Source organism: Chelonia mydas, chromosome 15, assembly GCF_015237465.2.
Source record: "Chelonia mydas isolate rCheMyd1 chromosome 15, rCheMyd1.pri.v2, whole genome shotgun sequence".
NCBI classification, from domain to species: Eukaryota; Metazoa; Chordata; order Testudines; family Cheloniidae; genus Chelonia; species Chelonia mydas.
The window spans coordinates 19,594,253-19,882,610 of NC_057856.1; the positions used below are offsets into that span (position 1 = coordinate 19,594,253).

General features: G+C 44.4%; 5 protein-coding genes, 1 long non-coding RNA gene and 1 other non-coding gene across 41 annotated transcripts in view; 1 reads left to right on the forward strand and 6 right to left on the reverse strand.

Moving 5' to 3' along the window:
* Window positions 1-51,446: 51,446 nt before the first annotated feature.
* NOC4L (nucleolar complex associated 4 homolog) lies at window positions 51,447-74,903 on the reverse strand. Its single transcript, XM_037878863.2, has 15 exons — window positions 74,736-74,903; window positions 66,023-66,143; window positions 64,830-64,936; window positions 64,250-64,357; window positions 63,863-64,012; window positions 62,920-63,019; window positions 62,089-62,123; window positions 61,955-62,005; window positions 61,281-61,392; window positions 60,375-60,435; window positions 59,094-59,204; window positions 57,503-57,666; window positions 56,088-56,170; window positions 54,361-54,474; window positions 51,447-53,637 (listed from the first exon to the last, which is right to left on the reverse strand). Exons 1-15 carry the CDS (start codon window positions 74,844-74,846, stop codon window positions 53,521-53,523), a joined length of 1,545 nt encoding a protein of 514 aa, XP_037734791.1. The 5' UTR covers window positions 74,847-74,903; the 3' UTR covers window positions 51,447-53,520.
* A 1,403-nt stretch (window positions 74,904-76,306) lies between these two features.
* EP400 (E1A binding protein p400) lies at window positions 76,307-140,976 on the reverse strand. Of its 19 annotated transcripts, none has more exons than XM_037878866.2 (55): window positions 140,849-140,963; window positions 140,015-140,150; window positions 138,087-139,436; window positions 135,822-135,932; window positions 131,770-131,857; window positions 131,258-131,365; window positions 130,152-130,540; window positions 129,529-129,831; window positions 128,553-128,738; window positions 126,320-126,460; window positions 126,133-126,211; window positions 125,818-125,870; window positions 124,943-125,000; window positions 123,662-123,751; window positions 122,503-122,610; window positions 121,525-121,718; window positions 120,779-120,956; window positions 119,247-119,383; window positions 118,654-118,823; window positions 117,630-117,804; window positions 116,431-116,567; window positions 114,799-114,985; window positions 113,465-113,631; window positions 111,455-111,609; window positions 110,683-110,919; window positions 109,468-109,632; window positions 108,226-108,393; window positions 105,639-105,721; window positions 104,458-104,756; window positions 101,805-102,007; window positions 101,540-101,709; window positions 101,132-101,328; window positions 99,556-99,667; window positions 98,801-98,944; window positions 97,684-97,842; window positions 97,350-97,433; window positions 96,519-96,653; window positions 96,369-96,413; window positions 96,125-96,278; window positions 94,959-95,200; window positions 94,134-94,307; window positions 93,850-93,897; window positions 92,675-92,811; window positions 92,040-92,096; window positions 91,858-91,936; window positions 90,979-91,170; window positions 88,739-88,784; window positions 88,516-88,625; window positions 87,146-87,350; window positions 85,507-85,670; window positions 84,882-85,088; window positions 84,345-84,540; window positions 82,168-82,442; window positions 80,898-80,975; window positions 76,307-78,785 (listed from the first exon to the last, which is right to left on the reverse strand). In XM_037878866.2, exons 3-55 carry the CDS (start codon window positions 139,404-139,406, stop codon window positions 78,513-78,515), a joined length of 9,372 nt encoding a protein of 3,123 aa, XP_037734794.1. In that variant the 5' UTR covers window positions 139,407-139,436; window positions 140,015-140,150; window positions 140,849-140,963; the 3' UTR covers window positions 76,307-78,512. The 19 variants fall into 19 exon arrangements, with proteins under 19 accessions (XP_037734794.1, XP_037734795.1, XP_037734796.1 ...); XM_037878867.2 differs by having other exon boundaries at window positions 96,519-96,605; window positions 105,639-105,733; XM_037878868.2 differs by having other exon boundaries at window positions 91,045-91,170; window positions 105,639-105,733.
* LOC119563583 lies at window positions 140,977-144,294 on the forward strand. The gene is made up of 2 exons (XR_006286059.1): window positions 140,977-141,149; window positions 141,680-144,294. It is a non-coding gene; the product is annotated as an uncharacterized LOC119563583 (long non-coding RNA).
* On the reverse strand, window positions 143,742-198,828 carry LOC102944943 (E1A-binding protein p400). 11 transcript variants are annotated; one of them, XM_043529788.1, is made up of 39 exons: window positions 198,709-198,828; window positions 195,344-195,783; window positions 192,492-192,805; window positions 188,897-189,082; window positions 187,723-187,863; window positions 186,851-186,926; window positions 186,202-186,221; window positions 185,625-185,682; window positions 184,230-184,316; window positions 183,411-183,782; window positions 183,035-183,171; window positions 180,617-180,786; window positions 180,265-180,439; window positions 180,037-180,173; window positions 178,906-179,092; window positions 177,769-177,935; window positions 176,583-176,761; window positions 175,169-175,333; window positions 169,746-169,816; window positions 169,055-169,353; window positions 167,860-168,062; window positions 167,596-167,765; window positions 165,735-165,931; window positions 164,463-164,574; window positions 163,428-163,571; window positions 161,018-161,170; window positions 160,167-160,250; window positions 159,416-159,544; window positions 158,605-158,649; window positions 158,363-158,516; window positions 157,457-157,701; window positions 157,053-157,226; window positions 154,869-155,005; window positions 152,098-152,176; window positions 147,826-148,012; window positions 147,545-147,660; window positions 145,876-146,059; window positions 145,234-145,349; window positions 143,742-144,621 (listed from the first exon to the last, which is right to left on the reverse strand). In XM_043529788.1, exons 3-39 carry the CDS (start codon window positions 192,564-192,566, stop codon window positions 144,430-144,432), a joined length of 5,523 nt encoding a protein of 1,840 aa, XP_043385723.1. In that variant the 5' UTR covers window positions 192,567-192,805; window positions 195,344-195,783; window positions 198,709-198,828; the 3' UTR covers window positions 143,742-144,429. The 11 variants fall into 11 exon arrangements, with proteins under 11 accessions (XP_043385723.1, XP_043385728.1, XP_043385724.1 ...); XM_043529793.1 differs by lacking the exon at window positions 198,709-198,828 and adding an exon at window positions 197,230-197,782 and having other exon boundaries at window positions 158,390-158,516; window positions 176,592-176,761; window positions 195,523-195,783; XM_043529789.1 differs by lacking the exon at window positions 198,709-198,828 and adding an exon at window positions 197,230-197,782 and having other exon boundaries at window positions 195,523-195,783.
* On the reverse strand, window positions 166,429-166,566 carry LOC114018262. Its single transcript, XR_003563655.1, has one exon. It is a non-coding gene; the product is annotated as a small nucleolar RNA SNORA49 (small nucleolar RNA).
* A 1,522-nt stretch (window positions 198,829-200,350) lies between the features above and the next one.
* On the reverse strand, window positions 200,351-212,053 carry PUS1 (pseudouridine synthase 1). Of its 4 annotated transcripts, none has more exons than XM_043530034.1 (6): window positions 211,913-212,053; window positions 209,512-209,730; window positions 207,890-208,027; window positions 206,432-206,534; window positions 205,457-206,154; window positions 200,351-202,951 (listed from the first exon to the last, which is right to left on the reverse strand). In XM_043530034.1, exons 2-6 carry the CDS (start codon window positions 209,719-209,721, stop codon window positions 202,904-202,906), a joined length of 1,197 nt encoding a protein of 398 aa, XP_043385969.1. In that variant the 5' UTR covers window positions 209,722-209,730; window positions 211,913-212,053; the 3' UTR covers window positions 200,351-202,903. The 4 variants fall into 4 exon arrangements, with proteins under 4 accessions (XP_043385969.1, XP_043385968.1, XP_043385967.1 ...); XM_043530033.1 differs by having other exon boundaries at window positions 209,512-209,875; window positions 211,913-212,050; XM_043530032.1 differs by lacking the exon at window positions 211,913-212,053 and adding an exon at window positions 211,723-211,858.
* Window positions 212,054-229,422: 17,369 nt separating this feature from the next.
* ULK1 (unc-51 like autophagy activating kinase 1) overlaps window positions 229,423-288,358 on the reverse strand; it is a 126,018-nt gene continuing 67,082 nt past the window's right edge. For 2 of the 4 annotated variants that reach the window (XM_043530038.1, XM_043530037.1), the window contains 20 exons: window positions 280,337-280,395; window positions 275,603-275,685; window positions 270,939-270,989; window positions 263,931-264,019; window positions 261,654-261,813; window positions 260,312-260,372; window positions 258,814-258,903; window positions 253,942-254,067; window positions 250,002-250,153; window positions 248,596-248,679; window positions 247,627-247,889; window positions 246,591-246,775; window positions 245,451-245,566; window positions 244,687-244,830; window positions 242,491-242,678; window positions 239,487-239,665; window positions 239,172-239,290; window positions 236,212-236,369; window positions 235,012-235,147; window positions 229,423-232,428 (listed from right to left, as the gene is read on the reverse strand). In XM_043530038.1, the coding sequence (XP_043385973.1) occupies window positions 232,373-232,428; window positions 235,012-235,147; window positions 236,212-236,369; window positions 239,172-239,290; window positions 239,487-239,665; window positions 242,491-242,678; window positions 244,687-244,830; window positions 245,451-245,566; window positions 246,591-246,775; window positions 247,627-247,889; window positions 248,596-248,679; window positions 250,002-250,153; window positions 253,942-254,067; window positions 258,814-258,903; window positions 260,312-260,372; window positions 261,654-261,813; window positions 263,931-264,019; window positions 270,939-270,989; window positions 275,603-275,685; window positions 280,337-280,395 (2,499 nt within the window). In that variant the 3' untranslated portion in view covers window positions 229,423-232,372. Of the gene's footprint in view, window positions 232,429-235,011; window positions 235,148-236,211; window positions 236,370-239,171; window positions 239,291-239,486; window positions 239,666-242,490; window positions 242,679-244,686; window positions 244,831-245,450; window positions 245,567-246,590; window positions 246,776-247,626; window positions 247,890-248,595; window positions 248,680-250,001; window positions 250,154-253,941; window positions 254,068-258,813; window positions 258,904-260,311; window positions 260,373-261,653; window positions 261,817-263,930; window positions 264,020-270,938; window positions 270,990-275,602; window positions 275,686-280,336; window positions 280,396-288,358 lie in introns of all 4 variants that reach the window. The other 2 variants (XM_043530036.1, XM_037879270.2) reach the window with 1 other exon arrangement.

The window sequence follows — 288,358 nt, forward strand, 5'->3', positions numbered from 1 at the left end:
TCCAACATTGTTTTTTAAACAGAGAGGCTACTACACCATGAGATGCAGAATCACTGGCAATATTCCATAGCTTGTAAACTCTTTGCAGCAGAGACTGTCTTTTTGTTCTGTGTTTGTACAGCACCTTGCACTCCGGGGGCCGGGATCTACGACTAGGTGCTACATTGATACATGTAATAATAACATTCCTCTAAGTGGCCTAAATTGAAATGCAGGATGAAGAATAATTGCTGACAAAACTAAAAGAGGAATCAACTGACAGCGCAGCTCACTGTACAAACCCATTTGTGTTACCACACAGTTACTAAACTAACTAATTGTATTTGGGTGTAAATAGAAAAAGCTTCTGCGTACTGTCTGGCGGTGTAATGCCAGTTATCTGCCTCAGCGATTTCCAGTGCAATTGAGGGCTTCTGGTGATTGCCACAGAATTTCTCTTACTTAAAAGCTGTGCTTTAGCTAATCCATCCGTGACTCCTGTGGCACCTTGATTGAAACGATTGAGTCAGGTCTGGGTTTTCTCCCATTTGTCTTTCAACCGAAGGGAACATTTCTCTGGGCTTCAGGAGCTGGCACTGCAGCGTAATATGATAATAATCTCTTTTATTTACATCCTGCCACCTTTGACGATGTTGGAAACCTCGCTCCGCGCTCAGGAACTCATTAGTTGGTCTCCAAAGTGATGTAGCTGTAGCTCACTTCCTATGAAGGCAAACTGATTTCCCCACTGGTGGATGTGTGAAAAAGGGCATAGGAGTGCACAGGAGCATAAAGATGTGATAACCAGCATGACATGTATGCCTGCGAAATCGCATTAGAGTTCCACATTACATTTGTCAAATACATTTCACCATGATTATTATGATGCGTAGCCACTGAGGACTGAATTATGGGTCTGTGCATCACCCCACATACCTCGGGCACCAGTACTTTATTATTAGAGTTGCTCATTATTATTATGGACATGATCATACCCTTAGATCCACGCATGGCTCTCTGGCTCCTGTCCACAAGGAGTGAAAGGTCAGCAGCTTCTTTAGCATTGCTTGCTTCCCTTCCTGGGCACGGGGAGAAACTGGTCTGTGGAAGAAGAGAACCTAGGGGTGAGGAAACACCATTATTCCACACAAATGAATGATCCTCCCACCTCTCTCAGTGATCCCCTAGAATCTATGAAGAGCCCATGTGGGTCTCGCAGGTCAGGTGGGCAGCCACTGGTTACACAGGGTTTTGGTAGCAAATTCTGTGCCCCTGACAGAATGATGATGAGGAAATCTTTGCTTGGGGGAGCATCCAGAATGCCTCTCTCGCATAGGTTTGTCCTGTGATGGGGCAGTCTGGCTCTTCTGAAGATGACAATGTGAGTAGTGGACTTCTCTAAGAACAAAGGCACTGTGCTGCAGACACCATCCAGCAGTGCAGGGAAAGGGAAGAAGGAGCGCAAAGCAGGGCTTACTCACATGAGTCAGAGAACCCACAACCCTGGTTGTGATTGAGATTTGGCGTTCAGTTGAACCTGGTGCCCAAAGAGAAAGTCAGGACTTGTGAATCCCCCCCGAGCAGACCTGAAGAAAATGTTTGCAGGAGTCCCTGAGAAACAGAAGTGTCCCACAAAGTCCAGTGACAAAGGAATCCCAAAGAAGCAAAGACAGCCTCTTTCCCCATCACCCAGTCTGCTATTGGACTCTTTGTTGTGGAACCGGCAACTCTCCCGTTCATCTCTGCTTTGGTTGTTGATGGTACTCAGATGAATAATCTGGGACACTGATTGAATGCTCACCTGGTACCATATGTTGCTGGAGAAACCTTCAAGTCCTGCGGCAGAAACTCTTGCATGTTATTACCTGATCCATCACACAGGAACTGCACCAATCCTTTGGAGCCTGCAGCTCTCAGTCTGTGACAAACTCCCAAGGATTTCAGAAAAATGCAGAATGCCTGTGCTCTAAACAGGTAAAGTGGCTTCCCTGACAGACTTGCAACCGCTGCAATGTAAGAGCTCTACCATTGTGAATAAAGATTCCGTATGACGAGATAAAAGCTTGCAGGGCTGAATCATGGCATGTGTTAATTGTGCTGGCTCATTTATCTTGGTGCCTTATTTATTGTGATACAGTCCCTGAAACCTTAATAAAACCGTTTCATAAAAATAAATCGTTACTTGCAAAAAAAATCACTTTTTAATTAGTTCTGTTTAACTGAGCTCACAACTGAGCTTCCCACTAATGGAGTCTGTGTATTCTGGGTAGCCTTTGAGGTTTGGCCTGTCATTTCTCTCTCTCGTCAACATGACAAACCTCCAATAACCTCATGTTTGTTGTGCCAAATTTATCTCAGGTGAAACTTCGCTGAAATCAATGGATGAATCAGGCCCATCATAGTTAGCTGGAAACCTAGCAGTGCTGCGCAGGGCTGATTAGTTGATTCCTAGCTGCTACTGAGGTTTGTTAAGCACAGTTGTGGGGATGGATAGGCCAAAGATGGTTTGAAGCTTTAAGCAAAAATAACTCAGAGCAGCCTCAGGGCTGCTGAAAGTTCTGCCAGGCGGCTCATCCCTTGAGTGTCCCAGCAGGCTTGGCGTGATAATGTGGAAGTGCTCAGCCATTGTCTCAGCCACTCTACTAGCTGGGGAGCTGCAGGGGGAATAGCATATAGCCACTACACTGACTCTACCCACTGAGAAGATACCCCAGGGCAAGGAGAATCTTCCACTGGCCAATTAAGCCAGCTTTCAGGCTGGTTCGCACCATGGAAGCAGTACAAAACAGCTTAACAGGGATGAGTATCTGATCCTGTCCCACAGCACAGGACCCGAACCCACTGCAGTCAATGAGCCAATGCACATATGAGAGTTAGTCACAATGAGTAAGGGTTGCAGGATAAGGCCCGTTTCCCTAGTTCAAATTGCATACAGCAGTGCACTTATGTAGCAAATATAAAATGGAGGTTAGTAACCATTCACTGCAAGCCAGCCTGTAGTAACAAAAAATACTGTAATCCAAGTAGCTGATCCAGATCAGCAATGACCAAAGGTTAGAATCACCGGATGGAATCCAGGTTGATTATAATTGGATCAGAACCCATTTTCCCAGCCTTCCTTGGGTTTCTCCCATGTGTCACTTGGTGCTTGCAGTCCACCAGGGCATTGGTTTGGTTTTGTCAGTGTCACTTCATGTGGATTCAGTCCCTACCAATTTCATTTGTGTCTTTCTTTTCCTTCCTTTGGGCCTTGTGCTGTCTCTGTTCAAGTGACCGGATAGGAACAGCTGAAAGCATGTTGGCTAACTGTCTCTGATTTGCCTTGCAAAATCCACGAGCGAGTGCTTTTTTTGTCTTTCCCTATTAATTCCTTTCTTTCTTATTCACCCATTTCTCAGGCTTCCAGACACTTGTATACTATAATATCTTGCTTTCATGATTCTTATGGCAGTTCTGTTTTCCCCAGTCTTACAAATGCCTAATTATGGAGTTGCTTCATTTTACTTTATTGTATTACCACATATTACCTCCCCTCTCACCCACTTCTATAGTTAAAATAGAGATTCCATAAACTCGGGTTCATCCACCTCTCGTATCCCTTTGAAGGTCTAGTAGTGGCAGGTCTGCTTTTGATCACACTTATCGTATTATAACTCCATTCCCCTCAGCAGAGCTACTTGTGAATTACCAGTGTGAACACAGAATCTGAGTATGCGCCTTTACTGAGTTGCATACCTGTGATCAGATTTTTCTGCTTTCTAATTTCCAACTCTTTCATTTTCCTTTCTTTTTTGGGCTTTCTGTGTGATTAATAAATAATGGTTACATCATTGGAGAACTTGCTATTCCAAAATGCTGGTTAAAGGACAACCTTATCATATTCAAATTCTCTACAGCTTCTGGAGCAATGTTAAATAACCAGCTGAGACAGAGTATATCTCTGACAAAGACTTATTTTGACACAGAGTCACGCCAACAATCTTCCCTTGGCTTTTACATAACACTTGCAGTCTTCATAAAATCCTGTGATAATTCCAGTCAGGTACTCAGTTCCAGTTATCTACTTCTGTCCAGATAGGACAGGAACTCCTTTATCATATGCTTTTGTTAAGTTCACACACACACCATAATCAATCGTCTGTAGAGTTCATATGTTTTCCCATTGACTTGTGCAGATGTGATCTTCCTCTGGAAATCAGCTTGTCTGATTCTCTTTCTTGCTGGCACTCAGCCCAGTGCCCCTAAGAAAATCAAATTAAAAGATCTGAAATTGCATTTTAGTTTAAAGGTTTAAGTGGGTTGAAAATGTTCCTCCTCTCCCTGGTTCAGGAATGTTATCATGACATCATTAAATGAGCAAAAGAGAAAATGATATAAACCGCCATCCAAAGCTCAAACCAAACTCAAGCTGAACATTAGTTGAGGTTCAGCAATGTTGGTTATTTCTCCCACCCCACTCCCATTTCTCTTGTTCATTGTCACACGCCTCTGTACCTTCTGGTTACACAAAGACAAGGACATGCCCACATATTATGAGAGAGGCTAGCCTGACAGCACTGCAGACAACCATGAGAAAAGGTTTAGAAGACCCGACAGATGAAGAAAAGTTTAAACAATTCCACATGTTAAGTCTTAAGAAGACTGGGAGGGGGCGTTGTAACAGTCTTCAAATATTTGTCAAAATAAGCATCATGATTTTCAGAGGTGCTGAGCACCAGCAACTCCCTGGGAGCTCTTAATAGTCACGGATCATTGTAAGCAGTGCCAGTATTCACTCACCAGCGTACCCGGGTCATGTGAATCAGTCGGATCGACTCCAGCTGCAGTTCTAAAAATGTCTATGGGGCAGCATAAATTGCCACACTGCAGTACAGACTAAGTCCTGAGATCTTTACTCAACTGACTTTGCTGGGAGTTTTGACTGAGTAAACATTAAGTGAAAACTAAGTAACAACTTCAGGAGTTAGCCTTGTGGTTACATTTTTTTTTAAAGAGGCAGCAAATTAAAAGTAATAACTTGAGTATTGCCTGTTTGCAACCTCAAGATGGCCATAAATCATTACACTGAACTGTCATAAGTATTAAATCACCACAGAGAATCTTGTCCTTGTTCTGCGGTGAAAAGACAATGGGCTTTTTGTAAACAGTACCTCCGATTAGGTTCCCCTGAAAAGCAGAGGGTAACTACTTATTTGTCTCCTTCAAACGGTATGTATTCTTGAAGCGATGCTTCAAAAAATCCTTGTACTTCACCTTGACCGCAAAAGATTTTACAAAATTGTGAAGATTGCAAACGTTTTTCTCTGCTTTGCCCAAATTGTGCTGTGGAAAGAGTCAGCCGGACAAATACAAAATGTTTTGTACAGAGCATCATGCATAAATGCAAGATCCCAACCAAAGTTAGTTAGCCGGAAAATGAACGTATCTTTCAAAAATTAATGAAAATCAAGATCGGTTAAAGCAAAATGAGTATGAGTGACGCAAGTAATTGACCAGGTCACTCAATGATCCATTACCTGCCGTGTGAATGGCTCTTACACTACATCACAGACCTGATAGTCTTTCATTTCGCTACAGTGGCACAGGTGGCTTCTAAACTCGGAGACACTGAGGTCAGCATCAAGATGTTTCTTCTTTTGATACGGACGTGGCAAACTACCTCATGGTAATTTTAAGTAACAGCAAAAAAGAGCTACCTACTGGTCCACAGGTAGCACAGAAAGCCATGTCCCACTTTTAAAAACATTAACCTGGCCATGTACACTGCATAGCACTGATAACTTGTTACACATATTGGACCTGATTCTGCTGTCATTGAAGCCAAAGGCAAAATTCCCACTGACTTCAATGGGAGCGGGATCAAGCTGACACACTGGCATCAATTTGTCGGCATCTAATTGTATCTAATATCTAATCTTACCGTAAGATGTGGCTCAGTATCCAGTGGCTACTATGACAAAATGGGTATTCTGTGCTACTGTATTTAACGTCACTGTGACATCTTGGATTAGCAGCCAAATTTTGTGGCTCGGCTCCGTCACTAGTCGTCATTGAGCGTCGTTAGTTCAGAGATCGCATATGATTGGCTGTGAAACTGCGAAAGTAACTCATGCAGTTGATGTAAATTAATTTGCATATAGCAGTTCTTTTGGTGAGCATGGGTCCAAACTGGAACCAATGGTTTGAAACCCCTCTCCAAACTTTGTGGAAATTCATATCAGTTAGTCGTCATCACCCCTCACCTCGGTGTCTAACCACCATAGAAGGTCTGACACTGTGTCTGTTATACCATTATTTTCTTTACAATGGGCTGGCAATGAAATATCAAATCTGAACACCTGTCAATTTTGGAGTCGTGCAAATTCAAATATCAATCTAGACCATAACTTCACTTCCAATCTCATCATTAATGTTATAAAAGTTGTCTTGAATGTTTTTTGCCTTGCAATTTAAATAGTCATAATTCACAGTTACGGGCATCCTTTATTACTCTGTATAGATTCTTATACTGTGCTCATCACTGTAGTATTTGAGCACCTTCCAGAGGTGCATTAAGCAATGTACCTAATACCTATCACGTGTGTGTTTCACGATCTGAATCTGATCCAAAACCCATTTAATGATGACAAAATGTGACTTTTTCTGTCGTGTTCAGGCATAAATTTTGCTACTTTGGTGCTGGCACAGCTCAGAAAACCCCAACTGAAAACTCATCCCCTATCCATAGAATTTAGAGCAACTGTACAATACTGCTATTTGTCCCCCATATCTCACCTGGAAAGGTGACTTAATTTGTGGGTGGGGTGAATGAATATGAGCCTTGACAATAGATATTTATGATGATAAATAGAGGCATATTCCTGAGAAGGGGGGTTGCGGGGGGGAGACAGCAAAAACAAGCTCATAAAAAGCAGCAAAGGAAAATGAGACACGACAGTTTTAGTCGGCATGATGAAAAGTAATGCTACATAGCCCCCAAGAAAGGTCTGCAAAGTGCATTTTCACTTAATTTTAGAGCATCTTAATATTCTCATGATATTTGTAAAAGGTTTCAAGATGGACTTTAACCTGCTTTAAATATATCAGTTATGTTCCAGTCGCTGACAAAAAGGGCTGAAAATGTGACCAAAACATAAAATGAAATAACTGCTCCAAATGAAAGCAGGCAAAGAAAATGGAGAGATTTAGCTAACGCATAATGAATGTCCCAATGGGATAATTAATTTGCCTTACAGCATCTTGTTATTTTTCCAAGATATTGTATTTATGCAGATTTAGCTGTAGAAATATCACATTGTTGTAACTCCTGCAATGTGATTCAGGTCTAATTATTCATTGCATCAGAGCACGGAAAGAAAATAGAAGATGAACAGCAGGTTCATTTTTGTTTTTGAAAACAAAGGAAGAAAGATAAGTTTGCAAAGGAGAAAAAAGGCCATTGTAGCAGTCAGGGAGAGTTGTCACATATCATGCAAAATAGCTGCAATAATCCTTAGTGTTCCCATGGCAATTTTCCTTAGGTGAGCTGCAACAAGGAACGAGATCTGTAGCTTCTTTGCGCAAGATATAATGAGGTGAAGAAGACACCTCCTGAAGGACATGCTATCTAGGCACAAACATAACAGATGATACACATGCTGCTTACTGCACTACTGGAAGTGGTGGTGCATGTGGAATAAGAACCTGCATAGACTAGTTGAAAAAGTGGTGAGAAAAAGTAATGGCTTTTTTTATTTGCTTCTCTTGCTTTTTCTGACGTTATCCTCAGCATGGTTATATAAATTAAGTGCCACAAATACGTCCAGTCTCCTCCAAAACTAAGAAAGCCACGTCCTTCATTGGGTGTCTTGCTTACAGTTGGACTACTGGGTCAGCTTCACTACTGCACCTTTAAACCATCTCAGAAAAACAAACTTCTGTCCCTCCTCCTCGCTTTGTTTTCCGTGTGTACCTTTTGTGCATTCGGGGCCTGATTCAAAACCATTTAAAGTCACTGGAAATACTCCAGTTGACTTCAATGGACTTTGGGCACTTAATGTATACATATTATTAGGGCCCAATCCTGTGAGGTGCTGAGACCCTTCAATGCCTGTAGACGTCAGTGGAAGTTGAAAGCTGATAGTATCTTGCAGGATTGGAGCCCTCAAGATGAGTGAAAAGGAACTCTCAGGAGACATAATCAACTCACTGAGCAACTTAACTTGGGCCTCCTGGCTTGCATCTCCAAAGGAAACAAGAACCCAAACACGTAAAGATACAGCAATACACTTCCACCTGGACCAGGGAGGGGCAAATGCAACGAGGTCAATGTTATGAGACTGGGGATTGGGCTATAATATTGTTAATCCACCTTTCTCTAGATCTCCTTTAGAGTTTGCCTCAGTGTTCAAGGTAGAGTAGAGTAAGTAGAGGTGATAAGTTTCTGGACAGAAGCTTGGATGTTTAGCCTACAATTAATCATCTGAAGAATTCAGTAGTTTTTTCTGATCTAAAAAATGGGCAATGCATAGATCAGTGCAAGAGGAAAAGGAGCTGATTGCATGGTGATTTCTCAGCTTTCAATGTCCTGGAAAGTTCTCTGATATAATCCTGACAAGGATGTTGGAACACTGAAGTGAAGATCACCCCTGACGAAGCGACCACAAGATGTCAGTGCTTGCTTCTGCTGGGATGGCAACTGGGGAGTCTTTTGTCTACACTGGGGAGGCAGGAAACAGTAGTGAGTTTCAGACCCCAGATCAGCTATGGGGCTAAAAATAGCAGTGTAGACATTCCCACTCAGGCTGGAACCTGGGCTCTGAAACCCAGCGGCGGGGGAGGGTCTCAAAGCCCAGGATCCACCCAGTTCTCTACACTGATACTGAGTTGCAGGGCAGTATTTCCAAGCTCAAGAAATCAAACACCCAATTCAGCACCCATTCTGTGTTTTTTTTTAACCATGCCGCACTGTCTCCAGTTACGATCATCATCTAAATGGCTTTGCAGTTAATCTACTTTTTCTCCAGGGTCAGGTTCAGCTTCTCAGTGGAGCTTTCCGCAGGGGCTATTCTGTTTTATACACACACACACCCTGCTCCCTGAGCCCCACAGTCAGACCCATGATGGATTTAGTGTCAGCCTATACCAATCTGCTGTGGATGGCACCGCCAGCCAGTTGGTTGAATCAGAGTATAATGGACCAACAGCTTCCCCTAGCTGCTTATCACATGTCAGACCACTTGCCTCCATGCAAAGGAAGATTAAATTAGTTTCAAGTTCTTTGTTAGGATTTTTAGAGTTTCACCATCCAAAATTACAAGCCAGGTGTAATTTCGCAGTATGATTGCCCTTTGGATATGAGCTTCTTCAACCTCTGGGGAGAAGAGAAAGCTACTTTGCCAATAACAAGCATTGACTTTACATGCAGAGCGCTTAAAGGAGATTTTATTAGACATTTTAGACATGATAGCAAGATTTAAGATCTTGATTCAAAACTTTATTGTTTTCCATAAATAAGCCTCAGCAGCCTGGGAAAAGCCTGTATCAGAAAGCCTTATGCTGATACCAAGGAAATTTCCAACCCCACTCCCTCCAGCAGATGTCTAATCTCTGCAAAAATAATTCATTTTAATTAAGTTGAGGAACATCTTTAGCCTGGGTGTGAAAATTGAAATTTATCATTCCTAATGTACAGTACTTCAAGGTTATGGTTTGCATGAGGTTTTTAACTCATTGTTCATCTGCATTAAGCTGGAGCAAAGAAACAGAGAATAACCTGAAAGAACACATAGATTTGGATTTAAATCTATTAACAGCTCTACATGGAAGTTAATCACAGTGTAGCCTGCTTCCAATGTGTCTAGTACTCACATCAAGCAAATGGCTACGACAGTCTTCACTGGCAATGATCAAATGAGTCAAAGCCTGATTACCTTGGCTCCGAAGTCAAATGCTTTTCCCAGCTTCTCCAAATCAGATGGGCCCCAAAAACTAGGCTGGAAATATGATGTGGTTTCCACCCCAGCCTGGTATGGACAAGCCCTTTTGTCACTGGTATTTCTGTAGTTCTGCTTTTACCCCTGCTGAAATCAGGAATTACAAAGAAAAGTTTCACAAAAAGAAAAGGAGTACTTGTGGCACCTTAGAGACTAACAAATTTATTTGAGCATAAGCTTTCGTGAGCTACAGCTCACTTCATCGGATGCATTCAGTGGAAAAGAAAAGTTTGTAAACCTCAAACATCTGGATTCAGCTCGAGAGTTGGATGAAGGTTCAGGTCAATTCATCCAAACCTTTCATCCACCCCAAATTTCCATTGGCATACCAGGCCCTAAATGCGGTGGCCTTTGCAAAGAATGGGCCAACACGGTGCGGGGAGCCTGGACAGGGGACTCTGCAGATCATGGAGAACTATTTTGCAGCAACAACCCCCATGGCAATATGGAAGGGGGCTTGGCTAGGTGGTCCACGAGATGGGTGGAGAGTAATCTGCAGCTAGATGGATCTACTGGCCCAAATCCCTCATGGCACAACATGATGCTACTTACTGCAGCCCTGAGCCTGCTTATGTCATGCCTCTGTGGAAGGAGGATTCCATCCCCTTGTCCCCTGTGGCCAACTACTGAACAAAGTCTCTTTATTGATGAAGGATCAAGGATGTGGCCCCAGATAAAGGAAGCTAATGAAATGAGTAAATCCAATAAAAATAAATATGCCCCTTGAGTATGCTTGTCCTAGCACACCAGTCAGTTGCTGTAGCTACCATGACAATGGCAAAAAAAAAACCCCAAAACCCAAAACCAACAGAATAGCCCAGAGAAGAAAATAACATCCTAACATCCACAGCTATTAATAATCCCAACCATGCTGTAAAGTCAATTAGCTAGACAGGGCTTATTCCCTTTCTGTACGGCAGACATTGCATTCAGTCAAGAGGAACATCAGCTCTTTTCTTCCCTGGCCGTTAAATATCTCTTCTGCTACTTCCTTATTATTTTAGTGCTATATTATTCCTGCTAGTTTATTAGCATATATTAACAGCTTTATTCCAGGGTCACTGAGATGTTCATTGCACTGTGGGACTGTATCTCCCTGTATTTTTTTTGTCTCCACTGGAGTTACTTCTGATTCACACCAGCATAAACAAGACCAAACGCAGGACCTTCGAACTCAGTATTCTGCAATCAATGTCCAGGCTTCTTCGTGCAGTCTAGCTTAAATTAGTCACTGTTCAATTGTATTGTTCTGTGATGCTGTATCCCGATTGTTACATGACACCATAGCAGCCTAGCCAGGTGGGCTTGGAGTTGGTACATTACACTAAAAATGGACACAATTAAAACCTCAGTAGCAGCGCTCTTCCCAGTTGCTCTACAGTGTAGGTAATAACAAAAAAAGATGCAAATGAAGCTAGTAATGACGTTTAAGGAGGCAATTCTGGAACCGGTGTGATAAAAATGAGCCAAGGAAAGTTTATTCTGAAGATCAGGAATTGCTTCCGAACAATGAGATTGGGCAAAGCTTTCAAAGGTCTATTTTAGTGCCACGCGGGCCAGAAATTCGATTTGTGTTCATAATGGACGGTATTGGCAGAACCCCGGCTCTCAACTGGCTGAAAAGTCAGGCCTGCTCCCAAGAGGCTGATTACCTTCTGTCACTCTCGAGTGGCCCACAGAGACTATACGCCCTAATACTCCTCTCGTTAATGAAGCTACACCAAACTCCGGTGGAAAGGCTTCTCCAGACGAAATAGAAAGTCCCTGTGTTTTTGAAGCAGAAGAGCCTACATTCAGTCCTCACTGACGGGGACACCCATGTGGACGAGTTCCGTAAAGCAGCAGATGACCAGGAGGCTCTGAGAGACCCCATCTCATATCCCAGCTCTAATTTCTGTGATTTTAAGTTTAGTTGGGTTGCCGCTAAATAAATTATTTTCCCAACATAGTCCATTCCTTTATTTTCCCCACATCTAACTTATGTTCCCCCCAAATTTACCATGCCATGGGTACAGCCTTCATGCTATGTCCTGATGCATGGAATCCCTTTTGATACACCACTTTGTGGCTATGCTCATCATATTGACTTGTTCAATGTAAGACAACAGCAGCCCACGTAAGCATCACAAAGAGCTCATACATTTGGAGATCAATTCCCCCGGCACACACACCAGGTCCAAGTACCTTGGATTGGCAGGGGGCTGGGCCTATATGGGAAGGGAATCCTCTCTCCAGGCTTGGTAGTGGCAACACAGTTGCTCCATGCAGCCTGGGAGACATTTCTGCTGCTTCTGTATCCCTGCTCCTGTTCTGAGGGTCCTTTCTGTGGCCCAAACCTCAGCGCACAAGGCCGGAGGTGGGAACTGGGCTTTGTTGTGGTGGTGGTCTCCTCAGAGCCCAGTCTGGCTGTTTCTGGGGCCTGTCAGAGCTATAGAAAGAGGGGTCTTGATTTATATCCCCAGGCCTGGAATCTGTTCAGCTGACCTCCGAGATAAAACATAAAATAAAACAATGAAGGCCTGGAGTCCCAATAAGTACAGGCTGCCAACAGATAAATAAATGCCTGAGTGATTACTAAACCCTACAGAGGATTCTTGTTCCAACTGGAAGATGGATTAAATCAAAATCAGTGTTGAGCCAAGCCGGCTGTCAGCTGCAGTACTGCATGCAAGTGCATGCATACACACACACACACACACGCATGATTATAAGTAGAAACAGCATCAAGTCAAAAGCATAAAGACAGAAGCTGAAGCTCAGCAGCATAATCTGACAAAACCCACCCCCCATTGCGATAACATGAATAATAACTCCAGCAGCAGCCCACTCTCCTGTCAAAGAATCAACTCAGCAGTCAATATCAAGGCAGAGGAGAATCACTATGCAGTAGTCACCAGCTGACCATGTGGCGCGGTGAAAAAGGCTGGAGGCCTGTCAGATTGCTCGCTTGGAAAAAGCTTTGCAATTTCTAGCTGAGATAAAAGCACCTTTGCCAACGTGCATTATGATTTTTCAGGTGTATCGATGGATGGGGATGCACTTTCAAGTGGGATCATTACTGGAGGTAATTTTGTAAGCCTGACCTTTCCACAAGAGGCGGCTGTCCCAGCAGCAGCAGGGGCTGGCTGAGGTACGGCTCTAACTCTCGGGCCAGTCCTCCGCTGTCACCGTTTGAAAAATGAACCCATTGGGGAGGAAGTGGTAGAACACTTAATGAGGTCATGGGGGCCGGAGAGGAATATTAAAAAGTCTCGCTGGCATTTGTTGTTTTTGGGGGTGATAGTTATTGCTTGAGAAGGGCATCTGCCTGGAAGCCTTTATGGAATACACAAAACGGCATATATGTTCATGACTCCACGCCAGCTGAATATTTGCACGCAGCTAAAGGGTTATGCTTTTAGCTCAGGTGGTAAAGGCCTTTGTTTTCAGCACTAGAAAGCTGCAAGGTTTGATCCCCGCTCATGGCTGTGAGGTCTCAGTGTACTATGAAGCCCTGTGTTTAGTCATAAAGCAGATAAAGCATAAACATCACCAGTGTAAGCTTCCCACTCAGCAATATACCTCAAGGTAGTGGAACTGGGGGAGGAGCGAGGCGGGGATAGTCCCCCCAGCAATGGAAATATGGGGCTCTCCGCCCCCATGTAAACTCATGCACACCAGGAGGGAGGCAGTCAGAGGCAAGAGCAGGAACCAGAGGGGCTGGAGTTGCCTCCACGGGTCCCAGGATTGGGCCAAGGAGCAGGGAGTGGGAAGCAGAGAATCTGTAGCAGCTGCTGTGGGACTGGGAACAGGCAGGGGAAGAGGGGGTGGGACCTAGAGGGGTTTCAGTGGCCACTACAGAGCCTGGGATTGGGCCAGGGAACTTGGAGTGGGGCTGGAATGGGCCAGGAGCAGATAGGAACCCCTCGGACCTTCCTTCCCAGCCTAGAACCAGCTGCTCCTCTGTCCCCTGGCCAAGCCTCAATCCTTCCCCTCAGTGTCCCTCCACTTCCCATTCGCAGAGAGGTTCTCCCCCCTCCCCAAAGGGCTCACACCTGACTCAGTGGGATCACCACCATAAGGAAATGGAAAATCCATCTCCATGACCCACCCCCTCTTTGGCCTTACTGCTATGAGTGTCACCCAGAGTGCTAACTACAAGGACAATTCTGGTGTTGGAGACATCTGTACATGAGATGACCAACTCGTCTTGCAGAGGCCACCAGATGGCAATATGCTTCAACCACGACTGACAGGGACAAATTGGAACCAGTGACCTCAAGGTAAAAGGTTTCCTAATCTATTACTACCTTACTTCTGAGCCATTGTTTGCTGATACTTTAAATCAATAAAGGAAGATAGAGTGAACATCCTAAAGAATTGCTTCCAAATGGAATGACAGAGCCCTGAACAAATGTCACACAGGACCAGATCTATTACATTGGCCGTAACTTGGTATTTATTTATTTTTTTGCATAGAGAAATAGCACTAAATCACCGCGCTGCGCACAGAGCCAAGCATGTGGGACAAAGGGCAAAACATTTGTTTTCTCAGATGATGGTTAATGAAATATAATCACTTCCATAAGCAAAAATATCAGGCTTTGGAGAAATGACTTTGCCCCACATGGGCAAGGTGTCATGGGGGAAGACAGGTTTTGGGCTGCAATAGCCTTTCAGGATAACTGATGAAAGGAAGGCAGACTAGCCACCACTCTGAGGATGACGCTGGTAGGCCCAGATCCAGCAAAGTATAGGTAGTCTACGAGTCTATGTGTGACTTCAAGTCAATAGACTGGCTAGATTGGCTCCCTAATGCCCAGTGGACTAGCATACTGTCTCGCCGGTTCCTGGAGCCTTTCCGACAGAATGTTTGTATGATAATGGTAACCCCCAGGCATGCTTTTTCCACTTTGTCTGCCCATGGGAGGCGTGATTGCAGCTGATTGTTATCCGAGGTAGAACAAAGCTAACTCAGCTATGTCTACACTGCTGCAATCTCACCTCTTGACTGCAGTGTAGACATACCCTAAAAGGGTTTGATACAGACTCTAGATCAGCCTGTGCAGAAAGAGAGCATGACCTCTAAATAGGCAGGCCCAGCTTTTGCAATGCTTTGCTTCCAGTGTGCTGGTGGCCAACGGGTAGTTCATCAAACGGCAGGATCTCTCTTCTCCTCTTATAAACCTCCCCAACCAGCAGTGATTATTTGTTCAATCTGTACTTTCCTTGCAATATATAAGGCTAACATTGATGTTAGACTCTTAAGGCTTGTCGAGGGAATAGGTCACGTTTGTAACATTTTCCATTGTAGTCACTGTAATCGTTGGAGAGCAGATTCATGTTACACAATACAATGCTGTTAATTACAGTTTTCCTTACAAGGAACAGGCTGTATGCATTCTGTACCCTGACCTTTCACAATGTTCTGTAACACCACTGGCAAATCACGTCGGATTTTGAATTATATAGCTCGGCACCACACGAAGTGGAGGCAGAATGAAAATGTGATAAAATTACATCATATTCAAAAGGTCAAGAGCATCTAGTTTATTGCTATCTGTCAAAAGGCTCTCGTGGGTGTTCAGATTTTGAGCTCTTTCCCGATGCTCAGGACAAAAGACCTGATTCTCCATCCACTCCATTGACTTTAACTCCATTGACTTCGGGTGGAGTTACTCCTGATTTACACCACTGCCAATGAGAGAAGTCTCATGCCCCAAGATTGTTAAAAAAGAAGAGAAAAATGGAATGCCCTAAACTAATTTTCATGTCAACAGTAGCTACAAGCTCAGCAATTGAAATTCCCAGGACAAAAATAAGAACAGAAAGTGGCATTCTGAATCCATTGTTAATCCCAACAGAAACAGGAAATGGAATTTCTGGGACATGACAATGATCTAAAAAATGACTGAAGAATGTAAACTTTTACCCCTACCTCATTGCTCCAGCACTGTAAACATGCAGACTAATTTTCATATGATAAGGTCCTATGCCCACCATATTTGCCAATCTGTTTCTTTCAAAATCATTCTAAAGATCATAGTCATCTACCGAATGTAAGGCAGTTGGTGTTCTGCTGTATAATTAGCTTGTGAAAATAACACTGTACTGGGAATTGCACCGGATACATCGTTATTAATGTAATGGGATAACCACAATTTTCTCAGCATTTTTCTTTTTAATTTTATTTTTATTGCAAAATATGTCTCCTGTAAAAAAACAGTGACAAAGATCATTTGCAGCTCACTTTCTGCTCTTAATATTTATAGAATCATAGAATATCAGGGTTGGAAGGGACCTCAGGAGGTCATCTAGTCCAACCCCCATTTACATGTCCTTGCAACAAAAATGTGGAATTTTTCCAGCTTCCACTCATAATGGCATGCCTTGCTCCTTCACCATTTCTCTTCTCATCAAGCAAGGGAGTGCATCAGAAATAGGGTATTTCAAAAATGACCCTAAAACTAGTTAACTGATCCCCAGGAACTAAATTCCTGCATTCTTTACTCAGACAAAATTGTCACTAACTTCAGCGGACTGCAGCTTATGCTAAGCACATTACTGAATAACACAACTCCAGAAGATTGCTGTAGAACCTGGGAAAATGTATTTATTTCTCTTTTCCCCCCCCCAGGGCTCTCCGTCTGTCACATAACAGTTTGTTTCAACAAAGCATGGACCAATTCAAAGGTTGAACTGGGCTGTGCCAGGCACTTTTGAAAAGTATTTCCGCTAGTTGAAAACTCTGACTCCTGAATGTTTATCAGTGAGGCGAAGTGTACAATCGGCCAAGACAATGATTCAAATGACTGCAGCTGAAACTGAGAGCACTGCCAGGCCATCAGGGGGGGTCTGAAACCACTTCTTTAATAACCTTCACTTTAGGTGGATTGAACTTTAAGCGTGAGGCCAGCAATGAGCAAAATTGTTTAAACATAGCAATATTCAGAGGGCTACTATTGTGATCAGGGCGAGATGCGAATTTCATGCCAAGGCACTATGCTGTGAAAGGATCATTTTTTACCTCCAGACAAGGAGGCAGAGAGCTGTTAATCCTAATTACACCTTGACATGCCCCGTATGATAACGGCACAACCACGGCTGCATTCACAGGCCATTACGCAGCTGTCAGCTCTTCTCATAATGAATTGAATGACAGCATTATTTAGGCTGGCCAACCACAAACCCTACACTCATGTAACAGGGAGAGCTGTATTCAACCTTGGCTCACACCAAAAGCTTCCATCAGTGTAGCGGAGGGTGCATGCAGCCCTGATGCCTCCAACGAGCTCAAAGGTTAGGCTGGGCCATAGTTCCGGTGAGTCAGAACCAAGGGAAATTGATGGCAGCAAAAGGAAATGCTGCGCCGAAGCCTACGAAGGGACATAACCCCATTTTGCACCTCCCAGGTAATGCGCAGACATAAAATTGGTGAGTTTGAGGATTAAGCTCAATCTAAAAAAATGGGCTAAATTACTCCTTGGTGTATCACCAGGGGGGACAGTGGGCTAGCTCCTCAGCTGTGGCTGACTTCAGTGGAGTGATGCTGACTTACGCCACCTGATGATCCTGCCCAGATGTGTTACACCAGGGATGAATTTGGCCCACATGTCTATGAAAAGCTATGACAGAGCCTGTTCAAATCTCTTAAGAGTGAAAATGTTCTAATAAAAGGTGACAAGAGTTTAAGAAATGTAATTAACATTTAGATTAAAACTAATCAGACCATGATATGTGACATATGCAGGCAAGAGATACCTTGAGAGACACCAGAGCAGTTCCCAGCTTTCATACTCCAGTAAGCATCTGCTTATACTGTGAGACTGCCCCTCAGTAATTTACTGTGAGATCATTGGAAGACAGAATCCAATGAAAGAATTGTGGCTGCCCGGTGCCCCAAACCCAAGGGTGCCAATAGCATGCCAAGGATGCCATGAGTTGGAGGCAAGCTCTGAAGGTGCTTGAGCAGCTAGGCCTTGGCGGAGCTAGCCCTAGTGAGTCCCACTCAGACACACGGCTGAGGGAAAGGGTATTTTACCAGGGCAGTCAGGAAAAGGAAAGGTCAGGTGGTAGATACCCTTGGTAGAGAAGCCTAAATGGTTACAGTTCAAGACGCCTGCTACTCTTGTTTGGGTCTCTGGGGCAGTCCAATTGAGAGTCGAGGCTCTAATTCCTGGCGTGCCCTCTCTGGTCCAGTCTCTAGTCCAAGCAACAAGGGGCTGGAGGGTTTCCAAGCCAGGCTCAGTTAGGGTCTCTCACTGGGGCTCCTCTGCACTGGCTCCCTGCCCACCCGCTGCTGCTCCCCCATAAGTCCCACCCAGACCTGCACCCAGCTGTAATGTCCGGTACTCGCGGCCTGTTCCACATGCAGTTCGGTCTACAATTGCTGGGACTTCGTGCCAGTTCTTGTCTGCCACGCAGCTCCCATGATAGGAGCCAGGGGGTCCACATGAATTGCATGCGTAGTCCCTGACCTGAAAATGGCCACTACCACAACCCACCCATTCAGCTAATAGGAATAGCTTGTGTTGGGCAGGCTGGTGTTGGGAGGAATCCAAGTGCACATTAACATTGCTTTTGCAATATGGATGCTTGTGCGCATTTGGTGATGGTTATGCTATTTTCCCACATCGGCCAGAATTTGACTTGAGGTTTGCCCTGTACAGTCTAGATGTGCTCCTGAAAAAACACATGGATCATGGCATTTAAAGGGTCTTAAATTTGTGTAACCAATAACCATACCTAGCCATGCATAGTTTCAATATATTTACACGAGGAAGGATTAGGTTTTTTTTATCAGTAAATGTCAATAAACGTCAATTTCATTGTACACAATGAACTGATGAAAAAATATTTCCATCTATAATAATCAAAATTTACAGCTATGCAAACTAAGGAAAATGCTGCTTGAGGTATTATTAAATGAGTTTGATTTAAGGGTATTTTCTTTGTATATTTTTGACATGTGATGTTGACTATTTGAGTTTTAGCAGTTGACTTTTTGAATCTCAATATCTACTGTCATTAAATTAGTACTGACTGACTTCCCCCGCTGTAAAATTTCCCACAGGTGTGAAAATTTCAATCGATAAAAATAAAAACCTATACTTTTGCACAACTGTGAAGATTGAAATAAAAAGTAGAAAAAATGCTTTAAAACATTGATATTAACCTTCAACATTATCAAAAAACAAAAATTGAATTCTGCCAACCCTAAATACTTTCCTCTTTCCAAACTACATTAGCATGGCTAGATGACAGACGCTGTGTGGTCTGAGAATATCAGAAACATGCAGATATAGGGAAGCGTAAATGCATACCCAGTGCCTTGTATAATGGTACTAACACTTTCCTGTCTCTACTGGAAATACCTCACCTGATGCATCCTAGGACTGCGTTAGACTTTTTCACAGCTGCATCACATTGGTGGCTCATAGTCAGCCTGTGTTCAACCAATACACTTGGGTCTTTCTCCTCCCCTATCGCTTCCAACTGATAAATCCCCAGATTATAGCAAAAATTCTTGTTCTTAGTCCCTAAATGTATGTCCTTGCACTATTAAATTTCATCCCTTTTCTATTACTCCAGTTTACAAGGTCATACAGATCTTCTTGAATGATATTCTGGTCCTCCTCTGTATTGGCAATACCTCCCAACTTTGCGTAATCTGCAAATTTTATTAGCGCACTCCCACTTTTTGTGCCAAGGTGAATAATAAAAATGTTAAATAAGATTGGTCCCAAGACTGATCCCTGATCCCGAAATTCTCTCATGAATAGATGTGTTTTCAGGACTTGACACAGTCACACTTTACTATCTGGTACCTTTTGTCCTTTAAAATGGTAAGTCTCTCTCTTTCTTCTTACATTGAGCTGTGTGATTTGACGACAGGCAGATAGCATTAAAAATACCCTTGTAGGTAAATTTTGGCTAGGTAGATTCCATCTTTGGCACAGTAAACCCATTACTACTAGTAATAAAGCACCATATATTTGCCCATCCTCTTAGAAGCCTGAGAAAAAATGCCCTCAGTGTCTACTACAGCTGCCAATGGAAAGGAAAGTAGCAGGAAGGCCTCTACTCTGGTTCTGCTGCATTGCACTGGGGAGATCTCCCCCGGGCCAGTTATCAATGGCTTTAGGGTCAGATTACGCCAACAAACAGTCACGTCCCATTGGAGGATCTGTCCCTTTTTCTCTAAGGACTGTTTTTAGGCTCCAGTTAGGTTGCAGAAATATAAGCAGTGTTGGATTCCAAACAGCTATTTCCTCAATTAGCTAAGCAGCTTTGTGGAAAATGGAACAGGGAATGACATGAAATACTTTGATCAGACTTTTCATTTACTAATGGAAGGGAAGAGAACAGGATGGGCAGGAACCCATTCGGTATTATACAGATGGCTGGCTGCTCAGAAGTCGTCGATATTGAAGTGGGAGGGAAGTATCAGAAACAAATTTTTGTGTGCGTGTACGTGAGGCTGAGGGACAATATTTTTATTCATAGTACAATGCTAATGTCCCTGTTCATCTCCTCCTCCAGCAGGCCCTGCCAGCTCTTAGTTACAAAATGTGTCACTGAATTGCATTGGAGAGGAGAGATTTACCAAGTGACTTGCACTATAGTAAGTCAATGATAAAATCCCTCTTCTAACATTTCTCTTGGTTCCTTGCACAAATTGTTACTTTCTAAATGGCTATTACCACGCAGGCAGTTACCCTCGAATTATCATTGAATAAGGCACAATAATACTTGGATGTTATGTCTCCGAAAATCCAGTTGGTTATTCAGAGAGTATGGCAGTCATTTGGGGACAGAAACTAGGGGGTCAAAATTTAACTCTAAGGTATGTCATTGCCCCCATATACACACCCCTGCACAGCGCTGTTGGCCTAACTGGAGCTGACCCCTGCAAATATAAAAGTCGAACTATGCCTATGCATGTGTCTCAGGAAACCCCTCAATGATCAGCCACATTTTACAGATGGGGAACTGAAGCAAAGCAGGACGTCAGAGAGGAACTGAACATGAGTTTCCCAAGTCTCAGGCAAGCTCCTTAACTGCTGGACCCTCAGTCCTCTCTTACCTGCCACTTTCTGCTACCTGAAGTAATCCACCATTTTAAAGTCATTCGCTCTGTTTTCCAATATATTGTCACTTCAGTTCATTTAGGGTTAGTTCAATTTGGACAGTGTCTCTCCACAGAGATGTAAAGGGGAGTGAGAATATCCCAGGCATCCCTATGTGATAAGGTTGGACGTATTCCTGAAGGTTTCATCACGACATAATCTTTAATTAAAGATTAATCTTTCATTTCTAGAGACTCCAGGACAATCCTGGAGGGTTGGCAACCCCACTATGTGATTTACCTGGATGTTGCCTTCACTGCCCAGGGTGCTGTACACCCACTTACCCCACCTTAGAACAGGTGGGTGGGGGGATCCTTTGTTGAACCTTCTGTCAAACCTGGTTTACTGTCACCAGGAGTTTAGGTCCCAGAGAAAAGTGGAAGAGACTGCAGCACTTTGTGGCATGCAAAGTGGGACACACATGTCATTCGTGTGTGATATGCCAGCCAGCCAAGCTATAACTGCAGGGAGGAAATCTTCAATTCGCTGTGTCCTATTCCTCATGTGCCATAGTTGCCCAAAATACAGCTAGAAAACCATGCTGCGGATGGAGCCCAGGAGGATGTAATGGCTCTTCACACATGGTGTTCCATAGACACATGTCCCTAGCTGCATCCATTTGTAAGAGATGATGGCAAGTCAATTTTCTTCAGTCTGAAAGCTGGGCCTTTTGGTCATTTCCATGTCTTGGTGTGAGTAACATGAATTCAGTGTCCGGTGATTTTATGAGCCATAGCAGCAGAATTACAGCTTTCAGGCTATGCCAGGCTAATTTCATGGGGTCTGGAACGATATGCCCTCCAGGGAGTTACTCCAGCCAACGTCCTGGACTTCCGGTGTTTGCTTCCTGACCTTTGCATTAGCTCATTGTACATGTATCCATCCATCCACCCGGAATCTTCTCATCTGAGGTGCCTCAGTTACTTCACCTAACCAAGGGGAATATTTTTCCACCTGACCCAAGGCATCTGTATTTGTGGTAAATGAGCAAAAATTTCACCTTTCTAATCCATTTTGATACATCCAAGTTCGTGCAGTGTGACCCAACTGTAGCAATTCATTGCATTGTTTCGGGATTGCAATCAATTCCTTGTCAATGTTCAACGATCACGTCTCTAGAAATAACGTGATCTTTTTCTTTTTGCTTTGTGACTCACTGAAATAAAACTTACACACACAAAATTGCCCATTCTCAAAACTCCACTGAGGTTATTAACATCAGTGTGGCAGGCAGGGTGTTTGAAATCCCCACCTGCAGTCTTTGAATATCATTCCTAGCTGTTATTCATATTATGGTGGCTCCAACAGATTTCATCCAAGACTGGGACTCCTTTGTGCTAGGCACTCTACAAGTGCTAGTTAGAGGATACGTCTACACTGCAAAAAAATCCACGTCAGTGAATCTCAGAGCCCAGGTCAACTGCCTGGCGCTCAGGCTACAGGGCTCAAAATAGCAGTGTCGATATTCCCACTGAGGCTGAAGCATCGCTCTGAAACCCAGGGAAGGGGGAGGGTCTCAGAGCCTTGGCTCCCTCCCAAACAGGAACATCTATACTGCTATATTTAGCCCCATAGCACGAGCACAAGTCAGTTGACCTAGGCTTTAAGACCACTGCTGTGAGGCTTTTTTCTGCATGTAGACGTACCCAGAGTGCCCTAAAAAGCAGGCAGTCTAAATAGAGAAGCCTGACAAAGAGCGAGAGAAAAGAAGTATTCTCTTCCATCTAGGAAGGAAAAGTAGGACACAGGCCAATGCTGGAAGTTGAAGCTACTCGAACTCAGATCGGAAATAAGGGACACATTCTGAATGGTGAAGGTAATTAACCATTGGAACAGTTTACCAAGAATGGTGGTGGATTCTCCATCACTGACACTTTTAAAATCAAGATTGGATGTTTTTTCTAAAAGATCTGCTGTAGGAATTATTTTGGGGAAGTTCTCTGGCCTGTGTTCACAGGAGGTCAGACTAGATGATCATAATGGTTCCTTCTGGACTTGGAATCTATTGAGTTTGGTGGTGCTTTAAACTCAGGCTAACTGGCTTGACAGGGGTTACAGGTCAGAGGCTACAAGTAGAAGGACCTGCACCTAGGAAGCAATTGGGCAGTATATTTACATTCATGAAAAACAGGCTCTCAACCAGACTTGGTTGAAAATGCTTCAATGGCCATTTGGGGTGAGATCTAGTCCCACAGACAGAAGGTTAGCCTGTTACGTTTAGTCTCTAGTGTTATGGTTTTGGTTTAATTGTAACCCTGTTGAGTCCATTATCCTTTCTCACTTTCTCTTGAATTTCACATCTTTGAAAATAAACTTACTGTTGTTTTCACTATAAAAGTATCTCAGTGCTGTGTTATACAAGGTGCTGATCCTGAGCTGAATCATTCAGGCTGGCCTAGACACTGTTTCTTTGGAGACAGAAGACCTGATATTTCTGTGAATGTTCAGTGGATAAGGGGCTTAGGCACAGGGGTGCCTAAGCAGAGCCCAGAGAAGAGCGTTTGGGTGACTGGCAGGCCAGTGGTCGGGGAGCTGACACCCAGTTAAGCACAAGCAGCGTGTGTCTCACTGGAGGCCAAGAGTGACAAGGTGAAATTCAGTCTGCAGGGAAGATGTCCCCAAAGTGACTTGCCCGAAGTCAGACAGGATGACTTGTGCCACCACCAGGACTCCCAAGTCCCACTCCAGTCCTTTAACTACAAGCTCCTCCTTCTCTGAAGACGACTCATTTATCCCATATTATTGCTACTGTGTGGCTGCTCTCCACCCGATGGCTCTGGCGGGAGGGTTTCATACAAGGTACACAGGGATTATGGCCGGAGTTGTGCCTTTAATCACACTGTAAATGGTCAGTACAGCCACTATAAGCATCTTGAAAGGAGAATGCCAAGAACATTTTAAAATTATTTTACTCTCATTTGTTTACAGCCCCCCACGTTAAATCTTTCCCATACAGCTTTGCCCTCCCTCCACATTGGCCAGGCATTGGTTCCCCCCTACTTCACCCCCCCTGCCCCCCAACCCAACGGCTGTGTTTTCAAAAACGTGAAATTAACATGGGGCACTTTCTACTCATTTTTAGTTGTCCCCATCGGTATAGTCAACATCGCTGTTCGCGTAACTGTGGGGGAAAAGGTTCATTATTAATTAACTTGTGCCCCTGTGCTGGCTCTGCAGAAAACAAAACACTGTGGATCCTACATACGCAGTAGTTGTTGTCTTTTCTAAATCAACTCACAGTAACAGACTATAGCCAGATGGGGCTTGGATTCTGATCTCTCACCATTTTTATGCTGCTGGAACTCCATGGGGCCTGATTCTCCACTGGCTTACATCCCACGTGCTCATTAGCACTGACACAAATAGAGTGGAGAATGCTATCATATTGATTTAGAAGTGTTTTACACCTTGCAAACGACTACACCAGGAGGCAGTGGAGAACCAGACCCACCGACATCAGTGGAATTTCTCCTGACTTACACTAGTGTATGTGAGACGAGAGTGAGGCCCTTAAAACTGGAGGACATTTAGGAACTCTGAGCAACCCTGAATTCTGTATTGTCAAAGGTCTGGTTGAGCATCCCTCTCTTGGCCAGGCATCAGACTGCTGTGAGGGGATCCAGATGCTGGATCTCAAGTCTTCTAAGCCTCAGGAATCTGAACGAGCCCAGGCACTGTCCTTGTCTTGGGGTCCCTAGGCACACGCTTGAGGTGCAGGTCATCAATCTAGCTCCAAGAGCTTAGATCACTTGGTTCTCTGCCCAGCCCCTGGACCCAGCATTGGCTCCTCACGCTCTCCCCGTAGTTTAAACACACCCTGTACCAGAACTCCACTCAAAAGTGTGAGCTTTCTGGTTTGCCTCTTCAAGAGGGCACACGATAAGTGTAGCACATAACACACAGAAACATTTTACACTGGATTCTAACGCAGCTTTTTTCTTTGCTTAAGCACAAAAAATAGCCAGACAGCACAGATCACATAGAACACAGCAAACGTTCTGAATGGAAGGCCCCTCCCTCTAGCTTCCCCTCCCTCAGGAGTCTTTAGGGGATCATGTGTGTTCAGGTAGGCAGGGATCCCCTCTGTGTCATCAGGCTCCTGCAGCAGCTTCCCTCATCTTGAGCTGGTGAAAATGGCCAAAGGCCCCAAATATAACCTTCTAGCCCCTCTGTCAGGTGACCACCAGATCAGCCTCAACAGGTGATCACAGACCAGGTAACTTCATTGCTTGGCAACCCCTCTCTTGACAGACCAGTTCTGAGTGGGAGCCTGCCTACTGTTGCGGATATTTGTATTTGAATACAGGGCCATCTCGAGTTAATAACCCTCTTATCGCCAGCTCTTCATCACTGTGCCTTGGCATTTCAGTCCAACATGGAGGCAAACGAAGACAACTCACCTGCACATTCAAAATGGAGCTCAAGGTCTGAGAAAAACACATACGGTGAGTTCACAAGCTCACAGAGTTCATAGCCTGTGTAGACAGACTCCCCAGATTGTCACGCATATGAATCATTGCGGATGACTGGGCATTTTTTCTAATGGTGGGCATAACCATAATTTGCATTTGGAAAAAGCCACCAGCTCTCTCCTGGGATCAATGCAGTTCCAGGAACAAAGTGCCCTCAAACACAGCACAGTGCGCACTGCAAATTAGGACACATGAAAGTCAGGGACGGAGAAATTTTCAAACGTTCACAGTTTTTCAGACAGCAGAGTCTGTATCTGTGTTGCAAGGAGCTTAAAAAAAAAAACACTCTCCCTGGGAAGGTTCAGTAGAGCAGGACAGATGATGAGTGCAAGCTGCAGAAAACCCAAGCTACCCTTTCCACATTGTAATCCAAACAAATCCATTTAATTGCCACTTATCTCATCCCCAGCCCATGGCTCTACCAAGAGAAGATGGCTCTAGTGAGTGTGGTCTATGTGACTAGCAGAGCTTGACTGCAGGGGTTAAAAAGTCAGCAAAAACACACACTGGGAGAATTCCTGATCCCATTGGAGACAATGACAAAACTCCCATGGTCATCAATGGGACCAAGATTTCACTTATTCCGTTTACTCTCAGAACACCGAATCAACACAGCACAGGTTACTGTCTGACCTCAGCTACAGTGGGGGGGGGGGGGGGAAGAGGGGGTTCTTTAAAAACCTAAACTGGGAGGAGTGGTAGATACGCTGGAGGGCAGGGATAGGATACAGAGGGACCTAGACAAATTGGAGGATTGGGCCAAAAGAAACCTGATGCGGTTCAATAAGGATAAGTGCAGGGTCCTGCATTTAGGACGGAAGAACCCAATGCACAGCTACAGACTAGGGACTGAATGGCTAGGCAGCAGTTCTGCGGAAAAGGACCTAGGGGTGACAGTGGACGAGAAGCTGGATATGAGTCAGCAGTGTGCCCTTGTTGCCAAGAAGGCCAATGGCATTTTGGGATGTATAAGTAGGGGCATAGCGAGCAAATCGAGGGACGTGATCGTTCCCCTCTATTCGACATTGGTGAGGCCTCATCTGGAGTACTGTGTCCAGTTTTGGGCCCCACACTACAAGAAGGATGTGGATAAATTGGAGAGAGTCCAGCGAAGGGCAACAAAAATGATTAGGGGTCTGGAACACATGACTTATGAGGAGAGGCTGAGGGAACTGGGATTGTTTAGTCTGCAGAAGAGAAGAATGAGGGGGGATTTGATAGCTGCTTTCAACTACCTGAGCGGTGGTTCCAGAGAGGATGGTTCTAGACTATTCTCAGTGGTAGAAGAGGACAGGACAAGGAGTAATGGTCTCGAGTTGCAGTGGGGGAGGTTTAGGTTGGATATTAGGAAAAACTTTTTCACTAGGAGGGTGGTGAAACACTGGAATGCGTTACCTAGGGAGGTGGTAGAATCTCCTTCCTTGGAAGTTTTTAAGGTCAGGCTTGACAAAGCCTTGGCTGGGATGATTTGATTGGGGATTGGTCCTGCTTTGAGCAGGGGGTTGGACTAGATGACCTCGTGAGGTCCCTTCCAACCCTGATATTCTATGATTCTATGAGTCTATGAATACTTTGTTACCACCCAATATATAGTGAAATTGTCCACTGTATTTGCAGTATTTTCCATTCTAAGGATGCGCAACACTGAAAACCCCACCACCGCCCTTTCTCCCATGCTGCCCCTCACACTTGGAACGAGCTCCCCGTAGACATCCGCAAGACTACCTCACTGTCCTCATTCAAAGCCCTCCTTCAGACTCTCCTTTGCTATGAGGCCTACATTAAACTTAAGAATTAGGCCACAGGTGTGCTGAGCCCACTTCTTATCATGCTGACCAATCCAGTCCCCTTGTTTCCTTCCTGTCTCTTGTCTTATACCTAGATTGTAAACACTTTGGGGGAAGGGACTGCCTTTTGGTCTGTGTTTGTACAGCGGCTGGCACAGCGATAGCCTGGTCTATGGTACTCTGAGGTGCTCTGGTAGTAGTAATAAATACTTTGAGTGATACCTGTTTAAGTCATACAATCTAGAGCACTGTGTGGAATATGAAGATGTCCCGTGCAACAGAGAGGATGCTGTCACGTTTTGGCATGTTTTTGTTTGGGTACATATAAACGTGTAGGCAATAACTACATCTAAGGGTGTGTTTACACTGCACTTGGGACACATGATTGCAGCATGTGCAGACATACCCTAGCTAGCTTTGATCAAGCTACCTCGCTACAAATAGCAGTGTAGCTGTGGCAGCATGGGTGAGCCACCCAAGTACATCCCAATGGTCCCAGATGGGATGGGATTGCACTTAGACAACAGGCCCATGTTGCCACCTATGCCACAGTGGCTAAACTGCTATTTTTAGTGAGCTAGCTCAGGTATGCTTATATATGCTGCAATCATTCCTCCTGATAGCTAAGCACCATTCTAAGGGGATGTCTGCAGAGAGATTCCAGCAGGACAGACTTTATCTGCTGAGATCTTCCACATCAAATGCAGCTAGCCTCACATTTAACAATACGTATTTTTCCAAGAACTTGCTGCTTATACAAAACTTGTAACACGACTTGCAATAGGGCCATCTGGTGAGTCCCAGCAATGGTACAGATTGGCGGGAGAGAGATTTCTATAATGGAGAGAGAAGGCTTAACCAGAAATTAATATATTGCTGTGGCAAAACTAGGAATGCAATAAAGCTAGTGGGTGAAATTTGTTGTTGATGTAAATGGACACTACATTTACTGTGTCTCACCCTTAACAAGGACCTGGGCCAGTTATTTCCATATTTGTGATACTTTGTCAAACCAATTGTCTGTCTACAGGTCGTGGTCCTTTCCATATGTGATGGGTGCTCTCTAGCCAGAGAATTCCAGAAGAACCTACAGCTCTGGGATGTCGGTTCTGATGAGCAGCCCGATAAAATGAATAACTGAGAGCCACACTTGGCCCAAGGGATTCCTAGCATGCCTGAGGTGAGGACAAAGAGACACAGCAGTGCCTGGAAGAAGCAGCAGACAGAGAAGCAGTTTGGCTGGAAATTTTGGGCACGGCCTGTTGCTGCAGCCTTGAAGTGAAGTGCTCAGATACTTTGATGGTGAGGGCCATCTAAGTACACAGAACGATAGAGTGGATTAGATTAGATAAGGCTGCATGTGTGCAAATGTTGCTTCTGCTTTTGTTAATCCATCTCTGTTCAATGTCACTGGAACTGGGTTCAGTAGCAGGATCTACTGGCCTGGGACAACTTTCTTGGCAGCTGAAAGGACATGATCCATTAAATCTGCCTCTACCAACCTTGTCGGTGATCTGAGTCTGCACTCGCCAACTCAGTGAATAAGTCATCACAATGGCATAACATGACCTGGTGGTCGTAAGCAGGGATAGTAAATATCTGCAAGCCTGCAATTTGCTAGCCATCACATTTACGTGGATGGTTTGGCAGTTCTCAAATTACAGTGCAAGCAGGAGCTGAAGGTTTTACAGGAGAAGTTATTATTGTCAGTGTTTTATGGAGAAAATAACCCTGAAGAATGTATTTTGAGGTAGTAGTTTAGACAGGACCATGATAACATCATAAACCATGAGAGGAAAACTTGAGCCTTTGATAAATGTCAGGGAAAAATATGAGTGAATTACTACTGTCTATCCCTTCCTGGCCATTTGTTGTCCTAAAGGGTGTGGGGGGGGGGGGGGGCGTGCATGTGTGTAAATATAGGTTTTAGTAGCATTCTACATGTGAAAAATGTCTGATAGGTGTAATATTAAAGAAGAATGAAATTGAACAAATGTGTATAAAATACCAATGAGCGAATGCAGCTATTTAACAAAATCGCTGTACAGATGAACACCGGTTCCACAAAGGGCGGGGGGGGGAGTCCAGACTTCTTAGGCCATGGCTGCACTATGAGCGAGGGGCGTAATTCCCTGACTTCGTACACATACTTGCAGTAGCTTGGCGGGAGCTAGCACGAGCATACAAAGCAGTTTAGCCATTATAGCACCGGCAGTCTGTCTATTGTCTAAATTACACTGGCTAATAATGTCCCCACAGGGCCAATACAATAGCCAGGGACTGGAGGGGCATAAGGAAGCCCTGGCCACAACCTCTTTCCTCAGACTATTCCCCCTAGTTTAGCAGCAGGGAGTGACGTGTGGGTACTCTCTCTCTACATCACCTCTGAGGATCCCATGGCCAGCTATGCTGGGCGTGGGGCCACTTGGCATGAGTGGCGTGGGGGCAAAGCAACCACGCTGCACTGCAAGGGAGAAGTTGGGCCTATTCGACTGTTTTTAGGAAGATTGCAATGACACAGTTTGTAATGTTTATATAGGAGCATTTAACTAGCAAAGCCTTTCACGTGCTATGTAATGTAGGCTTTCATTTCGTATACGTGAACACCAAAGCAGACTGAGTTCTGACTATCCCGTGCAAGTACTTAGGACTTTGTCATCTTCAGGGATTTGTTTTAACCACACTCTGAAGATATTCCAAAGTCATTAGGCAGAGAGACACCTAAAAAAGGCCACGGACAGGACTGTCGGCATCACGTCAAACCCTATGCATGTAACAACAATACCTAGCTTTTATATAGCATTGTTCACCAGTAGATCTCAAAGCGCCTTACAATGCAGGTCAAATATCATTCCCATTTTACAGATGAGGAAAAAGGGGGCAACCAGGATTTTTCAAACTAGCAAATAGGGCTTGATCGAAAGCCTATCTGAACTCAATGAAAAGAATTCCATGGACTTTTTGGATCAGGCTCTTAGCAAACTGGGTGACAATGAAAAACCATGACCTTGGGTAACCTTTCCACTCTGCCCCTTTATGTTTTGTTCTCTACTATGTCTAGCAACTGAAGGCAGGATGGTTTTACAAAGTTACAAAAATGTAACGCCAGTTCCAAGTACAGGATTTCCCCCCATATAGTGAAAAATGACTGGTGCGAGTTTCCTTACAATTGGGTGGCTTTAGGTAGCTGTATGGAACCTTCTTCTAAGTGTTTCTTTCATACTTGGGTCATATGACTTCTGCATTTGTCTAATACATCAGTCCCCAGTAGGAAAGAGCCCAAGAGGAACTCACTCCGTGATGCTCACCGATGATGACTGTGCTGTAATGCGTACTGTTGCAGATTTAAGCCTCTGAGCTTTTTACTTGGCTCAAATTAGAACAAATTGCAGCCGGGACCCAATTCAAACTGGGTACCAAAGGTTAAACACCAGCAAATGAAAAGATACCTTTCTTTGAGCAAGCATGGCTAGGAAATGCCCATACGGCTATTTATCCCAAGTATAATGGAGTAGCAGCCTGCACTTTGCCTATACATACACACTGACCCTCCTTGGAAATAGAATCCAGTCATACAGAGAAGTTAGCATTACAATCAAGTCTTGTTTTGTTTCCTTTGTTTCACAGATAACATCAATTGCTCACCTAGATAGCCTCCTATATCAATGTGTTTTTCAACTTGGCCTCTCTTGCACTTCAGTGTTACCCTCTTTTGTCTCTGTACTGTACTCGTCCAACTTTGTTTCTGTACCTCTAAATAATTCACGCTTGTGCTGTCAAGAGCCGAACACTGTGAGCTGTTAAACAAAACTACAGCCCCAAAAGCGCCGATCAGCGTGGAGAAGCAAAGTCAACAGGGAGCTCTGCAGCAAGGACGCATGGCAGGCAACCCAAGTCCTCACCAAGGTCAAGTGCAACATATTGATTTTATTTGACACTATATTGTGCAAAGCCTTCTCGGAGCATAGCCAGTTTTTTAAAAAATGGGCTTTGTATTTGGTTTGAGAGACTTATTGATACAAATATTTTTAAAACACTTTGCCAAATCAAAGTGATATATTTTTATGGGCATGTACACACACACACACAAAACACATACAGGCATGTGATAAGTTGCTTTTTTCATCCCTCTCACCCACTAAGCCACCTCCTCCAGGATTTCTAATTATTACAATAACCTTATTTATTAATTTATAACAAATAATTATTACAGTTACATCATAATATTGCCCAGAGGCCCCAGTTAGGATTAAGGCCCCTTTGTGCCAGGCGCTGTAGGAACACGTAAAACAAATGTGAATAGTAGAATATTTCTAACATTCCAAACCTTTTTGAACAGCTTCCATTTATTTAAAAAAAAAAAAAAAAAAAAACCAAGCTGCCATAGAAATGTTTCCTTCTTGCCTGAAATGAGGGCTTTTCTCCTCTGCAAACAGTTACAAGGGGGAGGACTATTCAGTCCTGCTTCAGTGGCAGGTCTATGTTCTGACACTCTAGGGCTAGAAATGGGCAATTCTCTCTCTCTGAAGATGGTTCTCTTACATGCCCTGAATAGGGTGCACATTTACCAAACTGTTCCTTTAAAAACCTGATGGAAACAGTTCTACAAAATCCCAGTTGCGCGAGGTCGATCAGCTAAACCCAAGGGATCAGATTCTCATCTGGTGTGAACTGGCAGAGATCTACTGAGCTCAGTGGCACCGCGACGGTTCACACCAGCTGAGGGTCTAGCCCATGAAGCCTGTGAGCAAGTGCCTTCCTCAGCCTGCTCTGCAAATACAATGTGCTCCCTGTGTAGAGCCCAAACTCATCCGCTCCCTTTGCTAGCAAAGGAAACAAAAATGGGAAAACAAAGTTCAGCCCAAACCTTCTCCCAGGGGCTGGCTGTTCCCAGAGTTCCTCCAACAAGGCTACACGTTACAGATGATTTGTAGTATGATAGCACCCAGAGGCACCAAGTGAGCTCAGGGGCCCCGATACAAAGTACACAGGGCCAGATTGTGAGTTCCGTCGTAACACTGGTGTGTAGTTACTCACACTTCAATTCATGCTTCCCAATCTGGGCAAGAACTTTGCCATCTCGCCCACAGGAAGAGGCAGCCTCGTCCCAAAGAGCTTACACAAGCAGATCAGGCAAAATGGCCAAAGGCAATATTATCCCCATTTTACAGATGAAAAACAGAGGCAGAGTGTCACACAAGCCATCGATGGCAGCGGTAAGAACTGAGCTTACTTTGCCCGAGTCCTTGCCCCGTGCCTTCACCACAGGGCCATCCTCCGTCACTCAGCCTACAACTTACATCCTCCTTCCCCAGCAAGCTCCCACCTCCCAGATATCCAGGAGTAACAAATCACCAGCACCCTTTTAGTCCTTTTCTAGCCAGAGTAACACCTACGAACAGGCTGAGATGTTTCAGGCTAACACGGCTAGAACCAAGCAAAGACCTTCTGCCTAATCTTAGAGCTAGCTTGGCGGTTACGCTTGTGCACCTAGTGATAAAGATTAAAGCCAAGTTTTAGAAAATGGTGCCCCAAGAATAGTCAGGCCTGTGGCTACAATCATTCACTCCGACAAACAATGCTATGTGGAAAATGCTACCAATCAGTCCAGTCAAAACTACACTGCAGAGCCACAGACATTAGAAATGAGCACCCTGCCAGGACAGGATTGTTCAGCATACGTGGCTGCTAACAAAAAGGCCCCGGTTTGCAAAAGAATAAATGAATCCAAATCTAAAATATACATAGGCAAGTTTCTTAGTGGCATGTCTAACGGAATCTTGCTCTGTTATTGAGCTGAAATTCTCTTTCTACAGTCTCATTGAGAAACATCAGCCAGGGTTGGAGGTGGCTGAATGGAAGTGCCTCACGGATGAAAAGACAAGCAAAGTCATTTAATACTTTATTGAACTGGTGTGACACAGCCTGTCTGTTAATGGCTAGCTTCATTGTGTGGCATCCCGGATATAAGATACAGGGCAGCAAGGCGCTAGGTGGGATGCGTGGATATGAGCGAGGCTCCATCACAAGGGAAGTGCAGAATTTGGAGCATGGCACTCCCCACCTAGGCTATATAACTGGGGTGAACTCCTGGCCCCTCTGAAGTTGGCCGAAGACTCCAACGGGGTCAGGATTTCACCCTTAGGGAATAACATTGATGTGATACAATAGCTCTTATATAGCACCTTTTATCCAATGCCCTCAGATCACTTTATAAACATTAATTAGGCCTCACATCACCCACCTTGGATCTGTAAGGTAAGTTGTAAGAAAGATGGTCTTGTGGTTAAGATACTAGACTAAATTTAGAAGATCTGAATTAAAGTTCCCAGCGCTGTATGACCTGGGGCAAATCACAATCTCTGTGCATCTCAGTTCCCCATAGGTACTATGAGGATGATAAGCTTCCTCTGTCTGTCTTATCTATTCAGGATGTAAGCACTTCAGGGCAGGGTCTGTCTACTACTCTGTGTAAGTATAGCACCTAGCACAAAGGGACCCTGATCTTAATTGCAATCTCTAGGCACTACTGTGATACAAATAAATATTAACAATGGTAAGTATGTGGCAAAGATGCCATGAGGAGGTCACCACAAATACGATTTACCCTCACAGAAATCTCTCAACTAGATTTTTTGGTTTGATGGCCACTCTGAAAAAAATTCATTGAGAGTCAACCCACCATGGAGTTTTTTGGGTTTTCTCACTGAAACGACGACAACAAAAAATTTGTTTTGGGTCAGACCAACCATTTTGTTTAACCCAAGGGAATTTTTCTGTTGTGTTTTTTCCACTTTGTTTTGAGTTTGGATTACCTAAATCCAAATGGTTACCTAAATTCTGAAACAAAATGTCATTTCGAAACAAAAAGGTGAAAAGTTTCATTTAAAAAAAAAATGTCAGAACAAAAACACATCAACTGGTCATAAAAATTATTTTCCCCAAATTATTCCCTGAATTGGACTCAAATTCGCCAATAGCTTCGGTCAACCCAAAAAGGGTTTTTTCAGCAAATAAACTATTAGTGTCAAAAATTTCACTCGGTTCTCATCACAAATGCAGGATCCTGCAATTTGTATCCATCTCAGTTTGTTAGATGATGATGATACCATAAAACATTTACTGATTTAATAATTCCACACTGATCCTTTTCAAACTAGCGGAGAAGAGCTAGCTAGTATATTAGGGACTAGCAGGCTACCATGGCGATATTTTTGTAAATACGGGATTACTGACTGTAAACAGAAAAAAAGTGGAGATTTATGCCTGAAAAGAAATTGATTAGCTTCTCCGTTCTAAAGTCGTACATTGCCAGATCCACAGGGAGTATAATTTGGCTTTAATGCTGATTTTGTGTAGTTACGCTGATTTGCATCAGCTGGTGATCTGACCAGGAGTCTTTTGGAAAAAGTAAGAGAGTGGGACCCTGCTGTAGTGACTTTCCGTTCAGTGTTTCCATGGAGCAAAAGGTCTTTTCTTGTGAACTGTCAGTGAAGAGCACAAGTTATTTTAATGGCCACGTCACTTCCAATGAAGCCTTTGCCATCTGTTCTACTCTCTAACTGAAAATGCAAAACCCAACATAATTCACAATCCAATCAGATAGAGAAGGAAAGAGAACGAGCAATTAAAACGCACAGGCAAACCAACCTTTCCTGGCCCGCTACATTGGGACGGTGGCTTCAGTATTGCCCATCAGGATTTGGCTAGAAATTTCTGCCGTACCATTGGGGGCTTCCACTGATTTTACCCCTTCCCCAGAGATGGCCCTTCCAAAGACGGCGTTCCCAAGGCTAGGCCTCAGCCCTACTCGTTTGCCACACTTCCCACTAGTGACTCTCTGACTGTGAGAAAAATGTCCTCTGGGTGATATATTGAGCGTATGCACTGTACAGTCTTTGTTACTGAGTAACATGCATTGCTTCTTGTTTCTTTGTGGTTCATGAATCAGGGCCGGATCACTCACCGATTCCGTTGATGGGATAAGCAGGTACTGATTGCTAGGTATGGCTGAGTGATTCATGGATTTTCGGCTTGGGGTGGGAAGGGCAAACTGAAAAACCTAAAGACAATCCAGTTCAGTTGACACGAGAACTGGAAAAATTTCATTTCGAGTTGACTCTCAATTCTCCATCTAGCCCTCTGCTGCATTTCCACACTGTTTATTAGCACATTGTGCCATCACCAGAAGCACTGCAGGCCTGAGGGCTCTCGAGTTCTCCACAGAGCACCCTCATCCTCAGTGCAGGGGGCTGGACTTGTCCTCTCGAGGTCCCTTCCAGCCCACTTCTCCAACCTTTCATAGCTGCTCCACTGCGTCCCATCCTGCAGAAGGGGGAGGCCCTGTGTTGGCTTCAGAAGCGTTTCAACGTTTCACTTGAGTTCTAGGATACGTCCTCGAGGCTTCACCGCTGCTGTGAGTTTGGACTAATCAATACACCAGAGCGAGCCAATAAGTGGATCACAAATATGAATGAGCAACAGTCCCTTTGACATGCAGACAGATCAACAACAGACACACCAAGTGAGGCAAGGGAGCTCTTTGGGAGCCAGTTCCCCAATCCCACAAGTGCGTCCTGTGGTTTAGCATGTGAAAAAGGGGGCACTTCTCTTACGGCACTGAGGACAGCTAGCCACAGTCTTACAGTGCATTCGAAGGCTAGGAAACCATTGCTGTTTATCACAATGGTAGCTGCCCGTCAGCTGCTGCACATCAGAACGAATGCAGCCGTCGCAGTCTGAAGTCCATGGAGCTATGCAATTTACACCAGCTGAGGCTCAGACCCATGTAATGTTTGCAAGGGGAGCCTTTTTCAGGCTCGCTCTTCCTTCACTGGGGTGCCTGTAGGCCCAGGTCTGACGCCTCCCTCACTTACACAGGTGTACAGCGGGAGTGTGTGGCACCTGAAGAAAATGGAGTTACGCTGGTGAAAAATAGAGGACAGAAGAGAGTCCAGCCCACAGTGTTGGCCTGAGCCAACAGACGTCCCCTCAAAGGCGGCTGACCCACCTGCACGTGTGCAATGCGAGTGAATGCCCAGGAAATGAACAAACACGGCTAAGGCCGTTTTGCTGCGCTGACAAGCATCTGGGGCAAGAGCCAGGCACGACCTCAAAAAAAGCCAAAGGTCACCTCATCACCGCTGGTATATGTCACACAGTAGCCAGGAGTCTAATCGTACATGCGTACATTAGGCAACTCCCTCCGTCAACATTAACAGCTAAGTGACCAGCTGCCGGGCTGTAGCAGGTGACACAGAGCTCTGTGTGCTGACCCAGTCAATATTCGGCAATAGCAGTGCAAGCCATTCTCAGAGCGGAATGCCCCTAAGGGGCTTAGTGCTATCTTTCCTGTACAGATCAGATCTATTTCACCAGGTGTCCCCAAAGGAGAGACTGCCCAGTTTACAAGATGCCATTAAAAGAAAATCCAGCACTTGAAAGGAGATAAAAATTTAAAGATCAAATGAAACTCCTTAAATGTGGCACTTATTTATTGTCCAGTTAGGCATCACTTAACTACTTGGCACCAGGAGAACTAGCCAACAGAACAGACACAAATAGGGCAGACCCAAGCTGGTGTCTTTCAGCACAGCTTCATTGATTTCACTGATTGCCTTAATTGGGCTACACGGAAGGAGCTGGCCTATAACACAAGCTATAGCGACACTTGCGCGCATTGGCCTATATTGGTTCCCTGGAAGACATCCTGATAAAGGAGCTGAGCATCAGGCCAGGAGACAGGACCTTGTGAGTTCTGTTTTCAATTGTCGGTGTAGTCTTGGAAACGTTAGCCCTCTCTGCCTCACTTTCCCCAGCTGTATCCCCAACAATGCGACTAATAATACCACCTTCCCCTGTGAGGAGTACTTGTTTAATGTTGGTGGAGCACTGTCATGGCAAAAAGTCCTAAGCAGTGTCTTGGTGGCTGTAGAAGGCACTGGCTGCACACTCATGCCATTGTGCAAATTATGTGGCACTGGAAGGGGAATGTATGTGCCAGTGGAGACTAACCATAACCAGTCGTGGCAATTCCATCTCCAATACAAAGAAGCAAGGAGTGAAAGAAGGCTCTGCACAAGAGAAGAGCCAAAGGGCTTTCTAAAGGACAACCAACTGGATCTTCATGCTTTCTTGTTTACCATTCCCCATCCACCTGGTAACCAGCAAGATCAGCGCTGAAGATGATTTCAGCCAGCCGTTGGCTGCTATAAGGTACCTTGTACCTTTCCCTCCAGCAAACATCCAATGAATTCAAGAAACAAAGGAGATGCTCATCGCATGGCACCATCATGTTCAAGTTCATGTGATGTTTGACGTGGCAGGATCCACAGCTTTCCTTGGTCCATATTTCAAGCATGACATTGAAACCATCTATACCCAGGATTCAGGCACTGATTACCTGGGGAAATAATTTTGTAAACAAGGCAGTGCAACCTGTTACACTCCACTCCCACCTCCCCCTGCTCCCTGTCAGTTCCTTGCTTTAATTTGCAGGAGGAATGCATCATGGCCAAAAGGAGACTTCAGGATGTAGGGAGGAGAAATAATCTTTTGTCCTTTTGCAAGAGGAAACAGCAGCATCAGTAGAATGCAGCACTAGTGTGAGGAACAATCAAACCTACTGGCAGAGTCCAGGGGTGGGGGTCCATGAGATCTAGTGGCTAAGACAGAGGACTAGGAATCAAGCCTCCCTGCAGTCAAACACATCGTCTCCAGCTCTAACCACTAGACTGCATAGACCCCACCTCTGGTAACTACTGGTAGCTTTGGTTACTCCTAGCACTAGCCCTTGGGAGTTGCTGGGTGATCAGCATTTTTGAAAATAAGGCCACTTATTTAAGTGTTTAAATATGCACTTTGAAGCCTAATTTTAGACCCCCACTTTTGAAACCCTATTTTCCAATGGACTAGACAACAGAAAACCCGCAGACAGAGATCAGTCACGGAGGGCACCTATTTTCCCACTCTGCAATGATGGTGAGCATATGCCTTGCTACAATGATGCCTAAGAATCCTTAGAAAGCAGCTGTCACTACCAATCAGCTATTATCTCGAGTGGAATGTTTCACCATATTGAATTTGGAAATTATAAAAACTGAACAGTGTGTACAAAAATGTTATCAATCTGAAGGGCCTTTTTTAAAAAAATCAGACTAGCTGAATGGTAGTAAAATTATGGATACGATGCAGGATCTTACATAAAACTATTCTGTGGATCAACACAGTTTATCACCATAATTCAGTGCAGTATGGAACCCTCACGGCTACACTATTATCTTACTACACTTAAGGCAAATTTACCAGACTTGTAACTTAATGTGGAGTTTTATTGTGCAGTTATTTTAATTTTACTCTAATAACTCTACTACAAGCAGTGATTAAAGAGAAGCAAGATAGTGTCTAGATACTACAGTGATGGATACACTAGAAACACCTAAAATAGACCAGATACAAGGATTATATTTTTTTTTTCTGATATAGTAGCAACCCGTCAGTGCCAGCTGGGAGAATGCATTCAGTCAGATAGGAGTGATAAAGGGGTTATTCATCCTGGTTGGCTGGGATAAACGTTTAGTGGGGTGTTCCCCTTTCTCACCTCATTATTTCTCTCGAGGAGTATTTCTAATGCACCCGTTATCATACATTTGTGGATTTTTAAGGTTAAAAGATTGCAAGTTCTGAAGGGACCATTAGATCTTCTAGTCTTACTCCCTGTATAACACAGGCCAGCGTATCCACGCTGGCGGTGAAAGGCACTTTGCTTATCTATCTCCCTGCTTCCGTAGGTAAAGAACTGCACGGGTGCAGCCAGGAGGCCAAACTACTTGAGTCAATGTCCCAACACCATGATTCTACCTACCAGCCACAGAGTCCAGGAGGGACTCTTGATTCTCAACCAGCGACAAGCAGTAGGATTATATTAATTAGTAGAGGACAGCCTGAGCTGTTGAACAGGAGTCATTCTCAAAGTCGTGTGTGTAAAAAAAGCCCAAAATGGCTGAGAACTTAAAAACTGGATAACAACGGACTGCGATTCCCAGACCTGCTTGTAGTCTGAACAAAAGAGCTCCAGGCCCTCTTTGTAGCTGTTTCCACTGCTTCACACTGACTCAACGGGTATTCTAGGCTTCAGAGTGATAATTGGGGTTGTTATGTGTGGGTGGTTGTGTTGGATTGTATGTGGGTTGTGTTGTGCTAGGGGAGTTGTGTGGATTTGCGCAGCTGATGAATGAGGTGCGTGTGCTGTGGTAAGGCTGTGTGTATGTTTGGGGTTATTGTGTATGCTGGTTGTCTTGGTATGTAAATGATTGTGTTAATTTTTATCAGAGGGGGTGTGATGGGAGATTTATGCACGTGGCAGTTGGGCCAAGTAATCCCCCGTCCGTGCAGTCTCCCTCATATGACCAATGAAATGGTTGCATGCCAATTAGCTGTAGAGTAAGGATGGTGATTGGTTGAGCTACCTCTGATATCACAGTGGTTTAGGACTCTTGGCCTGGCATAGATACATGCCTTGCTGTAGCTGCAGATTGCACGAGTGTAATTTGTAAAGTCAAAATGGTTGCAAACTTAACCAACCCCAACCTGAGTCAACCTGGCAATATTCTGAACCACCACCTCACCCATGCTTATTGCTGCTTCCAGCACTTCACACTCACGGTACAGCAGTGGTGGATTAATGATTTTGCCACCCCTAGGCTCTGAATTAATTGCCCCCCTCGCCCCCACCAGCAGCTCCCCGCCGCCCCAGCTCGCCTCCGCCTCCTCCCCTGAGCGCGCCACTGGGTCCTGCTTCTCCCTGCTCCCTGCCAGTGCTTGCGTGTGAAACAGCTTCGCAAAGGAGGGGGAACGCGGTACGCTCAGGAGAGGAGGCGGTGCTGGGGCGGGGATTTGGGGAAGAGGACCAATACAGCGGGGAATGGGGGCGGGGAAGGGGTGGAGTGGGGGCGGGGTCAGGGGCGGAGGGCGCGAACCGGCGACGGGGGAAGCAGCCTCTGGCTGCTATTATAAATTTGCCGGCCTAGGTCTGGGCCTTGTCGCCTAGGCGTTAATATGCCGCTGCGGTACAGACATTTTAGGCTCCAAAGTGACGCACAGAGTGACAGCCCTGGAATCTTATTTAGATTCCAACTTATTGAGTGGTGATGCTCCTGTGAATTTAGAGTTTACAGCTGCTGGACTGACATCCCTGGAGACTCAATGTCATCGAGTTCAAGGCCAGAAGGGGCCTCCACATCATCCAGTCTGAAGTCCTGTATATCAGAGGCCACTAACACCATCCAGCCTAAGAATGAGAATTAGACCAAAGCATTACAATCCTCAGGAGCTTAAACTATGATGTGCCACAGACAAAGAAGAGGAGGGACCACAGCTGCAATGGCAGATGATGTACCTGTTTATCCAGGGTAGATTCAGCACGGACAAAGGCAAGATTGTCCACGATGTACAAGATTTCCAATACTACCCTATCAGCCCTGAGCTGGAGGGAGCAGCTATCGGAATGAAAGTGCCTGGTGTCCAATCAATCCTTCACCTCTTTGCCAATGCACCAGTGACTTGGCTATTTCTACACCACAATCTCTCAGACCTGATCCTTGGTGTATTCTCTCTGGTGACCCCCCCTATGCTTTGCCATGCTGTAAAGTTATCTGAAATGGAATTGTTCCTTGGGTTAAGGATACATCCAAGAACAAACATGTTCATTTGGGGTTGAATTTTTTGCACTGTTGCTATTTTATTCAGACATTTCTGGATACATGTTTTGCAAAGTCCATTTCCACAGCAGGGAAAGCACTTAAGCATATGTCTAGCATCAGGCATGTGGTTACACCCTGTTAACCCCAGTGGGACTTACTCACGTGCTTAAGTGCTGCCCTGAATCAGGGCCAAAGTGAGGAATCTTTGGGACCAGCTTTAAACCTAGTGAGCTAGAAATCCCATATGCGGATACCTTGGGAACTGCCAGCTCTCAAGAGGGCCTGGTCGTTTTATTTTGTGCATGCCCGCCCAGAAACGCAGCAGCAGCAAAAGTCAAATAACGACCTTAAATGGGCTTTGTAATTGAAATCTGCTACACAAAACTCAGCCAGAACAGCAGAGCCCGTGCTGAATGACAATCTGCTGCTTCGCTGCCCATAAACGCACCGCTGGTGCTGAATGAGGGCGGTTGCTTTGCAGAAAAGCCTGCACCATCAGTTAAAAGCATTTTATTCTCATTGCACGCTGACACCGTGAACTACAGCAGTAGCCAAAGAGCGGGTAGACATTGCTGTTAGCCTGTGATTTTCTTAATTCCACCTCTACAGCCTGCAGTTGGGATGTCTGATTCAGCTGGCTGGAAGAAATGCCTGCCTGCAACCCTGAAGATAAATATTTTAATAGGATACAACTGTGTCATGGTAGGTCAGTTTCTTATAGGGGCATCAACCTTGATTGCATCCCTTTAACTACCAATGCTCATCTCCTGTTATGAGCCACTCTCTTTGCTGATTTGTCCTCTGGCTATGTAGCCCTCCAATGTGGTTACACTTACTCCATTTGTAAGATTCATAATTTAACCTATTAAAGGTTCTGGGAATTCTATAGCACCAAGAAAGCATTAGGGGTCTGAGCCTCATTTTAATCCATTTGCAAATTACTTTAAAAAATAAAATCCAGGATCCAAGGTCACTGTGAGAAGACTATTTATCAGTGCCCACTCCAGGCCCATTCTATCAACAGATGTGCATGGTCTGGCTGTTTGACAAATTGAAACAAACGGTTATTTCGGAGAAGCAGTAAATCAAATGTAACTGACATCATTCCTTAGTAAGCAAATGCTTCTGCACAATTGTATTTCGTTGGACATATTTCTGGGTAACAACACGGCCTCTGTCCTCACCATTTACTCTGGGAACGCAACATAACCTTTCTCACAGCTACCACCTTGCTGCTCTCCACTCCCTCCTTGCGATGGACTGTCCTCTCGGCGGCCGGCTTGACGCTTAGTCTTTACTGACCTCTAGTGGCACTAATTGCTAATTCATCCATCTAAAAAGCCTCATTCTGTCAGGCAGGACAAAGATGCTGTGGTGAACAACTTCTCCTGCTCACCAGCTCATCTTTGATACCGACCATGTCCGGTGGGAGAAGGTAGCTGGAGATGGATTGGATGGCAGATTGAGATGGACACAGTCAGCCCAGGTTTGGCTTTTTCTGCCCAACATGACTCGCATACGTTCACTGACCCATTGCACCCCTGGCTCACCCATGTAACGGCATGCTCCCTTGCCCACAGTACCACACTGTGCTGCGCCGTCCCTACACACATTTATGTAACTGATATTTGCCAGCCTGTAACATGGGCTTTGCTTGTCTTTAGACCCACACGATAAGCTGCTGACAACACATCCACTTTGCCCGTCTCCTTGCTCCCCACTTTCAATTTTCACCCAAGAGATGTGTCCTCTGATGGTAAGAAGAAGGATCGTGATTTACTATTGTAGCAACTTATGCTAATCGTTAAGGCCTTTGGCTTCCTGGTGAGTCAAAACACATAACTGGAAATGGCTGAGAGAAGAAAGTAAAGTCTCACCCTTCGATGTTTCTATAACCTTTAGAAAAGCATCCTCCCGGTTAGTCAACAGCACTGCAGGAATAGAACTTGACAGACAGGACCAGGTTTCAAGAGGGACCTAAGCTGGTCAGGGACCTATATTCAGAAACGTACGGCAGGGGCCCGCTCTCAGCATGTGTTACTAAGCTGTGTTTTGTTCACCTCGCTTGCCCCATCACTGACTGCTAAGGAAACGTGCAGTAATGCAGAGAAGCAGGATTTGGCTGAGGCTGGCCCCTGCCAACAAGGCACAGCACGCCTTGATGCTGAGGTCTGTCTCTTTCACCCCAGTTTTAGCGTGTCTTCCACTTTAAAATTAGTCAGGGATACACTGAAAGAGAGTTCAAATCGCCTACTCTGCCACTGGATCTCTGAGATCTCCACTGGGTTCTCCTTGTATCGACTGGTACAACACAGAACAAAACCACTCAATAATGATGGGGGGAGGACAGGCTTGATGGCATGTTTATTTGCCAAAGACTAACCATGATAACATCTCCAGAGTATAAATACACTCCACCAAGTAGTAATCACATTGCAATTCCCACACCTGGGATGGAATGTAACTGATCGGTCAGAGAGCGGCACAGTAAGACCTACAGTAAACAACACAGCACAGGTCTCCTATAGCAATATCTTGCCAATGTATGGCGAGTTATTGCCCCCCCACCCCCATCCGCGCATCAGAATATTCCCTGCAAACTAATGATCACATATTTCTCTGCCCCATACTGCAAAACTGGGAACATGTTAAGAGTAAACCCAAACACTTTTCCCCATGATCCAGGCCTTCTGGTTTTTTTCCCTTTCTCCACAACAGTAAACACAGATTACTTGCAAAAGCATGACCCTTTGCCATGGTTTTGTATACAGGCAAGTAGATTTGGCGGTAAAGAGGCCAGCATGGGACAAACTCAAGGGAGAACAATTGTTTGCAGTACTAAATGTTATACATGAAACATTAAGGGCAAAATTCTCTCAAAGGGCAGCGCGGCACTCTCTGGCCCCCATATCACACAGAGAAGCACACAACTGGCCCCATGTACCCACATGGCTCTCTATACAGAATCAGGGCCAACGCAGGTAGCAAGTGTTTTGTCCTCTCCAGGACACACCAGTAGTTTGGACTCTTAGGACCAAAGCCCTCAATCCATGCATGAAATCTGCAGTGATGGGAATCAGCGGTGCATACCCAGACCGAGGGAGCTCTGTGGCCCAAGAGTGCAATTCAGCCCTCTACCACGTGGCACAAATCACCAGGCACGTGTTCAACGGGAAGCCACTAAAAGAGTGGTAAAAAATTTGGTAAAAAATGGTGGCATTTTTGCACTTCCAAGTGCTTGCATTTTTGCTGTTGAATAAGTCTTTCCAGCATGAGACATCAGGCCCCCAGAGCACGTCTCCGATTCAGCAAAGCATGTCTCCAGCCCCTCGGCACATGCTTAGGGTTAAGCACATACGTAAGGGCTTTGAGGAACCAGAACTGAACTGTCCTCCAATGTTGTCGGATGTAGCTTTGTGCTGTTCTACAGGGGGTGCTGCAATTGGTAACTTCAGTCACCTTCTAGGTTTATGGGATTTAGTAGTAATATTTATTTGCATCCCAGTCGCATCGAAGAGGGCCAGGATTGGACCCCATTGTGCTAGATGCTGTTTAAACACATAGCAAGAGAGGGCCCTTGCCCCGAAGACACCTTTACGTCTGTCTTGCAGCGGGAGCTTCATCCACTTCCACCGGCTTCCACAGTGGTTGAAGCAGGCCCATTGAGCGCATTAAGCTTGTAGCCTCTTTCACGAGCAGAGGAAAAACACTCAATGTCAGGCTTGTCCCCTGCGATAGCCAAGGTAAGCAACAATTTGCTAGACTACACAGTCCCCTGCAGTGGCATGTGCTGCTGCCCATTACTTGCATAGCAAATACCCCTAAGCAGAGAGATCTGCTGAGCATCCCTGGTTAACTCTTCCCTCTCTGTACAATCGAGGGGCTGGCTCGCTGGGGCCAGTGCAGCACAGGGATGGCTCCTTGTGCTGTATTGTGACTTTGGCCAAGATGCTGTGGTAACACCTTCATCCTTCTTCCTCAACTCTGAGGGCTTGGCTACACATACAGCACGGCTGTCGCATTCTCCCACCACCAGTGTAGTTAACCACCTCCCCGAGAGGCAGCAGCTCTGGCAATGGGAGCAGCTCTCCCAGCCACACAGCGCTGTCTACACCAGGGGTTAGGTTGGTATAACCACCTGTATGTCACTCAAAAATATGGATTTTTCACACCGATGTAAGTTTGTAGGGTAGACCTGGCATTAGAAGACAGAGCTGATTTTGCTTTTGTTACATGACAGCTGGAAACAAGCCGCTCCTAGCAGCCTGTTGCTTGATTTGGGCAACAGGAGGGGTGATCACTCAATCGCTTGCTAGCTCGGAGACGGACGCTCATTCCTCTCAACTGCAGTGCAGAAATCCCCCTCGCCCCCAGCCTAAACATTTGACAAAAATTAAACAAAACTGCCGGTGATTTATGCTTCTCCCAGCATAAGCACTCCAGCCCCGTTCTCATGGGTCACATGCAGTATTATTAAAGCATCAATTATCTTTAGCCCAAGCGAAGCTGCATTAGCAGAACGGCAGTCTGCTCCGTGATAAGGTTTGCTCGGCTCGTTTATCAGACAAAACGGGGGTGCCAGCAGAGAAAAGATTCTGCACTTTTTAACTCAATTAGGAAGCAGTTTACTGTGAGGGTCCGAGATGCTCATCTCCCCACCGTGGACACTTTAGATGAGATTCCACTGGGTGTGATTGGTGGCCCAATTTGTTGGGTTTATTACGTGTGAGAGTGAGAGATTGCTTTACTTGGGGAATTAATGCTTTTTTGTGGAAGGTGCTGGATCGGCACACGAGACACATTCAGCATGGACAATGACACTGCGGGGCTTTTCCCCATGGTCCCCACCAACCACATGCCTCAGGGTGATGGAAAGGAGCAGTCCTAAGCACGAGAGGGCAGACAGTACAATGTATGTCACTTCAATCTCTGGGCTCAGCAGACACTGGGGGGGCACGGATCAGCATTCACCTCACACTCACCCGGGCCAGGGAAGCTAGTGATCCAACCTGCGGACCAAATTCAGTGATGAATCCTGGCCATATGCCACCAGAGGCACCTTGCACATACGCTGAGCAGCAGCAGAGATTGCCAACAAACATGCCAATTGCTGATAATGTTGGGGGAGATTTTTAACAATGTGAGCCACAGCCTACTCTGAAGTGGGCTTTCACAGAGGGCAGCGAACACCCAGCCACCCCACTTAAAGATTCGACTGGTTGGCGAGGGATTCCCCATACCGATCTCCCCATAGAGACTAAGCTTTTAAGAATGGAAGACGCTTTCTAAAGGCAACCACTGCCCATTGACAGGTGACAACAGTCCTGCCGAACTGACTTAGATTCAAGTGTCTCACTGAACACTTCACATCCCATTACCATCCCCTGGACTACACCCAAATGCTCTGTCTGTGGGGTTTCATTATCAGACACTGCTAGGACTGCAGGGAGGGTGGTTTGATCACCCAACTCCACCCACCAAAGAATTTCCCACCTAAGCAAGTGCCCGTGGAACCCAAGCTTGCCGGCGAGCAGGGGACGGCGCTCCCGAACAGCTTGATCCTCCCGCCACTTGCGTACAAACATGTTACCCGCTTAGAAAAGAAAAAGGGACAGCAATCCCACTGCTCTGAACTGTGACACTGCCCCTCGCACCAGCAGCTGGGGTGGCCCTGGGGCTACTTTAAATCAATGTTTCTCCTTTTGTTTATTACATTTTTTCCACTTTCGGCAGCTAGCTCTCGGGACTGATCCACGCTCTCCCCCGTCCGTCGCAGGCTGGGATCTCCTTCAGCCCTGGAGAGAGGCTACCTGTTTCACTGCTGCAAGGACTGCCCTGCCGAGGAACTCTGCAGAAAAGCAAGTTTGGTTTTTGTTTTTTCAAACAGCCCTGAGGCTCCCTTCGTGAATCACACACAAACTGGACACCTGCCTTATTATTAACCACAGTGAATCTTCAAGTCCAACAGATTCCAGTTAATGAATATTGACGATAGTGCTGGAAAAGGCAGATGCCCACTGAACCGAGGGGTCCCATAATCCCTATTTGTCTGGTTTAGGTTGTAATTTGCCTCGGGCACAAACCTCGCCTTCACGTACATTTTGTGACATAGTGGTAAAAACACAGGGATGGCAAAGCTGAAAAAGTCGTAAGCCATTGGCAGCCGATGAATTACAATCCAGCTTTCTCCTGGTTTTATTTATAGAGCACTTTGAACATGCCGCTACGCTTGGACACTGTAGCTGACTGCTTATTTACAAACCCCGATTTCTGAACGTCAAGCGTGTATAATCACTATTCATAGAATCATAGGACTGGAAGGGACCTCGAGAGGTCATCTAATCCAGTCCCTGCACGCATGGCAGGACTCCGTATTATCGAGACGTGTGTAATCTATGCATCTAGTCACCGGGAGTGGTACCACTACATTCGTTGCAGGCTAACTTGTCTCTGGATGGACCAACATGGATCCAGCACCAACGTCTCTGTTTTGGATCAGGGCCACGTCTGCTTTTTCCCCATCGGGAAACGGTTGCTAATCAGAATAGTAGAAGCCCACCCACTCCCAACCCTCTTCCCAATGCACCAAATCCTTCTGCAGGCCCCTGGTTTGGAACGTGATCAGCGCATGCATTTCCCCCTACCTTGCTCGCCAGTGTCGAGAGCAAACAATTCAGTCGGCGCCATGGCTCCAGCTGGTATTTGCACATTTCTCTCTGTTTTTTAATTAAAAATGATAAATATCTTAAAACCAAACAAACAAAACCCAACCAAGCAGATTCAACCCCCCCCAACCCAGTCACTTGGACTTTAACTAGCAAGATAGAAAAATCTCATCCAACTGTGGTGAGCTGCTCCCTCCCTTATCTGGAGCCTGGGACGGCTTTGATATTTACTGCCTTTAAATGAATGGGAGTTTATGAAAATAAACCAAAGGCAGGAAGTACGTTGACACACCAACTGCAGGAGAGGGGAGTTTGATTGAAGCTGTTTTCATAAAGGTGCCTTTTGTGCGAGAACAGCTCCCCCCCCGGCTGATAAAAATCAAATAATAGCAGGAGTGATTTATGCCCCTCTCTGCCTGTACTTCAATCTCGCCTCCAGTTAATACCAAGTATGATTAAAACATCTCTAATCTTTAGTCTGCAGGGACCTGTGGAAAGGCAGCAACGGCGGGTGTGCAACCTGATAAGCTTTGTTCTGTGAGGGCAGACGGCGCAGCCAAAACTTAATATTTATAACTTCCGATTTCCTGGGGGGGGGGAGGGAGTTTAAAGATAAAAGCTCTGTGAAGAGTTGAAGGAAACCTTCTCAAGGACAAGATGGTCTGTAGGTGGGGAAAGGATCTTTTGGTTACCAAAGTACCCAGTTTAAGAAAGTAGCTCTGGGCAAGAAAGGTGCTTAAACCCGGGCTTAACTCGAGAGTGTCAAATTTAGAAAGCAGATCGTAGCTCTTTGGGGCAGGGACTGTGCTTTGATTCTGTTTGTACAGCGCCTAGCACAGCGGAGACATGCCCAGGCTCCTCGGCGCTACCATAATAATACTAACGACATTTATTATTTTTAAGTCACACTGAAGCCATTTAAGCATGTGTTCAACATGACCCACGTACGCTTTTCCTGAATCAGCACTGTGTTTTCAGCTCAGGGCAGTCAGGCCACTGCCACGTCCAGCACGGGGCTCTTCTTACAAAAGTCGCTTCACTTGTCAGGCCAACAGTGGCGTCAATAAAGAGCACAAGGGCCCAAAACTCTCCATCGGTGCAACTATAGAGGGAGGGTTTTCCAGAATTGCGTCTGTTTTCTACAATAATCTAAGGTCCTACTTCCTGAATCTTATTTCTGTTGTTCCAATTCCACACCACCGTGACCGCCAGAGTGGAACCATAAAACCTTCTCCCAGTTCCTTTGGCGTTGGAGACACCTGGCTCTGCCTCAAGAGTAGCAGTAGGCTGAATTGTGAACCACATCCCTTCACCGTCCATTACATCCACATCCCTTCAGAAAATAAATCAAATTCTTTTCAAAGTACAAAAATTTGTCAAAATTGGCCCCCTGCCAGGAAGTTTCGGTTTCCACGAATTGGCATTTTCCCCACAAAAGTTCTGTCGACAAATTCCCAGTCAGCTCCACTACTGCGTTGTTGGTTTAAAAAAAGTGCTTTGACTCAAGCTAAAATTGTCCGGATCCTGACTCTCAAGCCTCTTCCATGATGGAGGCTGTCGCTACTGACTCACCTGTCCATCTCGAGCGGGGTGGGGGCGTGGGTGGAGGGGAAATCTGAATCTTCCGTTCCCGTTTGCACTCCCTGGCTACGATCCTGCCTGACAGAAGCTGAGGAGTTTTAAGGAAAAGTTAGCACATGTGACTCCATTTTGGTTTGGGGCCCACCACTGTTTAAATGCCAGCACATCATACACCAGGAGGAGTGATCCTTAGATACTGAATCCCTGTGAAAATCCTCCTCCTTGTCTCCAGCCTGCCTTGACTCCCAGTATCTGGTTTTTGTCGGTCTCTAACTCCCTGTCTCTTGGCCTTGCTGTGAGGCCTCCCATCCTGATAATAAAGGTTACTGATGCATGGCTTTAGGACCATGCTGTGTAATTAACATACTGGTATAGCACGAGGAATGCACCAAGCAGGGATAGGTGGTAGATAAGACAAGGGTTTGTTTATTGGCTAAGGTTTCCGATGCTCGAGGGCAACATGCTTTGCTAAAAAGTATATAACCTTTGTATAATCTGTATTCAGGGGCCCCTCCTGGCTAGCAGGGGGGCACCACGCTCGAGCGTAATAAACTTAGTGTCTTTTGGGAACTCTGCAGTTGTGGACTTTGTTTATGTGCCTCAGCCTAGATTCGAACTGTGCGTGACCTACCAGGTGTAATTCGCAGCATTTGTGTGCGTGACCTACCAGGTGTAATTCATAGCACTTGTGTGCGTGTCCTACAAGGTATAATTCGCAGCAGTTGTGTGTGTGTCCTCTCAGGTGTAATTCGTAACAGGAGCTACCAGACCGTTCAGCATTCACACCGCCTGTACTGCCAGCAGCTTTTCCTCATTAATTCAGGCTACAAACAAGAGCGGGCACGCAGAGCCGGCGCAGTGCGAGACCGTCTCTCCCAGCTCATTATTCTTTGGTTTATTTAGAAATGCAAGGGCTTGTTCAGAAGCCCAGGGCACAAGAGATCCATCAACGCTCTGCTGCAAACACCAGTGCTGTGTGGGGGGGATTAACGTAGATAGGAAAGCGCCACTGCACTCAAAAGGGGGGGGGGAAAAAGGAGAAATCTGACCTCACCTTGGTTGAAATTCGCACCCATGCGGCGGGGCCAGCATGTGGCCCACATGCTGCTTAAATCCCATGTAAGCCCTTCAAAGATTTCAGCAGTGCCCCTACACGGGGATGAATATCCCCCTAACCCTAGGGCATCTACTTGTCCCTAGCAGATCCTTGTGGATTCCGGTCACACATTTCCCTGCGCTCGGGCACACCCCTTCCCCCGTACAACCCTCTGAACCCTGGTGGTGTCAATCTGATTGGTAAGAAAAACTCTGCTTCCCTTCCTGCATCCGGCATTTTCAGCTCATGAAACACCAGGTTTTCCTTTGCTAGCAGGAATGGGTATCTTCCTCCTGACCACCCAGCCTGCGGTCACACCGAGGCCTTGTCTACACACAAGAGTTGTACCAACATAACCTATGTGTATTACACCATAGCACCTAAGATTGCTAATCATGGACCAGGCCCCATTGTGCTAAGCTGTGAGCAAACATACAGCCCCTTTTACTACAGACACGGTTTTATGACTAGAACAGTGCTTTGAGTGGTATAGCTCATTCCTGCACAGGAAAGGGAATAAGTTATATTGGTTGGAGGCACCTTTAGATCCACACTTGGGGTTATATCAGCTTCCCCCCCGCCCCAACAATGCGTGAACCATGCCTAAATGTTCTGCACATATTACACTTGCAGGTTTCTGATCTCACACAGAATTAATGAGAAGCAAACCATTTGGGGATGAGGATACAATCGGTTTTCCTTGCACCCTCCAGGGTTGGAAGTCTCAGAAGTTGTATTACAAATGCTTACAAATAATGGCTACACTTTCATATATTCTCACATCCAATGCTTGTGCATCTGACAACTCTAATTCTTCTAGTCATCATTTGAAACAAGGGACCCTCTCTAATCGATCACAAGATCTAACAGGAGAAGCCCAGTATTAGCTCTGCAGTGAAATTCAAACGACTGCACCATGCTCATCTTCATGTGCACATCAGTGAAGGCACAGTCCGGGAGAAGGAAGCTGGAGATAAGGGATCAGGCTCCGCAGCCAGGTCTCGTTTTAACAGTGGTCAATAACACCGAGTGAGGGTAGCAAAGGTCACACATTTCAGGCAAAACATATCAAGGACACGTCAGGTTAAAAATCCGACACAAGTTTATTCAAGAACATCTTAGGTCCTTACACGGCTCCCATAACTGTTGTGTCTGGGCACCTCACAATCGTTAATGTACTGATCCTCACAACATCCCTGTGAGATAGGGCAGTGCTATCACCCCCCTTTTACAGATATGGAAGAGAGGCACAGTGGGGGGCTTGAACCCAGAACTCCTAAGTCACTGGCTAACGTCACAACCACTGCATCACCCTTCCACTGATATCAGAAGACAGGGAGCAGAGGGCAAGGAGACTGGTTGAGATCACACTCCTGCCTTTGCACGTGAGAAGCCAATAATGAAGGCAGGGGGCTTCCTAAGGAAGTCAGGTGCCCAGCTCCTACTGAAATTCAACTCGAGTTCAGCACGTAATTCCCTAAAGATCCCTTGAATATCCCAGCCAAATCCTTTGGAAGTTTATCTGAAGTGAAAACAGCAGAGGTGCTGGAGAGCAAAACAATCCCAGGAGATGGGTTCAGCACTGCACTCTGGGAAGTAGGATCATATCTCCCATAGCCACCGAGAGAAATTATCTATTCAGTTCCTTGTAGATGGCCCTTGGTAATTTGCTACTTGTTCCACACTTAACAGCTTGGAGGAAATGTAAAGCTGGACAGCTAGAAGACACTATTATAGGATATATTCTGCCCCAATTTATGCAGGACCCTGGGATTTCTACTTCTGTCCTTCCACCCCTTGCCAAAATTAGGTCTCTCCCACCTTTTACCTGCTTCTTGCAGGAGATGGAGAAACATTTTCTGTTCAAATTGTTGCAAGACAAAGCTAAAAATTAACTGGACAAGAGCAACTTGTTAAAGACCATTGGATCCCATTGATTTCAAGGAGACTACTCACATGTTTAAAGTTAAGCACATGCATAGCTGGATCTACGGCTGCGCACTCAATATCTTCAAGATTCAAACACAAGTCAACAGCAAAGGAAATTTCTGCATCACTGCTGAAAATCCAAGTCTGGGACTTTACCAAACTATTCACCTAGCTGCATCAAACAGTGGAAATACACTATTTAAATCCTGACTGGCATTCAGGCTTCCACTGGCTCCGTTCCTCTTCCTCCAAGTTGTAAGTGGAACTATGTTTAGCCAACTCTCAGCACTTGGGAGATAATACGCAGGATCAGCATGGTCTCCCACTGCAATTTGACCAGGCATTTAGCCACACAAATCCCCAAGAGAACGCTCATGTTCAAAGCAGGAGAGATTTAGCCTGTGGTAATGTTCTGCTAAGGCAACTTTGTACCAACTGACTGACGTGTATGCAAGAATTTGGTCCCATTGCCACCATAGTAGATGGAGTTAGTTGGTGTCGTGTGTGAACAGCTGCTTTTGGAAATTGAGTCTGTTCTTTCAGCCTCTGCACGTAGAAGCCAAAACCCAGTACCTGTAAAAGTTTATAATACTTCTCCAATTAAACTAGTTTCTTACTAGCTAAAGTTTGTCAAATATACGTTGACGATAATGGCTGTAGTGTCATTCACCTGACACCAGTTTACAAGCCATATACTGAGATCACCTGCAGCAGGACCAACTCTTCCACCACAAGAGTGCAGCCAGCTCTGGAGTGAAACCTGGGCAGGACCCAGGCCTAATGGGCTGAGAAGGCCTCCACTCCTCTCACCTCCACACACCCAGATGCCAACGTGAGGAGTGTACTGCCAGAGCTGATCAGCTCCATCCAGCCCCGTCTCCAATCAATGACAATAACCCACACCAGACACTTCACAGGAAGGTGCAAGAACCTAGCAGTGAACAATTATGGAATAACTGCCCATAGAGACAGTTTCTTTCTAACCCCAGGCAGGAGGTGAAGATAAAATGCAAAAGGGAGGCCAGTGAGAAACAAGGAATCTGCTATGAGGAGGAGAAGGTAGAGTCTATTTGTGGATGCTGACAAAGGTCACAGGAGCATCTCAACTAGTCCAACCATCGACTTGGATTTCACAGCCAAACCTCAATGGAAATACTCATGAATCAGCTGGGTGTGTCTTCCACCGTCAGAGTCAGCCGTAAAGAAACGTGTATTACCGAAAGGCAGCATCATTCCAATGCAAAATGCTCCGCAAAGAGATCGTTTTTCTTGCCAAACAATCCTCTCACTTGTTCAAACTCCAGGGGCACGCCGGTGGCTTTTTTCTTTAGCTCTCTATCGAAAAGCTATTTAAACAAAGTCAAATACGTTTGGGGTGTCATTAGAACTCTGTAGCAAAAGGGGAATTTTTTTGGCAATACAGATTCCAGTCATGCAAGGCCAGACATTGATCCCCACACCCAGAGCAGAAAAGGGGAAAGCCAGGGATTCTCGAGGTCTTTTTGGTTATGTGACAATGGGGGGAAAAAGAAATAATTTTTTAAAGGAGCAGCTCGGAAGCAGATGGCAGTTTAAAGGAGCTGCACCCTTTAGCCCACCGCACAAGAAACAAGGTGAAGGCAGCACCAAGCAATGCATGGAAGACAAAATTCACCCCCAGTGCAAAGGCCCAGGCACTTAAGCCCTAACAAGGGGCTGATGTGGTGCTCAGAGCTCTGGGCAGCTCCTCTGCCTCATGGCGGCTGAGGCAGGCTCCAACACGAGGTGGTGGGAGGGGGAAATATTTTGGTAGCTGGGATTTCTCCAGGACAAACTAGAGCTGGCAAATGAGTATTAAACTAGCAAGAAGTTGGCTGGTGTAGTCAGGCCCTGCTGCTGTCACAGCCTCCCACTCCTACATCCCTCCCACCTGGCAAGTGGAACAGAGCGTAGCTCCTCCCAGAGGTTGGCTACCCATTCAACCTGGACAGCAGGTGGTGCAGCCCATGGCTAGCCCCTGCAGGACCTGATCTAACGCGAGCCCCCATCCATTATTAGTGTTCAAACACACACAGAGCGAACCACCCTACCTCATAGGCAGATAGCTCCAGGAGCTCCGATATGTCATCCTCCAGTTCAGACAGCGACTGGTTCACAACGGCAGCTGCTTGGGACACATCAGGGTGATAGTGGTTCTGAAGGGTCTGAAACACCAAGAAGAATGGTACGTTCTATAATCAGGAGCTGGCGAGACGAGTCCATCAGGCATCCCCACCCCCACCGCTGGCATCTGAACCTCTGCTGATCAGTTACAGCACCAGCTTAGTCTGACTAAGGCCCACATCCTCAAAGGTATTTAGGTGCCTAATACCCATGGGAGTTAGGCACCCAAATACCCTGGAAGTTCGGGGCCTTATTGCCTGAGTAACAGTGATGGGTCTGCTGCTCTTCCCACCTTCAGCATCGATGCAGAGCATCTAGAAATCCAGCCTCCTGTCATGTGGTCAGCAGCCCCTTAATCCAGGGAGACCCTGCGTAGGAACACTGGTTAGCATAGGCAGGGACGGACTGGATAGAACTACAGGGCACCGCCTGTGTCCATCACAACCAAGGTCCGGCTCCCACAAACATAGCTTCCTGCAGGCTTACTCCCTTAGGCAAAAGCCCCACAGAATTGAAACGGGAAATCGTAACCTCGCTGTAGCGTTTTAGAGCCACCACCCAGAATTTAATGCATTCCACTCCTGCTAGACTCTGACGGGAGAATTCAAAGAAAAGGGGGAAGGGAATAACCTTCTCCAGATTTTCAGTTCCACAGAGTCCAACTGGATTCGTCCCAATTAAACTCCCCAAGGGTTTAGTGCAGAGATGGGCAAACTATGGCCCGCGGGACCGTCCTGCCTGGCCCCTGAGCTCCTGGCCAGAGAGGCTAGCCCCCGACCCCTCCCCCGCAGCCATGCCACCATGCAGGCAGCGCTCTGGGCGGCGGGGCTGCGCGCTCCTGCAGGGCAGAGTGGCAGCGTGTGTAGCTCTGGCTGGGCGGCGCAGCTCCCAGACATGCTGCTCTGAGCAGCATGGTAAGGGGGCCGGTGAGTTGGATAAGGGGCAGGGAGTTCTGGGGGGCAGTCGGGGACAGGGGGCAGTTGGATGGGGCAGAGGTTCTGGGGGGGTGGTTGGGACGGGGTGGGGGAGACGGTTGGATAGGGCAGAGGTTCTGGGGGACGGGGTGGGGGGTTAGATGGGGGTGAGGTCCCGGGGGTCCCAGGAGGGGATGGTCAGGGGACATGGAGCAGGGGGCGTTGGATGGGTCAAGGATTCTGAGGGGGGCAGTTAGGGGGCGGGGGCCCAAGCTGTTTGGGGAGGCACAGCCTTCCCTACCCGGCCCTCCATACAGTTTTGTACCCCAATGTGACCCCTCAGGCCAAAAAGTTTGCCCACCCCTGGTTTAGTGGGATCATTTTTATCCCTGGCCCTAATGTCTTACGTATTCAGTGCAGGATATTTGCTGCTCTCTGCAGCCAACTGCGTGCTTCTGGCTGTGTGGCCAGACAGACTTGCACTTGGGGATCATTTCCTCCACAGAAATGCAGCCCAGCTTTTGTGTGCATGAAATAATTTGCCTCTTGCCCCTCAGTTCCTATCGTAATGCAAGCAGGACACTGGCCAGGAAGTCATCTCATTTCCAACCATGTTCCTTTAAGTAACACCTCCCACTGTAAAGTCATGCGGCGAAGGGGGGGTGAGGGTGGGAAGTAAGCAAAGAAGGGGGGCAGGAGGGGGCTGTGTCCTGCACCAGTCAGGTTATTGGAGGACTTACCTGTAGCTCCCACAGCGAGCTCTCCAAAGCCCTGCTTTCGGACGGCTCTTCCTCATCCATAATGTATGGATCTTCTGACAGATCTGAGAGAAAGAGAGAGAGATTAATCGGAACATCTATAATGCACAACTAATAGCTTCCCTGTATGGGGATACACACACCACCAGGGACACACGGCAGAAATAGAGAGCAACAGGCACAGCTGGACTGGGATAAGAAACCATAACTGACACGCCTGCGGTTGAAGAATAAGCCTGCACTGATGTGACCTGGCAGACCTCAGGGCTGCCTGCACTCCAAACAGTGGCTAATTCTGCTGAACTGTAACAAGTCCAGGAGGTGACTGTGAGAACTGGAGGCAAGATGCCAGAATGGTTTGAAGTGAAGACAGGAGTCTCTCACAACCCCAGCTTGTCACTCATGTTGTTCAAAACCATCCTCAAGCAGTTCACGGAAAAGGCAATAAAGACCCTGGAGGCTGTTAAGACAACCTGGTGGGAGAAATACTGGGAACTAAGGAAAGACCGAGCACATTTATTCATATCCAAAATAAATTTTCATTCTTTATATTGAGCACAATAAAGTCTGCCCCAGGGCATCCAAGAAAGAGATTAAAATGGCTTAACACACCTACAGACGTGAACATTTTCAAGTGACTAGTGATTTTGTGTGACCAATTTGAAACCCAATGTCCAGAAAGTGCCAAGCAGCCACCTCTGAAAATCAGGCCCTTTGAAGCATCTCAACATGGGCACCAAAAACCATCAGTTGCGCATCCACATATCCATCCACACAGACGTCCTCTGAAAGCATTTATTTAGATGGAAACCTAAAGAATGGCAGGTTTAGCAGCTAGATCTCAGCACAAGGGATTTACTTACCATGCCCTCCCCCACAACCCTTTGGTTTCTAGATTTACTGGTTCTTTTTAAAATACACATTCCGGCACCACAGTGCCATTAGGGGTGTGTGCGTGGGGATGTGTCAGTCCCGGAGCCCACTCAAACTGGGAGCTGTCGTAGCAGGTCCACAAGCCTGCCTCTAGCCATGAGCCCTGCAGACATTCTCAAATAGGGCTTCCTGCCTCTGAGGCAGAACAACAGATCAGGGAGTCCTAGCACCAGGGAAGGACCTAGCAGGAGCTCTGTGCCTCTGTTGGGTGGGAGTGACTGAGAGTAAGACACCAGCAAGAAGCAACAGCTGGCTGGAGGGGACTGGGGAGCTTTGGTAGACGGGCAATGAGAACCGTGAAATGCTGGAGACAAACAAGGGACAGTGAGACTACTCTGAATCTTTGTTAATAAAACCCCAGGAAGGGACCCGGAGATGGGATTTCACCTTCCCCAGCTGGTGGACTGGCCCCTTTGTGAATGCTTCGTAGAGCACTGCAAGCCTCCTCTCCATTCCCCTATTACCTTCAGGCCCACCGGGTCTGTGCACAAGAACCTTGCAAGCTGGGTGCCTCCGGAAGAGATTGCAGATGAAGGGAACGACCATGAGCAAAGCCTGGGGAGGAGCGGTGAGGGCCAACCTAGAGAGGCGCTTTATGAATGCTGCCACCAGGTATGCTGGCAAGTGCCTATTGGAAACAAGAGAGACCAAGAAGATATGCAAGTGTCAAAGCCTTAGCTAGCGCTCTAGCAAGCAACTCTGCAGCATGTGGCTCCTAAAAATCTAATCCAGACACAACACAGGCAGTCGCTGACAGCACGTCTTTCATGCTGATATGACCACCTTGGACTGTCCAATGTAAAGATGCTACAAGAAAAAAATTTAACCTTTTCTTTTAATTGGAGCCTGGCACCCAAGTCCCAGTGAAAGTCAATGAGCTGTGCACCTCATTGCCATCCCCAGCCATTTTGAGCCACGCCTAGAATCTCAAAATTTCACTGATCTCTGATCAACTCTTGTGTGTCCCCTCTTCTCCCCGCCTCCTGCAATCTTTTGATCTGCATCTGTGGCATCTCTTTATGGACATTTCCAGCAGAGATTGACTCGTAGCTTTGTATGTGGTAATTTGTACAGGGATTTGCTAAATTGTGAGTGCTTGACTTTGTAACCTCAATCATGTTCTTTAAATGAAGGGGGGTGTGGGTGTGTGTGGGTGTGTGTGTGGGTGTAATTGGTACACAGGCCATGGTGATACATTTATGAAATATCTTTAGGACTAAGGCAAGTGTTCCAACTGCCAATGAAGACCAAACCTGTCTCCAATGCCCGATAAGCGTTTTCCTTGTTTTTACTAACCAATTCCATTTTACAGCACCCATCAGCCAATCTAGACACTTCCTCTGGGACAGGAGAGCTAGGATTAAGGATGATGAGTTACAGCTACTCAGTCTTGTGGCCTAACACACACACAAATTCTCACAGATTTTCTAGTGGTAAATCACAAACTCTGTTACTCTTGGTTTATGTCATCGCTGCAGTATAGGGATAGAAATATAGCCTCAAATCAGCAGGTTGTTTGTCCAACTTCTTCTTTTCATGCTGACAGTGTTAAGACAGGCTGTTGAACCCCTTTGTACAAAAGGCCAGCAACTTCTCAATGGCTTTACAGCCCCAGGCCTGTAAAACCTTGCATGTGCTCTGTACGTTACTCCTGAATTGCACACTTGCTACTAAAGCCATATTGAGAATGGTGTTTCCTCTCCATTTCCAGTTACTGGTTTAAAACAGCAGCCAACTGACCTGCAGAGCAGCATGAGCTCATAAGGGACTGCCGATAACATTTAGATACACAACCGCACTTTCCCCTTTTTCCTCTATTCAGACATATGACAAATCTTCAAAAATTCTGCATGTGCAAAATGAGGGAACAAGACTAAGTCACGTTCTCAAGCTCAGTTTCCTACATGAGGCTAACAAGAATCTGATCCTACAGACACAGCAAAATACATTTAGTCAGCACGCACAGAGGATTCTTCAAGGGCAGTCTCTGGTTGGACAGAAACGCGGGGGGGGGCGGGAAATAACTGGTCATATAATATCAAAAAAGGTACTTACGATGAAGACAAAAATAAATCAGCTAAATGGAAAAACCGGGCTCGGTACTTCACGTGGTATATGGAGGGGTCTAAGAGGCTGTACAGCTTTTTGTAAAAGTCGGGGTACTCCCTGTTAGAAAAAGCAAACAGGCATGTGCAAATACTTGATTTGTACGTGACTCAGAGGCACGTTGTCACTCTTATAACCTAAACTCAGACCCTATCCCCTTCTCTAGGGCACCCTCATTTGGCCTCTTTCAACTGAGCGGCCAGATAGAGGCTCCTCTCCCCAGCCACCAAAAAAAATTGTAAGGTGAGTTTTGTGCTTTTGGTAAGGGCTGCCCGGACAGCTTTGGTGCCTGGAGTTCTCACTGGCTTGAGCGACCCCCACTGATGTCAACGGCAAAGCTCCCATTGATGACAATGGCTCAGGATCACTGACAGAGGGAGTGTAAGCTCCCACTCACTGCTAACGTGACTTCACCTTTTCCTGGAGGGGCAATTAGGTCTTCATGCCCATTCACCCCTTGCCCAAACTGCTGGCAAGGCAACAGGGACCAAGGAAGTGGACTGAGATGGCCAAAGTCACCAAGGCTCAGATGTGAAGAGAGAGAGAGAGGTCGTGGAACAAAGGACACCTCAAAAAGCAAAGTGAACTCATTCATGGAGCAGCAGGTGGTGGGGGTGGCAGAAGGGCTGATGCCTATTTAGGGGTGATTTACAACCACAGAGAACACACAGTGAAACAAGTGCAGAGCAAATTCACCCCATCCTACAACACACACAAGCATCTAGCCTCCTTTTCTCCCCCTCTCAGGGATTAAGTCACAACTGGGAGCTTTTCAGCTCAAACCCATACACTACCTGCTGTAAAATGTGTCCCAGATCTCACTGATGCTAGCTACAACCAGCTCCAAGGATGTGACCCACGCCTTATTACAACATATTGCAATATTCTCTAGTAACAGCCCCAAATCCTGCAGCGTCCTTATGAGAACTGCAGCGTTTTGCGCAAGTGATGCTAGATTTTCAAGGGCTCTGCACTCACATGTTCGGAGGGATTCCGTTTCCATTTAGGCATTTAAAGTAAGGGCCAGATTATTAAAAGAGCCCAACCCCCAGTGGGCTGAACCCTAGTGCAGAACCCTGCAGTACTTTGCTTTTTAATGAGGGGGTTTTTAGAGCACAGGGAACTGGGGAATCCATGTCAATCCCTTTTATATATAAAGAAGGAACTGCAAAACTCTACTCAGACAAAACACTTTCCCCTTTAAACAAGATGACATTCTTTTTTACTTACAGGTTATGCTGATGAATCAGAACAAATAGCCCGTTTAAGGCTAGAAGACTGATTGCTCCACCTATAAAAGAGCAAAGTGGGATAGTAAGGTCTAGCAAAGCCGACAAGTCATCACTGGTCTCTGTAGCAAACATTAACGGAAACAGACCCTGAAGGGGGACAAAATTCAGAGCCCTAGAAACTGAAGCAATTAACCTATGTGAAACCCCCGAGTGTAATGACTGGCTGTAAAATTCAAGGGATATGAATTCAACTAAAGGCTTCCAGAGACTCACAAATCACTTAAAGAGCTTTTTGCTACTGACTGATTTTAGCTCTAGTTAAAAGGATACATCCACAAAGAGATAGGAGCTGAAAGAGGCACCGTAACGCTGGCCTAATCCCCCCCACGAGGGCAATGTCTGGAGACAAAGAGATTGCCTTGGAATTAACAGTTCCGCAGGAAAGTGGTGCATCTTATATTTAAACACAGCCAAGGTGGAAGCTTATCTTGTTTCACAACAGTATTGATTGAACTCTGTGGTTTAAGAGATCTTTCTGGTACATGCCTCGATCTAAAGCTCTGAGCAGAATCCTCTTACGTACAAAGAACCAGAATAAAAAGTCACTTCTCAGAACACAATAGGTACTGGCAACCAATTTGGTTTATTTCTCTTTACCTCACCCTCAAAGCTCCTGAAGTTTTACCTATTTTCCCTGCTTTCCTCAAAGTTGTTTCCCTTCCAGCCAAAAGCAACACACCCCTACTGAATCAACCAGATGGATCTCTCTTTAAATCATCCCCCGAAAAGGCTGAGGGGATGTGGCTTTCTCAGCCCACCCATACCATACTGTAAAGAAAGACGCAGCAGCACCATGGGTCCTTTGTCATCCCCAAGATTCACAGAAGCCTATTTCTTTACCCACCTATGTCATAGGCGACTGTCAGGAAGTCTATCATAAGGGTGGGTTCATTCAGGTGAGGCAGAATAGAGTCGTGCAAAATTACAAGAACCTTTTTGTAAAGGCTGGTGGGTAGCTGTGAAGATGGAAACATCACATTAAACACTTGTTCCAGAGAAGAATTCAGAGAAGAGAAACAACACTTAATTAAAGGCTAGAACTGGAAAGGGCTGGACAGATATAGCGTAGTTCAGAGACAAAGGTCCCGATCCTGTGCCTGCAGAGACCCCCTGTGAAATCAATGACACTCTGTGCAGGGCTCTGTTCTCACAGAGTGACTTGCCGGGTCAAGGCCCACAGCAGGAGAGGAGAGCTGGCTTCCGTTCTTTTAAGGGTGTAGGTATCAAACAGGGAGATGAACTCTATAGGGTGACATGGGGCTGATATTAATGAAAAACATTTCGGGTTTATGAGTGGGTGGGTGGAGCAATGCAACAGAGGTGGCCTCAATTCAGCATCTAAACCCAAATCACAAGCAAAAGTGAATGTGTCTGCTCTTATCCAGTCCCCCAGGGCATCTGTTCACATTGCCAAGTGTGTTAAGTTGTATGGACGATTTGCAGAAAATTCCAGGACTGGAATAGCAGCAAGAGTTAGATAAGGCTAGATTAAAGCAATAAAGGCCAGCTCACACTCACCTTGTGTTTAAGAAAGCCAAGCCACATCCTTTCAAAGGCTCGCTTATGCTCCTGAAAACAAAAATGTAAACACTGAGCTAAACATACTGATGAAGAAAAAGTTCAACTCTGCCAATTATCAAATGAAGTGTTACCTTTAGCTTTGATACCTTCCATTCTTCCTGATTAGCTGTTTAAGGGGGGAAAAAAGCAGGACAAATAATTAACTTGAAATGACCAAAAAACGACACCTTTCCAGATAGCTACACCATAATTATTACAGTGAGCCAAGCAAAACTGAGTTCAGTTTTATTTCAGGCTGAATCTACATGGAGCTGTGGACATTTTAAAAGCTTTTCACTTCAGACAGCACTAATCAAATTGTTCTCATGCAGATTTAAGCACAGAGGAGTTAAACAAGTACGATTTTCTCATGTCATTGCACTTTGATCAAAAATATAGAAGGAATAAACTTCTGAGCTAATGAGACTCTAGGCTTGCCAAGGCCATCTTGGTTAAAGAGTGATGGATGGAAAGGAGGAATAAATGCCAATTAAATTGACCATAACCAACCATGCACATTTTGCCCGATTTGAAGCAGGGTTGGATGTTTCAAAGCTTGTTTATAAACACTCTCTCACTACAGCTCCTGCACCACCATGGTTTGTCTTTCCTCAAGAGCATATCTCTCAATTAGCAGCTGGAGATACCTCCATAAAAGGTGATCCAGGGCAGCAGAAGAGGGTAGATCCTCAAAAGCAGTTTTAAAAAAGGACTGTAGAAAGTTTTCTATTTTAAATACATGGTCATGAGCGTGTAGACTACTTGGTTTTAAAGTTCTGCATTGCAGAAGTTGGATTTTGTTACATTTGGTGTCATTCTAATCACATAAGAGCGTCTGCTTGTTAGAACTCACTAAAGCATGCTTTTCCCCTCTACTCATAGGCCATCACATGAAGCTAATAGCACACTACAAAGTCCACTACCTTGCTTTACCATGAAATTGACCACCTCATTCTCTTTGCTTGGCATGCTCATTGATGAAATGAGGGAAAAGACATTCTGCTGGTAAATTGGAAGCGGAACCTGGAGACGGGGGAAAAGCACGTGCATAAGTAAGAGTTGCACAAAGGATCAGTGACTTACACATTAGTTCATTTTACACGCAATGATAGCATTTAACTAGAAAAAAAAATTAACAGAAAGCTCTGGATGTTAGAATCAGAGACAAATCAACATTAGAATCGTTCTTACAAACTCTCCCAGTCTTAAATTTTGCTGGTTTGTCTAATATAAAACCTGAGTCTGAACTAACCCTTGTTTTACAAAACAAAAACTTGGCTGCTGATGATAGAAATAACAAACCGACTGTGTTTGCCCACTAGAGAATGAACCAAAAATCAAAACCTTCTATCTGAGCCTTTCAGATTGCTCAGGTTTGGATAAATCAGAACACAATACCCAATCAAGGAGGTTATGCAAAGGAATCCAGAAAAACATTCCTCTTGGCCTATGCCTAGTTAAAATTGAGGACAGCGTTTTGTAAACCTGGCATACAAAGAAAATAGGAAAGAGCTCATGGCACGCAAAGGAGCACACGTCTCTCTCTAGGTCTCAGACACCAGCACTGGGACCCTGAAGGGCATTCCAGGTATCACAGAATCTCAGGGTTGGAAGGGACCTCAGGAGGTCATCTAGTCCAACCCCCTGCTCAAAGCAGAACCAATCCCCAATTTTTGTCCCAGATCCCTAAATGGCCCCCTCAAGGATTGAACTCACAACCCTGGGTTTAGCAGACCAATGCTCAAACCACTGAGCTAAACGATATGCAGTATGGCTGGAGAACCCCAGACACTCACTTCACCTACAAGTTGCAGCTTCCAAACTGAGGGGTACCCAGACCCACTTCAACTAGAATATTCAAATCACCTCTTTTGTCTTCTGCATGACTTGTCCAATATTTTCAGCAACAGCCTTCATCACAAAGTAGCGAATGTCATCATACTCCAGGTATTCTTGGAAACGTGAAATCAGGAGCGAAGAGTCCTCTTCACAAGGGATTAAGTTCTTCACAACTAACTAGCAAAGGGTTTTGGGAAAAAAAGCAGCATGTCAATATTTATTATTTACAAACACTAGCAGAGATATTTTTGTTAGCCATGAGCTACCCCAGACCTCTTATCTCAGAGAGCATCAGAAAGTCAGTGCCTAGTCTTCTACGGCCTCTGAGCATGAACATATGTCCCCAATGTCTAGGTTTTGTGCATGACACAGAATAGTTGACAACAACAACAACTTTTAAGTCCTGCTACTCACTTTTAAAAGCTCACGAGGAAAACGGAAACTCCCCTTCCATTCTGCTTTGACCAAAGGGTTTTTCCCTTCCAACTCAACAAACTTCATAAGGGTAGTGAGTGATAATTCCTTTAAAGGAGACAAAAGAAAGATTTAAAAAAACCCACAATAAACCTCAGGGATGCTCACTCTAGTCAGGATGAATGATGATGATAGGACAACAACGGAAGTCCCAACTTTATATGACAGCACTGGAAGTGCTATTTGAGGGAGGAAGGCAAAAAGTCTTTATGACAGTGGTGGGCCACCTGCGGCCCATCAGGCTAATCTGATTGCAGGCCACAAGACATTCTGCTGATGTTGACCATCTGCAGGCCCAGGCCCTGCAGCTCCCAGTGGCTGCAGTTCACTGTTCCCAGCAAATGGGCGCTGCAGGAAGCGGTGGGCAGCACGTCCCTGGGGAAGTAACCTATTGAAGCAAATATCTTCCCCTGTGTTCACCTCAAAAGCATCCCATCTAAGTATTATTCCTGCCTATTTTGCAAGCTCTGGAAGGGACACCTGGCACAAGGCAGCATATTATTAAACTAACAGAACTTACCTTGACCTGAAAAGACTCATGGCTCATCAGCTCCACCAAACAGTTGACACAACTGTTATAACGATGCCTCATCCATATTTTATACTTGTCTTCTGCACTGTAGTTATCTGAAGGGCAAAATACAAAGCGAGAGGCTTCTGAACACCAGTGAGCATGACTGAAATGGAGCAAATTAGAGAAGTTAATGTGGTTCCTGATAGCTGCTCAGGGAGGGGAGCAGTCTAAGGGTTACAGCTGGTAACAGCATTACCAGGCGTGTTCCATCCTTTGTTCAGGAACTAACTCAATCAGTGAGCTTAAGCAAGTTACAACCCCCTTAGGCCTCAATTTATCCATTTGTAAAACTTGAATCTCTGGCATCTTCTATCTGAGGATCTCAAAGTGCATTAATGTTAAGCTTCAATCTACCCTGTGGGATAAGGAAGCCTTATCCCCATTTTAATTAGCAAGCTGCCGTGCAGATAGGTGAAGTGACTTGCCCAAGGTCGCACAGGAAAGTCTGTGCCAGACCAGGGAACAGAATCCAGATCTCCTGGCTCCAAGTCAGGTGCTTTTGCTACAAGCTCATCCTTTCCAAGTGGTGACTGAGATTTAGGACTTATTCTTTACTGATATCTGGGACTGATTTCACTGTAGCAATTTAGAAACAGATCTTGTTAAATCAGTGCAGTCCCCTATAATGAATGCAGTTATGCTAGTGCTGATATCAGTGTGGTAGGACCACGTCCACACTAGGGAGTTGCACTGGTTTAACAACTTTCGTTTCTAAGGCTTGGTCGACACTTGACAGTTATAGTGGTATAGGTATGTTAAGTCAGGGGTGTGAAAAAAACACATTCTTGACCAGCACAGTTCTGCCAACCGAACCTTTGTTGACGCAGCTAGTGCTGTTGGGGGGGGGGGGGGGGGGGGGGCGTTTCCTGCGCCACAGGCTGCATCTACACTAAAGGGTTAAGCCAAAATACGCTGTGTAGCGCAGACATTCCCTAGTTAAACTGGTACAAGACCTCTCTATGGACCAGGCTTTACCGGCTCCTCTCACCCTCAGGGGTGTTGGGAGATTTAACCTGCTCTGATGAAAGTGGAAATTTATCAAGGCCGCTACAGGATAATGCTGGGAACTGGGGCCACACAAGCAGGTGGCCAGGGTACTCCAAGAGCCACAGAGACCAGCCAGGCAGCCGCTCGCTTACCTCTGAGAGAGGCCTCTTCTTCCGGCAGCTGGCCTACAAACAGCTCCCCCCGCTCCAGCAGCGCCCCGAACAGCCGGCTGCAATTTCTGATGGCGCAAAGGACGACGTCCTCCTCCTCCGCCTGGGGGAGAGCAGCAAGGTCAGAGAGCTGGTCCGCAGGGAGACAGGTGGGGAGATGAAGACAGCAGGAAACCTTCCCATCGGGGCTGACCAAGCTTGTCCACAGGAACCCCCTGGCATGGCAGTCTGCAAAGCCCCCCCATGCCTCTGTCATTGCCCCCCATTGCCCTCCCAACTGCCTCTGATTCCTAGTCCCAACCCCAGCCCCCTACTCCCACCCCCGCAACTGCCTCCGACTCCTAGTTCCACCCCCAGCCCCCTACTGCCACCCCCCACCCGCCTCCGACTCCTTCTCCCACCCCCAGCCCCCTACTGCCACCCCCCACCCGCCTCCGACTCCTTCTCCCACCCCCAGCCCCCTACTGCCACCCCCACCCGCCTCCGACTCCTTCTCCCACCCCCAGCCCCCTACTGCCACCCCCCACCCGCCTCCGACTCCTAGTCCCACCCCCAGCCCCCTACTGCCACCCCCCCGCCTCCGACTCCTAGTCCCACCCGCAGCCCCCTACTGCCAACCCCCCCCGCCTCCGACTCCTAGTCCCCCCCCCAGCCCCCTACTGCCAACCCCCCCCGCCTCCGACTCCTAGACCCCCCCCCAGCCCCCTACTGCCAACCCCCCCCGCCTCCGACTCCTAGTCCCCCCCCAGCTCCCTACTGCCAACCCCCCCCGCCTCCGACTCCTAGTCCCCCCCCAGCTCCCTACTGCCAACCCCCCCCGCCTCCGACTCCTAGTCCCCGCCCCAGCTCCCTACTGCCAACCCCACCCGCCTCCGACTCCTAGTCCCCCCCCCAGCTCCCTACTGCCAACCCCCCCGCCTCCGACTCCTAGTCCCCCCCCAGCTCCCTACTGCCAACCCCCCCCCGCCTCCGACTCCTAGTCCCCCCCCCCAGCTCCCTACTGCCAACCCCCCCCGCCTCCGACTCCTAGTCCCCCCCAGCTCCCTACTGCCAACCCCCCCCGCCTCCGACTCCTAGTCCCCCCCCCCAGCTCCCTACTGCCAACCCCCCCGCCTCTGACTCCTAGTCCCCCCCCAGCTCCCTACTGCCAACCCCCCCCCGCCTCCGACTCCTAGTCCCCCCCAGCTCCCTACTGCCAACCCCCCCCGCCTCCGACTCCTAGTCCCCCCCCCCAGCTCCCTACTGCCAACCCCCCCCGCCTCCGACTCCTAGTCCCCGCCCCAGCTCCCTACTGCCAACCGCCCCCGCCTCCGACTCCTAGTCCCCCCCCCCCCAGCTCCCTACTGCCAACCCCCCCGGCTCCGACTCCTAGTCCCACCCCCAGCCCCCTACTGCCAACCCCCCCCGCCTCCGACTCCTAGTCCCCCCCCAGCTCCCTACTGCCAACCCCCCCCGCCTCCGACTCCTAGTCCCCCCCCCAGCTCCCTACTGCCAACCCCCCCGGCTCCGACTCCTAGTCCCCGCCCCAGCTCCCTACTGCCAACCGCCCCCGCCTCCGACTCCTAGTCCCCCCCCCAGCTCCCTACTGCCACCCCCCCGCCTCCGACTCCTAGTCCCACCCCCAGCCCCCTACTGCCAACCCCCCCCGCGTCCGACTCCTAGTCCCACCCCCAGCCCCCTACTGCCAACCCCCCCCGCGTCCGACTCCTAGTCCCACCCCCAGCTCCCTACTGCCACCCCCCCGCCTCCGACTCCTAGTCCGTCCCCCCCAGCTCCCTACTGCCAACCCCCCCCGCCTCCGACTCCTAGTCCCCCCCCCAGCTCCCTACTGCCAACCCCCCGGCTCCGACTCCTAGTCCCCGCCCCAGCTCCCTACTGCCAACCGCCCCCGACTCCTAGTCCCCCCCCCCAGCTCCCTACTGCCAACCCCACCCGCCTCCGACTCCTAGTCCCCCCCCCAGCTCCCTACTGCCAACCCCCCCGCCTCCGACTCCTAGTCCCCCCCCAGCTCCCTACTGCCAACTCCCCCCGCCTCCGACTCCTAGTCCCCCCCCCAGCTCCCTACTGCCAACTCCCCCCGCCTCCGACTCCTAGTCCCCCCCCCAGCTCCCTACTGCCAACCCCCCCCGCCACCGACTCCTAGTCCCCCCCCCCAGCTCCCTACTGCCAACCCCCCCGGCTCCGACTCCTAGTCCCACCCCCAGCCCCCTACTGCCACCCCCCACCCGCCTCCTAGTCCCACCCCCAGCCCCCTACTGCCACCCCCCACCCGCCTCCGACTCCTAGTCCCACCCCCAGCCCCCTACTGCCACCCCCCGGCCTCCGACTCCTAGTCCCACCCCCAGCCCCCTACTGCCACCCCCCCGCCTCCGACTCCTAGTCCCCCCCCAGCCCCCTACTGCCACCCCCCCGCCTCCGACTCCTAGTCCCCCCCCCAGCCCCCTACTGCCAACCCCCCCCGCCTCCGACTCCTAGTCCCCCCCCCCCAGCCCCCTACTGCCAACCCCCCCCGCCTCCGACTCCTAGTCCCCCCCCCAGCCCCCTACTGCCAACCCCCCCCGCCTCCGACTCCTAGTCCCCCCCTAGCCCCCTACTGCCAACCCCCCCCGCCTCCGACTCCTAGTCCCCCCCAGCTCCCTACTGCCAACCCCCCCCGCCTCCGACTCCTAGTCCCCGCCCCAGCTCCCTACTGCCAACCGCCCCCGGCTCCGACTCCTAGTCCCCCCCCCAGCTCCCTACTGCCAACCCCCCCGCCTCCGACTCCTAGTCCCCCCCCCCAGCTCCCTACTGCCAACCCCACCCGCCTCCGACTCCTAGTCCCCCCCCCAGCTCCCTACTGCCAACCCCACCCGCCTCCGACTCCTAGTCCCCGCCCCAGCTCCCTACTGCCAACCCCACCCGCCTCCGACTCCTAGTCCCCCCCCCAGCTCCCTACTGCCAACCCCCACCCGCCTCCGACTCCTAGTCCCCCCCCAGCTCCCTACTGCCAACCCCCCCGGCTCCGACTCCTAGTCCCCCCCAGCTCCCTACTGCCACCCCCCCCGCCCCCGACTCCTAGTCCCACCCCCAGCCCCCTACTGCCAACCCCCCCCGCCTCCGACTCCTAGTCCCACCCCCAGCCCCCTACTGCCAACCCCACCCGCCTCCGACTCCTAGTCCCACCCCCAGCCCCCTACTGCCAACCCCCCCCGCCTCCGACTCCTAGTCCCCCCCCCAGCTCCCTACTGCCAACCCCCCCCGCCTCCGACTCCTAGTCCCCCCCCCCAGCTCCCTACTGCCAACCCCCCCGGCTCCGACTCCTAGTCCCCCCCCAGCCCCCTACTGCCAACCGCCTCCGACTCCTAGTCCCCCCCCCAGCTCCCTACTGCCAACCCCACCCGCCTCCGACTCCTAGTCCCCCCCCCAGCTCCCTACTGCCAACCCCCCCCGCCTCCGACTCCTAGTCCCCCCCCCCAGCTCCCTACTGCCAACCCCCCCCGCCTCCGACTCCTAGTCCCCCCCCCAGCTCCCTACTGCCAACCCCCCCGGCTCCGACTCCTAGTCCCCGCCCCAGCTCCCTACTGCCAACCCCCCCCGCCTCCGACTCCTAGTCCCACCCCCAGCCCCCTACTGCCAACCCCACCCGCCTCCGACTCCTAGTCCCACCCCCAGCCCCCTACTGCCAACCCCCCCCGCCTCCGACTCCTAGTCCCACCCCCAGCCCCCTACTGCCAACCCCCCCCGCGTCCGACTCCTAGTCCCACCCCCAGCCCCCTACTGCCAACCCCACCCGCCTCCGACTCCTAGTCCCCCCCCCAGCTCCCTACTGCCAACCCCCCCCGCCTCCGACTCCTAGTCCCCCCCCCCAGCTCCCTACTGCCAACCCCCCCGGCTCCGACTCCTAGTCCCCGCCCCAGCTCCCTACTGCCAACCGCCCCCGCCTCCGACTCCTAGTCCCCCCCCAGCTCCCTACTGCCACCCCCCCGCCTCCGACTCCTAGTCCCACCCCCAGCCCCCTACTGCCAACCCCCCCCGCCTCCGACTCCTAGTCCCACCCCCAGCCCCCTACTGCCAACCCCCCCCGCGTCCGACTCCTAGTCCCACCCCCAGCCCCCTACTGCCAACCCCCCCGCCTCCGACTCCTAGTCCCACCCCCAGCCCCCTACTGCCAACCCCCCCCGCGTCCGACTCCTAGTCCCACCCCCAGCCCCCTACTGCCACCCCCCCGGCTCCGACTCCTAGTCCCCGCCCCAGCTCCCTACTGCCAACCCCACCCGCCTCCGACTCCTAGTCCCCCCCCAGCTCCCTACTGCCAACCCCCCCGCCTCCGACTCCTAGTCCCCCCCCAGCTCCCTACTGCCAACTCCCCCCGCCTCCGACTCCTAGTCCCCCCCCCAGCTCCCTACTGCCAACCCCCCCCCGCCTCCGACTCCTAGTCCCCCCCCCAGCTCCCTACTGCCAACCCCCCCGGCTCCGACTCCTAGTCCCACCCCCAGCCCCCTACTGCCACCCCCCACCCGCCTCCTAGTCCCACCCCCAGCCCCCTACTGCCACCCCCCACCCGCCTCCGACTCCTAGTCCCACCCCCAGCCCCCTACTGCCACCCCCCGGCCTCCGACTCCTAGTCCCACCCCCAGCCCCCTACTGCCACCCCCCCGCCTCCGACTCCTAGTCCCACCCCCAGCCCCCTACTGCCACCCCCCCGCCTCCGACTCCTAGTCCCCCCCCCAGCCCCCTACTGCCAACCCCCCCCGCCTCCGACTCCTAGTCCCCCCCCCAGCCCCCTACTGCCAACCCCCCCGCCTCCGACTCCTAGTCCCCCCCCAGCCCCCTACTGCCAACCCCCCCCGCCTCCGACTCCTAGTCCCCCCCAGCTCCCTACTGCCAACCCCCCCCGCCTCCGACTCCTAGTCCCCGCCCCAGCTCCCTACTGCCAACCGCCCCCGCCTCCGACTCCTAGTCCCCCGCCCAGCTCCCTACTGCCAACCCCCCCGGCTCCGACTCCTAGTCCCCCCCCCAGCTCCCTACTGCCAACCCCCCCCGCCTCCGCCTCCTAGTCCCCGCCCCAGCTCCCTACTGCCAACCCCCCGGCTCCGACTCCTAGTCCCCCCCCCAGCTCCCTACTGCCAACCCCCCCGCCTCCGACTCCTAGTCCCCCCCCCAGCTCCCTACTGCCAACCGCCCCCGCCTCCGACTCCTAGTCCCCGCCCCAGCTCCCTACTGCCAACCCCCCGGCTCCGACTCCTAGTCCCCCCCCCAGCTCCCTACTGCCAACCCCCCCGCCTCCGACTCCTAGTCCCCCCCCCCAGCTCCCTACTGCCAACCCCACCCGCCTCCGACTCCTAGTCCCCCCCCAGCTCCCTACTGCCAACCCCACCCACCTCCGACTCCTAGTCCCCGCCCCAGCTCCCTACTGCCAACCCCACCCGCCTCCGACTCCTAGTCCCCCCCCCAGCTCTCTACTGCCAACCCCCACCCGCCTCCGACTCCTAGTCCCCCCCGCCTCCGACTCCTAGTCCCCCCCCCCAGCTCCCTACTGCCAACCCCCCCGCCTCCGACTCCTAGTCCCCCCCCAGCTCCCTACTGCCAACCCCCCCGGCTCCGACTCCTAGTCCCCGCCCCAGCTCCCTACTGCCACCCCCCCGCCCCCGACTCCTAGTCCCACCCCCAGCCCCCTACTGCCAACCCCCCCCGCGTCCGACTCCTAGTCCCACCCCCAGCTCCCTACTGCCAACCCCCCCCGCCTCCGACTCCTAGTCCCACCCCCAGCCCCCTACTGCCAACCCCACCCGCCTCCGACTCCTAGTCCCACCCCCAGCCCCCTACTGCCAACCCCCCCCGCCTCCGACTCCTAGTCCCCCCCCCCAGCTCCCTACTGCCAACCCCCCCCCGCCTCCGACTCCTAGTCCCCCCCCCAGCTCCCTACTGCCAACCCCCCCGGCTCCGACTCCTAGTCCCCGCCCCAGCTCCCTACTGCCAACCCCCCCCGCCTCCGACTCCTAGTCCCACCCCCAGCCCCCTACTGCCAACCCCCCCCGCGTCCGACTCCTAGTCCCACCCCCAGCCCCCTACTGCCAACCCCCCCCGCCTCCGACTCCTAGTCCCACCCCCAGCCCCCTACTGCCAACCCCCCCCGCGTCCGACTCCTAGTCCCACCCCCAGCCCCCTACTGCCAACCCCACCCGCCTCCGACTCCTAGTCCCCCCCCCAGCCCCCTACTGCCAACCCCCCCCGCCTCCGACTCCTAGTCCCCCCCCAGCTCCCTACTGCCAACCCCCCCGGCTCCGACTCCTAGTCCCCGCCCCAGCTCCCTACTGCCAACCGCCCCCGCCTCCGACTCCTAGTCCCCCCCCCAGCTCCCTACTGCCACCCCCCCGCCTCCGACTCCTAGTCCCCCCCCCAGCTCCCTACTGCCACCCCCCCGCCTCCGACTCCTAGTCCCACCCCCAGCCCCCTACTGCCAACCCCCCCCCGCCTCCGACTCCTAGTCCCACCCCCAGCCCCCTACTGCCAACCCCACCCGCCTCCGACTCCTAGTCCCACCCCCAGCCCCCTACTGCCAACCCCACCCGCCTCCGACTCCTAGTCCCCCCCAGCTCCCTACTGCCAACCCCCCCGCCTCCGACTCCTAGTCCCCCCCCCAGCTCCCTACTGCCAACCCCCCCCGCCTCCGACTCCTAGTCCCCCCCCCAGCCCCCTACTGCCAACCCCCCCGCCTCCGACTCCTAGTCCCACCCCCAGCCCCCTACTGCCAACCCCCCCGCCTCCGACTCCTAGTCCCACCCCCAGCCCCCTACTGCCAACCCCCCCGGCCTCCGACTCCTAGTCCCCCCCCCAGCTCCCTACTGCCAACCCCCCCGCCTCCGACTCCTAGTCCCCCCCCCAGCTCCCTACTGCCAACCCCCCCGGCTCCGACTCCTAGTCCCCGCCCCAGCTCCCTACTGCCACCCCCCCCCGCCCCCGACTCCTAGTCCCACCCCCAGCCCCCTACTGCCAACCCCCCCCGCGTCCGACTCCTAGTCCCACCCCCAGCCCCCTACTGCCAACCCCCCCCGCCTCCGACTCCTAGTCCCACCCCCAGCTCCCTACTGCCAACCCCCCCCGCGTCCGACTCCTAGTCCCACCCCCAGCCCCCTACTGCCAACCCCACCCGCCTCCGACTCCTAGTCCCCCCCCAGCCCCCTACTGCCAACCCCCCCCGCCTCCGACTCCTAGTCCCCCCCCAGCTCCCTACTGCCAACCCCCCCGGCTCCGACTCCTAGTCCCCGCCCCAGCTCCCTACTGCCAACCGCCCCCGCCTCCGACTCCTAGTCCCCCCCCCAGCTCCCTACTGCCACCCCCCCGCCTCCGACTCCTAGTCCCACCCCCAGCCCCCTACTGCCAACCCCCCCCGCCTCCGACTCCTAGTCCCACCCCCAGCCCCCTACTGCCAACCCCCCCCGCCTCCGACTCCTAGTCCCACCCCCAGCCCCCTACTGCCAACCCCACCCGCCTCCGACTCCTAGTCCCACCCCCAGCCCCCTACTGCCAACCCCACCCGCCTCCGACTCCTAGTCCCCCCCAGCTCCCTACTGCCAACCCCCCCGCCTCCGACTCCTAGTCCCCCCCCCAGCTCCCTACTGCCAACCCCCCCCGCCTCCGACTCCTAGTCCCCCCCCCAGCTCCCTACTGCCAACCCCCCCGCCTCCGACTCCTAGTCCCACCCCCAGCCCCCTACTGCCAACCCCCCCGCCTCCGACTCCTAGTCCCACCCCCAGCCCCCTACTGCCAACCCCCCCCGCCTCCGACTCCTAGTCCCCCCCCCAGCTCCCTACTGCCAACCCCCCCCGCCTCCGACTCCTAGTCCCCCCCCCAGCTCCCTACTGCCAACCCCCCCCGCCTCCGACTCCTAGTCCCCCCCCCAGCTCCCTACTGCCAACCCCCCCCGCCTCCGACTCCTAGTCCCACCCCCAGCTCCCTACTGCCAACCCCCCCCGCCTCCGACTCCTAGTCCCTCCCCCAGCTCCCTACTGCCAACCCCCCCCGCCTCCGACTCCTAGTCCCCCCCCCAGCTCCCTACTGCCAACCCCCCCCGCCTCCGACTCCTAGTCCCACCCCCAGCTCCCTACTGCCAACCCCCCCGCCTCCGACTCCTAGTCCCCCCCCAGCTCCCTACTGCCAACCCCCCCCGCCTCCGACTCCTAGTCCCACCCCCAGCCCCCTACTGCCAACCCCACCCGCCTCCGACTCCTAGTCCCCCCCAGCTCCCTACTGCCAACCCCCCCGCCTCCGACTCCTAGTCCCCCCCCAGCTCCCTACTGCCAACCCCCCCCGCCTCCGACTCCTAGTCCCCCCCCCAGCTCCCTACTGCCACTGCCTGACTCCTTCTCCCACCCCCCCAGCCCCTTACTACTACCCCCCTACTGCCACCCCCACCTGCCTCCGACTCCTAGTCCCCCCAGCCCCCAACCGCCCCGCCCCCACTGCCTCCGACTCCTAGTCCCACCCCTAGTCCCATCCCTACTCCCCTACTGCCATCCCCCCACCCGCCTCTGACTCCTAGTCCCCCCAGCCCCCTACTGCCACCCCCACCTGCCTCCGACTCCTAGTCCCCGACTCTCCCTTGCCACAGACCCAGCCCCATCGCAACCACCCCCCAGGTCCCTTCACTGTCCCGCCATTGCCACCGACCCCCAGTCCCCTGCCCCAGCTCCCCCCGCCCCGCGGCCCCGCTCGCCTGCAGCAGCTCCAGGATCTCGAAGACGCGGTTGGCGCTGCCCCGGCTCCCCAGCACCGACTCCAGGCTGGAGGCCAGCGCGGCGGCCGCGCTCTGCCCGGGCTGCGCCATGGCGGGGCCGCCCCACGTGTGCGGACGCAGCCGCCAGGCCCCGGCCCGGCCCGGCCCGCCCCGCCCCCGGCGGCAGCCACGGGAGGCGCGGCCCGGCGGAGCCGAGTCCCCGCCCCGGGCCGAGCCGAGGCGGGCTGCGCTGGTCCCTCAGCCCCCCCCCGCGTACCCCGAGCAGCCCCCGTACCACATGGCGGAAGCCCCCCATGCACCCCGAGCCCCATGGCGGCGGCAGCCCCCTCCCACTGCCCTGCACCCCCGGCCCCAGGGCCAGGGGGCAGCGGCCCCCGTCACCGCTGCAGCGCTGCGAACAGCCATGATTTTATCAGGAGTCTCACGCTGATTATCGTCCTTAAAGCCCCAGCTCCTGGAGTCAATCCTCTCCCTGCAGGTAAACATCCCGATTTGGATTATAAACATCCGTGTTCATTTTTATATGCATTAATTCTGCCAGTCCGAGTTAACATTTAAAAAAACCAGGCAAACCCATGGACAAAAATGTCTTTTCCCTCCCAAGAGCAAATTACTAGCAGTCAGTAAAAAAGAACAGGAGGACTTGTGGCACCTTAGAGACTAACACATTTATTAGAGCATAAGCTTTCGTGAGCTACAGCCCGCTTCGTCAGATGCACAGAATGGAAAATATAGTAAGAAGATTGCTTATATATATATATACACACACACATACACACACACACACACACATACAGAGATGGTGGAAGTTGCCATACAAACTGAAAGAGGCTAATTAGTTAAGATGAGCTATTATCAGCAGGAGAAAAAAAACTTTTGTAGTGATAGTCAAGATGGCCCATTTAGACAGTTGAGAAGAAGGTGTGAGGATACTTAATTTAGGGAAATAGATTCAATATGTGTAATGACGCAGCCACTCCCAGTCGCTATTCAAACCCAAGTTAATGGTATCTAGTTTGCATATTAATTCAAGCTCAGCAGTTTCTCGCTGGAGTTTGTTTTTGAAGCTTTTCTGTTGCAAAATTGCCACCCTTAAATCTTTTACCAAGTGGCCAGAGAGGTTGAAGTGTTCTCCTACCGGTTTTTGAATGTTATGATTCCTGGTGTCAGATTTGTGTCCATTTATTCTTTTGCATAGAGACTGTCCCCTTTGGCCAATGTACATGGCAGAAGGGCATATATCATGTGCACATCTACCAATGTGATATATGCCACCATGTGCCAGCAATGCCCTGTACTATATGTTCCATTCTAGGCATCCGATGGAGTGGGTTGTAGCCCACAAAAGCTTATGCTAGACTAAATTTGTTAGTCTCTAAGATGCCACAAGTACTCCTGTTCTTTTTGCGGATACAGACTAACACGGCTGTATTCTGATAGCAGTCAGTTAGTTACTTTTAAAAGCCAATGCCCTACGCATTTTAACAAAAAAAAAACAGTGAAAGTGTATTGAACATTATTTACCCTACAAAGTACTGAAATGACAGATGTGTTATAAAAATGTACACTTTATTACACCTTCAGGTAGGATACATCACTATTCCTTACAATCCTACTGATCAAGTACAAATATTTATGTTCATAAAGTATTTACAGGTAGATTGACTTTCTAACACCTTCTTGGGAGAGTGACAAAGAAAAAAAAAATCTGATTTTCATCTTCATTAACTGACCTTAACAATAAAAACAAAATTGCCTCTTTAGACACTGCCTCTTAGACCCTTTAGACCAGCACATTGATGTAGTCAGCAGTTTTTTCCCAACTGTTGGAAGTGTTCCCCCTTTCAAGTACATAAGAGCTGAACACTTGAAAGTAAAATGGGGCATACTACTTCTAGCCAATACTTTTGGATGAGAAACAATATACTGTACATGCTGTCCGTTATCCTGTTGTCATTGCATTTTAACTATTCCACTGCCAGCTTTATTAGTTTGTGTTGCAGAGCTGCTAATAAAGATTAGCTAATGGCCCTGGCTCAGGTGCAATCAGGGGAATCTAAAAAATTGTTCGCTAGTTTGCTCATGTACGAACTTAGTAAAAAAAATTCTACAACTTGAGAGTCCAGGAAAATAGTAAGATGCAGGAGAAAAGAAGTGATGAGATTAAAAAAAAATAAAAAATCAGGAACGCTGCCTGACCCCAGTGTTTATATTCTGGATCTTAACTGATGACATATTTCCTACTTAAAACAGAGGAGCTGCTTGTGAATTCTCTTATTTAAGCCATTTGTGCTACTGTTTGATACGAATAACTGTATATCTATAGAAATCAGAACAAAAGATATACATATGCTTTTTCTTTTTTAATTAGACTCCCCTCCTAAAATATTGAAAAGATTACAGAATGGGGAGGGGGGGAATCTTTTTTTAAAAAAATCAATTTTCAGAAATGGAATATTACCATTTTCATTGAATTTCATGTCTGTGTCCTGCAGTTTTGTGGCCAAAGTAAAACAAATCTATTCATCCAACAGCTTTTTGAATCCTCTCTTAGTGCTGTCAAACAGGCTTTTGCAGCATTTCCCCCCGCCCAGTTCTATGAAGCTTTTTCCTTGTTTGTTTGATAACAATAAGGCAAACTGATGTGGAGGAAGAGGCATCCAAAATACCCACCTGAAGATACATTCATCATTAGCTTTAGTAAAATAGTACAAAAGTTAGATCTTATTCTTTACACAATTGAAGAATTAGTCTTAGATTTACATTTTCTATTCCCCACTCCCCCAAGCTGAAAGATGAGTAGAAAGTACTGAACATTTAAACATGTTGCAAAAGCAGAATTAAACTGATGTATTAAACTCCATCTGTTCACGATTTTCCGATTTGGAAGTCCCATAAGAAACAACTAAGGGCCATTTGTTTAGAGATACCAATTAAACAATTCTTTTACAAAAAAAAGGGGTACACTTTAATACACATCTACTATCAATACAGTATTCAGCACATGCCTAGAATATCCATTATTTTAAAGTGAAGTATGAGAGTGAGCGCACAGGTTGGGTGCTTCAATAAACTGTACACAGAACTACTAACAAACATTTTAAAAGACTTACAAAAATGGAGGATGAAACATGGTTCTTTTCTTTTTAATTACAGATACTTACAAATTTTCACATTTATTGGCTAAACTCTGCAGGGAGAACGTCAAATATAATTGGTTCTTCTGAGGGATGATCACCTCAGGTGAGAACCACATGAATAGCTTTCACAGCCAGGTGGAAAGCACTCTGCTACACAAGTCACACTTAGTTCTTGGTATGGCTTTGCAATGGATATTAAACGCTCATACACATTACAGCAGAGGACTGCATATTCTTATTGGCAGTTATACAATATATTACATGGATGAACTTTACCAACATTTAACGGATATCACCATTTTTTGTGAAGCTAGGCAGAAATTAAATGTAAATAACATTTGCATCGTATGGTTTGAACAAGCACAGAAAATAAGACCTTTCTGCTGGGGCAGAATGCGCCTCGTATAAACTTTATGAGCATTTTCTGAAGTTTTTTTTGTTTGTTTTGTTTTGAAAGTTTCCATGTCAAATGTCCACCGCCAAAATCCTTCTGTTAAAAAATGAAAGGGATTTATCTTCATTTGGATGGGGATCTGCAGAGAACCTGCCCACGTTGCCATGGCTTAGCAAACACAAAACGTGGTATATCCATGCTTATTTCAATTTAATCATTAGTTCAACTAGGTTTGGTGGGTGCCTTCAATCTGACAGTAGGCGTCCTCATTTGCACTTTTGCTTGCTGGTTTTGGGCTTCGGACGTTGCTGGTGCCTGGGCTGGGTTCTGTACACCTGGGGCCTGAATTTGGGGAGATGCTGTTGTCACAACTTGCTGCTGTATCAGTTTCTGCTGGACCACTTGAGCTGTAGCAGTTGTTGCTGGAATCACTTGGACCTGTTGTTGACCTGCAGTCGTCTGAGACAGTGTCACAGTTTGGGGCTGAGCCTGAACCTAAAAATATGCAGGTGACAGGAGATGAAAACGTGGTTCAGCATTAAATATATAGAGTTCTTCATTAGTATTCTGCACCACAGTACAGCAGTTTACTTGGTTGGATGTTCTTACTTCTGACTGACAGGCAGGTGAACCAATCACAGTAGACAGTTTTTGGGCACACACACCGCACTAGCTCTTCCATTTGCAGTAAGGAAAGGAGACAGGGTACCTGTAGCCCTGTGCATCCCAGCTAAGAGCCAAGATAATTATCATCCAGCCTTCTTGCAGTGGGTCAGAGAGCATTCTCCCTTCACCCCCCACAAGAGAGGTGGGGAGGGTATGGTCATTGGATAGTCAAACATTCCAGTACTGTTGTTTCCTTCAGGTGAAGGAAAGAAGGGAGGAGAGGAGAGGGGTTGGAAGAGATCAAGGGAAAAGCATCAGCCATTGTGGGTAAAGCCACTGGAGGTCCCTTGCCCATCTTTAAAGAAGGCAGTGGGGACAGGGGGGCTACAGCAGGCAGTCTCTATCCCCACTTGAGTGAGGGAGCCTGGTCCTAGCGCCTAATTTGCACAGCTGTGGCCACTGCAGGGGGGTTTTCAATGTTCTCCAGCTTGTCTATCCATTTTGAGATCACAGGAATGAAAATGGAGGAGCAACATCAACTGTCACTGCCTTCATCAGAGGCAGAATGAGGAGGGGAGAAGTGAAGCTTAAGCAGAGTGCCCAAGTCTCACCGTGAGAGGTTCAGCAAGCGCCCGGTCAGTCAAAGAGGAAACCCATCCATTGTGAAGTGTTGCGTTAAGGGTGCAGATAAATTGTAAACATTCAAGGTAGTATTTTCAGAAGTGTTTAGCACTGGCCTAACTGTGCTCCCACTGAAGTCAATGGTAAAACTCCCACAGCTGTAAAATGGGGAGAAGGATGCATACTTCCTTTGTAAAGGGCTTTGAGATCTACTGATGGAAAGTGCTTTATAAGAGCTATGTTTTATTGATTGGGAGCAGACTTAGGTCAGCACTGATCACCTGAAACTCCTACCCTTAATGGTTAGGTCTATTGAAAAAGAGTAAGACATGTTTATTGCTAATGTTCTGAAAGCCTTTATTCCAAACAGTTTAAAGTCAGCTATCAGCTACATAGGGCTTGTCTACACTTACCGGGGGAATCAATGCACGGCAATCGATACATCAGCAGTCGATTTAGCAGGTCTAGTGAAGACCCACTAAAATGATCGCAGATCGCTCTCCCGTGGACTCCTGTACTCCACCTGAATGAGAAGCACAAGGGGAGTCGACGGGAGAGCGTCTCCTGTCGACATAGCATAGTGTAGACCCTGTGGTAAGTAGATCTAAGTACGTTAACTTCAGCTACGTTATTCACATAGCTGAAGTTGTATAACTTAGATCGATCTCCCCCTGTAGTGTAGACAAGGCCTTAGTTTTTAGTTTCCTCTTCATCTGCCTCATCCTTGCTTGCCCCATTCCATTTTGTGTTGCACTGAATATTTCTTTGTTTTCTGTGAAGCACCTGGCACAACTTTGGCCACTACAAAGTAACAAACAAGCTTGTAATTCTATTATTTTCTCCTGTGCTTTAAATAGAACAATCACTGAGTTGGCTGCCATTAGCTCAATTCTCTTCCTATCCATCATTATCTTCGATTACACATCGTGATGAACAGCCACAACTTTTAGAAGCTCTCTTTAGCTGCAGAGGACATAAGAGAAGCTGATTTAGGCTCATCAAGAGTAATAAGAAAAAGAAATATATAGCAGTTGATCACATGCCCAGTGACTGCAGTTTTACATAACAACGGCCATACTGGGTCAGACCAAAGGTCCATCTAGCTCAGTATCCTATCTTCTGACAGTGGCCAATGCCAGGTGCCCCAGAGGGAATGAACAGAACAGGTAATCATCAAGTGATCCATTCCCTGTCACCCATTCCCAGCTTCTGGCAAACCATGGAGGCTAGGGACACCATTTTAATTGTTAGGAAAGGCAACGAAAATACTAGGTATTTTACAAATTTTACATACTGTACAGGGGAAAGAAAAATACATTTCTCCAAATAAGAAAACCTGCAAGAGATTGTTTTCCTGCGTTCAGCCTGAGTGCCCCTTACCTGTTGGGAAACTGAAACCATCTGCTGAATATTGGCAACAGTTGCCTGTTGCTGGACCACCTGTGAAAGCTTTGAAACCTTTAGCAGCATGAAATAGAAAAGGGGATTAGAGAAAAATGATGAATATCTTGGAGATATTTATTTTCTCTATACATGTGGTAAAATAGCTTATGATGGGTCTGTCTATTATCAAGCCACAGCATTATTTGAAATATGCTATTAACTAACTGTCCTTTGGAATGCCCATCCCAGTGCCATTGGACTGGGTAGTGTGGAATTCTGCACTTGGGTGGTGTTCTTTTTTCATCAAAAGCTTTAGGACTATTGCACTGAAGAAATCTTTTGGGGCCAAATTTTCAACCACACCTTGTATATGTGAGACACTGTTGCTAAGCCATTGAAAAACTACAACAAGGTTAGCATCCAATGAAGTGAGCTGTAGCTCACGAAAGCTTATGCTCAAGTAAATTTGTTAGTCTCTAAGGTGCCACAAGTACTCCTTTTCTTTTACAGCAAGGTTAGTAATTCCAAAGGGTTGGACTGTCACAGCCCTTACTTGATTGTGCAGGGGAATAAAACTTCTTCCCCTCTTTAATCTCCTTGCTTGCCCCGGTTAGATAGTGAGCTAGCTGTGCAGAGGAGAGCAGGAGCCACCTGCCCGCTACTCCCCACTGTATGCAGTGTTGATGTAGCCATGTCGGTCCCAGAATATTAGAGAGACAAGGCAGGGGAGGTAATATCTTTCACTGGACCAACTTCTTAGAAGAGCTTGAAAGGTTGTCTCTCTCACCAACACAAGTTGGTCCAATAAAAGATCACCTCACCCACCTTGTCTCCCCTTTGCAAACAGATTGGCAGGAAGGTGATGGCAAATGGGAGCAGAGCCAGGGCTCTACTCCACCTCTTCCTATCACTGGTGAGAACATCTTGGTGGGTGAGCAGTGGGGAGTAAACTGCTTGACGAAAAGGGTGACGTAACTTACTTCTCCACAAAAGCAAGGAAGGTGTGGGGGAGGAATCATGACTCTCCAAGTCACAACTCATTCTCTGATCTGCTCCCGGGTACAAGACAGAACCTGCGGCAGACTACAAGGCTGCAATCCCACCCAGTGAGTTTTACAGCTACAGCCAATCTTTAAGAACATGTAACTAGTATTGAAGCCAGCAGCAAATAAAACTCTAACCTGACTCTACTGCAGTAAGACTGTGGTCTTTGCTACTTTCTAGTCACACAGTATTAACTTCAAGGGGAGAAATTGTGTCCCTGTACCTGTATCTGTGGTGGCGCTTGCTGGGTTCCACCGGGTTTTTGGGCCTGGGAAATTGGAGTTGTCAGGAATTGGGTTTTAATTGGCTGTGCACTATAGGCAACTTTCGGTTGCTGTGAAGTCTGATGCTGGGTTTGGACAGTAACCTTTTGCTGTACAGTAGCTTGACCTTGTGCAACCTGGGGCTGGATGGCTTTCTGTTGCTGTGCTGTTGGATGATGCTTGAGTTTTAGCAGCTGTTGGACATGCACTGGCTGTGCCACCACTGTCTGTCCTCCTGCAAATTAAAAAAAGAAAAAAGAGGAGTCTTCATCTTAGCACTTCTGCTAAGTGTGTTTAAGGAGTGCTTAAATCCCACTGATCATAGTGTACAGAGATTTATGCTAAACTTTAAGCACATAAGTTATCCCATTGAATTCAACAGGACTTCTCACATATTTAAAATTAAGGAAAAGTCCTTGCAGGATCGAGCCCTAACAGTGCCTTTCTCTCCAGCTGGGAGTGCGGTAAGAGACAGTAAACATGCAGCAGCCTTTTAAGCAACAGAATCTATCTTGCCCTTCAAACAAAAGTGAACATTATAAGCATATTCTGTGAAATTAGCTACGAAGCATGTGTATGCCATCACCATCACTGATTTTAAAAGAGATGTGGTAGTATATGCCACTGTATCTAAAGGCGGGATTAAGCAAAATTTCACTGCATTAGTATTATAATACCCTGCTAGAAGAATTTTTTACATATCATACTAGACACTGATCTGAAATGAGTATCTGGTACAGAAATATCAGTTAAACTGAATCTCAGCTTGCTACTCAAATGGCTTGTAACTCTATTCTTAATTAAAGACTATTCTTCTCAGAGATTGTGTGATTACTATGGTTTTATACAGAAAACCTGTTCACCACCTATTCTTAAAGGGATACTATCAACTTCAGTAAATATAAGTGCAAAGTACTTCACTTAGGAAGCAAAAATCAAATGCACAACTACAAAATGGGAAATAACTGGTCAGGTGGTAGAACTGTTGAAAAGCATCTGCGTGTATAGCAGATTCCAAACTGACTGAGTCAACATGTGATGCAGTTTCGCAAGGCAAATATCATTCTGGGGTGTATTAATACGACTGTCATATGCAAGATGCAAAAGGCAATTGGGCCCTGCTCTACTGGCACTGGTGAGACCTCAGCTGGAATACTGTGTCCAATTCTGGGCCCCACCCTTTAGGAAAATAAGTGGACAAATTGGAGTGTCCAGAGGAGAGCAGCAAAAATGATAAACGGACTACAAAACCTGGCCTATGAGGAAAGGTTAAAAAACCTGGGCATGCTTAGTCTTGAACAAGAAGACCTGATAACAGTCTTCAAATATATGTTAAGGGCTGCTACAGAGAGGACTGAGTTCAATTGTTCTCCATGTCCACTGAAGGTAGGACAAGAAGCAATAGCTTAATCTGCAGCAAGGGAGATTTAGGAAAAACTTTCTAACTAGAAGGGTGGTTAAGCTCTAGAATAGGCTTCCAGGGGAGGCTGTGGAATCCCGATCACTGGAGGTTTTTAAGAACAGATTGGACAAACACCTGTCAGGAATGGTCTAGCATTTACTTGATCCTGGCTCAGTACAGGGGAATGGACTTGATGACTTCTTTAAGTCTCTTCCAGCCCCATATTTCTAATATTCTATCATTTAAAAAGGAAATCATACTTCTGTCTGAAAATTCCTTACCTACGATTGTTAAAAGTAACACCAAAGATTACTATAACTGAAAGGTTACATTTACTTTTCTCTGTCCTCCTGGTTAATTTTGTACACTTGACAGAAAATCCAGCTGAAGTTATGGGGAGTCTTTACATTAACTTCAATGGGTTTTAGATCAGGCCCTCTGCACATAGATGAGTTTTTCTGATTTGTATTATTTTTCCACAGTGTAGCAGGAAAGAGAGAAAACAGTTCAAAAACAGCCAGATGTGACTGCAGAAGCACAAACTGTCCAGGCAAATCTAGTACTTGAAACGTTTTAACTCATTTTTAAAGTAGACTAAATTTCAAACTGTATCCTGTTAAGTCTTGAAATGAGAGGGAGAAAGCATCTTGTACTAGACATTATTTGAGGTGCCACAGAATTTTTTTAAAGCACAACTTTAAATGACATTGTATTTCAAGAGGCATAACGAAGTACCTGCTGCTTTCTGTGGCTGCCCAATAGCAACGCTAATCCCAGCAACCGTAACAGGGAGAGTTGTAACTCCTGCAGATGACACAACAGCAGCTGGAACAGACACCACGGGAGGCTTTGCCAAAGTAACTTGTGCTGCCTGAGGTGTCTGGGCCTGGATCTGTCCTTGTGCTTGAAGCTGGGAAGCAGGAACACGAGTCTAAGCAGCAAGGAATCAGGATTATTATACAGAAAAAGAATATCTGGTGTATTTAACTAGGTCATTGCAAGATGATAACTGTATGTTCAGAAACTAAGGACCTGATTCTCATTTACACTAAGACCCCTTTACACTGCTCTAACAACATAAAGCAAGCTTAAAGTGGGCTTAAACTACATTTACATTCACTTTACGTCCCCTTTACGCCACCAGAGCAGTGTAAAGGGGCCTCAATGTACATGAGAATCAGGTGCTAGATTCAGATACAACATCTCATTCATTTTAACCAGTGTAGAACTAGCTGTTTAAGTGCATTTTTAACTAAGTGTATAGCAACTTACAAGACGAGCAACCTGCAGGTTTGTCACAGTAGTGCCTGTAAGTACTGCTCCAGGCCGTGATGCTGCGACAGCAGCAAGTTGAGTTTGCTGCTGCTGTTGCACTTGTACTTGTGTTGTCTGTTGTTGGGCCCCTGGCTGTGTCTGCTGCTGTGTTGCTTGCTGCTGAGGAAGCTGTAATTTCTGTTTCTGCAACTTGAGCAGCTGCTCCTGAAAGTAGAAACACATTTATTGCTTTCAATTTCATTATTGATTTTAGGAAAGGCGGATATACCTCCAGTGGGAGCAGACTTTGAAACTTTAAGCTATGGGAGTTCGCCTGCCAGTTTTAATCAATGAGCAGTGGAACTAAGAACGTAGCTCCTTTACAGTGTGGCTCTCCAGAGAGCACATACCTAGTGCTTATTTACTGTTTTACTTCATGGAAGTACTTAACAAACTTGAACTACTTAGCATGCCCTGTGCTTCCATGAAATTTTAGTCTCACCGGCAGTGAATTTAAGAGAGAACTCCTGTTTTCTGTCTAGTATGAATGAGAACACAGGTCACCGCAGACGACATCACTGGTAAGTGTTTAAAGAAACAGGAAAGAACAGCATTCATGACATCTTCGGAATGTTTCCCTCACCTGTGATAACTTCCCTACAGGTTTTATTTGGGCTGGAGACTGGGCTTGTGCCTGGGTCTGAATCTGTGGAACCTGCACCTGAGCGGCCTGCTGCTGCTGCTGCCTGAGAAGCTGGAATTGAGCAGGTATGACTGTTTTGCCAGAGAGTTGAACTGTTGGCGCAGCTGTAAATAAAGCAAAAAGGCTCTGAAGAGAAAGTTCCAACATTTGATTAATTTAATCAACTTCACTGAAAAAGTTCTAGTACAATTGCTAACCCTGTCCTTTTTCGCGACACTAATTCTGAGGAGAGATTCAGGATTAGATGAAAGGAAATAGACTGGGTAGGGAGGCCCAAATGTACTATATAAGCAGGAACGCAATAGGATCATTGTTAGCAAAACAAAAAGGATAACTAACCCCTGTGACTCTATTGCTAAACAAACCCATTAAGAAGACTCAGACTCACATCCATCGTTTCACACCAATTTATTGCTCTATACCACCACTTGATTTCTGTCTGAGTCATTAATGTCAGCACAGCATTGGCTGCTCGAGCTCACATATTAGCAGGTAGGTGAATAGCTAACCCCAGCGCCTGCTGACAAAAGATTATGTTAAAATGCTCTTAAGCAGTTTAGGGTTATATGGCTCCTGGATTAATTCAGAAAAACAAACATCTACTTACATATGTTAAAACACATGCAGTTTTGCACTAGTACTTTTCACATAACATCTTTCATTTTAAGATCTCAAAAGCTTCACAAACTTCACTTAAGCCTCACAACAGCCCTTTCTCTTCCTGTGAGGTATCTTTGTTTTATGGATGTGTAAACCAAAGTACAGAGTGGATCAAAACAAGAGATCAGAACAGAACTGAACAGTACATAAGAGAACAGACTAGAACCCAAGAGTCCTAGAGTGAGTCCCCTATTCTAATCGCTACACTATACTTCCTCTAACAAGCCTCACTCTGTCTTAATGTAACGTCTGAATAAACTAGAGGTGGAATCCTTATGACGATGTTGTGCCACAATACTGCTTAATACTATTTACTATAAACTCTGGGGTGAACGAAAAATTAATTTATACATGTGTACGTACACACACACACACACAGTGATGCACAACATAAAATGTTCTCCCTCCATTCAACTCCTTATTTGACACTGAAAACTACAGAGAAAGGACCCTATTGTCTTTGCTTTGTAAGCTTATGCTGTTCATTAAAAGTGGCATAAAACAATAAAGCCTAGCTCAAACTAAGAGTAAATGAACACAGACTGCAAATAGTTTTTCTTGATTAGATAAACAGAGCAAATAAATAAATACTTTCCTTTCTTGAAAATGGGGTATGGTCAAGAGCAGTCAATAAAGCTGTATTTGCTGCACTTGCATATAATTATTATGCATGTTGATTAAGGTAGTGCCTAGGAACCAATTAGTATATTTTCTCTATTCTGCACTTAGTATAACTTAATAGAGGAAAACGTGATTTCTGGCACTAAGGATAAGCAGGTTAAAAGTTTTCAGCAGTGTTTAACAACTGTACTGCTGGTAAATTCTGACTCCAATATTCTGAGGCTGAGGTGGTCAAGTAAGTTACAGGAAGTTTAGGCACTTAAAGTACACTAGGAAAGAATCACCACACAATTATTACCTTGCGTAACCTGAGTCACTAAGGATCTCGCCTGGGTCTGTACTGGTGTTAGGTTGGTAGTTACCACGGCTGACGCAGTCACGGATGTCACTGCTCGAACACCCTGGGTAGATGCTATGGTCACCAATTCTGTTGATGCAGCAGGTGCTGCTGCTGTTCGCTGCTGAGTATGTACCACCTGAGCAGAAGTACCACCTCCTGAAGTCTAAGGAAGAAAAAAACCATTATTCTTCACTACCTTCAACTTACATTTAAAACCATAGAACCTTCTGGAAACAAAGGACATATTTTAAGATACAAATGCCATAAATAAAGGCAAATATGTACATACCTTTCCAGTCTATCTAATAAATGGCCAGTCACCTCATTCTCAGTATTCTGACCTGAAAGCCCTTAACTATACTATTGAAGTGTGAATTTTTCCCCATTTGCACTCATCAGTTTTAGATGTCTTGTCTATAAGAACATAGGAACGGCCATACTGGGTTAGACCAAAGGTCCGTCTTGCCCCATATCCTGTCTTCTGACAGTGGCCAATGCCAGGTGCCCCAGAGGGAACGAACAGAACAGATAATCACCAAGTGATCCATTCCCGGTTGCCCATTCCCAGCTTCTGGCAAACAGAGGCTAGGGACAACATCCCTGCCCATCATGGCTAATAGCCAGTGATGGACTTATCCTCCATGAATTTATCTAGTTCTTTTTTTGAACCCTGTCATAGTTTTGGCCTTCACAACATCCTCTGGTAAAGAGTTCCACAGGTTGACTATGCGTTGTGTGAAGAAATACTCCCTTTTGTTTATTTTAAATCTGCTGCCTATTAATTTCATCTGGTGACCCCTAGTTCTTGTGTTATGAGGAGTAAATAACACTTCCTACCAGTCATGATTTTATAGACCTCAATCATATCCCCCCTTAGTCGTCTCTTTTCCAAGCTGAAAAGTCCCCGTTTTATTAATCTCTCCTCATACAGAAGCGGTTCCATACCCCAGTCATTTTTGTTGCCCTTTTCTGAACCTTTTCCAATTACTTTGCATTTATCAACATTGATTTGTTTGTGTGTATTTCAAAAAAAGAATCACTGATCCGAGATGGACTGGCAGTGGTAAAGGCTGAATGATCTAAGAAGTCTTTTCCCATGTCTCATTTATAACCGTATTTGTTATGCAACACATTTCCATTAGCTGCATCACTCTCTTCTTTGGACAATATACAGACTGGTGAGAATATACCAGACTAAATGAAGTTAGCTATGGGCAGAGTTATATACATAAAACTAACAAAAAATTAAATGCTAGAAATTTATTGTGCTGCTACAATCTGCAAGTAAAAATAATTAAATTACAGTACAACTACTGAAATTTACTCACTGTCAGTGTCCCAGGTATAACTGGTGAAGCCAGACGTTTATTAATAGGCTGAAAGGTAGCAGCAGGGACTCCAGCAACTGTATTCACTATAACATTCCCACTCACAGTAGCTGAAAGTAAACCCAAGAAAAACATGAGACTACTACTGCTACTACAAAAAAAAGAAAAAGGAGTATTTCTGTATTTCTTCACCCATCCCCCGTGCTTCACTAAAACATCTTACCAGTCTGTATACTTGTCCCAGTGACTGCTGTTTTGATTGTGCCAGCCTGTTTAGAAGACAATTTGAATAATGTTTCAGAGAAAAATTGGAAAACAACTTAGTGCAGGTCTTTAAAACTACTTTTCTGTTTAACGTAATATAGGTGCCCTATTGTGAGAATGAGATAACTACCAAAATTTATATAAAAAAAAAAGATCTTATAATAAAAGTGCATAGATACTTATGTGTCAGTTCACCATGTAGCACATGTACAGCTATATATGCATATATTCATCTCTCTCCCAGAGCTGTGGTACTTTGATTCTTCTCTAAAGAAATTAAATCAGCACTTACTATAACGAAGGCTATGATTTTGTCATGGATATTTTTAGTAAAAGTCATGGACAGGTTACGGGCAATAAACAAAAAATCACGGAAGCTGTGACCTGTCCCTGACTTTTACTAAAAATATCCCTGACAAAATGGGGAAGGAGGAGGGTCCTGGCAGTGGCTGGGAGCTGCAAGGGAGCTGTGGGGGGAGGCGGGGCCCTGCCAGCGGCGGAGGCTGGGGAACTGTGGGAGGGGGCCCTGCCCCGGGCTGCTGAGCAGCTCCAAGGTCCCTCTGCCGCTTCCGGCTGGGAACTGTGTGTGGGGGCCCCCACCACCTGCTGAGCAACTCCAAGGTCCCTCTGCTGCCGGCGGCAGCAGCTGGGAGCTGTGGGGGGACCCCCACCCACGGCTGCTGAGCAGCTCCGGGATCCCTCTGCTGCTGCCACAAGCAACCAGTGGCACTGGAACATTTTTAATAGTGGGGGTGCCCTTATACCTGTCCACCCCCCCCCCACCACACACACACACCCCCTGACCTGGGGCTGGGAGCACGGTCGTGTCTCCCGGGGAGGCGGGCGGGGGGGAAGACCCGGACAGGGGTAAGAGGGCTGAGGCTGGAGCCACAGCTGGAGGCAGCGCCAGCGGCTGGGACCCTCAGGCACAGGGCCAGCGGCCGTGCACAGGGCCAAAAGTGGAGGCATGGGACAGAGCCCCGCATAAAACCTGAGGGTGCTGCAGCAATCCCCACGCCCGTAGTTGCCGCAGCTATGACAGCGACTGGGGGGGGAGGGCAGAGACTGCTCACGACGGCTGAGACACTGCAGGGTGAACCCCTGCCAGCCGCAGGTCAGTTCTGGAGCTTAAACCATAACATACAAGATCTGTAGCCTTCGAAACATCAGTCCGACTCCTATTATCAGTTCCACAGGCACAGGCTCTAGCGCTTGTTCAGAGCCCCGCTGAAGCTAAGGAGGCATATCATGGGCCTGTATTCGTGGATCCAACTGTAGGATCAGGGTCATGGTGTGCTATAACAGTTCTTCTCTCCCCTCCCCAGCCGCTACCTCCCACCCCAGAGCGTATGTTGTTTCACACAACCTTTCGGTTTTGAGCTGCTTAACAGAATCTCTTCGCAAAATTACTCCTTGGTGTCTTACAACTTCTTACATCAACGGGAACGAATCTGGCCTACAGTCTCTTTCGGTTAACATGTATCAACTGGTCTGTAACGAAGACTTGTCCCATACAGTCGGTTATAACTGTCATAAATGAGTTTCTTCTCTCATCTTCCTTTTGACCCAGCAGACAGATGGGCTGAAGAAAGAGGCAGCACCAGAAAGCCTGGCATTTCATCATGTGATTCTTCAGGGACTCTGACACTTGAACTGGTGATCTTGAGGAGAAAGACCCCAAGTCATTCTAAGAAGTTTCACATTACTGTCTGAGCAAAGGAACAAGAGTTCCACAAAGAAAATGCATCTCTCGAACTGCACTGTGCCATATTCCTCCAGATAAAACATCTCCACAGGTAGAGGGATTTAAAAAAAAAAAAAAAACACACTACAGAGAAGTTGTGCTCCCCAAATTACCTGGATGAATTTTTTTCATGTACCATGCCCGTATCTGCTCAGGTTTATCAGACAAAGGGGTAGTTGTACTGGCTGATGTCCTTGTTGATGGCAGTTTCACATCAGAGACTACCACAGCCTACTATCTCAGTTCTAGCATGAATTCTCCAAGGAATCCTAATAAGTGAGTGGATGAAAACCAAGATATGCAACCTATCCAGGAAATGAATAGGGTACTGTGACTTAACCTGCTCTGTATCAAGTCAGAATTCTCACTTTCAGTACGAAGAACATATGCATAGATGGTGCACACACAAGAACTGAAGTCGCTGCTTCAGAAGCGGCGAGCCTTCCCTCTCTTACCAATACTGCCGTGTTGGCCACAGTAGTTACTGCAGTCTGTACCACGGCCTGTGGCTGCTGAACTACCTGGGCTTGAGTCTGAGCTTGTGCTTGCTGTACAGCTGATTGCTGAGTTTGCTGCTGGCCAGCTTGCTGTTGCTGCGGAGGCTGTGGGCCTGTCTGCTGCTGTGCCCTCTGCTGTTCAGCCAAAGCCTGGGAAACGTAAAAGAAATACGTTTAGTAAATTCTTCAAAACAGCACATAAAACAAACCTTCCATACTCAGTCAGGAGTTAGCCACCAACATGCTTAGTAACCGATCTCCAGGTATGCTCTATATAGCATGCCCTTACATTAGCTGATGAAGCAGGGCAGCTCTTACTGGATAAAATATGAATGGGGGCTACAGAATGAACAACAATAAAATGAGGAAGTAGGTTGCTTTTTGAGAGTGTCTCAAGAAAAGAGAGTCCTAGGTGCTTGTGAATACTATTACATTAAGACAGGCCAATAGGAAACTTCCTGTTTCAGGAATTTGATGTTCAAACTCAACTAAAGAGAAGACTGGAACACTGCATGTGCAGGCCACTATCGTGGCCACCTTCCCTTAGAAGTCAGCTCATGTCACACTCCCATAATTCATTTTCTAGAGCAATTTTATTTTGTTATTATTTAGAAGACAGAAATTAGTAGGCTACTGCTGCAGTAGGATATCGAACAGGAAAAGACTGAGCTCAAAAGTAAAAGGAAGTAATACGGGTTTAATGCCCACAAATTACAACTACCCACTCATAGCAAACTCAGAACACAATGTTGGTAAGTTCAGGCATAGGATGGAAGGGCATCTCACTTGATTGCTTTTACTGCAGTCAGTTCATATGATTGAGATGTAAAGATGTACCTTTTTCTCTTTTGCAATACGCTCTGCTCGGAGGGATGCAACCTGAATCGGGGGAAGTGGCTTATCATAGTTGATTCCACTAGGAATAAAAGCAATAAAATAATTTAGAAATGAACACTTTAAAAAGAAAATCCCAGTTTTTAAGCCATTTTTAAACCCTTTAAGAGACAGTGACGACCCACCTTTCTGCAAGCACAGAAGCATGCTTTGGATTCTTCTGGAAAGGATTCATGCCAAGTCTGAAATTAACCAAAATTACATTACTGGAGAGAAAAAACCTTAGCAGAAACATTTAATTTTATATGTTTTGTAAGGTAACGCTTTGCATTTCTGAGCATTCCCAGCAGCACTCATGCTCATACATGGATGGATGCATTAAGACAGACAGACTTTTACAGTAAACGTTAAATAAATGTAGCTGGCAGGTGCCACACAAATAAGCATAAGATATTACTAGGATTTTTGTAGCTTAGGCAGAAAGAACGTGTGCTGTACGGTGGAGACTTTTCTTAAAGGGTATTCTCTGCCCCACTACCGCCCCGCCCCTCCCCACCCCCACCCAAAAGGATCAAAAATTAACCCACATAAGAAAAGTTATCAGTTCCATCCTCACAGTCACAGGACAACAAGGGTAAGGGGAAGAGTTCAAGAACAGAGAGACAAACAGCTAAGCAGAAAAGCATGTTTGCATTACAAACATGAGAAAGTAAAACAGTCCTTTGCTAGGAGAGTAGTTGAGAATATAATTATGTTTAAAAGGCTGGGGGCACCTTTAGTATATACTGAAATAGGAATTATCCTCATTTAGCTTACTTACAGGGGTTTGATTGGTGGACTTCTCTTTCCTGCAATCATTTTCATCATCTCAAAATGATTAGTATAAAGCTGGGTGTGGGTTGCACCTTCATCTTGGGCATAGATCTGATTGGTACGAAGCGGACGACTATTTTTGGTCTAAAAATAAACACACACAAAAAACCTTTACATTTAAAAAAACCTAAAATGACACTTGTTTATGCACAAATACCTAATGAATGTAGATTACTTAAAAACACACAGTCCAACTTAATCGATTACAGACTGATTTCTGCCTAGCATTACTTATAATTTGCTGTCACTCAACTCTATGCGAACTACATAATGCAAATACAAAAAAAGAAAAAAAAAAAAAAGAGCAGATCCCAAGGTCACACTGTATCTGGAATCTCGACTCTATAGATACACAGAATGGCAAATTCTAATTTGAAAGATATTCTTTGTTTTAGTTTAGATTTTGAGAGTATAATTCAGCATGTGAAGTGACAGCCCATTAGCTATTTGTTTATAGTTATGCATATCGCATACAAGTACTGTAAAATTACCACAGCACAGCTCTCCTAACAAAGCTATGTTACTCTCCAGCACCGTTTTTAGTTCTAGTACTTGGCTTCTCCCGAGCAGCAACTGCAAATGAGAGATGAGCCTGACTACTAGTCAGAGAATGGGACCAAAGTCAGAACTTCTGGATCTACTCCCAGTTCTGTCATGTAACTTGCTGTGTGGCTTGGAGAAAGTCACTTAGCTATGTGACTCAGTTTCTTCATCTGTAAAATGGGGATAATACTATACCACGCAAGGGTGCTTTAAAGATTAATTCATTAGTTCTAAATCACTTAAATTTTTATATGAAATGTGCTAGTATAAATGTTAAGTACTATGATAATAATCATGATGAACTATGTGGTGTTTTTGTGAAGTGGACAAATACTCACTAGTGATTAAGCTGAAACAACGGAACTGTGTGTGTGAATTACAAATTTAGCTACTAATTACAGGTGCTGAAATCTGGTGTCAATCTACCGTACCAACAAGCAAAAAGAGAGTCAGAATTTTAACTGCTGTTTCACTATTCAAGAAATACTCAATAGATCTTCAAGGAATCATTTGCCCACTTCTACCAATCTTAAATACCACAGGGTCTAGATTTGATTTGGAAAGAATACCAATACACACCTTATAAATGCTTTTTGTCTTCTTTTTAGGATTAGCTTCATACATTAGCTGTAAAACAAGAAGGAAAGTTAGATCTCTTGTGGCAGATTTTGTTCAGGTGCTTTTTCTTTTCAAAGTAAATCACAAAATAAGTGAAAATTCAAATAAGGATACTCTTACATACTTTTAAAAGTTATTCAGTTATATATAAGTTGAAATATATAAGAAAACCATGTTTACAGAGTTCAGAAAAAGAACACTACAAACTGAAATTCAAAAGGATGCACCATTCAACTTCAACTCACTTTTCCTTCTTCTCTTGGAATAATGACATTTTCATATCGGTTTCGGCATTGTTTTGGTGAGCGATAGACTCGGCTACATGAGTTAACAACATCACTAACGAGATCCCAATTGGGTGTGTGCGCCGGTGACATGACAGCAAGGTTTAAAGGAAGTTCCAGTAATTGCTTCACTGCCTGGAAAATCAAAAGGTGCAAAATTCAGGGTGACAAATAAAATCACTACAAACTTCTAAGCTAAATGCTTTCTGTATGTGTTGTCAGGCCATTAATTTAATCATAAAGAAACCTTATTCTCAGACTAACCCCAAAAGACCCTTTTAGAGAAGCAGCCTGCACTCCTGTGCAGAGGAATAACCGAGTATAAGGTGCTCTTACCCCCCTGCACAAGCTTGCCACAATATTGGTTACAACATGGGGGTGGAAGAGCAGCTGCCTGAAGCTGAAGCATCTGATGGAAGCTTCTCCCTCCCACACAGATGTACAGAATTTCAGCTACATTTTCTATTGCCTCAGCCAGCACAACTGATCTGGCATGTATGGGAAGATGGGCCAGGAAAAGGGCTGGTGCAGCTTACTTCCTTTGTGGAGCAAAGGGAAAACAGGCACTGAGCTATGACGGACAGTCACAGTTTTGGTCCCTGATCTGTTCCTGTAGCAGCGCAGCTACGGGCTGCCCCTCACTCAGAACAGACTGCAAAGTGCCAGTCTAGCCCCTAGAAACTAGAAATAGCATTGTAGGGATAAAGTCAGAAAATAGCCATTTCCAAAATTAATAATTACATTATAGCAAAATAATGAGACTGGAAAGGAGAGCGTTCATCTTACCTGTAGTAGTGCCCAGTCTTCACTAATCAACCACTCAGGATTGTCCTGTCCAGCCTCAGCAGCTGGTTTGACAAGAGTTGGCAAAGGCTTTGCAAACTGCGTTTGCTGTTTCAACAGTATGTTCTTCTTCTGTTCTTTGCCCTCTCGTCGCATTTTCAACATCCCTGGAGTGGCTCGGTCAAAAAGTGATCGAGGAGGAATAACAGCCTCTCCATGGCGCTGCTTCTTCTTTCTACCTGCAGCTAGAAAAGTGATGCCATCTTCAGTGAGATAGTAAAACAGGTCATTTTGTTATGGCAAGCAACACATACAAATCAGTAGTGACTATCTGGCTGTGCATAAAACTAATGACTGTAGGTTAAACCAACAGCTACCTATTAAAAAGTATCGTTTAACTCAGTGATATTCAGACCTCAGTGGTGCAGGAGACAAATCGGTGATCAACACTACCCAAAAGAGCCATAATAGTGTGAATTCATTGTTTCATTTACTATGGTACTATATTATATTTATTGTCAGAGCAAATAAGTAAATAACCTATTGCAAGTTGATAACTTAATTAACAACATAGTAAAAGCATTCTGACCAGTTAATAATTAAAATCACACAGCGTTTTAATATCATCTGATGCAAAAGCTGCAGGAGACACATTAAAGAGCCACTTGCGGCTTGCAAGCCTGAGTCTGAGTATCACTGGTTTAACTAAATCTAATATGCCCAGTGGTTTTTGTAATTGTTCACATTATAAATAATGTGATAAGTTTTAAACAGCTAAGCATCTGACAAATTAACTTTGGCCCAATTACTATATTAAAAGAACAGGTTTAGAAATGAGACATTGTAATTGTTTACAGTATAAAGGAAGACAGACAAAGTAAAAAGGAATCTTAAAATAAACAATAAGTCCCAATGTACAAGTGGCAAGAGAGACTGTAACAGGCAAGTTATATAGTTCATGACTATCCTGTTTTGAAATTGATTCTGCAGCTATTAAACAGACAAACAACTTTCAGACACTTCAAACCTGACCGTAAAAACTGCATGATCAGACCCTTTGATTTTTTTGGACACCGATTATGTGGCACAAGGTGTTGGAAGACACTATGTAAAATTTAATTTTGCCTTCAGCTCATAAGTCTCAGAACTTTTTTGAACCAAACATTTACCAGATGGATCCGTTTTGTGTCGCTTACGCTCCTTCCTGATGTACACTGGGGGCAACTTAGACTCTGGAATTGGGGTGGTATCATACATCAGACACATAACAGAATCGATATAGATGTCATTGTCATCCTGAGGTGGGGTAGGGGGAGTCCAAAGCTGCACAAAATACAGTATACATGTCATTATGATTTATTAACTAACTACAGATTTCTTCTCTTCAAACAGATTAAAGCCTAAATAACTTACTGGCATTATTTCTGTTTGTCCATCTGGGCCTTCATAGACATATTCCTATAAAGCAAAGAGAGACAACAGTTCAAACGATGCCAGTGAACTGACTGCATAACACCAAAAATGAATAGCTATTAAGTGACACAACAATCTCGAAGTCATTACCTTGTTGTATGCATCCTCCCGAGTGTAGGTAAGTAGTTCCTCCTCCTCTTCTTCCCAAAGCATTTCTGCCTCCTTTTCTTTCAGTTCCTTCATGTGATAAAATTCCCATGCTTTTTTTGCAGCTTTCAATTCCACCTAAGTGACAACTCAGTCCATTTATAAAGCTCGATAGAGTACTACCCGATGGACTAAAATCTTGACAGGGACATTGTCAACTTGCATTTTGGGAAATGGGCATATTCTTTTGAAATTTCTAATTCTCAGGTAGAGCATTCTTCAAACATTATAACCTGCATTTTGTTAAACATTTCTTTAACGAAAATTTAATAAGTGGTTTTCTGCTCCCCAGTGATGTTTAAAAGGATCATTTGGGTTAGCCTGCGAATAAATAAGCTCAGATCTGGGGTTCATTACTTGGCTCCGTCAGACACCCCATGTGACCTTGAGCAAGATAGTTGGGCCCCAGTCCTGCAATTTATGCATGTGCTCAACGTTACTCAAATAAGCAATCCCTTTGCAGTCAATGGGACTATTCCTACATTTCATGTGATGCACATACATGAGTGTTTGCAGGACCATGGCCATGTGAATGTCCCTGCCTTAGTTTCCCATTTGTAAAATGAGAATAATACTTGCCTACCTCTAAGGGGTCTTGGGAAGAAAAATTCAATACTGTTTGTGAGGTGCTCAGATACTATGGTGCCAAGGCTCATAACAGTGCCTAGGATAAATCAAATATCTTTGGAGGAGTTTTCCACTCATACTGAAGATGTATCTCTGCTCGTATGTACTGCAGAAGTATACAAGAATGTGTATTCACTGATATCTTACCTCACTTATTCTTGGTTTACTCTCATCAGTGGAAACATGGAAGAGCTCCAAATAATTCAAAGCATACTTCTCAATTGGGGTAAGCTAAGGGAATACATTAGGAGAACACAGTTATTGTTGAGGATAACAAAGTTACAATGCAAACAGGGATTACCAAAGCTGTCATTTAAAATAAACCTCCTTTAAGGTATAATGCCCCATGAAAGTCAGTTGGAGTTTTGTCACTGATTTCAACAGGAGCAGAATCAGACTTTTAGAAAGCAAAGCTGCTCCAAGGTCAGAGTGCAGAAAGTTGAAGTTTTTGAACTAAAATGTTTATGGAAAGTCATGGTACCTGATCCACAACAGCAACTAACTCCTGCAGTTGCGAGGGCTCTTCATTGTACTTTGGCTCAGACAGTTCTGAAATTAAAGGTTCTATGCTTGATTCTGCTCCTGCTTCTTGTCCATGTTTGTTTGGCTCTTCATCTTCTTGTTCAATGCTGTTGAGAGCCTTTAAAAAAATGTAGGTTTTAAAAGAAACAATATACAGTTACAAAAATAGGCTTAAGAGGGTTGACACAAAGCCCACTGAAGTCTATGGAAAGATTTTCATGGACTTCAATCAGCTTTCGAGCAACCTGAAGACTGTAAATAAAGTCACAAATTAACACAAGTACATGCTTTCACAATAAAAGTGTTAAGCCCTGTCATAGTGGAACAGCCCTACCCACACCCAATATCAACTATTTTGAATGAAAACTATACAAATATACATCCTGTCTACTTTGCCATTAAATGTGCTCTCCCTACACCACACACTATAATGGCATTAAAAAAATTAAATATTTCCAAAAATTACTTTCAACCATTAACAAATGAACAGGCTTTCTTATTCCTATAATTCAAGATACTAGTTGATTTCAAACGCAGAGGACAACAAGCAATTAATTTATTGTGTAGACCAATTGCTCTAGTACCTTGAAGAAATTGGTTAAATAAAAAGCCACACTATTGTAAAAAGGTACACGCGCAGAGGTAGAATTAAGAATTTCTTTTGCAGAAGGCTATTAAAAGGAGTACTTTGGTATTTCTGCTCTTCGTGCATGTGTTCATCTCCCATTAGTGTTAATACACATCATGCACACAGGTCAGGTAAGGAAATCCCACTGTTTACATTCTGAATATGTTTAAAAAAAAAAAAACAGACCATACACGATGCAAATTTTTTCAATAAATATTTACGTATGTATTCAGCAAAGAGACCAAACAGCTCCAATGGACTACTCAGCTATATATGTTTTATAAACTTTGCTAAAACAGAAGAAAATTTTATACAAAAAAGCTAAACAATGGAATTCAAAAGTGAGAATTCAAAAAGTTAAGGCAGACATTTCAGACTCAACTCATACTGTTGTACCTTCTCCTCTTGTCCTCTGATGCCCATTAACACAAATGTGTTATGCAATTACCTCTATAAAAGGTCTTGCAACCTTGGGTGAGATTGTTTCTGCTGGAGAGGGCTCCTGAGAAAGTACCACAAACTCCTCTGCTTTCACTCTAAAACCAGAATCCTCCATAGGAGAATGAACCTCAAACAGCTCCTGGATAGTTTGCTTGATGGAAGGGCAGAGAGGAGAAAAAGTACATTCAGTTCTTCAAGATTATTCAATTTCTGATGTTACTCACAGTTAACTTGGGGGCAAATGGAGCTTATAAGTAGGATCTTAGTTAAGAGAGAAAAATGAACCTTTAACTTTTCTGACAGTATTTCTGGAAAGATGTTTCTCTCTCTTCAATACATTTTTGCCAGAGGAGGGTAGAGAAGGATAAGTGTACTTTGTATACTAATTGTACTGTAAGGGAGTTCTGAAGGGCCCACAGTTCACATTTCCCATGCCTGCACTTTATATCCCCATTTTCAAAGCTATATATTGCCACTTCTATCCTTTCGAGCTCCACAGAATTAAATCAATGGGTAAAAGACCAGGCTGAAATCAAACCCAGCTCTTGAGCACAGTAGTATATTATCGGGCCACTAGGTGGCCCAAATGTATCTTTTAACAACAGTGTATTAACTAGACATATATTAGAATTACTGATTGCTTAACTCAAATACCAATCTAAATACATTTCTACAACCCTCTGGCTTTATGATACATAAGTCATATCAATTATGAGAAATCTCTTTGGGGAAAAAAATGAAAAAATATTAACATAAAAGTACCTGTGTTAAAAAGGCCATGGAATAGTCATTTCCCTGAGCAGCTACTTCTCGGATCAAATCCTTAGTGCCATTTTTCAGAAGCTTTTCTTCTACAGAATTACCACTTACAAGCCTAGAAAAAATGACAGAGAATTTGTTATACCATTCTCACAATGGTTTCCAGAAATCAAAGAAGAACACCCTGAACAATAAAGCTGAACTTGTCTAGTGGAGGATAAAATGTGTGTTCTTAAACAGTGTTAGCTAGCACATTTTAACTAACATATTTTCAAACTCTAGTGTAGACAGGGCAAGTTGTATTTTACACATAAGCTGGTTGAGGTGAAGCCTCAACACCCCCTCCCAGCTAACACATGTTAAAAATACACTATAGTTGTAAAAAGAAAAGGAGTACTTGTGGCACCTTAGAGACTAACCAATTTATTTGAGCATGAGCTTTCGTGAGCTACAGCTCACTTCATCGGATGCATGAAGTGAGCTGTAGCTCACGAAAGCTCATGCTCAAATAAATTGGTTAGTCTCTAAGGTGCCACAAGTACTCCTTTTCTTTTTGCGAATACAGACTAACACGGCTATTACTCTGAAAACTATAGTTGTAAAATATGCTAGTTAAAACATACTAGGCTAACACAATTTAAGGACACACCTTTTATCCTAGACAAGCCCTTGACATCATGTTTACTTTGTCTTAGATTTATCACAAAGGGTGGGCTATCATTAATAAAACTGCCATTATTTACAAATAAAAAACAACAGCATTTGTGAAACATAATTTAATAATAAACATTAGAGAAAGAATCTATACTAGGAGTTTCTACCATTGAGCATTCTTACATTGTGATCATTATTTATGATTTTTTTCACCTCTCAGTCCGATCTTACTGTAACATTTTCCATGAAGGGAACCCAAACACATCCATTATAAAACTCTCTATTAGTGATCAAATTAACATACCAAAGGATAGTAATTCATCTAGAAAAATTAAGAGCGATTTAGCAGATTGTTAACGTGAATTTTCCATACTACAGAAGACTTCAGTATAAATGTTTCACAAAATCTATTGTTTTTAAGACAGACTATATTGTTAATTAGAGAGAAAGGTATGTGAAGTAATATCTTTAACTGGACCAACCTCTGTTGGTGGAAGGGACAAACTTTTGAGCGTCACAGAAATGCTGGCACTTCATTTTAAGTGGTCTTCTACAGCATGTGTGAACCTCTTTTGTTTAACAATCTATCCCTATATGTATTGAGCTCAGATACTCTGGTTACCTTCCCAAGACCTGAAGAAGAGCTCTGGGAAGCTCAAAAACTTCCACCTTCCACCAACAGAAGTTGGTCCAATAAAAGATATTACTTCACAGACCTTGTCTCTCATATATCCTGGGACCAACACAGCTACAAGACACCAAACAAATATATTAGTTATTATTGTGTCTGACTTCCTTAATTAGCTGAAAAATTAAGCTTTTTTCCATCTGAATTTTAAATCACATAGAAGCAATGTTTCCTGTTTTAAGTTTTAATTTTAAATTAGAGCATGCTATAGAAAAGGCTACTCTGTCTCACAGTCACCTGTATATGTGGATGTCTTTGCATCTCCCAATTCTGTCGCACCATTCCTGAGCCTTTGCATCCATCACTGGGTTTAAATCATTGTCATAGAATACAACAGTGTCTGCCTCCACAAGATTGACACCTGTGGAACGACTGTGAGAGGAAAGAATGGCACAGAAAATGCGCTTGTCTCTGTTGAAACTTTTCATCAGTTCCTAGATGGGGGGGAAAAATTGTAAGCAGAACCATAAACCAATACTGAAATAAGTTTACACTCACTCTGATGGAATGAAAAGTGAACAAAATCTAGATTTCTCATTCACTTTGAAATGACAAAGCAGGTTTCCTCTTCATGTATCATGCTCAAAATTAAAATTTAGAAGTATATCACAACTATATGTGTGCTACCAGACAAAGTGACCTTACCTGACGTTGTTCATGGTTAGCATATTCATCAATTCTGACAAATGTGAGAAAATGGAAGTTCAAGAACAGCTCCAGTATATCTAACATTAGAATCATCTGTGACAAAATCAGCACACGGCGACCCTCGGCTTTCAGTTTCTGAAGCAAGACAGCAAGAGCTTCCAACTTTCCTATGTTTTAGGGAGAAGAGATTATAAAGACTTTATACACAGGATTCAGCTGCTGCCAGAGGAAGCAGATCTGTGTAATACAGGTTCTCCTTTACCTGAATCATACTGCACCAGTCGGAGGTCAGGGAACTGTAGTAAGTGTGGAGTTGTGATCTGGTGCAGCTGATGTAAATATGGAGTTGCCTTCTCCTTAAGATTGTGCTTGAAGATTTTCATCTTATGACTATATGAAGGGGGAGGTTTTGCTATATACAAACATGGGGGAGCAGCAACTGCAGCTGGTAACACACAGCGAGTCCTGTAAAATGCAGCAGAACTATTTCAATAGGCAGGAGGCGAAGAAACTGCATTTTTAAGTGATCAATTCTAGCAATCATCTTTCAGCGTCCCAGGGTAATCCCATTCTTACACCATTATATAGACAGCCTCACAATTCTTTGTAAAAAGAAAAGGAGTACTTGTGGCACCTTAGAAACTAACAAATTTATTTGAGTATAATCTTTCATGAGCTAGAGCTCACTTCATCAGATGCATTCAGTGGAAAATACAGTGGGGAGATTTATATACATAGAAAACATGAAACAATGGGTGTTATCATACACACTGTAACCAGAGTGATCACTTAAGGTGAGCTATTACCAGCAGGAGAGCAGGGGCGGAAAAAACCTTTTGTAGCGATAATCAAGGTGGGCCATTTCCAGCAGTTAACAAGAACATCTTAGGAACAGTGGGGGGTGGGGTGGGGGAATAAACATGGGGAAATAGTTTTAGTTTGTGTAATGACCCATCCACTCCCAGTCTCTATTCAAGCCTACATTAATTTTATCCAGTTTGCAAATTAATTCCAATTCAGCAGTCTCTCGTTGGAGCCTGTTTTTGAAGTTTTTTTGTTGAAGAATTGCAACTTTTAGGTCTGTAATCGAGTGACCAAAGAGATTGAAGTGTTCTCCAATCGGTTTATTCCCCCCCACCGTTCCTCAGATGTTCTGGTCAACTGCTGGAAATGGCCCACCTTGATTATCACTACAAAAGGTTCCCCCCCCCCCCCGCCAGTAATAGCTCACCTTAAGTGATCACTCTCGTTACAGTGTATATGGTAACACCCATTGTTTCATGTTTTCTATGTATATACATCTCCCCACTGTATTTTCCACCGAATGCATCCGATAAGTGAGCTGTAGCTCACGAAAGCTTATGCTCAAATAAATTTGTTAGTCTCTAAGGTGACACAAGTACTCCTTTTCTTTTTGCAGATACAGACTAACACGGCTGCTACTCTGAAACAATTCTTTGTGTATCTTACTAAATATTATAGGTGTCTCAGAGTAAAATGTTTTAATTAGTTTTTGTAGACCAATCTGGATAATGGCTACAAAATAATATTCTGCAATAAAACAATAAAGGATTAAAGCCTTGAGCCTGCAGACTGAGAACTTTACTCCCATGAGTACTCAGACTGTTTGCAGGATCAGGGTCTACGAATCTAAATATTAATTTCTACTCAATATGTCATGAGTAGGGCCCTACCAAATTCAGGGTCCATTTTGGTCAATTTCACTGTCATAGGATTTTAAAAATAGTATATTTCATAATTTCAGCTATTTAAATCTGAAATTTCATGGTGTTGCAATTATAGGGATCCTGACCCAAAAAGGAGTTGAGGGAGTGAGGGGGGTGTCACAAGGTTATTGCAGGGAGTGCGGGGGTTGCGGTACTGCTACCCTTACTTCTGCACTGCTGCTGGTGGCGGTGCTGCCTTCAGAGCTGGGCACCTGAAGAGCAGCAGCTGCTGGCCAGGAGCCCAGCTCTGAAGGCAGCACCGCCGCCAGCAGCAGTGCAGAAGTAAGGATGGCATGGTATGGTATTGCCACCCTTCCTTCTGCGCTGCTGCCTGCAGAGCTGCGTCCTCAGTCAGCAGCCACTGCTCTGAAGGCAGCAGTGCAGAAGTAAGGGTGGGCAATACTGCGACCCCCCCCAAAATAACCTTGCGACCCCCCTGCAACTCTCTTTTGGGTCAGAACCCTCAATTTGAGAAACGCTGGTCTCCTCTGTGAAATCTGTATCATATACGGTAAAAGCACACAAAAGGCCAGATTTCACAGTTCGTGACACATTTTTCATGGCCACGAATTTGGTAGGGCCCTATTGATGAGCTAGCAGCAGTTGAATGAATTTCCATAAGAAAAATAAACAAACATATTTATTCCATGCAAAGGAGATTGAAACTAGCATTTTTCCTGGCAGTGGCAATGGGTCAATTGCTCTCCAAAGAAGAGAGTGGACAGTCCATGCATAAATCAATCCTCCACTGTGCCAAAGAATGGCAGCTCAGACATTGGTAAGAAACAGCCCCAACTGTACCAACCCTACTGTAAGCAATTCAAAAGAAGTTTGAAATTCGCTCTCTAACACATTCCTTTGCACTGTGGGTTTTGAGGAAAACTGCACCCATTTTGCGCTACAGAGCCATCTGAAAGCTCATATGTTGAGAAATTCTTCTCATATCTTAATTGAAACACAGAAGACACTCAGACATATAGGAATATAGGAGACAGTGACAATTATGAACAACAAAAGATTCTACACTCAGCCATTAAGAAAAACATAATGGTTACTGTAATGCATGTCTGCTACTGCAATGCTAAATGGCATAAAATGAACAAGCTGTGAACAGGAAAAGGCAGTTTTACAGATGTTTGAAAAGAACTATCTTAGTAGAAATCCATAATCATGAAATCCACAAATTACCTATTAACAACACCCTTTAGGGATTCCTGCCGCTGATCGGATGTCAGGATCAGGGCTTGCAGTGGATCACTTCGGCTTTCAGAGGCACTCAAAGAAAGGCAACAGTTCACAAAGCCAGCCCACCTCCATTTGTTCTCCCCAGTGGCACAGTGTTGCGGGACCTTTCTTTCGCCAATCAAAGAGCAAAGTCCCAACAAGTCTCTGCCGTACACTGGCGCTCTGGAACAACGGCGCTCATTGCCAGAGAATATTCGGTCAAGGCGCTCCTTCAGAAGCCTGTTCTTTTCTTCAAATGAGTCCTTTGCCAAGAAACAGTGACAAAAAATGTGCTGCTTATAACGAGACTGACAAGAGCATGAGTTACTTTAGAGCGAAGCTGCAAGCATTAAAACAGCAGAGTAGAGATAAAGGACGTTTTATATCATTCAGTTGCCCAAGTGGTACAGCTACTTGGGTCCAACTGCTAAAGGATTAAAATTCCACATACAATTGGAAGAGCACAATTCAATTCATCTCTAGTTAAAAGGCTCACTTCCAGCATGACTTTGAATTTCCTTGCTTTTGTTAATTTACATCTTCCTTATAGTTTCATAAAAAAATATTTTGTTAATTTATATGGAACACTCCAATAAATGTATAAACTTCCTAAGATACATCTGACTATTCATCCTGTGGAAGGCTTCTCCAAACGTTGCATAAAAGTTTGCTGTCTCCCCATATTTTATGGGTATCCTAAAAATTTCTCACCTTTACAACAACTTTTAAAAATTTCATCTATTTCTAAGCTTCCTCCATGTTAAGAACATACAGGGAATTTGATGGTTCTCATAATTGTTTCCAAAACTGGAGGAAATTGTGTCTTTCTGTGCATTATTACATACTTATGATCTATTTACTATGTAATATCCTGTATGCCAATACGCAAGCAATCCATTCACTGCTGTGGAGCTTTATTTACCAAAATACGTTTTCATTAATAATTCCTAGCCTGCTTTAAATTCAAAAGTCTAAACAAAATCTGAAATACTGAAAGAAATTGTTTTGCCTACCCTATAAATCAAAACTGCTATATAGTCCAGCTGTATTTATTTAGTTTGTAAATTTTATTCCCATACTATTTGGAATTGATACAATATTAATTCTGAGAAGTTTTGTTTACGCTGCAAAATAACTACAAGTACCTGTGATTGTCCACCATGGGTAGGTGCAGGTTTTAATGTTGGCCCCGCGTCACCTGATGTTAAGTTAGTAACTGCAGTTCTACCTGGAATACAAACTAAAGATAAACCAAGTGTTTATATTTATATCTATAATGTACAGAACCTCTCAGTCTTTACGGCAATATAATATTCTAACAATGTACCAATCTTGTCAGGATTCAAACAGCTGACAGATGTTCATACCAACTGCTTAAAAGACAAACAAAGCCCCAAAGGCAGAACAAAAGGACCACGGAACAGCCATTAAATACTAGCAAGCCAAGTTGAATTAGGACCAGTGACAGAGGTAAAAATTGCATAACCTGGTTATTCTCACTTCTGACAGAAATTAATCTGTTTATGCTTCTACTTCAGTATACATACTGCAAGAGCTTTGTCCATTTAAAGTTCTCTTTGGGGAAAAAAGGCTTTGCTTTTTGTCTATAGCTTTGCTCAATTAACTTGCTTTTCTCCTTTAGTGAGAAGGTCTCATTTGTCTACAGGACAGATCTGAAGGAAAAAGTTGTTAAATTTACAAGATAATACAGAGGAGGAGGAGGAGAAATTGATTTACAGTCAGCTGGACTGGGCTTGTACTAAATAACCTTAATTTTTGTCCTCAGCTCTATTACTAGGACTTTGATTTATCTTCTCTTACTAGTGCATGTGATTATAAGTGTGGTATATCAAATTATTCTATCGTGATTAAAAAACCTAGTTTTGAGTCTCACCTTATAGGATTGTCAAGTATTCTCCACCATCTTATTTTTTTAAAGATGGTTTTGGTAAGTCTTTTCTGTATTTTTTACCCTCTGTATTTATTTGTTCAGGGAAGAGCGACATGAAAGAGCCAGTATTATTGTTAGGATTTTATATTCAGGCAATTCTTTTTGTACATTTACCATCTAGTATCTGCAGCGTATTGCTTTTGCAGGATTTAAGCAGCAGAGAGATGTTTAAATGTGAAGGCGAACCTAAGGTCACAACAAGTACCTGTGCCATAATAACTTGGCTCTGCATGAAGCATGTTGTTACAAACATGTAAATATATTGCCAATATTCATGTAATTACTTGTCTGTGTTCCTTCCCTTTCCCTACATATTTTGCACCACAAAAAATTATTGTCCTGTAAAGGAATAGTAAATGCATTCAAAAGTTGTGAGGGTGTTTTCGTCTTTCTGAAATTTGACTAAGCACGTGTACAATCAACATTTCTGAGCAATGCCATTGCCTGGGTTTTGCTTTGCTTATGCAAAGACCTGGTGCTTTCATGATCTGGTGTGTATGCCATTTGCAACATTATTGTATTAGTCTGACAATTCGATAATTATCCAATTTTTAAAAACACAAAAAAAGAGTGTCCTGCCAGATAAAATGATGCTGTCATAATCTTAGGGATCTCATAGTAATTTAGATCTTCTTTCCAAAAATATATCAATTCAATATTCATACTATGAAACACAACATTTATATAATTAAAAATGCACCTAATACATCTTTTTGTATAACATCTTTGCCTTATCTTGCAACAGGTGTATGAATGCAGTTGCTTCCAAGTTCTTTCCCAGAACAGCTAAACCAGCTACTAGTATATTACACAATAGTAACGTAAATAAAACTACACACGTCAAGGATAGCATTCACCTAGTGGCAACACAGTATTGTTCTTGATTTCTAGGGAAGATGTATAATTTCTTAGCACACACACTATTCACCAATACTGAATGCTCTCAGTAGAAAGTTAGTACAAACTCCCTGCTACTCAATATGACACTGCATTTCGGGGCTGAATTGATACACTAATGAACAATTGCACTCAATTAGCACAATCTGTGGCAAATATATTATACAGTTAAGAGGAATAATCAACTGGAAGAAGCAAAGAGAGGACATCTTCATGTTTCCACATTTTTATATTAAGCAAACAAGCGACTCTGAGCTTCCAGCATACATGCAAGTTTGCAATATACGGACACAAACAAACTAACCAATTATGGCTTCCCATCATCTGCAATAATGGCATTCATTCAGCATTTAAAGCCAAGTCTTGAAAGTCAAAATAGATACTTCCAAAATATTTTTTACTGTGCTTAAAAGATGAATCACAGAAGTCATTCTTTAGTTTTCCTTTATAATATATAAAAGTAGCCTCACTAGTTTCAGGGAGACTCTTCTCTCATCTTAAACAAATAGAATGTTTACGCTTTTTACTTTAGAAATATACGGTCCTGAGAATTACCTGTTTTTCTTGGAGAACTTTAGCAATATTAGTGGTACTGAAACTGCACTGAAATGTGGTATCACGGCTGAAGGATGAAACATTAAGCTATACCACCTTCCAACCTAAGACTGTTTTGGTTTAAAGATTTGTGTTCATTTCCAGTTTAGGTAACTCAATCCCTGCCACTTAAACAGAACAAAATAGCTCCATCAGTTAGCAAGTGCATGTTTCTGAATTAATAATGGCAATTACCTGGTACCAATTAATAAGCAACTTGAAATACATAAAAAGCAATTTTGCTAGGTAGATGTCAAACTGGAGACATAACTTCACAACAGAGCACCTACCTTGCTGCGTTACTGCTGTAGAAGCTGGCACACCTGCTTGGTGCTGGTTTCCCAAAGCATTAAGAGCATTCTGAACAGTTCCAGCTTGAGAGACTGTCTGCATGACAACTGGGCCCTGAGGCCGCAAGTACTGCTGGCCTGGAGCCGAAACAATTTGAAGAACGCTTCCTGCAATTGTGAGTAAAATGAAAAAAATTAGTCAGCGCAAAAGAGAGAAGAACCAAGCGTCTTCTCCAGCAGGGTGTATTACCGCAACAGGTAAGGCATACCCTGCTGGGAATATCTCATTCAAAGTGAATGAATGTAAAGATACTGTTCATCTAATGCAAGAATTATTAATCTGAAAGTAATTGAAGGAAGTTCTTAAAATTACATCATTTCCTTACATGCCAGAAGGAAAAGGCAGCAAGGTATTCGGAATCTATGTAGGTATTTGTTTTTAAAATTACTCCCAATTATGTAATTTCTTTCCCCAAATATACAATATTTTAATTTTGGGGTACATCTAATTTACTTACCGGATTCAAAATTTAAGATTTTCTGCTGTGAGGACAACCATTTTCTCAAAGTTACATATAGAAATATCCCCACTTAGGAAAGGAACCTCATAGGCTAAGTCATTTTAAAACTAGGAAAAGCCCATCACCTTCCCTCCCCAATTACATCTATTTCATGGGCCTAATTAAAGCCTCTTCTTTTGCAGCTAAGCAAATTTCCCCAGAATCTGGGAGTTTACAAACCACAGAACCTCCATAACCAGAGCCAAGAGGGGCTGTTTCAGAGCAAAAATATCGTATGCCATGTACTCTGCCCAAGGCAGTGGCTGGGTTAAAATAGACACACATTAGTTTATTATGGAGAGGTGCAGAAACAAGGTTAAACATTACTTTAATTTTGCTCCACATGACTGTGTATTTAATTTTTAATTAAAGCATTACTTTACTCTATTTGCACGATATACATATAAGAATATATTCACAAATGAAATAGTCCAATAAAATTTATAAAAATGCTGTAACCACATTTCCTCCAACAGGTGTATATTTTTTCTAGAGAGATCTACCTTGCTGCCCCTCACAGCACACACAGAGGAAAGACACAACAAATGGTATTACCAATGGAAAAAAATACCTCCTTTTTTAATATGCTTAAAGTACAGCAATGAGGAAAGCCTTCCCCGTTCCAATGATCTAGTGTATCAGCATTAGAAAACCCACTGATTGAAGCTGGACAGAAGAGTACCTTGCAGCTGCAGAGGCTGCCCTGCCGTCAGCTGGCGGAGTTGGCTGTGTGATAAAGTAAATTTATTCCCTTGAAACTGCAGTGTTACAGGTGTCTCTGGCTGTGCGATTCTGCCTTGTGCTGATGCTATGGAGGCCAGGTGGGCAATTTTTACTACCTCACCACCTGTTAAGGAGGGAAACATATATTAATGAATGCCCTTCTGTCCCCACAATTCTAAATGTTGGTTAGTAAACTGGTGCTGAAGCGCCTTCCATGCATAATTATATAAAGTGCTTCAAAAGTGTCATATAAAAGTTCAGCAGGTATTGCTTTCTGTATTTGTTGGATAGACTGGAAAAAACCGATCATTTAAAATTAAACATCAACACTTGAGAAGTTATCCTTTCTCTTTTAGTTGCAAAAAGTGTAAAAGCTACCTGAAAACTCATGTGACACTTTATAACAGAATAAGTATACATATTAAAGTGATCTCCACTGCCTTTTCAAGAGCACTAAGAAAGGCTTAAAGAAGAGACAAAATATTCACTCAAAATAAAATGAGAAAAAACACATTTTAAAAAGCTTGAAGATTAAAATGTGCAGCGTAAGCAAGATTTATATTAAGTGAGCTGCACTTTTAGACAAGTCAGAAAGCTCTAAAATTATAAGTATCGAGATTTTTCTGATTTAAATGCAGAAAGTTTACAAGCAAAAAGCGTCAAGTATAGTTACAAAATGGTGGCATGAAACTTAGCTTTTGTAAAGGCAGTGCATTACCCCAGAGAGAAAAATTAATACATCGGTGCTCAGTATTCTATATACATGCTAATAGGCAGGGCACATACAACCTTAAAGCAAAGCCTCACTGCTTTTCTCTGCCTAACAGTTGTGACTTTTGTCTCTGCGAGAGAGGTCTTTAAGCAGATGGATTAGTGTTTAATATGAAAAGAATAATTAGGATAGAGCTAAAACATTTGGTCTGAAGGAAGTCTTGCCAGCAGAGGAAACATGCAGAAATAGGAGATTAAGTTGACACCACTAATGTATGTCCACAGCAATTCTATTGTTTCTTATCCAATTTTTGATTTTCCTTGGTCATAAGCAGCGTAGTGAGCAAGGCTAATCAGAAGAGTGAAAAAAAACAAAGATTCTGTACACATTTTAGGGTGCCTAGTAACTTAACCTCATTGTAGTAAAAAGGTGGGAGAAACCTTGAAAGGGGAGGCCACTTACTAGGCAACCGTGCCTGGGCCTGAGAGGTCAGTACCAGCCTCTGAGGCAGCACACTTTGTTGGAGGGTGTGCGAGGGGGCCTGTGGCTGGGTCTGGCCTAGCTGTGAGGCCTGGGCAGTGGTCTGACCCCGCTGCTTCACAGGATGGGCTGTGCTAGTTGCTGTGGTGAAGGTCGCTGCTGGCTGGTGTCTTGGAGCACTGGTAGAAGCCTGAGTTGTCTGAAACTGTGCTGCTGCCGCTGCAATCAATAAGGTTTGTTTGGGCAAGTTGTTAGAGGGTTTAGCTCCAGTGCTTTAAACAACCTGCATTAAAAAGAAACCTTCCAACAGGGTGTTACAATGGCTAAAGGAATGGCTTTTCCTTCCAGACTGGGGTTCCTACCCGTACCTATCGCGCCATCCTATTTTTACAACAGTATATCATTGGTAAGCATTTCTTAAAAAGACGAAGTATATACGCAAAAGCCCTGTAAAACCCTAAACTCAAGAGAACATTATATACAGTTGGGGGTTTAAATACCACTTGTGTCCCAGTATATTTCATGCATTATCAGTTCGGCTACACCGGATTAGCTTTGCACTACAGTGGTAGGTCACACTGTAGCAACTAGTGGAGGAAATGTACTGGCTATTAGTTTGTTTTTATTTTATTTTTTTAAAAGCCATTAGTAATCTAGACCACCAAGCTGGAGGAAAGAAGAGTTCTATTAACAAACTAGCATATGTCAGTATATTCAGAGGCTTAACTAACTCAGGTCGCAATACCTTTCTTACCTTGATTCGCAGATACTGTAGCAATGGGTGACCTTCCTCGCCCTTGTCCCTGCTGAGTTACTGTTGCTGTGGTCACTGTCCGCTGTACTTGAGCACTTGGAAAAACTACAGTCCTGCCCTCAGGCTTCTGCCCATACTGAACTGGCTGAAACAACCTGCAAAGTACATACAAAATAAAAGCTTAAGAGAAAATGATTAACCCACTTAGCTTTCCCAGGGGAACAGGGAGACCAATCCCACCTGTGCCTGCTAAATTTAAGCTTTCCTTTAAAAAAAAAAAAAAAAAAAAATTTCAACTGATGCAATGCTGATTTCTTGAATCTGCAGACCAACAGCTTCATTGCCTTGGCTGCTGCTCACAGCTTTTCCAAGAGCAGCAACAGCATGACACTGAAAAAGAATCGGATTGGCTTCACGAACTACTCTTCAAAGCCCTTGTGGACAGCAGTGAAACCAACTAGAAATCGCTGACACTGTTGCTTGGGAAAGCTATGACTTGTAACACATAGGTGTGGAGTTGTATGAGGAAAGGAGAAGCCATAAGGAGGAGCGGAGCAAAGATATCCGGCCACTCGACCCAGCTAAGGAGAAGGAAGAAAGACAAGAAGGAAAGTTCCTTCTCCTTTGCAGATGTTTGCGTCTACAAGGGAGCATCTGAATAGGACTCAACACTGGTAGAAATTCCAGCATCCCACTTCTGCCTTCACTGATCAGTCTCTCATCTAATCATATTTAATACCAGACTCTGGCTGGCAGATATCTGATAAATTTTGCAAGTCTTGTTATTACATGCTAGAAAATCTACATGTATGCAGAAGTGCTGCAAAATCTGTACACTAAGCCCCAAGGGAATGAATTGCCACATTTCTTTCACCACAACACCAAGTGACAGATTCCAGCATATACTTGTGTAGTACACATGCAGAAGAATTAAAACTACTATGATGGGCTGCAAGAATCGAGGCAGAAAGCAGGAGAAAGGAGGTCCTCAGAATTTTCAAAGGAAAGTGGGGCACCCCCCTATGGCATCTCTAGAAAAAGAATCTCTACAACCTCCAGATTCTTCAGTACATTGGTTCCTTACAAGAGAAATACTGTTAGAAAGCATACCACTGTTTGTTCCTATGCTATTGCAGACACAGCTAAATGTCTGAAGAACTACCTGCAAAATATTCACTAATTCTGCAAGATTTGCTTTCAGTATTTTCGGATTCCTAGACCCCAAGACGATTTACTTCTATATTAGTGTGAACCATAACACCACACTAGCCAAAGTAAAAATTCAGCAAGCCTAGAGATTGACTCAAAGTGGATTTCATGGCTTGTCTACACTGTGCTGCAATGCGGACTATGGGAGTGTGAACTGCAGAAAGCACTAAAATGTTGTGCTCTAACTGCCTCACGTGGATGCTGCTGGCACACAGTAAAAGGTACCTACCTGGCGTTAACATATGTTAACGCAAACTAGGTACCTTTTAGTTGCGCCAGCAGCACCCACACAAGGCAGTTAGGTAGCAACATTTTGGTGCCCTCTGCCATTCACATCTCCACAGTCAACACTGCAGCACAGCACAGACGTAGCCTGTGTCTTGTGTTTCACAAAGCAGCTCCATACAACGTGCCTGTCATGAAAGTGCGTCATGTCATAATGATGTTTGGTTGTTGATCTAGAGCCCGAGTCTGCTCAACTAACCCCCATTATCAGTTTATAGCATGCTTTACTAAACCAAAATCTAGTTTTGAGGGCAAACAAGCTGAAAGGGTGCCATACAATACTAACAAAATACAGAGTATGATGTGGTCTGACGAATGTAATGCATTACCAGAAGGGATCTTTAAATCTAACATTCAGTTTCATGGGTAAACATTTTGAAAATACAATGAACCTATAAACTAGATACAGGTAGAATTCAGTGACAGATGACTTCTGACAAGTTTAAGATGAACTGCATTCTTTTTTAAATATTCTAGCTCAAAAGCAATAGCATTTTCATATGAAGTTGGGTGTACCTGCTTGGTTTGAGCTTCACGGGGTGGGGTCTGGCTGGATGATGAGGGGAGCTGTAAATCTCTTCAATAAGCTTTCTGGTCACCTTTTGTTTTGGCAGCACTTGTGCTTCATAGTGAGTCATTTTATTTTCTACCCCAATCAGATCAAAAAGACACATGTCTGTATCCTAGGGTTATTGTGAAACAATAAGGTTTACAAGTCAGCACATAAAAATAATAAAGTTCAACATAAATGACACAGAAAAATTAGACTCTCACCTTTTGGCTGTTTAAAGTGAAACTAATATTGCTGGCTTTTCTCATTTACAGCATATATTTCAACGGGGGGGGGGGGGGGGGGGGGGAATCAGGATTTTTTTTTTAAACTAATAAGAGTTAAACTGAAAATGCCAAATCTCCAGGTATTTTCTTGGCCGTAACTACAGTTGACAGTCCCATCTTTAGTGTTAAATTGGCTAGGAGAGGAATTAAACTGAGAAGAGTTAGGGAAATCAGGACTCTGTTTTACCTAAGTTGCAGTTTTCCTGGTGTTTCAAATATCATCAACTGAGCTAAATACCAGCAAATACAGTTTGTAAATATAAATACAGGGCATACACAGATTTTTAAGAGTGTGGAAAAAATGTTCAACTGTCTTTTTAACATGCCCATCGTTACGTAGGCATAGTACATACGCATTAAAGACAGCAACAAACCTATCCAAAGGGACGACCATGCCTTCAACTTTTAGCCTGCTCTCTTAAGGTGAAGAGGTTGTTTTCCCTTGCTCGTCTAGAGCGACACTACTACTTTGGCAATAAGCCATCCCAAGCATCACCCTTTGTGCTGACACAAGAACAACAGTGCAATGAATCAGAAAGTTCTCACCCTGGTATTAAAAAAGAAAGTCATAGTGTCCCCTGCTATCCCATACTATCCCCAGGCAATTATAAATCCTGAAAGCAGGAAAATTAATTGGAACCCTGTAATTAAATATACTGCTACAGCCTATCCAGATTTTCTCCTCATTGAAGAGTGTTTTTTGGGGCATAGGAAAGCTCCTGAAGACAAACATACATAACAGTAATGCAAAATTAAGCCAATTTCTCTTCGGACAGCTGGAACATGAATGCAAACTTATTACTCGACCATTTCTCAAAACTCATACTGCAGGGAGAAAGAAAAATGTAGTAACGTGTTCAGTTAGGTGGTGGACTCCCAATAGCAAATTCATCCCACTTATAATCTACAGTTGGGCTTGTAGCACAGTCCCGTGAATGAGAGACTGATGCTGTGTTCACTAAACACCAACATTCTGCAAAGACAATTTTTAAACAGTTCACTTTTCCACTCACCTTCCAAACATCCCGCTCTAGTGCTTTTAGTACCAAAGAAGCAGTTCCGTATTCTAGTGCCTCTGATACATATGAGGAACTGGAAAGCCTGGGATTTATCAGGTCAGGGTGATTACAAATCCTTTGCAGCTGCATGAGAACGTAAAGGACACTGACAAAATGTCCACTTTTAAGAGCTTCCTGGGTTCTATCAAATAAAAAAAAATAATGTAAATTTCTCAGTTTAAGCATATAGTTTTTATAAAGCCTGAAGGAGACAGCACTGAACTCATAGGGCTAGAATTTGAAGTGTAATGTGTTAAATAGCAATCTTAATATATACTTAGGTTTTAAATGGAGAGATGTTCCAGGAGTATTTAGTGTAACACGATATCATTTCAAAATATGCAAGTGTGAATTTGGAATTATGAAACTGAGGAACCAAGGACACTGCCTAAAGTCAGAAACAGTCTAAACCATGGGCAGCATCCAGCCCGCCAGACATTTTAATCTGGCCCTCGAGCTCCTGCTGGGGAGTGGGGTCTGAGGCTTGCCTGGCTCCGGCGCTCCCGCCGGGGAGCAGGGTTGGGGGCCGCTCCGCGTGGCTCCTGGAAGTAGCGGCATGCCTCTCCCCGCCCTGGCTCCTATGCGTAGGGCAGCCAGGGGGCTCCGCTCCGTACGCTGCCCCCACCCCAAGCAGCTCCCATTGGCGGGGAACCACAGCCAAAGGGACCTGCAGGGGCAGCGTGTGCAGACGGGGCAGCGTGCAGTAGAGACACCTGGCCGCACCTCCACATAGGACACAGAGCGGGGACGTGCCACTGCTTCTGGGAGCCACCTGAGGTAAGCGCCACCCAGAGCCTGCACCCCTGAGCCACCCCCTCATGCCCCAACCCCCTGCCCCAGCCCTAATCCCTCTCCCGCCCTCCGAACCCCTTGATCCCAGCCTGGTGCACCCTCCTGCACCCCAAACTCCTCATTCCCAGCCCCACCCCACAGCCCGCACCCCCAGCCAGAGCCCCCTCCTGCACCCTGCCCCAGCCCAGAGCCCCCTCCTGCACCCTGAACTCCTCATTTCCGGCCCCACCCTGGAGCCCACACCCACAACCAGAGCCCTCACCTCCTCCTGCACCCCAGCCCCAATTTCGTGAGCATTCATGGCCTGTCATACAATTTCTATATCCAGATGAGGCCCTCGGGCCAAAAAGTTTGCCAACCCCTGGTCTGAACAGACAGGTTCTCCACCCCACAACTCTGTCAGTCAGCAGCATCCTTACCCACACCACTATTCCTATCGTTTCACTCCTGGACATCCCATGAGCAGCAACTGACTGTTCTGTTGAACTCTGGTGGCTTTGTGGTTTGAAGAAGCACCCACAGAGGATAAAAATTATTCCAAAACAGCTTTTAATTGACCATGAGAACTTGATTTTAGGCTTCCAGAAGTAACTGGTTGCTTTTTTCAAAGCCCATCAATTCATTTGGCTCTAACGTTAGAAGTTTCAGGGTAGTTATGTCATATTCTTTGGTCATGATGAAAAGGTTAGGAACAATATTAAATGCAACCACCCAGGACTTAAGTAGTTTTTTTAATCTCCTTATCCAAAGAGTAGAATCATAAGATTTTTTTACTTTGCTATTTGAATTACTTACCCTGGCTGCAATATGACATCTTCATACATAGCCTTTTGCCGGTTAGAAAGACGACACTTTAGCACATGTTCATATTTTTTTGTTAGTTGCTTTTCAACATCTCTCTTTGATCTTCGCAAAATAAATGGTTGAATCATCTGAAAAATTTCATAATAAATTAAATAATCTTCCTTCACATTAAAGATACTTTGACAACTTGAAGCTAAGATTACCAGATATAATGCACACACAAGCAGCAGTTATGCAGCCACTTTTGTATAACGCGATTACGCTGCTACAAAACTGGCTGCAAAACTGCTGCTTGTTGGTTTTTTTAATTTCTGCATAAAGGTGCTCCGAAATCTAAGCTTTCGGTTTTCTTTTGCTTTTTGTTAAAGACAATTTTAGTCCTTAATGGGTGTGGGGAAACCCACACAAATCAAAACCCACCCTACAAGCTGGAAAAAGAATGTAAGTCAGTCCCTCCCCCGAGTCTGAAATGGCAGCTTTGAAAGAGGTGTGAACTGCTTGTATTCATAGTAAAGAGATGATAAAGACTGATAATTATTTCAGTGATTGGTTTCAGAGTAACAGCCGTGTTAGTCTGTATTCGTAAAAAGAAAAGGAGTACTTGTGGCACCTTAGAGACTAACCAGTTTATTTGAGCATGAGCTTTCGTGAGCTACAGCTCACTTCATCGGATGCATAGCATGCATCCGATGAAGTGAGCTGTAGCTCACGAAAGCTCATGCTCAAATAAACTGGTTAGTCTCTAAGGTGCCACAAGTACTCCTTTTCTTATTTCAGTGATTATCGTTTTAGCAGACACTTCCAGTTTCTCCCCCAACAATTTCTAAAATGCCCTTCTATCAGTATAAAATTCTGTGGCACACATTGAAAATTTGTGCGCACCATATAAACAGCCAAATTGAACACGCAAATCTTTCTTAAGGTTTTACTAATGATTGTACTGGATTCCCAGGGGCAGGTGGCTTGGGAAGATCCCTGCTGCATAAATGCTGGGCTCCATATTTTAGGCCCAGTGTTCCACATAAGACACAATGCTCTGATCAATGTATAACACAATGCTTATAGAAGGAGTTCCTGTATCAGCTGATCCAAATGTTAAGAAAAGGCACAGAATTCATCAATCTGAACCCTCCTGAGTCAACTGTGTTTGGATACTGACGTAAAAATGAGAAAAAAATTAAATGACATACTCTGTGTAATCTTATAACAAGTTTATGGCAATAATCCTGATTCTCCTCATTGGCTGCCTTCACTGGGAAATCTAGATAAGATCTGGAAATTCCTGGAATTAGAAAATGCACCATAGTCCACAACTCCATCAAAGTGTTATGCAAAGGAGTGTCTATCAGGAGCAAACGATGCTGGCTGTGAACAATAAGAAAAAGAAACTCAGTAATGAGGTTTAACAATTAAGTAGTTTTAAATAAAATAATGAGATACTTATCTGAACTCCCTGGGTATCTGACAAAAACTTAAAACACAATAATTTTTAAAAAAAAGAAAAACAGCAACCCCATAGCATACAACAACACTAAGTATCCACAATAAACCAAATTAACACAAAAATAAAAACTCTACATTTTCCCTAAACATTGCCTCCAACAATATTTGCATCTTTACTAAATAATCAGTTTCCCTGAAAATCTCAGCCATAATGGTTAAGACAGAATGCTAGTTATTAAAATCTGAAATTAAAGACAAACCAATCAATCAGTGTTACATTAACATTTAGAACAGTTATCTTTATAGTTGTAATATTAAACTACAGAGCTTCCTATATGCTTGAGTGTTTTAATAAAAAGAATTTTTTTTAAAAGTTTTATTAACTTAAGCCTTCTGACACACTCATTGGAGCTTTTATGCAAAACTAGCAAAGCATCCAAAATAAAGCAGTTATCCATCAAACTAGTTTCTTATTTCCATAGCATAAAAGAAATTGTAGGGAATTTTTCTGCTTGAGCAAGTCAAGGTCCAGAACAGAGCAGCTACAGAGCTACGTGAGCTGCTACCATTTGGCGCTAAGCAGGTCTCTGAACCTTGACTGCTCAAGTAAAGGGAACTCTACAGTGTGCAACTAACATACTATCCATGTAAGAACCCGGGCAGATAGAAAAATTAGTTCTACATAATTCTGGAACAGAATTCTTGAATTTTTTAAACAGAAAAACTGATCTAAAAGCAACACGAAGGCAAAGTTGTTGATATGCTCCACACCTTCGGAGATGGAAGAGTGCCTCCCAGTGCTTCTCAGTCATGTTTTTAATTTGCTGCATTTCATCTACGACTAGGTACTTCCATCGCATTTTCATGAAGGCATGGTTGCCTTTAAACAGTTGCTTGTACGAAGTGATACATACATTAAAGCTGTTGGGTTCCATCCATTCCTACAAAAACCAAAATAAATAATGATCCATACAGGCAATCTCCAACTGTTAATACTAGTAGGACAGAAAAGTAATGGCAGAATTCCAGTGATTATGATTGCATGCTATCCACTGTACAGCTATTAAAAAAATGCATCCCAAATGATTTATAAGCTAATCCTGGTCTTCAAACTACAGTCGGGGTCCAGGAAGTGAGTAAGGGTGCTGTATGTATTGTTTAATACTTAGAACACCCTGTTGCTTTACTTGCATTTTCAAAGAGACTTATGGGTAAGAAGTGCTTGCTAAATGCAAGAAGCCCACATTACATTATTTCATTATTCACTTCGTGTTATATCTCAACAAGAACAAGCTGCATGAATCTGTGTATCTAAACAGTGATCTAGTCTCATCACTAAAAATAAACCCTGCAAAACAGAATACCTGTCTCTTTGCTCTAAGTTCTCTTTGGCTGCCAAAGTACAGAAGAATTTTCAATCCAGGGCACCAACGTTTCAATTCAAGCTCCCACTTCAGTATGTTACAACTTCGTACAACAACAAGATGAGGACCCCAATTACCTACAGGAGGAAAAATACAGCAGAGGACAATACAGACATGGGATAAATATTGAAAACTCATTTTCTCCCTTCTGCTTTTAAAGTTAAGAACTGTACGTACTGAATTCATTGTGTGAGCCAATACTAATGTCAATACAGGACCACTATAAGAACAACCGCTAACTAGTCTGAGAGAATACAAAACTGTAATTCAAGGTTGCAGTTCTGTAACGGCAATTGTCTATCAATGGTTGAGTCTCAGAAGTGAATTGAGTCATTTGTTCATTACACAATATTGATTTTTTAAAAAAATACTGTTAAACTGGAGATTTTTAAAAAATTTGGCCCCCAAAATCCAAGGCAGGGGAATGGCAGGTTGAGCAGTGGGCTGTCAACTGCTAAAACTGTCCCTTAAAACACGAAGGCACCTGAGCGTCATATTCCAATATAAACAGGTTTTTACTAAAATAATTGTCCTTGCCCATATGCTACCAAAGTCTGATTTGAACCCACAGAATCAAAGAGATGATGATGTAAAACTGAATCTCTGTTTCTCTCTCTCTCATTTTGTCCAGAGTACATTTATTTGTCAGCTTCTGCTACTAGCTTCTGGTGTTGCTGGCAGCTGGCTCCTATCCCCTCCTCATCCCACTTACCAACAGCAGCAAATCTAATCTAATACCTGAGCCACCTTCAGGGTATCTGAATAGTGCGTTTTGCTGCCACAAGGCTCGTGTGCTGCTTATACAGTTCTGCCCCCGATGAACCCAACAGGTTTTCACTGGGACATGTCAGTACTTCTTAAAACAAAAACCCCCAGATTGTAACTGAAACCCCAGATTGCAGCTACATTAGAAATGACTCGTGCAGATCTGAGGAACGTGGTCAGCACATGTCAGATGCAGTCTTTGGGAAGTTAGCATCCTTTTCGGTTTGTAGGTAATATGTATTAAAGTGCAGATAATAGTTTGCAGCTCTGCAGCACCTTTAATCAGGCATCAGAAGAGCTTTATAAATACCTCACCCTTCTCCGCTTCTGGAGATAAATACTACCTCTCGCAAACCACAGCAAACAAAGACACAGAAATTTTAGAGGAAGCCAGGAAACAACAATCCCGTATATAACATAATGCAGCTTATTATCAAACACTGATGAGTATTTTGAGTATCTTGACCATTTTTCTTAACCAGAAGGAGATAGTTTAAGAGTGCTTGAGAACAGCACTTCTAGTAGTTACTCAAGAAGTGACTAAAACTGCTAGCTTTTTGCCAATATTCTTAAAAGGAATCACCACAATTGTCGGCAGAGTTTCAAGAAATGTGCAGGACAGCTGTAAACAGGCAAAATAGTGATTTATAATGGTAGTGCTGGTATACCTTAAATTAAAGTTGCATGAAACAGCAGAATTAGCTTACCTTCATTACTAGCCAGGTGTGCAAAAAAGGCAATGACTTGCACAGTTTTGCCAAGCCCAGCCTCATCTGCCAGAATACCATTGAGATTCTTTTTATATAGCTTTGCTAACCAGTCCAGCCCAATCTTCTGATACTCTCTGAGAGTGCCATACAATAAAGATGGAGTATTATATTTTACCTGTGCCAAAAGAATATATGCATTTATGTTGCTGCTTTTGATCAAAGATTAGAGTATGATTAAGTTCAAGGAAGCAAGTAAACAAACATTGCCCTCTATACCTCCACAATTATGACGATATTTTACTATTAATTGATTATTAAAAAAAATAAAATCTATTAAAAATGGTGCAAAATTTCTTGAGGAAACAGCAACACTGCTTGCTTTCTACTTCTAGCATTCCTTTTAGAAGATCCTGACCCACTCATAATTAATTAAGCCTCACAACACTCTCTATGAAGTTGTGCTATACACTTTTACAGATGGAGAAACTGAGTAATGAGGAATTAAGTGAACTGCCTAAGCCCAAGATCCAGTCATTGGAAGAATGGGGAATGGAATCCCAATACTTTCAATTCCTATTCCCCTCATTAAGTCAGGGTGCAAGGCTGCACCCAATATTATGCTGGCTAAAAGGCAAACAACAAAAGACATTCCTTTATGTAGTATTTCCAGTTTTAAAGCTACACTTTTAAAAAATAATCTTTATGCACAAACACACTCTGTAATGGAAAATGAGAAGCTTTACCGCCGTCAAGATACGAGCACTCCCTTTAGGTAACAGTGCTTCCGCAGCTGCAGCAACTTCTGTTATGTCTTTTGTGTGTTTCTTTGCAGCATTTGTTCTCTCTACACCCTTATGCTGATCAATGCTGAGAAGTGAATCGATAAGTACCACTTCCTTCTGAAGGCTTTCCTGGTCTCCTGTATGGTCTTCCAATTCTACATAAGATGCAAGTTGATGGTTATTTTACACACAAACATAAAACATCAGATGTAAGTTACTAAATTGTTTTAACTGTTTCTATTATCTTCTGTTTAGCCAAGCTAAAATGAAAATCAAGTTAAGTTCAGCACCATGTTCTGAATGCTCACATTACCTAGTTTGTAGGGGCCATTGGCACAGAAATACATTTTTACACTGCCTCTAAGAAATCCTCTGGCATTTCCCAATTTTCTAAAACTGAACCCAGAATACATAATTCTGTGACCAATGATAGCTGTGACACATAATGATATCTAGGACACATCAGGATAAGAAAAGTAACCACTCTGCATGCAACCGTATATACTTCATTTATAGGCTTTTCTATGGCTACCCTCACTATAGTTTCTGACCATCTTCAGATGTTACTGGATTTATCCACACAACACTCCTGTTAGGTAGGTTAGGAAGTATTATCCTCACTTTACACATTGGGAATTAATATACAGAGATTAAATGCTTTGTGCAAGATCATACAGAAAATATTTTGCAGTGCCGGGAATATAACGCACAGTTCCCAAGCACCTTTCCAGATCTTTAACCACAAGACAATTCCTCCTTTCATACAATCCCATAGATACCAGTACTGTACTTTTTATTAATTTCAGATGTGACTTACTTTATATTTGTTCTCCTATAGCATGAACCATCTTGATAAGATGAGCCCAATGAACAATCAGTTGATTTCAACATGAATGTTAGTAGTTTCTTCTAACAAAAATAAAATAAAAATAAATTTACCTTCTTCACTGGTGTCCTCTTTGTAGTCAGGCTTAGGCTGGGGCCAGTGAAAATTCTCTGAAAAGGCACCTTCATACATCTTTACTAAGTCATCCAAAGGCAATTCAGCTGAAGGTTATTGAAGAACAAATACAAGGATATTAATACTAAAAACCAACAGTTATCAATAACATTACTTTTTAATGACCAAGGATGCTTTGATATATGTTGTAATCCACACAGTACTCAATTCAGAAATTGACTTTAAAGATCATTACACATGGAAGCAAAGCTACGTCTTTAAAGTCAGTAGGCTCAACCCAGTAGGTTCTTACCACAATGCAAACCCACTATCTAATCTGACAATCAGTTACTGCTTAGGAGAATCACAGCACTAAAAACAGCAGGCTTGTTAGATATCAAAACTGAAGGACATTGGCAATCTCTGTGGGGTATTTTGCGCAGCAGCAACATGCACCTGCCTCTGAACAGTTTTACAAAAGGGAGGAGGTTACTGGCATAGCATTCTCTGGAAAGGCCCCTTCCCCTCTGATGCTTAGCTTGTCAAGATCTGAAACAGACCAAATCTGCTGGCCTTCCAGCCTTGCTGCAAAGCCATTCTGGTTGAGCAGGCACTGGTGAAGAGCCAAGGCACCTGAGGCTGGTGGGATTTCTATCTAATGGGAAAGTGCTGTGGAGGGTTTTAAGCAGTATTGCTCACATGACCAGTGATCATGGTAGTTGGGAAGAAGGAGAAGTGCTGCCATGTTAGTCAATATTTAATTTGCGTCTCCAATGCTCTTGTGTTTTCAGTGTATATCAAGGGCACTTGGAGATTTGGATGGGACCCTTTTAGTGTAGAGTTTGTATAGGAGGAACATCTAAATAAAAACATTTACACAAACTCTTTTCCAAACCAAATTACTTAAGACTTAGGTAATCATTATACATACCACTCCATAAACACTAACATTCATCACAGTCCACTATTAAAAACAACAAAAAACACACACAGGAATACAAACTATACATGGTTTGAAAGTTGAATGCATTCAGAAAAACAAACACTCATTTGACAGTTACCATATTTGCAAATATAGTAACTATACATTTTCACATTTTACTCCAAACCCCACCAATACATAGCAAACTTGTGTCCACAGGCAATCCACATACCTACCTTCTTTGGCTAAGTTAGAGAGTTCAGCTTGATGGTTTATATTTCCTTCTTTAGCCTCCTGCTCTTCAATTGTCTCCTCTTCATCTTCAACTATCACCGAAACACACATTTATAAAGGCAGCTTAGTTAAACAACTATAAAAAAATCAGAGTGTGACTGTATACATAATAGATCTGCCAGTTTAAGCCTGCTTTGGAGATTGTTCCCAAGTCAAAGGCACTGGATATCACAGTGGAGTTGAGCAAGAGAGAAAGGTCATTAAGGTAGCCTCGTCTCAGTGTAATTGCTGAACTTTGGTCAGTGGTAGATTGTAGCATCTCCATTACTTCATATCTGTGACCTAGTGAGGAGTACAGGTTCATAAGATCTCACCAGCTCAAGAAGCTATGCAAGTCACTATTTAGGTATCTCTGAATCTCACTATAACCGGATATCACTGAGAACCTTAGCACGATTCCAAAAAGGATTAGATATTTATATGAACAACAAGAATATCCAAAATTACAATAATATTTTCTTTTTAACAAGAGAGGTTTGGAAGGGATAGAATCCTTCATGCTTCAGGGCATAAGTCAATCTTGAAATTTTGAGTGTTGGTAGGAAACTTTCCCTGGGGCCAGGTTATCCCACAACTGCTAATTGCAGGAGTTTTTCCTCTGAAGCAGTTTGTATGCTGTCAAACAGGATATTAAACTAGATGAACCACTAGTCTGATCCTGTATAGCAACCCCCCTGAAAAAGCAGTGTAAAAAACAAGTAAGGAGGTTGGGGAGAAGTGAGAAAGAGGAGGAGGAGGAGAGAAAATTATAATCAGATATACTGACCCACAAGAGAAGATTTTCTTCCACTCCCTAGTTCTAGCAATACCAGCATCCATGCTTCTAAAAAAGTCTCTTTATTAATATTATTTTGTTCTTAAAGTGAAAACTATAGCTCAATTCAGTTGGTATTTTCACAAAAAAGGAGCAGACGATGGAAGAAGCCAATACTACAAAATGTTTATTCATCTCTTTCCTTGGGCATTTAGGGAAGGATTGGGTATAATAGGTAACAATAGTAAAGTCTTGGTAATAAAACGTCACTGAAGCACCTTCCCTCACTCTGCTATTTAATCTTTGCCGAGAAGTGGATAAGGTTGGCAATTATGTGGCGAAAATGCAGGGTATCTGGATCACAAGATTGAAAATCAGTGTTCAGTTTTTAAATATATAAAATACATACCCACACTTCCAAAGACAAATGCATCAAGCATTGTAGACAGAATTTTAAAAAGTGACTAACCTTCCTCATCAGTCAAGGATGTGCTTGCCTTTCTTTTCCTTCCAAATGACAGCGAACCCTAGCATTAAATAATTTAAACGTTCAAACCCATGGAATATAAAGCCAATCCATAAACAAGACTTATAGGACAGGAGGAAGCTAAATCTCCATCCAGCTAATCCTTAAATCTAACTATCCATACCAATATTTGTATAAATAAGTTGGCCAAAGTCAATCAGAGGCATCGACATGAGTGGAATTCCACTGATGTCAATGAGACTCTATGCAGATATAAAGGTCCAGCTGCAGAGATCACTTTGTAGGATCAGAGCCTGTATGTGTGACTGGGTAAATAATATACCCTTTAAAAAAGTCCAAACATCTTTTTCATCCCTAAACACTAGAATGGCCACTTTGAAGCCCTTATAGGTTCCTGGATAAACATTAACTCCCTTTTCAAAAGGTATTATATTATCAATCTCAGACACACAAAAAATTCAGAACATTCAAATGTCGAAGGTTTATGGTTCCTAACAACTAGAGTGACCAGACAGCAAGTGTGAAAAATCAGGACAGGGGTGGGGTGTTATAGGTGCCTATATAAGACAAAGCTTCAAATATCGGGACTGTCCCTATAAAATTAGGACATCTGGTCACCCTACTAACAACATACTGTGTTTTCGCCCCTGCACACAATGATGAATTGTTTAAGGCCAAAAACTCAGCATTAAACTTCCATAAATCTGTTTAGTGTCAGTTTGCGTGTTAGTCTAAAAGAGCTAATGTCAGTTTGTGTGTTTATTTGAAACAGACAAAAAAATGAAATATTTCATAAGAAGCAGTAAAATTTAAAATAAATCTGAGACTCTAAGTAACAAGTAAAAAAAGAGACTTACCACCTCACTTTCTTTTTCCAATGAAATGTCTTCTGCAGGTTTTGTATCTTTCCCTGGAAAATTATTACAGACATCCAACAGTCACTTCAGCAACTTTGTGTTTCTTATGTTAACATTTAATTGCATCCATGAGAAAAACCAGCAAGATAAGTAAAGTCTAACAGTAAAACACAATAAATACCATGATTCACAATTTGGATTTCTACTGTCAAAAAGATGATACCTCATATTTGAATAAGTGGACGCTAATATGTAAAAACCGTAGGGTGGCCCATGAATTTATACTCCAGTTTTAATAAACTGAAACACAATTACCTTTATTTGAACTTTTCCTTAAATTCAATGCTTTTTTCCTTTTCTCTTGAAATTCAATTTGCAGTTTTATTTCAACAACCTAATATATAAAATTGCAACAAAAATGTGATTAGAGCCTCTAACAAGACTTTAAAACAATCTTGCAGTCACAAATAATTTTTTTTTTTTAAGGAAGTGGACAGTTTACCTGTTCAATATTTGACCAGAAGTATTCGATTTCTCTAGCAATTGAGGCAGCAATACGCCTTAACTTGTTTTGTTCCTCTTTTCTGGCTCTCTCTTCATTAAGTTTCTTTTCCTCATGGTAGCGAGCCACAGTTCTCACCATCTAATAAAAAACATTAGATTCTGAATGAGGTTTCCTCAAAATATACATCAGCACATTTCTTAAAATTAGATTTTCTACCCATCAACCAGATGTTAACTGTAGCATAGTTTCAGTGCACCTATGGTGTAATTAATCTTCAATATTTCTATAATCTTTCTTTGTCAGAAAAGTAACTGGTATGAAATTAAAAAAAAAAAAAAGACAGAAAAGTCTACTAGATTATGGTCTTATTTACATTAAGGCTACTTTACTAATGCAAAATTAAGTCCTAAGGTTATTGGAATAATTTATAAGATGTATTTTAGAATTTCCTTGTGAAATAAAAAGAAAAGGAGTACTTGTGGCACCTTAGAGACTAACAAATTTATTTGAGCATAAGTTTCGTGAGCTACAGTTCACTTCATCGGATGCATCTAGTGTCCTTTTTCTTTTGTAGAGAAGCAAAGTGTGTGTTGTGAATGGCTTGTCTAGTTTTTGTAAAGTCCAGCCACAAGGAACTTTGTGTGGAAGGTTGGTTTTTTTATGAGAGTATCCAGTTTTGAGAGCTCATTCTTAATCTTTCCCTGTTTGCTGTATAGGATGCTGTAGCTCACAAAAGCTTATGCTCAAATAAATTTGTTAGTCTCTAAGGTGCCACAAGAACTCCTTTTCTTTTTGCGGATACAGATTAACGCGGCTGCTACTCTGAAGCTTGTGAAATAAGTATTTCAAATATAAACTAAAATAATTTAAAATTTTTGAACAACAAGGTAAGTGGTGCACTGCATTAGGATATCGCCTGTAAGGAGAAGGGATCTGAATTCACAACAATTTAAAATACAGAATAGGAAATGACATACTGAATTAAACCAGTGGTCCTTAATAATCCTACTTCTTGATCCCAAAAGAGGCCAGTACTAGATACTTCAAAGGAAGGTTCAAGAATCAACACAATAATAATCATGGAATAACATGCCCTGATGGGAAGTTTCTTCCTATCCCCAGGCACTGAGGTTATATCTAACACAGCAAAAAAAAACTCGCGGTTGGCACGTGCCAGCCAACTCAGGATCACAGGGCTTGGGCTGTGGGGCTGTTTCACTGCCATGTAGACTTCTGCGGGTCGGAGGACCCCAAAGCTCGGGTTTTTCTTTGCTGTGTAGACACACTCTTAGTGGTTGGTTTATGTACTGAGGTGTTAAGGATTACAGTCCTTTAAAAAGAGAAAAGAAAAAAATAGCACTTACCAAATGGTCACAACTTTGGAAGTTCTCTTCTACAGAAGTGTCTAATTCTTTGTTTTTGTTTTTTTTAAAAACTTTTACTAAATGTTTCTACTCAACAATATCTTCTGGCAGCATGTTCTAAAGGCTAATGCATATTTTTAAAAAAATATATAACTAATGCATTTCCGTATCAGTTTCAAATTTATCTTTCAGTATCGACTATTCCCTTACTTTTGTATTATGAGTACAGATAAACAGTAGTACCTGATTTATCTACTCTGTACTATTTATTATTTTGTACCCTTCATTCTGGTTCCCTCTTATTAATCTCCTAACTAAATTAAAAGTTTTGTCACTCTCCTCATACGGAAACCTCTTCATGCCTCATTTTCATTACCTGTCTCTGAATTCCTTCAATTTCTGCTATATTTTTTACGAGATGGGTTGATCAGAACTGACCAAAGTATTAACCACCCAACAGTATACATATATCTACTTGTAATAAAAGTGCTATATATTTATTTTTGGATTGGAGGGCGCGGCTGATGTGAGACACACGCACTATGGCCAAAATTTTCAAACTTGCCTAACGTTAGGATCCTAAATCCTTACTGATGCACGTAAATGAGCGGTCTGATTTTCAGAACTGCTGAGAACGCAGCATTTGCCGCTGAAGTCAATGGCAGATGCTAGGTGCTCAACACTTCCGAAAATCAGGCCAGTTATTTAGATGAAAGGCCAATACTTTACACTCCTGGCACTCCCTTCCATCTAAAAACATAAGGATTTTACTATAACTAGACAAAATACGTGTTTCAATAACATTGTTACAAAGATGGCTGACAGCAAGACCAGTTATTTCTCTTCGAAAACATATTTCAAAGTACCTTCTTAGCAGTAACCATCTTCCACCTTCTCTCTTGAGCAAAATCAGTTGCCATCCATTGCATTTCTTCTAGCAGATAATCCCAGTGAGATTTGGGTCTCGGGGCCTCCTGGAGTTTGGGCAATCGTCTCAGGGACCACAAGCCTTCCTTCCTCAGCTCTGCTATTCGTTGATGGATTTGATTTTCCTACAAAAAAAAAAAAAAACACAACAAAAAATCCCTCCACAAATATGTCATGTACAAATATATTTCAATGGCAGATGCCTCTGTCCAGCTGCAGCTATGATAGTAGCTGAATAATAATAATAAAAAAAAAAAGTGTTATAAAGTCCCAATATCATAAACAAATTTCACATTTAAATTTAATGCTACATCATGGGAAACAAATCAAGTCTGCACATAGCACTGAAGTGCCAAAATTAACAGACTAAATGAGATTCAGTTGTAATAAGAATTACAATAGTTCAAACTGTATTCAACAAAGTGCCTTCGGTAACACAAGACAGACAGACACTTCATATGAAAGCATAGCAAACAACTTACAAGACCTATGGAAACTACACTGAACTATCCTTTTTTACTGAAATCAGAGCTTTACTATATAAGGAAAATATAATAAAGGATAAGACTACTTCACTACAAATCCTTCTTAGCTATTAGGAGAAACAAAATCTACAAGGATCCTGTTAAAGAGGCAGAATGACCTGGCTCAATTTTAGAAAAGTTATCTTACCACAACAGTACATCTTGAGTGATCAGGTGTGACCAATATTATGGAAATACAAAAAAGAAAAATGCATTTAGCAAAGAAGACTGATTTCATTAGCAGTTTTATCTCTAGCTTCTTTGGAAGTGCATAAAATATAACCAAAAATGTGAGAAATAAAAATTGGAACTCTCCTGTGTATATTAAGAGCTCAACAATGTAACCTTTCTTCACGTTAGCGGTCTTTAGGTTCCGAAAGAAAATTCTTACCAGTTTTACTTGCTCAGCAAGCTTGTCTTGAGAGCTATCCTGAGGTAACACTGCTGCATTCTGAGCTGGGCTCTGTGTTTTAGGTGCTGTAGTTACGGCTAAGCCTGGGGGTTTTGATGCAATAGGAGACAGTGACTTGTTAGTTGCTGGAGAGGTTCTGTTTGTCTGTACTGGATATGAAGAAAGCGGTGCTGTGCCTGAGAGAGCTGCTGGTGGAATAGAGGAGGTAGGTGGCAATGAATTCACCGTAAGACGCTGAGAAGTTTGGGCAGCATCTGCAGATGGTCGTGTCAGCGTCACAGTCTGCGGAGAGATAAGGAACTTTATAATCAAATATTACCTAATGCTGCATTACAGGAGAATATGTTAGCCAGCCAAATGCTGACCTAACTTTAATCCACTAGAAATACTACATTTAAAATGCTTTACAAATGCTTTACTGTTTTACTCAACAAGCTACATCTACATAAGTTTATTTTGTCTTGTAGAGTTTAAAAATTTCAGCCATTTAACATCTTTCACATATTTACAAGAACAGACTGCTGTCATTCTCCCAGTTATTGCAACAAGAGTTGTTTTAGGAGTAAGCTTTTCACATTAGGCAAACATTAATATTTATATACCTGTTGCTGTATTGCAGCTTGCGGCTGGGACACTTGTGTTGGTGTCTGTCCTTGTATATGGAGTGCTGGCTGTACCTGCTGTTGAACTGGTGTTGGGAGCTGGCTATGTGGAGCAGAAGTGATGGGTACACTTTGGGGCTGGGTCTTCACCTGAATCTGGGGCTGTGCTGGAGACTCTACTATCTGTGGCTGTTGCTGTGAAAGCTGCAGTGCAGCTGGGAGAGACGTTATTGGGACGTTAGCAGGTTGCAGCCTCCCCGGCAGTTGAGGTGGAGGAGTGTGTAAACTTGCTGCATTCTGCACCGGAGGGCCTTTGGATGGGTCATACTGTTGCTGGCTTTGTTTCTGTCCAGTGAGCTGTACTGCTTGAGGAGTAGGAGGCATTCCACCTGCAAAGCAAGAGGAAATCAGCACAGATTAATTTTTTAAGTGTCAATGTTCTTTACCACTTTAACCAGAAAACTGTTAGACAGCGAACACATTTTGACTTGTTACTTACTTGGTGATAAGATACCATCACTTTGAAAATACCACATCACAATCACAAAAATAAATCATCATTATAGTAAACAATCTATCAAACAAAGGAATGCAGCTAGCAATTTTTGAATAAGAATCAATTACAATAAAATGCATTCTCTTTACTAAATTGTCTTCTGGATATCCTAATTGTTTTTTCAACTATTTATGAGTTAGCGGGAGCTCAAAACTCATTGAACGTTATACACAGAGGATGCTGTACATTAACACACTTGGACCAAAAATGACCGTCAGTGAACTAACACCAGTAATGAAGTAAAACCAACATTTATCACACATATGGCAAAGTAGGAGCTACTTTTTTCACAAACCCTTGGTTTAGATCCAGAGCTCCTAAGCTAACCATTTTGCACCAGCACTTGTGACGTACTTCCATGCCCACATGCACCACTGGAGCCCATCACTCAGCTCCTTAAACAAACCAGGCATTGCATACCAAGAATTAATTTACAAGGAGAAGTCTATGGTAGAACTAGGATCTCAGAAGACTAGGAGCCTAAGTTTCTAGTCCCATCACTTTCATCTCCTTGTTAAATTAATTTGCAGTTGGCATGTGGTGACAGTACCTTGTGCCGTTGGCATTAGCTGTTGTAGAGGAACTCCTGAAGCCACACCTGGATGCTGAAAAACCATCCCATGACGGCCCACTTCAATTCGTGGTCTCTTAGACGAATCTGTGATATTCAAATTCCATTTATGGCATGGTATAATGGAATGGGTTCAGTTTACAAAGCAAAAGTACTACACATGATTTTAACATCAGCTCAGAAAGCTACAACTCTACTACACATGTGTAGCATTCATGAGGAGTATGCTCCAAGGGCAGAGTTCCTTTATATTTCAAGGTGACCAACTTCACTTTCCCTCAGCCAAATGACAGACTTGTTAATATTTCTACACTTGCCAAATCCAGTCCCATTTGTTGTAAGTGGACACACTGCACCATACCAGTCACAACGAATAGGCCAAAGGATCTAGCAATTGCCAGAGTGAGGCAAAGCTACATTTCAATAATTATGCAGCAGTGGGTCTTCTATATTCCTTCCAAATAAAATTAAATTGTTGAAGACAAACATACCTGCTGGAGTAAGTGCTTGCTGTCTCTTAAAAGCTTCAATTTCTATGGTATTCACAGTCCCCGTTACTGGAGTCCCTGTGTGCGTTTGCTATTAAAAAAACCAAAAATCATAAAAGTTCAGCTACCTCATCAGTTTCCCTTACAACAACACATGAAGTTACAGTGAATCCAAAGAACACCTACTTGTATTATTAGCGCTTCAAAATGATTCTACGCTCTAAAAAGTAAGACTTGTTCAATATCTTCTGGCAATTTTTAAATACTCCTATAACAAAGCTATATAAAGTGACCCTGAGAGTCTTTCATTCAGCTTTCAAGTATAATTATGTTAACTAAAAAGAGGAAATCAGTTATGCGTGTTATAAATTTTGAGTTTCAAGGAAAGTGCTAATAAAACTAGGAAATGGGGTGGGAGAAGAAAATATACTTGGCCATTATTTTTCTGGGTTCCTTTTGCTATTAAGGATTTACATTTATACAAGACCTCTCTCCTCCTGCCATCTGCCTGACGCTGCAATGAAGTTACAACCAAGTGCATGTATCATCACACTGTTATTGCATTAAAAAAAAAACCAGTCATGTCAAAAATTGAATATTTTTACCTCACTACAGAATTAAATAGATGGCAAATTAGATTGGGAGAAACAGCCCTTGCATACTACTAGTATCAGTAACCAGCAAATATGGTAAAATATAATAAAGACAATTTATTTATTTTTTAAAAATTCAGTATGCAGGGCTAATTTAATTCTGTATGCCAAATATTTGGAAAGCATGTGAATGAAGTTAATTTGGATCTTGAAGAGAGTTTAAGCTTAACAAGAGGCCACCAACATTACTGTGGGCTTCAACAGAAGCTGGTGGTTGGCATGCCTCAGGATTGAGCTCCACAAGTCAGCTGTTTAACTTGGCCAAAAAATTGCTCAGAATCAAAATGTGGAATAAAAAAAATCTCAACCCAGATGTAAATTTCAGCTCCACTTCTCTGAATCCCAGACTTAAATTTATTTTATTATAGCTTGCTACTAGACATAAGCAGCTGACTACTAGAACATAATGGTACAGCTAGTGAAATGGATATTGAAATTTTGAAGTAAAGCAGGTTGTCTGTATGATCATTTGCATGCTCTTTTGGCCCTCAGCTATTCCACAGCATTGCCGGTAAGGGCTTAAAGTCTAGGAGAGTTTATGGGTGCACAGTTCTTTTGTGCAAATTTCCAAACCAGATTATTAGGTCTTCACTTTTAGCAACCATGCTATCACCACGTACTCTATTATGAGATTAACTATGCAAAAAATAAAGGTTACCCAAAGAAAGCTCTTAACAGCTTTCTTTAAAAAAAAAAAAAAAAAAAAGAGGAAATTATGCTAGTCGTTAAAAAGGAATTAGAGAACTACAGAATGGTAAATTAAGTGCAATTGGCTGTTGAAAGTGGCAAAAACTATACAAATGCATAGGAAGCACTTCCCAAAGGATTTATCACAACATATCATAACATACCTTTTGCATATCTAAATACATCTATACTGAAGACAGTAATTTCTCAAACGGTACATTTAGTCTATTCACAACTCCAATGCTCTCAGGGATTCCTCCTTTCTCCTTCCTCCCCTCTTTTTATAGAAAGCCATACCAATTTAAATAAAGCACAAGAAAGTAAACACAAAACGATATTGAAATAAACTGTAGGTGTCCAAAAATCTTCAGTGCCCTATTGTACAGTATAAACTAACACACACACATCTTATATGCATAGCATCCCATTGTACTTAAGTACTGTAGTATGTATTCTGCTCAACCTCACATATGAGGACCCTGTCCAAGTCTACGAATAACAGATAGACATTTATGACCACCAGTGGTATGTGTATGGTATTAAGATGTTCATCTGAGTTAAGAATTTTTAGGCAAGCACGGTGGACACTGCCCCAAACTATATGGCATATGTGCTCATCCAATATGGTACTCAAATGATTAAGGATTAACTGTCTGCCTTCATTGTTTCCTTTTTAATTCACTACTTTTATTTACATTAACATACATAATAATGTTACGCCACGTTGGATATGAAAAACTTTCAAAGAAGTTTTAGTCTGAAGCAGACACCTGGCCCAAACAGTTAAGTTTGGCAAAGTATGATAAATTTAGATGTGTACAATATGACTGATTTCAAATAATGTGTTACAATAAACAATGCACACCTTCCATACAACCATAGAATTGCACAGAATTAATTAATATATCCAACTCAGACACTATTTGTACCAAATGTCTTTCTGAGGAACAACTTAAGCAACCCTCCTCCTCCAAAGCCCACTCTAAAACCCATTTATTTCACCTGACTCCTACTACTGCCTGACTGCTCCTGGCTTCGATTTCCAGGTCTATTTGTTTCAGGTTTCTGGACTGACACTTAGTATATGAATGCCTCCAACTTATTTGCATTATTTTTACTGAATTTAGAACATAAGCTTTTGAGAGCAAACACTAGGTTTTATATGAAATGCAACTGTACACCACTGGCACTAGAAAATAAATTGTTCTAAATCTTCTTAAAAATAATGAAAAGTTCTGGGTACTATATGGTTATCAGGCAGGATGTCCACCATAATAATTTTAACTTACTGTGCTTACAACACTCCAAATTCAATGACAGAACTGATCAAGATACCTACTATGTTTTATAAACAGCAACAGAGAGAGATGATGTAAGGATGTGAGGTGTACTATCGTTTTTCTGCTAAAAGCTTGGGAATAATCATATTACTCACAGCACTTTGTATATTTTTAGTGTGTCTGCTATTTTCATTTTGAAGTAACTTAGTTCCTATGGAAACTATGATGTCATTAGTATGGGCGGAGCTTACTGACATCCACAAGTGCTATACAAAGTCAACTGATACAATGTTTTCAAATGCATATATTTTAAATGAATTGAACAAAAGATGATATATGACTGACTTTCAAAAACTTTTGAAACCTATGTAATTACTGGCCATATTAAAAAGCACTGGAAACAAACACATCTTCGCTAAACAATTTAATTTTTTTTAATTTACATAAAATTAATTATATTTGTGAATACAGTCAATAATACTGTCTTGACTTAAAGCCCCAGGGCAATCTGAATGAAGTTAGTGGGGTTGCACAAGTTGTAAGGTAAGGTAAGGCAGGATATATAGCCCATCAGGTATATTTGCTGTTAAAGATCTTCCTCACCAAAATAGAAGTGCATAACATTTGAGCTGAAAGAGAATATTTCAACTACAGAATTAGGGCTTATCCTTTGTGGGCCAATTGCAAGAGGGTAACAGCCAGGTACACTGAAGTAGGTCTGAAATACCCAGTAGAAGGCAGTGATGTACACACAAGCTAGCCTGTGTTAAAAGTGCATCTTCACAGATCCATATAATTAGTTCTGTTTATAGATGTCATTCCTCTCTTTAGATACCTTCTTCAATGTGCTCCCATCCAAAAACAAACTTCTGTCTAAAATAGGACCCTCTAAACACTTTTATTTCTTCTACCTGATATCCATGATAAATCTAGTGAAAGTGAGGTAAGTTGGAGTACTTATGATGACTCACTTTGAAGCTTTTCGGTAGAAAAATGCATCATACAATCTGTAGCAAGCAAGGAAAATCTAATACCTTCTGCAGGCATATACAAAAACCTTCAATCAATCAAGAAAAAAGAAAGAAATTGAGAAGAAATCCACAGTTACAATGCCACAGACAGAGAAATCCAAACTACTACTATGCAGAATGCACAAATGAACCAAATGCTTTAGGGAAACAAACGACAAACAAACCGAAGTGAAAAACATTCAAGCTGAAAGTTGATGAAATAAGCCAGCAACTTTGAGACAAGAAAGATTTAACTTCCTCAACACCCAATAAATATTCATGCGTTTCAAGATTTTTGGTTTTGTTTGTTTTAGATGACAACGGATGGGCTCTTGGGAAAATACGAATTCTGCTAAGAAATATCAAATCTGAATGAAGAAAAAAAATCTGGGATGAGACTACATTTTAGAACCATTGAAAAGTACCTGAAACGGTTGCTGCTGGGATGAAAAAGCAGCAGAAACATTTGGAGGAAGCTGGGTTGCTATAGCAACAGGAGTACCAGTCTGCCCATCCTTTCCTGTCACAACCTTTACCTGAGAGAAAATATTTTGGGGAAAACAAAAAAAAAAAAAAGGGAGAATCATTTTCTTTTTAAAAGTTTTTAAAACTGATCAACACACTTGTTTTACACTGTACTGATGGTACCTCACTGAAGAGGGGATTATAACTAAATGACCATTAGTACAGTTTGGTTTGAATATAGACAATTTTTGAAGAGTTCTGTTTCATTTTTAATAGCAGAACAGCGTGAGAGAGGGACAGACTACCTCCAATGACTCTCACCACTGAAAAACTGTCTTAAATCCAGATTAAGTAACAGTGTGGGTTAAATTTAATTATCTCAGTTCCTAGTTGACAACGAATTAGCATGACAGACAGTCTGAACTCAAGAGAGCCCGAACATTTATTTAAGCAATGAGCATAGCCACCATTCTCTCTCCCCCATTAATTTCCAAAGTGATCAGCCCTTCCAGGCAAGGGATGAGGTGCATTGCTTTAGCAGAAAGTGATAAAGAGGGGGAGAAATAAAAGAGAGGAAGACCAAAAATACAAAGAAAGAAAACATACTCAAAAGGTGCCTTGATTTGCAAAAGCTATCTTAATTTGTTAGGTCAAACAAGTTTATTGGCACAGTTTGCAAAATCCTACAACAGTTAAAATGATTACAACTTTTATGAGCAATTAGCTGTTCACATATAGCATAAATATAACTGTCTGTATAAGTTAAACTGTGCCTTAGAACTAAAAAAAGAGTGAGCAAACTTGAACCCCAAAAGACAGAGGCAGATCCTCAGCTGGTGTACACTGTCAATGCTCTAGTGACTTCAATGGATCTATGTCAATTTATCAGGTGAGGATCTGCCCCTGAATTTGTACAACAGACCTGGCCATTTCAGCTAGTGACAAATAAATAGACCAACAAGGACAGGCAAACAATTTGACAATAAATTTCAAACCACAAGGAATAATTCATGGACACCCATTGCTGATTTAAAAAAAATAAATAAATAAAATAAGACATCCTGTTATCACAATTTAAGCTACTGTGTGCAGAAACCAATTATTTCTTCAAAATTATCAGTATCTGATCTTAGTCACAGTTTAATTTCTTCTCCCGTCAAACATACTAAATGCTACACATTATGCTACAACTTCTGACCCATCTGCAAATTCAAACCAAAGCTGGGGCCACTAGTAATCCTTTAGTTTAAAGGTTCATCAACTTTTCATTGAAGATATATGGAACTGTTATAGAAATGTAAAACATACTCAAGTCTTTTTGAATGGAATCCTTTTGCAAACTGGCAAATACATACCCTTCCCTATTTTGGATACATAATTTGTAAAAGGGTATTTCAGAGTTTCAAGTGGTATCAATTCACTCATTGTGCCAAACATGACATCACAACTACTTGCTACACAACTGTCAGAGTCTGCTCAAGGCAGGTTTTGCTCAGGCCATCGAAGTGGAATAGAGGGGTACCGCAGGTCAGAATTAATATGCACTGATATAACTAGTCAGGAAAGTTGCGCATCATATTTGGTTACCATATTTGGTTCAAGTCACTTGCCATTACTAAGCATGGAATTCATTCAAAGAACTTTAATATTTTGTTTAATTAAAACAGGAAACTGTTTTTTTATGCACAAACTATAAATTCTTTGGACAAAAGCCAAGTTCCAAGTTAAGGTTGTTTTTCATCTCATTATTTTTTTGAATGTAGGTATTACATGATAACTTATAAATTAAAATTACTCTATGATACATAATAATTTTTGATAAGCTAACATGCTTCCAGCAACAATTCAAAACTTCTGTGGGTTTAGGATAGAGCTTAACTATTTTGTGTGGGGGACTTGAATACTGATGTGAACTTGGTGAGTGAGAAAACAAGTGTACTTTCCCTCAAAGCCCTAATTCTTTTCCCCTCTATTAAATTACCTCTGTTCTTAAAATACATGCTTCCAATTGTATGCTCAAACCAACCTTCAGTTTCAATCTTCACATAGCAAAATTACAATTCACTCAGAATCTTCATTAAAAAGTCTGCTCTATTACTTCAATCAGAAATAAAATTTAAGGTATTTCTAAGGTATAATTTAAGGTAGAATCTAATACATTGGTATCCAATTGCCACAATTTCATTTAGTGTTTTATTCCAAACTATTAAACAATAGATTCTTACCTCATCATTGATAACCTCAGATTGTTCTTCCTCTTCCTCCTCCTCAAGGTCCAAGTCATTTTGCCTCAGGTATGCTTGTAATGGAACACAGTGTTTCTTCTTAAAAGCTAAGAAGTCCATCATATTCCCTTGAAGATGTTGCAAGAAAAATAGTTCAATCAAATATTCCTTAAAAGTCTCCCTCAGAATCTCCATCTGTTTGTGGTGATGATCCAAACACTGCTTTCTCATCTGAGCAGCTTCTTGGGTGGCAGGCGGAATCTCCTCCAACTTTTTAGGTTGTTTTTTCACTCCTGTACTTACCATAGGAGTAAGAGGAAGATTAGACAGACCCTGTGGTACAGTGGCTCGTGAAGGGCTTGTAGGAGGGGGTGGTGATGTCATTCCAAAAGCAGGTGGTCCTCCAACTCCAGCTATTAATCCACCAGAAGCCCTATCAAATCCTATGGGTCTGCTCAACTGCTGCCCTTGAAGTGCTTGCTGCTGCTGCATGAGCTGCCCTTGAATAATATTGCTGATCTGCGGTGGCAGGTTAGTAGTTGTAATATGACCGGGGCTAGTCAAAGGTTGCATGTTTGCTCCACTAGCTACAGGACTTTGAGGTCCAAGATGATGAATGGTGCCACCAGTCTGTGAATGAGGTTGTGAAAGCCTGCGTTCTCGTACAGTTGCAGGCGCCCCAGAAGATGGAATTTGTACCTGTGCTGTAGTTCCTTGAGCAATTTGTGCAATTCCGGATCCTTCTTGATATACAAAGTGTCCACCATTTGAAGGGCTCAGACTGATCTGGCGCACCAGCAAACTAGCATCTACAAATCCTCTAGTAGGGCTCTGGCTGCACATACCCAAGCCAGAACCTGGAGTGCCTGCCCGAACATTTGGTAGTGACTGCACTGGTACAGGACTGGGTTGTGTAGGGCTTTGAGACTGAACCTGCTGGGGCAATGGGGAAGTAACTTGAATATACGATGGAGATCCATGCTCAAACCTCCTTTGCTGAGGGCTAAACTGAAAATTGGGTGATGTTGGATTTGGGATTGGCAAAGGGGTAAGTGTTATCTGTTGGTTTCCTGATGCTACCGATCCAACATTCTGCAGTGTGATGTTCACATTCTGCCCAGCTACCGGACTTCTACTCATTATAAATTGCTGTATTTGGTAACTGGGGGACTGTGGTGCAGATGGGCTTGCAGAAGGAACAAATGAAGTTGCAGGGGACTGCGGTAAGTTTGTCTGCTGCTCTTCTCCCTCACTACCTGTGAAGGATCTGGACCTCTGGAGCTGACGCTGAACATTCTGAGGACCGTTCCCATGGTGCATTTTCCCCTTTTTGGTTTTTTAAAGTAAATTCTAAAGGAATATATAAAAACAGAAATTTAGTGACGCTAACTTTTTGGGGGTAACTGAATGTTAGAAGATATACATTTGAGTAAGAATGTAGAAGTTTTTCTGCCTCAAAATTAGGAACGCATTCTACCGTTAGAGTTAATTAAAACAATAATCTTCATGCAATTATTCAAAATATGGATGGTCTGACACACAACCACCCCAACTATATTTACTATCTAAACCTCTGATACGCTTCTCTAGCCGTCTAAGACATTCTGGAATAACCCACAGCAAGATGGTAGTACAAGGCATACGTTCCTCTTTTGACCAACCAAGCTGAGATGAAAGTTAAAAGGCCGCTTTCTCCTTCCAGTTGCTGTGTAATATCCACAAGAAATGTAGGCTCCATTTTTTAAACATATCTAATTTGGCTCAACAACATTATCTAAAGTGAAAAATGTTCTGGTTTTCAAGTTATTTGGCATTCTAGTGTAGTATAATCTCACTGATGTGCACTGACAGGGAGACTGATTGCCAAAGACTGGGCACTGCAAATTAGCAGGAGAATCAAAAGAAAGCTAATATTTTAAAAAACCTACCTTGCTCATTTATTTTGAAAACTGCAGTTCCATTTCTAATACTTCACTGCATACAAATATGTGGGTCTATAGTGTGCCAAACCTCTTCACTCCCCCGTTTCTTGTCATGGTTGCTGGCTAGTTTAAATCTAAACTCCTAGGAACAAGGAGTTGTTATATTAATTTGTCTGTCAAACACTAATCATGCTTGGCAATCTACAAATAAATGAAAATGCACAATCAACCCTTGATAATGAGACCTCATCAGCACACCCCGCTATTAACCTCCTGGCTGGAAAGCGGGAAGGGCTATTACCCTTTGAATTATGGGCTCGAGCGGTGCTCCCGTAACACGAATTACTTCAGGCAAGTGAATCCTGATTTCTCAGAACTCCTAGTTTTAACAGGTAGCAATGCGGCCCCACGCCCGGACAGAAACCGAGACCTGTCTGTAGAGACCGGCCCTGGATCGCCCCGAGACTGGCGGAGCAGGCGAGTGTGTTCACGTCCCGTCCCGTCCCCCCCCATCATCACACCGCCCGCCGCCGCCGCCAGTGCAAAGCGGGAGGATGCTGCTCAGCGGGGAGCCGTGGGCCGGGGGGGGGGGGTGAATTTCCCTTTACACTTAACTCCTAACGGCCCCGGGAATTCCCAGGAACCCTCCTCCCCGGTCGCCCGCGGCGGGGCAGGAGCAGAGACCAAGGCCCGCGCCGCAGCCTCCCCCCGCGGGTGGGACGGGTGCCCCGCAGCCCGGGCCCGGCCGCAGCCCCGGGCCTGCTCGGCTCCGCGGACGGAGCGGGGCGGAGGGGAGCCCGGCACCCCCCGCTCCGGCACCCCCGGCGGGGACCCACTTACCCCAGCAGCCGGGGCCGCACTTTCCCTTCCCTCCTCACAGGAAGCTGGGGGCCGTCACCGGGGACAGGGGGGGGGAAACACATCCGCTACGGGCGCTGATAGGAGACAAACGGCGAATTCCGTTCCTGCACCGAGACTCCCGCACTGCGTATGCGCAGTGGCTCGAACCGAACAGCGGGAGCAGCAGGATTGCGCTAGGGGCAGCGTAGCGGATGTGTCCCGCCCCCCCCCCCCCCCCCCGCCGTGCCGGTCCCCAGCTTCCTGGGGGGAGGGAAGGGAAAGTGCAGCCCCGGCTCCTGGGGTAAGTGGGTCCCCGCCGGGGGTGCCGGGCTCCCCTGCACCCGTCCCACGCGCGGGGGGCTGCGCCGCGGGCCTTGGTCTCGGCTCCTGCCCCGCCGCGCGGGGGACCGGGGGTTACTGGGACTTCCCGGGGCCGTTTGAAAAATGGAGCCTATGTTTCTCCTGGGTCTTCCACAGCAACTGGAAGGAGAAAGCGGCCTTTTAACTTTCATCTCAGCTTGGTTGGTCAAAAGAGGAACGTATGCCTTGTACTACCATCTTGCTGTGGGTTATTCCGGAATGTCTTAGACGGCTAGAGAAGCGTATCAGAGGTTTAGATAGTAAATATAGTTGGGGTGGTTGTGTGTCAGACCATCCATATTTTGAATGATTGCATGAAGGTTATTGGTTTAATTAACTCTAACGGTAGAATGTGTTCCTAATTTTGAGGCAGAAAAACTTCTACTTCTTACTCAAATGTATATCTTCTAACATTCAGTTACCCCCAAAAAGTTAGCGTCACTAAATTTCTGTTTTTATATATTCCTTTAGAATTTACTTTAAAAAACCAAAAAGGGGAAAATGCACCATGGGAACGGTCCTCAGAATGTTCAGCATCAGCTCCAGAGGTCCAGATCCTTCACAGGTAGTGAGGGAGAAGAGCAGCAGACAAACTTACCGCAGTCCCCTGCAACTTCATTTGCTCCTTCTGCAAGCCCATCTGCACCACAGTCCCCCAGTTACCAAATACAGCAATTTATAATGAGTAGAAGTCCGGTAGCTGGGCAGAATGTGAACATCACACTGCAGAATGTTGGACCGGTAGCATCAGGAAACCAACAGATAACACTTACCCCTTTGCCAATCCCAAATCCAACATCACCCAATTTTCAGTTTAGCCCTCAGCAAAGGAGGTTTGAGCATGGATCTCCATCGTATATTCAAGTTACTTCCCCATTGCCCCAGCAGGTTCAGTCTCAAAGCCCTACACAACCCAGTCCTGTACCAGTGCAGTCACTACCAAATGTTCGGGCAGGTACTCCAGGTTCTGGCTTGGGCATATGCAGCCAGAGCCCTACTAGAGGATTTGTAGATGCTAGTTTGCTTGTGCGACAGATCAGTCTGAGCCCTTCAAATGGTGGACACTTCGTATATCAAGAAGGATCCGGAATTGCACAAATTGCTCAAGGAACTACAGCCCAGGTACAAATTCCATCTTCTGGGGCACCTGCAACTGTACGAGAACGCTGGCTTTCACAACCTCATTCACAGACTGGTGGCACCATTCATCATCTTGGACCTCAAAGTCCTGTAGCTAGTGGAGCAAACATGCAACCTTTGACTAGCCCCGGTCATATTACAACTACTAACCTGCCACCGCAGATCAGCAATATTATTCAAGGGCAGCTCATGCAGCAGCAGCAAGCACTTCAAGGGCAGTAGTTGAGCAGACCCATAGGATTTGATAGGGCTTCTGGTGGATTAATAGCTGGAGTTGGAGGACCCAACTCCGCAGGCCCACTCCGCAGCTTCCCCCCACGCATGGGATGGGTGCAGAGCGGAGGGGAGCCCAGCACCTCCCACTCTGGCACCCCCGGCGGGGACCCACTTACCCCAGGAGCTGGGGCCACACACTGTCACCAGGGATGGGGGAAAATACATCTCTTACGGGCGCTGATAGGAGACAAACCGCGAGTTCCGTTCCTGTACTGTGACTCCCTCACTGCGTATGCGCAATGGCTCAAACCAAACAGTGGGAGCAGGTCGCCCCATACGCGTGTCCTCTCTTTGGCATACTAGGGAGGACAGCCAGGGACCAGGACCCTCATCCTTGCTAATCATATCACCCGCTCAGAGTGACTGGAGTGAGAGAGCAGGGCAGGGACACAACACAGAGAGCAGTGGGGCGGGAGAGGATCCCCTCAGGATGGAGCTCAGCGTAGGGCACATTAGCAAGCCCTGGGAGACTTTCTACACAGACCCCATACCCACCCTCCAGAGGCATTTAAAGCAGGGCCACCCAAGCTGTGTGCTGGGAATGTCCACAGGGGGTCAGAGGGGAAAGAATCTTAACCCAGGCCACACACTTTGTTAACAGCATACATGGGAACGAGACATGCACAGAGGTGAAAGTTAGCTGGTACAGTCCAGTACGGCGTACTGGCAAAAGCCAGTATGCCGTGCCAGACCAGACCGGCTTCCCCGGTGGTGATTTAAAGGGCCCGGTGCTCCTGCCACTGCGGGGAGCCCTGGGCCCTTTAAATCACCTCCGGAGCTCCAGCAGCGGGACTTTAAAGGGCCTGGGGCTCCCTGCAGTGGCAGGAGCACCGGGCCCTTTAAATCCCCACCTGAGCCTGACTGCCGGAGTCCCAGGGCTCCGGCAGGGATTTAAAGGGCCCGGAGCTCTGCAGCAGCCAGAGCCCCAGGCCCTTAAATTTGCTCTGGGGCTCTCAGCCGCCTCTGCAGTTAGTAGCTCCGGTGTGATTTAAAGGCCCCAGGGCTCCCAGACAGAGCCCCGGGGCCTTTAAATCACCTCTTCCGGTTGAGGCCACGCCCCCTTTAAGTTACTTTCACCCCTGGACATGCACAAAGAAACAGGACAGAAAGAAGGCAATTTATATAAAAAGAAAGGACACTTTATTGTTCAACTTACACTCAGTTTAGGCAGTATGTCAGTGCTCAGTGATTTCCTACTTTACAGCGCTAAAGATTCATCTAAAAATTTAGTTTACATTTTGTTTCCATACACCTAACAGGACACCTATTCAGTTCAGTAGATCTAACAAAAAAAAGCCAGCAGTTTTCATTGTTATGCATTCCATTTAGTGCAACACTCCACAAGTAAAATGTACTTCTGTTTAAAGAATAACTGGCTATTATTTGATATTGTTCTTGAGACAATAGCCTAGCAATATGATGAACATGTTGATTACACCTCTGTCTCTGTAATTTAGTTATTCACTGCTTTGGTACAGAAAGATGGTTATTTTCTGTCAGCAGAAAGCATTTCATTTTAACAGACCTTTTATCTGTACATTACAATTAATATATTTTCAATGTTGGGTACATTTTTCTTTTTTCAGATTTCAGTAATAACTTCTCTTGCATTTATGTCTGTAAAAAAGTGCTCAGTCTTCATTTGGAAAATAAAATGTGGACAACCTGCGGATTTTATTGTCATGGTTTAGCAAATATAAAATACTGTACTTTTCTGCTTATTCTAATGTAATCATTAGTTCAACAAGGTTTCATAGATGCTTTCACAGTATGAAAGTAGGTAACCTCCTGTGCACTTTTACTTGCTAATTTTGGTTGAGACTGCTGAGTTCTGTACACCTGGGGTCAGTGACTGGAGAGAGACTATTGTCAGGACCTGTTCCTCTATTGATTTCTGGGGGATCACCTGAGCTGTAGCCATTACTGCAGAAATCATTTAGGCGTGGTGACCTGCGGGTGATGACGGACACTGCCGCAGTTTGTGACTGAGCCTGAACCTAAATTATAGATGAAGATAAGTTACTAGCTGATTGTACATTTTACACAGTCAAAAATGTGAAACAAAGGTAAGAGATGGCAGAAACTCTGGAGAAGCCAGAGACTAAGAATATAACTGGAAGTCAGGAGAATGAAATGCTGTTCCCAAACATGATACTGATTTACTGTGTGGTTTTGGCCAAATCACTTAATTTCTCTGTAATCAGTTTTGCCATTTATAAAATAGGAGAAATGAGACCAAGATTCTTGGAGTTAATAAGGATAATAATATTTTGCACTTATGTAGCACATATCTGGGGATTTCAAAATCACCTTACAAACATTAATTCTCAGAAAACACCTGTGAGGTGAGTAATGCTTTCATTTTACAGATAAGAAGATACTCATAGAAAGATTGATTTGCTCCAGGTTACAGAACTGATCAGTGGCAGAGCTGACGACAGAACCTTGGAAAACCCAATTTTTAAAAAATCCTTAGCAGGTCACTTAAAGGAGAAGATCATCTCTAGTACCTGGCCTACCAACGAGCAAAATAGTAGTGATGCAAAACTGTCAAAACAACACTGAAAAGCATATATCATTTGAATGAGACAGCAGGCAAAGGTGCTTACCTTTTCTACACAGTAGCTTGGCCTTGAACCATCTGGGAATGAATGGCTCTGTTGCTGAGCTACTTGATGTGTAAGTTTTGGAAACTGATGGATATGTACATCCAATGTCTGGGCTCCTACAAATCGGCAGTAAAATAAGGTGCAAATGTTAGTATTTAGAATGTAACACACATTTATTCTAAGAATATCATCAAAATGTCTACCTTTTCCTATTATATTTCTATCTAACCATATATATTATTGCGATATAAAGTTTAGTTTCGGACAGGATTTGACAAAAGTCCACTTCCAATGGCAAACAGGACATTTTTTAGTCTTGCCACTCAAATTCCAGTATGCAAAATTAGACACATTCTAGAAATATAAAAATAAATGGAAGGACAATCAATTATGGTGCATCATGGATATTACTACAACTTACAAAGTTACTTTGCAACCAAATATATTGTTTAAAAGGGTGCTTTCAATAAGAGTCTTCTAAAAGCACCAAAAAAGTAGGAAAAATATTAGTCTATGCTATAAATTTAGTAACCTAATTTAAAAACCTTTAAAATTTAAGTGTCAAAGTGGTTCTGAAGTCCAATTAATTTAATAAATTGGAATAAATTTATAAGATTGCCTCTGAGTGAGATTTCTTTGTACCTGCTGCTTTCTGTGAATGCCCAAGGGCAACGCTAATCTCAGTGACAGAGATCTCAGTAAGAGGGAGTGTTGCAGCTCCTGCAGATGGTACAATTGTTGGTGGAACAGACATCACTGGAAGATTTGCCTGAGGAACTTGTGCTGCCTGAGGTGTTTGGACCTGGATCTGTCCTTGTGCTTGAAGCTGGGAAGCAGAAACAAGAATCTGAGCAGCAAGGAATCAGGATCAAAGAATATTAGTTGTTTGTCACTAGATCTTTGCAACATGACAATTATATGTTCAGAAACTGAATATAAAAGCTTTATCTAATCCACTGGAATCATTTTACATTTAGCTCTGTTGTGTTTGGAACCTTTTGGTTATTTTTAAATACGGTACACTTGAGGTTTGTAACAGTGGTGCTAGTCATGGTAACAGTGAGGGCTGCTCCAGGCCCAAATGCTGTGACTGCAGTGTGCTGCTAATGTTGCAGTTCTTGCTGACAGGTCAGTTGCAATTTCTATTCTGTACTAACATTTAATTTTCCCACTTCTGCTGCACATATGATTTGTGCAAAGGTTTTCAGGTTCTGAGATAAAGATTTCATTCAATTATGGTTCTATATCCTATTTAATTTAATAATAAAAATACTTTGCACTTCTATAGTACCTTCCATCAGAAGTTCTCAAAGCTCTTTACAGTTAATACACACATCCCCTTGCTTAAAGGTAAATAAGTAATAATATCCTCATGCCATGCATGGGTAAGTTGAGATTCTAAATTGCTGTGGTGACTTGCCCCAGATATCACAGTGAGGGGCTGAGTTATGAAGAGAACCTTAGGAATCTGGGCATCTTGTCTCCTGTTCTAACCATTAGAGCACATTTAATGAGCTATACTCAAACACTGTACATCTTCAGATGAAGTGGGAAAGTACAGTTTTCTGAACAGCAGAGGACTTACTGAAAGAAAGAGTGTAATGCCAGTCAACAGTGAACCTTGTGACTAAGTAGGAAGAAGTGTTGATTAACTTAGAAGCATTATGTTCATTATGTAGAAACATCATGAAAGCAGGCAAAGGAGGGCAGCTTAAAGTAATCAATGGGCATTCTCAAAAGTTCAGCCAGGGAAGAACAAAACCTCCAGCTCCACCCTTTCAGGCAAAATCAAGCTGGAGGGGGGGGTCTTGAAAATCTGGTCACCAGAAGCATCAAACTGGCATGAATGCTCATGGTTTAAAACCATATAAACTACAAACAGTACAACAAAAATTTCCCACCAATTCCTTTTCTGTTGGTGAAGAAATACTAAGAAAAGGATTGGAGACATGTTTTTCTTAAAACATCCGTTCCTTGTAAGAGCTTTCCTACACTTTTTATTTGGACTGGAGACTAAGGCTACATCTACACTACAAGCTAACGGCATGATTCCCCTGCTCATGTACACGCACTCACACTAGCTCTCGTTCAGCTAGTGCAAGTGTATATAGCAGTGTGCTTTGTGCCTAGTACAAACCCTAGTAGGTATGTACTCATCACAGCTAAGCTGTGTCTCCACTGCTGCTACCAGTGCTCCTGCAGCTACAGTGCTATTTACACTCACACTAGCTCAATGAGAGCTCACGAGTATGTGTACAAGTCCAGGAATCACACTCCTAGCTTGTAGTGAAGATGTACCCAAAGAGTGTACCTGGGACTGAATCCGTGGGACTTGCACCTCAACTGCTTCTGTCTCCTGCTGCCTAGGAAGCTGGAAATGGACAGGTGTGACTGTTTTACTAAAAAGCTGAACTTCTGTTGGCTTGGCTATAAAAGGAAAAATATAGAAGACAATCTCTCATCAGAGTGTAAACTGACATTCTTCCCCTCCCATCTTCTTTTACTTAATAATTTGAAAATAACTAACACTTAAAATGCAAGTTTCTAGCAGTTTTATTTTCAGCAGCAGAATGTGAAAAAAACAGAGGTTACCTGACATAACCTGAGCCACTAAGGGCGTTTGGGTCTGCCATGTTGTCAGACTGGTGGTTACTATCGATGATGCTGCCACAGACATTCCTGCTTGAGAACCCTGAGTAGATGTTACAGTCACTAATTCTGTTGGAGCACTGGATGCTGCAGCTGTTTGTACCTGAGCTGTACTTGCACCTCCTGAAGCCTAGAAAGTGTTACACAAAGTAACAAAGTATCATGTCAATTTATTCTAGAATATAAGGTTGTTGGTTTTTTTAAATATACAATACAAAGCATGATGTTTGACACATGCGCCTAGAGCCTGAGATAGACACAGTGAACAACTATGAATGAATTAATAAATAAGTACATTTGATCTGTTCTTTGTGCTGAATGACATTTTCCATATAATAAAATCTAGCATGGCATAAAGACACAGGAATCTTGTCCATATTAATTATTTGACACCAATTTACACCTTTGAACAGCAAGGCTGTAATATTTAAGAGTTCAGAAGCGAAGGACAATATTTATCAGAATTTTCAATGGAAAATGCTAATTTTCTAGTGCAGGTGGCCTGTGACTGACCCTGCCAAAAGTTAACTAAAAGAATGTACACCATCTCCAACCAGGGGGATTTTAGAGAACTCAAGACTGTGTACTCTGTTAGGCCGGGAACAATTAGCTGAACATTTCAAAGCTTTTTCAAAATGATATTGCTACACACATCAGCAAAAATGGATTGCTTCTGTACTGTATCACAGATTTGAAATTTTCACTTAAAAAAGGGTACTGTTTATGCACTGTGTCTAATAACTACATTTAAAGGGTTTTATAAAGTAAATGTTTTTAAATTAACACTAGTGTTTCATTCACTTATTATCTCTTTTCCTATCATGTTGGATGTATCCCTGACTGGTGGAGATTAAAACCTCACAAGGGACTAGACTGGATGATCTAATAGGCACTTCTGCACATCTAACTGATTTGATCTGAGTTTAGAGCATCATCAACTTTCTCAGTTTAAGTGAAGACAAATGCACCTTTCTCGCCCAACCTGCTCATGCAACACAACACAAAGGGCCCAATCCTGCGATCAGATTTGCTAGCGCAGACTGCTGCAGCTATGTGGCGCGCCACTGAAGTCAACTGAACTCTGTAAGGCCATGGGGATCAAGGCTTGCTAATCCAGTTGCAGGGCCGGGACCTAGAAGAGTGCATATCTCTGCACATATTAATATTAAGTGGAAAGATCCAAATTTCAGCTTTAGAGATATTTAGTTTCAACTAATCCTGCCAGGTTGGCTACCACAGTCTTTACTACTAACTGTGGCTGTTGCACCATCAGTTGCTCCTGTGGCTGAAGCTGGGCTTCTGCTTGCCGTTCAGCTAGCTGCTGAATTTAGAGTTGGCAAGCACACTGCTGCTGAGGCTCTGGGCCTGTCTGCTGTTCGGTCAAAGCCTAAAACAATAGGAGGTGGGGAAAATATTAATTGTTGCTACCTTTTTCCTTTTGCATTATAGTACTATTTGTTTGTTACAGCTCTTCACTGTAAAAATCCTGCTTTCTCCTGCTAAAGCCTGCAAAAGAGAGATCCTGAAATGGGCCATTAGTTGTTTGTACCAAAAATTGGATCAGAGGAGTTTGAATGACTTCATAAAAATATTGCAATACAACATGGTGCCTTTCTGCTTCTGATCTGGTATAATTTTGTGGGCATTTTAAAAGCCACAAAGTCTGAAAAAGAAATGGATCTGGAATTAACATAGGTAGAAGAAATGCTGATACCTTTGATCTACTGGCAAATGGAGTTTAAATACTAACTCGCCCAGACAACTATCCAATGCCACGCACAGATGAACTATTAGAGAAACTGGGACGGGCCCAGTTCATCTCTACCTTGGACTTAACCAAGGGGTACTGGCAAGTACCGCTAGATGAATCCGCCAAGGAAAGGTCAGCCTTCACCACACATGTCGGGCTGTATGAATTTAATGCACTCCCTTTCGGGCTGCGGAATGCACCCGCCACCTTCCAAAGACTTGTAGATGGTCTCCTAGCGGGATTAGGAGAATATGCAGTCGCCTATCTTGACGATGTGGCCATATTTTCGGATTCCTGGGCAGAACACCTGGAACATCTACAAAAAGTCTTCGAGCGCATAAGGGAGGCAGGACTAACTGTTAAGGCTAAGAAGCGTCAAATAGGCCTAAACAGAGTGACTTACCTTGGACACCACATGGGTCAAGGAACTATCAACCCCCTACAGGCCAAAGTGGATGCTATCCAAAAGTGGCCTGTCCCAAAGTCAAAGAAACAGGTCCAATCCTTCTTAGGCTTGGCCGGTTATTACAGGCAATTTGTACCTCAATGCAGCCAAATCGCAGCCCCACTGACAGAACTAACCAAAAAGAAACAGCCAAATGCCATTCAGTGGACCGAAGAGTGTCAGAAGGCCTTTAACCAGCTTAAAGTGACACTCATGTCTGACCCTGTACTAAGTACCCCAGACTTTGACAAACCGTTCCTAGTAACCACAGATGCATCCGAGCGTGGTGCGGGAGCAGTTTTAATGCAGGAAGGACCGGATCAAGAATTCCACTCTGTAGTGTTTCTCAGCAAGAAGCTGTCTGAGAGGGAAAGCAACTGGTCAGTCAGTGAAAAAGAATGTTACGCCAAGCCACTGACTTTCCTGTTGAAAGATCCAGTGTGGACAGCTTTGAGAAGGTCTCAGATGGAGTGAAAGCTGTTAAGAAAGTTAAACAGTCCTATAACCAAGTGGCTTTGTTTGGCCAGCTTGTTGGGGAGACAAGGTTGTTGAGAAAGGAACGTCTCCATGCTAGTTCTGTAAGTGAACACTATGTGGCCCAGGTCAAGATGGGGGCTCTTAACCAAGAGAGCCCAAATTGCAGCCCTCCAGACTGGAGTGCTGGTAGAAGACCCGATCCCAGTTTGGCCCCCGGGGGTTTTGCGGCATGCAAGTGCTATCAACCACCCCTGACATGAGGGAGGGCGTGAAACTGGAAGGGCCTGGTGTAACTCTCACCAAGGAATGGGAGAGATGCTGGGGCATCCATGGGAACGTTGGTGGGTTCGAACTTCTCCAGGTCACCGGCTAAAGTGACCCCGCTCAGTTCAGTCTCAAAGATGATGAAGCAGGACTGTTCTTAATGTTTCCTCTGAATATTGTGGGGGTGCCTCAGTTTCCCCTATGCAGTTCTTAAGTATCTAGGTGGTGGGATAAGGGTGTATGATCGTTGCAGAGCCCTATAGGGTAGGGCAGGTGTGTGCAGGGGTCTGGACACAGAGAATGGCCGACACCCTGTTTCCTGGCAACTGATGGCCAGGCCCTTCCCCCCTGCAAGATGAGAGCTAAAGGGTTGGAGAACAAAGGAATCAGGTGACCTCCTGGCCCGGGAAAGGGACAAAGCCCAGAGGAGGAGGGGCTGGACAGAGTTTTCAGTTGGGGGCTGGCTGGGGACGAGGAGTGAAGTGCAGACGTGGTTGTCTGGCTCACTGCCCGCCAAAATGGACCCAGCTGAGGGGTCCTGTTCTCTGCACCTACAAAGCTCTGTTTACGATCGTGTTCCTGTCGTCTAATAAACCTCTGTTTTACTGGCTGGCTGGCTGTCATGTCTGACTGCGGAGTTGGGGTGCACAACCCTCTGGCTTCCCCAGGACCCCACCTGGGCGGACTCGCTGTGGGAAGCGCACAGGGGGGCAGAGGATGCTGAATGCTCTGAGGTCAGACCCAGGAAGGTGGAAGCTGTGTGAGCTGTGTGTCCTGAAGACAGGCTGCTCACAGAAAGGAGACTTCCCCAGAGTCCTGACTGGCTTCATTGGGAGCAGTTCCAGAGCATCGCCCGGGGACTCTGTGACAACTGGTGGGACAAGGGTGTATGATTGTTGTAGAGCCCTAGAAGGCAGGTGTGTGCAGGGGTCTGGACACAGAGAATGGCCGACACCCTGTTTCCTGGCAACTGATGGCCTGGCCCTTCCCCTCTGCAAGGTGAGAGCTAAAGGGTTGAAGACAAAGAGATCAGGTGACCTTCTGGCCCGGGAAAGGGACAAAGCCCAGAGGAATTAACATAGGCAGAAGAAATGCTGATACCTTTGATCTACTGGCAAATGGGGTTTAAATACTCTACACTGCTATAGAATGATTTTGAAATGTCCATGAAAAATATGAATTTTCCACAACCCATTTAAATGTTGCTTGTACAAATAATACATACATAAGGCACATGATGACATTACAGAATGTAAACTTCTAGAGTGAGAGAACGTACCTTGTGCTCTTTTGACATAGACTCTGTACAGCAGAATGCAGCGTGAATCATGGAGGATGGCTTGTCATAGTTATTTCTTCTGGAAGTAAATATGATATAGTTTAAATAGCTGATTTTTGAAAGGCTCTATAAAAACCTCCAGGGACAGAAAATCTTGCATCATGACTAATAGCTTGTGAATAAGAAAAGATTTGAGACCTGAGAATTAGGTCCTCTCTCCCTTTACTACTTAATTCTAGCTACTTCTGGGCCCTAGACTTTGGGGTTATCTACAACTTGCACAAGTTTAGTTAAATTAGTTTAGTTAAAGCAGTGCGAACACAAGTAGACATACTCTATTGCAGAGGCCGCCAAACTGTGGGGTGTGCCCCCATATGGGGGCTCAGAGGAATGTTTGGGGGAGACATGGGCGGTGGGGGCCAGGCCAGCCCCCACAGCAGACAAGGAGGGAACACCACCCAGCCCTGCTCCACTCCCAGCTCTGGCCCCATCCCCGGCCCCATCCCCAGCAATGACCCCCAACTGCGGCTCTCCATCTGACCCCAGCCCCGACCCCAGACTCACCCCCAGCTGCAGCCCCTTTACCCTGTCCATGCTCCTGGTTCTGGGGGGATGCAGACACGGGTAAGGGGAGGGGCATTACCCTGAAAAGTTTGGGCATCACTGCTCTATTGGTTTAAAACTGGTTATATCGGCTTACCTTGCCCTGAACCTATATAAAGGAGGTTTAAATCTACTTAAGCGCTTGTCTAGATGAACAGTTAGTGTGCAGCAAGCTGGGGTGAAAAACCACAGCATGCCAGCCTGTTGCACACTAAGGGCTTGTCTACACTTGAAACGCTACAGCAGCACAGCAGTTGCATTGCAGCTGTACTGCTTCAGTGTATACATTACCGATACCAACGGGAAGGTTCTCACATCAGCATAAGTAATCCACCCCACTCCCCCCGAGAGGCTGTAGCTAAATTGATGGAAGAATTCTTCCATCAATCTAGTGCTGTCTATGGCGGGGGTTGGTCAGTTTAACTACAGAGCTCAGTGGTGTGGACTTTTCACAACTCTGAGGAACACAGCTGGGTCAACCTAACTTTTAGCGTAGACCAGGCCTAATTCTTGGTGTGACCCTGCATGATTTACCCTACTGATGCACACTAGAAGTTCCCTGGTGCGCTTTATACACTGCTGTTTGAAACAGCAATAGGTCAAATGTACTAGGAATCGTCTAGAGCGCAGGTACCATGCAGCCAGTGCACAGCAGGCTGGAGCAATGTAGATTTACACACACACACAGTTTGTCCAGACATGCCTTAAGAGTGTCCATACACAAAGTATAAAAAAAAAAAATCACACCTTTAGTTAAACTGATGCATCTGGGTACATAGACTAGGCTTTGTTTGATGTCTACAAGGTTCAAGAGACGACAAAAGACTAAATAAGGACTGGAGTTCAGATTTACACCCTAATCCTGATCTATATCCTGCCCATCATCTTCCCATTCTCCCTTCCTATCAAACATAAAAGTGAAAATCAGCCACTGTTTTTGGATGTCCTAAAAATAATTGATCCAGGTTGCCAAAATACAGCCTGGATGTAACAATGAGGTTTCTCCAATAACCTTCTTTTACAGCAATTCAGACTTCCTCCTCTCTTGATGAGCAGAAGTTGTAGGACTGTGGCTCTCAAGTAACAGTCATGCTATAGCGTGTGCAGAGACACTGGAAATCCTTGGAAGGAATTCTGTCTGACCCAAACGCACTGCAGCAAGAGTTCTACCACCCTTTCAACAGATGCAACATGCACTCCAGTCCTTGCCTGGCTAGTTCTGATGGCTAGATATCCTTTTCAGAGTAGCTAGATGTGTGAAGTGCCCAGTTTATATCAATAGCCTTTAAATCTGAAATATGAAGATAACAGTGTTGATGTTTAAGCTGTCAACTATTTCACTGCTGATCATTTTAGCTGAACCAAACTATAGTGCTTATCCCAGTCTTAAAATCGCCTCTCATGCTTCTGCATGTGCCAAAAGACCCAGTGGTCCCGACCCATCTAACAAAACTTCCAACTTCCCTTTTCACTGTTGTTCTACATTGTCCTAAGTTATACCTGTTGTACCCCATAGTTCAGATTTTGGCCTCACTAAGGTTAGAACAACCCCAGTTATACCACAATGGGATGGCACGGGTGTGGTAGAGGGCACAATTCAATCTGCAGACCTTCTTACTGGATATGATGCATGACATGTAAAGAACCCAGTTTGGCTCTAAAAGCTCATCGTAAGTTTGCAAGTTGTCGGTTCTAAAAAAATGGACAAATCAATGAATTTCACAATGCCATTTTTAAAGAGTCACTCTTAGGGTGGGACCATAGTTGCAGAGTTTTATGCAGGTCTCATTACCCAAAAGGATGGTAGCCATATTGCTGGGATTAAGAGGGGCATAAAGGAGATAACTGATCAGTGGGGCATGCCCACCTCACCATTCATTCAGCTAGCTGGAGGTGCAATTGAGACACTACAACTTCTGCAAGTACTGAAGGATGATTTGGATTCTTCAGGAAGGTAATCATGCCCAAACTGAAATTCACAAGAATATCTGTGGAATCAGAACGCCTTTGACAAGTATAATGGAATTGTCTGTGTGTGTTTGCATCACTCTTTCGCGCTCTCTCTCTCTCTCTCTCACACACACACACACACACGGAGAATATCATTCTCAACATCATTTTTATCAGATTTAAAACATGTAAACGATATGGGCTTTAAGTAAACATACAGAGGTTTAACCGAGGGACTTCTTTTTCTTGCTATCTTTTTCATTAAATCAAAGTGACTCATGTAAAGTTGGGTGTGTGCAGCATTCGGGTCTTCAGCATAGATATGTCTGGCACAAACAAGGTGACTACTGATGTTCTGAAATAAAAATAGCATCAGATGATAAATGTCATACTTCACCACTGTAATATCTCAAAAATTATGGTTTATATTAAACCGGACTCTGACACATTCTAATTCAATTTTTTGCCACTTGAAGAAACTAAAAAGAAATAATTGCCTTGTCATTTTTGTTTTAAAATTTACCAACGAATCTGTTATTAAATAGTCACTTCTATAGCGCTTTCCACCATCAGGGAATTTTGGAAATGTCAGTTAAACCTGAAAATACCATGTAATTTCCTAATTTTACAGATAGAAAACTGAGTCAAAGACATGAAGTGACTTGTATAAGGTCATTCATTAAGTCAGTGTCAGAGCAAGGAATAACATATATGAGTTTTGTTCCCAATGATCAGACCATGTTTCTTTTTCTGGGGGGAAAAACGTATTTGCATAAATAATAAGCTCATATCTGTGGTTCATCTCTTACTCTATGGACTCAAGAAATGTTTTTATCATAATAGGTGTGTGCATTGTCTCTCTCTCTTATAACTCAACTTCTCTTAACTGTTAAGTTTATAATAATGTAATAATCACTGGATTATCTCCCTGACATGATTGCAAAGAGGTAAATCCTTTATATTGATGAAAGAAAGTTAGGAACTTAATTTTTAACTTGTGGTTTACTATATAGTGCAAAATTAAGTTTAAAATTTGTTTTATTTGATATCATCAGGTGTTAACTCTCTCTGAAAACCACAATCATAACTAGTTTTTGCTTTCTCCTTTAGATGACCTTCAAAATCAGTCATAAAACAGAAAACATTGTTACAATATTTCAGTTTTATTTTTTGCACACTATAATTATAGCCAATTAACAGCAATGCTTCTAAATTGCACAGACATTTCAGTGAGCCTCACTTATGACTCAATGTTGGTATGTGATAAAGTCTGATAATTTGAGTCCAAAGAATCACTTCCAGAAAGATACGACTAATCCAGGAGGCACTAATTAGAGTTGACCCAAAGAATTAATGATTTAACACTAACACGTTTGCCTCTACTCTGTACAAAAGCAAGAGCTGAGTGAAATATTTTTGGCAAATAGTAAACATTTGCCAAAAAATGCATTTGGGGGACAGGGAGCTCAAACTATTTGTGAATTCAGATCAAATTCAGCAAATAGTTTCAATCAAAAAAAAAACTGAAAAAAACTGGAAACATCGACATCTCATTTTGACAATATTGATTCAACACATCATTTCAACAATACTGATCTGATTTGACATTCAAAATATTTCATTCGGCTCAAACAAAAAAAATGTTTTTGTTCTTTCATTTAGGTGAGGAAAACCAAACAAATTTAGTTTTGGTTAGAAACTAAATCTTTTTTTCTGATTTTTTGGTTTGACTACCAAATATAAAATAAATTATTTGTTTAGCTCTAATTAAGATGTATACAAACAGAATTTACTACTGTGCTGTAACTTGTTTCACTGACAAACTCTAAAATCAGTCTGCTCTTCTCTACAAATTATTCTCATTTTATTCCAGGATGTCTGTTTCAATCCATAATTAACGACAGAGAATCAGGCTTTGGTGAAGACTGAACCGCCATTGCTTGGATCAAATGGAAGTACCCAGCTGATAAGTGAAAGTTATAATCTACACCACAGTATCAAAGTTAATTCAGATTTTTTAAATTCTTCCTTAATATCAGATGTAATCACAATCATTTATTTTGTTAATCTATATATTCTGTACTCTGTTACACCACTGTAATCTATTCAAACTAGGCAGTCAAAGTAGGCATGTAAAATGTTGTCCAGTATTAGTGGAATACATTTTGTAAATTTATTTAATGTGATATATTAAACATACTCCATATTGATTGTCTGGTGTGAGAAATGTGTATAATTCTTGCCAATAGACCATGGTATACAGAATTTTGCAGTATATGCTTGCTGAACACTAGAGCACTTTTACAATAAATCAAGCAAAATGCTGTACAGTTTACAATGAAAACTGAATAAATTGGTGCCCCTAGTGTTTTAAAGGAATGCACAATTCAATTTAAACTCACCCTTCCTTCTTCTCTTGGAATAACAACATTTTCATACCGATTTTGGCATTGTTTTGGTGAGTGATAAACTTGGCTATAGGAGTTAACAAGGTCACTAACAAGATCCCAATTGAGTGTGTGCACCGGTGACATAATGGCAAGATTTGAAGGATGCTCCAGTAACTGTTTCACTGCCTAGAAAAGAAGAAGGTATAAGACTCAGGATGACACCACTAATACTACCAAGTGTAAAGTAAATGTTTTCTGTGTGTGGATGTCACCAAATTAATTAGACTTCACAGATGCTGGAAATAACTTTGGAGAGAGAAAGTCAGAGAAAAGTTATTTCTGGAGCCAATAAACAAACTATAGTTAAAAGTAAAAAACCCCAAAATCCCAATAATGGAACAGAAGGACTTTATTACTTGTAGCAGCACCCAGTCTTCACTGATCAGCCACTCAGGATTGTCCTGCCCAGCAGCTGCCTCAGCAGCTGGTTTGACAACAGCAGGCAAAGGTTTTGCAAAATATGTTTGCTGTTTCAGCAGGATGGTCTTCTGCTCATTGACCTTTCGACGTATTTTCAATGTTCTTGGAGTCCCTCGGTGAAAAAGTGACCGAGGAGGAACAGCCACCTCTCCATGATGACGTTTATTCCTCCGAACTGCAGCTATCAGTGGAAAGAGGGGACCTTTTCAGTGAAAGGATGGGTGAACTTTGTTAAAGCAAAAAATCCATAACAAAAAGATGACTATACCAGTCACCTGGCTCTACTGGAGAAGTGTTCACAATCCTGTGTTTTGCATGTAAAAAGGTGTCTACCTCCAATTTATTGTCAGCTATGAATAAATTTAATAAGACCAGTGATTTCCAATTTAACTCTTCTATCATAATAGCTTTGACTTCCTTTATATATTACTAAACCACAGCTACTATAGTTTTTCACTTTCATTTTTACTGTAGTTTAGATAATGTACTGAATGTGGTTCTCAAGACAGGAAATAAGTCTAATTGGGGCTGGGGCGGGGGGGGAGAATAACACAGGTTTCACTGCTCAGTTCCTGTTAATTTCATTCATTTCTATTTCAGTTCAGAGAATACAAAAGGTTAAGACTTCTGGCACACAATTTTCAAAAGGCACTACACCCTGTCTCTAAGTCAGCATTCAAAATCATTCACATAAATAAAAAAATCTAATTTGCTTAGAGAAATGGTATACAAACACCCTAATCTTTGGGTGTGAACATATAAATATGTTTTTTAAAATTTGGCCACTTGAGATTGTGAAATTTTCCATTTTATTTACAAAGAAATAAATAAGGAAAAGCTACCAGGTGGATCCATTCTGAATTGCTTACTCTCCTTCCTGGCAAACAAAGGGGGCAGCTTAGACTCTGAAATTGGCGTGGAATCATACATCAGGCACATAACAGAATCAACGTAGACGTTATCGTGATCTGAAGGCAGAGTAAGGGGAGTCCAAATCTGCAAAAAACATAGATATATGTCATCATGATTAATTAACTAACTGAAGATAGGTTTATTTCCTCTTCAAAAAAAGTTACTGACTTACAGGCATTCTTTCTATTTGTCCATCTGGGTCTTCACAGACATACTCCTGTACAGAAAAGATAGAACTCTTAATGACAGGTTTCAGAGTAGCAGCCGTGTTAGTCTGTATTCGCAAAAAGAAAAGGAGTACCTGTGGCACCTTAGAGACTAACAAATTTATTTGAGCATAAGCTTTCATGAGCTACAGCTCACTTCATCGGATGCAATAAACAAACTATGCATCCGATGAAGTGAGCTGTAGCTCACGAAAGCTTATGCTCAAATAAATTTGTTAGTCTCTAAGGTGCCACAGGTACTCCTTTTCTTTTTACAACTCTTAATGATACCAGTGAAGAGATCCCAACATTTACAAACAAGCAGCTAACAATGAATAGGTATAGTTACAATAACTATAGTAAATATATTTAATTTTGTAGTAAATGTAACTAAGTGCATTAATGAAACAGATCAGCTTCAAGGTGCAGTACACTATCACTCCCAGACGCATAAGTGCTTTCATTTCCTCCTGCTTCTCCTCTGCCCTCCTCTCTCTCTTGAGCTCCCACTTTTTGCTTAGCACTGCCAAAAATGCCAGATGTCAAGACAAATCAGCCTATGGACTTGCTGTTTTTTTTCCCCAAACAGAAACCATCAGTTCTTCAAAATCAGGATAGATTAGGGTCACTTCTGTGGACAAGACTACAACCTAGAGTTAAAGGATACAAGGGGGAGCCAGTGTAACAGGTACCACCAACTCACTCTTAAATGCACCACTGATCATCACAAATACATAATTTCATGACAGACGAGAACTAAGGTTACTTTGAAATTACCATGTTATATGCATCTTGCCTGGTGTAGGTTAGGAGCTCTTCCTCCTCTTCCAACTGCATTTTATCTTCTTTTTCCTTCAGCTCTTTGATATGATTGAGTTCCCACTCTCTGTTTGCAGTTTTCGACTTCTTTAACAGGGAAATTCAGTACAATTAAATTAAACCTTACAGCATTGCAATCTCAGAAAGTAACTGCCTAGCTTTTCACAAAAAATTAAATGATATTTATAAGTGGATTGCCACATATGTGGATATGATAACTAAGGAATGGATGTATTTATTGACATGACAACATAGTGGTAAGAAGAGTTTACTAAGATCAACTTGCATTCTCATGGAGTTAGACAGGAAATGCCAGGACACAGAAACAAACCTACCATGCCATCCATATACACAAAACTTATTTTAGCAAGGGATAAATGCTCACTAAGTCTTTTTCGTCCTATTTAGTCTTTTTTTTTAATGTAATATTAAGCACAACCATTTTAAACAAAGCTTCAGTGACAAGAGTTCCAGTAGTATTTTTCTAATTTATTTATTTATTTAGCGTGCACCAAGCGATAGCATCTTCAGTGGCGTGATGCAGTTCTTCTAGGCCACCGCTGAACCTAGTCAGCAGGCATTCCTCGACAATGTGTGTCATCGTCTGTATTGCGCCATAGCTGCACAAAGGGCTGCCACGAAAGCCTCAGCGATACCGGTTACCAATTTTATAATGGTATATTCCCAGTAGTGAAATGTATTTCCTTACCTCATTGACTTTCTGCTTTCCCTGATCATTGTTGTCAGGAAATAATTCCAAGTAATTCAAAGCATACTTTTCAATTGGCGTCAGCTGTTTAGGAAAACACATTTTCACATACTGCTAGTTATTTAGGTTTATAATTAAAATACAAACCTATTTTACCAGTTATTTAGGAAAAAGACCATTATTTATTTCTGATGCACAAAAAGGTAGCATGATCTGATGATCAGAACATAGACCTGAGGGCCAAAAATTCCCAAGTTCTAGTCTTAGCGCTGTTACTGACTCTCAATATGGCCAGGGATAGGCCAGAATATCTTGGTCTCCATTTTGCCATCTGAAAAATGAAGGTAATACCACCTGAATACTGTAAAGAGGCCCTAATTGCTTTCCAGTAAGCAGGATATTAACTCTCTGTTTAATCTCTGCACGGGGGTCCGTAGAGCAACAAGGAGGCAGGGATGGGAAATGAAGGCCCAATCAGACTAAGGAAATAGAGGAAACTCTAAAAATAGCTAACTTGATAATTAGGAGGAAGATAGAGGGTTGCACATACATCTGGGAAAGTGCTGGGCTGTAACCCAAGCTGAGGTTGCTTTCTGGTTAAGTAAAACCATTTACTTTTACCCCAGAGCACTCACTCTCTCAAGAGAAAACTTGCTGACTAAAAAGTTTGTGTTGATGGCCCAACAGATTGGCATAACTAGCTCAGACTATCACCCAAGGCTTTGCAATTAATTTGATGCCAGTGAGGTGATGTTAGGGTACTTCAATAACATTCTGTTTCATTACCACACAGGAAGTTATTTTCAAATGTTTCCAAAGGTTAGACATAAAAGTAAGAGACATAATTCTACCAGATCCATAATGTCAGCCAATTCCTCTAACTGTGACGGAGCCTTAATACTTCTTGGACAGCATAACTCTGAAGTTACTTCAATTCTTGACTCAATTCTTGCCTCTTGTGCATATTTTCCAAGATCCTCTTTTCTCTGTTCAACACTAAGAGCCTTTTGAAAATATTAAAAACATTATAAGAAAAAATAGAGTGTGTGATTGTAGTAAAAAGTTACATTGGAATTGGACTTTACTCTCAATTTTAGAAAAGTAAACACTTATGAGAATGTTAGCTGAATATAAAGCCATTTGTCATTTGAGTCAATGAACAAAGCTAGGAACAGGGCAATAGCACAACTGCAGAAATAAAGAACTGGTGATGTGCGAAAACAATCATGAGAGTTTTCTCATCACTGACCTCTTTATTTTCTTTATTACCTCAGATTTCAAAAATCACCACACAATTTTTTAGCAGATGTGCTAAAATTGAACAAAATGAGAACACATGATGTGCCCTCACCCATAAAAAAAAATTTCTATGATGGTTAGAGCTTTTATTTCAACTAAGAATTGGGATCAGATTTTAATAATACAAATCTATGGTATGCTACAGAATGAACAGTTCCAAAGCTTTATTCTCTGGAGTGCTCACTGTAATCATTTAGTTCATTCTTTAAATTTAATCTTAGAAGGATTACCAATAGATCTGTAAAAAGAAAAGGAGTACTTGTGGCATCCGATGAAGTGAGCTGTAGCTCACGAAAGCTTATGCTCAAATAAATTTGTTAGTCTCTAAGGTGACACAAGTCCTCCTTTTCTTTTTGCAAATACAGACTAACACGGCTGCTTCTCTGAAACCCGTCAATAGATCTGTGTGTAACACTCAGGCATATATCATTACAGTATTTAAATGAAAAAATAACGAGGAGTACTTGTGGCACCTTAGAGACTAACACATTTATTTGGCCATAAGCTTTCGGGGGGCTAAAACCCACTTTATCGGATGCATGCAGTGGAAAATACAGTAGGAAGATATATATACACACAGAGAACATGAAAAAATGGGTGTTGCCATGCCAACTGTAATAAGACCAATTAATTAACGTGGGCTACTACCAGCAGGAGAAAAAAAAAACCTTTTGTAGTGATAATCAGGATGGCCCATTTCAAACAGTTGACAAGAAGGTGCAAGTAACAGTAGGGGGGAAAAATTAGCATGGGGAAATAGTTTTTACTTTGTGTAATGACCCATCCACACCCAGTCTTTATTCAAGCCTAATTTAAAGGTGTCCAGTTTGCAAATTAATTCTAATTCTGCAGTTTCTCATTGGAGTCTGTTTTTGAAGTTTTTTTTGTTGGAGAATTGCGACTTTTAGATCTATAATTGAGTGACCAGGGAGGTTGAAGTGTTCTCTGACTGGTTTTTGAATGTTATAATCCTTGATGTCTGATTTGTGTCCATTTAGTCTTTTGCGTATTGTCCGGTTTGGCCAATGTACATGGCAGAGGGGTACTGTTGGCACATATTGCCATATATCGCATTGGTAGATGTGCAGGTGAATGAGCCTCTTATGGTGTGGCTGATGTGATTAGGTCCTATGATGGTGTCCCTTGAATAGACAGGTGGACAGAGTTGGCAACAGGCTTTGTTGCAAGGATAGGTTCCTGGGTTAGTATTTTTGTTGTGTAGTTGCTGGTGAGTATTTGCTTCAGGTTGGGGGGCTATAAGCGAGGACTGGCCTGTCTCCCAAGATCTGAGAGAGTGAGGCATCGTCCTTCAGGATAGGTTGTAGATCTCTGATGATGTGCTGGAGAGGTTTAAGTTGGGGGCTGAAGGTGATAGCTAGTGGCGTTCTGTTACTTTCTCTGTTGGGCCTGTCCTGGAGTAGGTGACTTCTGGGTATTCTTCTGGCTCTGTCAATCTGTTTCTTCACTTCAGCAGGTGGGTATTGTAGTTTTAAGATTTGTATTTAAATGATGATTTTGTTTTGTGGACCAAAATCTTTTCTAGGTGTGATTCATGTAGAATTTATATCTCAAGTTTTGTTTTGAGTTTCAGACAAAAACTTCAGCCCAAATCACTGACTTTCATACAATTTCAGGTTACAGCCCTGCAAAACCCACTGAATTTATATGGTTTTGATGCCAAAACAATAAAACCTTTGCTTCATCCCAAAACTCTGCCACAGTTCCCCCAAAAGAAGAATCTAAGCAAGTTTTTCAGGAAATCTGGCCAGAATCTGAGTGTGCATGAATGATGCCAGACATCATAGTTATCCCTGAGGGACTATGTCTACATTAAACTTTTTTTCATTTTTGATACAATTTCTACAGAAGTTAAAATACTGGGGTACAAGTAACCTGTCTAAACACAAAAACACTTCAGTCGAAGTGAAGTCAGGCCATTAGTATTCTGTTCCTCTCTCTTACCTCTGCAAAAAGCCGTGCAACTTTGGGCGAGATTGTTTCTTCCAGAGAAGGTTTCTCAGAAAGTACCACAAACTCCCCAGCTTTGACTCTGAAATCAAGGTCCCCTAACGAAGAATGTACTTCAAGTAACTCCTGAGCAGTTTGCTGAAAGTCAAAAAGATGTTTTGGATTCCCAATTATAATTAGAAAATTTGAAATGGATGATTTTATCTTAAATCCACATTCTTGGTTCTTTCAGTAAATAGTCTGTCAGTGAAGGGAGAATTATAATTGCATTACCTATGAAAATTCTTAACACATAACACAAGATTATCTTAAAGGCATTAGGTTCTCAACTTGACCTGTCTTGACAATGGTATCATACGACAGATCTTGCCTTATGGAATGCAGAGGACATACAGGTTACCCTATTTCTTTCTACAGCCCATCTTGTCCACAGTGGGAAACAGGTGTGCCCCTTTAAATGGGAGCCATTGCTGAAACAACTTATTTTTCTTCTAGCCTAACAATGTACCACCAGGAAATTAATTTTAAAAAATCACTCTACACAAATCTGAAAAAATTCTTCTGGATGAAATTTAACTCTAAATGTAAAGAAATGTTTCTACATTCATTTCATAGTTACTAACTGCTACAGAACAATCAATGTAGCTTTTAAACTAGCCTTGTAAAATCATCATGAAAATTTCCTAGGCAGGCACAAAGTGTACTATGTTATAATAATAGTTTAATGTTACATGCTTATGAAAACATATTACTGGCCCCAGGCAAAAGGCTGCTCTTTAAGAGAGCAATGCTGCAAGGTGCACTGTTCCCTCTAAGCTGTGCGCGCACACCCAGATCCGAAACACCGTGCACACAAAAATTTGCACAGAAGAAATTTTTTGCGCACACAGCCTGTCTAAATTAGAGGGAACATTAGCAAGGTGTTGAGCACTCTGACACCAATCTAGTAAGGCTCTCAAACATGCACATAGCTTTAATTTTTATGCATCTTCAATAGTACTACTCACATGCTTAAATATTTTGAAGTACCTGTGTTAAAAATGTCATAGGATAGTTATTTCCCTGAGCAGCTACTTCTTTAATCAAACATTTTGAGCCATTTTTCAACAGCATCTCTTCTACGGAATTACCACTTACAAGCCTGTGGAACAAAACACCCAGTAAATACAGCAATGTACCATTAAAAGCATGTTCTTCTGAAACTAAGCATTTAACAGCTAACTTTCTTTATATTATAGCAGTGTCTAGCAGCACAAATTTAGTTCAGGGCCTGTTACACATTTTCATTAGAGACCTTGATTTTAAAAACTTCAAAGTTCTTTTACAAGTTCAAAAATCACTTTCAAAACAGATATTTTCAAAATACAGGACAAAGTTTGGCATAAAAAAGCAACTTTACGTAAGAATAACTTCAAAGCATAAAGATGCTTGCAATGCATATCCCCAATATGAAAAGTCCACAATCTATACATCCTGTTGATCTCCCTGCCAGGGGAGATGACTGCTCTCTATAAATACATCAGAGGGATAAACACAAGAAAGAAAGAGGGAGTTATTTAAGATAAAGGCCAATGTTGGCACAAGAACAAATGGATATAAACTGGCTATCCAGAAGTTTAGGCTTGAAATTAGATGAAGGTTTCTAACCATCAGAAGAGTGAAGTTTTGGAACAGCCTCTGTAACTTGAAGTCTTTAAATCAAGATTTGAGAACTTCACTAACTCAGCCAGAGGTCACGGGCCTATTACAGGAGTGGGTGAGTGAGGTTTGTAATGTGAAGGTTGTCAGACTAGATGATCACGATGATCTCTTTTGGTGGTAAGTCTATGAAATTATGAGACTAGAGCCTCATGATCACCAACATCTCTTGGTCAATGGTTTCCAAAGCTACCAATAGACTTCGATCAGCAAGGACATTTATTGTCCATCACCATCAAGAGATTGTCAGGCATATTGACCGTAACAGTCAGAACAGAATACTGAGAAATACAGATGATTTAGAATATGAGAACAGAAAAATGGAAGAGGAAGACAGAGATATAATGATGGAAAAGAACAAGGTTTTAAATTTCCCTTTAGTCTTAAGGGGGGAAAAAAGTCTTCAGATGGAGAATATCCCAACATCATAATGCAGATGTTTTATAGTGGAACTGATTTTAGTTGAAGCAGAGTTCAGCCAACATTGAGCACTTTTGAAAACCCCACCCCAAAGCCACTGCTAGGAGCACTTCGGTCAGCCTAAGTATCTTTCCCCTTTTCTGTTTTACAATAGCTACACTGGCTTCTAAATACTAGTGTCACCTGTATATGTGGATGTCTTTGTTTCTCCCAACTATATCACACCATTCCTGAGCTTTTGCATGCATCAGTGGATCTAAATCAGTGTCACAGAACACAACAATGTTTGCCTGTACATGACTGCCACCCATGGAAGGACTGTGGGAGGAAAGAATGGCACAGAAGATTCGCTTATCTCTGTTGAATCTTTTTATCAGCTCCTAAATGGGAAAAAGTTATAGTTACAACTCCAAACTGCTGTACACGAAATCTTTGAACTACATTTTACTTCATCTTAAGAACAAGAAGATCTTAAACTGCTAACTTTATTATTTATTTTTGTGATCTAGGTCAAAAGGTGCTCAGTCTTTTTGTTAATATTTTATAAATTGACACAAATAAATAATCCTAAATTAATTTACATACTATTCTGAAATGTTTTAGAGTCAGGCTTTAGTTGACCAATCTAAATGCTACAGTTCTATGCAGTCATTCCATTTATCCTCCATAGAACACATCACAAATATCTTCTTTTGTGGTTAAATTATGCATACTTTCTTCTTGATTTCTCTTTTTACTTGTCCCATACTGTGCAGATTGCTATGCTGCTTTAAGGCAAAATATTTTTCTTGATGTTTTACACTGTATCTGGCTCAAAGCACAGTGATATATACAAGATGAAAAATGAGAAAGAAGAACTAACTATGTTACTGAGATTAATGTTTGCTCAAATTGTAGGCCCCAAAGGAAATGCAGAGTCCTACTGGGGAGGGATATGAGCATATTTTTAATCTATCCTCAGGCAATGCCAGGGCACTATACAGGCAAAAAAGCCCCTGGAGTAAGGCTGAGGAAAAGCCAACAAACTTAAAAACACTCACCGTGCATTTACAGACAGTATAATCTCAAGCATTAAGTCAAGAATATTATTAAAACATAAGAGCTACTGTTCATCTGGGATAAAATGATTTAAGGCTCTCTACAAGAAATAATCATGAAGCAGGACGACTCAGGATATGCTGTCTTGGCAACTTCTTCTCTTCATTGACATCTAGCAATTTAATTGATCTGTTTTTACAAAATGTGCTTTCTGTGCTACTACCACTTAGTTGTTCTAGCCAAATACATAATAGGCCTATGGCACTGCCAAATAGGAAGACTTAATTTTTAAAGGTTTCAGAGTAGCAGCCGTGTTAGTCTGTATCCGCAAAAACAAAAGGAGTACCTGTGGCACCTTAGAGACTAACAAATTTATTTGAGCATAAGCTTTCGTGAGCTACAGCTCACTTCATCTGATATATACAGTGGAAAATATAGTGGGGAGATTTTATATACACAGAGAACATGAAACAATGGGTGTTACCATACAGACTGTAACAAGAGTGATCAGGAAAGGTGAGCTATTACCAGCGGGAGAGGCGGGGGGGCGATGGATTTAGGCTTGAATAAAGACTGGGAGTGGATGTGTCATTACACAAAGTAAAACTATTTCCCCTTGTTTATTCCCCCCCCTACTATTCTTGTCAACTGCTGGAAATGACCCACCTTGATTATCACTAAAAAAGGTCCCCTCATCCCCGCTCTCCCGCTGGTAATAGCTCACCTTTCCTGATCACTCATGTTACAGTCTGTATGGTAATACCCATTGTTTCATGTTCTCTGTGTATATAAAATCTCCCCACTATACTTTCCACTGTATATATCAGATGACGTGAGCTGTAGCTCACGAAAGCTTATGCTCAAATAAATGTTAGTCTCTAAGGTGCCACAAGTCCTCCTTTAATTTTTAAAAACATTAGAGTGCTGTTGTATAAATCTCCACTTGGGCTTTCTTCCTCCAGTTATACGAATTAGTAATAAACAGATGTTAAGAGGCCTCCCTCACCTGATATTGCTCACAGCTGACATTTTCATCAATTCTTATGTAGGTGAGAAAATGGACATTTAAGAACAGCTCCAGTATATCTAACATTAGAATCATCTGTGTTAGAATCAGCACACGGTGTCCTTTAGATTTCAACTTCTGAAGCAAGCCAGCAAGAGCTTCCAATTTGCCTGTTTTTGAAAAAGAATAATAAAAGGTTTGCATGCAGCATTCAAGTGCCAGAGAAAGGAGGTTTGTAGAATATTGCCACCCATTCTCCTTTACCTGAATCGAACTGCACCAGTCGGCGATCAGGGAACTGTAGTAAGCGTGGAGTTGTAATCTGTTGCAGCTGATATAAATAGGGAGCTGCCTGCTCTTTAAGATTGTGCTTGAAAATTTTCATTCCATGCCTATATGAAGGGGAAGGATTTCCAACACGCAAATATGCGGGAGCAGCAACTGCTGCCGGCAGCACACAGAGAGCGCTGTAAAATGAAGCAAAATTTTAATATAGCCTGAGCTGCTAAAAATCCACAGTCTATATGGAACACTGAGCTAAATATTCGAAACTAGTATTAAAATATTAAATGTCTACCAGCATAATACCTCTTCTAAGAATCATCCTTATATATTTAATAACTATTAAACCTCATGTGTGCTTTTCTGACTATTACATCATTTTTTATATTCTTGTTCCCAGGGTGTCTTATATACAGTAGGAACTGATAATCCTGTAACCCATCCTCTTAAGTGTAGGTCAAATCTGTGATTTTATCTGCTGCACTGAGAAAGTGAGAGAATGAGATTATGGGTTGGAGAGCAGAAAAAGGCACTTGAAAGTAAATGGATGGATAAAAGCTTTATGTCATGCCAAGGAGAACCAAGGACTCCTTGGTGTACCTACCTCTACAGACAAACATAGAGTAAGAGAAATCCTAACTAACCAGATATCCACTATTCCTCTGCTCCTTTTATTTCCTCTTTAGTTTATCATTTACTTATCTATATTTGTTGCTCAGTATGGACCCTAGATTCAACTTTTTTTTAAAAAAGAGTCAGAAATGTCTGTATGGGTTTGTTTTGTTGTTGATTTAAAAAAGAAACAATGTAAAATGTTCAATATTTGTAGATAACCTGGGATTACCATGCAATTTACAACCACAGTACCTTCTTACCTGCCAGGATACAAAATGTAGACACAGCATGGGAGAACAATTAAATATGAGGGAAACAAGAAACAGTGCAGGAAACTTGATGTAACAGATTTACTTTCTTTAGCAAAAAGAATAGTTGTCATGATTCTGCAGTTGTAATGTAAATATTTTACAGAAGGGAAAGCTTTGTGGTAAAGTTTGTGTAAGCCAAATGTAAATAAGTCTATTAATAGGACAGCTGAGAAGAATGCCTTCAGAAAATCCCATATCTTACTACCAGATAAAATATAGATTTGTCAGTTTTATATTAAAACTACAATTACCTATTAATATAATCCTGTAGGGATTCCTGTCGCTGATTGGATGTCAGGATCAGGGCTTGCAGTGGATCATTTTGGCCTCCTGAGCCACTTGAAGAAAGGCAACAGTTCACAAAACCAGCCCACATCCATTTGTTGTCCCTGGTAGAACTCTGCTGAGGAATCTTTTTTTCACCAATCAAAGAGCAAATTCCCAACATGTCTCTGCCATACATTGGGACTCTGGAACAACGTCGCTCATTTCCAGAAAATATTCTGTCCAGGCGCTCTTTTAGGTGCCTGTTCCTTTCGTCAAATGCTGTCTTTTATAATAAAATTGTTATTAATATACTTTGACTAGATATAGCTTATGTAAACAAAAGAACACACAAACATAGGTTGTGCAAGAGAAACTTTACCTTAAGTGTGAATTCCAATAATGACAGTGTGGGAAGATTAGGTAACAAACAAAATGCAGTAAAGAATTATACAAGTATGATGAAAATGTAGATATTGGCATAGGACATTTTAAAGCAATCAACAAAATTAGCTTTCCCATGTCATGCCTGCTGCTAGAAACTTTTCCTCTACCTTACGCAATGTGTGAATTACAGCAGGAGGTATATTCTGCATGCTTTGTTAACATACTGTTCTACTTGGTGCGCGCACACACACACACACACCCCTTCCCTCCCCACCATATCTAGTATTATACCTGTGTTGGACATTCCAGGGTAGATACAGATTTTGATTCAGTTTCTGGATCATCCACGGCCAAATTGGTAACTGCATTTTTTCCAGAAAACAAACAGACAAAAAGAAGGTATTTATTTCATAGCCAATATTCAGATATAGATATACAATTTAATTTGATGCATACAAATGATATTCTGATATAGGAATCTACTGCTCTCTAAAAACTCCACACAGATCAGCAAAAAGAAAAAGATTGAAATGTATATACCACCTTTCATTCAAAGACCCCAGAAGGCTTGACAATTTCACAAAGAACATAACAGATCTCTAATAATATAGAGGGAGTAACTGGTGGCTTTAATAAAACAAAAGAAATAACACTCTTGGGCATAATCTGAAGGAAAAATTATATTTCAATTTTAAATAGACTGAAAAAAGAAATGTTATTTATCTCATATTACATGGCAGAGTTATATTTCCTTGCCTATTAGAAGTCTGATTAGCAACAGAAGACCAATCTCTCATAGATAATATATTAATTAGGTGTGGCCAAAATATATCCAACTACACTAAATGCTCGCATGGATCATTCACTGTAATCCCCTTAGGTCAATTTTTGAAGACAAAACTTAAAAGTCTTTTTGAAACAAACTGACATTTTGAATAGTTCAAAAATTTTAATGCTTGCTCCTAAAAGATTTTTTTTAAATATATTATTTTTCCAAAATGCATACTAACAGTCAAAATCCCAGTTGCTCAACTGGGCATCTCAGCAAAATTACAGCAAGGCTCAGACTTCATAAGTCACACCATTAAAGAAACATATGTTTCATATACCATGAACCTGTTCTGCTCTGATGAAGGGTTTGCTATTTAAAAGTAACAAGGATCCCATTCTCTGCCTGTTTCAGAAAGCATATATGTCAGCTCTTAATATTTTCCAGTTCTTACAAATGGAGCTGAGGGGAGAGTTCAAGAACAGTATGATGTACATGCATCCCATCTTTAATTACAATGGTTCTGGTTATTTTTAAATAAATATATTTTTCAGATGAAACGAAACATTTTGCTTGTCAACAGTGTCCATTTAGATTGATCAACTCGACAGTTCCACAGTATTCAATTACATTATATTGCAGACTCAAACAACTGATGATCAATTATACTGTACAAAAATATATTCTAGTATGAACAGACGTATTATGTACCTAACAGAAAGGCACGGTGCCATCTTCTGAAAGAACTCCTTATCTGAATTTACATCAACTGTTACACTTCAACAACATCCAGAATATGTAACTACTGTCAGGTTTTTATAGACGGATTTTCCTTTCCTTTGTCTTCAGTCTCCAGAACCAGAAAATTAGATCCAAGGTGCATGGTAGGTACTTTTAGGTACTCAAATAGATGACAAAGTCTGTAGACCCATGCCACACTCCCCAAAGATGTCAGATGTTATCAGTCATGAAATAAATTTCTTTCTTTGTTTCTGAATAGAAGCGTCAGAACTCATTCTTAATATTAATACTTCAATCATATTCCAAACTGAATAAATAGTATTTTGCTGAAATGACAGATTATCGTATGCTATCTGGCGAAAGAGTTACTTACTTTGCTGCAGAAAGAAAAGGAGTACTTGTGGCACCTTAGAGACTAACATATTTATTTGAGCATAAGCTTTCGTGAGCTAAAGGCTCAAATAAATTTGTTAGTCTCTAAGGTGCCACAAGTACTTTTCTTTTCGCGGATACAGACTAACAGGGCTGCTACTCTGAAACCTGTCATTATACTTTGCTGCGTTACTATTGTAGACGTTGGCAAATCTGCTCGATGCTTTAAATGCTTTGGGAAGCCAGCATCTTGAACAGTCCCAGCCCCAGCACGATAGAGGAGCAACAAGGCAACTGGCCACTGAGATTGCAAATACCGCAAGCCTGGCACCGAAACAATGTGAAGAACACTTCCTGCAACTGTAAATGCACAATTTAATGAGTAAATTCTGGGAATGGCAAATCTATTCTACACCTATTTTGAACGGAATGTATTTGCCACTTCATGTAATAAAAAAATGAAACCATACAATTAAAGCAGTATAATGACACCTAGCCATTTTTCCTATAAATGTTTTTTATGCTCTCACAAATCTTCTGTGCATAAGTTTCCCCTCTCTCCATGGTCCTGATAAATAATTATGTAAGAGCAAATGCAATGAAAATTTGTCCACAAGAGAGCAATCACTCTAAATACCAGACAAGTATCAGACACGTTAATGGATTCCTGCCATTTCTTTATCTGGCCTAAAAAAGGTGAGCTATTTCTTCCAACAGCATAAACCCCCCAAAGCCAACTTTCCCCACAGCTCACACATTTTACTGCCTCAATATACCTACTTCTAGCATCTTGGAAGTAATGGCCCTCCAGAAACAACCCTTCTACACAGTAATATGCATATCTGCTACCGGGCCAGAATAATTTTAGGTTTAAGGTTTTTTGGGGTTTTTTTAAAGACAAGTTATAGATTTCAGTTCCCCATTCCCACCAAAAAGAGCCCTAGAAGACAGCAGATGCATTATCCCTCTTCCCCTCCCTGAAAGCTTTCCCTTTCTTTAACTTATCATTGAGGTTAGGTGTTCCAATTCACTTCCCACTCTGGGGTATAGATTTAAATCTTTTCCTGAAGTCTTTTTAGGAGTGTGGAGAACCTGAACTCAAATTCCAAAGAAAAGCCCTCATTCCCATATTGTATATGTTTATTTCCAGGACTCATCAGCTCTCTAAAACTTTGACTATGCAGAGTAAATTAATTCTAACAAGTCAGTCACTGACTATCAAACGCTTCCTCCTTTCCACATTACTCTTATTAACACTTGCACTTCCATAGTGCCTTTCATCTAAGGATTTCTAATCATGTTACAAATGTTATTTATGCCTTACAACTCCCCTTAGTATCTCCGTGGGGCATAAACCCCAGTATCAATGCAAAAATGGTTATTAATATAACTATAACATTTACTATAATTTTAAAAACTTGCTTTACTGAATTGTAGGAGATACAATTTCGTTCATACATATAGATTCAGAGATTACAAAGCCAGAAAGGACAATTGTGATCATCTAGTCTGACCTCCAAAGGACTTCCCTGAATTAATTCCTGTTTGAACTTGAGTATATCTTTTAAAAAAATATCCAATCTTGATCTAAAAATTGCCAGTGATAGAGAATCCACCATAACCTTTGATAAATTATTCTAATAGTTAATTACCCTCACTGTTAAAAATTTGCACCTTATTTCCAGGTTCAATTTGTTAAGCTTCAGCTTTTAAGACTTTGGATCTTGTTATACCTGTCTGCTAGATTGAAGACATAAAAGTTTTGTTCCCAATTTAGGTATCTATAGACTGTAGTCAAGTCACCAGTAATCCTCTTTTTGTTAAACAAAACAGATTGAGCTCTTTGAGTCTATCATTGTAAGGCATGTTTTCCAATCCTTTAAAGTATTTCAGCAGAGGTTGCCCATGTAACGTGAAGCATAACTCACGTTTATGTTTTTGGCTGCTTATTTTATTAAATGAAATGTCCAGACAAGCTGAAGAATTCCTAAGAAATCTTTGCTTTCTCCCAGTAAGTACAAATATGAAAAGCTTCAAGGAAAATACCACCTCTTTGGCCATAAATCTGTACTAATCACCTCTAGGTCTGATGGCACAAGTTCTGGAATGCAGCTTTATAACTTTATTTTGCTTAAATATTATATATTGTTTTATTGTATATTATGTTAAACAAATACATCTAAATGTTACTTATTGTGATTTTTACCTTGTATAGTGTGACTGGTAGGAGTCTATAATTGTAAATTGTGGGTGAAGCTACTGTAGATTCTAACAACCAACAGGAGTGTCTTTTTAAGGAGCAGGACCTCCCTTATTAAAGAATGTAAAGCTATTCTTTGTCTAGGAGCTCAAAGAGTAGTGATGTGTAGTTCCTAGCTTATCAAGGCCACAAAACCTAAGGCAAGAGCCTCTTATTACCCCTCTCCTCTTTTCAAAGAGAAAAAACTTCAGTTTTAAACCCACACAAAGAATTATTGAAATATTTTAATTGAAACTGGTTTCTTTTATACACATTCATTTTACTTTAAGGAAAGCACAAAGACAAAAGTAATCACCTTAAAGTTGAAAATTTACAATCCTACAGCATGTGCATTAGTAGATTGGGTGTTCACAAGCTGAAGACGCTACCGAGACCATCCCCTGAAGGGACTGAACCAATAAAAAAAAAAGTGACAGCAGCTGATATTTGGATCCTGCCAACGCTCTGGAAGAGGTGTATATTTAGTGAAACTACAGAAAGAGAAAGGCATAAATCTCCCTGAAATGAGATACCAGCTGTCAGCACTCTCATCTCAGCACTGCCTGTTCATGTCATTCAAGCAGGTGGACAAAGCAGCACGCAGTATCAAGCAGCAACTTTCCAGTTCAGCGTTGCTTCTGCAACACAATAAAATTACCAAGCCATCAGCACTGCTGGTAAAATGATGTTTGCAAAAGCATTGCCAAGGGATTGGACTTAAATTGTTCTTGTAATAATTTTAATGTGTATTGAAATGCTATTGTAATTTAAGGTACTAACAACTTCTCTTGTTAAACACCAGATTATTTAGACTGTGTACTCCTGGAGAGGAGGCTTACAATAACGATGGTAGACAGAGAGAAATAGTGGGATTTAATTTGAATTTAAGATTCTCAGTATTCATTAGTCACCTACCCCGAGACCACCCCTTAAAGTAAATTGTTGGGCTTAAGGAACTTTGCTATTTCAATTGAACTGAACTGAACTATGTCCTATGAAACTGAAGAAAGTACTCAATTAAGATCACTTGCCTCTGCCCGTTTATAAACTGTTTAGGTTATCCATGATAAAACAAGTGAGTACCAGAGGTGGGAGTAGAACTTAGAAATCCCAACTTTCAGTCCACTGCTCCCAATGCCTCCCAATTATAATTTTGCAACTGAGCTCAAGCAGCTTTGCAAAAAAAAAAAAAAAAAAAAAGACCTGACAACTTTGACACAATCCCAGCACAAGTGTTACAGGCCTCCTCTCCTTTCCGACATGATGATTTACAATAGTGAAAAATAAAATATTATTTTTACCCATCGATCATCGAGGTGAGTAGGCCAGTAGAATGTTGCAAGTTAAAGAGAATACAAACCTGTCCATTATTGCAATTAAAATAACCATTTATAAAAGTTATAATATAATACTTTTTATGTAATAAAGTATTGGGGTCCTGTTGTGCCAGGCAGGCACTGTGCAAACATATATGCAGGCATATTCTCTTCTGCAAAAAAGATGATAATCCAAGATGATTTTCAATAAACAGCCAGATGTTTTGCTCCAATGGGTTTAGCAAAAGCAACTGCTTGCAGCTAAACAGTACAGTACCTTGAAGTTGCCGAAGACGTCCTCCAGTAAGCTGGCAGAGTTGACCATAAGAAAAAGTAAATGTTTTCCCTTTAAACTGCAGTGTTACAGGCATGTTTGGCTGAATAGTTTTGCCTTGTGCTCCAGCTGTGGAGGCCAGCTGGCTTAGTTTTACTATCTTGTCACCTGGTAAAAACAGAAGGAAAAAGGTGCACAGCATTTAAATTGAGATGTTTCTCAGTCAAAGCCTCAAAACTTGGGGACTGACCCAACACACGCATTGCGTGTCACATTTCCAGATAGGAAAGCAGATCAGCCAAACTCCACATTTGGGTCATGAGCTGCACTTTAGCCATGAGCTACTGTAGAGGATTCCCTATTCCAATCATAGCTTCTTCAGTACAATTCAGTGTTTTCTTTACCTCCCCAGAAGACACAAATAAACAGACTAGCTCTACCTCTAATATTCTTCTTAGGTTATGAAGCCACAATTTGTAACTGATTGAAAGAGACAGTCAGGAACAACAGGGCAACAGCTGTGTGGACACATTCCACATTTGCACTGTAAGTAGTATTTGCAGTAATGTGCACATACATTTTAAACTTTTCACACATTGTGCAGGGCTTTAAAAAATATGGCCTGATATAGTTTAGGCAGTAAGTGTATTTACGAAATTGACTGAATTATCTAATAGGTCTTTTCCATCTCCAACTTCTATTTCAATTCAAGATTTGTTTTCTTGCTGACTAAGTAAGCTTTTAGATGGAATCTGATGATTATTATTTTATAGGGTCTTCTACTCTATCTCCAGTCCTACTCAGTACTGAATATGGATACTTTCCAAACAGATTTCTATTTATGTAACTACACAGACCTATATCATACATAGGCTAACCATCAACATGCAGATAATTTAATAAAGGTGTAACAAGCAGGACTTTAGTTCCTGTTCTCAGTCACCTTAAACGGGTCAAGGTTTCAGAAGGCTGTGTCACATAATTCAAGTTAGTGTTCTGCGACTCTAGTGGTCACTAGTACGGGGAGTAAGACCAAGAAAGGCTAGCATGTCTAAGTCTAGTTAGCCTATGCAGAGAGACAGTAAAGGTTGATACATGTCTGACACTAAGGATGGCAGGTGAAATATGTGGAATTGATTTCATCAAGATGAAAATCCATGGAATCCCTAGAGATCCCCAAACATTAAAATTTCCAAGGTTTGCATAGCAATGTTAATCTCCTTATAGAAGAAAAAAATGAATTATCTGTTTTGACTTTGAGAGAGAATTCGGGTTAGAGAACCTGAGCAAGTTACATTTAAGAAAGGGATACAAAAAAATCATTGGCTATGGATAGTTCTCAAACGACAAGGAATATTTACTTTGTGCTGAAAAAGCTCTGGAGAGAAAAGAAAGTAACAACAATGCGTTGGCATACAGATCAAACCTTTCCTATTATGATTTGCTGAAAACGTGGCAAGAGGCAATCTTCCTTGTTTTTTCCCATGATGTGTTGCCATAACCATTACTGTATTCCCTGTATGCCATGATGAAGGATTTAGGAAATCTATAATCCAACCTTCAGGTTTCTGTCCATATTCCACTGGTTGAAATAACCTAGATATTAAAAAGAAAAAAAAAACACATACAGAAAAGGTATACTAGGAATTAATAAGAATGCTATTAACCCATTCATCCAAATACAAAACTCAAGTTAAAGGCCCAATTATTCTTTATAGTGGCTTAGAGGTTAAAGGAGCCCCACAGAGTCAGATTCCTTCCTAGAGTGTTCTTTCTCCCAGAGTTTACCAGCATGCAGAGGAAGCACATTCTCTGCTACACCACTTCAGAAGGTGCAGCATATCCCCAGGTACCTAGTCAGCTCTATGGGCTGGTATGGACGGACAACAGGGTCATGGGCCTGCATCCTTACCACCTCTTTTGGAGTGTTTCACTTCTCCTGCCCCCAACTCCCGCAGAGGTGTTAGCAAGGACCAATTTCTGTGCTCTACAAAGCACAAGGCCTCAGTTGCGGCTGGTTGCAGCACAGGGGCATGTGAGACAGGGACCCCTGCAATCTCACATGCTTTGAGTACCTACAGAGCAGAACAGTCTCCAGAATAATCTGTAATTAAGCTTAGTGTGTATTTCTCCACTGAGAGTAAGACTGCCTGTCACCAGAATTATGTGAAACTTTCCTTTCTGTATATTAATTTAGCTGCCCTTTCAATTGTTAAGGTTCCTCCAATGACACAGATGTCTAATACAATCCGCGTAGGATACTCTTACAGTCATCCACAAGCCAGAGCCCACCTGAGCCCAAAAGTCTACACAGGGATTTTTCAGCCCCGCAACCCAAGCCCTGCGAGCTCATCAGCTGACCCAGGCCAGGTGCAGCCATGCTGCAGGTCTTTTATCCTTGTGTAGACATAACTTTATAGGTTACAAACAAAGTTATTAAGTGGCAAAAGACAGCCCGCTTTCCTTCAGGGGACAAACATATAGTCTCAAGCAGCTGTCAGTTTGGGAGCAAGAGACAGGGAGTCAAACTGAGACAGTTCTGAACCTCCCCCTTTCCCCACTACTGTTCCCTTTTTGACTGGCATTTCCAAAACAGTGTGTACCTGCTTGGTTTGAGCTTCATTGGGTTGGGTCTGGGTGAAAGATGAGGGGAGCTGTAGATCTCTTCAATAAGCTTTCTAGTCACCTTTTGTTTGGGCAGTACTTGTGCCTCATAGTCAGTCATTTTGTTTTCCAGCCCAATCAGATCAAAGAGACATGTGTCTGAATCCTAGTTTTAGTTTAAAATAAAAAATATGGAGAAAAATTCTAACAATTCCTAACCAGAAAATTAAGAAATAACAGGTTCTTTGTATTTTTTAGCGATTAAGTGTGATATGAAACAGTAGGAAGACAAAGCAAGGAAAAGAAGAAAGATCAAACATCAAATGATTTTACATAAAGCAGTTACTTTAAAAGATTCTGGCAGAATAAGACAAAAGAGTGATTGGCTCAGGTCACCAAAAGTCAGAGGAACAACACTACGATCCACAAAGCCTGAGTTAGGCACCTAAGGCACCTAAACAATTAACAAGGAGAAATAGGCACCTTAGACTGTGATCCACAAAGCCAGCAGGCTGGGCGGCGGGGCCACTTAAACTAGCCAATTGGAGATGCCAACCGAAGGGGTGTATGGTAAGCCCCATCCCTCTCTGGACTTAGGCTCCTACCTTGAGGCTGCAGGGAGGTGCCTATCTCTGTGAGCAACCCACGAACTGGAGCAACATAGGCATTTGGCTGACTGGGCCCAAAACAAAACAGCCGGGGCCGGGGGGAAGGGAATGACACACCTCCCTTATAACCCTTAGGCAAGTGGATAGGGTGCTCACCCAGGATGTGGGAAATCCCCAGTTCAAGTCTCCCCTTCTCCTGAGCAGGAGAAGAGATTTGAACAGGGATCTGCCATCTCTCAGGTGAGTGCCCTAACCACTATGCTACATAATCATTCTAATTCTATCTTGGGCCCAATGAATATTTAATTATTCATCTATTTAATTAAAGTGAAATAACTTCAATAAGAGAGACTGAAGGAGCCCCACATGAAAACATTCCATAGTATAGTGATTAGGGCACTCAGGGCACATGCACGCACTCTCACTCGCGAACACACACTTAATATCTCCAGCTAGATTTGAAAAACAATTTTAAGTGTTAAACCAAGCACACAAGGATTATTTTCAACATTTAACTTTTCCACTAACCTTCCAAAGATCCCGTTCTAGTACCTTTAGTACTAGAGAAGCAGTTGTATATTCCAGTGTCTCTGATACATAGGAGGAGCCAGAAAGCCTCGGTTTTATCAGATCAGGATGATTACAGATCCTTTGGAGCTGCATCAGAATATGAAGGACACTAACAAAGTTTCCATTTTTAAGAGTTTCTTGGATTCTATTCATTAAATGAAAATAAATTTAAATCAAAATTAGATTTAGAAAAGTTAGTTTCCAGTAGCCTAGCCTTTCTAGCTCTCTGAACCATTCCACAGATAATAGACATGGTAGCATTTTCATTAATTGCTGATTCTAGAGTTATCGTAAGATCATAAACTTCTGAAAAGTTTTATGGAAAATCTTTTCCACAATTCCTCTCAAGTCTATGCAAAGCTAGCAGAACTTTAACTGCTTAGGTCCTGATCCTGCAAACACTTAAGCATTAACATAACTTTACTTTCTTGAGTAGTCCTATTGCCTTAAATGGAACTATTAACATGACAGAACTTATGAATGTAAGTAAGTGTTTGCAAGATCAGGCCTTAGATTTTAATACCTGGCCTAATACCTCAATTTCTTGAGAGTTAGAACTTGAAAAGTTCACTGCAGAAAAGAACAGCAATTCAGCCAAATAGTCAAATAATATTTATGCTAGTTATTCACATGTCTTTCAGCTAGTAAAATCACTTGAGAACATAATCTAGATATGAGGTGTAGTATGTATGCACATATTTGTATGCGCATGTTATGCTTATGGGAAACTTTGCATATCATCCCACTGTCTGTAATTATATGTAACTCATCTGTTTTACTTGTCAATTTAATTTACTCTTTCCTGCTCATGAACAATCTGTTAAATATATTTTTTATTAACATTTGTGATTTTGAACATAAAAGACAGAAGAAGTAAATTAGTGTTAAACTAAATGATTACTGCATTTAGTAAGCAGACAACATTCTGTAATTATGACATGTCCTTTAGTCAAGAGATTTAAGTTCGATGGTTCACTTCAAAAGAATCTCCCTTGCCACCAATCTCCGTTCCTATTTGCAGTAAGAAAACTTGAATATTCTCTCACTCTAATAAAGGCAACATTATGACTCACTATTTGTTTGCTTTACCTTGGTTGTAATATCACATCTTCATACATAGCCTTCTGCCGATTAGAAAGATGACATTTCAGCACATATTCATATTTCTTTGGTAATTGTTTTTCAACATGTCTTTTGGATCTTCGCAAAATAAATGGTTGAATTATCTAAAAGAATAAAGGTAAGTAATAATTAAGTGATTATTTACCTGTGGCAACTCACAATAGGATTAAAAGAGTATCTTAAAGGTGCACATACTCTGTGCAATCTTGTAGCCACTTTATGGCAATAATCTTGCGTCCCCTCATTGGCTGCTTTAACCAGGAAATCCAGGTAAGGTATGGAAATTCCTGGAATTAGAAAATGCAGCATGGTCCACAACTCCCTCAAGGCATTGGGCAAAGGAGTGTCTATCAGCAGCAAACGATGCTGGCTGTGAACAATAAGAAAAAGACAACTCTAGGATTACAAATGAATTTAATAATTTAAAAAGAGTAATTTCCACATCAAACAAATTAAAAGAAAAAATAAGTTTTAAACAACAGTTATTTTGTGAACAAAATAATGGATAGAGACATGCAAAAGGAAATAGTTTATTAATGTTCCAGACCTCTGGAGCTGGAAGAGTGCCTCCCAGTGCTTCTCAGTCAGATTTTTGATTTTCTGCACGTCATCTACAACTAAGTACTTCCATCGCATTTTCCTCAAGGTTTGGTGGCCTTTAAACAGTTGCTTGTATGAGGTGATACATACATTAAAACTACTGGGTTTCATCAACTCCTGCAACATACAAATCTTAAAGATTTAACCTTTATTCTCTTTTTTATTGGAATGAAAAATAAAGATTGGTGAGTGGGTCTCCTTTTGGGATTCAAATATATTATTTCACAATCTTTTTACATGCAAAGTTTTACATTCAAAAGAGTGTATTGTAAATCAGCTGACACAGCCTTATTTAATTTTGGACTGCGGCTAAGCTATTGGGAACACAATAATATAAAATATAATCAATATGACTAGATAAATACTGATTAATAAATAACAGTGATTATTTTTAAACGTGTCAGTGCCTGGGCATAATTTTCTGCCTAACCTTGAGAATCATATATAATCTCGGACATAATTAATGGAGGTTGTTTTTCTCTGTTCAACAAAATTTGCTTCTGTAAGCCATGCTAAAACAAGTTAAAAACAACTAGCTTTCTAGCAAGCCAAAAACACCTGATAGTAAAAAGAAGTCCCCCATTTAAATTATGTTTTAAAATCATTTGCTGAAATTGCAAGGCTTTGATTATACAGAAGCAAGCATTTAGTTTAAATAAGAACCAAAGTATTACAATATTTTTAAGAGATTAAAAATAAAGATATCAATAGTATTCAATTTAATAGGAGTGAAACCTGACAAATAATTGATATCTTGTAAAGCCAAGTGAAAATCTTTAGGCTGATTCCACCAACGAGGGCCACAAGGACTATCTACTTGACTGCAAAAGTTGCTAGCCACTTGAATAACCAGAGACTTGATATTTTTGGGAAATGCAAACTAAGGAACCTATTTAGAAACACAAAAGCACAAATAATTTTTACTACCTGACTGAAATGAAAAGTCAACAAAGACGCAAAAGGTAAAGAGACATACAACTGTCATGACCTGCGATTTCATTAACTGTCTCCTGCTCTGGCACTGTATAAAGCTAAGAGAAAATGCGTATGTGAATTCCGTGGAGTACAAAAGCATCAGAGAGGATGGGAAAACTGCACAAAGTCAGATATATACACTGCTATGAAGGACCTCCAACTTGAAGAGGAAGAGAAGTCAAACAATAGCAACTAAAAAAGATGGACAACATCCCCACAGAAGGTCCAAAGAACTTTTGCAAAAAGCCTCATATGGCACAACTAGAATACTCTCAGCAGATGTCCAACCCATCCCTTGACTGTGAAAGTTTAAAAAATAAGAATCAGAGAAAACTCTATTATTTGTTTTGCACATAAAGTTGGTAAACCTTGAAACCGAAAAAGAAAGCAGATCATCAGCTGGCCACTGTAAAGCAGCTCCTGTTGGTAACTATGAAGTGCAGGTCACAAGCAAAACCATGATTAGTGCTCTTCTGCTCACTCACTCTCACACACGCTCTCTCATTCTCTCTGAAAGGAGACTGCTGCATAATCAGAGAACAACAAAGAATACAGATGTAAGACCACTTTATAGAAGGGTATCTGAACTAAAGCGTCTACCCGCCTACATCAAGAGGCACCACTCATCCATAATGAGGATCAATAATTCCAAAATCATCTACTCAAAGACTAAAGAAGTATTAGAATAAATTTACCATTCTGTGATTTTAGAATATAAATCTCAGAATAAATTGCTGCATAGCTATATTTAGAAGATCTTGGATTGCAGTGTTTTTATTTCTTGATCATTAATTTAACTCACAATGATACATGTTCTTTTAAGTTTTGTAAAACTTATCTATAGGGATAATTGGATCCATTATTAATTAACCAGGGAGCAGGAAACAACTTGTAGATACAAAGTTTTTTCTCTTGAGGTAGCGGATAGTCATTAATAACTCTTTTCTCTCTCTTTACAATCAACTCTTTCCAAACTGCTTCCTATAAATCTGCATATTATTATAAAAAGAAAAGGAGTACTTGTGGCACCTTAGAGACTAACCAATTTATTTGAGCATGAGCTTTCGTGAGCTACAGCTCACTTCATCGGATGTGATGAAGCTGTAGCTCACGAAAGCTCATGCTCAAATAAATTGGTTAGTCTCTAAGGTGCCACAAGTACTCCTTTTCTTTTTGCGAATACAGACTAACACGGCTGTTACTCTGAAACCTGTCATATTATTATAGTGTTTCTACCCACTGAGGTTAATGGAAAAACTCCCTATCAAACAGGCTAAATTAGCCATCCAGACACTTCTAAGATTTGTTTCTTGGTCATAATTTGCTGCCTCTTTTGGCATGTTTATGCTATTGCAAACAACATGTTTTGTGCATGGATTTCTTACAATACCTGTTTTTTTTCTATAAGTTCTCTTTGGCTGCCAAAATACAGAAGAAGTTTCAACCCAGGGCACCAGTGTTTCAGTTCAATCTCCCACTTCAGTATGTTACAGCTCCGTACAACAACAAGATGAGGACCCCAGTTACCTACAAGGAGGTATAAATACAACATGTATTAGAGAAAAATGCACATGGCTTCACAGTTCATTAAAAACTGATGCACAAACAGAAAAAGCTTACAGTCAGAAGTCTTTATTTATTCTACCGTGATTTTCATGACTGGAACAGATTAAAACAATTATTTTTTATTCTTTAGACATATATTTGACAATGAAGACATTATGTATATGGGTTTACAGTAAAAACTAAAAACTCACACTTCATACCTTCATTACCAGCCAGGTGTGTGAAAAAGGCAATGACTTGAGTAGTTTTGCCAAGTCCTGCCTCATCTCCCAGAATACCATTGAGATTCTTCTTATATAACTTCACTAACCAGTCCAGCCCAATCTTCTGATACTCTCTAAGAGTCCCATACAACAGGGACAGAGTATCACCTTTTACTGTCGTTGTGATTTGAGCACTGTCTTTAGGTAACAGCACTTCTGCAGCAGCAGCAACCTCTACTATGTCTCTCATGTGTTTCATTGCAGCACTTGTTTTCTCTGTACTCTCATGCTGATCAATTCTGAGGAGTGACTCTATGAATACTAGTTCCTTCAGAGGGCTCGCTCTCTCACTTACAGAGTCTTCCATTTCTGAACAAAAGTAATAAAGATCATGAGGTTTCCTGTACCTGTGATGCATGTTTCAGTTACAACTGATGCAATATGCAGACATGCCATTCAAAAATGTACGTTTCAGCTGTGCTAACCATTGGGATATAAGAATTCTGGACTGGGACAATATCTGCATACATACACACATATATATACACATACACACACACACGCGCGCGCACACACACACACACACACACACACAGTATATATATTATATATGCACGCATACATACATACACACCAAGATTTTTTTCATATAAAAATAAACCTGACATTTCTCCAGATCAAGTATATTTCAGGAGATCAGCATTATCTTATAAAAAGGCCTCCTACAATATACACGTTGGAAAGATACCTATGCTAGGAAGACTCTTTACAAAAGAAAAAATCCTCATACATAAGATTGATAAACAATCTTCCTACCTTCTTTGGCTAAATCAGTCAACTCAGTTTGATGACCCATGTTTTCTTTTTCAAAATTTCTCACTTCAGCATTCTCTTCATCTGTCTCTAAAACCAAGCATTATTGATATTGTGAGTAAAAAATGTTAGCAATTTAATTTCTCTGTTTACAGTTAAAGTCACTTCTTGTCATTTAATCTCTAGGAATTTTCTATCAGCAATGAGCCAAATTTGCCCCTCATGTAATGCAACTTAGGTCAGCATTACTGTCATTTACTGACATGATATGCATTTACAGCTGTGTTGTACCTGTAGTAGCTCCAAAGATAAACAAGAAGGCTGAGAACTGTCATTTTAAAATGATGTGTGTCAGATTTATTACTGAATAAGGAATAGGTAAGTTTCACCCACTTTACCCTCAGTGAAATTAAAGATAAGCCGCTTTTCACATCATAAGTAAGGCTGTAAGAAAGTTGTGATATTTTTGTTCAAAAGTTGTGGCCACAGTTTGTTAAAGCTGCAGTTTTGGTATGGTCACACTAAAACCGCAACTTTGCCCCATATCCAGGCTGCTCCACCCCATCATGAGGAGACTGGGAAGGAATTTCCATTGCAGCATGGAGCAGACAGGAGCGCACAGACCGGGCAACCCTGCCCCAGTGACGGCAGCACAGACTCCTCCTTTCCATCCCTCCCCTCATACCGCAGATCCCTACAGGGCCAGGCTGCCAGGGGTTCATTTCAGCACTGCCAGCCTCTGGACGCTACTGCCAGCGGCAGGGGCTAGACTCTTTGCAGCTGGCTCCAGGTATCTCTGTTCCCTGCCTGTCCTACAAGGAGAACAACTTGGCTTGACCTGGTGAACAGGCAGCCAGGCCAAATTTGAGTGAGTGGTGTGGCAACCAGATGCACATGGTCAAAACACAGGGATGCCATTTCAAACCAGACTGTTCTCCTTGTTGGCAGGGAGTAGAGGCACACAGAGCCAGCTGCAGAGAGGCTGGTTCTTGCTGCTGGAAGCAACATCTAAGGGCTGGAGGCGATGAAATTTGTGACAACTATAAAAACTTGTTTTGTCTGCTAAAAGATGCAGTTCACAAAACAAAGTTGTTGCTCATGATTTTCTTACAGCCTTAATCACAAGGACATCTTGGCAGAAGATATTCCTTACTAATTATTTCCGTGTTACACAATGTGTTTCCTTAAAAGCTTCTTCAAAATTTAAGTCTAAAAGAACAAGCTTACGATTAAACAATCATTAGGCCTCGTAAGCCCCATTTCAAAACAACACATACACTTGGGGCAATTTTGTCTTTGAGTGAGTTTATGTTCTTAAATTTCTAATTTAAATAAGTCTTACAGATAGCTTTATAACAAACCTATAACTACAACTGGGAAAAAAAAACAAAACCAGACCTTTGTGATCAGTAAGCAATGTGATTGCTTTTCTTTTTCTCCCAGATATTGCTGAATCCTAAACAATAGAAAATAGAGCTTATTTTACACATATTATAAATCCCAAACCTTCAACATGCAAGATGCAAAATAATCAGTAAGCGGCTACAATTTCATAAGACCATTTCAAAACTTCCAAAGATAATTCTCATGCTACTTTCCCTCCTTGCCCAGACTCCCTCCCAAATATAATTATACAATAGTACAAGGCCCCAATTCCGCAAACACAGGCATTAATCTCGACAACTATACACCTCTAGAGTCCACACTGACTTAAATGAAACTGTGTTGGGACAGGAGACACTACTAATGAATCTAGTTTCTGGACTGAGGTTTAAGCATGTTTTTACCGAGACTAGGTTGGATTTTTAACAATGAACTAAAACAACCACCATTAACTATCTGAATGTCTTATATTGACCACATGAAAACAAAAAATCATCTCACTGTAATTAGCACTCATTTCAGGACCGTAAAATTAGCACAAATAAAATAAGAAAGTAAGCTCACTAATGCATTCTGATTTAACAGTAGTTACCTGAATTCTTGTATCTTGACCTGAAAGATTATAATAGCATATTAAACACCATTTTTTCATTGATTAACAAAGCGCATCCTATTGAAAATTATTCAACATGTTTCTTCATTTTTTTAATCGATTTCTTCAAGAATGTATGAGATCATTCATGATTATGCGCCAAGGAAAAAGTTATAAAAAATCATGAAGAACTGAAATCAATGAGGTCCTGTAGCTTTAATTTATGTTCAAATTTAATTCTCGGGCCAAATTCAGCTCTGGCATAAGCAGGTGCAACTGGGGGGGGGGGGGGAGAGAGAGAGAGAGAGAAAGTGACTGAGTGTGTGATGGAAATGGTGCATCCCGTCTCTCAGAAAATCATGAGATGTGCCATATTAAACCCACATAGGAACAAGAGTACAGCAACAAAGGCTGCAGGCTAATGAACTCTCAGTGAGAGCCTTGGTACTTCTGGGTATTATGTTCAAATATATCCATTCTAATAGCAGCATAAGTAAAGTTCTAGTTAAACTGGGAAAGAGAAAAGTTAATTAGGATACAAAACTATGACCAAGACATTTGTTTTTAAATAGTATTTTGATGGCCTTTCACCATTTCCACCTTGTGAGAATCTTCTGAAAAATGTCTTGATAAAAAAACAACCATGTACCTCTTTTTGAAATTTCTTGTACATTTAAGGTATTTTTCATTCTTTCTTCTTCTACTTGCAGTTTTAATTCTACCACCTAAAAAAGGAAGTGTGAGGTGAAAGGAAAGCAATAAACATTAATGAAGTTAACTGCATTTAATCTTAAAGAGAACTATGAATTTCCTTCTATTCCTTCACCAACAGGACAGGCAACCTTTACATGCACTCCTCCTTCCAATCAAGTCACATAATTGCTGCTTTTTGTCATTTTAAGAAGCCTTCGAATATAGAAGATTTTAAACCAGTGTGGAACTCTGAAATTTTACAGATACTGATTTTTAAATATGATCCTGAGGCAAGGGTGGCTCTTCCTTCCAGAAGAAACTAATGAATCTTTAATCTTGAAGAATACCTGGATATTACAGTGATAGGCACTTTAGAAATAATAATAATAATGGGCCAGATCTTCAGCTATGGCCATAATGCAGAGGTTCCATTAACGGGGAGGAGTGCCAAAATGGCTTTAAAGTTCTCCTTGGCACTGCTGCCCAGATCCTGATGCTGTTCTATACATGCCATCCCCCTTGCGCTGCATTAAATCTGCCTGCGGAATGCTCCAAATTATGTCAAGTTTTAATGTTTATAGTGGGCCAAACATGCAGCCCAGGATCTCCATGGCACAAGACACTGTCTCAACCATGCCCCTTTTCCCCAACTCTACCTGAGTCCTTGCTTTGGCTCTAGTACACTGCAAGATCATCCCTGTACATACTACTCTGCCAGTGCAGGACAACCAAACCAACCACATACGAGGATATGGCCCAATAACTTTTCAATAGCACTACAGTACCTCTTTAAACATTTTTGCATTTATACTTTCACAATACATTTACCTGTTTAATGCTGGACCAGAAATGTTCAATTTCTCTAGCAGTAGAAGCAGCAATGCGCCTCAGTCGATTTTGTTCTGCTTTCTTGCTCCTCTCCTTATGAAGCCTCTTATCTTCATGATAGCACACCACATTTCTGATCAGCTGGATAAAAGCATTAGTTTTATTTTAAAGTGTAGCACCAGCTAGCTCTATGCTTCTTGCTTTGTGCCTCACACTGGAGAAGAAAGCAAAAAATATACCCTGAAAAGATATACCACTAAAAAAAAAACACCCTAGGCCTACATAGGCACACTTTAAGCAAAGCACACCAGGAATACACACACTCTAAGGGTATTTTACACCATAAAGAAAAACCTATCACCAAGTCTCAGAGCCCAGGTCATTGACTTGGGTTCACGGGGCTTGGGCTGCAGGGCTAAAAACAGCAGTATAGACACTCAAGTTCAGGCTGGAGCCCAGGCTCTGGAACCTGGTGAGAACCAGGGAGATGGAGACGGTGTAATTCTCCCCACTCCCCAGGGTTCAGAGCCTGGGCTCCAGTCTGAGACGCAACATCTATGCTGCTATTTTTAGTCCAGGAGACTGAGCTCCACAAGCCAAAGTCAATTGACCTGGGCTCTGACACTCAGTGCTGCGGGCTTTTCTTTGCAGTGTAGACATGCCTATAATTATATATTAGGGTAACCATTAACTGATCTCTTGGTGAGGAGAGAATAATGCTCAATAATTTAATGCTCATGGATTGAACTGTTTTTGCAGTCTTTCATCACGTAAATGAAAGATAATCCAAGACACAGAGAAGAGATTTCTTATGTTCTAATCTACATTCATGTCACCTACATTACAGGATACCAGAATAACCTAGTGCCCCAATATATAATCACCTAGCACCGGTGCTGATGAGAGACCTAGGTTCCTATACTTAAGACAAAAGGTCACTACTTTTAGAACTTTAGAATTCTCTGAAAAGATAAGTGTTTTATGAAGTGCTTTACAAACTTTACAAGTTTACAAATATGCTTGTTTTGCTCGGGGAGATTGAAAATGGCCCAATGTCAGTGGCAGAGCCAGAAATAAAACTCTTGCATTCTGACTCTCAGTGTCCAGGTTCTAACCATGAGAATGCTGCCTATTTTTCCATGCTGTGTGTTAGAAAGAATCATATCCATTTAACCTTCTTAGCAGTTGCTGTTTTCCACCTTCGCTCTTGAACAAAATCAGTTGCCATCCATTGCATTTCTTCCAGTAGATAATCCTGGTGAGATTTGGGTCTTGCAGCCTCTTGAAGTTTGGGCAATCGCCTTAGGGACCATAAACCTTCTTTCCTGAGGTCTGCTATTCGTTGATGCACTTGGGTTTCCTTAAAAATATGCAAAACTATACTTAGTTCTCTTGTTACATAAACAAAAAAAGGATGATCACAGAAAGAAGACATGACTTTTTCACTGAAATGAATGATGGAAAGAAAGTATTACTATCTGCAGAAACACTTCACACATTTTACATCATACTATCTAAAAAAAAATATGAGTAACTTTTCAAGTAACATTAATGGTCTGAATATATCCGCAAACGGAGAGGAACTCAGGATGGAGTGGTGCTCTCCTTTGAAGACTTCAGAATAGATGTTTTGAAAAGGTGAAAATAATCATCAGTATAGAAGCTTTTCCCCCCAATGCAGCGTATCACACTTTAAACAAAAAATTTCAAAGCCTACACATCTGACTAATGATTATTGATGGCTCACTCAGATACAATTTCAATTCCATCCTCTTTTCTTCTTCTGAGAACCAAGTAGGGAATAATTTGATGAATAAGTTTTAATACAAATTAACATTAAAATAGAGAGCAGAAAACTACATGCGGAGTTCCCCCATTTATCCTATCATTTCATGGATGGAAGCTTTGCAAAGCTAGTGCCAAAGCATGAACTTGCACAATTTACTGGATTCTTTTTAAGAATATCTGTAATCATTCTCTAGTTGGCTCTTGTGCATACACAAGTTATACAACTACTGTTTGGGATTTCTTCCCTCATTGCTTACACACTGGGTAAGAGAAAATTCAAAATAATTTATTTTGTTTAATTACATCTCTGCTTACAAAACAGGTTATACCACCTCTCGGATATCATTTTATGGAACTGATTCTATTTCCTTGGAGGAGTGTCTGTCACACCTTTTCATGCCTTTTCTTACTAGAGATAAAAGGATAAATGTCTCATGATGATGTCTCCGATAATTGTCTCGCATAATTGATATCATGAGGCCCAAGTTCTTTTCCTCCAAGAAAATCTTTTTAAAGCATTTCCTTTCTAGAAAAGGAATGATGCCTCTCACTCAAGTCAAATATAATACTCTATCAGAATTTATAAAGCACATCTCGCTGTAGTATGCGGGTGGCTGCATGATATCTGCATGCTGAGTGAATTTCACACCAGTGCAAAGGATCTGCATAAGACTCTTATGCAAAACTTTTCATGAAAGTCTGTGCAAAACTTAGTAGATTCATAATACCGCTTTCCTTTTCAACAAAGGATTACTCTATTAGTCTCTTCAGTGTATAGTCCAGGGATGGGCAAACTATGGCCTGTGGGATTGCCAGCCCTGTGGTGCAGTGCGGCTAAGGCAGGCTCCCTGCCCGCCCTGGCCCCGCGCCGCTCCCTGCGGCCTCGGAGGGGGCGGCAGGGCAAGGAGGGAATAGGGCTCCACGTGCTGCCCTCACCTGCAGGCATCGCCCCCAGCAGCTCCCATTAGCTGGGAACTTCAGGGGAGGTACCCAGAGGCAGGGGCAGCGCAAAGAGCCCTCGGCCCCTCCCCCAGGGGCCACGGTGCCGGCCGCTTCCAGGAGCAATATGGCGCCAGGGCAGGCAGGGAGCCTGCCTTAGTCCCGCTGCGCGCAGCTGCCACCCCAGAGCCCCTCAATGTAAGTGGCACTGGGCCAGAGCCCGCACCCCGAGCCCCTCCTTCACCCCAACACCCTGCCGCACCCCAATCCCCTGCCCTGAGCTGCCAACCCTCGACCTGAGCCCCCACTTGAACTCCGCACCCCCTCCTGCACCACAACCCCTTGTCCTGAGCTCCTTCCTGCACACCACACTCCACTCTCACCCCACACTCCCTCCTGCACCCCTCCACACCACACTCCCCTCCCACACCCCAACCCTTACCCCAGCCCTACATTCATGGCCTGCATGAAATTTCCCCACCCAGATGTGGTCCTCGGGCCAAAAAGTTTGCCCACCCCTGGTATAGTCTGAAGTTCAGAATTTTCAGAAGAGACCAGTAGAAGAATCACCCTTTCCTCCACTAGATTGTAATACTGTTTGTTTGAATGATGCATCTTGAAACAGAGACCTTTCATTTTTCAGCTGAAAGCAACCATTTAACCTGATGGCCATTACTAAATCCAAGTTGAAAGAAAAGCAATCACCCGCTACTGGAGTCTTTTGCTAAATCACAACTGGACAAATATTATTTTCAACAAAATACAGATTGATATATTAGGTCCTGAAGAAAATAATTCCAGCAAAGACAAGGTAGATATCTTGGCCCTCTCCTAGGCACCACTCTCTCCAGAACTACCACAGACACTGACTTTTGTTTTTGCCAGCGGGTATTCCTCTTCGCTCCCTTCCTCTCTCCCTCCCACCTACCCCCGTGCAAGCGGTGGCTGGGGCCTCGGGAGGAACAGACCGAGTAGGGACGAGACCTTGGGGCAGAGCAGCAGGAGGAGCCTCGGGGCTGGGCCAGGTGCTGGGGCCCACAAGAGATTAATCCAGCCCTGCAGGTGCTGAACATCCCCCCCGCTTTTTTTTTTGGTGGGTGCTTGTGCCCCAGAACACCCACGGAGTCGGCCCCTATGAGAGCTACCACTGTATGATAAGAGAAACTGGAATACAGATACTATTAGCTACAGAATATGTTAAGTGTGCATGGACACAAAAGATTTTCATCTATAAATTAATAATCAAAATCCAGTTCTACTATGTGATGGCTCTTGGAAGTGAGTCATTGGTTCCTAATAAGTTCCAGTAAAAAACCCACGATTATTGGCCCTAATTTTCTCCCTTACTGACAGTATCAGAAATGCATAGGACTAAATGGGCACAGGAAATCAATAACTCTCTCTTCCCCAGAGATCTCAGACCTAACATACAGGGTCCATCTTGTCAGGGCACTGTGAAAAAGTTTGCATGCCCCTCCTTATGTTGTACACGTTAGGCAGGTGACTTCAATCTTCAAGGCTGTCAATCTGAATGAAACCTTCCACATGTATTAAATACACTTAAACATAAAAGTGAATTTGGTGAAGTAAAAGGAAATAAAAACAAAACTAAAGATTCTTAAAGTTCCTGGGGTTCAGTATTAGACCAACCAGAAAAAAGGAGATTAAGGAATATTTACTTCACAAAAGTAAATCCTTAAGAGAATAAAGCAGCAGAAAGGCTATGAACAGAGTTTAGCCTACCTTCGAACTTGACATGGTAAGAGACCCAAAACTAGACAAAAAGATTACAACATTATGTCTTTGTTCCTACGATTCTCTCTCTATCACAGTCAAACAGAACTACCCAATTGTGCTAAACAAACAACATAATAGAGGAAAACCTGCATACATTTCCCAGAGCATAACACACAAAACCGCACTTTCTATATATTTCATACAAGACAATGCTTGTATAAAAGAAGTTTTAATCAGAATACCAGCTCCAACACAGCAACAGGTAACAGTGGCACCTGCCTCTGTACATGGAGTGCTGGCTGTACCTGCTGTTGAAGAGATATCATGAGCTGGCTATATGGAGCCGAAACGATGGAAATACTTTGTGGCTGGGACTCCATTTTCTGAGGCTGTTCTGGAAACTCTCCGACAGGTGGTTGTTGCTGTGAAAGCTGCAATGAAGCTGGGAAAGCCACTGTGAAGACGTCTGCAGGTTGCTGTCTCCCTAGCAGCTGAGATGGAGGAGTGTGTGAACTTGCCACATTTTCCACAGACAGATGCTTGGATGGATTATTTTACTGTTGTTGGCTTTGTTTCTGTCCTGCAAATTGCACTGTTGGAGGAGTGGGAGGCATTCTACCTGCAAAGCAAAAGAAAATCATAACATATCCATTTTAAAGGTTGATGTTCTGGTAATTTAACTAGTGAAATATTAAGATAGCAAAAGGGAAAACACAGAGATTTTTGTTAACCTAGTTGCTTTATCACAGGACACCATCACTATAATATAATTACATACCAAAAAACTACAGCTACCAAGCTGCAAAGCAATCAGTGTTTTAAAGTGTGCCGTATAGCAATGCTGCTCTTTAAGCTGATGATAAACTAATTTTCCGTTTATGAACATGCAAGATAAAGAAGTGTGAACCAGGCATCAATTTTATATTAGTCAGAGTATCAAATGATCAAAGGAACAACTTCACTAAAACAACAATTAAGAAAAACAGCAAATTAGACACAGAGGGGTAAAATATCCAACCCAGTGCTCTGAGAATGAGATGTGCAACTCTCACCAAGGTTACCAGGAATTTACCCCAGAGAGTTTTTATGTTAGATTAATTGGTATTAGGTGTAATGTTCCAATTAGAGAAAAAATAATTTTAGCAATTATCTTTAATTAGAAAGGTAAAACTAGACTAGTCATGGTCATTTGCATTATTAAACATTTACTATAAATCTTTTGTATCAGTAGTGGGTATATCAGCTTTATTCTAAAACTTTGACCTTGTATCATTGGCATTAGCTGTTGAAGAGGAACATCTGAAGCCACAAACTTCCTTTATAACTGTGTTTTCACAGTCTGTCATTTTCTTTCCAGACATTCATTCTCACTGGAATCACTCTGGTCATTTTTACGATAGTACAATGGGCCCAATACCAAAACCCTTACTTGTTAGAGTGGTCTCATTAACAAGAGTGGCCCAATTCTACAATGGAACACCTCAAGTCCCACTGATTTAAAAGGAAATTGAGGGCATTTAGCAATTTACAGGTAGATCATAACTCTTAATCTTTACTTTAGTTCTGTAACTGACACTCTCATAGTTGCATCACTTGAACAAATTCTAAGTATGATCTGTTCTGAAAACTGTACAGCAACAAGCAGGATGCAAAATCCCCCTTAAAATGCCAGGAGAAGGGAAACCCAAACAGTGCACAGTCCAGAAGTAAATAAATTAGACGAAATTAACAACAAACTAAGAGGAACTAAGCTGTTTGCTGTACTGTTATCAAAACTAGCCATGCAAGTTTAGGGGCAACATTTTATTATTTTTAATTGATGAGAGACGCAGTCAAAAGTAGTGAATTCTTCTATAACATATCAAATTTAATGAAGGAAAAAATCTTGGGATGATACATAAATTAGAACTTTTGAACAGTATTTGAAATAGTTGCTGCTAAGATGAAAAAAAAACAATTTCTAACTTGTATCTAGGTGGGCAGTTGCAGGAATATATCTCCATCTGCCTTGTTCTGTTACAATCTTTTCCCGAGAGAAAATATTGTGAAAAAAGAAAATAATTATCCTTTTAAAACTTCTGAGAACTATGCAGCATTTTATTGATAATACTCCATTATACACCTGTTTCACTGAAATCATAAGAGGAAAAAGCATGTTTTGCTGTGAATCATGTACTGTTTCTAATAGATTTCTATCACAGTGGAAGTGTGTGCAATTATGAAGGCCTCTCACAATTGGAACCCTTGTATTAAGTTCAACTCAAATCAAAAGGGTTTTTTAAACCTCCTTCCTAATATATAAGAATTACAAAGCTTCCCATGATAGAAACCCATAACATTTTATAAACAGCAAGCACTTCAACCATTGCCTTTATTGATGTTAGGGATCATGACTGAGGTGCAGCAATATAGCAGAGAGTGGTTGAGAGAGGTGGAACAAAGAGAGAAAGAAAAGAGAAAATGAGTCAGAGCCTATGCAGGTGACAAAGAGAATTAAGCCATTTGTATTTCTGTTACTGTATGACAACTTTCTAAAACATCAAAAAGAGATAAACTAATTAATAACTTTGGAAAGGAAGGAAAACAATTCAGTTTTGAAATTAACTAGGCTTTAAATTGCCAGCAGTGGACACTGCGCGATTACAAAACTTGCTTCTGGTCACAAAAGGGCCATGATCCAAAGAAGAGCACAGCTAAGTGACACAATTAAGAACAAAAATGTTTCAAGTTAAGCAGAGAGTAAAGGCACCCCCCAGTAGGTGAATATATCAACATTTATATCAACAAGAATTAATCTCATTCCCAAAGTTAATATATGCTTTTTAATTAAGAAAGAAAGTTTTCATGTCATCTTTCATTTTGTGACAGTGTTTTACAAAATCCAGTTACACCTGCTGTAGTTAAATAGGGCAAAAATGGAGGCCTCAGCTTTAGGCAACAGACTCTACACCACACACACAATTTTAAGAACCCTTACGTCTGTTCAGATAGCAAACCACAATGTAATTAAACTACCTTGAAGATTTCACTAATTGCTATATAATTACTTGCCAAAGGAAGAAGACTGTGACTTTATTTTAAAATTACAATGAAAATGTATATGATTACAAGGATGTACATACTAAGCATCCCAATTCTTCTCCTTCACATTACTTACCTCCTGTGTGTTTCTAATGGCCTTCACCAAATTCTTCACTTGCTTGAAAAACACTTCTCTAGCAAAATCATTGTTCTTCGGAACTTGGGATCTCATGAGTACAAATATTTGTGCTACGTCTGTGCTTTCACTAATATTTCCTTTAGCGTCCCCATTCCAAGTTATTAAAGGTTTTTTACCTCATGATTGATAATCTCAGATTTTTCCTCCTCCTCCAGATCCAAACTACTTTGCCTAAGGTATGCTTGTAATGGCACACAGTATTTTTTCTTAAAAGCTAAGAAGTTCATCATATTCCTTTTGAAAATATAGCAAGAAATAGTTCAATCAAGTATTCCTTCAGAACCTTCATCCATTCGTAGTGGCAATCAGCAGTTTCTTGAGTTGTAGGTTGAATCTCTTCTAGCTTTTAGGGATTTTGCCCCCCTACTACTGTATATCTGTAACGAAGCAAACAAGGTTAAACAAATCCTGTACAAGAGTAGCTCAAAAAGGAGGCGATGGTCAGCCAGGGCCTCAGTGGCCATATGGGCCTGCCTGCCAGTCCTCACACTGCCAGCCCAGGGGCTGCCACTGACGATCAGCTATAGAAAGCACGGGGCTGGCCACTGAGACCTGCTCTTTTCCCCTTCCCCCAAACTCAAGAGCTTCTCCCTCACCCCTCCAAGACCGCCTCCTCAGAACTTCTCCCCTTCTCCTCCAGGAGACCCCCCTCAGCATTTTCCCCACACCTCTTTTAGCTCCAGCTTTTAATCTATTTGATGTCCCATCATATACAATGGATCTGCTCAATTACTTTCCTTGAAACACTTGATGCTGTTAGAAGCTGCCCTTGGATACTAGTATTGATTCATGGTGGAAAATTAGTAGTTTTCATATGACATGGGCTAGTCACTGACGTTTGCTTCACTAGCTCTAGGTCCAAGATGCTGAATGAAACAATCTGTGAATGAGGTTGTCAAAACCTGAATTTTCATACAACAGCAGTTGCTCCAGAATATGGAAGTTGTACCCATGCTTGAGCTTTCTTGATACACAAAAAGTCCACAATTTGAAGGCCTCCGATTGATTAATCTCCCAACACACCAACATTTACAAATCTTGGTGTTAAATATAGAAGCCAGGATCTAGAATGTCTACCTGAACATTTGGTAATGACTGCACCAGTACAGAGCTGGATTGTGTAGGGCTTTGAGACTGAACCTGTTGGAGCAATGGCAAAATAACTAGAGTATGTGCTAGAGATCAATGCTCAAACCTCCTTTGGACAATGTTGGATTTGTGATTAGCAATGAGATAAACATTATCTGCTGGATTCCTAGAGCTACTGGTCAAACTGCAGTGTCATATTCCCATTCTGCCCAGCTACTGAATTCAACTCATTATAAATAGTTATATTTGGTAACTGTGGTGCAGGCAGGCTTCCAGAGGAGATATATCCCTTAAGGGCAGGGGATACAGGGAAGCAGCACAGCAACATAGATATCATACATTGAGACAGAAAATAGATCGGATAGGTAGCTCCTTGTATTTCTCTGCACGCCCAATTTACCTTAACAATAGAGATGACTAAGTCCATAGGGAAACAACATTAACGCAGTAATTAATATCCATAAAAGCAAGGAAGTTTCTAGTTAAAGTAAAACATACATGTATCCAATATACACCATATATCCCTCATTTGGGTACCTGCTTAGGCCATGTCTAGACTAGGAATCTTGTTTGTGTTAGTACTACATTTCCTTGCTTTTAGTCTTCTACTGCCAGTTAAATATTTAGGTTTGTGTGTCATTTTGTGCTTGTCAATCTATTTGATGCTTCTTCTAGCACCAACCCTGGAAACGGCAACATTTTCAAGGCAAGAGCGAAGCAGTAAATGTTCTTACTATATATATATATATCCAGGTCTGAAGTAAGGGTGCCCAGTGTGTCTTGTTTCAAGCGATGCCCCAGATTTTTTGAGGATTCCCCTTGCGCCTTCCCGAGGCCTAAAAACCAGCCAGAGGGGAGCCACGCAGCACCAAGCTTAACTCAGCCTGTGTTTTGTTGGGTTGTTTTTAACAAACCAGCGGTTAAGGAGCATCTGTCCCAGGAGCATAGAGAGTCAAGCAGCCTATTCTGGGGGTAACCTTAAACCCCAGAAAGGCACAGACACCTGCGTGGAGGCATCAAGCTTTAGGGGCGGTGCAAGGCTCAGCAAGGGGACAGGTCGTCCCCTGCCCCGGACAACGGCAGCACGGGGCTGCACCCACCACAGCGCCGACAGCTGCGTGACAGGGTCCCTGCGGGAAAAGGGGACAGACACTCGCTCAGCCAGGGCCTCGGGGGCCCCAGGGGTCTGCCAGCCCGCCCACCAGCCCAAGGGCTGCCACTGATGATCAGCGACAGAAGGCACCTGGCTGCTGTCCACCGGGACCTGGCGCCAGCATCTTCCCCGCCCCCAAGAGCTTACCCCTCGCCCCCCGAGCTTCTCCCCCTCAACTGAGCGAGCCCCAACCCCTCCGAGCTTCTCCGCTTCAACCGAGCGAGCCCAGCCCCGCCCCCTCCGAACTTCTCCCCTTCAACCGAGCGAGCCCAGCCCCGCCCCCTCCGAACTTCTCCCCTTCAACCGAGCGAGCCCAGCCACGCCCGCTCCGAGCTTCTCCCCTTCAACCGAGCGAGCCCAGCCCCGCCCGCTCCGAGCGTCTCCCCTTCAACCGAGCGAGCCCAGCCCCGCCCGCTCCGAGCGTCTCCCCTTCAACCGAGCGAGCCCAGCCCCGCCCGCTCCGAGCTTCGCCCCTTCAACCGAGCGAGCCCAGCCCCGCCCGCTCCGAGCTTCTCCCCTTCAACCGAGCGAGCCCAGCCCCGCCCGCTCCGAGCTTCTCCCCTTCAACCGAGCGAGCCCAGCCCCGCCCCCTCCGAGCTTCTCCGCTTCAACCGAGCGAGCCCAGCCCCGCCCCCTCCGAACTTCTCCCCTTCAACCGAGCGAGCCCAGCCCCGCCCGCTCCGAGCTTCTCCCCTTCAACCGAGCGAGCCCAGCCCCGCCCCCTCCGAGCTTCTCCCCTTCAACCGAGCGAGCCCTGCCCCGCCGCGCCCGAGCTTCTCCCCCCTCAACCGAGGGAGCCCTGTCCCGCCCGAGCTTGTCCTCCACCCCCTCGGGGACCGTCTCGCCTCTGAACACCCCCCTCTCAGAGCTGGTCCCCCGCCCCCAGGCAGCTCCCCTCGACCCCGCCCCGCCGCGGGAGTGTCTCCGGCCTAGCCCCGCCTCCCAGCGGCCCTTCGGCCCTGCTCAGAGAAGTGCCGGGTGGTACCACCGCAAGCTCACCCTGAAGGGGGAGAAATGCCGGGTGGGGTGTACCACTCCGGGCTCTGGCGCACTGACTCACCTTAGCCGGGAAGAGCGAGGCTGTCGGGCGAGGAGCGACCACAAGCGCGCGGGGGGGCACAGAGAATGGCGGACGACTCCGCTACGGGCACCCGGCAGGGACAGAACAGTGAGGGTTCCCAGACACCTCCACTTCCCCTCTGCTCTGTGCTCACCGGGGGCCGCTGTTGTCGGACAAGAGGAAGGGGAGGCAGGAAGGGGGGACAACCCTCGTCTTGCTACACAAGTTGCTAGGGTGCCTGCACCGCTTCACGTCCCAATTCCAACGGGACAGGGCTGCCAACTCCCCCTGTGTTGCCTTCTAGCTGGGGGTAAGTGGTGCGTGTCCATAAGCCCCAGCTCCTGGAGTCATGTTATTATGGAAGAATCGCCACTTTCCTCTTAAAAAAACAAGTAAGTTAGGACCCACCTGCACCCTGCAGGCACACAAGGCAAATAAGAACCACTCTGTCTTTTCTCTAAATCACGTTAGGTCTGGGAGTCTGACTAATGCTGCTGCCTGGCAACATGAGCTGGGCCAGACTTAAAACGCATAGCTGGTCTGTGCTAGAAAGTTGGACCAGCTTAACTACATTGCTCAGGGCTGTGAACAAATTCATGCACTATGTGAGTAACTAAGCCTAAACCCCACTCCTAACCCTACCGCTAAGTCGATAGGAAAATTCTTCCATTGACCTAGCTACCATCTCTTGGAGAGCTAGACAGGGCAGCACAGCTATTAACAGTGCTGCTTATAATTTTTCTAGTGTAGATGTACCCACAGACACAGGCAGCTGCCCAGACAAGTGTGGACCAAGTTTTTAATTGTAGAAGGCTTGGTCTGTACATGAAGTTATATTGGTATAACAATGTGAGTTAAGAGTCTTTTTTTTAAAACCATTATAGTTTGAGTTCAAGCCCTAGCATAGTCTAAGTTATTCAGTATAAAGGGAACATCACTTACGGTCTAGATAATACTTAGTCCTGCCTGTGCCATGAGTGCAGGGGACTGAACTAGATGACCTCTCAAGGTCCCTTCCAGTCCTATGATTCTATTTCACTTCCCAAACCACGATATGACTTGGTCTACACTACAAACTTCTGGCAGCATAGTTATGTCTGCTAGGGGTGAGAAAAATTCACAAAGCTCTGGGCAACGTAGCTATGCCTGCAGAACGTCCACTGTCGATGGAACTATGCTGACAAAAGAGTGCTTTGGCAATTTAGCTACCTACCATTGTTTTTAGTATGTTGGTGAAAAACCTGCACCTTAAATAGGGGGGTATGCTGGCATAGACTCTGTAGTTTAGACATTGCTTAAGATACTGGCATAAAAAACCACACCCACACTGCAGTTAGGGGAAGCTTGCTACTTTAACTGTACTAGCACAGTTAAAGCAACAGAAAACCTTCTAGTGTAAGCAAGTGCTAAAAGCAGATTTTATAAAAGCCTATATCTATCTCCAGGAATCTTTACATTGAATTTGAAGAAGTATCCCAATGAACAAACAATGGGTTTATTTGCTTTCAAATCAAACATTCCTGTGTGGAATCTGCAACCCAGACATTGTAGTATTATGCCAGCGAATGAGAACCCAGAACTGGAACGGACAGCAGCCTCTCCAAGGTAAGGGGCACAAAGTAAACAACACACAGAGAGCAAATAAAGTAAAAATTTTCAATTTTAATGATCAGGGCAGTTTCCTCTAAAGGTTACAAATGAAAGTTCCCATTGAGTTGACAATATTCCCGTGGTTATTTTATTAAGAATGACCCAAACTTTGCTCACAGATTGAGGTTGATTTTAAAAAAAAAAAAAAAAAAGGAAGAGATGATAAAGATGATACAAGTTATACAAAATATTGAGGGATGTAAAAGAATATCCAGGGGAAGAGAGCATCTCCTGAAGGCACACTGAGACATACCCCTCACATTCCTGCTTTTACCTACAAGACAAAATATGGATCAAGACCTTCTGCGGATAAAAATAAAACTCCTAATTAAAACACAAGAGCATAATATCGGCAGCAACTTATTAATAAAGGTAAAAGGACAAACTACTCTGGCAGAAATGGAGTCCACAAGGAATCATAAGTCCAGAAGCCTTAAGACAGAAACCATTTAATACATTGCACAGAACTGAACAGAGGAGACAGCCCTTCAAAAAGAGAACAGTATTACATTCAGTGGAGACCATAGGCTTAATTCACATCCACAGGTGTTATCGTTTGTGTGTCAAACCCACAGGGGCTGTTGTGCCAGTAGGAATTTACATCCATTGCCACCAATGCCACTGCCCTCCCCCAGGGCCCGCTCAGGAAGGGAGCTTTAATTTACACAGCTCTGAGCCTCTTTTGAAGCCCACCTGGTGAAGTTTAGCTGGAAAGGGCTCAATCAGCATGTTTCCTAGGCCTGGTCTCAATGCAGGTTGACATAACTATGGTGATCGGGGTGTGAAAAAGCTACACCCCGAGTGCTGTAGCTATGTTGACCTAACTCCTGGTGTAGATGCAGCTAGACTGACAGAAGCATGCTTCCGTCAACCTACCTACAGCATCCCTACAGTGATAGAAAAATCCCTCTGTCGCTATATCTACCCTGTGGGTTATGCTACCATAGCTATGGTGCTGTAGCTATGCCCTACAATCCCGATAATGTAGAGATGCCTTTAGGCATCCCATTCCTAAGGCACCAGCTGGCTCCAGGGCCCCCGTTAAGTATGAGGGTTGTGGGCGGCTTGCACCACTGCTACTTCTCTCTCCCACCCCCAAAGGAAGTTGGTCCCACAGATGGTGAATTAAGCCCAAAGTCTGACCAAAAAAATCCTCAGCAGCTTCATATGCCCAAAACACAGAAGACTAAAATGTAACTCATGGAGGAACAATGGCCGTCAGGCCTTGGTTAAAAGCAGCTGTCTCTTAAGCAGTGTTGCATACTCTCCCCTCTAAACTCTTTCAAGGTTAGGGGCTTATTCTCCTCTTCTTCTTCCAAATTTTCAGCCACAACCTCTGAAACCATGTGTGTAGGTGTGCACACCTACTTGACAGCATATAAAATTCCCACATTATTGCACACAACCCCCCATCTGAATGGGCAGATGAATAATGAGGATTTGTCCATGCAACGTTTCTGCGTGCTAGGTTGAAGCCTACTGAAAATTTGAACCTTACATTTTACACATTTAGGCCAAAATGTAACCAAGAGCTACCTAGCAAGTAGAGCAGGATGCCAAACCACCAGCAATATACCTGGCAATCTACCACAGGCAGTACTGAACCCCCTCTAAGGTTTCGTAGTTTGCGTTTGTGACAACAGTACACTACATGTTCAAAGTGGTTTAACAAACCTTAATTAAAGGGTTTGTGAAACAATTACTTGGGCTGGAGATACTCTGCATACATAGGCAGCTATAAATCTATGTTCTGGGATTGTCCAAGTACAAGAACACATTGGAACCATCTGTTGTTAACAACATCTTTAAAATAAAAGGATCAACGTATCCCCTGATACACACATACCAGCCCACTTTCCAAAAGTAGATCTCATTCATGAAAGGGACAGTTTCTTAAGCTTAGAGATGGCAAAGAAAGTTAAGTCTCTCTCTAGCCAGAGAATCCAGGGCCACCAGTATAACAATAGATTTCTGATCCCACACAAATTGCATGTGAAAGTCATGGACAGTATGCAAAAAGAAAAAAAGTCTCTCTCAAATTTTGGAAATCACTCCAGCTACAGATGAAGAAATTCTGTAAACTAAAGAGATTTTTAAAATAGTACATAGAGGTCTTCAATTTATAAAAGAAAAAGAAAAAAAATCTATTTTAAAATGTTTTGCACTTGCCTTATGTAGAGATTACATATGTTTAAATAACTGTATGTTTCATATAAGCACTTTTACTGTAATAAAAACATAATTAAAATTACATAATGAAAACAATTCCTGCACAATAAGATTCCTTTATAAAGTATATTTTTTGTTACTTTAGTTTTCAAGTATTCCACGTTCCAATGCATCAGTTAGTGGTGTACACAGTCACTTTCAGGGTCACTGCTGCATTATTCTCCCCCCCCAGTTCCTTTTGGTCGTCTGTGACAACTCATTTTCAGCATGCAAGAAAACCTCTGCTTTACTGGATTGCTGGATTTAGAAAGGCCACTTAGTTCTACCCAAACTGAATCACAAGCAGCAAAGATCCCAGCTCCTGCTATTTACTGACTCAGTCAGAGTCATCGTCACAACCATCACTGCCTTCAAGATCGTTGCTCTGCAAAGTAGAATGAAAAAAAAAAGGTTTTGTCATCAGCTTATTATAGACCCAAATCAAAAGACTGGATCGAAACTGCTCCAAAGTCTAAGGAAAGGTAAATCTGGATCCAAACTTCATGACTTGGACCCACCTCTAGTTATTGCATTTGAAATTATAGGGAGTCGGGGGGGAGAAATACTGTCTTTTACTTCTTATGGCAGATAGTTAAATGGAAGAATCCAGTTCCATATAGCACCATGGAAGCAATAACTTACAGGGATGCTGTCAGGTCAATTTAGATGCCTAATAATAATGACAGAATTGTTATTCCTGTTAGCACAGGAGAGCCAATACATCTTAAGATGAGAAGCAGGATTTTATTCTCTCATACCTCATTAATAGAATTGTTTACTAAATTCTAAGCAATTGCTGAAGGACTCTGTTCAGTTAAGTGTGAAACTGAATGATGACAATCTGCAGCATACTGAAACCTGAAAACACAGGGAGAGCATATAAAACTTAATTTAAAAACACAATGAACGACACAGGGCTCCTGTACCTAGTGTATTCTTCCTTTTCATATTTAAGTCAACCAAAACCTCCACATTTCTTGAAGCCGTCACAAAACTGAGAATTTCCCCAGAGCACTCCAGAATCTATGGACCTCACTGCAAAATTTAGGTCCAAATTGTCATAGAAATAGGGCCCTGTGTACAAGTGCCGAAAAGTAAGTTCCTTTTTTAAAAATGTGTTCAGTTGTACAGTAACAATCTAAGGGGCTATTAGTAACACATATAAGGAAACTGGTTTAAAGTTTGAATTCTACACTGACATTGTCCCTTGAAAGAACGAGCCAATGTGACTGAATAAAGTCAAGGGTTCTGCAGTGTTTTCTTAGCACAAATATTCAGAGTGCAGTTATAATAAAGAAAAGCACTGTCAGCAATGATCACGGTATGGCTTAGGGTGATGGATTTCCAACTGTTGATTTAAAACCAAATGCAAACAGCTATATGTGGCTTTGAAAAGGAAATGGCCTTTTCTATTATAAAATAAAAAGACTATAAATTTATCCAACTACAAAACCACCAGCAAAACATGCTGCAGTGTAAATAGCCTAAAAAACTTTTATTATGGAATCTGTCACAAAACTCCTTATTTATCTGCTCCCAGCCAGCCCGTGACAACTGCAAATCTAATGTATTTGTTTGAGTTTATTGGTAACAAGCACAAATGGCTTCTGCTAGCCCAGCAGCTCAGTGCTTCTTTAACATGTCATCAGTGAGCCTTTATTATATCATCATCAAACAGCACTGGCGGCAGGAGAGAATTCTTTGTACCTTTCTGAGTCACATTAAACCAAATTAAGGTGGCATGTGGTATAAGCATTTTACATCAAGTGACAACAGTGTTTCCATGCAGCGTATCTACATCAGCACCACCGCAGCAAAACAATTACCAGAAGTACAAAAATAACCCTGACAAGTCTCTAGTTGTCCTTATTCATGCAATTCATCCAGGCTGTGGATTTTAATTTCAATATTAGAATTTTGTTTCATGCCAAAACAAATCATAAAATGTTAGCGGTGGAAGAGACCTAGTCTGACCCTTGTCAGTGCAGGATTGTTCCCAACACAGCGAGGCCCTAATTTAAAGAACTCCTGTTAACTAAAGATTATTCAATCACCACTCCAAGTTTTCAGGTGTGCTGCAAGACATTCATTAAAAAAATAAATTAGGATTCCATTGAGTTGTTTTTCTAGTACTGTCTCCAGCTTAGTTTTAACAGGTCCCAAGCAAACAATGTTTCCACGACTCCCTTGGGAGACTATTCCCCAGCCCAACGTATCTCTCAGGAAGATCTGAATTTTACTCTACAAATTCCCTTTCTTAATACTATATCCCATATCTCCTAGTTATACCTATTCAAATCAATAGCAGTTCAATGCACTAAAAGTTTCATCTTACAACTTCCTATTCAGCTCAGTGGGAGTTTTGGCTACTGGTGGGTTTGCAGGATTGGGTGCAGAGTAATTAAACTTACTTTCCTCTGAGTTTAAGATTCTTTGCAAGCGAACAGACCATTAAACAAAACAGAAAATTTGATAAAGGATAAGAGAGTTCTCCATGCAAATTGGTATTTAAAGGGACCCTACCAATTTGAAATTTAGTCTCTCTTGAGTTCAAGTTAGTTACAGATAGCAATATCTGCCCCCGGCTCCCAACCCAGATTTATATGGTTTAGCAATCACATCTTCCTGCGCTTTAATATATTTCTTCCTTTTTCCACTTGCCATGTGCAAAACTAACAAAAAACAGTGAAAGGGACTATCCGCAAAATGCTGTCATATATATATGTATTTCTCGATATCTGGATATGATTATTTTAGTCTAGTCTCTTTAAGTGATAGTTATGTTAGATGGTGTAGTGACAGCAGGTAAAAGTGTTCAGGAAGAAGAGCATTTTTTTTTTTTTTTAAATTGACAGTATCCCTCTAAAAAGATAATAGTTTCAATCATTACCTTTGAGTTTCTGTCATTGACTTGTACCCCTGAAGAAGTGGCATTGAAGTCATGGATGGAGAGCGTGCTCAGCCAGTTCACCATGGATTGCTCCTCCCTTTCAGTGTTGATAATAGTGGGATAGATATGTTGCTCTTTGAAAACAGCGATCTTCTCCTCCTCCTCCGTCCATTCCAGTGGCTCATGTAAACCATCATTTCCAAAGCGTCTATTGTACTTTTCAAAGTGCACCTTTTCCAAGACCAGCCCAAGCCCTGGAGCTTTGGGGACATCCACCTTTTCCTCTCCCCAGCTGCGCTCCATGATAGACTCCGGTGCATAGCCTTTCACTACAGCTATCACCAAACCAATCATCTTCCTTATTTGGTGCATCATAAAACTCTGTCCTTTCACCTTTATCACTGCAAATTCCATGCACTCCTTCACAAAGGGCTCTTCGCAATATATCTCCATGATGTACCGTTTGGCACTGGGGTCTTTGGGTCCCTTCTGAGAAGTGAAGTTGTGGAAGTTATGGGTCCCTTTGTAGCAAGCAAGAAGCTTGTTGACTTTCTCAAGAGTCTCTTTGTTCAGACGGTAAGTTTTGTCTTGGATATCACGGTCTTTATGGGCAAAGGCAAACGTTGGTAGCATGTAGAAGTAGGTTCTGGCATCACACTTGTTCTTGGAGCTGAATCCGCCGGTGACTCTTTTCAGTCCTCATTTTAAAAATGACATTTTGTTAACAAAACTTTTGAATCAGCCAATTTCAGCCATATTACAATCCCCGCCCACCAAGAAGAACCTATATAAAATAGAAGGTGTGGGGGGGGGGCAGGAGGTAGAACAAAAAAAACCCTTTTCACATTGAAATATTTGGGGGTGGGGGGGAATCTGAATGGTATAGCAAAAAGCTCTATGATAAAGAATTCCTCTTTAAACTAAAATCAGTGTTTGTACACACTGCTGGGACACCCACTTTTTCATTATTCTTACCCAGAATTCTGATATGAGAAGGAAGACAGTTATTGATCTTTTCTAAAACGTCATCTATCAGCCAGATCTTCAGTGACACAATCTGTCCAGCGGCAGACACGCCCTATGAAAACAAAAACAACGAGAACACACATTGGTAGTTGTGCCACAGTGAAAAGTCTGTATGAGAACAAAAATTTAAAATGGATAGTCTGTTTACATTCTCAGTTCATTTTTTTTTGCTGTTATTGGTCATTGCAAACTGAAGTGAAGAACCATAAAGTCAAAACCACACAGAAAGACACACAAGTAAATTCAGCACCACTGCAAACCTAAGATGCATGGTATTTTTCCCCCACTTGTAAAACTGCGATAACAAAGAGTTTAAAGGATTTTCCCTGAGTCACACAGAAGCCTACTCTGGCAAAGCCATGAACAGAACCCAGATCTCCCAACTTTGTGCTTCAGCCACAAAATCATCTGTCCACTCATGGGCTAGCAGTGTAGTTTGGTTAGTGTGGAGGAAGGGATACGGTTGAAAATATATTATACTATCACTCTCTGCTGTGGTATTTCACTGTATTTGAGTCATACAAAACCAAACACATGCTGTATGCAAGTCTGTACATCATGATAGCATCTGTGAATCTCAGTTAAGAATTAGGGCCCCCTTTGCGCTAGACACCACATAGTCAAAGAACAAAAACAGTCCCCAACCCAAAAAATTCCTAATATATCAAACAGGATGGAACAAACAGGGCAGGACTGGGTTGGGAGGAAGAAGTAACAAATAGATGAACACAGTTAAAGTAAAAAGAAAAGGAGTACTTGTGGCATCTTAGAGACTAACCAATTTATTTGAGCATAAGCTTTCGTGAGCTACAGCTCACTTCATCGGATGCATACTTTCCACAGTATACATCTGATGAAGTGAGCTGTAGCTCACGAAAGCTTATGCTCAAATAAATTGGTTAGTCTCTAAGGTGCCACAAGTACTCCTTTTCTTTTTGCGAATACAGACTAACACGGCTCTTACTCTGAAACAGTTAAAGTAGAAAAGCAGAGGTCACAACGGACAGGACAAAGGAGCAGCTTTACAAATTTAACAGATATCTAGTCACTACCCTGGTATTTACTAACTAGTATTTATTTATACTTTAATTTAGTAGATGAGGGTTCACACTACAAATATTTTATCTTTAGTATAATTATACATTCACTATCAAATGAAATGAGAACCCCACATTATAAAAGTGACATCCGATGAAGTGACCTGTAGCTCACGAAAGCTTATGCTCAAATAAATGTGTTAGTCTCTAAGGTGCCACAAGTACTCCTTTTCTTTTTGCGGACTAACACGGCTGCTACTCTGAAACCTATTTCTCATCTGTGATCCAAAATGCACATGATCAGAGACAGTCACAACAATCTCAGTGCTACTAGCTTCTGTTCGAGCATGAAAGAAAGAGCTGCAAACACCTTGTCTGTTCGCGCACACCTCTGAAAGGACATTTTTTTCATATCTTCACCGTGGTTTTCTGGAATGCACCCTGACCGAATGAGGGCAGATACTAAATCATCCTCGATCGTCTTGAACTGCGAGGACCCCACGTTTCGCTGAAGATAAAATAGAGGAAGAAAACTATAATTAATACTTTCTTTGAAGACCCATCGTTACCCAGAACCTAATAACCACTAGAGTCCCAATCAATTTTCAAAGTTATCTCTTCACAAAACAAACAGCACTGCCCCTCTCTAGCAAACCCTACCAATTATATTTTACCTGGAGTTATGAATGAGACAGATACATTTTCAGTATTTCTTTTACTATCGTAGCTGGTAACAAATAGAAGTGATTTCAGATGATTCCTCAACCTCTGCCCAAACCATGAGTAACTGGATTTATATGGAGATTACAAATGACCCATCTGTGGGTCTGCAACACGAGACCAAAGGAGATGTTATTCCAGTACAGCCACCGTCACTCCAAAGCCAGCACACTGGAATTCTGAGTCACCATATTCATAAATTAGATTTATACATGCTTCGATTGTATAAATCTAAGGGCTCACAACTTTGCTGCTACTATTGCATTAGAAAAGTCACTTTCTGCACAGCGTGGTTAAGAGAGCAGCCATGTATCTGTGGGCTTGTCTATCCTGGAGACATTTTGTAGCAGTTTTGTTATACTGCTGCTACACCAACACAAACCCACCCCCACTATGTAATTTAGCTGCAGCAGGGCAGTTTAGCCTGTTTCCAAACTGAAGTAAGCCACTCCAGTGCAGCACATCAAAACCATGGGGCTGCATTAGGGCAAGTATCCCCAGTATAGACAGGTTCTAAAAAGGCAACAGAAAGAGGCAGAAATGTAATCTGCATGTTTTGGGGCCATGTGCTGTGTTTCAATGATACACTGAATACCCAGATCTACACTAGAGGACACATTCCGGAGAGTAATGCTTATTACCATTTTTGATTGTACACATCTAAACATAAGAACATACGAATGGCCATACTGGGTCAGACCAAAGGTCCACCCAGCTCACAGATGCTTGTATCCTGTCTTCCGATAGTGGCCAAACACATTTTAGAAGTGAAATGAGCAGGGCGGGGAAAATCCAAGAGCCAGTGAAATGGCCACAACTGCAGAGCCTCAACCAGAGAGCTCAATGGAATGGTAGCAGGGACGTTATAAGATAGCACTAGGGTCATTAATTGAACTGGTGGAGCCGCAGCATGGTGCTTTCAGTGCACACAGCAGGCTTATCTGCAGCAAGGTTTTTCTGAAAAATCTCCCTTCGTTGCTACAGCTCTAGTACAGTTCTACCAGGATCTGCACTGGTGGGAAAGCTGGTGCGGACTGGCTGCTAGCATAACATAAACTATGTTCTCTGAATGACACTAACACATCTGAATCTGAGGTTAAGCGAGGCGTGTCCCAGCCTCCTGAATTTTTGGAGCCTATGGCTGCTCGTCCTTCTTGGCTACCACTTCCCTCCCCTCATTTCAGACACAGCACTACTTTGGACATATTGATGGAGACAGACATGCAGCCCAAACACAAGAGGCTGAATAGCATTTATCGCCTAACCACATACTTGCATCCCATGGTAGCCTTTCCCAGAATATGCCATCAACAGAACAATCTTCCTTTTGGGAAATTTTTTATTCTGATCCTCCACATCCTTTTGGCTTCTCTTGAACCGTTTGTCTTGGTGTCCATTTTCCTCTTGGTTTTCTGTTTCCTCATTGCTGCTCTTAAATCTTTTTGCCTGACTGGCAGCCGTTGCTCTCATATCCCCAGCCATTGCAAACCACTGAAATTGACAGAGCAGGAAGCAGGCTTCAGCAAGTAGTGGAACAACAAAATGGCATCTCCATCAGTGGAAAAAACAAACAGCGAATGGATCACACTCAGCACTTGGGCCGCAGTTTAGTATTTTTGGTTGTGAGCTGGAGAAACTGTGGGGAAAGTAATTTAAGAACATTTCCACTTGGCTGTGTCTACACTATTGAAACTACAGTGGCATAGCTACCTCTGCGTAGATTAAGCCTACGCCCATGGAAGGGATTTTTCCATCAGTGTAGGTAGGACACCACCTCTACACCCCTCTCCCCCAGCTAAACTACAGTAGCTAGTTTTTTTTCACACCCCGGATCAACGTAGCTATGTCAACCTAACTTAGACCAAGCCTGTGCCAGTATTTTGCAATTTGGTCACATTCTCACCCTTTCTTGTCCAACATTGGTCCAAACAGGGTTGCACAGCTGTTGGTACACAGCTGTTCCTTGAGCAAGGTGCCCAATGTGCTCCCCCTGTTTATAAATGAACTAACAATAATTCCTAGCTTTTTAATAGTGCTTTTCATACAATCACAAAGCACTTTACAAGCATCTTTAGCCTCATTTTACTTATCAGGAAACTAAGATGTACGGGAAGGGACTTGTCCAAGGTCACCCAACAAGCCACTGACAGGGCTAGGAATGGAACCCAGCTTTCTCCTGGATCCCCCACTGTTGTCTCTCTCCACTAGGCCACACTCTCGTATGAAGTTTCAGTCAGCCGGGTGGCCAGAGGGAGCTACGAAGCCAGCGCTCTGGGCGGAGGCAGCACAGAGCTGCTTGGCCATGCCTCCGCCTAGGAGCTGAGCTAGGGGGATGTCCCCGTTTCTGGGGAGGCGCGGAGCCAGGTAGGGAGCCTGCCGGCCCCACCACACACACACCCAGCACCAGCAGGGTCCTGGGCCCTGCGCCACCGCCCCTCCCCAGCACCCGTGGCATCCCCAGGGCCACCCCTCCCCAGCACCCTTGGCACCCCCAGGCCGCCCGCCTGCCACCCCCCAAGATTTAGTCTGGGGCATATAGTAGAAGTCATGGAGAGGTCACGGGCTATGAATTTTTGTTTACTGCCTGTGACTTATCCATAAATTTTACTAAAAATACCCATGACTAAAACGCAGCCTTAGTGATGGCATATGCCACAGCATATATTATCTAATACAGAATGCTTGAGAACGGCCACCTTGAGAGAGTGAGGCAGGGAAGTGCATAAGAGACACAGAATCAAGGAAGTGTAGGACTGGTTAGTTGACAAGAAGTCATCTAACCCAGGCCCCTGCACTCAAGGCAGGACTACCTACCAACTTGACCATTCCTGACAGGTGTTTGTCTATCCTGTTCTCACAAACCTCCAATGAGGAGATGCTGCAAACTCCCTAGGCAATTTGTGCCAGTGCTGAACTACCCTGACAGTTAGGAACTTTTTCCTTAATGTGCAACCTAAACCGCCCGGGCTGCAATTTAAGCCCACTGCATCTTATTCTAACCTCAGAGACTCACAAGAACCATTTTTCACCCTCCTCCTTCGGGCACTTTATGTGCTTGAAAACCGTTATCACAGAATCTCAGGGCTGGAAGGGACCTCAGGCGGTCACCTAGGCCAACCCTCTCCCCCCCCACCCCCCATCTTCTCCTCTCCACACTAACCAAACCCAGCTTTTTCACTCTTCCCTCATAGGTCATGTATCCTAGACCTGTAATCGTTTGTGTTGCGCTCCTCGGGACCTTCTCCAGTTCATCCCCCTTTTTCCCGAAATCTGGCGCCCAGGACGGGGGTCACCCGCCCCCCCCGGCTGAGGCGCTGGACGCCCCCCGCGAGGGCCTAGCCCCGAAAGGAAGGAAGCTGCACGATCAGGATCAGACACTTTCCCCCTCCCTGCGCCCATCTTCCAGCCTGCGAGCCCAGCCGCGCCCCCCGGAGGAGCCCGGGGCCCAGGCGAAGGGCCCGCCCGCCAGACACGGGTACATACGCCGGGCGCGCTCTTCGGCCCCCCGCCGCCGCCCGATCTCGCCGAGAGGCCCCGGGCCACCGCCCTGAGAAGTCGCCACCGCCCAGGCATGGCCCCCGCCAGGTCCGCCCGCCCCGGGGGAGTCCGGGGAACAGCCCCGCCCCCGCCCCCAGCAAGGGCGCCACGAGCTGCAGCGGCCGCGGCCACTTACGCGGCTGTCGCAGGGCTGGGGCTCGGCGGCGGCACCACGTGGGCACAGTCACCGCCCCCCTGCGCCCCCCCCCCGGCCCCAGGGCCGGGATCCCCTACGGGCGCCGGCTCGGGACACTCTTCCCTTCCCAGCACGCCGCGCGGCCCCGGTGCTGGGAGGAGCTGGAGGAGGAGCGCGGGGCGAGCGCCAGGCGGGCCGGCCAGGGCGTGCTGCTGGGGGCTGCCCGCGCCCTGCGAGCCACCTCAGCCCCCGCAGGGGACCCGGCAGCCTGCAGAACGGAGCCCCGCCTGCCCTCCTGCCCCACAGCCAGATCTCGCCCCCCTGCCCGTCTTGCGCTACCCTCCTCAGCCTCACGCCCTCTCCCTGGTGCCCCTAGGGTGACCAGACAGCAAGCGTGGGGGGTAATAGGAGCCTATATAAGAAAAAGCCCCCAACTATTGACTGTCCCTATAAAATCGGGACATCTGGTCACCTGAGCTGCTGCTGCCCCTTCTCTTGCTGTCTCGGGACTGCCCCCCTCCATCTCTAAACAGATCTCGGCCCTCCACAACCTTGTCATATTTCATCCCTCCACCTCCTGGCTCTCCCCTTTTCTGAGCCTGCCCAGCGTGTCTCTCCCCTTCCGTGGGGCTGTCATCCACCCTCCACCCAACTGCTCCCCCTCAGCCTTCCTCTCAGCTTCCACCTCTCGCCCCTCACTCATCCTCAGTGACTTCAGCCTCCACCTGACCCCTTGGCCGCATGTTTCCTTACCTCTTCATTCGACCTGTAGCCCTGGTTCCACCCTCCAAAACGGCCATTCACTTGACTTGGTCCAGCTCTCTCTGTTGCCGAGTTCCCCTTCTCCAACCATCAGCGGGTCTCTTTCAGCATCGCCTGTCAACCTCCCCCTGCACACAATTCCAGGAGAGGCAAAGCTGCTTTTGTAATGAGCCAGCCACTCCCAGTCCCTATTCAAGCCCCAATTAATGGTGTTAAATTTGCAAATAAATTTTAGTTCTGCCATCTCCCTTTGAAGTCTGTTTCTGAAGTTTTTTTGTTCAAGTATAGCTCCTTTTAAATCTGTTATAGAATGTCCAGGAAGATTGAAATGTTCTCCTACTGGCTTTTGTATGTTACCGTTCCTGATGTCCGATTTGTGTCCCTTTATTCTTTTACGTAGGGACTGTCCGGTTTGGCCAATGTACATAGCAAAGGGGCATTGTTCGCACATGATGGCATATATAACATTAGTAGACGTGCAGGTGAATGAGCCTCTGATTGTCTGGCTGAGTCCTCTGATGGTGTCACTAGAGTAGATATGGGGACAGAAACAGACTTCAAAAGAGAAACAGCAGAACTAAAATTCATTTGCAAATTTAACACCATTTATTGCTAATTCATTTGCAAATTTAACACCATTAATTTGGGCTTGAATAGGGACTGGGAGTGGCTGGCTCATTACAAAAGCAGCTTTGCCTCTCCTGGAATTGACACCTCCTCATCTTTTATCGGGAGTGGACCACATCCACCCTGATCCAATTGGCCCTGTCAACACTGGTTCTCCACTTGTGAGGTAACTCCCTTCCCTTCATGTGTCATTATAAAATGCCTGCATCTGTAATTTTCACTCCATGCATCTGAAGAAGTGGTGTTTTACCCACGAAAGCTTATGCCCAAATAAATCGGTTAGTCTTTAAGGTGCCACCAGACTCCTTGTTTTTATGTGTGAGCCAAGAGCTCACTTTTTCTCCTGAATTAATTGGTCATGCAAGATTTTCCTGAGGAGTATTTTAATCCTCACTGTATCTCTGAGAAGCATAGGTGCTGGAACTAGGGGTGCTGCTGCACCCCCGGGCTTGAAGTGGTTTCCATCATACACAGGGTTTAGAGTTTGGTTCAATGGCTCACAACACCCCCACTATACAAATTATTTCAGCACTCCTGCTGGGAGGTAATAAGTATGATTACTATCCTTGTTTTAGGGACGGTGAAACAGAGGCACATAAAGCAATTTACCCAAAGTCACAGACAGCATCAATGCCAGAGCTGGGAAAAGTCACCCACAAAAGTCTAAATTTACTGCATTATTGCCTAACGGACAATGTTTCAGCGGAATGGGAGGCAACAGCTGGTCCTGCAGCAGCTGATAATACATCATCAGAGGGCTGCCCCTGCAATGACATGTTACATTAATATATTATCAGAGCAGGACAGCACTGTGGGTCTGATGATGTATTAGCTTAATATATCACCCAAGAACCAGCAGTCTGATAATGTATTGCTCGCTGCTCAAACTTCATCGCTGTCCAGTGGAATAGCGCTGGGCACATAATGGATTTTTTGGTTTGCTGACGCTTCTGAAAAAATTAAAAACAAATCATTTCAGATTGAACGGTAAATTGAAATTTTTTAAACTTTTGGTGAATTGAACAAAATTTCATGTCAGGTCAAATGAAATGCTTCGTTTGACTTGAAACAGGATGTTTCATTTCAATTTAGAGCATTTTTAATTTTTTAAAACATTTTCAAAATAAAATTAAAGGAAACGTCTAAACAAAATGTCATTTTGAATCAAAATTAATCAAAAGTTTTGTTACAAAAATATCAAAATTAACCGTTTTGAATTTTGGGGAAAATTTTTAGGGGGTTTATTTCTGATGGAAAGAATTTGGCAAAATTAACACAAATTTTCAATACGTGTTGGTGTCACCGAATCTGCATTTTTGCCCCAAAAAAGATTGGATCAAAAAAAAAAAATTGCCCTGATCTACTTGGGACTCTGAACATTTTCTTTTCCCCACCTATCTTATCATTCTTTACACAAACTATCTGGCAGTGTATTCTGCAGCAAACTTTATCTGTATTTATTTGCACAATTATAACATGAGGTGTCACCTTATCAGGCACCAGCATGTATCTCCTGAAAAGCAGAGTGCATCTGGAAATCGCGTTCTCACGCTCTGAGTTTCTGTGCTTTATAGCAGTGGCTCTCAACCTTTCCAGACTACTGTACCCCTTTCAGGAGTCTGATTTGTCTTGTGTACCCCACATCACTTAAAAACTACTTGCTTACAAAATCAGACTTAAAAATATAAAAGTGTCACAGCACACTGTTACTGAAAAATTGTTTACTTTCTCATTTTTACCATGTAATTATAAAATAAATCAATTGGAATATAAATATTGTACTTACATTTCAGCGTATAGTATACAGAGCAGAATAAACAAGTCATTGTCTGTATGAAATTTTAATTTGTACTGACTTCGCTAGTGCTTTTTATGTAGCCAGTTGTAAAACTAAGCAAATATCTAGATGAGTTGATGCACCCCTTGAAGACCTCTATGTACTCGGAGACATAGGCACTGACTCCGTGGGTGCTTCGGGGCTGGAGCACGCACAGGGAAAAATTGGCGCGGCAAGCGCTGGAGGGTGGGAGGAAGGAGGAACGCAGCATGCTTAGGGAAGAGGCGGGGCCGGGGATTTGGGGAGGGGGCGGGGCTGGGGGCGAGCACCCACCAGCGCCAAGGAAATTTGGCGCCTGTGCTCGGAGGGGTATGTGTACCCCTGGTTGAGAACCACTGCTTTATAGGGCAGAACCACATGAATGGGACTCTGGGTTCTTTCCATATTAGTAAGAAGGGTCTACAGATTAGCGTCAGGGAGCAACGTCTGTTTATTCAGTTGGAAACCGGGATGGTTGGCAATTATAAGCAGGCCAGATTATCAACTACGGACTTGTTGTTTCTGCTAATAAGAGAAAGAAATACAGCATGTCCCTTTCAGGACCAACACATCTGACTTATTTCAGAGGCAATGTGGGATGGGGAAGATTCATCACCTGATCCCAACCGCACTTTGTTTAGAGAAGTGATAAAAGCCAGCCTGTCAAAATAAGATGAAGCAGATCCACTGCCAATGAAACCATTAAGAGCAATCTATAGATTGCTTGGACCAGGGCTTCTCAAAACATTTTTTATTTCATGGAGTCAACCTCACTGTAATAGACAAGCACATGGGCCCATTTACCCTCCCACAGGTTCATGGACAAACATCCATTTGGCTCCCCCCTGCAATTGATAGTTGCACAGTCCCCTCCTAATGCATTTGCAGTTCATACAGGCCTCTTTTCCCTTCCCATCCTCAGCCCCATGGACCCCCCACCCCAGTCTGCAGTTGCATAACATCCTCATCGCAACAGCCACAATTGCTTATGTGGTAAAGGAATATTGTGAGTAGTACTGAATGCACTTCACCTGTCTTTAGTGCAGTTTAGCAGCCAGAAAGAAGGAAGAACAGCTAGCACCATGTGTTAGTTCCAGCTAGCTGTGTACAGGTCACCAGCAAGTGCCCCATGGAGCCTAGTTATGAACAGCTGCCTTAGATTAGATTAGATATTCAGGTTTTCTTAAGAAAATCTATCTATCGCAGGGCTTTCTATAGTGCCCATCTCTGTAGTATCAAAACACCATTAATGGTGTTACCATCACTGTGCTAATGCCTAGAGGCCCCAGCTTAGATTAAGGTCCCGGTTATTGCTGTATGCGGTACAAATACATAGTAAGAGAACACATCTAACCCCAAGGAGTCTGCAAACTAAATAGACAAGACTGCTAAAGGAAGGATCGTTCATTATCCTCTGTGTCTGTTGGGGGGCGGGAAGGGGGAGTGAGGGGCTATTTGGTTGATTTTTAACATGGGGAACTGAGGCACAAGGAGCTTAAGTGACTTGCCCAAGATCACACAGTAAGTCTGTGGTCGAGTTGGGAAGTGCCTCTGCCCCTCCTGCCGCCCCCAAAGGATAGAAGCTTTAATATTGCAGTAGGTGGTGGAGGTGGCTTGTGATTCCCACATTTGATTGTTGGTGATGATCATGAGGTCTATGCAGCCATAGAATCAGGGCAGTAGCTTGGATTTGATATGCAGTACACAGCTAGCTCTTACCTAGCATCTTTGGGAATGAAATTAACGAGGGGTTTAATTCCCTGCACATGCATTTCTGCTGCATAATCAAAACTAAATTGGAGTCAGTACAGGAAATCAAAGTTCCCTGCTGTTTTTATGAGAACAGCATAATGTTTCATGTATGTTTAGTAGCAATAACAACATTGAAGTGTGCTGAATGGTGCATCTACCTGCCCTGAGCTGCAGTTGCTACTCTCAAGTTCACTCAGTTGTGAAATCAACGTCCTAAAACCTTTCAATGGATTCAAGTGAATCCAGGGACTATGGGACGTTTATACACGTGTCAAACAGCAATTCAGCACAGCATGACAAATAGCTTAGACTTTCTCGATGGGAGCAGAGGGAGAAGTTAGTGCATATGGATTATTTTTCTAGTGCGAAAATGCTCCTTAAATGTAGTCAGTGTCATTCCTCACTCTCTCAGGTTCAGTTTATAAAAGAAAAGAACTTCGTTCTCACAAGCCCTTGAAAATCTCACTGGGAAAAATCCCTGGATGCATCCTCCTGAACTAATTACTCAACTCATCCTAGTCACAGGTATTGTATCTTCTGCCTACAGCATACAATACTGTGCACCAAATTCTGCCATCAGCCCCCTACTGGGAATGTAAACCAGAGCAGAATTTGAACCACTGCCTTATCTCGGACAAAGGTGGGTAGCTTGCATGACACTGATGTCTAATCGATCTAGCGAGTGTTAAAACACTCTTCAGGTCTCCGCATGCCCGTGGCAATAGCTACCAGAGAAAAGGCATGCTGCAGCAGGCAGGCATGCTCGGGGCCTGTGCTCTGCTTGTGGTCACTCTAAGGAGCAGGTATACCAAACTCAGTCTGAGCTACATTTGCTCTCACCTGCCCCCCAGTGTGCCTGTGTCCGGTGGGCTTAAAGTCTTTTTTTTTTTTTTTTTAAAGTCTAAAGGGAGTTTTACTATTGACTTTAATGGATGCAGGATAGAGCCAGCGGTCTCTGCTGCTGCAGTGGGGACCCTCGGAAGGTTTGCCTGGATGTTGCTCCTCAAAGGCACTGCAGAGCTCAGCTGCCACAATGCTAATTAATCATGCTGACATCGCTGGTTTTTCCTTCATGCTTTGGCGGGGGGGGGGGGGGGGGCTGAGCAGATCTGAAGTTAATAGTTCACTTGCTGCCTGTACTGGCACCACGGTCCCTACTGCTGGGGCTGCAAATCAGAAGGTTTGCCCTCTCCGGGCTGCAGAGTGAAGAGTACCAAAACAGCAGATAGGTACTGCTAAAGTAACTCAAATTTAAAAATAAAACACAACTTACCTTAGCACACTGGAAATCTTCCGTTCCCTGCTCCTTTCAGCGATGAGAGTCAGGGTCCTCTGTCTCAGTCCATTGGGCCCAGTCCAAAAACTAATGGCACAAAATTTCCCACTGCTAATACCATTAACCTGAGATATGGAAAAGAGACAGAAGAGGATTGTCTAAGGCACTGTTCTGAGAATCCATATGTTCTTGTACTGATCCATTCATATTTTGCTGTGTAAGCTCTTATAGCTCATCAGAGCAGTCTTGAAAGCGAGCCCGCATGCCGTTCTCAATATTTACCTTAATAGTTACTTTGCCTAGCGGTCCCTTCTGTTGGTCTTAGCTTTACACTAGACATTGGTACTTTCTGCTCTATTTGCCTTATCTCTGGGTTTCTTGTTGCCTCCCAAGATACCCTCAGAGAAGGCCTGGAGTTCCCCAGCTCAGGCTCCCTCTCACTGCTTTGCATTCACTTACTCTCCAATTTCCAGACTTGAACTGACCCTCACACCGGCTCCCTCTAGTAGAAGTGGTCACCATGCTTAAAAGGTTGCCGTATTTTAGAGACCAAGCATCTGCCATATCCTCATTCATTGCCCACCTACTACTGTTGCAATGCCTTCAACTGCATTATTTATATTACTGTAGCACGTGGGAGCCCCAGTCCTGGGCCGGGACCCCACTGTGCCTGTACAAACATAGAATGAAAAGACAGTCCCTGCCCCCAAAGAACTTACAGTTTCTGTACAGGACAAGAGACAACAGCTGGATACAGACAGCCAGGGGAGCTCAAGGAGACAATCGTGGTCAGCATGAAAGGTAGTCGTCGCAGCACGTTAGCTGTGTAACCATGACCAACATTAGTTATTTTAAGCTGCCAGGATCAGTTCTCAGGAGCAAGAGCATCGCTGGTGAACTGCTGGATTGAGTTTAAAAAATTTAGAGGTAATTCGAGATTTTTGATGTTACCTCAGTGGTTTGAGCATTGGCCGGCTAAACCCAGGGTTGTGAGTTCAATCCTTGAGGGGGCCCATTTAGGGATCTGGGGCAAAAATTGGGGATTGGTCCTGCTTTGAGCGGGGGTTGGACTAAATGACCTGCTGAGGTCTCTTCCAACCCTGAGATTCTATGATTCTATTCTATGATTAATAGTGGGTGCCTATTTGGATTGCTTTCCCCCCACTAGCCCAGGACTCATCTAATTTGGGGATATCACCCAAAATATCAGATACAACGTTTTGGCAGAAACAGACACACGTCTCACAATCAGTGGGTCCAGAAGCTGGATACTATGGCAATTGTGTAATGAGTCTTTAATGCCAGCCTGAGTCGAATCTAAAACAAGGACGGGAACCAGCAGGTGGTGCTCTTTTACAACAGAAGAGATCAGACTGTGACTTAAAAAAAAGAGACAAAGTGGGTGAGGTAATATCTTTTAGTGGACCGACTTGTCTTGGTGGAAGGTGCAGTACAAGCTTTCCAGCTTCACCAAGCTCTTCTTCTGATCTGGGAAGGAAACAGAAGTTGGTCCAATAAAAGATGTTACTTCATCTGCCTTGTTTCTCACATAGCCTGGGACCAACACAGCGACACCACCACTTTCAAAAAAGATGTGGGTATGGTTGTCTGTCTGTCTGTCTGTCTGTCACTCTTTAGATGGCTCTGGATGCATCACGTCCTTTGAAAATTATTTGCAGTCACCTGCCTCTTGATGCAGTCTGGTGCAACTCAAGAGCTCAGCTATTGAACTGCAGGAGTAACTTTGAGCCAGACGGGCTTTAGAGCATTGCCCGGAGAGAGGGAGTGAGTAAACCCACCAGAGGCAGCAGAGAAATCCCATGGCTCCTACCTGTTACTGTTTGAAGTTCTCAGATCCGGGGGAGCGGCTAGACGGACAATGGAAAGCCCCTTCACTGCAGTGTTGAGGGGATGAAACCAAGACAGGGAAGCTTTGGTTACTGCCTGGAGAGGAAAGGAGGCAGCTCATGACTTCACTGAGGAAAATCCATTCCCGCTGCTGGAAGGCCTCATGGCAGTGGTTCTGCTACACAGAGGGTGAGAGGATTTGGTAGCCGGGCAGGGGGATGAGCACCCCCGTTGCATCAGAAAGTCCAATTGCACAGGAACCACCATGCAGTAGGGTTTGGGGAAGCAGAGCCTATTGGTCTCCCACTCTACAGTCCCCCTGGCCCCTCCTGCCGGAAGCAGCAGGGGCACAAACCTACAATACCCTTAAAGCTGGAGCAGAGGCTACAGAACGGCACAAGGGGCCAAGAATAGGAGCTCTTGCCATGGTGGCCTTAGAGAATCTCCACAGCGGGCATCAAAACTCAGCCCCATGTTCACTGTGTCCTGAACTCACTGTTTTGAGCCCTGCTCCACTTCAGAATGGATGCAAAAACAACACATTCCCATCACCTCCTTGCCGATCTGTTCCTACTGTATGGAGGGCCCAGCCAAACAGCCCTGCCACCTCTGCCAGACAGGTCTCAGCAACCCATGCCATGTTACGGGCCTTAATTTTAATTAGATAATAGAAGGCTGAAATCTTACTAACCACTTATGCATCAGACAGCGTGACCTGAAGAGCAGTGGAAGGGAACAAATTGTTTGCTTCTGCAATTTGCTCAAATCTTTTATTTGGCCGGTGAAATATTATTTATTTGATTTTTAAAGCCTGTATAAAGGTTTGTTGTGAATTCCCCTCCGAACCCCAACCTCTCTTCAGACTCACGCAATTCAAGGAGTGGACTCTGGCTTCTCTGCCTTAGCATCAGCCCCTTCAGTTTGTCCATTTGGAGTTTTTGAGAGGACAGCATTTTTAACATTTAAAATGCATTTTAATGCGAGATCAAGGGGATTACTCCGACTCCCCTAGTCCTGGAGTAAGGAGAGGCTGTGGAAATTTACCACTTTACCCACACTTTAACCATAACCACTTTACATTTTGAAATTAATGACTTTTGCTAGGTGAGTTCTTCCTTGTGTATTATTGCAATTCTAACTAAAAAAATTGTTTTGCCAGTGCAATATCTATACAGGGATAGTTAACAACTTGGTATATCAAGATCATAGATCACATCAGAGACTTATACCAAATCCAGGGATAATTACCTTTCTTTACTTTCTTGCTCTAATTGCATGACCTTTAACAGCTAATTGTCCGGGAGAAATTGAAAGATCAAACATCCACAGTGCCCCAATTCATACTTAATACAGAAGCCAGATTTTTTTTTTTAAATGTCAGAGGAAACAGACTCTGATTCAGCAAATAACAAACATGGGCCTAACTTTAAGTCGCATAGACTTCAAATGGGAAAAAAAAAAAAACACTTAAGAAATGTACTAAATAGAGATGGATTTAGGCATGTGCTTAAGAACTCTGCTGAATTGGGGCCCAGCTGGGGACGTAGGGAGAGATTTTATATACTCTTGTCAAAGGGTCTGGCTACATTGCAAAGAAAAACCCCTCAGCACTGAGTCTCAGAGCCCAGGTCAATTGTCTCAGACTTGTAGGGCTTGGGCTGCGGGGCTAAAAATAGCAGTGTAGATGTTTGGGCTTGGACTGGAGGCCCAGGTTCTGAAACCCAGCAAGTGGGGAAGGTCTCAGAGCCCGGGGTCCAGCCCAAGTGGGAATGGTTACACTGCTATTTTTAGCCCTGCAAGCCTGAGTTAATTGACCAGCACTCTGAGATTCAGTGCCTTGGGTTTTTCTTTGCAGAGTAGATAAACCCAAAGTGTTTAGCTTTTTCTTGATTTCATGTTATCAGAGAGAAAGTCTGCGTCATGGGGAAAGGTAGCACAGTCTGGCAGTGGGAAGTACAGCTCTCTTATCTAATCGGGTTAGACATTAGCTGTGGGAGTTTGCCTGCATGTAGGGGTGCACCAGTTTAACATACAGCGTGATTCTAAACCGATGCAAAAAGCTAAAGTTGACATTCTTATTTGGGTTTAAATCAGGCTTATTGAGGTTTAGCTGAAGTTAATTAAGAACAGGTTTAAGCTAACCTGAAATTGTATATTGCAGTGCATAACATCAAGTACCAGAAGTTCCCTTCCACAAGAAATTCCTATATTTAAAAAAGAATAGGTCCAATTTGGAATAGAAATGCAAACTTTTCTACAAACTGAAAATTTGGGGAAAAAATTGTTAACAGTATCACTTAATTTCACTTACAAAATCATTACAGTGTTGTTTTGATTAATTTCATTTTTCCATATTAAAATGTTAACTATATCTACAAAATATTAAATACATAAAAATATTTAAATTAATTGGCGTAGACTATAAAAGTAGAAATGAATCAAATCAACACTGTTGAAACAAAATATTTTGAAAAAAGAAAAGGAGGACTTGTGGCACCTTAGAGACTAACCAATTTATTTGAGCATAAGCTTTCGTGAGCTACAGCTCACTTCACTCAAATAAATTGGTTAGTCTCTCAGGTGCCACAATCACTCCTTTTCTTTTTGCGAGTACAGACTAACACGGCTGCTACTCAAAAACATTTTGACTTCCCCCCATCAAAAAAATTGTCACGATCAACACATTCATTTTGACACAATTGCGTTTTTCAATGAAAAATTGTTGCCAAATTTTCCAGCCAGCTCTACCCAGCACAACGGGTCCCAGTTCTCTACGCGCTACTGTAATACAAACAGGCACAAAATTCTGCTGGTTCGAAAAAAAATAATTATGTTAAAAATATAGGGAGATCCCTGCAGTCAAAATATTGCTGATGGGCATTTCTGGTGCAGTCATCCAATCCTCCTTTCTAGGAGCACAGTGGAGAGGCTGTACATCTGACAAACCCATTTTTGCACAAAACTACATGGTTTCCACCTGCAAACGCCCATTTGCGTTGCACAGGTTCGGGGCGTTTCCGGTTTAATAGCCACCTGCACCTTCTTACACCTTCCTTTGATACTTTGGCCTTCTACGATTAGTGGAATTTAAACCCTGTCCTTTCCTTTTGGACGGCGCGATAGTGATGGCAGATCGGGTCTGAAGCAATGGCTCCATATTTGTACTTCCAGCCAGTATAATCAGTCTAACCTGTACATGTGCCAATATGTGGGAGGTGGGCCTGAACACCCTGAAACTCAGAGGAACTGCTCACCCAGAGCTGAATGTGTGGTGTGGGCCCATCTCTGATACGCACAGTGAAGCCTTCACTCTGAAACACGCATCCTTGTCAAACCTAACAGCCCAGCACCATAGCGAATTAGCCTGACTTGAGGACGAAACATACTGTCTTCAACTGCAACGCCCAGACAGCTGATCCAGCACAGCCTGCTCCTACTACCCTCAACGCCACTTTCTCCTATCCTGTGCCTGACTGTTAATGGCGCAGAATCACACATTCAGTAGCTGAGTGCTGCTGGTTACACAAGGACTCAACACATGCTAGTTAAGCAGGAAGAAATACAGCGTTCTGGGGCACATCCTGCTGAGAAAGATATGCCCCATGCTGGCTTTGCAGCAAAGGCATGGCTGGAGTGATGCCCCAAAGAGGAGATGCCCATAAGGAGGAGACCAGATCCAAGAAGAGATAAGTATGAGCCCTGCTCAGCAGCTGTATGTGGGCTAGACAGTAAGGGAGCTCCTGCCACCTTTGAGAGAAAAATGCCAAATGGTTACATAGATTAACAACAGTTCTGCTTTGTTCCTCCCTGCTTTTAATGGCTGACCCCTGTTTAATGGTTTCAAGCTCTGCATGGAAGGCTAGGGGTAGGTTGTAAACTTGTGGCACATGCCTCTCTGTGGGACTTTCAAGTTTCGTGTCTTCTTTCATTCACTTGGATGTGTTAAAGCTTTAAGAGACCATTTCAAGTTGAGTGCTCCCTCTAGGTGACATATTTGATCTACAAAGCCAGCCTGTCCAGTCTCACCTGGAAACTAGGCACAGCTGATTAAAGATCCACAGTAACTACATATGAAATGTTGCAGGTGTGGCCATTTAATTTTTAATAGTAATACATATGACACCAAGCAAATATTTTAATATACTTGTAACTCCATGCTTACAAAAACAGTATTAATAGCAGCAAGTACTCAAGTCAGAAACGTTAGTGTTAAGGCTGTACACTTAACCTTAACTCTACCCCTTTGCACTAAAATATGACTCCTATCATAAGAGAAAAATCAGTCAATAAAGGCTGGTGTGTGTGTGTGTTTTATAGACTATGACAGTGGAAGTTTCAATATTTCAAGTCTTCAGCCTTGGCTTGGTTTTTTTAATCTTGAGAAAGTTATTATGGAAGGAATGGTGGAGGATCACATAGCTGGGGCTGAGCAGCGAGAAGATGGATGGATGGTGTGGGGCAGATCATTGGAAGGTCAGCTGCTGAGAGCTCCAAGATAGGGATGGATGCGGAAAGCTTCTGAAACGTCTGCAATGACGTCACTGATATTCAGACATGAGTAAATGGATTTACTTTACTTTTTTAATGAGGGCTACAAAACAAGCCATGTGTGAATAAAACGAGTTCAGTGGTATTAAAGTGATGGATATTTAGAGCTAAAAGGCCTTAAGAGTCAGATGTTCATAACCACACTAGTTTAGCATCAATATAAAAAAAATGGAATGAGAAAGTTTCACCTTCCTAATGACCAAGTGTTACGAACTTTAAGACTCCTGACTGACCCAGTTTTTCTTCCAACTGGAGCTACTGTAACTCCAGGGGATCTTGATAATAGCTTTCCATGCTTTACAATTAGTGACACTCACCCAAGATCCCTTAATTAAGCCTCCCAGCACCCCATTTTACAGATGGAGAAAGTGAGTCCCACAGAGATGAAGTGACTGGCCCCAGGGCACAGACAGATCCTGGAGCAAAACTACTATTTGAAACTCCCAGAAGGGCCTGGATCTCAGGCCAGCATTCAGCCCACACCCAACGTTCAGTCCCATATTCATCCCTGCTGTAACCCCACTGAAGCAAGTGATGAATTTAGCACCGCAAATCCACCAGCTGGGCTCTGAGCTACTAGAGGTTGCAGGGCTTCACTGTGACAGCCTAGTTTCTAATATTTGCTGGATCATGTGAGGAACAGTAGCCGTAACTATTTGTACTGTGGTAGAACCCAAAGCCCATAGTCAGGACTGGGGGACGGTTGTGCTAGGCGCAGTAAGGAGACAGCGACAATCCCTGCTCTGACGTGCGTACACTAACCCGAGAGATTTCAGTCCAGCCCCCTGAGGGAGACTGCCTCACAAAACTACCGTACGTTTTGCCCTCCTGCTACACACGCCATGCCCAGCTGGAGAATGACAGAAGCTAACTTCCAGGGCTGTCAAGCCAGCACCTATCGTCTGCACTCCATTGATGACAGTATATTTAAGGCACACAGAGTCCATTAATCTAAGCAGTGGGGTTTGTCTGAATGGTGTTAATTCTCTGCCCGCAAAAATCCACTTTAGCATATTACCCATTCTGCTGCACAATCTCCTGCAACTCCCACCAAAAAATCCATCAGTGGTTCAAAGTTCTTCAGCTCCTAAGTCTGATCAGTTCCAAGAGCACCAATCAATCAGCACAGACAAACGGTACGCTTCTAAGGTCAGCTCGCTATAAAACTAGCCACAAAGCACGGTTGAAGGGGAAGGTGGAGGACTATCACTTTTCTGATGGCAGTTTGAAGTAGGTGCTGTGTGGTTAAAATGGGCTTTCGTTAACTCCCCATTTTAAAAAATGGAGCTTAAAAAAAAGAAGGGATTTGTGCACGTAGCTAAAGTTGGAACACTTGAGCTTTGTAGCCTCTGGATTTTCAAACACCCACCTCTTGAGCATTTCCTTGCTGGCACCATCCTCCCTTTGAACTTTGACAGCGGACTGAACAGGATTTTACTGACGTGTTTACCAGCTAAGAAATATAAAATGGGAACGAAGCCAAACTTGCTGGAGAAATTTCTTGGCTTATGTTTTTAGACTAAAAAAGCAACAGCTCTAAAATCGCTCATGATTGTCTGAGAGGCTGTGCAATTTACATTAGTGCCACCAAAATCCACGGGCCCCTCAAGTGCAGAAACAGAAGAGAGCACTGGTTTCCCTTGTGTTAATTCCTTCCCCTGAGGTTTGCTGCCTACGCACAGAGTCCCATGGACTCAGCAGAAAGTTGTCAACCTACTGTGTAAAGCGCTGTTTATGTGGTTCTTCTCTGAACTTCGCTTGGCTAGAAGTTTTCCCCCACAGTCCTTTAACTCCCCAAAGGGCAGCCCCAAAAGAAAAGCCCCGCCCCAGCCCTTGGTACTTTCCAGCATGCAAAGACTCTGCTACATACGGTGACAACTCCTCTAATTCTTGCCCTGACCATATCACAGGGAGTTGATGCACATCTCAGCCATCCCACAGAGCAAGGTTTTATATCCACTCAAAATAAATACATGGCTTCCGAGCGTGCCTCAGGAGCTACACGCTAGGCGGCGACGTATTGAGCTGCTAAGCCAGCTGTCATTTCAATGTCTCCAGGAGCTTTGTTTTGGCTGGAATGGGGAGGCTGACCATGCACACTTACAAAATGCTTGTCAAAACCTGTGCCAAGAGGACTTTTTCCCATCGCTTCAAACTACACCAGGGGTTCTCAAACTTCATTGCGCCGTGACCCTCTTCTGACAACAAAAATTAATACAAAAGTCCAGGAGTGGAGACCGAAGTCCTGCCACCCGGGTGGGGATGGGGGGGGCAAAGCCAAAGGGCTTCAGCCCCAGGCAGGGGGCCTGCAACCTGAGCCCTGCCACCCAGGGCAGAAGCCCTTGGACTTCGGCCCTGGGCAGCGGGGCTCGGGCTTCGGTCCTGGAGGCCCAGCAAGTCTAACGCCAGCCCTGGCGACCCCATTAAAACGGGGTCACGACCGACAGTTTGAGAACCACTGAACTATGCGGCCTCAAGACCAGCCTGTGCACTGGGCAATTCTGCTGAGAAAAGCAAGTCCCGCCTCTCCTAGCGAACCAATCGGTATAAACAATAACTTACGCGAGACCAGCATTTCAAGGAAAAAAATGTTCTCAGCGAAAGCCAGTATGAATCAAATTCCCTTCGGTGGGAAAGACGGGGATGGGAGAGGGAAAGGACAGTATTCAGCAGGGCTGGCTGGAAAACAGTAATTGTGCTTCATGAAGAATTTCAAGGTTTGAAGTAGCCTCTTTGAATTTTTTAATGAAAAAACACCAGAGATCCAGACTAGCCAAGTGGTTAGGTCACTCACTGGGTATGTCGGAGAGACAGGTTCAAGTGCAGCTTTGCAGCAATGCTTTTCCATCACAGAATCTCTAAATCAGGCAGAGCGGGGACTTGAACCAGGGATTCCCGCATCCCAGGTACGTGCTCTAAGCATTTGGCTGTAGAATGAGAGAGGCGGGAATCAGACATTTGCACACTTGCTCCTATGCACACAGGCCCGTATGTTTCAGCTTTGATGAACCAGCATATTCTGGAATTACATTTCATCAGACTGTTCCCATCATTTCTATGTACTACAGCCCACACAAAGAACTAGGTTACAGAGTAAGGTTGCAAACATTCAAGAAATTAGGAAGTGCCAGAATTAAAGATGCCTATGCAACCTTCATTTGCCCCGATGGCATTTCCTAGCTTTGAGTGCTTAACTTTGCAATTTAATAAGGTTCTTTTAATAGAACGTTGTGTGTCATTTTCCAACTTTTTAAAAAAAGCAAACTGGAAAAAACTGAGAAATTCCTTGATGTGGCCTCCGAGTGACACCCACATGGGTCATCAGCAGGGGTGGAAGCTTTAGATCGACCACACAGAACTCTGTCACTGGAGCTAACCGAGTAACTGATAGCCGCAGGATGTTGTCATCCCCGATGAGGGCCGGCATGAGAAGCTAGGAAATGCCATCGGGGCAAATGAAGGTTGCTGACGGCAGAGGAATGGGGAGATTCAGGAATCTTGGATTGTGCTCTGGGGTCTGGATGGGAGTGTGCTCCAGCGGGCACAGACTTTTCTAACCCATTCCTTCCAAGTGTGACCCCTGCTATCCCATCCCCTCCAACCTGTCTTCTCTCAGTTCCACACCCCTGGCTCCTCATCCCACTCCAATTCTCAAGTAGCTAATCCCAATCTCTACTCCTCAAGATTCTCATCCCAGTCCCCATCTCTTTACATGGCAAGGTCACCCCTCAGGACTCCCCCTCCCAATTTCCTCTCATTCTCCCCCGTTCCCAATCTCCTTGCCCAGCCAGTTCCAATCTCCCACACCCCAACTCCAGTTTCTCTCCCACCCACTCTGCCAGCCTCCAGTTTGCATCTCCTCCCACCAGACTCCTTGTCCCAATCTATTCCCCCTGCATTCAAATGAGGCATCCTCCTCCTCCATGGGTTCATTTAGAATACAGGAGAGACAGGCTCCTTGCTCTCAGTTCTGATGCTTGGCTTTGCAGCAGCTCAGAGCTCCAACTACAGGGAAGTTCTGCTCAGCCCCGGGCTGGAACAGGCCCCAGTATAGATGGAACCTTCCATGAATTTAGCTGCAAAGCTCTAGCAAGTCTCTACTGAGCATGTGCAAGCTGCAATTTTTCAAAAGTTTATAGCTTGGCCAAATGTGGGCAGATTTTCATGGGAAAGGCAAGAGGCACATCCCTGGCACAAAGGCTACCCCCTGCCAAATTTCAAGACCCTGCTCCAAAGGATGGGGGCACTAGAGCTTCTCAAAGGAAAGGTCGCCAGAGTTGGTTTTAATATTGGCAAGACAATGAATTTTTCTCGGAAACGGCGGAAACTTTTTGGCTGAAATTTCCTCTACCCCCCGCAAAACAACAACAAAACCCCCAGCCTAAGGCAGACACTTGGATTAGAAAAGCTGGTAGATCAAGGGAATTTGTTACCATATCAATAAAATAGAAGTTTTTTAAACTACCAAAAAACACATTTCTTACAAAAACGTTCAGAACGTAAAACACTACACACAACCCTAGTATTTGGGACATCACCTGATGTGCTTCTAACCTGCCCTCAGGTCTCTAAACCACGACATGTAATGTTAGCCTGACAGTGCAGCAAATCGCTCCAGCACCCCAATGCTGAAAATACTTAAGCATGGGGGGAAGCTTTAGTCCACCAGGACTACTCATATACATAAATTTAAGCCCAGGCTTAAGTGCTTGCAGGACTGGTGGGATCTAGTTATCTGCTTATCACAGGGATTCCTCAGCTGTAAACTGATACTGAGCTCCACTTTGAGTTCTACTGATGAGAAGCGTTCAACAACAGCGAGGTATCATTAGCGTTAATGCTACCAACTAAGTGACACTGGAGAATGGAGACGCAATCACGGACAATTTCAAATCAGTTTTATTTTCTTAAATCAGTGTTTTACAATTTAAAGCCAAAAAAAAGTCACACAAAACACAAATTAAAAAAAAAAGTTGACAATCAAGCATTACCTTATAAAGAAGATCATCATACACTTTCTCACAAACCTGAAGATACATGTTATTAGATTGAGGTTTCTTGAAATCTAGTTAAGACACTACGTACAAACGCTGCAACAAGTAACAAACCCATAACGATAGTGAATAGACTACACTAGCAACTTCAAATTTTCTTCTTTTTTGCATTCCTTATTGTCTACAAAGCAATAAATACTATTTTTACCCCAAAAAAAGTTGGTTTCACGCTACATGCATTTAGATAACAAATAAAGTCACCAAAGTGATGGCAAAAGAAATCATCTGTCTTCTTTGTTTTGTCTTTCTCTCGTTGTTTGTTTATGTTTTAAATCCAAGCACAGTGGCTAAGTTTCAAGTATTGAGAAAATATATATAATATGTACACACACACACACATATATATATTTATTTATATATTGGTTGAAGATCTGTAAACCACTTTTTTTTGGAGCAATATATATTTATATACGTTGAATGTGGACAAAAATTGATACATTCAAGTAATTAAGTACAGCTGGAAGGTTAGTGCTGAGCTTGCCATGTCCACGGATCGGTACTCCTGTGGCATAAACACAAATCCTGGGATGCAACTGACTAATACTTGGCAATAAGCTATTAAGTTTGGGGGGGTATCCATGGCATTCAGTGTGAAAAGCAGGTGTCTGCTGGGAAGTTTGTTCTGGGCTTGCTGTTTCCACGCTGCATCCAGGTTAACGTATTGCAACGTATTGTAGCATTGCCTATTGCAGGACCGGTGGCGGCCCTTTCCGAAGCGGTCTGCTTCTTGCTTAACATCTCCAACCGCAGGTTTGTTTTCATTTTAGGCATAGGCACACGGAGCCACAGCAACAGCAAGCTGTGAATGAACGAAGCAATGAAGGCCCGATACTGAAGCGACACATTATGTAATCAAACTCCCCTAGAGAGGGGCGGGGGTTTCTTTGCTTTTGTGTTCTGCCACCAGAAGCGTCCATCTTGCCACAGATGAAGCTGGTTCACACGTCAGAGTTGTTCCTTGCATAATATTTTGTCCAAAGAGCGTCATACAAAAACGTGCAAAAAATTACAGTGGCAGAGAGAGAGAGAGAAGTAATGAAGATTTAACCACCATGTGCAAAATGTTATTGGATCCCAAAAGCTAAGCCCCAGGTTCGCATTTTGCCCACGGAGGTTACTTTTTCCACTCAGCGCTAAGAAAATACTGCCATGACTCTGATAAATTAAAACACACACACACAGGCAGCCAGTTTCCCGCCCCACACACACACACACACACTCGCAGCATCCAAGCCTCAACAAGTCTTCACCGCCCACACCCACAGGCCTGGTCTGGCTACACAGTCTCTGAAAAAGAAATGCTGAAGGTAACTGAACACTAAAAGGGCTGGTTGGTTGGTTTTATAAAAATTAAGCAGCAAAACAATAAAAAACGCATTTTCGGTTGTAAATATGTAAGATCTCAATGTCTGTTCTTGAGCTCTTAAAAACCATGGAGCTTTGTACGGACGGTCCTTAAAAAGAACATTTAAATAAAAAAAACCTCTTGGTACTGCAGGATTTCAAGTCAGCTTTGCCTGGCACGGAGGGGAACAGCACATGGACCGGGGGCTGCCGTTTGCTGCACATGCACAAGATACAGTACAGTTAAATACATACAGTGACACACACTCGATATATCGATACATATTCGCCTTGAGGAATATGTATTAATATAGACACACAAACGTAGTGCAATAGAACAATGAGGAACAAAAGAACAGCATTCCCAGCAGCCGTGAAGTTCCGGGGTCACCGTGTGATGCAAAGGCAACTTGTCAAAGTTCCCATAGTGTGTAAAGTGCTTCTTTGATTCACAAAGTTAGTGTTTTTGGGGGGCAGTGGGGGGAAAGGGTTATCTAACCAACAGCTGAACGTAGGACAGCATGGGCGTGGATATGTACTGATGGGCCAAGCTGTGCAGTCAAGGGTTTAGGATACTGACCCCAATGGGGGAAAAACCATCGGGGCTTCTTGTAACGCTAGAGTTGTTTTTAAATATATATACACAACTTTCTTGTCCTTTGTTGCTCCCCGTCCAGGTAGGGACGTGACCTGCCTCCTCACGCTTGGTACAAGGGAGCCTCCTCAGTGGCAATGCTGTTCCAGCATTGCTCAGGAAGTCTTTCGGAAGGTTGCAGCTGTCTTCAGCAACGCTCCAGGAAAAGAGATCCAGCTTCCCCACGGTACTCCTCTCCCCCACACAGGAAGTGCTCCGTGGCATGACATATACAAGAAGGGCGAGAATGGAGATGGGGCAGGGGAAAGGAGCAGCTGCAGGTCAACAGCAAGTTCCTGAGTGCTTGGCTATCAGCGGGGACGGGGAAAGTATGCAACTGGCCTTGAATTCGACCCTTCTCAATTCACTGAACAGTCCACCTGAAAGTTCCTGCTAACGGTTTCAGCACATCCACTGCCAGCAATGGATGCAGCACTAAAATACTCCAGCTCTGAGCAGGAGGGCAAGGCAGCAGCCTTGTCCTTTGAAGTTGAAGTGGGAGGAAGGGAATTCTATCCTTTGCCCCCTCCACCAAGAGAGGGAAAAACCCTGCATCTCTCCTACGTCTTCCCCCAGTCTATACGGTGGGGAAGTGCTTGCAATCGCTGCTGTCATAGGTCCCCCAAAAGAGAATCCAAGTCCCTACTGCGGAAAACCTTCCTGACGACTACAAATAAGATCAAGCAGTTTGTCTTGCAGGTTTCCCACAGCCAGGCTCCTTCTCCACCACTGCAGCAGGTGATCGGAAACTGAAGGCGATTGGCTGGCGTGAGATTCGTGGCAAGCAGCACTTTTAAAATCACGCACAGATCCCCGATAACAGAGCCGACAACCGGCGTTCGATACACATCTTACCTGTCAGAGAGAAAGGACACAGGAAATCAGTCTCTTGCCCTCCAGCAATACTAAAGCTAACAAAATAAGCAGGAGACATACAGGATCAGCTCCTCAGCCGATGTTAATGGATGCAGCTCTGTTAAGTCAATGGAGTTACATCCATTTACACCAGCTGAGTACCTGACTCAAAACGTCCTCATGCATAGAGGAGCATGAGAAGTGGGAATCGTTAAGAGACGTCAGAGAACAGTACTTTGGACACTGTTCCTCATTGGGACTTCCAGTTCTCAGCAAGAAAGGGCCCTAATTCGCCTCTAAAATCAGTGGGGTTGTAGCTATTTAAACCAAGGAAGTGGTTTACGCCAGTTGTGAAGATGGCTCAAGATCTCAATAATATTTGCCAGTCTGGGACACAAAGAAATCAGGGTCTGATCAGATTCTTACGGAGGCAGGAAGTTCAAAGTTATGTGGGATTAATTCCTAAAGCTTCAGGCTCAAGATTCTGAATTCCTGATGTAAATAATTAATACCAGTAGGTGTGTGTAGCTGGGATGTACACTGGGATCTACAATACAGCCTGTCGCACTATAACAAGAGACACACAAGAGAGATTGTCTCATTCAGGAAGCTGTGAAATGAACTGGGTTAAAGACCGTATGCCGCGTTGTTATAGCTGTGTTGGTCCCAGGATTTGAGAGAGACAAGGTGGGTGAGGTAATATTTTTTATTGGACCTATTTTTGTTGGTGAGAGAGAGAGACAAGCTTTCTGGGACTACGTCTACCTCACAAATTACTTCGGTGTAACATACATTGCTCAGGGGTGCGAATAGTCCACTCCCCTGAGCAACGTAACTTACGCCATCCAAAGTCGACAGGGTTACGTCGGCGGGAGAGCACCTCCCGCCGACAGCTTTAGCGACCGCCTCTCCCATCGGTTGAGAGCGCCTTGGTCAGAAGCACGACAGCGGCGCAGCGGCATCGGTGCAGCTGTGCCTCTGTCACTGACGTAGCGTAGACAAAGCCTCAGTTAAAAAGCCAGTGACTAGATCTCCGCTGGGGAGAGGTGTCTTTCAGGTGGATTAGCCAGCGAGCTCTCTCTCTCAATAAGAGACACGCCTGAGACCGATGAGAAGCGTCTGCAATCGAAACGACACAGCATTCCTTAATAATCCAGTCAGTGCCTACCAGGCACTGTGAAAGCAGCAGTCCCGTCCCCCCGCCCCCGCCTTTATTAACACTTCAGATCAGCTGTTAAAGTTTGATCATTCCTGGTATTATTTAACTGACTTATTAATAAGTATTATACATACTGTATTATTTAACTGATTGCGGGCTGGAATTCTCTTCTTTCATAAGGTACCCAGCGTCACTGAACACCTAGGTGCGGATTAGGACAACGGCCCCGCCCCTGCTGAGGAACAGGTGCAATCTAACTGGCAATTTTTGTGCCTCCAGGGGAAGAGTGTAGTTGGTGGCTGTGTAATTCCCCCGCCGGGAAACCAGCCAGCTAGACAGCGATAATGGTTTTGCCATTGCAGTTACATCGCCAGATTTAGCTCAGCCAGAGTTGCATTTAACCCACTCTCCTGCTTTTTGACATGATGCTAATTAGACTTTCCCCGCTGCCCTAGTGTGCGCAGGCAGGTTCTGTACCTGAGCCTTGCTGACCAAGGGCAGAGAGCACGGGCTCTGGGTCCACGCTAGCTCAGTGCTCTCAGAATGACACCCAACACTCGTGACAGCACGGGGTCGGAGCAGCGGGACAGAGTGTCCGCTCGCAAGGACAGAGGACGGGTGCTAACTGGGAGGGATCTGTTTGTCTTGGGGTGGGAAAACTAAAAGAGGGCTGGTTTGTTCTCTGAAGGGTACAAAGAGACGGGGGGGAGGAGCCTCAGGAGGGGTCACAAGGAGGTAGGAGTTCAGGTTTCTGCATCGACTGCTGAGGAACAAAACCTGCCTGCCACGGTCTCAGCCATTTTGGGCTCTGTGGTTAACGGAGGGGAGGGAGGATTCGGTAAAGGTCGCAAGCTGACACAGGGTCTGTCTACACTGCAGCCGGAGGTCTGATCGCAGCATGGGTCATTACTGCTGCTTTTAGCGGCGCTAGCGTGATCAAAGCGAGCTTGGGTATAACCTACATGAGCTGCAATCACACCTCTGCCTGCAGGGGGGACGTACCCTTAGACGTGCATTCGGAAGAGCCGCCGCAGCCCTGATTGCGTCATGCAGTGCCCTTCCCGCAACAGCGACAGCCGCTTTGCTTTCCCGAGTGACCAGACTAACAGTCCCAGCTGGGAACCGAACCCACACCTTCACTTCTGCCAAACCCACTGCCCTGAGCCAGCTCCTTCACACAGCACAAGGCTGCGTTACAGCCCTAGCAATCTCTCTGCCGGAGCAGGTCCTTACGGCAGCGTCCTGCCGCTCTGTAAGCAGGAGGCAGGTAGCTGAGCACTGAAGGAGTTATTCCAAACAAAGACATTTTTGGTGCATCCATAAGAACTTGGCCCTGGTGGAAGGAACCCTGGAGACAGACCCTGGATCCACAGATGGAAAAATACTCGAGGCTCTAGTAAGAAACTCAGTGCCCAGCTGCTCACATTTCTTGATGTTCTCGATGTCCCCCTGCTCCGTTATGATGTTCAAGAGACCCTCCATCAGCAGCAGAGCCTTCTGGTACCTCTGTGCGCAGTCCTCCCTGTGATGGAACATCTCGTCCAGGGCTGCAGACTGCACCTGTGTGCAAACCCCGCCCAGTTATTTCATGCAGCAGGTACAGGGGCAGTACTGCCACAGAGGCTGCACCGTCAAGCCACGCTCAGCAGCACGCCCACCGAGAGCCGGGCGCCATTTAATAATTGTTTATTCACCCTAAAACGCCGTTTCGGTCAATCCAAAACCATCCACGAATTTGTGCAGAGTTTGCCAAATAGTTTCGAGGGGACTGAAAAATCGAAATGGCTCGATGGCATCGAAAGGAAACGTTTTGTTTCAACGTTACCAACACATTTCGGGCCGGAGCTACAAAACGGCCGGAAAAGGAGGAGGAGGAAATGGTGGGGACAGCACAGTCCACGGTGGCAATTCAGATCCACAATGAACAGTCACTGGGCCAGCGAAAGAAGAGTAAAAATGACTCTATAGTCCCGTGGTTACAGCACCCACCTAGGATGTGGGAGACCCACATTCAAGTTCCTGCTGCAAGAACTATTTCATGTTTTTTATAAAAAGTGGAACAGCTTCACCAGGAGAGAGAGAGATGCCTGCCTCAGAATACCCCATAGCCCAGTGGCTTGGATACTCCCCCTGGAATGGGGGAGATGCAAGTTCAGATCCCTTCTCCACATCAGGCAGAGAGGGGAATTGATCCTCGGTATTCCCACATCCCAGGCGAGTGTCCTCATCACTGGGCTAAAAGCAGGGCACCATCTCCACTCTGTGCCTAGTCCTCCTTTGCTTTTGTTAAAATGTCCCAGATCAAAAAGAAGAATTTCAAGTCAGGGTCAACCGAAATGTTTCAGTCAACTCAACTCTAAATGTTTTCTGACTTTTCAATTCGCTAAACATTTGTTTTTGGTTTACCCCAAAATGAAACATTTGTCAGATTTTTCTGAATTGCCAGCAACTGAAAAATCCATTATTCACCCAGCGCTACGTACGTCCCTTCCCAGCCCTCCAACGTGCAACGAGCGAGGCATGAAAACAACCTGCCCGCACCCTGTATGTGGGCTGTGACCAATCATGCTAAGCCACGATGCATGCTGGAGGACACTGCTCCTACAGGGCTGCGAGATCTTTACCATCTGCACGGCGTAGCTGAAAATGAGCTTCTCTGCTGTGATGCTGTTGATCCGATCCATGAGCTTCTGTTTATCCAAGAAGAATCTCTGGAGTCTCATGTTCAGAGAGTGGCAGGCTGACACGCTGGATTTATAAAGTTCGTTCAGCTTCTTCACAACTAGAGCAAAAGAAACAAAATGTTCGTCTCATCTTCCTGCTTTGCCTCTTTCACCTACTCCCCACGCTCCAGACCTTGGAGGAGTGTCTCAAAGGTGCTTTGTTTAAGGCAAAGCTTCAGCCGTTCAGTAGCATACAGACTGTGACATACCCGTCACTATCATGGGCTTTGACTTAGCCTTGTGCAGTAGCTTTAAGGCTTGGATATGGAGATACCCACAGATGCTTCTACTTCCCCTGCCACCAGATCTAGTTTTGTTTCTTTTAGCTGAAACAAGGTTTAGGCAATTCAGTGTGTGCACTTTGCCTCACACGCCACTGGGAACAGCAAACACTCCAGAAACGGAGCCTCTCTGATCCGATGGCTGGCGGCGTGATGCCAACTTGCCTCACCTATGGTAGCTGATGGAGCCTACAATGCCAAGAGTGGGCGAAGCAATGGAGCGGAGCAGGGACAGACCAATTATTTGCTGAGCAGCACTTTGCTGCCCTGCCAGGTGAACGTACGAGGACACCTGACCTCCCTTCCTGCAGGGCAGCTAGGATTTTAAGGCTCCAGGACTGCGTGATGGAGAAGAGCAAGAAGAATTTATGTAAACGTTACTGTACGTGGCCAGCAACAACAATCCAAAAGGGTGTTCAACAAAGCAAGAGACTGAGACACTTTTAATAGCTCGGATACACTACTGAACCAGGAGATTTTTCGAAGGCACACAGGTCTAACCTGCAGAGCTAATGGGACTTGGTGCCTTTGAAGGTCTCCCCCTAACGCATTCAACTTTACATGTTAAAAAGGGAGCGTTCATCACAGAGTACCGTCAGTGCCTTTCAAACTGCTCTCACTTCCTCATTTACTTTTGAGACCCTTGAATTCTAAGCAGTGCTTCATGGGGAGAGAAGGAAGAATGGAATAGCTTGCCTAATTCCCAATGCATTTTGGTGAAAGCGCAGCTGTAGATCTAGAGGCTACAATCCGCAAGGTACGCAACAAGCATCTGGGAAAAGAGGTTCAGACTTCTCTATAAATGCTCAGAACAATTTGTTATTCAGGCTACAAGGACAGCCGTAGTTTTGGCTGGCCACAGCTTCTGCAAACTCATTCCCGTTCTCCCTGAATATGCTCTACTTCAGAGTTCGGAGACTAGTCTCAGAAGCTCATCCTCGGTTCTTAGAGAGCCCGGTGGGTAAATTGAGTGGCACCAGCCAGTGTACAGTAACGTACAGCGGATTTGGGACTTGGAAAGTTTCAGCCTCTGCCACCTTCTCTTTCAATGGGGAAGTTAGAGTCAGTTACAGAAAACCCACGGAGTGGAGTAAAATTCCAGCCACCGGGATTTACTGGTGCAGTATTTCCTTTAGCCACTGCCTCATGCCTGAACAAAACACAGTGCAGCTAGAGTCACTGAGCGGGGAGAGCTGAGCGTTACGGCCTCTGCGGGCAAACTGCTCTGCAGAGGCTAACCTTTCAGCCACTGAACAGGAGAAGGTTTTCTCAGTGGCAAGGAGGAGACGTAGCGTCATGACTTTCCATTGACATGCGTGGAAATTGTGTAGCTAAGCCCCCGCACTGGGCACTGCAGAAAGAGAGGGTGTGCAGTTATTGACACCACTCCCCCTAATGCAGAGAGGTGATTTTCAAAGGCACAAAGCACAGTTAGATGGCAGCCAGCGGGAGATGGGTGTCTAATTGCCCTTGGTGCCTTTGAAAGGCTCCCCCAGTAGCGTCCCAGTGCTAAGACAAAAACCCAGCCACTAGCTGTGTACTGAATAGTGGCCACCTTGTGCGATGACAGAGACGCATAACATGTCAGAACCAATGGAAGGCCATAACAGGCTGATAAACAAATGGCTTCCTGCGTTGCCATTGGGTATTGTTACTTCCTGTTTTTTTGTTTCTTTCACTTGAAAGTCACGACTGCCAAGAAATGACTCAACTTGCCAAGTAAGCACACATTACGAATATACACAGCAACTAATTAAGTTGCACCCCCGTTATGTATAATTAAGCACCTGTGTTTAGAGACATGCTGAGATATTCAGATCAGATGCTTTCTTTCTAACTGGCCGTGAGGATTCATACAGTGGTACAAGCAAGAACCTGGGTTTCTGCATAAACTGAATGTCACGCGAGGAGCAGGTCCTTGGAAGTGTATGAAAAGCATCCCTGAGGAGGCCAGCAATGCCAGGAGGTTGATGTGCTCCTCTTCCACGCCACCGGGCAGAGGGCGGATAACTTTGCAAACAGAACGTAATACTTGGGAGAAGGTCGGGGAGAGACAAGGCAAGCTGCTGGCACAGAGTGGGGGTGCGTGTGCGCGCTGGCAGAGGGTGGCAGCGTGTAAGGAAACTGCCAGCACAGGTGGGTGGAGAGGGGCAGAGGAGTGTGAGGAAGGCTGACTACATGCATCAGTGGCGCTCACTATTGAGTGTGAGGCCACTAGCCGAGTTCAGTGGCGATGGCTCATATATGTGGATGGGGGAAGGGGCATGCGTGTGCACGCATGTGTAAAAGCTGCTCCTCCAGGAGCTCCGAAGAGGAGGCAACTGGTTATCCACGCAAATGATCCCAGACAGCCTGCACTGTGTTCATCCAGGGCACTCAGTATACAATAGAGAGGGTCAGCACTAGCTAGCAGGATGAACTCAGCACTCTGCTTCTCACTCTGCTCTTACTGCTGAAGTCTCAGGGCAATGCAGTGCGGGGTGGGTGGCCTTTGGGGGTACAGCAGCCTCATTCCAAGCTCCTTTCCACAGCTCCAGCATTCCAGAGGCATCCCTTGTACTTGCGCTCAGGGGCCCTTACCTTGTTTGACAGTGGAGGAGAGGCACAGCTTGCCTGCCTTGATCTGTTCTATGGCTGTCTGCAGGCCCGAGGACAGCAGCTCTGCTACTTTCAGATACAGTACCAGCTGCTCTGCATAGCTGCAAAGGAAGCACATTTCAGTGCAAGCAGATCAATGGGCTGGTCGGTGTATTTATACACGACCTCTACAATAAAAGTGTCCCAGAGTGCTTTCCAAATGCACACAGCAGGCACATGGCAGAGAGAAGCAATGCACAGCAGCTAGGGCGGTTTTCGGAACAGACCAAGGTGTACTGGCTTCTCCCCGGGCCTTACCTCCATTCCCTGCTGAGAAGGCTGATCTGGTCAGCCACCACACTCTCCTGAAGCTGGTACTCGGAGGCCACCGAGCTGCTCATCTCGCTGGTGCTCCCTTTGACGGTGGCGATTTCCATCACGTAGTGGACGAAGGCAAGCATGAAGCGCAAGCTGCGCAGGGTGTCCGTGTGCTCTTGCTGGAGAAGGAAACACCAACACAGAGGTTACGTGCGGGATGCAGCATGTGAGGGAGGCAGGGCACATTGGCAACAGTGCCAGCGCACGGAGGACTCATCCCTGGGTTATGAAAGCAGAAGCTGAGGATGTAATTCTAACAAGGAGTTGTTACTGTGTCTGGGCATGAAATCCCCGGACTCGGACCCAAGCCCAGACACCAATCCTCCTCCTTCACAGATTAACAGAGCACAGCTTCAGGCCACCAGTTTACAAGCAGCTCCCCACAGAAGCTGAGTTGGCCCTGTCACGGAACCAACTTCTCCAGAGTTGCTTCCTGTTTCAGGTCAGGAGTGAGGCACGCTGACAGGGCATGGTGGGCAAGCTTGTCCCGCAGCTACCTGAGCATCTGTTCTACGGGTGAACCGTGGCCTTTGGCCTCTTGGCTCTCAATCCAGCACCTTGAGCTACGAGGCACCTTCACTTAATAGGGGGAAGAAACTCCACAGCAATGGGCTCAGCTCAAAGGGGCACTTCCCCATTTCGTGCAGAGTTTTACTGAATAAAGCCCACCCAGTATAGCCTGAAGGCTAACTACTCATAGGACCTACAGTAACTATTGGCCCTTTGAGCTGACTATAAAACCTGTTAGAACTTATCGCTGGAACTTCTTGTGGAACTCCCTTTTTGGTATTTTCTATCATAATGATCGGAAGAGCTAGCGGGTCTACCATGCATTCAATGGATGCATGCAGTGTCGTGTCATAGCTGTGTGGATCCCAGGATATTAGAGAGACATTAGGGGGGAAGGGGGGCTATAAAAGACATTACCTCACCCACCTTGGCTCTCTATTCATACAGTGGGTCAGTCCTTCTCTCAAAGCGGCAGGTTAATGCCCTTTACTCTAGGAGTTATGGGAGAAATACATCCCTCACATTGAGCAACCAATTATATAGGTTTCTTCATTCATTCATCAGTTCAGCTTCTTGGTTCATGGGTTTCATATGTACATGGCCTCCATCGCATCGCAAAAACTCTAGTATCTTTACCCTCACAATACCCCTGTGAAATAGGGAATTAGTATTATCTCAGTTTTACAGATGGGGAACTGTGGCACAGAGAGATTAAGTGACTTGCCCAAGGTCACATATGATGGAACAGGAATTGAACCCGAGTCTCCCAACTGCCAGGTTAGCACCCTACTCAGTGGACCTTCCTTTCTCTCTACCCATAAAGAGCCTATGGTACTTTCCAGTCCTGCCATCAGTAATCACTCAGAACCTCTCCTGCCCCAGTCCCCAATATGTACTTTGTTTTAGCACTGCACATCAAACTTTTAAACACAGTCCTGAATTTGTTGTGTTTTCCCCTAAAGGAACTTTTTCAAAGAAAAAAGTTACTTACTTTTTACAACTAAACCTGAGATAAATAACAGGTTTCAAAATGCCAACATTTCAGCGTGCTGTAAAAACGTCAGCAGAAAGCATCTGGGTGGAAAATTTGTCAGGTTGGCATTCCGGACAGATCCGCAGGGCCCAAAAGGGGTTACAAATAAGCCAAAAAAGCTGGGTGCCAGGAAGGTTTTGCAACATGTGAATGGATTATTAAAGCCTGCGTTCAGCAGAAATGAGGACCAAACCAGAATGACTCACTGCAGACATCTGAAGCAGAACTGCACAGCATTAACAAGATCAAGCTGACATTTCCTTCGGAAGATTCTGTTCAGGCCTACAGAGCAGGTGTGGCTGCCACATTCCCATGCTTCTGGGGCTCTTAAGGTGGCAGGAAATTTAGTTAACCCCCACACAACATGGATCACATCCACGTTAAAATCTCAGCCCCATGGCTCTGCAGAAACCTTAGCAGATGAAACCAACTCAGTGCATACCTGACAAATTAAGTCTCATTTCCCTAACCTGATTTTGTAAAAAAATTTTTTTTAAAAGGAACAATCAAACCTTAATTCTTAAACCAACATGCACAGGTCTCTGCATGTATCCCGAGGATGATTTTTTGATATTGGACTCGAGGCTTGGTTGTAAAGAACCTTCCATAGTCCTACATGAGCTACCGTAAGATTATGAATAAAGATGAAACCATGCCTTAGTTCTTCCCCTCTCTCCCCCCTGCAAATGGATAACCTGACTTACATCTCAAATGCACTTGGGCAGAGGGAGCATTTGCTATGCTTCCCGCTCCATTCACTTTGGGGAAAAGGGGGTGTCTGGCTGCCTTTCAACTTGACAAAGATTCAACAGCCTATTTTGTTGGTTCAGAGTCTCTCTCTCTCTCCCCTGCTATCAACACAAACCTCAAGTTTATTTTCTTTTAGGTCCTTTCATTGGAGATTGTAATGCTAACGGAATCCCCAGTGCATGCAGAAGATAGTAGTGGGAGATATTAAATAGCTTGCTGGCTGCATTCTGGCTAGACATCAGGAGCACTTTTTGGTTTTTTTTCCTTTTAAAAAGAAACAACCCAGACTTTCTTCACAACCAGCTGATTTTCAGTCAAAGAAGAACATGCAATATTGAGTGCGGTTTCCAACCTTCAATTTCAGCTTTAGAAATGGCAAAATTATACCCTCCGTCACACCAGTAACCAGCCACAAGGACTAAAAAGCTCAGTAACTTTGTTCCCTCCCAGACAAGCAGGACCAATATGCTGAAAGCATTTTTTACTTATTGAACTTTATGGGCCAGATCTGGTGTAAACTGGCTTGCTCCCTTGCAGAGGGTCTGACCCCATCAGCTGCAAATATTCAATATTTTAGCTTTTTGGACTTGCTTTTGGTGATTCACCCCTCCATCCCTCCTTTTCTGTTTTCAGTTCATAGGATGTACCCACCTCCATGAGCGTCTCCTCAGGCAGTTCTGGTGCCTCAAATGTAACTGCCCCTTCCAGATTAGCCGCAATGGGATCCACAAGAGTGTACCGGAGACTAGACAGAGCTTCCATGGCATCCCCACCAGCTCCCACTAGCAAGTGTCTGCCACTGAATGAGCCTCCTGAACTCAGAGAACTTGAAGAACCCACTGAGAAGAAAAGTACACATGGCAATGACTTAGACATTAATACCAGGCAGAACTGCAGCACAGCCATTGCTTAGACGACGTACAATCCCCTCCATCACAGACACCCTGCTAGGAAGTGGAGTATTGGGTTTCTTGATTAGATGCCTAACAAAGAAAGCAGTAGATCCCATGCAACGTAACTGTGTATGCCACAAGCTTGGAGCCCGTTATTTGCCATCTCTAGTAGTTATGACCCTATGGACAACAGCATGTCACTACCCGGGCTCCCGGTTTATTTGGGTGGAACTGTTCTCCTCCCCCATTTTACAGATGGGGAAGTGAGGTACAGAACAGATTAAGCTGTCCAAGGTTCCACACTGTGGCTGGGCCAGAAACTGAACCCAGGTCTCTTGAGTCCTAGTCCAGTGTCCCATCAACTAGACCACCACCATCCACGTCCCCTTGGGCCAATCATACTCAAGCCCAGAGAGCACCACAGACACATTGTTTACTATAAGATTTATCAATAGCAAAAGGACTCTCCAAAGTCACGCAGTTATAACAACAGAATTAAATATATTCACCATCACCCGCATTGCAGCATATGTTGTCGATGGGGAACATTCTCTTTGAGACACAGAGGATTCCAATCCTGGCTGTAATGCGTATCTATCCAATCCAGCTATGCAAATTCTGCTAAGATGGGATTCCCTACGGTCACTGAACATCGCAGTTGGAAAAGACACAGCCTTTCCCCTCTGGATTCCATCTGCTGCTTTATACAGTCTTCAAAAGGCTCAGCCACATAATTTGCTGCTGAGTTACTCATGTACAGAGTTGTATGCGGCTTTCTTTCCCTTAAGGCCACCTTGCTTGAGAACTACACCTCAAAGCTTTCAGGGACCCGCAAAGAAGGTCTGAGTATTTCCAGTTCTTTGAGGAGAGACGAATGGAACAGGCAAAGCTGTAGGAATCTCAGGTTTAGGGTGTCCCCGAATCTGCAGGCCACCGTTTTCAGAAGCTTTAATCCGGCCTGTACAATTGCTCTGTTGTTATACTTGTCTAATGACCCTATTTATGGTCACTCCAAACTTGTCATGTGTTGAGGCCGTGTACAGCTTCAGCTTACGTCACACTGCCTCCGAGCCCCCTCCCTCCCAATGACAGCCTGCTATCCCATTTCTGTACATGAACTAGAAAACATGAAGTAGTTAATGGAATAGGGGTAGTAAGGACCAGTCACAGCTGTTCAAGCTCAGCTCTTATCCAGTTGCAACATTTAGCGAACTTGTCATAATATACACTGCACGGCTTGCACTGGAAATGCTTAGGGGTGGCTCAGCATCTTTTCCAGAGGACTCTGAAGAGAATGGAGCCTACGTATGACGTACAGGACGCTGTCAGCAGGTTAGGGAATGATTCATCTTCATACCCTCTGGTCTCTATAATCAATTTTCATGCTATCCTAGGGATTTTCTGCTCAATGCCAAAAAGCCCACATTTAGGACAGGGACTGAGGGAGAAAGAAAGAGGACTCTCAGCATGGTCTCCTTAATCAGGTGTCAAAGCCAGTCCTTTAATTAAACTCTACATCTTGACTGAGCAATGCAGAGTTATAATGGTGAGCATAGCAGTTCCCCAAGTTAACTATTAAGCACACAGTCATTTCCTATTGAACAGCATTATTTAGAGGGGGTGAACTGACTGACACGGACACTTGTTCTGATAGGAAAGTACTAAAAAAGGGCTATTCCTGACGTAGAGAGAGAAATAAAGTAACAAATATTTGCATCTCTCTTGATCATCCACAGTCATCCTCGAAGCAACGGAAAGAGCTTTCAGTGATAACTTGTTTTAGTATTTGCCAGGGTTATAATCTCAATGGCGTTCAGGCCAGGAACAAATGCATTCTGCTAAACCTTTCAGAGCTGCCAGTGCTCCGACAACAGAAAGCAAAGTCTGTGGCATGAAGGCCTGTGGCCACCATCTTCCAGACAGACCCATCACAGCAGAAGGGCAGGGCCATTACCTGAAAACATCCTGGTCCTAGTGGTTTGTGGTGGTGTTGTCCCACTTGGAGGGGATCCAACCGTGAAGATCACTGGGGAAGGGCTCACAGAGCCCCCAGCTCTAGCCCCACAGTATAGGTTTCCTCCATAAGCAGCAGGCGGAGCTACAGAGGAAGAGTGAAAAGGAGCAGCTTTTACCAGGATTATTACTCAGAGGACAGGATTCCTCTCCCCACAACCTCAAGCTGTTCCCACCCGTTCTTTTCAGATTCCACTGCTTCCTTTCCAAGCATCCCGCTGACAAAGGAAATGACACAGGCTTGCATACAAACAGGGCGCAACCAAGGAGCACCGGCGGTGTTACGTGGCCTCACTGCCAACTAGATTGCCGACTCCTGCAGCTCTTCAGAGGAGGACCCCTTCCACACGCTACTTCCCAGTTGGGAAATGGAGATCATATGTCCCCCTACCTCAAAGGGACACGGTGAGGGTGAAGGCACGTTTGAGCTGCACTTTGAAAAGCATCCGATGCTTATTCAATTGTCCCCGTTAAAATATCCATCATAAAAAAGACCTCAGAGATAATAAGTAATAAGGATACTCAGCTCTTCCACAGCGCTTTTCATCCCTAGGTCTCCAAGTGCTTTACAAAGGAAGAAGCATTATCCCCATTTCAGATACAGCAGTCAGTTCCTGCTCCCAGGCTAGGAGACCAGAGACCTCCCATTCACACAAAGCCCTGGAAAGCAAGAACCGGGCAAGGCCGCATGGCCTCCCCTCATACCTGTGATCTCCATTGGCTTCTCATTGTTCAGGCTGTCGTTGCTGCCAGCTTCTGAGATCTGAGCCCCAAAGGCAGCCTTGAGAAGCAGGTCAGTGAGGCGGCCGGTGCTCAGAGATCTAGAGAGAAAATTAAAGGTGAAGCAGGAAGACAAAGACAGTTTCAGGAGGGGCTGAGGTTTCAGTGAACTTCCACTCCCTGATCTGCACCATTCTGCCTCCCTGCCCGTTCTGCACATTGCACGGCAAAGGGCTTAACGCTGAAGCAGCTGTTGGCCTGTGAGGCTCTTTACTCCGCTATATCAGAACCGTAGGGGCATCTCCTGCTGGAACAGGGAACGGTGAGCAGCACAGCTACCTGCATCAACACCTTCCTTTCGTGGATCTCTCCTTCCCTCAGCATTCACCAATGGAGCTCTGCCACAGAAACGGTTTCCTTAAGACCTCACTCCTTCCTCTGCAACAAACCCTGCCGCCTCCCCCCGATAGACAGGCAGAACTGCACCACTCGATATGGGGCTATTCAGGATGAACCCAGGAGAGAGCTGAGCTCGCACCACAAATGCCAGGCTGCTTCAGGAGGATAATTAGAGAAGACTAATGACAGCACAGTAGGGTTAGGCCCTGAAATGGCCTCCATGGTAGGACACTGCAGGAACCATTTCCAAATGGAGCAATCGGTGTGTTCGTGCAACTGATGGTAGTCTGGTCTAACTGACTGAGCCTGGATCCCAGCTGGGTGAAGGGCTGGGGTCCTAATCCCAGCTCTACCACCAATTTGCTGGGTGGGCCATTCACAGCTCTCCCTGGTCTAAATTTTCAGGAGTGCCTGGTGATTGTGGTTGCTTCAGTTTTGGGGCACCCAACCTGAAACACCTTAAAGGAGCCTGATTTGCAGAGAGTGGGTCTTCATCACCGATTGAAGCCAAAATACAGCCAAAATTATACAGCCAAAAATTAGGATGCCCAAAATCACTAATTTAGGTCATGGTCTGCCTCTGCCTGCGAAGCCTATAGAAGTCAGGGTAGTATGAGCCTGCAACACAGGCGTATTGTGAATATTAGCTGATGACTGTAAAACGCACTGTAGCCACGAGTGTGCACAATATGACGTACTTTATGACAGAACGCGCGGATATCTCACCTGCCCTTAATCTCTTCCACAGGCCTCAAGCCCAGGCCAGCCTGTTGGCAATGGAAGTGCCCCATCTCCTTCAGGTCTGGCAGAGTCTTGTTCCGTGTCGGGGTCATCATGACTCCCTGCTGGGCCAAGAGCGTGAGCAGGTTCTGGGAGCTGGGGGTTTTGGGGAACTCAAAAGGGGACATAGCCTAGAAAGGAGAGAGTTGGGGTTTCTCGCTGAGTTATTTGTAAATATTCTCATCGAGCTGGTTTGGGTTTTTCTAAATGAAGCTGTCTACACAAAACCGTGACTGAAACCATCTCGGCCCTCCCCGCACCCCAGAGGAAAGGCAGCTCTCTCACACATTTTTGAATTTTAAGTGCCGCTTCAGAGCTGTGCCTGACTGACTCAGTTCCTTCCACTGCAGGGGCCTCGGACACTGGGGGCAATTCGACCTCTCCTGTTCTCTGCCTTTGGCTCAGGACCAAAGTAGTCTCCTGAGGACTGAAATGCTCTAGCCTAATCCAACTTCTTGGGCTGAGCACATTGGTGACGTGTAGTGGCCTATGATAGACAGGAGGGCAGCCTGGAGGATCTGGTGGTCCCTTCTCGCCTTAAACTCTGTGAGCTCTCGGATATAAGTGGAGACCAAAGGTAACCATAGCATCCGCTTCACAGGCAGAAATCAGGGATCCCATCTCTACTGCTACCACCCTCAGGATGCCTGCAGGGCAAAACCTTGTGTTACAAGTCGAGCCGCACTGTGGAACTCAGCCCCACACAGAAGCCCACTGCTATGCCTCAGTCCTAATCTGCAGGGATAGGGCAGCTCATTTGCAGGGTCCTCTCAGACCCTTGAACTCACTGCTCAGATGCTGATGCCAAGCGAGATCTGTCCACTAGGAATAGGAGCATTGACTCATTGCACACAGATCACTAAATAGCCCTTGAGGAACAACTAACAAGCCACGGCAAATCCGAACCAGTTTTATCTAAACACAGTTAGTTACTCCAGAATAACCCACCAGACTGAGCTGTAAGACACAGTCCACAGAATACCTTTGTAGGGGAGCCCAAGATAGTTGGCAAGGGACTTCTCTGCATGAATTCAGACAGCTTTGGTGAGGACCTCAGCTGTCGGCAGGGCTGCAAGCCATGAACCTGCAGGGGCTGACTGACCGGTGCGTGGCCAAAGTGAGCAACTAGAGGATCAGAATGCTGCTTGGTAATCTTCTGCCTGCAGGAATGCAAGTCTGACAGGTTGGGAGCGCTGTGAAGCCGGCAGCCCATCCCTCGGGAAGAGTGGTCAGGCACTGAGGCACCTAGAGAATCCGAACACCCCCCACCCCACACACACACAGTCATTCTCCGGTTCTAACAATGGGAGCTGGTTTGCTCTCAGGACCTACAGGGAAGCCTTAAAAAAGCAGAGGAGGCATGTTTGTCCTTGGCACCTACAGATCAAATCCTTCAATACATGGTCAAGTCCAGACTCTGTTCTCAGCAACATGCCACCAAACTTCCAGGCCTGATTTAGGCTTTGACCTGTGGGTGCATAAACTCCAGGGGCTCATGAAATGAGGGGGCATCATTGCTCGAGTTCATCTGCTAGGACCCTGCACATTGTCAGAGCTGTCTGGCCCAGCAATTAGCAAGGAGGGCTTAGGAGAACATGGGGGTAGGGAGGAGGAGGAGGAATCAGGACTTCCACTGGGATTCCACACCGCACAAACCAGTAACTTCTAAGACACAAGCCAGAGTTTCTATCATGTGCAATCCACAAGCACCATTAAAACATGTTAATTTCATGGCCCTGTGGTATAAGGACAGCTGGGAAGCGGCGGGGGAGGAGCCAATGGGTAAGGATTCTCTTCTCATCACAAAGCTTTTCCTGTCTGAGCCAAGCATCAGAGAAGGACAATACTGTACCCAAGGCCCTTTGGAGAGCAAATTTCTGATGTGTCCAGCCCCTTATTCATGTGAGGCAGGCAGAAAGAGAAGAGGAAGATAAACACAATATGGACATACCAGGCATGGGGATCCTGCTTCTCATTTCTGCTCCAGGTGGGGAGAAGAAAACAGTCTGGCCAGGCTGCTCTGGAATTGTTCCAACTTTAAGGGGGACACAATCAAAAGGTTTATACAGTATTAGGTTTTCCCAGACGATGCCACAACCACTTTAGATAAATAAGTTTCACCGCAGACCCATCTGAGAGCAAGAAGCACTTAGACAGCTACCTCTCCCCTTCTCCTCCCTCAGTGTAGGAATAAAGGACTGAAAAGCTCCAGAGAAAGGAGTTTGAGAGCTTTAGGAAGCCTGATCAGAAGCTCATCATAACAGACTGGGGTCTAATTAGAGAAATCAAATAGGAAAAACATTGGCTCCCCACCTATCTGAGTCCTGTAAACATGGGATTGGAGACTTCAGAGATGTAAAGGATCTAGTAAAATCCAAGTCCGTCCCTTTACCTAGTTCTCCATAGCACAACACATGCAGAACAGGGCTAATCTTATCCTCAAATGCCCTGCCCTTGAATTGTCCTGTAGCGTCTGGGTCAGATTGTCTGATACCGAGAAGGCTACCCCGGGGGATTCCACTGACCTTGCCAAAATACTGGCCCCACTGAAGTCAGCGAGAGTTTTGCCATTGATTTGAGTGAGACCAGAATGTCACCCCCTGTTTGTTAATCAGTAACGACACCAAACCCTGATAAGACTGAATGTAAAATGATTGGGATGCGGACCCAACTCTCTGAGGTAAAATTCATTTTAACTGAAATCAGCACTGGAAATGATTCTGGATTCCCAAGACACACAACTGGGGCCAGATTTTCTGAAGAGCTCAAAAGCCAGCAGGTCCCTTTGAGAACAAGGGGGAATCCACCCTCGCCCTCCCCAGACAGCAATGGGAGCTGCTGGGTGCTGATGAATTCTTTTGAAAATCTGGCCCTTCTTTCTTGCATTTCTCTGCCCTTGCCCCTCGTTCGGGACAAGGCTGCTGCAGGACAACAGACCAAACAAGGGCTCAGAAACATCGGTTTCTTTCATCAGCAGGCCCTGAGCGAAGATCCACTGGTTACTTCACCATGGAAAAGGCTGATGGGCAGGGCCCCAGGAAGCAGCTGAAGCCTTTCATTCTGAACTCGTTTGCCTTGCTTTCAAATGTAACATGAACATTCTGATTTGCATGGAGCCTTTCACCAGAGGACTGCAAGGTGTTTCCCCAAGCACTAAGCAAACCTCATGTCTCATGCAGCAGATGGGTATTATTATCCGCATATTACAGATGGGAAAATTGAGGTACACACACTTGTCAGGCAAATCAGCGCCAGGACCAGGGATACAACCCAGCAATCCCAACCCGTACTGTAACCATTAGGCCATCTTCCTTTTTTCTAGTGAAATGGAGTGCCCTTACCTGGCTGGCACCTTACCTTGCGGGGATGGTGTGTAAGGCTTAGCACCGCCGAAGGAGAACCGTCTGGGGGATGGCACAGCTCCATGCTCTCCAGAGAAAGGAGGGGAAGCACCGATTTTAGCAAACCCAAGAGGGCTTGTACTGCTTGATCTTCGGACTGTGCCAGACCTTATTGGAAACAGCAAAAATGCACAGGTTATTCAAGATGCCACTAAAGAGGGGCAAGGAAAACAACATCACCAGACATTTGAGCTCACCCAGCTACTTTCCACCAAGCCAAATCTTCATTAATTGTTTATTATTTGTATTGCAGTAGTACCGAGAACCAGGCCCCTCTGTGCTATGTGCCATACAAACACAGAACAAGGAGCTTACAATGTAAGCTGAAAAAAAGAATACAATTAGCTTAGCTATAAAAGGGAAATCAGGGGGTTCTCATCGTTTTTAGTCTCTCTCTCACACACACACACATATATATAAACACACACATATTTACAGCACCCTCTTGGAAGCCAGAGACTCAGATCTTTCATGTTACCAGTTTGTTTTAATAACCATCAAAAACGTCCAGTGATTAGTTATCCTAGTTGTTGCCTATCAATGTTGGGCTGCTGGTTAGAGCAGACTTTTAATTAGATAGCTTCATAGGCACGCGTGGCATTGTACAATAGGTGAGCTGTGCCAAATGAGTTAGTGCCTCAGAGACTTTGAGTCATGTCAGGAATGGGTACAAAGCAACACAGAGTGGTGTGTGGCCAATATGACTGAGTGCTACACAGGAATTTTTTTAGGCTCAGATTTTCAAGAGAGAGTCCGAGCTACTAACTCCCTTAAGCTCCCTTGAAAAACCTCAGCCTTAAGGAGTAAAAATTACACTTATCTATCCTCCTAAAGCATTCCCCAGATCCTGCAAACAAATAGAAGGGGAAACAGAGTACAGTGGATCCATCAAAACCTTGATCCTTTAAAGAGACAGCAATACTGGTTTTGGTATCTCACTCTATTTTTTCTTTACAGGAAAAAATAAATTACACACACACGCACGCGCACGTCAAAGAACAGAATGTCTTTTTACCAGGGTAACCTCCTTCACCAAGATTCCCTTCTGCAGCCATTGGGCCTGGCACTCAGACTCCCCGAATAACCAAAAAAACCCTTTTCTCACATGGAATCCCTATTTTCACTCTCAGTCAGCTCTTGCAAAAAAAAAAAAAAAATTCATTTTCAATCAATCATTTCCAAAAATACGTGGTGGTCGCAAGCCACAGGTGGCTTTTTTGGAAAGGGATCGGTGAGTGATTTGAAAGAACTACTCAATGCATCATACCGTCATGAATACGCACTATACTTTCTCTCCTTTGTAAGATTAAGGTGCAGGTATGCAGGCATATGTAATCTGATGGCATAAAGATTCTATTGGTGTGAATATACACTTTACTCGTGAATGATGAAGCCAAGAGGTCATATCAAATAAATGCCATTACATTCTTTAAGAAACACCATTATATGTTTCATTATGCCACCCGCTTTACAGGAACAATGCCTTAAGTGGAACAATATTTAAAATATTTACTGGTACTTTCCTGCATGTCATACTGCATATAAAAATACTCTAAAAAAGCTTTTCTGTAAGTGAAGATGTTCCAAATTTATAGCTCTGGTATCTTCCAACTGACTTGGCCTTGAAATAAAATTATGGATTACACCCCCCCCCCAAAATTATTTATTGCACACAAACATGAAAGAGAAGCCTAGCACAGAGAAAAGATTTTTAGACCTTTCAATGGGATCCAGAAAGCGTTTGTACTCCATATGGTTTACTAGGTATCAGATCTCAATAATATCATTGATTCAAGACTGAACGCCGTCTGCCCTGAACTTGCTTCAGCATAACTTTAAAGGGGCTAGTCCATCTTTGGACCATAAAAAGATAAGAGTTTAAAAATGACAGCGGCTTGAAACTGCGTGGAGACATGGAACATTAGAAGCATTCCTGTGAGAGAGATGGAATTAGCAAGCAGAGAACAGGTGAGGTGGCCACAGATAAATGCAAATTACCACATGGCTATCACTACCACATGTCACATCTGGACACAAACTCCGCCCACTAGGTACATACCTTCCAGTCACACTGCCAAATTATCTCATTAACTGATAAAACTTTTAGTCTGTTGGCATCACGTGGTCCTACATCATTTGGTAAAATGGTCAAATTTTGCCCCCCAGATACCTGGCATTCAACTTTCCCTGACTTCTGTGGGAGCTGTGAGCAAGTAGCCGAGAGCCAAATTTGGGTCTAAAACTTTAAGACATTTGGTCAAATGACTGATAAGGAAGACCAGCCATTATGGTCACTGTCCTTCTAAGTATGCTTGATAAGGTTTTCCCTCTGTTCCTGGAGGATGTGCACTGCACCTGCTGCATGGAGGAAGAAACAAATTTACTGAGCACAAGGCTCCTGGACACAAGGATGCTGCTCTGCATGAGCCTGATAATTTTTAGAAGATACAGTGGGTTTTCTTTAGATTGCAGAGATTATGTTAGTCTCATCATTGCACCCATGCTAAATAAAGCAGCCTAACACAATACTTTAATCCGATTGGTAGGCTATAGTTTGTGAATCTGAACCAGCAATTCCAGTCCCTGGTATCCACATCACAGGTACACTCTCTATATCTGCAAATTTTCCAGATCCTTGACTTTGCAGACAGCAAGGATTATTAAGGGGGACAGTCAATTCTTTTCTCATGCTTAACTCCCAACAGCTGCAGCGAGCTCGGCTCCAGGAAATAGGGGGCATCTAAGAGCAGAAAGGCGTTTAGCCAGAATGTAAGAATTTGTTCAAATAGCACTGGCACACCATGATCTGTTTGCTGACTCCCGGTTAGGTCAGACTGACCTATCACATCTCAGGTGTTATCAGCCTTTGCAAAACGGGTTGAGGCCTCTCGGCAGACCAGTCTGACAGGAATATCAAACCCCCGCTGAAAGCTGACCCTAATGAATGTAAACATAAAAGAAACTCACCTTGGCAAGAAGTCATACTTCTGCTGAGACTTGGTTCTTTGCTTGCTGCTTACACGCCGCAACTTGTCAATAATCTGAACATATTCCACCTTTGGTACGTGGGCTTTCTTTAAGGTCTCATGCTTCTCGTATGCCTCTCCTTTCAATTCGTTTTTAACTGGGAGTGCCATGGTTAAGCCACAGGACAAGTCTGTAAGACTAGCGTGTGTGTGGCAATCTCAACAGACAGAAGTCAAGTGCTCCTCAGAGGTGTGATCCATCTATGCAGTATGCAAAGCATCACTCCCATGGTCCAAGACTAATATCCGGTTCATCCTGATTGGTTCCCCAACGTGCGCTCTACCTCGCAGGCATGAATTGCTCATGCACTAATTGTGTTGCATCATCACATTAACGTGGAAGTGTCACGTAGGACACATCCTTTTGTGGTGTGACTAAGCGTGTGAACAGATTTTTATAAAAATGAGTTTCAATCATTTTCAGTAGTTTGACCAAAAATGTCTAAGTTTTAGCCATTTGCCAAACACAAGACCATTTTCCCTTGGATGTTCCATCAGAGAGATTGATCTGACAGTGGGGAAGGGACATACGGTGCCCAACTCCTATTGAAACTTGAGGGGAGCTAAGTAACTAAGTGTGCCTTTGAAAATCTTACAGACACACACACACACACACACACACACTCTTACAGCGCTCAGTCACAAATAGATTCTATTACTGGTGTCAAAATGCCACAGACAATGTTAGCACACGGCATGCTGGGCTGCCCACCTACTGCCAGGGAGAGGGCCCGCAGTACAGGAAATTGTGCACAGGGATGGAGATGGATCACACTGTAAAACCTTCTTATGATGTATTCAGTGCAGATCTGGAGGCTCCTGCAAGGAGCAGGAGGTGGCCTTACCTCCTGCCCGCACCTGGGCACTTACTGTGGCAAAGCGTGTTGATTGGGAGACTGTAGGTTCTGTTCAATCCGCCGGTAGTTGTGGATTTGCGTTGGGACCGGGATGGGGACAGAGTGCTCGTACTTGCTGCTGGAAAACTGGCCTTGCCGGCTGTGGAATTCAAAGAGAAATAAAGACTCTTGTGAGGAGAGAGTGTGTTTAATGACGCAATCTGATGTATTAACTTGCTTAAGCGACTGTCTGCAGGGCAGCATCCACCTCGCTCCTCTCCTCAGGTTGCGAGTTTGTATTAGAAGAGCCATTAAAGGAAGGGCCACCTCACACCTCCAAAAACCACTCACCTCTCCTTCCTCAGGGCGATTCCCGCCCACCGATTGTGTTAGAAACATGATGCACCACACCCGCCAGGAAAACTAGACCTCAGCTATTTCAAGCTGCATCCAGCCTACTTTCCAGCAGCCTCAGAACCACAGCCAAGGAGCACATCACTGAACAAAGGCTAAACCGCGGTTGCTCACAAAGGACACTGGCCAAGAGTCACTTGTTGCCCAAAGCTACTTGCGATTCATGCAGCAGCATCGCCAAAGAGACGGCATCTCCACGAGTCTCAGCATTCCAAGGCAGACACACAACCCTGGGAATATGAGCACGTCTGCAAGTGAACCAAGTGTGGGGCGGGCGACCTACTGGAGAGGAAAGTCGCTATACAGTGTGTGCAGAATTCCCACTGAGGTCAAGAGGAGTTGAGTGTTTTAGACTCATCCTGCAAACTACAGATTGCTCTCCAGTTAAGTCTGAACAGGGCACTCAGTTCAGGCTCCAATACTTATCCCCTTCAGCTGGCAGTTTTCTCCATTATTCTTTGCCTGCATACTGTACTGCACAAAACGAAGAAAACGCACCCCTGTATGATTAAACTAAGTAGCTTCCTAAAATCCTTTCCCAAATCCTTAGGTCTTCAGGGAATTCCAGGATTAATTGCCATGGCAGTGTCACTCACGGCAGCCAACCCCAAATAGGTAGCTGTTGCACGGCTATAGGAAGATCTTATCAGCGATGGAGGTTCCTGTAATCTTCTCTTGGTCAATCTGGGACACAGAAATCACCGCCCTTAGGAAATCTGGGTTCACCTTGTAGAGGCTACACGGCCAACAGTTCTACTGGTACATAACCCACAGCAGAAATGCTTCACACAAGCAGAAGAGGAAACAAGAAAAGTAAAGTAAAGAAAGAGACTACCGCTGCTGTCTTATACAGCTGCCAAAAGAAGTTAAAGACCAAAAGCAGGTTTTTGCAAAGGCCTCTGCAGTTGCTGGTGACAATGTTTGGCCATGCCTATATGCTGTAGCTTACTGGCAGATTTCCAGGACATTGTCCATAGCCCATGAAGAAGTCACTCACCACTGGAGCAGCACCAGTGGGCTGAAAAAGACCCTCTCGCACAACAGGAAGACATAGAAGTGACCCACTTTTCCCCTTTTCCTCCTTAACATCTACCGTTTGCTAATTCTATGCAGTTCTAGCTTCTGTTCTGTATATTCATATTTTCTCCAAACTCCCAGGGATGTCAGCGCAAGTGCTCCAGAAACAGCAACTACAGGATCAAGACATAATCACTTCAGAGCCTGGTTTTCAGGATGCTGAGCACCCACACTTCCCAATCAAGTCTATGTGAACTACTGCTGCTTCGCACCTCAGAATAATCAGGCTAGGAATGTCCCATAAGCTCAGCCCCACAACAACAAGCTAGTGCGTGTGCATGCAAAAGGAGTGGGGAAAAACCAGGAATGATGATGTAGATTCAAGGTCCAGGCTATCGAAGCGTTCGTCAGCAGAACAGCGACACTTTGGAAAGGGGAATTTACAGGGCATATCATACGGATGGATACACGGGTGCAATAAGATATAAATTGAACGGTGATTTGGCTGAGATAGCTGGGAGCTAATGTTGAGCCGTCTGTGGGGGCAACAGCTGAAGTTTTAAGGGATAAAGGATGGACTCTTCACCTTGCAGGTTGCCTGACTGACTGAACTTCTAACCCAGGCCTGCATCTTTCAAAGAAGAGAAGTTACTGAGTCAAAGAGTGGCCTCATATAAGAGCTACTGTATATCAAGTCCCACTACGGGCCAACCTTCCATACCGCATGTATGCTGTAAATGAGGAGGTCAAATTTAGATGACATGCAGGGAACTTACCAATTGATCCAGACAACAAATAGCTGGTAACTAAACCTGAACCTAGTACATATTAGACATTGGAAATATCTGGAGGTCTTTCAAACCACAGCGGTCCAGAAATTCTCAGAGCCCAACAGATCAAGAAGGAAAGAGAGTTCAGCTAATTAGTTGTAACTAAAAGTGCTCGGAGAGAGTGGCATTAAACCCATCAATCTGAGACACAGCAAAAGTAGTACATAGACACAATTTTATGAGACATCTTCAATGGGGAAGTGGTTAAAAAAAAGCCTAGCAGTTAATATGGGTTAATCCTGGTCAGATGACATTCTGGTTAACATTCAGGAGTGTAGTTCCAGAGAGCACACTGACATCTGGAGGCAAACACTTCTCTACCAGCCAATCTCAAACAGCCTTTGCTATCTGTCCCATTTGGGCTGCCTCCAGCGCTGCAGGGAGGGGCGGGAGAGGGAGGTGAAATGCTGACTGCAAGACAAGAGGTACAAACAAAGGGAGAGCTCCAGCCTGCTAAGAAGTGGTGCCAAAGGGAGAGTGAAAAGCCAGTGTTGCCTCCTGCTGCCAATGGCATGCAGTGAAGCGCTGAAGGCATGAGCGACATCACGCAGTCAAAGGGCAGCAGAGCCCATGCTCGAGTACGGTGAAGACACCTTGCTGGGACCAGCTCAGAAGCACCCTCAGGGTGGCTGAGGTCCTCACATGCTCCATTTTGTTGGGGTGGAGTGGTGGCTCCAGTCCTACATTACAGTGGTCTCTTCCCCTTCCTGGAAAGGTAGATAGTTTCTCTTTGGGGTCTCTGTAGACGCAGGGTTTGAGGTCCGTTCCACACAGGCTACTGGGAATGAGTGAGTGGGAGTGGGGTAGTGGCATGCTAGACCCTCATGTAACTAGCAGTGATTTTCCACCTTCCATGCCAATGGGACTCAGGCATCCTGATTTGGTGGAGAGAGGGCATGGTGAAGAGCGAGCCAGCATTTGCAATGACCTTCCGTGCGTCTCCACCCACCGCTCTTTAGGGCGAGCCCGAATCCTCTAATGAACACTGATCCCATGGCTGGACACGAATCAGTTAAAGAACAAGCTGTTAAAAAGCTTAGCAGGTGACGGCATGAGAAGCCTCATGCAGTTAAACTCTGAGCCGTGGTACGTGCCAGCCAATTAGTCCGATCATGTCAGCAAGGCTTTGAGCTGTATTTCTTCCCTATGTTTATATGGGTTTAAGCAATGGCACGTAATTATGGGCTCTCTCTGGGTTAGGAGCATTTTCAGAACGCAAGGCTGGGACTTCTTTAGCATTTTAAGTTTTTTCAGGGTGAATTCCCCCACTCGTAAGAGGTGCCCGGTCGACAGGTTAAGACATGCAAGTCCTCCCCGTTACTCTGAGAGCAGAGGCAGTGAGAGCTTTCTTATGCCAATGGACCACCTTGAAGGGTGGGAGTCAATCAAATCAGTCTCCATGTGCATTCAATCTTTACGAGCAAATAGAGACAAGCAGAGTCACTGGTGGAGCTGGATTTCGGTGTGTGGCCAGCTGGACTGTAAACTCATTTCACATGGGCCGGTCAGCATTGGCCTAGCTAGATTTGAACCTGTGACCAAAAGGATGAAGGTTCTTGACCACTGCTGTTCCCGTCAGCCGAGCCAGTTATACCAATACCCACTGCAGTTCATCACTACAAACCGAACAGCTCTATCTGGCAGCAGGACCGACCCGTCTCAGGTGTGGAGCAGAGAGCTGCTTGGGGTCTTACGTAGACTCAAAATATCTGAGCTGGCCCAACCGCCTCCTTCGACAGCAGGACCAAATGGCGAGACAACCTTCCCACAGATTCAGCCTCCTACCCACCAGGCCAGCCACTCACAGCCACAGTACTGTTGAGGCCTCAGAAGATAAGACAAACTCCATCTCGCAGCCTTTTCACAGCAAGGCGGCTATATCTGTGGTGGGTTCCAGCACTGCAGTGAGCAGCGAGGTCCTTTCCCCTAGTTAAATACAACGTTCTTTTTTTCCTGCTCCACAAAGATAAACAAAAATCGCTCCCAAATAAGCTACACAGACACGTGATGCAAGCGAGGAGCCCGTTATGGATAACCTGCCCTACGAAAAACATGGTGGTACTGGAAAAGCCCCAGCCAAAGCAGTGCCTTTGGGCTCCTGTGACGGTCGCCACCGTGGCTGGCACACTGGGGATTGAACTAGGACTCTGCAGTGCTAAAAGTGAGAGTGGCTACAGCTTGAGCTAAAGAGCCAGGTTCTCTAGCTGTAACACTCGTATTCTCTGTGGACTGGGCACAGAGGGGGACTCCACCCATGGGTTGCACTCAGCTCAGTCTCAAGTCTGTGTATTATTAGTAAAGTTCTGGATGGGGCCTGAGGGCGCTCCCTGGTCTCCAGAGCACAGGGGGTTAACTCCAGCTCAGATTCCTTCTCCCCTTGCCTTTCTTGGGGGGAGGGAATGCCTTTGAGGAGTTCAGGCTCCACATCCAGGACTGGGCTGAGCCTGAAGCTGCTGAGTTTTTCTGGTTAGTTTTTTTTTTATTGTAGCCGCTGCCCTTTGACTCAAGGCCAAGCCTCACCGTGAGGTTCTGACCCCACCCCCAAATTAACACTGGTGGAAAGATGCCTCGATTTCAGCAGGAGTTAGATCAAGGCCTAAAACTTGTTTTTTTGGGGTGAACAATCTCACCAGCTTCCCTCTTACCCTGCCGGGCTGGGAGAAGTGCTGTAAGGGGGCGAAGGGGATGGGGTCCTTGCCTGGCTCTCCACACCGGCTGAAGTCACCAGAGAGCTCCTGGAAAGGGAGAGAGAGAGTTCTGTTAGAGCCCAGGGGGCAACAGCACTTCCCCGCTCCTTACCGCTCCCCCCAGCTTTGCCACCCAAGGCTTCGTGTCCTTTTCACATGTGTCGGAATGTAAGTTAACTGCGCCCCGGCACACGCTGTGGGAAGCAATCCATTCCCCTCTCCTCTCCTCTGCCCTTGCCAGGGGGCCTCAATGTGGGTGTACATGTAACTTCTGCCCTGTTTAAAAGGGCCTCAGTGTAAATGAGAATCAGGTCCTCAGAGTTTTTTTTTTAAAGAGGAATTGGAGGCTAGTTTTAACCACTCTTCCTTGTCCCTCAGCTCTGTCCCAAGAAACCCAATGAAACAGCAACTCAATTATCAGGAAGGCTGTGAATTTGGCTGAGAGTAGGCTGAGGTTAGATTAAATCAATAATAGAAAGATAGTAACAGCAGCATCTGCTCCAAATCCACTGCATTATTCATCAGTCTAGTAATAAATTGTCAGCCTTTATCCCTTGTGCAGCTCCTTTCATACAAGGATCTCAAAAGGCTTTGCAAAGGTGTACGGTTACCAACCCCCCACCATTTTACAGCTGATATAACCGAGCCATCAGGAGGTAAAGGGACTTGCTCACGGTCATGCAGTGAGTCAGTGGCAAAGTCTAGAAGCCATCACAGGTCTCCTGATTCCCAGGCCTGCAGAGTGGATAGGACACAACACCCCCTCCTCAAGACAAGGCTGAGGGACTGTGGACAAGTCACCCACAGTTTTCTTAGGACAAAGACTTTTCCCTCCCTCCCCAGTTTCTCTAGAAAAAAAATGCTCCCTGGCAGAGGGGTACAGAAGGGAAGGGTCGGGGGTCTTCCTATTACTGACCTCATCATGGAGTCTAGTCCTACCGCAAGTCTGCAGCAAGGCTCTGCATACGGGCAGGAGAAAAGGGCTTGGGAACTTTGCCTGGCAGATGGAAAAGCGGCTAGCCAGCAAGCTGGGCTGGGTTCCAACCCAAATCTCTTCCAGTGAATGCTGGCATACTGCTGGGAATGGAATCAGACAGCATTGCAGTTCCCCGGTGTCCCTGCTTTCTCTCTACGAGTCACTAAATTTCCCCATCCCAAAGGCCAAGAAAATTGTAAAGGTTTCTCTATGCTAAAAATACAGCCCATGTCTGGGGGGCCCATTACAATACATCTCCAGGCTACTGTATAGGCAGGACCTTAAGGAGACTCTATGGTGCAAACAGGAAGCAAGTTGCAACTAGGTCACTGAGAGAGTCATCTCTGAAGCAAAGAGAGGGCCTCATATAGAGTTAAGTGAGCAAAATCCCTTCTCCATCCCCTCAAGCCCAGCAGCGTTTAATGCAGTGTCCGTGCCAGAGGCTAACCATTCTAATTCTTAACAGGCTAATGCTCTTACTCGCTGTACATCAGGCTGTCCTGGACGGGTTTCCCTCCTGCTGCCTCAGCAGTTAGATCACCTGTGTGTCAAGAAAGTGAAGAAATGGATTAGGTTTGGGTCATGTCCTTAAAAGCTTTTATATGTTCAGAGTGACTGATTTTAATCTCCTGCTTCTCCAGGACCAGGGGGAACTTGGATCCTAAGCAGCCTTTAAGATCTCTGTTTCGCTGAACCAGTGCAGCCAGCAGCTGGTTTCATTCTGATCCCCACGGCCTCAGGCTTTGACGGATTTGGTTTGAAAGGAGGTATTTTTGGAAAGGGGCAGAGACTTGACAGAGGTGTTGCGGAGCATAGACACGCGTCCCTTGTTGCAAGCCGTTAGCTGCTTTGCAAACGCAGTGGCATGTTTTGCACGTAGGGCTCAAACACATCTATGCCCCATGTGGCAAGATTCCAGTCTGATCCCGTGAGGTGGCAGCTGGATACACAGAAGAGCTCACCCCTGCCAAATGCTCAAAATGCTGGAAATGTGAACAGTGTCAGACGTTAGTACCCAGCTCCCACTGCTGTTACTGGGGAGAGTAAAAGCAACGCTGAGTTCTTCTCTCACACTCTAATTACATGCACCGACACACACTGCAGAGCCCATTCTCCCTTCCAAGCCTACAGGAAAGTTCAAATGTTTGCAAGAGAGATGAGGAAGGGAGGGCCTCATTCCCAGTTCAGCAAAGCACCATAAGCACATGCTTAACTGTAAGAATGTTCTTCAGTGCTCTGCTGAACGGGCACCGACTTAAGCACATGCCTAGGTGCATTGCTGAATGGGGGTCCTCTTCTTTGTGTACATGTGTTTATATGAACACACTTACTGCTACATACAGGGGGGAGGCCTAGCTCAGTGGTTTGCGCATTGGCCTGCTAAACCCAGGGTTGAGAGTTCAAACCTTGAGGGGGCCATTTAGCGATCTGAGGCAAAAATTGGGGATTGGTCCTGCTTTGAGCAGGGGGTTGGACTAGATGACCTCCTGAGGTGTCTTCCAACCCTGAGATTCTATGATCTATGTAAGCCTACATTGCTTCTTCCCCACTGGGGTTTTCAGTTCTCATGCTCAATTCAGGTCCATGTCCTGAAAGATTCCTTATTCTCAAATCCTTTCTTTGAAGCTATTTAGTTACAGAATGTACTACAATGCAATCACCGTGCCAGATGTTTCCTCAGTCTGGGGAACCAAAACATTCCCACTTTACAGTCAAAACGTACAGATCTATCAGTGTTTTGGCATTCCAGAAGCGGTCTTCAATGTACAAACAGCCTCACTTCTGCACGGTCTCTAAACACACTACAAACAGCGTGCCTTACTTGCGAACTGTGCTGGGACCATAACGAAGTCGTCAGTGTCACAGGAGGAATTCTTGCTGCTGCTTTCAGCGGAGTCCTTAGACCCATGCAGAAAACCAGGGGAATCCTGGGCAGGAGACACAAGAGCCTTCTCCCGCAGCTGCTGCATCTCTCCTATGGACTGCTTGAAGCAAAGAAAACAAACACGGAGTTTAATACAGCTAGTGCATCATTCTGCTAGATTCTCTAAATTAAATTGTGCAAAGCCAGAGCCAAAATTCTGCTGATAAACGGGGGCTGCCAACTCCCCACAAACAGATGCTTCCTTTACTGAGTGCAAAAGAACCGTATCTTTCAAAGCTAAACCCAAGTCAGAACAGTGCCTCTTTTGATCACCAAAACATGGCCCTGGTACATCAAATGCACCCCAGATAAGAATAGTTTCTCCGAGGTAGGCACCACTCTTTGCTTAGACTTTCCTGATGGATAGACCACCAGCTCACCGCAAAAGGAATACAAGGAGAACTAGGAAGAGATGGGAAGGAAGGGGTGGGTTTGTTTTGTTGCTGGCACGCGGCTGCTATCCACTCACTCCACGGCAGTAGCTGGATTTTGGGTACGTTTACAGAACGTAGGGTCATCAGCGAGGCACTGACCTGTGCAAATATATTTCACTGGGGCTGGGATGCAATAAGTGGGGAGTGAAGCCTGGGGAGCAGGGCTTGTGGGAATCAAGAGCAGCTCAGAGTGGTCAGTCAATACCAAATGGTCCTTTCAGTGGCAGGACAGGCTCCAGGGAGTGCTGCATTATACCCTCCCCTCAGCCAGAAGGGACGAGTGCCGTGACATCGACACTTTAAGGATGGGAATGGGAAAACGTGAGTGGTTCAGAAGGATCCCTTCTGCCATCCCTTAGGCAGGAAGCATATCGACCATGTCTGCTATATAGGCCTTAGCCATTCCTCAACCAAGTGCTGTCTGGGGCTGGGAGAGATCTCCAAGGGGTTGAATTAAAGCAACTTTCACTTGGGTCCCTAGAGCAAGGTCAGTATATGAAACCTCTTGCTAACTCAGTGGCTTGACAGGGAGTTTGTACCACTCGTGCTGCTCAAGCCGGAGAGCAGGCTAGGCGTTCTTGATGCTCAGGGACAGGAGAGACGGCCACAATGTTCTCTAACCAAGTGTGACGTGAGTGCTAGACTTCTCACGACCTAGGCCAGCCCCTCCTCTCCAGAGAAGAGAGATGATAATTGCAGGAGGAAGAGAAATGAACAAAACTCTTGCCCCCAGTGACCCAACTCGGTGAAGTCCAAAGGATATGGAGAGCAAAGAGCCCCTCTTCCAGATCACCCTGAACATCAGAGCTCCTGGGTTAGCTTAGGGCAGGGGTTCCAACCTTTCCCATACCAGGAATGCGCACCCCACCCATCCCCAGACTCTCTTCCCCTCAGAACCTCATAACACCTACTCACGACACCGCTTGAGGCGTGTAACCTGCAAATTCAGAGCCCCTGGTCTAGGGACATTAGGAAGAACAAAATGCCTAATAGGAAAGCAATCTTGCAAAGGAGGAACAAGAAAATTCATAACCATTTCCCTCTTCCCCTACCCCCATCACACCAATATTCCTCTGCACAAAGAAGTTCAAAAGGCAACTTTCACCGACAGTCTCTGAAATCCACTCGGTGAGCTGGGGGGATGTCACTTTGCTGGCAGGTTAACATTCAGCCCTTCAGAGGAAAGTTTTAGTGGTTAAGTAATGAGGGGGGACAGACGTCCGTTCAGATCCACTCTCCTAAGCCTACCAGACTGTGGCAGGTCTGGGCCTGAGCAGACGGCTTTGGCGAACGTGCGTCTGGGCAGGTTCACCTTGCAAAAGAAGGTGGATTGTGCTGTCAAACTTGGCTCGAGGGCAGAGAGCTGGCAGCCAGCGCTAGATGCTGAATTAATGACTTGTTCTGGTTCTTAGGAGTCTTACAGCTCTACTGACACCAGCTGGTGTCATTAATGCAAGCCTCGCTCACTGCAGGCTCTTTGCATAATAGATGAAGACAAACTGAAGCACTCCTTGTGGAGACAGAAAGTCACTTCAGGACCCCAACCCACGTCATACTACATAGGAGCTTGCAACAGGCACAGACTGAATTACTAAGGTATTACAATCTTCAGCAACTTCAGGCAGTGACAGCAAAGGACCTATTTCAAATGATCCAACGAGACGGCGAAGCAGAAAGGGACAGCAGCCAAGGCACCATCAGGAATGTTAAACCCCCCCAGACATCTGCGGGTTGTACTTACGGGAGGTGAGGCCAGGTGGGAAGTGGAAGAGCTGCTGGAGGAACTACCAGAGCCTGAGCTTGGATAAGAAGGCATTGGCACAGAAGCAGCTGGGAACAGAAAGAAATCGTTAAACGTTCTGATCAGCCAACAATGCAATGATTAAAAAGGCTTTTCTAGTCTTCTTTCCCATCAGGTTTCTCTCATATACCAGTTGGTGTCATTTAACGGAGGGAAAACCAACATTTGATCCAGTTTAAATGAGAAAAAACTTGCCTCCCCCACACGGCCATTTGACATCCGTTATCTTTATTATGGTACTCCTGCAGGACACATGGCCACCTTAGCTATGAATGTGCTTACTGGTCAGCTCTAAGGCAGACCATTCCCAGTAACCTGGGAGATGTTTTGGTATTTTAATGGTTTACGTGGATCCAGAAGATAGTCATTTCACTTCTCTTCTCTCCCACCTGCATTGTCCGAAAATTACAGCCTTGCCTTAGTTTTATTAACCCACAGGATTGGGCATACTTACTCCATGTACATGGTATAGAGCAGGGGTAGTCAACAGGCAGACCGTGGGTCAAATCTGTACCACCAGACACTTTTGAATGGACCCCAAAATCTTTTTATTTACTTATCATTACTGTTATGGTTTTTTAAAATTATTTTCTCTGGAGTCTGGAACTTGACTATACCTTGACTAAGAAATCTGGACCTTGATAAAAAATAATTGACTATCCCGATAGGGTAATTATGAAGAGGAAAGCTTTCTTCTCCATGTAAAACTGCTTCATGGTGAACAATGTTAAAATATTACAATGAAAGGCTTATGTTTATTTTAACAGCCAGTAACTACATGGAGATACCTTCATTTCTTTAACCCTTAGGGCAATGTTCAGTGATGGTGTGTGTGCATGGGTGGTAGGGGAAGAGATGGTCTACTGGCAAGAAGAGCTGGGATCCTTTGGGCTCTTGACAGGGCAGAAATTAAAATTGTTCCCATTATACAGGTCTCCTTTTATTCTGGCCTGCCTGTGGACCTTGCCTTACACTTCCCCTGCCCCAGCTTATACCAGTAAGAAGTGGCTCTATGATCACAGGCTGGGAGTGAGGATCAGAGTCAGGGAGCAAGTGCTGAAGGAGGTGTCCCAAGAGAAGGTAGGAGGGCTTCCTCAGTAGCCAGAGATAAAGGGAGGATACTACAAAGAAAGCAGAATCATTGACAAGGGCCAGAGAAGAGGAGAGAGATGGGTCTCCCATCCCTTGTATTGGAACCCCAAGGATGTCGTCTATTCATCCTCAGGGTTCTAAGGGTTAAGCCCATAGACAAGGACATCTCTGTGGGAGGAAAACTTCCTTTTCTGTAACTCCCATGCCTATACCGAGGGTGGGTTTGACTGCAACCTCAGTAGGTCATGTTGTTATAACACGCTGCCCTGCCGAGAAAGAAAAGTATCCCCAAAATGGGAATTCTGGAAGGAAGATCAGAGGCTCAGGGTGCTCAGTTAAATATCAAATACCCAGAATGCATTTTCAGCTCCCATATCTAATAGCATGGCTGGCTCTCGCGCCCTATGCTTGAGGAACAAACCAGAAAGTCTGGGTGAACTCACATGTAGGTGGAGAGCCCAATTCCATGCAGCACTTCTTTGAAATCACTGGGATTCCTACATGTAGACAGCTTGCAGGTCAGTCCCAACCGCCTTCTCAATGTCTTGGAAAACAAGAAGCCTGAAAGAATCTCCCCAGTTTTAGCCTGCAAACTGTGACAGGAAGTACAAACAACTGCAGCTGCCAAATCTGCACAAAGAAACTAGGAACTCTCCTCAACTCTTAGCAGAGGCCTCACAGACAAGTACTGTAGTGAGGTCTCCCACTACCAAGATTTTATTGTTTTTACAAAATAAACTGCACCATGTACTGTACACTGACTGCCGTATCTGCTTTAATGTTTATTTTTCCCTTGGACGATCATTTTTACTATTTGGGAACTCGGCTGAATTTGGAGCTTTTCCTTCTATTTTTGTCTATTTGCACTGGAAAAGTGTTCCATAAATCTAAGGGCAGGAAGAAAGACTTTTCCACTATGTAGCTGAATTCAAACTAAATGACAGCTGCTAAAGTAAATGAACTAAATGCATCTTTGGATGCAGCCTCCTTGATTGTTATTTTATTATTTCTTCCCTGGGCCCCCATTGACTTCATTGCACGATCAGAACTCACAAGATCTGGTCATTTACAGCAGGGGCTTTCAGTCTCTGTGAATTAGTCAGATTCCACTGTAATTATATGTTTGATTCCCCCTTTACCCAAAAAAGGCACAATCAGGTAATGACAGCAATACACAACCGCTTGAAAGAAATGCACTCAGTCCTGTTTTCTGCCCGCAAGGCATTCACTTTCAGTTTAAAATTTTAAAGGAATAAACTTTTTGGAACATGATGTTTTCACCTGGAAACTGGACAGAGAGACAGTAACATGAATTATGTTCCTCACCCCAAATCCTAAAATTGCCAGACATCATGGTAACAAAGGCATTAGCACTCCTAATTATCTTCTCCAGCTTGTCCCAACAATGGAGTTATCATCCAGCTGGTAGCAACATCAGTAGTCTCATGCCAACAGAATCCAAAACAGAGCACTGCCCAAAGGGGCAGTTTTGCTCTGAGAAGCAAGTAGGCGCAGCCCTGAACAATTCTTAGTGCAGGACTGAGGCCTACGCAAAAGCAGTTGCAACCAACAGGGTGCCATGATTTCCAGCAGAAACTTTATTTTGCCAGGGGCTTTTGTCTTGAAAAGTCATTTGGGGCTGAAACGTGGTGTAAAAAGTCTCCATCTGGCATCCACTTGTCATATAAACCAGCTGGATAGAATCTGGTAAACCTCTGTAGCTCTCTTGTTTTGTTGATGTTTAACCTCTGAAGCCTCAGCATCAATTCCTGATGAGGCAGTATTTTGGAGGTTGCAAGGTACAGAAGCAAAAGATGAATTAAGTAAAAATTCCCCTTTAAACCTTTGAGTTTCAGAAAATACCATATTTGAAATGTAGCTATTGTACCGTGTGCAGGCAGTTAGATTTACATATGATTTTGCTGGTCTTTGCTTTGTGAGTATGCACAGTAAGATCAGAAAGTTGGCATCAGAGCTATAGGTCAAGCGCACCAAACTGAACATATTGTTCCAGACACTGAACCATCTCACCAGTATTATGTATCACATTAATGCATAATATTTGCTCATGCTACCTGGCATCTCTCTTGCAAGCCAGGTTCAAAGAGACATCAAGTGATACATTAGTCATAAATAGGGGGGAAAAGAGAGGACAATATAGACTCATAGACTTTAAGGTCATAAAGGACCATCATGATCATCTAGTTTGACCTTTATCACATTGCAGGCCACAGAACCTCACCCACCCCACTCCTGATTAGACCCTTAACCTCTAACCAAGTTACTGAAGTCCTGAAATCATGGTTTAAAGACTTCAAGTTACAGAGAATTCACCATTTATGTTAGTTTAAATCTGCAAGCGACCCATGTCCCATGCTGCAGAAGAAGGCAAAAAACCTCCAGAGTCTCTGCTAATCTGACCTGGGGGAAAATTCCTTCCCAACCCCAAATATGGTGATCAGTATACACCCCATTTTATGCAATTGTATTTACTGGTCACAACAGCCTTAATTATGCTTCCTCGTGCTCGGTTCCCATAATGCACTGTAACCAATATCACGCGCCTATCCAAGGCCCTACAGCATCTATCTACAGACAAATGACATTCTTACCAGAAGGGTGTATTTTAGGATTTTATTGATATTTTTACACTTCTAAGATACATCTCTCATCGCAGGTACAAAACCCACAAGTTAAATAAATAACAAAGACAGACAACACAAGTTAACAAAACCCAAGGCCCCAAACCCACCACTCAGGCTAAAGCCAGTGGCAAGCAGATCGCTCTTGCAGCATGCCCTGAAGGCCAACAGACTTGAGGTCCTTGTCTCACCATGGAGGAGGATGGATGTGGGAGGGAAATACACCTCAGAACAGGCCATTAGATGGCTTCAGGAGGCCTGGGTTGCATTCCTAGCTCTGCTGCAGACTGCCATGTGGCCTGGAGCAAATCACCTCGCCTACACAGGCCTGTTTCCTCTCCCACCCTCTGTCTGTCTTCACTGTGTAATCTGTGAGCCCTTTAGCGCAGGGACTGTCTTGAAGTGTATGTCTTTAAGTGCTGCGCCTCCCACAATAAGGCCTTGAGCTTAGTTGATGCCTCTACCTGATTCCTCAAATACAAATATTTAATAATAATTGTTACTTGGAAATAAACTGGAAGCCAGAGCAGGTTATGGGCTACAGGTGTCCTAATCTCTTAGACAGAAATGCTAGAGACCCAGTCCTGCTTCTGTTGAAGTCAGTGGCAGTTTTCTTATCAGTTCCAGTGTGACGAGGATATCAGAGAAGCAATGAGGCAATCTCTAAAATTATTCCCATTATGATCCTGGCATGGGGATTCTCACAAATGAATCCATTCTGGGAGTGACACACTCTCCGTCTAAGGTCAGATGCAGCTACCCAGACCTCACCACCTCCGCCATCCTCCCTACTCCCATGTCAAGTGGAATGGCTAGATGGACTAACAGGAGGCCTATAGCAGCACCCAGCCAGGTCCATGTTCTGCGTCCGAAGTCAGGGGGCTTCATCCCTGCGCAAGTCAAAGTGTAACTGCTAGGCATGGACCTCGCATTAAACTGCATCAATCACAAGGGAGACCCCTGTCAGATGATGTCCTGCATGCCTCAGACGAGACTTCAAGTGACAGCGATATTATACCCCATGCCCCTGGCTTACCTCTCTCAAGTTGGCTCTTCCTGCCTTATCTCCCCTATGCAGGGATCAAAAGGACCCAAGTTAACCCCCGTCATCTCAGCTCTTAGCAGTCCAAGCCACACTCCCCAGGAACTCTTTCAGTCTCCTGAAGGCCTCCATCCATTGGGTGCATCCACTACAGCCAACTGTCAGAGTACAGACCAGGGCAGGCCGCAAGAGCCTTTGACCCAAACAACAGGCCTCCCCACAAAAGACCACAGTCCAAGACCTCTGAGGTCAACGACAGGAACTTCTTCCCTCTCCTTGTTTAAAGCAATATCAGTCTTTCCCTGTCCCAGGCTTTACACATATGTCTAGTGGTGGGGACCAGGAAGGCTGGCGGGCAGCTTCAGATAAGGAAGGTCCTTACCTGCCCGCAGGGGTGGCCGTTGTACAGGGCCAGTGCCCCGCACCGGTAGCCTAGCTGCAGTTGGAGGTGAAGGCCGAGCCAGGAGAACCCTCCCCTGGCCATGGCGGTGCGCTTGCTTTCCACACTCTGAGGGTGTGGGTGACGCTGGAAATGGAGGGCAAGTCAGGAGAATCCTTTCCTGCTTGCGTGGGGTTCCCTGCGGTACAGGGCTGGCCCTCCATGGTGACAGTGCAGCTGGACATGAGAGCTGGGCTGGTGGGTGAGCAAGCCAGGGTTGCGAGAATCGTTGCCTGCCTGCAGGTAGGTCAGAGACTGAGGGTCTCATCCCCCAGAGTGGTGGTGTGGCGAGAGATGAGGGGCGAGCTGGCTTTGGAGCTTCCCGAGGCAGGCAGAGTCCTTCCTTGTCTGCAGGGCGGTCAGGCTTTGAAGGGCTTATCCCCCACAGTGGCGGCGTGGCTGGTGCTGGGGGCCAGGCTGGCTTGGGAGTTTCCTTAAGCAAGCAGAGTCCTTTCCCACCTGCAGGACAGCCCTGCTTTGCAGGGCTCACCCCACATGGCGATGGTGCAGCTGGCGGTAGGGGCCGGGCTGGCTTGTAAGTGGCCCTAAACCAGAAGAATCTTTTCCTGCCCGTGGTATGGTCACCTAAGCACACAGTTAAGGTGGGGGAGTGTTTACAATGCGTATCAGGGATAAACCAGAACTCCTGCCTCGGAGCCATGTGTTCCTACAGCAAGACTGTCAAGAGCGACAAGCAACGCCTCGCTTTTTCGGCATCCACTTTGAGACCCATTAAAGGGGCCTGATGTTCAGAAAGTGCCGCGCACTCACCCTCTGAAAATGAGGCCCTTTCGAGATAGTTCAAGGTTGGCCTCCGAAAATCGCCAGCCACTGCTGAAAATCTTGGCTCCAATATTTAAACGGAAGCTTAAGAAGAGGTCTAATGAGAGTCCTTTTGTAAAAGCAATGGTCGTGCACTCTCGATAGAGCTCTTATAAGGGGGGGCCATCTTGGTCGGGGGGAAAATTACCCAGTACCGTGATAGTGATTCTGGGTTGGCCACTGAGTTCCACTTTTAATTTAAAAGGAGATGAGTAAAGCTGGTTGGAAAATTGCAACAGATACAAAAAATTTTGATAAAAAAAAAAAAAAAAAAAAAGAGGGGGAGGAATTGCCAGTGGAAAACATTTTTCAATTTTTCAACTGGCTTCAGTCACAAGTATCCAAAATAAACCCCTCTAAAGCAAGAGAACTTGGAAGAACCTGGAGTTAAAACCTGGATTTGGTCCAAAAGACTGCACTGCTCTCCAGTACCTGCTATTCAGTGCAACCCAACAAATGGGTAATGGATACATGGCTTGCGGCATTTTCACAATTAGACTATTAGTTTACAACCTGGCCACCATCCACTGTTATTAATTGTCTTATACACGCAGGTGAGAGGGAGATATAAGCAGCATAATGCTGTTTACCCACAAGTACCTATAAGACTGTAAGGTCAGTCATTTCCAAGAAGAAAGCCAGCCAGCCAGCCCCACCCACCCACACACTAGATTTACTCCACTTTAGGTCCTTAAACAGACCAAGGAAATCCAGCTTTTGAAGATAATTCAGCAGATTCAAATAAATTTCAGCTGCAAAATCCAGAGATCTTGAACTCAACCCAGTGGTAAAGCCCAAGTCAATGCTCAAATAACCAAAAGGACTTGGAGACAGCTCTCTCTTTTGGGGCTTAGTGGTTAGGGGAAGGTAAATCATGGCTTGTTAAAGTTAAGAAAAATATTAACACTTACATTTTTTCATAGAGGCACTTGCATCCAGGAAAGGGTGATGGAAAAACTCATCTGAAAATAGAGGAATAACGGTTCAGTGTAAGTAAAATGCTATGTGTCCAAACAGTTTACAAAGCTGGGAAAGTTATTTGGTATTTTTCCATTCTGTGATCTACAGTCTGCTTGTCCCAGTTAGACTATCCATACACTGCAGTTATACTTAGCATTGTTCTAAGGAGACAGGCTGAGGACTGGACGGAGGGCCAGTTCAAGGAAGCCTGTTGTGTCCTGGGAAGTCACAAGAGCGTGCACATTGCTGGAGAATCAGAGGGGTGAAGGCACAATTAGACATGTCTGGATTGGATGCTTTTGTGAAGGAAGTAAGGGAGATTGCAGATGATAAGGGGGAGAAAATGCCCCTTGCCAAAACACGATAAAAGGAGAATTATCCTGATTCCTATGGGGGCTCAAGAGGTCACCACAGAGCAACTCTTTCTGCATGGCACTGGAGAAGGAGTAGACAGTCAGCCTGTTCTAGTCGCTCTTTCTCCTGTCTGCACATGACAGTAAAGAGTAAGACAAATTCCACTGCAAGCTTCAACCCTGGCATGCACTCTAGCACATGTTCAGAGTCTATTAACTGCATTAGAAATGGAAGGAGAGGTTTTTCTGGGTACCAGAATGATGGAGGCTTGACAAATGTTAGGTTCAAGATGGTCTTCCCACCAGCACTGAACTCCTATGCCATGCCAGCCAGGGATGGGGAATCACTCCCATTGCAAGAAGCCATGGAGAAGAATAGGGAACATGTCGAAACCTGGGGTGGGTGTGGATAGGATTTAGGGGATAAGTGAAGGAGGTTTCTGTTACACAAGAGAAGGAGAAAACCTAACGTGGCCCAACAATTAAGAGGGCGATAACTTGAGATCTCTGGGTAATCGGGGTATCATTAAGGAGCAACAAATCAACTCAGAGCTTTTTCTCCTCTGCACTACACAGCAGAGGAGCCTATATACTTATCACACTAAATTATAACCAGTCCATAAGGGAGCTGGAGCCTCCATGACTTGCAGTCAAACCTGCAGTCTCGGGGGCCCCACTGCCTGGAAAGTCTAACCAGTCCTGCCGTGATAGGCAGGAACTTCCTTTTCCAAGGCTGTCCATCCAGCACTCAGGTCACAAGCAGAGAGCCCTGGGCTTTCCGAAATGCCAGCTGCAGGCAGCCACTCTCTTGACTGATGGCCGTAGAACCCCTTCTTACCGCCCACAGTGCTCCTGTTCTAGCTCACTGCAGAGACTTTCCGCACTCCCAACCCTCCCTCCGAGACTCACCCCATCTCTCACCTTCTGCCCCCACACTGTCACCCTCCTGCATTAGTCAACAACTATCATCTTTCAGGGTTCAGCAGCGTGAGTCACGGCCCACGAATGATCGTCTGGCTAACCCAGGGGGTTCAGCTTGTTTTCCCAGTGAGGATTTCCTGTTGCAACATCCACGATTTTATACATGTTAAGTGCAATGTAAACAGCTGCCAAATCAACAACAGGAAACGTACAAACTTGGGACTCGTGTGGTTTTCCTTTAAATGATCGTGGAATTAAGAGAGGCACCAAACCATGGAGACCAGGTTCTGAGCCTCCCGGCTGCTGTTCTCCTTGCCAATTAAATGACATTCAGAACATCACATAATGCTGTTACATGAACCTGCCGTAGCGCAGGGGGGCTATATGCTCACAAGGCCATCCACGCACCTCAAGGGGGATTAACAGAAACCAGGGTCAGCAAACTGATCCGCACTGAGAGCTCCAGGGAGAAAGGGGAAACAATATACCTGAGTCCTCACAGAAGAGCTCCTCACTACTTAATCCTGGCCATACACAGAATATATATATATATATGGTGACCAGATAGCAAATATGAAAAATCGGGATAAAGTGTGGGGGATAATAGGCACCTATATAAGAAAAATCCCCAAATATTGGGACTGTCCCTATCAAATCAGGACATCTGGTCACCCATTTATTATATATATATATATATATATATAATTTTCTAATTCTCTGAGCACTAGAAGATGTAAGTCCTCCCCTTATAAAATATATACTTTTGTATCCACTTGCTGTGAAAGCAACAGGGATTTTTTTTTTTAAATACCAAAATTGGAGAGGCAAAGGGAGGGGCCAATAGACCCATTCAGCCTGTGTGTGTCCAATAGAAAACAGCCTCCAGACCCACAGAACAGTCCAAGGCTTGGCACTGGAAAGGAGAGCCTGGAAAGAGAAGACGGTTGGGTAGTTTCGTCACAAGTAGGGAGGGAGCTCAAACGCTCTCTGCGGGAGGGAAGACTTAGCCCCGCGAGGAGAGGAAGAAAGAATCAGACCGGGGTGCTGAGGCATACACGGTTCTCAATAAATCATGGCCTGGCTCTCTCCTGACTGATTGGCAGCACTCTGGCATGGCCAGTAGCATCAAGATGTGTGAATTATAATCACAGCAAAGCAGCTGATAAAGGAGTGGCTTGGCTGAAGCTTATGGACAGAATACAGGTGACTCCACCCCAGAAAGGGGTGAATCGTATACGAGTGTCACTTAAGGAACGTCCCCCCCAGCCCCAACACACACAGTAATAGGAACCAGGCAGCAGCCATAAACCAGTAGAATCTGCTGCAAGTGTCATGACTGTTATTCCCAATGCAATCTAAGGTCACTACCCCAGCGGATCATGAACCAGTCCGGGGGCAGGCGGCCATGGACATTCAGCTCATCACTAGATGGGAAGGGGACCCCCCAATTATTTTCTTTTGTAACATGAGGTCACTGGAAAAGGTTGAAACCCACAGCACTAGGTGAATACCACTCTCAACAGAAGACCTATACGCAACCATTGAACAGGCTCTGGCCTGTCTGTCTATCTGTTGAATTGGCTAGCACTCCTTTGAAAATGCACATTTCCTCTAATCCATGCGTCCTGCTCCACATCCAAACTTCTATAACCAGGGTGGTGTAATTACGTTCAGTCCTGGTTAATCCATGCACACATTTTATCTAGATATTAGGGGATTCAAGAAAAGGTTTCACTGATCGCTCCACTCCGAAAGAACAACCGAGAGAGCAAACCAATTTGCATTAACCAGGACTGACAGCATCAGGGAAACGCAGACAGCCAATTCTAAAATCAAGCACTTTTATCTGAAGCCTAGACAAAGAGCAACAACATTTCAGACACGCAGCCACACCCACGTGGCTAGCCACGCATAGAATCGTAGAATATCAGGGTTGGAAGGGACCTCAGGAGGTCATCTAGTCCAATCCCCTCCCCTGCTCAAAGCAGGACCAATCCCCAATTTTTGCCCCAAATCCCTAAATGGCCCCCTCAAGGATTGAACTCACAACCCTGGATTTAGCAGGCCAATGCTCAAACCACTCCCCTGTTCCACTTCATTCTGAGGGCAACTGCTGCTAGGTAGGTAAAGGCATATGTAGCCATTCACTTTGCGCCACACTACATTAATATTTAGCACAAAGATGAAACATGGCTTCTATTCCAGGAGATTAGTTTCAGGGAAGCCACTTAAAGAGGCCTGCACAGGGCCAGGACTAAGAGGCTGGTAGATGAAATGGATCTATTTGGCTACTGGCATTGTGACAATGAAAACATAGCTTTTAATTTTCTTTATTATTTGCTCCCCTGCGTATGAATGCATTCTATAATGCCCAAAACTTTCTGAGGTATGGTCGTTGTCTTCTGTCTTCTACCCCGTCGAAAAGGGTTTAGCTGCCGGCTGTGCTGTGGGTGGAAACAGATCAAACAGAACTGTCACAAGGGGAGCTGGCTCCTTTCAGGAACTTTGGGTACCTGTGCCTTGTTTTCCCCTGAAACATGGGATCGAGGAGCCCTGCGTGGAGCCCTGACCAGAGTAAACATCACAGGTCACAGGAGTAGGATTGGCTGGAAGTGGCACCTGTGATGAAGGACCTAGATGCAGGCTCTCCAAGCCAGCCAGGCACAAAGCCTGGGTGAGATATCTGCAGGGAGTAAGAAGCGCCAGGCGACCCTCTGAGGGTGAGGGCTGGAAGGGCCATATGAGCCCTGGGAAGGGAACATGGATGGTTCTGTGAAAACCCTACTGGCAAGGGAAGGAACTGATAAACAGGTTGAGGTTTCTTGTGCTGGCTTCCCGGGTGGAGGGGAGAATGTACAATGGATCACCTATCATACATATTGTGTATGGTGTGCGAGTAGCAACGGACACAGGAGAGGAACCGGACGTGAGGTGGTGCATGCAGACTAGTGACAAGGACACAGACAGATGTTCATCTGTCATGTCATTTTGGCACACACAAAGCAGGTTGCAAAAGTTGAAGGCCAGACTGCCGGGAGTGGGTGTCAACGAGGGAAGGCACGTGGCATTCAGCACCAATAACGGGAATGCAATTCTGATGCAAAAGTTCAAAGCCAACTGAGGTCAACACTGATTGCAGTTGGCACATCCAGCTGGAATAAAATCCAAGGATCATGCTGACCCTTGGGCAGCTGGCACTGCCTGGAATTCTATCCACCGCATGATGTAGCATCAGCAAGCCCTCAGAGACCTGGCGTGTCATGATACTAAAGAGGTACAGCCAACACAGACACCATTTTCATTCATTTTGTCTTAATCACTAGAACAGGTGACTCTCTTACCAAAGTCCATGCGGTCCTTATGATTGCGCTGCAGAAGACCCAGTAGCAGCTGCCTCAGGTGGCTGGATGTCTCCCTGGGGATGCTAAGATTTTTAGACAGTTGAAAACAAAAGTTAAACTTACAGACACCTTGAACAGCTCTTAAATATGAGTTAATGCAAACTAAAAGCCCCACCTCACACCTGTTGGGCTAGAAACAGAATCCACGCTCACTGCATAGGAGCTGAAAGAGGAAACCACTTTATTTTTGTCCCAGTGGCACTCACACCCAAATCCCTGTTTTGCTAGTGTTAAAGCTCTGGCTCCTCTAAGTTTAAAGACCTCTTCCACGAGCATCTGCAGAGCCTTGCTTTTGAGAATGATTTTATAGCAATCTGGTTGGGTTCTCAGTAGTGTCTATTTCATGTACAACATATAGCACAGAGTAAATAAAACAGATCATCAAGATGGAGCCCTTTATTCAATAGACGCTTCTTGTTAAAACCCACATGGGTCCTGGAGATCAGCTTTACCAATTTACTATTGATTTCATTAGATGTTTATGTTAAAAGACACAGATAGTTTACATAAGACCAGCACCCGTCCTTCAAAAAAATGACCTGTTCAATAGTATTTACAGTAGGTGCCCCAAAATCTGGGCCTTTGCCACCTACAAGAAGTTAAAATGAATGCCATATTTCCCCACGGCAAGTAAAAAGAAAAGTGGGATAAAGGCATATGCCTTGGGGGGAAAAAGGTGTGTTATGTCCAGTTTTTAAGGGCAGTCACCACACACAGAAGCAAATCAATCAACCCCTGCTACCCCCCAAGGTGGTGGGGGTTGAGCGTAGAAACCTGGGGCCAAGTTCTTGATACACAGGCACACAGCGACGAGCGTAGAATCACTGTATATGTTAGGAACGGGAAAAGGTAATTCAGCTTTTGCATGAGTGGAGAGAGCTTTGTTGATTTCCCCTGGCGACTAAGAAGGACCACGCCGGGGAATAATGTCTAAGACCTGCCCCCAGAGACAGCAGAGCTCTTCAAATGAGATGTAGCCAGATCCAGGCTCTGTCAGCATTAGCTCCGTTTATCATGGCTGGGCACAGCACCATCCCTGCAGTCGAACAGCCTCCCCTGCCTCCCCTCCCCTCCCCTCCCCTCCCGGGGGTCAGCTAAGGTAATGCCCTGCACCATCTGCACAGGAATCGTAACTGCACAGAGCCTCCAGCCAACCGCTGTCGTGGAACACACAGCCTGCTCAGGCCCACCTCCGCGGAGCCGGGTCAACCCCCCCCAGGACAGGCGGGCAACAAGCTTAACTTTGAGAAGGGGAGCAGATACCTATTTACCCCTGCCTGCCAATTCTGCTCTGCTTCCACCTTCCCCCTCCCCGGCAGAGATATGAATGAAAACAAAGCGAAAGGAGAGCGGCTGGGGCCAGAGGGGAGAGTGCTGGCGAGCATTAACACGGTCTTGCTCAGTCACAAGCGAAACAGAAGCCATTAGGCAAGATCTATATTGGCAGGCTTTGAAACTAGTCAGTTATTTTTTCTGCGAAGCCCTGGGCCTCTCTCTCAGAAGAATTCGGACCCAGCAATTCCTAGAACAGTCTTTGCAAGCATCACACCAGCCTTGTTTGTGCAGGAGGAGATGTTTTGCAATCTCTCCCGGGCACAAAACATTAACAAATGCCTGCCCAGGGCAGGGTATCTAGACCCCCCCCAGAGAGGATGCATCTAAGGATGTGTTTATGTTGCAATCACGGGGTATGATTGCATAAGGTGTAGGCATAGCTGATCTAATTTTAAGGTAGCCAGCACAGGTCCCGGACCAGCGAAGCTGCAGCAGAGAGAACTTCAGCACAGGCTAGCCCCATGAGTAGTTACCCTAGGTAGGCTTGCAAAGCCCGCAGTAAAGCCCATGCTGCCGTGACTTCACTGCTCCTTGACCCAAAGTAGCTATATTAAGCTAGCTCAGGTACATCTACACGAGCCGCAATCACAGCCCACAACTGCAGTGTAGACCGACCCCAATATTAAACTGAGGCTACATGTTGTCACAGCCAAGAGGACAGGGTGTTCAAGGTAGTTGTCAGAAAGCGGAACCCCTAGAAACACACTATAGAAGTAGTCCAAGACCACAGCTTTGCAAGCTATCCTGACCAATATGCCAGTGCTTATGGACTCCAGTCCCCGAGTCCTGTGGTGGTAATTTATTTATCCATTGCACACAGGCGATGGGTAACCTAAATAGCTCATCTAAGACACAGCTTCCTTTTCCTAGCAAGGTTCAGCTTTTACGCAGTTTTACAGTCAAAAATCAAGCAGGTCAAGTGCAATGCGTAAGGTCACATGGCAGAGGACGTGCACACTTTGAGATGAAAGCATGACCACCAGCTGGAGGAGACATGCCCACGCTAGCTCTGATAGTGGGCTAAAAATAGACTGTCGCTGCAGTGCCATGGAGGGCTAGCTGCCCCGAGTACATGCCGGTTCAAGACGCTAGGTACGTGCCCCACTTGCCTTGCTGCGGCTACACTCCGTTCTCAGCATGCTAGCTAGATCAGAGCCAGCGTGGGCATGTCTCCTCACCTTGGGAATCACCCCCCCCCCCCGGCTCCAAGTGTCGATATCCCCTCTGCCACCTTATACGCTGCCTCTCAGAAGTGACAAGCTTGGCCACCCTTCAGCATTGCTTTTCCAAGGCCTAGGCCAAGCAATTTAACATGAACAATAAAAGCAATTCCTCCTCCACACCCCACCCAGAGCGTGTTAACTCGCTGTGCAAATCCAGACGATGAATGTTCGTTATTTTGACTGGTACTAAATTACCATAAAATAATGAGGCCGTCTGGCTTGCTGCTCCCGGTGCGAGCTTCCCACCCCAGAGTGACATTTTATCCATCCACAGTCATGTCAGCTCACGAGGAACAGAGATTTCTACTGAGAGTTTAATGAGCCTCCTCTCCCTCCCCTCCCCCAACCAAACTACATTTCTCCTCTGGTGACTGTGCCAGTGGGTGGGGAAACAGGTGTGCCCTGATGATTAGCCCCCAAGGAGAATGTAACAAGAGCCTGGCACTGCCCAGGCAGATGAGGGCGAGGGCTCTTGGGTGGTTTTGGGTTTCACTAGCCAGGCTGAGGAGGCTGTTTTATCCAGGTTTACTCAAGAAATGGCACAGAGCGTGGCACACATTATAAACACACTCTCCAAAATCCAGGCGTTGGAAGAAAAATGGTAACACAAGGAAGGCTGTGGGTCTGCTTTTTTAGCAGGGCCTTGCTAATTCAGATGCAGCGCTGATAAATAAGGATGTCTCTCACTTTATCATTGCCCGGTTTCATTTTTAATCACTGAATGCCTCCTCCCGAGCGCTCAGCAATTCACAATGCTGACAGAGCAGAATGTTCCTACTGGTGGAAAAAGGCTTTTCCTGGAAATGATTATATTTCCCAGGCATTAAAAATGTACAGATTCATAAGGGAACATGAATTCATTTTTAGGGATGAGCGGGGAGGGTACATCTGCTTCACTTTCTGCCACGGGCTCCTCCCACCATAAGGCTGTTCTGACTCCCATGATCCCTTGGGCTCCGAGCACAGGGAGGGGGCAGGGCTCACAACGTTCAACGCTTTGATCAAAACCATCATTTTCGTCACAAGAAAAGAAAAAAATTCATGCACATTGTGCATCGTTATGGATTTATAAAGCTTTGATTTCTTGACTCCCCTTTGGTGGCTGCTTTAGCGGATAAATTAACCATATACCCCCTGACACAATGAACTCACACCCTACAAAGTTATACACACTATTAAGCTATACACCCTCTACGCCAATTCCGCCTAGCAGCTCGGGATAGGACGTCAGGTCCAACAAGACAGTTTATGTGCAGTTCACTTTTCTTTCGTCCCCCACCTCAGGTAAATGTCATGCTGGGTTTGAGCTTCCCAAGTTGGGATCCAATTTTTCCCAAGGTTCAGAGGATCTGGAGTGCGGGTTTAAGTCCATCTCTAGAGAATCAGAGGGAGGTTTCTAAAGGAGACAGCGTGGCTCTCATTTAAGAGCATAGCATCAAAATAAAAGCTCCCACCCATTTAACAAAAAAGCACTCTGTACGTCAGCTATTTCATTATTCCAGCAGTGAGTTCATACCACTCTGGGATGAAAACACTGCTCTCCTGACACACACCCTGGGAACTGCAACAATTTCCACATGCCAAGGGCATGCACTCAGCTCTGTATTTCCCTCTGAAAGGGTTACAGGCTCAGGAAGTGGCTTTCCTGGCACATGGGAAACTGGGTATGTGACCTACATGCAGTGAATGAGTGCTACAGGATTGGTGCTGCTGGGAAGGCCTGCAGTATTGGATGCTACCTTGGGAAGAGCTTGCAATGGGGAAAACCGCAGCTGCTCTTGAAACCTGTAGGTAGTACCCGACACAGGAAGGCCAACTTGCACATGGGGAACAAGGCCTTTGGAAATCGCTTGCAAAAAGCCTCTATTCAGCAGGGCAGCTTCCATACAAAGCATGTTCTAGGGTGCATGCAGCAGCGAAATGGGTGTTTGTGGGAGGAGACAGAGCCAATTCGGGAAATCTACCAGCACTGCTGCTGCTTAAGGAATGTAGAGGCAGGTGGCCAAATAGTTAAGTCATATCCCCAACATGATGAGCTGATGGCACAAGAGGACAGGTGTAAATACAGACGGAGTAAGCAAGTAGGAAAAAATAGTAATGCTGGAAGAATGCTTACTTGGGCATCAGCATCTTGTTTTTCTCATAGAAGAGACGAAGATCTTGAGGGCTGCTGGCCTATGGAGAAGAAAGAAAACGTGTCTAGAGCAGCTTGCAATAACGCAGGGAGAGGAATTATTATTATTTTAACCTATTTCACAATTGCTTTGAAGTGTACTGTGGTTGCTTTCTTACTGCTGGACTAGCAGGGAGAGCAGCTTCTATTTCAGGAGACCCTACAGACTGCAAAACCCAGACTGCGGTGTGGACTGAAAATACAGTATTTCAGCCTCCTGTATTTTTGTCCCTGACCTGATTCTATTTTCCTCTCCTTTTCTGAAGGCTCAGCTTCATTTCCATGAGTTCTGCAGCTCACTTCTAAGCTGCCCGAATAACCCTCTCCCAGGAGGCTAAATAATTGCAGACGTGAGGAGTTCCAAATGATGAATGGCAGCTCCTGCAGAGAACATGGATTAGTGCTTCGGGGTCTTAAGAAAGGGAGCAGGGAGGTTGTTGACGTGAAAGGCATCAGTGGAGAACACCAGCTCTCTTGAGAAACGGAAAAATCAAGACAACCAGACCCTAGAGTCTTTTGCCAGCAATTCTCAAGCTACAGCTGTTATCACGGATGAGAGAGTGTTTCTGGTCATGACCATAAAGAAATCAAATTCTGGGAGAGACAAGCGTTAAAAAAATAATGCTACCCACTATGAGAGGTTAGCCTCCAGAGTTAAAAATAAAGTCTCCAGGAAATAAGCAAAGTCCCATACAGCCTCCTCATGCTGTTCCTCGTTTGTTTTTTATGAACTAAATAATACAGAACCTGTAAATTTCCCCAAGAGTGTTCTTTGTGTGCAGAAGCTTTCAGCCTAGACAAATGGTCTCTAATGCAACGCAGTGTGGACTGGCTGGCATGCAAACCACAGACATGGAGGCAAGAGAGAAGGGAAAGAGCCACGCTCTGGCCCGATCACTGCTGCAGGATGCACTGTTTGCAAAAGGTGGGAGGCACTGGGAGGTCACAGGCAGTTTGTCCTGACCCTGGGGATCAGCAGAGAACCAGGCAGACTTTCCAAAAGACCTCAAAAGACCAAAAGACCATTTCGGAATTGGAAGCATTTCAGGTCAACTAACCTGCTTAAGGAGCCAGCGGGGGCCATGCAGACAAACTGGGCCAGTGGACAGGTGTGAGCTGTCACGGCTGCAGCATGCTTAGAGGCTGGACAAGCAGTCACATGGTTGTTTTGCCTTTGGTGTTTAGCCAGCACTTCACAGCATGCTGCCCGTTTTCAACGGCACCTGCAGGCCTGAAGGTGAAAACTCAGCTAACGACAGCTACTGGGACAAATCGGAAGCCGAGCGAAGCCAATGGGAGATCAGTTGACTTCTGGATGTTTTGGATCAGGCCCTTCGTGAGCTGCAAAACTTCGGTTGATCAGAGTTTGTGACAAAGCTATTGTTTCTAAGCTCGCACATGTGCTCATGCACGCACACCCCCACGCACGCACACACACCCCCCTTCCTACAGGGAAGCGGCGCTTCTCTTTCAGTGGAACAAGACAGCTGTCCTAGATTTCCTTTCTGCGGCAACCGATCCCTCGTTATCACACGGAAAGAGCTGGGACAAAACTGGGGCACAGCGATATGCTCCGTTTTCCAGTTTCACAAAAATGTTAAGCGACTCCCTGTGCAGCAGAGGTGGCCGCTTCACCGAAGACAATCCATGGGATGGTGTTTCCAAGCCTGGCAGTCTAACCTGATTTACTTCAGTACAGATCTGCCTTTTTTTTTTTTGTACCCTTCCCCCACATGGATCCTGCTCTGTGATTCGCATCTCATTGTTCGTCCAATTTCAAACAAGCCTGGGCACACATGGCACAGAAGAGCTTGGCAGCAAGGCTACGGGCACACGCACACACAGAACCCTACAAGTCGGAATACAGTTCCACGATGATCAGGTTAAGTGTTTATTCATGTCAGCAAGAGATAGAAGGATTGTCTGTCTTCTTTATTCACTCCCTGGTTCAACAGCTCAATTGTTTTAGACAATACAATGAATCTCTGATCTATTTCAAACATTTTGTCAGAAGCTTCCTAGAAGTAACAGCTGCAGTATATCAAAGGAGCACGTCTTTAAAGTGAAAGTTAATTGGGAGCATGTTTTTTGAGCACAAATAAAACCCTTTAACAAAACTCCCCCTTTTAAAATTTAATAAAAAGGCAATTTAGGGACTACGGAAAGTTTGGACGCATAGGTTTGGAGAAGGGAGTCTTGCATTTATTTTCTGAACAGGTTTTATTGCAACTTTCCCCCACACTGGCTTAGCGATTAGCTTCTCACCTGTTCTGGAGGCAACACATCTAGCAGTGGTAGGGTGGTTTAATCCCTGCCCAACTAAACTTTGGTCTCTTAGCTGGAGCTGCCCAAGAGGGTCCTTACTGCAGCATTGGTAGCTACAATATAATCATGTGTCTGCTGGGAAATGGACTGACACTACCAAACCCAGTTCACATTGGCCACCAAACCCCCTCAGATGACACTTCTGATCACCAATGACCCAGATAGGCCTGCATCGTAGTGTAACCGCGTGACTAATCATAGAATCATAGAATATCAAGATTGGAAGGGACCTCAGGAGGTCATCTAGTCCAACCCCCTGCTCAAAGCAGGACCAATCCCCAATTTTTGCCCCAGATCCCTAAGTGGCCCCCTCAAGGATTGAACTCACAACCCTGGGTTTAGCAGGCCAGTGCTCAAACCACTGAGCTATCCCTCTCCCCATCAGCTGAGCCATCCGGCCCCACGTCTAGGAATAAGCTAAGACTAGACCTACAATAACCATCTTGCTACACAGGTGGTGCTGATCAAGGCTGCGCACTGTTGGGAGAGCTCAGACGTCAACGATCTATTGACTGCACTAACTATTCCATGCTTTTGGGAGGTAATATACTGCCCCCCCCCCCCAGAATAGAAATTCACAGGTACAGCTGGGCAAATAATGGCCATTTCCATTTGCTGGCAATTCTGAAAAATTGAAAATAAGTTTTGTTTCAGGTCAAATCAAAAACAAAAAGTTGCAATGAACTCACAAGTTAAAAAAATAAGAGTCTGAACCTTTCATTTCAACCAACCCATTTTGTTTGCTTTGACAAAAACCAGGGATGACTAGATTCACAAAATACTGCGGGAGGGAAGTAGGCAGATCACCTTCAGCCCAGTGGTCAGGGTACTCTTCTGGGACGAGACACACCCAGGTTCAATTCCCATCTCTGCCTAATGTGGAGAAGAGATCTGAACTTGGATCTCCTACACTTCAGCAGGTCTCTCTCAATCTCTCCTGTTCTACTGTGTATAAATAATTAGTCACTGGAGCAGGTACTTGAACCTGGATCTCCCAAATCCTAGGTGAGCATGCTAAGCACCAGCCTATAGTGTCATTCTCACTCTCTTCCCCTAGCTGACTAACTTGTTGTCACCTAGCCACCATCTGCTTCTGGTGTGTGTTTAAATCAGCACAGTTTCCCCAAATCCTGCAAAAACCAGCAGCAATTCTAGAAACGGAATTTCTCATCCTTAACAATACAGGACTGGCTCTGGTTAACTCAGTTTGGGGCTATAAAACCAGCCTGCTTTCCAAACAAAAGGTTTGTTTAAGTTCCAGGTATAAAAACCTTCCTTCATCAGTTGCACTGGAGGCTCATTTCAGAGTGTAAATTCCTTATGGTTGTTATAAATGGCACATAATCCTAGTACTTATCTAGGCAGAATGAACTGGGAAAGAATAGCACAGCAGGCTCAGTGCATCAGGCTTGGAAATTAATTTTTCATCTAGCAGCTAGCTGGGATGAGAACACACACAGACAGCTTAACTCTTTCAGAGCTGGCAGATCAGCACTTTTAAGTGTCTGAACTATTGCCACTCTCATTTGTGTCTCTCTCTCTCTCTCATAGGCATAGAAAGTTGCAACACAAGCCTTAAACCCCACCCCACTCCACAAAACTGCACCCTGATTTTTAGAGGCGCCCTGCACCGGGAACTCCCAGGAACATCAGTGGTACTTGCTCCTCTGAAAAATTAAATCAAGACTGTACAACCTGGCCAAGTCTTACAAATAAATCAAGACCATAAGGAATCAAATTGTTTAGTCTCTAAGGTGCCACAAGTACTCCTTTTCTTTTTGCGAATACAGACTAACACGGCTGCTACTCTGAAACAAGTTAAAAGTTAACTCTTGTGCCTGGTTCGAGCTCTGTCCCCAGGCTAAGAGACAGGCCACTGGACTGGGACTCAGGAGTTTGGGATTCTATTCTTAGCTCTGCCAGTGACCTGCTGTGTCCCTAGGCAAATCTCTTCCCCTCTCTGTGCCTGTTCCCCCCTCCTTCCCGTCTGCCTTGCCTAGTTTATCAGTAAGGTCTTTAGAGAGAGACTGTGTCTACGTATTGTCCAGGGCGCAGCACAAAAGGGCTCTGATCTCTGTTGGAGTTTCTAGATGTTACCATAACGCAAACAAATAAAACGGCAAGAGAAGGGGAAACACAGTGCGAGCCCTCAGTCATGTAAGGCAGAAAAGCCTCAACTCTGGACCACCACCTCATTCGTTAGGCCAGGCATACTAACAATTCAACATTAATACAAAGCTCAGCAAATCTGTCGATAGGGATTATGCATCCTATTAATCTTACCCCCCTGGCAGGCTCTTTGTTTTGTTGATGGACATGTTTAAGATAAAAAGCTGCTTTGGACAGCTTGGACAGTCACGCTACCAACTGTCCAGGTCTGACAATCAGACATGGCGTGTTTGTTGGGTGAGGGGAGGAATGGTGAAGTCAGGGAAGTTGGCTCGGGTGACCTGGCTGCTGTTCATTTTCATTTCTACAAACAGCTATAAAGAAGAAGAAAACCCACCCACCCTCTTCTGCCTTGATTTGGGAGGTTACATTTCCCCAGTAGAAAAGCAAGACAGTTGGACCCAGCCTTTTCACACGTGCTAGCTCCTTATCCATCTATCCAAGTCCCTTGAAGTCTATTGTATGTTTAAAGACTCATTTTCTTGCTGAGGACAACCTTTTGCATGTACAGCACACCTGCGAGCCTCTCCAGACGTAGCAATGGATGCTCATGACAGGTGAAACGCAGACAGATGTCGAAGGGGCTGGATCCCATATTCCATTGCACTAGGGGAAACGGCAGTCAGCCGTTCTCTGGCTCGGCTTGAGGAATCTAACAAAATCTTAACCAGACGTGCAAGTGTCCTCCCCAGGCACGGGCTAAATAAGCTACCTTGGCCGACGAACAAACTTCCACCCAGAAGGGTGAAACTCAAGGGGACCTTGCTCTCTGAGACAGCAAAATCTACAGGAAACAGATCACTGCTGAGGGGCAGCCACCATCTCCCGCTGGACCCAGCCAGGTTTGGGACAGGAAGAGGGGGTTGCATTCCTCTGAAACATCAGGCACTGGCCATTGCCAGGGGAAGGACACTGGACTAACAGGCTCGTCCAGCCAGAGTTTCTTTGTTCTGCATTTGGGTTATTTCAGGCTCAAGACACACTCCAAGAGGTCTCAGTTGGACAGTAGAAAGCAGGCACCTTTACGAGTGTTGGAGGGATGCAGCTGCCTCTTTACCTTCTTTCCTTGGCTGATCTGTCCAGGCGGGTCTGGGCACCCTAGCCACCTCCCCACTCTGTGCTAATTTTGCTGCTCTGCAATCCGCTCAGAAATGTCAAAACCGAACCCTGCTTTATCCAGTCCGCACCTACCAACAATTGCACTCCATGCTCTCCCCACCTCTTTGCACAATTGATTATTATCGACTCCAAGACCTTCAGCTGTTGCAGCACCTCTTGCAAAGCCTCCAATGGTGCAAATGAGGGAATAAAGTCCTTTAACGTTTAACTAGCTCTCGCAACATCTGCCACAGGCCGGCTTCATTTGCCTAGAACTTACAATCTGGGAAAAGCGGTTGGTAACCTCTGTCTTAAGTGTAAACACACGATCTCAACACACACACATACTCAGAGGACCATCTGGACTGGGCTTTGTTTTCTCCCTGATCAAACAGATTCATAACGGTTACTGTAGTGACAAAACAGGCCTCAGTATTTTGTTGCCAAAGCACAACCCCCAAAAGATAGAGGCAAGGAAATCAAGACAGATGTGCAACATGTACCCACTAAAGAAAAACACTCATTCCAACCCATCCATGCTGCATCTCTGCCTAGCAGAATCTTCTGAAGTCACTCTTCTCATGCCAAGGAGTTAGGTGACCCCTTATTTCCCTATGCAAGCTACCCAGATCGCTGATCTGACAGCACTGTAGGGTTGCCTCATCTCCGCATAAGTAAGCGGGCAGAACAATAGAAAGAGCTTGGACTCTGCCCTTCCCCTCCACTGGAGCCCCAGCCCCAGCCCCAGGCTGGCAGAGTTGAGTACAGCAGGCTGGGTAACATATTTGCCATGACAATTTTCTAAAAAGAATATCGTCACAGGAAAATTTCCATGTAGTTAAAAAGGCATTTGTCACTGAATAACAATAATGGACATACGTAAGGCTTTTCAAAGAAGTCAGCTGCCCCAGGGTTGCCTGTGAGTGCAGCATGCCTACAATGCCAGCTTTGGCCAACAATGTCAGGGAAATTTCCATCAGTAGGTTGTGTGGAGCTTTGAGATACTTTAATAGTGGGCAAGGATCTCATTTATATGTGTGAGTCAAAGCTTTGTGTGTATACACACACAGCTTTATTTTAGACAAACACAATATTTATTTTCTTTTCTCCTAACAGTTATTTCTTCCCCCTTCCCCATTAAACAAAGTTGTTGAGACTGAGAACAAGAAAATGTAACCAGCCACTATGAAACGGTCAAAATTTCCATGCCGACCATAGGAGATACTGTAAAACCAAAAATTACACATGCAGGGAAGATGAAGGCTCACTTTCGTTACAGAGCGAGGTGGGCAGACCAGAAAGTATTGTCAGAGAAGATCCCAAAACTGAGATGAAAAAATAACCCTGGCATCTAGAAAGGAAAACATGCCCTCAGCACTGAGACCACGCCAAAATAAAAGCCTCAGTTTACGGCCACACTCAACCACTCCTTCCTGTAAGATTTCTAACAGGCTTGTAAATCACCTTATCCCCCTCCCGGTTACATAACTTCATAAACATTCAAGATCTCACTTTAAGTTACGAAAGTTCTGAACCTAAAGCAGAGAAAATCCAGCAGCTTGTAAAACGGGGCTTATGTCACTGGAGAGTTTTCTTTTAGTTATCTTCATTTTCAGTGAGTCAGTCATTCGGATGGATTGGGGGATGGGGGAGAAAAAATCAGGTTTCAGTGGCCACTGCAATAGTGATCAGGGTTTCAAAATTCAGCCCCCCCCCAAAAAGAGCGACCTGAGATCAATTCATATCTGATGAGAAGAACTGACGTGTTCATGGCCATTGTCCCCATGTCGCTCTGCACTGATACGCAGAAAACCCTGGTTTGATTCTTTCTCTCTTGTTTCCTGGGCTAAAAAAGAGACAGGAGCCCACACACTGAGACTCTGGGTAGGTCTACGCTGCAGTTGGGGGGTGCCATTTCCGCACGTGTAGGCAGACCTTGCTAAAAATAGCCGTCTAACCACAGAGGTATGGACTGAGGTTCCTGTGCACTCTGGGGCTATGCCTACACATATGGCAATCTCACCTCGCGGCTGCAGTGTAGAAATATCCTCTGAAAAGTAGGAAGCAAATTGCACATCACTCTGCAATGCACCAATCGACGCGGATGGATAGGCTCCAAAAGGAAGTCCCTTGATAGTGCTCCCCTGGTTAGAAAGGCGGCGATCATGCTAGGGAAAGGTTTTAAGTCTGTATGAATGTCCTGGAAAGGGGTACGGAACGGGAGGATTTGGGGAGTTCAACAGGTAGGTGGAGGAAACCATGGACCCCCCGTTGCTTGGCATAAGAGGAACAAAACAAGATGAGTATAACCATATGTGAGCAACTGGTGCTTGGGAGGAGAAAAGTGGAAGCTGAAGCTAGATGGAAACAAAG

Excerpts from the sequence above, each read along its gene's own strand:
- NOC4L (XM_037878863.2), bottom strand. The coding sequence starts at position 74,846 with ATGGCGCAGCCCGGGCAGAGCGCGGCCGCCGCGCTGGCCTCCAGCCTG. Across the intron at positions 57,667-59,093 it reads GATTTATTTTTGTCTTCATC|GCACTTGCCAGCATACCTGG; the intron begins GTAAGTACCTTT and ends TGTTTCCAATAG. Across the intron at positions 54,475-56,087 it reads GCTCGCTGTGGGAGCTACAG|ACCCTTCAGAACCACTATCA; the intron begins GTAAGTCCTCCA and ends TTGGTGTTTCAG.
- EP400 (XM_037878865.2), bottom strand. The coding sequence starts at position 139,406 with ATGCACCATGGGAACGGTCCTCAGAATGTTCAGCGTCAGCTCCAGAGG. Across the intron at positions 104,757-105,638 it reads CCCATGGTGGACAATCACAG|GACTCATTTGAAGAAAAGAA; the intron begins GTACTTGTAGTT and ends TTCTTGGCAAAG. Across the intron at positions 94,308-94,958 it reads AAGACTGGGCACTACTACAG|GCAGTGAAGCAATTACTGGA; the intron begins GTAAGATGAACG and ends TTGATTTTCCAG.
- LOC102944943 (XM_043529788.1), bottom strand. The coding sequence starts at position 192,566 with ATGGAGTCCCAGCCACAAAGTATTTCCATCGTTTCGGCTCCATATAGC. Across the intron at positions 187,864-188,896 it reads AAACAGCAACTGCTAAGAAG|CTGATCAGAAATGTGGTGTG; the intron begins GTTAAATGGATA and ends GCTTTTATCCAG. Across the intron at positions 160,251-161,017 it reads TGGCTGACATTATGGATCTG|CTGACGCCAATTGAAAAGTA; the intron begins GTAGAATTATGT and ends TTTCCTAAACAG.
- PUS1 (XM_043530032.1), bottom strand. The coding sequence starts at position 211,812 with ATGCCTGGGCGGTGGCGACTTCTCAGGGCGGTGGCCCGGGGCCTCTCG. Across the intron at positions 206,535-207,889 it reads GGTGTGCGCGAACAGACAAG|GGCGTGTCTGCCGCTGGACA; the intron begins GTGTTTGCAGCT and ends TTGTTTTCATAG. Across the intron at positions 202,952-205,456 it reads TCAATGACAGAAACTCAAAG|AGCAACGATCTTGAAGGCAG; the intron begins GTAATGATTGAA and ends TCTACTTTGCAG.